The sequence below is a fragment of the Orcinus orca genome, chromosome 3 (genome assembly GCF_937001465.1).
Source record: "Orcinus orca chromosome 3, mOrcOrc1.1, whole genome shotgun sequence".
Taxonomy (NCBI): domain Eukaryota; kingdom Metazoa; phylum Chordata; class Mammalia; order Artiodactyla; family Delphinidae; genus Orcinus; species Orcinus orca.
This window is the reverse complement of record NC_064561.1, coordinates 36,265,145-36,519,263: the sequence shown is the minus strand read 5'-3', so window position 1 is coordinate 36,519,263 and position 254,119 is coordinate 36,265,145. Positions and strand designations below refer to the sequence as shown.

Below are 254,119 nucleotides of genomic sequence, written 5' to 3'. Positions count from 1 at the left end.
ATGTGGACTCATCATATGATCTAGCAACTGCCCTCTTAGGTATTTGCCCAAGGGAAATGAAAACATATGTCCACGTGAAGACTTGTACCTGATGCTCACAGAAGCTTTATTCATAATAGCAAAAAACATAACAAAAACAAACAAAGAAAAAAGTGAGAAGCAATCCAAATGTCCTTCAACAAGTGAATGGATAAACAGTTTGTAATATATTTATTTAATAGAACACTATTTATAAATAAATGGAAGAAAGTACTAATACACATAACATCATACATGAAAGTCAAAAATATGTTGAGTGAAAGAAGCCAAACCAAATAGACTAGATACTGTATGATTTTTATTTACATGAGATTCTAGAAAAGAAAAATCTGATAGTGACAGAAAGCAAGTCAAGGTCTGTCTGGATCCAAGCATGTGCGGTAACGATAGAAAATGAGCTTCATTGAGGTTAAACAGTTGAATAATTTGTCATAATTTGTTGAATCTATACACTTTTGTTATTTTTAAATTACACCTCAATTTAGTTAATTAAAATGTAATAAGGAAAAATCTAGAAAAACATTATATAGCTAATAAGCATATGAAAAGATACTCAACTTTACTCAGATTTAGGGAAATGCAACGTACACCATAATCAAATTTACGAAAATTAAAATGTCTGAGAATCCCAACTATGGACAAGAATGTGGAAAATCATAACCTCTCAAACCTGACTTTTGGGGGTGTTAATTAACACAACAATTTTGGACAACATCTGGTAGATTTTGAATGTGCTTGCCTCAATAAGCTATGTGTACAATATCACATGCAGTTAGCTAGCTGGGGTTCAAATCCTTCTCTAACTATCATAAAGTCTTGATTTGATTCCCTTATTTGTAAAAAGGACAATGATTAAAGCTACTTCATAAAAATGTTATGAGCATTTGGTCAGTTAATATATGTAGTATATGTAAAGTCTTAGAACAATGCCTGGTTTGATTTGGGATGGTTACCCAGGGAATTTCAATTCTTTCAACATTTATTTATTTTTTCTTTGAAAATTATTTAAAGCAAATTGACCATGTTAAATTTTGTAAAGCATGTGCTGAGTCACGTGTAGTTATTTAAATGGTTTACTATATTGGAGTTTTGTTTGTTTGTTTGTTTGTTTTGCAGTACGCGGGCCTCTCACTGTTGTGGCCTCTCCTGTTGCGGAGCACAGGCTCTGGATGCGCAGGCTCAGCGGCCATGGCTCACGGGCCCAGCCGCTCTGCAGCAGCTGGGATCCTCCCGGACCAGGGCACGAACCCATGTCCCCTGCATCGGCAGGCGGACTCTCAACCACTGCACTACCAGGGAAGACCTATATTGGAGTTTTATCTTCAAATAAAACTTTCTAGTTTTTCTTACACAACAACTAATCCTCATCTTATCTGCTGGCCCCAATAGCAGTTATGTTTATAGTCCCTCCTGTAAATTAATGAGACATTTTCAGCATAGATTTCAAGAACATTTCACACTTACAGACTCACTTTACATACATGTATAGCATATCCTTGTAGTTTTATCAGATATGAATACTAAAACTGAATTTGCATTACTTAAATATTAATATAAAATATTTAGTTCTTTAATCGTATTTAACATCAATTTCTTTTACTAAAATTTTTCCTACTTTTCTTGTAAACTTACTTGTTTTGCTTAATTCCTTTCTATTTTAGTCAGGTTTAATAATGGAGCGCCTACACTCAAGCATCTGGAGATCAATTACTTCTTTTATATGAATTTAAATGTTGATTTTGCCAATTATTCATTGTATCATCAACTAACCACTTCTTTTCATTCCTATCCTAGTGCCCCAGATTCCATCATTGGTTATGTTTTGAAAACGCATTTTATCATTATATCGTAAATCATTTCTGAAGCATTTTCCAAAAATCAATGCACAGAATCATGTAACTTCAACATTTTCCTTAAAGGTAAATTGAGTAGTCAGACTGAATGATCTGGGAATTAATAGAACAAAATTGAAAACTGTTCTTTGAGAAAGGGGGAGGGGGAGATGGAGAGGGAGGGGGAGGCAGAGACAGAATAGAATGAAACTAATAAAATATTAGTTTTAAAAAAAAGTTTTTCCTAGTGCAGCCTCTTCTAGCGCTGACTCTTTCATAAAACTGAGGTTTAGAGAGTTTAAAGGCATCACTAAAATGGAAGCAGCAAAAAAAACTGGAACAAATAGTTGTTGACAGATTTAAAATAAAAGTATACTTGTTACTATTTGCTAAAATATGAACTCAGATTAAATGCTTTTTAGCTACTAGGAATTTATTTGTTTTTAAGTATTTTTTCATGCACAATTACAGAATATTTTTTATATGTGGGGCATTAGTGGTATTGTATTTATCATTTTTGAGGTTTATATTCTAACAAAATATATTACTTTGGGAAATTTTATTGTTAAAAATTTATCTGGACATTTCAGAAAAGCACAAAGATTAGAATAAGAATTAGAATTTATTGTCATGTCATACTCAACACCTAGGATCATTTCAGTCCCGTCCCTGAAACTAACTGTTAGAGTGAATAAAATGGTATATTACATTGAAAAAAAGCAAAAACCTAATGAGAAAGATATAGATATAACTTATTTCACTGAGTAGCTGCAACATAAAATCCATCACAACTGTACAGCACCGTGGTTAAGAACATGTTTTGTAATTTGCAGTTTTGGTATAAGCTTTTCTAGCTATGTGATCTAGGGTGAATTACTATACTTCTCTGTGTCTTAATTTCCTCAGCTTCTAAAGGGGGATATTAAAAGTTCTTAGTCCCATAGTTTTGGTAAGAGAATTAACAAATTAATACATGTAGAACACATAATGTTATGGACCCAATGTATGTGTCCTCCCAACATTTTTATGTTGAAGCCCCAACCCGCAATGTGATAGTATTTGGTGGTGGGGCTTTTGGGTGGTAGCTAGGTTTAGATGACTTCATGACGGCGAAGCCACCTGAATGTGATTAGCATTCTTACAAAGAGACGAAGAGAGCAGAGCTTGCTCTCTCTCCAGCATGTGAGGACACAAGGAGAAGGCACCCACCTGCAAGCCAGAAAGAAGGCCTTCATCAAGAACCCTACCATGCTGGCACCCTGATCTTGGACTATCCAAGACTCCAGAACTCTGAGAAACAAATGTCTGTTGTCTAAACCATCTGTTGTCTATGGTATTTTATTATTGCAGCCCAAGCAGACTAAGACACACAGAAAATTAGTACATAATAAGTAGGCACTAAATGTTACTTTATATTATTTCGCCTTTTGTTTATTAATGAGCATGTAATTTGCACTCAAACTTTTGATTTAGGCATGTTTACTAAAATGTTAAAAGGGAAGGAAACACAGAAATTTAAAACTAAATGTCAGCCCAAAGCCAGTCTATTATAACCACATTCCCACCTTCATTTTACAATTTACAGCAGAGTTATGGTTCAACATTTCACAGCTACACAAGTAGTCAGTGAATAGCACCAGGATAGAATCAGGGGTTTCTTACTCCAGGGTCAGCACTCTTTCCACAAAATTTCTCCTATTTATCTTAAATAACTTTTTTTTAATGCATCATAAGTCATAACACTCATCTCAGAATGTAAGTTGAGTGATAAATAAGAAATAACAATTCATCTGACCACCATTTCTATAAAGTACTTAAAATGATTGCTAAGATTTGTTATTAATTAATGATTCTTTGTAGAAGAATTTGATACCTTCAGTTCTGGCTAGTTAACCACTTGGTAATGACACTTGAGGACTGCCGGTAAAATATGGCCAATTCAACACTGGGCTATAAACACCGCTTCCTCTGTACACCCCCATTAAAATGTCCATAAGCCAATAATACAGGCACATATCTAAAATGATGAAATGCATGGAGGAAAAACAACTATTGCATAGAGTTGTCAACAGAATATTGGGAGACAGAAATCAGATGGTCAAGTGGTAATTGACATGACAAAGCAGAGAAAGCTGAACATGTATGCCCATGACTTTTCTCAGCAAGAAGCAATGCCCCGCACACAAGGCCATATGGTTACTGGACAGCTACATGTAAATGAATGAGATTAGAACATTTCCTCATACCATATACAAAAATAAACTCAAGATGGTTAAAGACCTAAATAGAAGACCTGAAACCATAAAACTCCTAGAAGAGAACATAGGCAGAACAGTCTTTGACCTAAACCGTAGCAGTATTTGTTTGGATCTGTCTCTTAAGGCAAAGGAAATAAAAGCAAAAATAAACAAATAGGACCTAATTAAACTAAAAAGCTTTTGCACAGCAAAGAAAACCATCGACAAAAGGAAAAGACAACCTGCTGAATGGGAGAAAATATTTGCAAATAATATGACCAATAAGAGGTTAATATCCAAAATATACAAAGAAGTCATATGGCTCAGTATCAAAAGGAAAAAAAAAACCTGATCAAAAAATGGGCTGAGCACCTGAATAGGCATTTCCCCCAAAATGACATACAGGCACAATAAAAGACACTCAACATCACTAACCATCAGGGAAACGCAAATCAAAACCGCAGTATTGGGGCCTCCCTGGTGGCGCAGTTGTTGAGAGTCCGCCTGCCGATGCAACGGACACGGGTTCGTGCCCCGGTCTGGGAGGATCCCACATGCCGCAGAGCAGCTAGGCCTGTGAGTCATGGCCGCTGAGCCTGCGCGCCCGGAGCCTGTGCTCCGCAACGGGAGAGGCCACAACAGTGAGAGGCCCACGTACCGCAAAAAAAAAACAAACAGAGAAACAAACAAAAAGAAAACCGCAGTATCACCTCACACCTGTCAGAACGGCTGTCTTCAAAGAGTCTACAAATAACAAAAGTTGGCGAGGATGTGGATGGCTGGTTGTGGAAGCCTAGGGGGGCCCCGGGGCCAGTGCTGGCTCACTGGTGGGCAGAGTCAGGGTTCTGAATTCTCTGGGGCTGTTGTACATCCACTGGCAGGTGAAGCCAGACCCTGGGGTTAGCACCGGACCACTGGCAGGCAGAACCAGGTTCTGGGGTCCGGCGGCAAGGCCCCAGAAGCCCAGAGCTCTTTTCACATTCTTCCTCAGGCCGGAGTAGGGGTGTGGTTGGGCTGGGGGTGGGGAGACGGCTCCTGACACAGTTGCGTATGGGGTGTGGGTTGTCCCGAAGGCTGGCTTGGGCTGCTAGTGGGCAGGGCCAACGCCCAGCCAGCCGGTCCCAGGGTAGGGTCTGACCTGGGTTGCTGATCCTAGTTTTCTTGCTTCTGGTGTCTGCCGCCTGGTGGGTGAGGCTGCTTTAGAGGTTTGCGTGGGCTTCCGGGTGGGAGGAGCCGGAGTCTGCCCCCTGGTGGGTGGAGCCGGGCCCTGGCGTCACGTGGGCTGGGCCGTGTCTAGGGGCGACTGTAGAGACAGCGGAGGGCTCTTCAGTCTATAAGCAGACTGCCTGCGGATGGGAAGGGCTCTGTTCCCGCGTTACTTGTTTGGCCCCGAGGCTTCCCAGCTCCGACACGTGTAGGCTGTTGGGTGGGACCAGGTGCCGTATCGGTGCTAACGAGGCAAACACGCAGCCGCCATGTTCACGTGGATGAACGGCCCCAGGGTGAGGGACAGCCACCCTGCCTCTCCAGGGGACTCTCCAAGACCAGCAGGTAGGCCTGGCCCAGGCTCCTATCAAATGACTGCTTTTGCCCTGGGATTTTATGTGTGCCTTTAAGAGTGAAGTGTGTTTCCCTCAGTCCTGTGGGCTCCTGCAATGAAGCCCCGCTGGCCTTCAAAGCCAAATGCTCTGGGAGCTCGCCTTCCCGGTGCAGGACCCCCGGGCTGGGGAGCATGACATAGGGCTCAGAACTCTCACTGCTGTGGGAGAACTTCTGCAATATAATTATTCTCCAGCGCGTGTGTCGCCCGCCTGAGGGGCGGGGGATGGGATTTGATTACTTTGCGCGTCTGCTCCTCCTACCTTCTCATTGTGTTTCCTTCTTTATGTTGGAGAAGGTCTTTTCTGGTAGGTTTCAGTCTTTTTCATAGATGGTGTTCTGCAGATGTTATTTTGATGTGTTTTTGAGAGGAGGTGAGCTCAGTGTCTTTCTCTGCCATCTTGGCTGCTCTTGAGGATGTGGAGAAAAGGGAACTCTTTTACCCTGTTGGTGGGAACCTAAATTGGTGCAGCCACTATGGAAAATAATATGGAGTTCCCTCAAAAAACTAAAAATAGAACTACCATATGATCCAGCAATTCCACTGCTGGATATATATCCAAAGAAAATGAAAACAGTAATTTAAAAAGATACATGCACCCCAAGGTTCATAGCCACATTATTTACAATAGTCAAGATATAGAAGCAACCTAAGTGCCCTTCAATACATGAATGGATAAAGAAGATGTGGCATACACACACACACACACACACACACACACACACACACACACAGGAATATTACTCAGCCAAGAAAACAATGAAATTCTTCCATTTGCAACAATGTGGATGGAGCTAGAGAGTATAATGCTAAGTTAAATGTCACATAGAGAAAGGCTCTATGTTATCACCTATATGTGCAATCTAAAAAATAAAACAAACAAATGTATGTAACAAAACAGAAAGACTCACGGGTATAGAGAACAAACCTGTAGTTAATAATAGGGGGAGGGAAGTGGGGAGGGGAGAGATAGAGGTATGGGATTAAGACACACAAACTACTGTGTATAAAATAAATAAGCAACAAGGATATATTGTACAGCACAGGGAAGTATAGCCATTCTTTTGTAACTTTAAATGGACTATAATCTATAAAAGTATTGAGTCACTATATTGTACACCTGAAACAAATATGGTAAATCAACTATACTTCAATTAAAAAAAAAAGGTTCACCATTGGAAATACCAGATAGTTATGACCGTAGGACTTGAGGAAGGGACCTGAAAACTTGAACGACTTGGAAAGCTATTTAAGAAGTTTTAGACCTCCCCTCCACCCCAGATCTCCTTACCCACATCCTGCCTCTCCCCCACTCACTTACATCTGCGTGCAGCTACAAGCCACCTCTCCAACCTGATGGCAGACAGCAGATTCATTCTCTGGATGAATTGAATCTGGTGAGCTCCACACGAGGGCACCAAGAAGCAGGTGTGACAACATCCCAACCACAGCGGGTTGGGGATTTGAGAAGTCCTAATAAGTAACAACCTTCTTTCATGTCTGAGTTTAGAATCATCTGAGATATAGACATATTTTTGATAGGTGGAAATCAAAATATAAGATTTATGATGAGCAGAGACCACTTGGTAGTCTATGCCTTTAGATCTGAAACAAAATTAGACTTCCTGATTTTTCTCTGAAGAATTATATTGACTTACATACTCTATCAAAATCAGAACTCTGAAGCTTTAGGTTTTCCCTGTAGGCATCTCCACCATAACGTTTAGAGCACAGAGAACGTGAGGTTGCTTGTGGTTGCATGCTGGCTCCCAAAATGACAGAGAAGAAGGGGTGGTGCTGAGCATAGTCAGTTTCCTCTGATATGCTCCCGAATCAGATAATGGAATTACTGAGAGTTGGGGAGAGAAGACGGAAAACTCACCCTCTTTCTAGGGAAACCTATGAACCAACATAGTAAATTACATAAAGTAAAAGTACTGTACCATGGGACATCCCCAACCTCTTTCTTCTGCTCATTTCCCAGAAGGCTGGCATCCTGGCATGGGGTGGCAGCCTCAACCTTCACCTCCAGCCAACTCCAGGCGGATGGGATAACTTTTCTCTAGAGAAATCCATGTTTTTGAATGAAAATATCCAGAAACACTAAGAATATTTTTCTATAGGATTCTTAACACATAACCATATATTTCTTCTTCTTCTTCTTCTTTTGTGTGTGTGTGTGTTTTATTTCTTGACATTGAGAGCCAATTGAGAGCCTCAGGCTGAAACCCATTCCCTTTGGACATTTATTATTTCTTATTTCTACTGGGTGATATCTTTCTCCTGCCATAGCTCTTCGTTATCTGCTAACTTTGCACCATCCCTATGCCCTGTTCAGTTCAAGGAGCCATCATTCCTCACCGCAATGCAATGACAGCCTCCTTAACTGGGCTCCCAGCCTCCAGAATGGTCCATTTTTGGGGACTTTGCACACATAGCTACTACCTTTTTCAAAACCTGAATCTGCCTCTGCAATTGTGATGTATTGACTGCCATTTACAAAACACCCAGAAGGCCTTTCTAAGTCTGTATATCATTTGTCTCTGCTTGTTTGCTTGCTTTCTTGCTTCATTTCTTTTCCTTATTTCAAAAGTAATACACGTTTATTACAGAAAATATAGAAAGACAGATTATCGAAAAGAAGAAAATAAAATTACCCATACTAGCACCACTCAGATCAAGGTGAATCACTTGGAGCACTTTGGCATGCACTTTTCCAGTAAAGCCAAGTCTTGAATTTGCCTATCTACATTAATTTGGTCATAAGAACCTGTTTACTAAGAAAACATTTTGATCTTATCACTCATTTGCTTTTTGTTTTGAAAATAGCATGGATGTTTCAAGTACAGATTTAAACTGCTGAGAAATATACAGAAAAACTATTACAATGATAATATCTATCCATCTTGAATCATAGTTCACTATTGAAATATATGAGATAATCTGCTATAAATTTTTATAAATTAGCTGAGTAATAAAATACAAATCATAAATCTTTTATTCAGTTCATAGGCCATATCACTACATAAGAACATCAACCTAAAATAAAATAGAGAGCAGCTAGCACTGCAGGCAGTGAACTTTGACAGAAATTTAAAAATTAATGTAAATACCATTTAAAAGTTACACTGATTGACCCAGTAAAAAATGACTTTGTAGACACAATCAACAGGGAGTAAAACTTAGTTTCTAAAACTGCTTTGTAAATTTTTTATTGCCTAAAATTGTCACGAGAATCAATTCTTACTGACAAAACTTATGTCTGAAAAAAATTGTTTTTCTGTGGTTTGTTTCCTTATGAGACTGCTGCCTTATCAATTTCATTTTTGGAAAATACAAAACAATGAAATGAAAAGAAACAAAACCACAGAAACTATAATCAACAAGATTCAAAATAAACAAAAATTCAGTAAATTAAGCAAATCTTCATTGTAAAATGTGTCAGAAAATAACTGTTCTTCTTTACAATCAGGTTTAAACTGTCCTGTTCATAATATTAAATCAAAGAATTATATTTGCTTCTCTGGGATAGTATCAGAAAAAAACTTTTGATAAAAATCCATCAATGTTGGTATAATTGGGTTAAAATATTCCCTAATAAACTGAGAGTCAAAAGGTCTGGCTCAAAAGAGCAGGAACAAAATGGTGGGGTCATAATTCCATGTGCTATTGGTTTCCCACTCACACTGGATTAAAAACATCATGCTATACATTTCCTTTAGTCGCCAATATTCATTAAAAATTATAAATAGTTTAAAATAAATACAATTATACAGCTAATATATTTCACCTCTAATCTTACTTATTCTAGCCTGGGAGATTTTTATTTAAAATACTGTTATAGGTTTTATCTTAAAAAAATAAGAACCCTTTATGGCTTAAGAAAGAAATGTTATTGAACTTCTATGTGTCCTTTATCCTCTCACATTCCCATCACTTGTTACAAACAAAAGCTCCATCATACTCCTGATACATTTCTTCCATTTATAACCATTCAAATCTCCAGACACACCTGAGCTCAAGCCTAGCTCTGCCATTTATTAGTGGCAGGGTCTTTTTAATTTTTATTTATTTATTTTTAACATCTTTATTGGAGTATAATTGCTTTACAATGGTGTGTTAGTTTCTGCTTTATAACAAAGTGAATCAGTTATACATATACATATGTCCCCATATCTCTTCCCTCTTGCGTCTCCCTCCCTCCCACCCTCCCTATCCCACCCCTCTAGGTGGTCACAAAGCACTGAGGTGATCTCCCTGTGCTATGTGGCTGCTTCCCACTAGCTAGGCAGGATCTTTTTTAAATTCCTAAATCCTTATAGTTCAAACTTTCCTCAATTTAAATTGGGGGAATAATCTTACCATGTCCTTTCTGCTGCTGTATGAACCAAGGAGATTATTCGTAAAACTACTTAGCACTATACTTGGTATATGGTACATAATGTAATAAATGTAGCATTATTACTATTGTTGTTGTCCTTAATAAAATTAAGATTAGTTACTAAATCCATACAATGCCCTCCCTAGGCTTTCAACTAGAAACTTAAGAGTAAAGCAGCTAAGGGGTTAGGATAAAATATAAAACTTAAAGTCACGTTTTATAAAAGGCACTAAAATGGCCATGCAAATAATGAGTTATTTGTATAAAGGTACAATAATACTTGTAATATAATTTGTAGCTTTTTCAAAATGTATTAATAAAAAGTTAGCTCCATTTGGGGCTTCCCTGGTAGCACAGTGGTTGAGAGCCCACCTGCCGATTCCGGGGGCACGGATTCGTGCCCCGGTCCGGGAAGATCCCACATGCCGCGGAGCAGCTGGGCCCGTGAGCCATGGCCACTGAGCCTGCATGTCCGGAGCCTGTGCTCCGCAATGGGAGAGGCCACAACAGTGAGAGGCCCGCGTACCACAAAAAAAAAAAAAAAAAAAGTTAGCTCCATTTAAGGCAGTACAGAAAAATGTCTTCTAAAAGATGATAGTGATAATGGAATAAAATACAACCTCCAATATGCTGATATATCATTCTCTATACCACTATAAGACAATTGATGGGAAAAGATTTATGCATGTGAGTACTATGACCCATATGTATGAAGAATAAGTGATATACTATCAAGATGTGTGCTCAGAATACCCATCCTATATTTGGACTGCTAAGGATATTCCTGTTTATTTACTTGTTTGTTGTTATACATTCTCCATGGTAACTAAATCTAATTAAATTTAATCATGCTTATGTTTACTCAGATTCACACTAAAGAATAACTTTAATCAAAAAAGAATGACACATATTTTCAAGTTTAGATTAGGAACATTGAAAAATAACATTTTAAAGATTTCCAAATGCAGAATAGGTAAATTATTCAGGAATTATCATTACATAATCTAAAATAAACTGATTAAAATCAAGTGGAAAAAAGGTGGCAGAATACAAAATTTTAAACGAATATACCAAGAAAATCTTATTTTCTGTGGTATTTGGACTTCCCATGCAAAGACATAATGTTAAAATGTATTTTATCAGCAATTTATGATAAATCACATGTATTTATCATGAAAATTTTATGAACTAGAAATTGGTATTTAACTTCTAATTGGTTTGTCTTTAGGATTGTTTGAAGGAAAAAGTAGCAGAGAATCATCTAAAAAATGATATTCAATTTTCAGGGTTATCTTCAAATGCAACCTCTAAAATTGGGTAGCTATAAGAGATATCAATCATATATACAGATCTAATAAAAAATATCTCTCATATAAAGGTACAGCTCTAATCAGTGCTACCGATCAATGCTTATCTCTTACTGGGTAGAATGTCAATGAAATGGGGAAAAAAAGTAACAGAAAGTAAAATACTTTTTTTCTAGCTAATGTCTTTTCAAATAGCTGGTAGATATAGTACATTTAAGCCTAAATATATTTAATATTGAAATATTGTTATCTTTAAGTTGATTTTCATGGAATGACATTGCATATATTGGCTGACATAAATGTTTATATACCATTTGCAACCTCTTCATTTTGCATGTTAATTGATTCCAAAAGTCTCAATCTAGAAATCACTTAAAGTTTCAAAGTATTAAATATAGTTATAAAAGTAATATAGTTGTTTTGATATTTGCAGTTGAAGCATAATTCCAAAGAAGTTCTCAGGCTCTAAATTATCTCCCTGGCTCCAGACACATTTCAAAGAATATTTCCTAATTATCTCCGGTGCCTGTACATATGCCTTTGCCCAAGGGATCTCTCTCTATGTATGGATATCATATTTGGCATAATATTTAATGACATACTCTCATTCCTTCAAGTCAAGTTAGTCATAATATCAGAACATATTCCCTTTTATAAAACCATGTAGACTTTTGAATATCTCAAAGGTCACAATGGGATCAAACTCATCACTTTGGCTATTTTTTTGTACTTTGAAGAAATTTTGAGAAATACATGTAAATCAATTAGTGTTTTCTAAGCATCTGGTCAGGAAAAAGTAACATGTGTTAGCCTTGTAGGGAATACAATGTGTACAAGTACATTCCCATACTGATTGAGTTCTTAACCAAGATGTGTGTTTGTGTGTGAGTGTACTGTGTGTATGTGTATGTACATTTGTATGTTATGGGGAGCATTGAGGGTAATGGTAAAATATGGGCATAAAAAAATTAAGCTGCAGCAATCCAAGGTAGACTAGAAGGAAATGCCCAAAATGTGTGTTATCTTGGCCATATGTGCTCTGGGAATTCAACTAAGAAGGTGGGTAAGGAGGACCTTAAAGATGGCAGAGGAGTAAGATGTGGAGATCACCTTCCTCCCTACAAATACATCAAAAATATATCTACATGTGGAACAACTCCTACAGAACACCTACTGAACACTGGCAGAAGACCTCAGACTTCCCAAAAGGCAAGAAACTCTCCCACATACCTGGGTAGGGCAAAAGAAAAAAGAAAAAACAGAGACAAAAGAATAGGGATGGGACCTGCACCTCTGGGAGGGAGCTGTGATGGAGGAAAAGTTTCAACACACTAGGAATTCCCTTCACTGGTGGAGACAGGGTGTGGGTGGGGTAGAAGCTTCAGAGCCACTGAGGAGAGCACAGCAATGGGGGTGCAGAGGGCAAAGCAGAGAGATTCCGCACAGAGGATCAGTGCTGACCAGCACTCACCAGCCTGAAAGGCTTGTCTGCTCACCCACTGGGGCAGGAAGGGGCTGGGAGCTAAGGCTCAGGCTTAGGAGGGCAGAGCCCAGGGAGAGGACTGGGGTTGGCTGCATGAACACAGCCTGAAGGGGACTAGTGCACCACAGCTAGCCGGGAGGGAGTCCAGGAAAAAGTCTGGAACTGCCTAAGAGGCAACAGACCATTGTTTTGGGGTGCGCGAGGAGAGGTGATTCAGAGGACCGCCTAAACGAGCTCCAGAGATGGGCGCGAGCCACGGCTATCAGTGTGGGCACGAGAGATGGGCATGAGACGCTAAGGCTGCTGCTGCATCCACCAAAAGCCTGTGTGCAAGCACTGGTCACTATCCACACCTCCCCCCCCGGGAGCCTGTGCAGCCCGCCGCTGCCAGGGTTCCATGATCCAGGGACAACTTCCCCCTGAGAATACATGGCACGCCTCAGGCTGTTGCAACGTCACGCTGGCCTCTGCCACCACAGGCTTGCCCCGCGTCCGTACCCCTCCCTCCCCCCGGCCTGAGTGAGCCAGAGTCCCCTAATCAACTGCTACTTTAATCTCGTCCTGTCTGGGTGGGGAACAGATGCCCTCAGGTGACCTACATGAGGAGGCGGGGCCAAATCCAAAGCTGAACCCCAGGGGCTGTGCAGAAAAAGAAGAGAAAGGGAAATTTCTGCCAGCAGCCTCAGGAGCAGCGGATTAAATCTCCACAATCAACTTGATGTATCCTGCATCTGTGGAATACCTGTATAGACAATGAATCATCCCAAAACTGAGTCAGTGGACTTTGGGAGCAGCTGTAGACTTCGGGTTTCTTTGTGCATCTAATTTGTTTCTGGTTTTATGTTTATCTGAGTTTAGTATTTAGAGCTTATTATCATTTGGTAGATTTGTTTATTGATTTGGTTGCTCTCTTCCCTTTTATTTTTATGATCTATTATTTTCCTTTTTCTCTTTTTGTGAGTGTGTATGTGTATGCTTCTTTGTGTGATTTTGTCTGTATAGCTTTGCTTTTACCATTTATCCTAGGGTTCAGTCTCTCTTTTTTCTTTTTTTATTAGTGTAGTTTTCAGTACTTGTTATCATTGGTGGATTTGTTTATTGGTTTGGTTGCTCTCTTCTTTCTTTTTTTTAATACCTTTTTATTTTTTCTTATTTTTTATATTAATAACTTTATTATATTTTATTTTATTCTTTCTTTCTTTCTTTCTTTTCTTTCTACCTTTTCTTCTGAGCCATATGGCTGACAGAGTCTTGGTGCTCTGGCCAGCTGACAGTCCTGAGCCTCTTAGGTGGGAGAGCTGAGTTCAGGACATTGGGCCAGCAGACACCTCCCGGACCTACATAATATCATACAGCGAAAGATCTCCCAGAGATCGCCATCTGAAGGCTAAGACCCAGCTACACTCAATGACCAGCAAGCTACAGTGCTGGACACGCCATGCCAAACAACTAGCAAGACAGGAACACAACCCCACCTGTTAGCAGAGAGGCTGCCTAAAATCATAATAAGATCACAGACACCCCAAAACACACCACCGGACGTGGTCCTGCCCAACAGAAAGACAAGATCCAGCCTCATCCACCACAACACAGGCACTAGTCCCCTCCACCAGGAAGCCTACACAACCCATTGAACCAACCTTACCCTCTGGGGGCAGACAGCAAAAACAACGGGAACTATGAACCGAAGCCTGCGCAAAGGAGACCCCAAATACAGTAAGTTAAGCAAAACAAGAAGACAGAAAAATACACAGCAGATGAAGGAGCAAGGTAAAAACCCACCAGACCAAACAAGTGAAGAGGAAATAGGCAGTCCACCTGAAAAAGAATTCAGAGTAATGATAGTAAAGATGATCCAAAATCTTAGAAATAGAATGGAGAAAATACAAGAAACGTTTAACAAGGACCTAGAAGAACTAAAGAGCAAACAAACAGTGATAACACAATAAATGAAATTAAAAACACTCTAGAAGGGACCAATAGCAGAATAACTGAGGCAGAAGAACAGATAAGTGACCTGGAAGATAAAATAGTGGAAATAACTACTGCAGAGCAGAATAAAGAAAAAAGAATGAGAAGAATTGAGCACAGTCTCAGAGACCTTTGGGACAACATTAAATGCACCAACATTCGAATTATAGGGTTCCCAGAAAAAGAAGAGGCAAAGAAAGGGACTGAGAAAATATTTCAAGAGATTATAGTTTAAAACTTCCCTAATATGGGAAAGGAAATAGTCAATCAAGTCTGGGAAGCACAGAGTTTCCCATACAGGATAAATCCAAGGTGAAACATTCCAAGACACATATAAATCAAACTATGAAAAATTAAATACAAGGAAAAATATTAAATGCAGGAAGGGAAAAGCAACAAATAACATAGAAGGGAATATCCCCAAGGTTAACAGCTGATCTTTCAGCAGAAACTCTGCAAGCCAGAAGGGAGTGGCAGGACATATTTAAAGTGATGAAAGGGAAAAAACTACAACCAAGATTACTCTACCCAGCAAGGATATCATTCAGATTCGATGGAGAAATTAAAACCTTTACAGACAAGCAAAAGCTAAGAGAATTCAGCACCACCAAATCAGCTTTACAACAAATGCTAAAGGAACTTCTCTAGGCAGGAAACACAAGAGAAGGAAAAGACGTACTATAACAAACCCAAAACACTTAAGAAAATGGTAACAGGAACATATATATTGGTAATTACCTTAACTGTAAATGGACTAAATGCTCCAACCAAAAGACAGACTGGTTGAATGGATACAAAAATAAGACCTGTATATATGCTGTCTACAAGAGGCCTACTTCAGACCTAGGGACACATACAGACTGAAAGTGAGGGGATGGAGAAAAAGATATTCCATGCAAATGGAAATCAAAAGAAAGCTGGAGTAGCCATTCTCATATCAGACAAAATAGAATTTAAAATAAAGACTATTACAGAGACAAAGAAGGACATTACATAATGATCAAGGGATCAATCCAAGAAGGAGATATAACAATTGTAAATATTTATGCACCCAATATAGGAGCACCTCAGTACATAAGGCAAATGCTAACAGCCATAAAAGGGGAAATTGACAGTAACACAATCATAGTAGGGGACTTTAACACCCCACTTTCACCAATGGACGGATCATCCAAAATGAAAATAAATAAGGAAACACAAGCTTTAAGTGATACATTAAAAAAGATGGACTTAATTGATATTTCTAGGACAATCCATCCAAAAACAACAGAATACACTTTTTTCTCAAATGCTTATGGAGCATTCTCCAGGATATCATATCTTGAGTCACAAATCAAGTGTTGGTAAATTTAAGAAAATTGAAATTGTATCAACTATCTTTTCCAACCAGAATACTATGAGACTAGATATCAATTACAGGAAAAAAATCTGTAAAAAATACAAACACAAGGAGTATAAAGAATACAGTATTAAATAACCAAGATATCACTGAAGAAGTCAAAGAGGAAATCAAAAAATACCTAGAAACAAATGACAATGAAAACATGATGACCCAAAACCTATGGGATGTAGCAAAATCAGTTCTAAGAGGGAAGTTTATAGCAATACAATCCAACCTCAGGAAACAAGAAACATCCCAAATAAACAACTGAACCTTACACCTAAAGCAATTAGAGAAAGATGAACAAAAAATCCCAAAGTTAGCAGAAGGAAAGAAATTATAAAGATCAGATCAGAAATAAATGAAAAAGAAATGAAGGAAACAATTACAAAGATCAATAAAACTAAAAGCTGGTTCTTTGAGAAGGTAAACAAAATTGATAAACCATTAGCCAGACTAATCAAGAAAAAAAGGGAGAAAACTCAATAGAATTAGAAATGAAAAAGAAGTAACAACTGACACTGCAGAAATACAAAGGATCATGTGAGATTACTACAAGAAACTCTATGCCAATAAAATGGACAAGCTGGAAGAAATGGACAAATTCTTAGAAAGGTATAATCTTCCAAGACTGAACAAGGAAGAAATAGAAAATATGAACAGATCAATCACACGTAATGAAATTGAAACTGTGATTAAAAATCTTCCACAAACAAAAGTCCAGGACCAAATGACTTCACAGGTGGATTCTGTCAAACATCTCAAAAAGAGCTAACACCTGTCCTTCTCAAACTCTTCCAAAAAACTGCAGAGGAAGGAACACCCCCAAACTCATTCTACAAGGCCACCATCACCCTGATACCAAAACCAAAGATACTACAAAAAAAAAAAGAAAATTAGAGACCAGTATCACTGATGAATACAGATGCAAAACTCCTCAACAAAATACTTGCAAACAGAATCCAACAACACATTAAACACATTAATCCAGCAACTCACTTGATCATACACCATGATCAAGTGGGATTTATCCCCGGAATTCAAGGATTCTTCAATATATGCAAATCAATCAATGTGATACACCATACTAACAAATTGAAGAATAAAAGCCATATGATCATCTCAATAGATGCAGAAAAAGCTTTTGACAAAATTCAACACTATTTATGATAAAAACCCTCCAGAATGTAGACGTAGAGGGAACTTACCTCAACATAATAAAGGCCATATATGACAAACCCACAGTCAACATCATTCTGCATGGTGAAAAACAGAAACCATTTTCAGTAAGACACAGAATAAGACAAGGTTGCCCACTCTCAGCACTATTATTCAACATAGTTTTGTAAGCTTTAGCCACAGCAATCAGAGAAGAAAAATAAATAAAAGGTATCCAAAATGGAAAAGAAGAAGTAAAACTGTCATTGTTTGCAGTTGTCATGATACTATACATAGAGAATCCTAAAGATGCTACCAGGAATCTACTAGAGCTAATCAGTGAATTTGGTAAAGTAGAAGGATACAAAATTAATGCACAGAAATCTCTTGCATTCCTAATACTAATGATGAAAAATCTGAAAGAGAAATCAAGGAAACACTGCCATTTACCAATGCAACAAAAAGAAGAAAAAACCTAGGAAAAAAATCTAAGGGGGCAAAAAGACCTGTATGCAGAAAACTATAAGACACTAATGAAAGAAAGATGATACAAACAGATGGAGAGGTATACCATATTCTTGGATTGGAAGAATCAACATTGTGAAAATGATTATACTACCCAAAGCAATCTACAGATTCAATGCAGTCCCTATCAAAGTATCAATGGCATTTTTCACAGAACTAGAACAAAAAATTTCACAATTTGTATGGAAACACAAAAGAGCCCGAATAGCGAAAGCAATCTTGAGAAAGAAAAATGGTGCTGGAGGAATCAGGCTCCCTGACTTCAGACTATACTACAAAGTTACAGTCATCAAGACAGTATGGTACTGGCACAAAAACAGAAATATAGATCAATGGACCAGGATAGATAGTCCAGAGATAAACCCATGCACATATGGTTACCTAATCTTTGATAAACGAGGCAAGAATACACAATGGAGAAAAGACAGCCTCTTCAATAAGTGATGCGGGGAAAACTGGACAGCTACATGTGAAAGAATGAAATTAGAACATTCCCTAACACCATACACAAAAATAAACTCAAAATGGACTGGAGACCTAAATGTAAGGTCAGACGCTATAAAACTCTTGGAGGAAAATATAGGCAGAACACTCTATGATATAATTCATAGCAAGATCCTTTTTGACCCACCTCCTAGAGAAATTCAAATAAAAACAAAAAGAAGCCAATGGGACCTTATGAAACTTAAAAGCTTTTGCACAGCAAAGGAAACCGTAAACAAGATGAAAAGAAAACCTTCATAATGGGAGAAAATATTTGCAAACGAAGTAACAGACAAAGGATTAATCTCTAAAATATACAAGTAGGTCATGCAGCTCAATATCTAAAAAACAAACATCCCAATCCAAAAACGGGCAGAAGACCTAAATAGACCTTTCTCCAAAGAAGACATAAAGATTGCCAAAAAACACATGAAAGGATGCTCAACATCACTAATCATGAGAGAAATGCAAATCAAAGCTACAATGTGGTGTCACTTCACACTGGTCAGAATGGCCATCATCAAAAAGTCTACAAGCAATGAATCCTGGAGAGGGTGTGGAGAAAAGCGAACCCCCTTGCACTGTTGGTGGGAATGTAAGTTGATACAGCCACTATGGAGAACAGTATGGAGGTTCCTTGAAGAACTAAAAATAGAACTACCGTACAACCCAGCAATCCCAGTACTGGGCATATTCCCTGAGAAAACCATAGTTGAAAAAGAGGCATGTACCACAATGTTCATTGCAGCTCTCTTTACAGTAGGCTGGACATGGAAGCAACCTAAGTGTCCATCGACAGATGAATGGATAAAGAAGATGTCGCACATATATACAATGGAATATTACTCAGCCATAAAAGGAATGAAATTGAGTTATTTGTAGTGAGGTGGATGGACCTAGAGACTGTCATACAGAGTGAAGTAAGTCAGAACGAGAAAAACAAATACCGTATGCTAACACAGTATGGAATCTAAAAAGCAAAAATGGTTCTGAAGAACCAAGGGCAGGACAGGAATAAAGGCACAGATGTAGAGAATGGACTTGAGGACTCGGGGAGGGAGGAGGGTAAGCTGGGCTGAATTGAGAGAGTAGCACTGACATATATACACTACCAAATGTAAAATAGCTAGCTAGTGGGAAGTAGCAGCACAGCACAAGAAGATCAGCTTGGTGCTTTGTGACCACCTAGAGTGGTGGAATAGGGAGGGTGGGAGGGAGACGCAAGAGGGAGCGGATATGGGGATATACATATGCATATAGCTGATTCACTTTGTTATATAGCAGAAACTAACACACCATTGTAAAGCAATTATACTCCAATAAAGATGTTAAAAAAAGAAAAAGCTGGGCTTCCCTGGTGGCGCAGTGGTTGGGAGTCCGCCTGCCGATGCAGGGGACATGGGTTCGTGCCCTGGTCCGGGAGGGTCCCGCATGCCGCGGAGCGGCTGGGCCCGTGGGCCGTGGCCGCTGGGCCTGCGCGTCCGGAGCCTGTGCACCGCGGCGGGAGGGGCCGCAACAGTGAGAGGCCCGCGTACCGCAAAAAAAAAAAAAAAAAAGCTGACACATGGCAGAAAAGAGAGAGATATTCTCTTTTTGCAGAGAAGGGATCTTCTCTCTTTTTTTTTTTTTAGTTTTATTTATTTATTTATATTTGGCTATGTTGGTCTTAATTGCTACACATGGGCTCTCTCTCGTTGCGGCGAGTGGGGGCTGCTCTTTGTGGTGCGAGGGCTTCTCATTGCGGTGGCTTCTCTTGTGGCGGAGCACAGGCTCTAGGTGTGTGGGCTGGGTAGTTGTGGCTCACAGGCTCTAGAGTGCAGGCTCAGTAGTTGTGGCGCATGGGCTTGCTTGTTCCGTGGCATGTGGGATCTTCCTAGACCAGGGCCTAAACCCGTGTCCCCTGCATTGGCAGGTGGATTCTCAACCACTGCGCCACCAGGGAAGTCCAGGATCTTCTCTTTTTTAATGTTTGGTCTTAAAACATCACCAAGAGTATCTTCCCTACCTTTGCAAACGTTAAAGACATTAATTTTTAACTTAAAGCAGCTATTTTAAATTCTGTAATGTCCCATACTTGCAAATCAGTTTACAAATGTTTCCCATTACTACTTCCATGCCACAAAAATCAATATGTTTTTACAGAATTTTTGGGGGGGGGTGAAGGAGCTATACATTAATGTTAATATATTCTACAAGATGCAAGAAGGAGGAGATATGGGGATATATTTATATGTAAAGGTGATTCACTTTGTTATAAAGCAGAAACTACTAACACAGCATTGTAAAGCAATTATATTCCAAAAAAGATGTTTAAAAAATTTTTTAAAGAGGTTGGGTAAAGAGAGTTGTTCAAATCTGAACTAGACATTGAGAAAGAAAAAGAAAAGATTTAGGAAAGCAGAGAGGATGGTTAGCTTAAGCAAATAAAAAGGAGAAGGATTTATTATTCACATATTGAATTCAGGTACTCAGACATGTTGGCTTTGTTCTCTGCCTCCCCATGAAAGTGAGATAGTTGTCTGCTGGACAGTATCTACATTTAGAAGTTTAAGACTGTAGGAAAAAGAATGTCTCTCTCTTGAAAAACCCTTGTACATATAGACAAGAATAAGCTTTGATTGGGCCATGTGTCTATCTTGAGAGTAATAACTATGGACAGAGAATGTGATGCTTTGATTGCCCTGGACTGAATTATATGGTACCTTGAAGACAAAGGTGGGCTCAGACCCACCTAAACACCCCCTGCCAAAAGAAGGGAGAATGAATGTGCATGACAAAAACAATAAATACCCAGTATACAGAGGCTCATATGTAATCATCTAACACTTACATTTGTTTTCAGAAACTTACAGGATATATTGGCATAATTAAATTACCAGCCTTTTACAGACTGTACCACAGAGTTTGTAATTATGTAAGTTCTTACCTTTAGTGTTATATCTAGGGTTAATGATCAGTACCATTTATTGAGGGCCATTTATCATGTGTTGTGCTTGGTGCTTTTTGTATGTCATCTATAATCTGTTGTAAACCCATTTCATTGAAAGCATTTATTTTTTATTCTGTCAAGCTTTGAAAATCAGAAGGGTTTTTTCTTCTTGTTGCCCCCCATCCTGCTTTATTGAGATATAATAGATATACAACATGGTGTAAGCTTAAGGTGTACAGTATATTGATTTGATACCTTTGTATGTTGCAATATGATTACCACTGTAGTGTTAGCTAGTACTTTCATCATGTCATATAACTACCTTTTCTTTTCTGTGGAGAGAACATTTACGATTTACTCTTAGGAGGTTTCAAGTATATCATACAGTATTGTTAACTGTAATCACAATGCTGTGCACTAGATCCCCAGAATTTATTCATCTTCTAACTGGAAGTTTTTATTCTTTAACCAACATCTCCCCGTTTCTCCCACTCCCCAACCCACAGTAATCACCACTCTACTCTGTATTTCTACAAATTGGGTTTTTTAGATTGCACATATAAGTGATGTCATACAGTACTGTGCATCACTGCCTTGCAACTAAATCCAACTCTAAGTTTTAGGCTTTCTATAAGTTTCTAACATCTCTCACATTATTCTCTTTTCTTCTTTGGAAATTATCAATGTTTCCCTTTTACAGTTTATTTAGTTTAGTTAGAATTTCTGAAGAAGAATGGCACATTGTCTTATCAAAGATTTCTCTTTCTACTGTTATCATAAATATGCGAGATGATGGATATGTTAATTAACTCAGTGGGGGGAATCCTTTCACAATGTGTACATACATCAAATTATCACAGTATATACTTTAAAACATTTTATACTTTTATTTGTCAATTATACCTTAATGAAGAAAAATAATTTTTCAATATTTTAAAGAAAAATATACAATGTACAGATAGAAAAACATTCCATAGTCTCGATAAAGAAACTAGCTATTGAGATGAATTTAGTAAATCAACAATATTAGTTACAAAATACTACAGTATTGTTACTATCTTTTTAATAACTTTGATTATTCATATTGAAAGGTTACCATATGCAATACATTCATTATACATGAGGCAAGCGAAGATGCAGCCGAAAGATCCAATATGCTCCTATGGCCCAATTTACTCAAGGTGACTCAACCAATTTGTGTTATAATCAGAAATGAACTACAGCTCATAATGGAATCCCCATTTCACTAGACTGTTGTCTCATAGACTTGGGTGGCATTCATCATGATGACACATTACCCGTAGGCTGGACCAATGAAGTGTGACACCCATAGTAAAAGAAGAGTAGTGAAGAAGAGAGAAAGTCCGTTTATTCAAGTTACAGAGTGTTCCTCTACTACAGTAACTCCAAATTTACCAGCATGCTTATTTCACCCCACAGGCCTATTAGAGTAAGTGGGAACAAGATGGAAGTGCAATATTTGGGGAAAGAAACCACCTAGAGTGACATATTTGACTCCATTCCTTCTTCTTCAGTACCCAGACAGAATATTTGGTCAACACTAACCAAACATATTTTATAAAGCCATTTTCTCAGCTTTCTATTATTTGTTCTCTTTAGTTATCATGAATAAAATGCATTTTCAGAGGAAGAAATGTATAAAAGATATTTAAATCTGACTTATCGTCCTCTTAACACGGCTTACACCTTCACTTATGACCTTATCTTCAAAAATCAAATGCAAGATTATTACAGTGGACCTATATTTTACAGCTCACAATATTTAAATAAGTTTGAACAGTAATTGCATTTCTCAACAGTTGCTTGGGAGGATGTAAAATACTATTATTTTTTACCTTTACCTGCAGGAGAATGATTTCATTATTACTTCCTCTATAATAGACAGTCTCTACAATCATTTACTTTGACATGACATAATCTGAAATATTTTTATAAATAAATGAAAAAACATTTTTCTTCATGGATACCTTTCTATAATCTGTAAGTTTGGACAACATATAAACACACAGACATACACTCACACTTACATTATACACACATACCCCAGAATGAAAAAGTTAACTCAAATAAATATTTGAAGATACAGACAAAATTTTTCTAAATCTTCTCTTCTTTCAGGTCAATCCTTTTCAACATTTGGTAGCTGTATCAAACCATCTTGCAATGTGGTATCTATCCACTACTCAAAAGCAAAGAATTTTCTCCCTTATACAGATTCTATCCTTTAATTTATTAATACAAAAGGAAATCACAACTATTTTTAGGCATTCTACTATTAGCTCATATCGAATTAAAATTCCTACATCTCTTCTACCTTTATTTTGATGAGTAAATTCCTGTGAATTTCCTTTTGGCAACAAGCATACATTTGTATTGTCACTTAATATTTTTTCTACTTAAAATGATCAATTACTTTAACCTCTCAAGGACTTTTTTGTATCTGATTCTGTAATCAATCATGTTTGTTTCTTATACCTGTCATGTCAAAATTAAATAGGCGGGCTTCCCTGGTGGCGCAGTGGTTGGGAGTCCGCCTGCCGATGCGGGGGATGCGGGTTCGTGCCTGGTCCGGGAGGATCCCACATGCCGCGGAGTGGCTGGGTCCGTGAGCCATGGCCACTGGGCCTGCGCGTCCGGAGCCTGTGCTCCACGGCGGGAGAGGCCACAGCGGTGAGAGGCCCGCGTACCGCAAAAAAAAAAAAAAAAAAAAAAAAAATAGGCAAGCTATCAGTGTCCTCATCCAAGTCAATGATAAATTTTTGAATGTGTCTGATCCAAAGAAAATGCCATAACATCCCAAGCTGACAGTGACATATATCCATGGCTTATAGGCTATGATTTCACCTCTCTCCATTATTAGCTATGAACTATTTCTACAACTAGTCCAATAGTAATATTTCTTGGAACTCTATCAAATGCCTAACTGAAATGAAGAAGTTCTATCACTTCAGTCTGTGAAATCTAGGTATTGGAACAGGTACAATAAATAGAATATTCACTTAGATTATAATAACTAGTTTAAAATTCATGACTATCTCAATAAATTTTTCACTAATTCTAAGCAATATTATGAAAAAAAGATACCACACATCCTTTTTAGAACCTCTTCACCATCATACTTTTCTGCATCACCCATTTAGGTCCATATTCTATGCCTCAGTTTCTTTACACCAGAATTTTAGATCTCATGGATTAGTTAAATTTTAAAAAATAGAGATCAGGAGTAATAAGTTGCCAGCTTTTTAATTTTCTAAAAGGCTACAAATAAGTATTATTACTTTCACTTAATGAAGAATATTTTTTATCAAAATCATGGGCATAATATCAGAACTTAAAAAAAAAAGTAACTAAATATACCTTTATGAAAAGTGACCACATACATACATTTATTTGTTTGTTTTCACTGGCTGAGAAAATATTTCCACATACCATCTTTTGGGAACCACTGATCTAGACCTTATTGTTCATCAATTGAAAAAGAAAGATTCCAGTTGCTCAGTACACATACAAAAAAATGCTTCATGTCAGGAAGTGTGGTAGGTGCTAGAGGGATAGAGAATTTCATAAGCTATGCTTAGTTGAGGATAAATAATAGACAGGCAAGTAGAAAATTAATTGTCATATAGACTGGTGGTGAGTGTTATGACAGGATCAGCCTAGGGAGCTGTGGGAACATAGCGTGAGGGCTCCCATACTGATCTTGAACAAGCCAGAGAAGGCTTCCCGGGGAAACTGAGGGCTAAGTTAAAAGCTACCTCATGGTGCTAATGATGCTGACTATGATTATGATGATAATAGAGAGCACTATGGAAGGAGGGAAAAGATACAGAGAGGAAAGGTTGTCCAGATATTAGGAAGAAGTACTGAGGCCAGGCATTAAGAACAAAAACTGGAATTTTACAATAACTAAAATTAGTTTAGAATAAAGCACAGAATCTAAGGATAAGATTGATGGGACATGAAAATAAAATAGAGATATTCTTTACTGAATATCCTCTATTCTCTATTGAAGACAACAATGCCTGGTTTCTATTTGGTTTCTACTTGGTGCTTTACAGTCACATTATTTATTCAAATTAATTTCATCCTTACATTTTTAAATTATATTTAACAAGCACTGTAAAGTGCTTACATTTACCAGAATCTCTTCTAAGTCAAACAGAAAAAGAGAACGAGAAAGTGAAAGAGAGAGAGAGAGGAATTAATTTAATTCTCAGAACATCTATGAGGTATGCATTTTATTATTTCCTTAGTATTTATGGGGAAACCGAGGCACAAATAGGCTACACAACTTGCTCAAGTGATATAGCTGGTGAGTAGCAGAACTTGTCTTCAAACCCAGTCTAGCTCCAGAATCTATGCTCTCAAATACTGCATTATGCCATAGGAAATACATAATGTCTCTATTTTGAAACTGAGGAACTCAGTCAAAAAGCTGGTCCAAGACTACTAGGACTAGAACTTTGTCTACCATACTCTAGCTTCTGTGTTGTACAACTACAGGAGAGTAGCTCTGGGCATTCTGAAGCCAGACTGTCAGTGTTCATATTTCAACTCTACTGCCTATTAACTACTATTTATTAACTGTGTCACTCTGGAACAGTTTCTTAGCCTTCCTATGCATCAGTTTCTTCATCTATAAAAATTCAATAGTAAAATGCTTGCTGTGTAGGGTTGTTGCTAGGAATACTAGCTAGGAATTACTAGCTAGTATTCCTAGCTAGTAATTCCAACTAGCTAGTTGTAGCTAGGAATTACTTCTTCTGAAATACTTTAGGAGTGAGCATGATTGATAATAAAAATCATGTATTATTATGTTGTTTTACACTGCTTCCTAATAACAACAGACTCTGAAATAATTCATCATGATCCAGTAGAGTTTCACAGAGGTGTGTTCAAAGAAAATGACTTTCTGTTTGTTTTATAAAACCACACCTGACCAGATTAAATGAGCAAACTGATCTTGTGGTTTTCTAGAACCTGACTGGAATATTAATCATTTTAATCTTAAATTAATCATTACTTTAAAATATGTTTTGTTGTTCTTGTTATTAGAATGTTAGATTTAGGACATTCAGATATTAGTTTTAGCTGATGGGAAAATTAAAGAGATTCCTTGTGTCTGTTGCTGAGCCTTTTAGAGAAGTGGCTTTCTTTTCAAGAAGAAGCCAGTATCCTCAATTAGAACACTATAATCTGTCAGATGAGTGAACCATTTGTTGATTTCAACAATAAGATGTCTACAACTGATTTTGTTGTTAGTTTTCTCTTCTCTTTATTTTAAGACTCCTTAAAGAATTAAATACAACAGAAAAACAGGCTGAAATTTAATGGAAAAAAATAAGATGAATTACTTACAGTGAAAATGAAATATTAAACTTGGCTGAATTTTGCATCACCATTGTGACAGATGTAATTTATTCTCTAAGCCAACCCATAACCTCATCAACTTGTCTTTCACACATTTTGTATTCATTCAAAATAATTTTTTGAGTGTCTACGGCATGTGAGGCATTTAAAAAAGTCTACTGAACAGAGTATACCACAATGTTACTTAAATATTCAAAGATCTATGGATTTATTGACTCTGCATGTTTCTTCTAAAGTTTAATTCAGAAAGCAGGCAGAACTTGGATTCCCTTTTAAATTTGGGAGATGCTAGAGGAAATATTTAGCAAGGTCACTAGATGACACTACAAAGAAATGTACTTTATTATATTAAGTATCACTTAAATCTCTTAGACTATCAGGCCAAGTATATTTCAAACCCAATTATATTTTATAAAATATCATCAATATTGACTTACCAAGTGCCTGACAGTGAGTTTGAATGTCATATATAATGGACAAAATATGTACTCTGTCTATTTTATGAAGAAACAAGAAAAATAAATCAATAAGTAGAATAAAAAAAAGACCATGTTTTTTAATAATGAGAGAAGAATATGATGATAGCCTTTGTCACTAGTCTCCCAAAATTTAAAAGCATAGAATGGAGCCCAGTCTAACTTGAATCTATTTGTCCCTCTATCCACTCATTCAATAAATCTTTATAGAACATATGCTATGTGTTAGGTACATGTTAGATATCAACAATACACAGGCTAATAAGAAATAGTCCCTGCCCTGAAGGAACAGTTATATTTCTGTTATTTTATAATTCTAAAATTCAAATTATCACTTAACCTAATATTTAGCATCAGTGTTTATTCAATCAGTCAAATTATTTACTGATTGATATCAGTTAGTTTCTAATTATTATTTGTCCCCCCTAAAAGGAAAGAGGAGCATATTAAGATACATCCATTGACCTTTTTTCGTGGAGAGTATCTCTCAAGTTAACAAGTAGACATTTAAAAACGTGGTATCAGTAGTTTGGCCTTTCTCCAGAAAGGATTGATCCAGAATCAATAAACATTATCTACTATTGATATAATTCTTGGTTAAAGGTGAAGTGGATTGATTGTCTCCAGTTTTGTATGGATAGGTGTTTTATTCTTGAGAAGAAAACATCATTCTCAGTTAGAACCAATCGGATAAATCTTTTCTAAGGCTACATATAACTAAATGCATACATTAGCATTACACACTTCTCAATAGTTTCTCAAAGTCCTTTCTCCTAAATTATATCCTTTTTGATTTCTTCACTGATGCCAACATTTTTTCCCTTGTAAAGAAAAAAGAAACAAGTAATTAGTATAATATTTTGGATAAAATGCTTATTTATTCATCATATATAATGTAATAAAACACCTTTTATTTGTTTGATGTTCTTTTGTACTCATCTGACAGGAATAGCCATTTAAGAATATTTCATAGGATTATAATAAACCCTTTTTAAAATTTTCTTAAAGCAATTTATTTCCTTAAAGCAATTTATTTTGAAAGTATTTTAAGATGACTCCTTTTCAAAGAAAAAGAAAACCATAAAGGCATCTGAATTAATTAGATGGATAAATAATACTTATCTACAAAGATGGAAATCTAGATATATCATTTCATTAATTGAAAATAATACCCTTAATATTTGTCTGGAAAAGAAATAGTTTATCTGGCTTCCCTGGTGGCGCAGTGGTTAAGAATCTGCCTGTCAATGCAGGGGACACGGGTTCAATCCCTGCTCTGGGAAGATCCCACATGCCACGGAGCAACTAAGCCCATGAGCCACAACTACTGAACCTGTGCACCACAACTACCGAAGCCCACGCACCTAGAGCCCATGCTCCGCAACAAGAGAAGCCACCGCAATGAGAAGCCCGCGCACCACAAAGAAGAATAGCCCCCACTCACCGCAACTAGAGAAAGCCCGTGTGCAGCAACGAAGACCCAAAGCAGCCAAAAATAAACAAATAAAATAAATTTATATATAAAAAGAAATAGCTTATCAACTTAAATTAAGACTGTGTTTGCCTCTTACTGAAGCAACAAGTGGTGACATGCATTAGCCCTGAAGTAGGACAGGAAATTCTGAAATTTTATTGTGAGCCCCACATTAAATTTAACAGGGCAGTCTTTAATGGTTTAAGTTGAATGTGTATGCTTTCTGAATACAGATTTTTTATTTTTTTAGTTTTCAAGGAATATTCTGTGCATGAATTGCTATGGAATGACTTAGTTGAGAAAAATGTCCATGGTTATCTTAAGATGACACTCAATCAGCTCTCTTTCTGTTAAAAGCAATTGTGTTTCCATATCCACAGAAATAACTGGACCATTTTCCTCATTGTTGGAACTAGAAGCGTTTTTCCTAGTATTACAAGAGGAACATTTGTCTTGCTCTAAACCATTCCACCAACTGCAAATTGGAAGTGTTGAGTTTTTACTAGTTACTCACACACACAGGCATGAGGAGAACATGCTAACCGGCCTCCCACCTTCATCAGTTACCTCCCTTAGGAGGGGCTCTAGCAATACCTGGCCCAGCTGGCTTTAACTTGGCACACCCAGAAGCCAGTCATTTTCACAGTGCTCCAAACACACTGAACTTTAAAAACCAGAACACGTGCATTGTCTGTCCTTTTCCTCTCTATGTAACAGCAAAGTGTCTCTCTCTCTCTTTTTTTTCCTTAAATATATGCATCTCAGAATCTACACGCTGCTTCAGTTCTGTTGATACATGCAAAGAGGGCCTCTTCAAACATATTGGCACAACAAAGAACCAAGTCTGTTTTGCTGGAGCACTTAGAGATGGTGCTGGAGCACTTAGAGACAGTGCTGGCAGAATCACAGCTAGGCAAAGGAAATTGTAGAAACTTGGAAGCCAGTTAAGCAGGAAACAACTTACTCAAATGTAATTGAATAATTTATTTCTGATTCTCTTATCATACAGTTATGACTACTATATTTTGAACTCTTACCATGTACAGGGACTGTTCTATGAATTTGCTAGAACTTATCTAATTTATTTCTAAATAATTGAGATGTAACTAAAATGGAAAATTATGTAACCTGCCCAGCTTACATAGTAAAGGGAGAAATCTGGCTTTCATCAAATAGCAATAATTATTATTCAAAAATGTTAACAGATTTGTTTCCCAGACCTCTCCCAATGCCGTTTTTCCCCCACTCTAATAATCAAATGAGAAAACATAAAGAGAACTTAGGAAAAAAAAGAACCTGTTACTCTTGCTCTCATTTTTGGTACTAAGAGCTGTCTGTTTCTATTTTTTCCAGTGACTATTGTCTCATTCTTTGATATCTGAGATTGGCCATGAGCAGATTTTTAGGTTCCTTAAAGCTAAGCTTCAGAATTTCTAAAAGTGGGTTTTCAGATTCATAGGATAATGGCAGCTAATTAAATTAAAATATGTTTTTCAATAACCATACAAGCAGATCCATAAGAAGAGATTCCAAACAAAAACAAAAAACCTATAAACTTATGCATACAGTAAAATGAAGAAACGTGGGGTACTACTACTCTCGATTTACACGTAAGTAGGAAGTTAAATGCCCAGGCTTGGCACAGCTTGTTCTAGAGCCTACACTGAGTGGGGGCCCAGTGATGGTGGGAAACAGGTGAAAGCACTCCCTAAAAGAGGAAGTCCCACCTGAGGGAGGAAATAATAATAGATCCAAGACCCTGGGGCGTCAGAACACTGGCTACAGGGAAATCAACAGCAAGGGACTTGAAATTGGTCAGAACAAGAAATGACCATCTCGAAAGAGTACTGCTCCTGGAGGAGGACCAGACAGATCTTAGAAGCCTTGGGGTAAAGAGAATGAAAGAAACAGGTGGTGGAAAATAAAATTCCTACAGAACAAAAGTGAAGTGCAACCCTCTGCAAAGAGTTCAGTTCCTGTGAGTGTATGAAGTTAGGTTACTGGCCCCTGGAACATAGAACTCATATACTTCTACTAATCCCATCATGAGCATACCTGCTGTATTTTTAAAATGGAAAGAGAAGCTAATGCTTCCTCTTGGATAGCATAAATGTTTATATATTTATCTTTGGTCTGTGCCGGGCATTTGGCATACACATAGGTGTCCTAATACCACCAGAGAAGTTGGGAGCTGTTTTATTTTTCCATCAACTCTGCCCCTCATTAGTTGAGGGTAACTCCTGGGGCATTAACTTCCTAGCAATTCCAGCTTGCTCTGTGTCCAGACTCTTCAAATTCTTGTAGTCAGTGAACATTTTCAGACAAAAGAACTTAGGCTTATTGAGAAGAAAAGTGCATTTAGAAACAGTAAAGCTGTTCTTCTGTAGACCTTCCCACAGCCCTCATTTGCACCTCATATGTTCCAACTATTTGCTATCGGGTATCTCTATCTTTATCTCTGTCTCTATCTCTGTATTTTGCTTATTCCCCACTGTATATGTGTGTATATACACGCATACAAAATTGCTTGCTTGTTTCCAAAAATGGTTAATGTTACCTCTCCATCCTGCATGAATAATCTTGGTTTGACCTTCAAGCCAATGGGCAGAGCAGATGCTGTAACAAAAACCTGAACATCATCCTTGAAATCTTTTAAGTCTCTTCAGTCATATCTAAACATTCATAATGTCCTGCTGATTCTTCCCTAACCGTCTCACAAGACCATGCACTTTTTTCCATTCCCACTGCTATTATCCTTTCTAGCCTGGATTAGAAAGGCAAAACTCCATAGAAACTGTTGTTTCTTAACTCCAAAGGAAGAACAGTTAGAACACTCCAGTAAGTCCCCATTGATGGTAAGGCTTTTGGCTCTGGACCATCATGCATGCTCTTCTCTAAGCCTGAAATACGATTTCCAGTTGTCTCCATAGGGAAAGATTTATTGATCATTCAATATCAGTCCAGGTATTACTTCCTGTTTTCCCCTACTGCCAACATTTTTCAAGTGACCTTCCATGTGCCTCTGTGGTGCCCCGTATTTCTCTATCATAGTCCTTATCACACTGCATTGTCATCACCTTTTTATCTCTCTGTCTTTCCCAACTAGATTGTGAGCCCCTTGAGGGCAGGGCCGAGTCTTTTTTATTTACTCTTCTGCTTTTCATGCTCAGTAGGAACATTAAATCTTATTTGAAGTTCTGAATGAGTAAATGCATATAAGTTTAAAGATTGAGTGAGTATCAAATGTCACGTACTGAAAAACCCAAGTTTCAAGTGTCCAGAGGATGTATGGTCAAATGTGTATAATAAATTTAAGTGTAGATGGAAGAGTTGCTGAGCTAGAAAAATGGTGTAGTAAAAACTTTACTCCATGTCATTGGAAATTTACTTGGAGCTAAAAACCCCAGTAGATAAGTTGGTATTAATTGAACTACTTTCTGGTACACTGGATTTTAATTAGACTTTTTTCTTGTCTGATATAACTTAGTTCGTCCTTTTTTATCATCTTTTTTTTTCACCAAAATTTCCTGCTGCATAGTAACCATAACGCAGTTGTCAGTAACTTTAAGTGTGCCTTGTGATGCTAACTTTGAATTTAACAGGGCTGTGTAACTGAATATCTTTATTAAATATTAGTCACTTTAGAGGTTGAATGGACATGTATTAGAAAATCAAACATCAGGTAGAAAAATGTAGGCCTTTTGAATTTATTAAAAAGTAATACACATAAAAAGATAACTGTGTTCAAACCTCAATACCTCTCCTCCTAGGAGAAAATATACCACCATGACCACAATCTTGGAAAAAGCATTTCTTTATTGCTTTCACTGGGAAGTTTTTGTTAGAAAACATCATAAGCCTTCTTAGTTATAAGGATTACATGCCCTGTACCCCAAAACATTGTCATTTTGCCTTTTAAGTTTTTCAGCATTTTTCCTCTACTACATGTACTCTAATTCTTTAACTTTTTATTTTGAAATAAGTATAGATTCATAGGAAGTTGAAAAATAGCACAGAGAGGTGCTGTGCCCCTATCACCCAGTTTTCCCTAATGGACACATCATAGTACAATATTAAAACAAGGAATCTATTTTACATGTACAATGTGTGTATACAATTCTATATCATTTTATCACATGTGTATTTTGTGTAACTGCCACCAAAATTAAGATATGGAACTCTTTGAGCACCACAGAGATCTCCCTGGTAGTACCATTTTATGGTCACACCCAACTCCTCCACTTAACTATCCCTAAACTATAGTAACCACTAATCTATTTTCCTCTATATAATTTCAGAATATGGAAAACATTATATAAATAAAATCATAGAGTATTTTATCTTTTTTTCAGTCATCATGAGTGAAATAATTTGTTCCTTTTCTTGCTGAATAATATTCCAAGTAATGGATGTAGTGCAGTTTGTTTAAATACTCACCTGCTGAAGGCATTTTGGTCATTTCCATGTTTTTACTATTCCATAAAGTTGCTATGAAAATCTTATATAGGTTTTTGAGTGGACAGAAGTTTTCACTTTTCTGATAAAAATGTCTGGGAGTGCTACTGTGTTGGAGGAGATCATGCAGAGGATGTGACTGCCAGTTGATCCATGAGCTGGACCCGAGCAGTTGAAGGCCCCTCATCCCCTTCCCTGTCCTCAGAATGTACGTTCTGTACACCATTCCCACACTAGGAGCTGTTTCAAGGACATAGCCTTGAGAGAGTAAGGTCTTGTTGAGGCCATCTGAACTGTGTACATGACTGAACTCTGTTAAATTTTCTATTGGGTGGGCCAAAAAGTGCCTTTGGTTTTTTAAGTAAAAGTAAAGGATGCATTTTTCATTTTCGCCAAGAACTTTATTGAACAACATATTCACCCTTTGTTCCACTACCTTCTGCCATTTCTCAGGCAACTTCGTAATTCCATCTTCCCCAAACATTTTATCTTTTTGAGCAAAGAACTGTTCCAGGTGCCTTTTACAGTCTTCCAGGGAATTGAAATTTTTCCCATTAAGAGAATTTTGTAAAGACTGAAATAAATGGAAATCAGAAGTTGCAATGTCTGGCGAATATGGTGGATGAATCAGAACTTCCAGCCAAGCTGTAACAGTTTTTGCCTGGTCATCAAAGAAACATATGGTCTTGTGTTATCCTGATGGAAGATTATGTGTTTTCTGTTGACTAATTCTAGATGCTTTTCATCAACTGCTGCTTTCAGGTGGTCTAATTGGGAGTAGTTCTTGTTGGAATTAATCGTTTGGTTTTCCTGAAGGAGCTCATACTAGGACTCCCTTCCAATCCTACACAACATCACATTTGTTGGATGAAGACCAGCCTTTGGTGTGGTTGGTGGTGGTTCATTTCGCTTGCCCCACGATCTCTTCCATTCCACTTTTTGTACAGTATCCACTTTTCATCATCCGTCACAATTTATTTTAAAAACAGAACATTTTCATTACGTTTCAGTAGAGAATTGCATGCGGAAATATGGTCAAGAAGGTTTTTTTCGCTTAACTTATGTGGAACCTAAACATCAAAATGATTCACATAACCAAGCTGGTGCAAATGATTTAAGCACTTGATTTGGATTCTTTGAGTATGTCGGCTATCTTCCGTGTGGTATAACGTTGGTTGTTCTCAATTATTGTTTCCATTTGATCGCTATCAACTTCAACTGGTCTACCCGACCGTGGAACATTGTCCAGTGGGGAATCACCAGCACGAAACTTCGCAAATCACTTTTGACATGTTTGATTGGTCATAGCATCTTCTCCACACACTGCACAAAACTATTTTTGCGTTTCAGTTGTGTTTTTACCTTTCTTGAAATAATAAAGCATAATATGCTGAAAATGTTGCTTTTTTTCTTCCATTTTCAATATTAAAATGACTACACAAAAATTCACCAATTTTGATGTCTTTTTTTAAATGCACTCTGATATGACAGCTGTCGCATACAATCTAACAAAATTGTTTTGAATGAAGTTAAAGACAACTAAGTGCTACTAGAGCCATCTTATGGAAAAAACAAACGAAGCTTTTGGCCACCCAATATACAGACTTTTACGATTCTGGCAGAAGTGTGTGGAGATACACTCAGCTTGTGGTTGCCTCATATGCCTATTCAAACAGCTACCTACCAATCTGGAGTTGTCTCAGTCTCTCCTTGCCCTCCGTGTATAGTTTTCGATTATACCCAGCAATTACCAACATTGCAAACCAACGAATGGCAAGCCATCCAGGAGACTGGAGAAATGAGTCTTGGGAAAGGGGCTACCTCGAGGGAAATCCTGAGTTGGCCATCCACTCTATGTGGCCCATATGTTAGATGCTCGTGGACCCCCACTTTGTGAAAACACCTGCTGATCTGATGAACTGTGCATAGACTGTGATAGTGAAAAACAATGAAGCCCTCTTTGAGGAGACAGTATCTAAGTTTAGATTGGAAAGATGAAAAAGAGCTAGTCATTTGTGGATTTGAATATGATTATGAGTTGGACAAGTGGGTTAGTTTGAATGTAACATTGTTTCAGGCAGAAAGAATAGCAGTAAGTTGGAGGATGAGGAGGCCTTGGAATCTTTGAGGAAAAGAAAGAAGGCCAGTATTCCAGGACAATGTTGAATGAGGAATAACATGGCATGGGGTGGTGTTGGAAAAGGGAACTGACTCAGATCTTGTAAAAGGTGCAGTGAAAAGCCATTGACAACTTTAAACTTGGGATGACATAATATAAATTACATTTTAAAAGACCTCCTTCTTACTGCTGTGTGGATAATAGATTATCTGAGAGCGAAATTGAAAGCAAATGTCAGTTGGAGGTATTTTGCAAGAGGTTCTCCAGGTGAGATATGATGATGTTTTGGACATAAAGTATTAGAGATTTAGAGAATGGAATGGTAAATATCTAGATAATTTGGAGTTTCACAGTCATCCTGAGAAGATGAAATTTCTTTGTATTCTACAAGGGTCACTATGACACATTTTTGTTCCTAGCAAATACCAGCTAGGTAGAAGTAACTCTCTTAAATGTTAAAAAAAAAAAAATGAGTGTTTCCATTTTTGAGAGAGACAGTGAAGTGTCATGGTTAAGAACATAGGCTCTGGAACAAGTCTGGATGCTAGACTCACTCCTGCCACTTATGAGGGGAATATCTGGTTAAGTTTCTCAATCTCACTGTGCCTAGTTTAATAAGTTGGAGAAATAATAGTATCCACTTTACTCGGTGATAACTGTATAATTTAATGCCTGTTATGTGCTGAAACAGAGACTTCCTCATATGCATTGCTCACTACTAGCAGCTATTAATTAGGTAATAGACTTGGTTCTGAAAATTTGTGTATACTTTTTTTGTGTGTAAATTTAGTTTACTTATGAGTCTAATATTATGATATTAAAGGATTCAGCTATTAATATAAAGGTAAATAATTCTATAAAATAAGTACTTTAATCAATTTCTTTCGCTATTTTGATTCCAGCTCTATTAGGTTTCATTTTAACTAAAAGAAAACGTGTACCTAGAGACTGAAATAATTTAAACCCTGCAAGATTCAAATAAAATCATTTTCCACTGATTGGATTCAATGTTTTGTCTGGTTTGCTTCTGGACAATTCCCAGGCCTGCTCTCGTATACATATTCTTAGCCTGGATATCTGACCCACACCCTTGCCCATTAGTCCTCCAGTTAGGTTTTCTCATATTCACAATGGAGATAATGAATCTGGAGCATAGTCATCTCATGAAGATATCCACAAACTTTCTTGAAAGAGCACAGATCTCTTTTTAATGCATATTCTTTGTAAAGAAATAATATTGTTCTTCATATTCATAAATACCTGCCAAATCAGAAATACAGGTGGCAAAGCAACCATTCTCCAATTATAAAACAAAAAAGAAATACAGGTGGCACATAAGTCATAATCCTTTTATCCAGGGCTTACAGGAACAGGACTCATCTTCTTTTGGCATTTGTTTCATGCCCTATAAAGTTTTAAAATCAATGTTTTAAAAGCCTCCTTTAATCAGATTTGCTATGGCCTTTATCCTTAATAAAATGTTGACTGTCTTACATTGTACCAGAGTGTAGCTTTGTTACTCAGACCTTAGACTATGAAATAGGTTTAATTACATACTTAAAGAATCCATAATCTGTGTAAGCTTTATTAAGAAATTATTTGCTTTGGTATTACCACCAAAGTCAATTTATGGTAACAAGTTAAACAGATTATAGATCCTTCTCTTCTAATATTTTTCATTTTTGACTCTTTTATATGGGCTCTGGAAATTATTTTCATTATGAATAGTTGTTAGAAAAGAAACTTTATAAATATATATTAAACCATAATGAATAATAAAAATCTAATACCAGGTCTTGATCTTTATATCATCTAAAGAAAGAGTAAAAGCATAAATCTTCTCTCTTCTTGATCGCTAAAGATATTACAAAGCACAGCTAAAAATAACTCCATATAATCAAGATTGACTTTTTAAAGTTCAAAAAGGTTTTAGGCCATCTTTTTACTTTTCTGTTTCAAGAGCCAACTGTTCTTTAAAGAAGTTGAAGGAAAATAAGATTTAATTCTTAAAATATTTCAGAGTAAACTTTCCTGGGTTTAGAAATCTCTTTATTTTCATTCTTTTTAGTTTTAATTTTAAAACATGGTTGATTTTTATATAGTCATTATATCATATATTCATTCTTCAAGGTTAAGTAACTACTACAATACAATATGTATTGTAGTAGAAAACTGAACTAAATTCCCCTAAAAGAGAATGTATACTTATATGTTAATAAGTGAAACAAAATGTTTACTTATTTCTAAAAAGCCAATCACAGTGGCATAAATTAAATCTCACATAAAGAATAGCTTCCAATACATTTAGTGAATATAAACCTTCAGTTAGCTGGATAAATATATCAGTTTTCCTGGAAATGTTGTTATTTCTTTTTCCTTAATAAAGAATTAATAGTATTTTACTTTGTCCTTTCTAAATGAGCAATCTATCAGACTCACAGATGTTTCTAATTCATCAGAAAACTAATGAACTCTCACTCTGTATAAGTTCATGTCCTATAAAGGACATGAGGCCAATGTGGTGCTCTCAAGACATGAAGAACAGTTGCTGTCTGGATAATTTTACCAAGACACTCTTTTCTGAAAAACTATGTCTTCTCATATAAAGCCAGAGAGATCTTGTTTTATTTAGAGTTTTTCCTAGTAAATCTGTACAGATAAAAAATGGGTTCAAGTATTCCTCCATTACTAGACTATGCAAAAAGTGCTGGTTAGATTTTTGTCAGAAAGGAAAGAGCATTTGGAATGATTTGACTTAAAGGTACATCTTCCTTACCTGATAAAATGTAAATATTTGGTGATTTAACTCCTGTTCTCTTGTGAAAATATTTATGGACTTACTTCAAAGCACAGTCTTTGGAATCTATGTGGGTTTGAGTCCTAGCACCACCATTATGAGACACTAGGAAAAACCTTTAATCATGAGCATCTCCAAGTTCCTCTTCTGTAAAACGAGAACAATACTAAGTTAAATACCTCCTAGGGTTGTTATATGATAAAATTAGATGATGATACACTTGAAGTAGCCTGCAAAGTATCCGGCATATAGAAAGTATTCAGTTAACATTAACTAGGTATTATCAGTATCACTATTATTCTTAGGCAATTATTATGAATGTCAGTGCTTCTTGACTACAAAAAAATATAAAATAAGCCAAATTGGACTTCTGAATAATACTGGTGAAGATAGAAAGTATTTAACTCCCCCTGCCCCACAACCTGGGGGCAGCTTTCTCCTCTTGTGTCACTAGTTCATGATCAAATGTGTTTAAGAAAGAGCAACCATTCACAATTATTCCTCATCAATCAACAAATAAGTATTAGCAGCCATCATATATTTAGTATCTACTATATAATAATATATAAAGGTCCAATGGGAGATATTTTAGGGGTATAAGGCATGGATCGCCTCTGCTGTTAAAGAACTTGCATTTGGGGATGAATTAGAGAAGACTAATTGGTGTGAGTCATTCATGAATAATATAATGGACTATAAAACTAAAGGCTATATAAAGTGTTGATGTTGTAGTCTATTGGTAGGAAGTACTCCACCTACAAATGGAAATATACAACTCAAATTAGATGAAATAAAAACATGAATTTATTGGCTTGTATAAATGAAAGATTCAAGGCAGATACTGGGCATGGCTGGATCCAAGGAATCAAATAGTTTTATCAGTCATCAGTTTCTATTTCTTTATTATTTTTTTCTGTGTTGGCTTCATTTTCATAGAGGCCCTCACTATAAACTGGTGAAATTGTTGTTGACATCTCCTGACTCATAGACTCAAAGTTTAGCAAGCCAAAGTCCAGAGAATGTGTCTCACTGATCTCTAGTCTCAGGCCCATCCTGAACCGATCACTGTGGACAAGGGGATGAGGATATACAGTCAGGTCGGAGTCTAGCGCTTCTGGATCTGGAAAACTGAACATAAGAATTGACCATGATGGAGAAGTAATTTCCCAAAACAAAAGATACTATTATCAGTGCATATCTATATATTTTTTTAAAAATTAAAGAATTTGCACACTTTATGACACTTCATCTTTAAATATTCCAACGTGCACCACCTAAGAATTAAGATTCTTGTCTATTAATGAACATACTGTTACTATATCTCATAGTAGTAATAATTCCATACCATCAAATGTAGAGCTCATATTGAAATTTTCCCAGCTGTTCAAAAACTGGGCTGACTGGTAATGCAATTCACTGACATTGAGGTGGCGAAGACTGTGTCCTCAAAGATTCTTGACCTTATATGTTGTTCTCTGAATCAAAGACACTGAAAGTTCCTAGAAGGACCTAGACTATTTAATATCTATTATTTGCTCCCTCCCTCCCCCAATAGTTTAGATAAATGCTAAAATTAAATTTTTTTCAGCTTTTTAAAACTATCTTTATTGGAGTATAATTTCTTTACAATGTTGTGTTAGTTTCTGTTGTACAACAAAGTGAATCAGCTATATGCATACATATATCCCCATATTCCCTCTCTCTTGAGTCTTCCTCCTGCCCTCCCTATCCCACCCTTCTAGGTCATCACAAAGCATTGAGCTGATCTCCATGGGCTATGCAGCAGCTTCCCACTAGCCATCCATTTTACATTTGGTAGTGTATATATGTCAATGCTACTCTCTCACTTCATCCCAGTCTATGGCCATACCACCCTGAATGCGCCCGATCTTGTCTAAAATGAAATTGAATACTAAAGTGAAAATTCCTATTTCTTAACTTGGGAAAAAGGGGATACAAAACATTGAGAAATAAATGAAATGTGGGTTCTTTCCAAGTGATCCCATTTAATAAACAATGATGTTGGGCTTCCCTAGTGGTGCAGTGGTTGAGAATCTGCCTGCTAATGCAGGGGACACAGGTTCGAGCCCTGGTCTGGGAGGATCCCACATGCCACGGAGCAACTAGGCCCGTGAGCCACAACTACTGAGCCTGCGTGTCTGGAGCCTGTGCTCTGCAACAAGAGAGGCCGCGATAGTGAGAGGCCCGCACACCGCAATGAGGAGTGGCTCCCGCTTGCCACAACTAGAGAAAGCCCTTGCACAGAAACGAAGACCTAACACAGCAAAAATAAATAAATAAATTAATAAACTCCTACCTCCAACATCTTCTTAAAAAAAAAACAACAAAAAAACAATGATGTTGAAATGACTATTTCTGGAGGCGATAGGTAGTTGATTGATAAATAGATATCAATAAAGATTAATAACAGTGTGTTAGTTACAATTAGCAGAAACAAATTTTGAATATATTCATCAAACCAAGCAGGCATTGGGGGGAAGAATTTTACTGGAAAGTGAAGGGCTAGATTCAGAAACAACTTAATCCTTCTTCAAACAATATCATGAAGTCTTTTTTCTCTTTTTGCTTATCTATCCATTTTTTTTTCAGCCAGTTTTCCTTGACTGTTAGATATGCTTTCTTTCAAACTCTGTCCACTAGGTGGCTCCTGACAGTCCAAAGTCATGAGAAAAATACTCCTTTAATTATCTCAGTAAAAGCCCATGACTAGCCCAACTATATCACTAGTTCTGGCTTGGCTAATGCCCACACCTGAACTAATCACTATCCATGTATGAGGGAGGACAGAGGGAGACAGTTGCAATGCTTTAAATTAGTCCTGTCTGAGTCACACAACTACTCCTAAAGCCAGAGGTGAATTCAATACCACCAGAACCAAATCAAATGGATTGTTATTATGGAAGGGTTGGTTCTCCAGTGGAAAAAAAAATCAACATGCTGTGTACCACAGTGTTCATTGCAGCTCTATGTACAATAGCCAGGACATGGAAGCAACCTAAGTGTCCATCGACAGAGGAATGGATAAAGAAGATGTGGCACATATATACAATGGAATATTACTCAGCCATAAAATAAATGAAATTGAGTTATTTGTAGTGAGGTGGATGGACCTAGAGACTGTCATACAGAGTGAAGTAAGTCAGAAAGAGAAAAACAAATACCGTATTCTAACACATACATATGGAATCTAAAAAAAGAAAAAAGGTTCTAATGAATCTAGGAGCAGGACAGGAATAAAGACACAGATGTAGAGAATGGACTTGAGGACACAAGGAACAAGGAAGGGGGAAGGTTAGGCTGGGACGAAGTGAGAGAGTGGCATGGACATACATACACTACCAAATGTAAAACAGATAGCTAGTGGGAAGCAGCTGCATAGCACAGGGAGATCAGCTCAGTGCTTTGTGACCACCTAGAGGGGTGGGATAGGGAGGATGGGAGGGAGACACAAGAGGGAGGGGTTATGGGGACATATGTATACGTATAGCTGATTCACTTTGTTATACAGCAGAAACTAACACACCATTGTAAAGCAATTATACTCCAATAAAGATGTTTAAAAAATCAACATGCTATTAATAGAAGATTGTATGGATGCCTGGAACATTCCAAAATAGATGCCCATACACTGCTGTTCTTACGCTAGTTCTTACTACGGCACTGCTCCTACAATTCCTGTCGAATCTTCTTCAGCAATAACTATTTGATGAGAAAGCTCTAAATTGTTTTTCACTGTGCTTTCAAATAATTTGAAACACTTCATTTGCATATCAGCCTTGTGAGGTAAATATTATCATTTTCATATTGCAAATGAGGAAACTGAAGCTGATCTGGGATTTGTACGTGACCACAGGACAAGTAAAGACCAAGTACACAGAGCCATGTCTGCCTAATCTAAGTCCCTTGCTATTTTAGGGACATCAGCCTGCATTCCCTTGGCTTAAGTCATGAGACATAAATTCCACTGCCTATAGAAGCGAGGCAGGCAATATAAATTCATGAAGTAAGCAAGGTAGAGATGAACAAAGTCACAAGTATTCATATCTTCTCCAGAGGGAACAGCTTCTACTAGTGTCAGATAATTGCTGTGGTACAAAAATGTAGGCCATATATGCCAGACCTTCCAAATATTAAAGAGAGGCTGAATATTTGAATGTTGTGTGAAATTTCCTCTAATTTAAATCTGAGCATCTAATCTATTAAAAAAAACAACTGTGTGGGCCACACAAAATATTTCTTATGCCATCCATGTACGGCCTGCTTTTTTAAATAGCTCAATGCCCTGGCTCCTACTCAATGTCAACACTGCAGAATTAAGTGTGTTTACTCCACCTTTCTCAACCTGCTGTTACTAGAATGAATATATTCAAAGGAGCTTTGTGCTATTCGTTAGATAAATGAGCTGCGTACTTTAATCTTGCTTTTCTTCGTTTCTCTTTGCCCTCTGCTTTCTTTGTTGCATTATTATTCAACTTCTATAAATTGTGAAAGTTGAAGAAGAGGCAAAGGGTATAGAAAAAAATAAGAGGAAGATCAGAATGATTCTGTCTAGTTAACATGGGGATGAAAGAGAGAGATAATTTAAAAAATGTTTCAGAGATAGAAGTGAAAGGATTTAAGTCCTTTGGGTAGCTGAGAGAAAGGAATTGTCGAGATTCTTCTGTTACTAAATGAAGAAACAGATCAAGGGGGCTTGTGTCAATCCACAATTAAGGGCAGAGATAGACTTAAAACAACCCAGATGTTGTAACTTCCAGCTGTCAGTCACTTATCTCTTGAAAACTTCCAATAGGTTCTTTTTTCTCTCTCAGACTGTGTGTGTGTGTTTCTGTATGTCTGTGTGTGCGTGTTACAGAGTGAGATAACAAAATTGTCACAGACAGCCTCATTTCTGTGCTTGTTCATAGGAAGATCTGAAAATGAAAATGGAGAATGGAGAATGAGGGTTGGGCATGAAAAAAATAAGTAAAACAACAAAAACAAAGAAAATATCCATTTAAATCTTTCAGTAATCAAACTCCTTGTTCTTCTAAACTTTCAAACTTCACTTTAAGATCTGAATATCTATTCCCTACACTCACCTAAAAAAAAAAGTAGCATGCCTGTGATATTTTATCCAATAGTGTTTCTTGCATTACTTTAACTTGAACAGATACGTTTCTACCTATCACTTTGTTCTAATATCCCTACATTTTCCCCATCTGTCACTTTCTCCAGTTATATTAGCATTTTTTTCCTGTTCCTTGCACATGCTAAGATCTTCTTCACTTGCTCTTCCTATTGCCTGAAATGTTCTTTTCCCAAATTTTCACACACCTGTCTATTTCTCTCTATTCAGACCCAGTTCATACATCAAAGTAACTACTACCCAATTGAAGTAACCCCCCTCAGGTAATTACTCTGTCTCATAAGATTATTATAAAATGATTATCTTAGAGATGTGTTTATTCCTTTTTATGTTATGTCTCTTCCACTAGACTGCAAGTTCCATTTGAAGAGTCTTTCTCTGTCCATGTCACCAGTGCAACCCAGGTCTAGCTGAGTAGCTGACACATTGAAGGTGTCACATTCTCTGAGAGGCCACATCTTTTCCATATGTGTTCCAGGAAAACAGAGAGAGAGAAGGAACCAGAGTGGTAGATGAGGGTGAAAGCATTATCTACATTACTGGCTGTAAGCTAGGATGAGAACCACATGGGTCAATTAACTGGAGAATTAGTTGACTCTCCTTCTGTATCTCAGGCAATACCAGACTGGCCTGATGCAAAAAAATATACCCCTGGAAAATCAGATCAGATTCCTAGCTTACAATGAAAAAAGGAAGGAGCTGACCAGATAAGGCCACTGTCTTCCCAGAAGATCAGTATGTACAGAGGCAGAGAGAAGCCAATAGGTACATGAAGTGATCTCCTTTCATATGGAAGGAAATATGCAGCGTGAGAGATTTGTTACTCCCTAAATACTAATCAACAAATATTCTTGGAATGAATTCATTTTCTTTAGTTATCATTATAGATGGCAAAAAGGAGACACTGTGGGGTTAAAAGGGATTTTCCTCAGCTTATTTAAGGCAGGTGTCCTGTTTTCTAGTCCAATATTTTCATACAACATCATGAAAAAGTATTTCCGGGTTAGGAGCTATTTGGTGACTTGTGAAGGCTACAGGAACTAATGATGAAGGGTGAATGAAAGAAGACAAATATGCCCCAGCATTTCAACAGAGAAAATGAGACCAGTGTTTATATTCTGGGTGCCCATCAGTCTGGGCCCTAAGAGCTGGTTTCCTCTGCTCATCCGCTGTTCTTTTTCAGCGAGTCTCCACTACTAAAAGGAGACAAACCATCGGCGGAAACTAATCTATCCTCATTCAATTAAACTGCGAAGCAATTACTCTTTTTTTCCCCTAAGAAAGTGCAATTAGTCCCCTTTGAAAATTTATTCCAGCTCCAGGAGAAAAGCAGAACCTCTGAAAACGTATGTTGAAAGCAAAAATGCTTTGAAGCAATTCTCCTCACGCTTTCTTATCCATCTGCAGCTTTAGTTTCCCTCTTTTGGCCCAACTGCCATTTGTTTGGTCTTTGGTGCCTCCCTAAGATAATTTCCTGCATGCGGCCTTTTCCAGTAGGAACTTTTTCTCATAGTTCAGAGGCACCCAGGTTAAGATCTAAGAATACATAGAGGCAGCGTGGTGACCTAGAAGGCACTCTGGACTTGGAGGACGGAGCTCTGATTTACGGTTCTTTGCTTTCTGACTCTGGGCAACCTAGGTTGCCTCTCTGGGTTTCAGTTTCCTTATTTTTTTTATTTTTTATTTTTTGCGGTACGCGGGCCTCTCACTGTTGTGGCCTCTCCCGTTGCGGAGCACAGGCTCCGGTGGCGCAGGCTCAGCGGCCATGGCTCACGGGCCCAGCTGCTCCGCGGCATGTGGGATCTTCCCGGACCGGGGCACGAACCTGTGTCCCCCGCATCGGCAGGCGGACTCTCAACCACTGCGCCACCAGGGAAGCCCAGTTTCCTTATTTTTAATTTTAGGTATTTGGATTCACATGGGTGTTTCCATAAAACACTTAAAAAATTTTTCCCATCAAACTCTCACATGAAAACCCACAACAATTTACAGCTGCTCTGTTAAAGTAGAAAGGGGCAGTAGTGGCGGGGAAGAGGAAAAGCCAAGGGGAGTCCCTCTTACTACCTTCACAGTCCCTCAGGTATATATGTGACAATCTCTGTGGTTCTCTTCGTGTCTAGTAACTAATTCTTCCTGGTCCAGGAGTATTATATAAACAGGTCACCCAAGATGGATGTTCTCTTGCTCTCGGTACATCCCCTGCTCAGCCAGTGCCTGCTTCACCTGCACCCTACTCACATGACTGACCTCCCTACATACTCGCCCCTGCCCCAGCTGGTGATTGCCCTAACCTTCCAATCAGAACATCTTCACCTGATAGCTTATCAAAGTGGTGGTGAGGGGCGTGCCCCTCTGCTAGTTTCCCGGGTAACGGATGAGCCCACCTGACATCAATTCCCCCTATAACTGGTAACCTCCCCTCCTCCCAGGAGTGAAGACTGCGGCCACATCCTGCCTGCGTCTGCTGCACACACTGGGGTGTCGCTCCAGGACCTTGCTTCGGACAGGTAAGCTCCCCCTTCCATTAAACCACTGATGTCTCTGTTGCTGACTCCGGGCTCTTTCCTGGGTCTTGAAGCTGGGCAAGTACAGGCCTTGTAGGCCTGCGGGGTGCAGCCCAGCAATTGGCGGCGCAGGCCAGGAGGCCGAGGAGACTCCCGTAAGCGCCGAGATGTAAGGACCGGTATGGGCAGGGATGGAAAGTTGTGGGGCCTGAAAGTTCCAGGTGGTAACCCCAGGGGGGCCGTCCATGAATGTTCTGAAAGTTCCAGGGGTGATCCCCCAAATTGCGGAGGAAACCCTGGGTGGCTGTCCACTACTGTGGGCCCTGTGGTGGCTGTCCTTGATGGACAGGGTCCGCCAAGGGAGTAGGCAGAACTCACAGACGCCCCTATGGCTGTTGGGGAGATATTGGCCGTCTTTCCAGTAGGGGAAGAAAGAAGTGGCCGCAGCTGTGGGCTGCCTGTTGCTTTTTGCATTAAGGCCACAGAGGCAGAGCTGACAGCGAGGCGAAGCTTTGCTTGAATGCTGCTTCTGGTTCCTCTGAAAGTGAGGCATGTGAATGTGAGTGAATGATTTGTATTATTGTCTATTACTGTTAGCTGTTGAAACTGAATTGGCTATTTAAAACTGAAAAAAAAAAAATCCCTGAAACTGTCCAAGATGGGGCTCTTTTGACATTACAAAATTGGGTTTTTTTTGCATATGCCCTTAGAGGAAGTTAACTTTCTAGAAGGAATTGGTATTTCTCTTCTTCTTGTGACTTTGAGATGTAAATGATCGTGTGGGCTCTGTCCCAAATGAATTTCAGGTTCATGTGATCTGGGAAATAGCAGTACTGAATTGATAGCTGGTATTGAAGGTACATAAGCTTGTTGGTCTGATTAATTTAGAGTCATCAGTATTAAATATGATACTTCTGTTGTACCTAGGTTTACTAAAAGTCAAATAAGACCTTATTATGTCTGTTGCAAATTTGTCAGCAAGGAAAGTAACTTGATATGATAAAACTATAAGTAAATGTAAATGAGGTAAGAGCTTGTAGGTAAACTCTATAGGAATAATTATGTTTTGGGAATGTCTATCTAAAGTAGCCTCTCTAGATTTTGGTTACGTGAAAGTAAGTTAAATGAAGAGAATTCATTGACTATCCGGGTCATTTCAAATAGGATAAAATCTTCTAACGTTAATTGCTGCGTGGGTCTGTTTGCCTACCTTTGCCTTCTTAGGAGAGAAAGACTAAAGCATAAGATTTCCGCTCAGGAAATGCTGATATGACAAACATTCACAGTTACTTGCTTCTTGGTTTTTACCAGATATTAAAGTTTTTAAGGGTTCTGATTATAATCAGTCAGAATTCTAGTTATTGTAACCAAGTTGCTTTATCGATTACATTGTAATCAGGTGTTTAACTGCCTTTTTAGTTCTTTTGTCATTTATAGACTGTTGTTGCACTCTGATGCTTTCGTGAAAGTGCTTCATCTTTAAAAAGATTCATAGGAAGGGCCTTTTGATAAGTACAGGTCTGTGTTAAATTTCAGATCATACCACTGAACTGGGTAAGAAATTAAAGAATCCTATGGGAAAACTTGATGGCTTCATAAAAAGTTAACAGAAGGATTGGTTACCTAGTGAATGGGTGAATATGGTTGTAATTTTTATGGTTTTTGTCTGGAATATTACTGGTTTTGATCTGTGTTTTCCAGATATAGGGAAGCCCTTCCTCGCAAGTTAATTAGGACTTACAGCAATTTGGTAAACTATACTTGTGGGTAGAATTGAAAGCTTTTTCTTTTCTCTCTGCCTGGTCCCTCCAGAAATTGGAGACTCTTGGGTTCCAAGCAGCCTTATCAGGTGAATGGAAAAGACTATCTCCTGGCAAGAGTATGGTCTATAGTATGGTCTGTAGGTACCAGATAGATTCTAGGTTTGTATTCAAGGATCTTCATGAGCCTTGGAAAGCTTTTTATTCTCTCTATGCAGATAGCTTCCTCTTTAGCAAAATGGGGGAAATACAAATAAATTTCTCTGTGTGTTTGAATATTAGCACGCTTTTTCTGAGACATTTTTCTCTCCACAGTGTCTTATAATTCTTTCTGGAAAAATAGATATGAATCTCCCTCATCTCTGTAACAACTTTATACAATTCCAGAGCATAGATATACCATAATTACCATTCACCTTCTTACTGAACTTTAGGGTGTTACCTTTTTTTCTGCTGCAAATAATATTGCAGTAAATATCTTTCCATATGTCTCCTTCCACATGTGCAAATGAATATCTGGTTTATGAACCTAAAGTAGAATCAGATATTCAATATTTTCCATTATAGTAGATAACACACAATTACTGTCCAAAGTTAATTTGCTAATTTATAATCCCAGCAACGGGTTACCATTTTTTGCTGTAACTACCAATATTTGAATTCATCAGACTTTTTAAATTTGGGAGATTTAGGAAATTTGTAAATTTTATCTTAATTTTCACTTACTTTCTAAACTAGTGCAGAACCTAAGACATATTAGGTACTTAATAAATACTTATTAACCTGAACAAATCTGTTATTTTGCCTATAACAGACATGAAAATAATAAAGTATTATATAACTAGTATTTTTTCTTGCCATATTAAGCAATTACTTAAAGAATTTACAATTATAGCTAGATTAGGAGTTACTGCTAATAATAGAGAAGTTTAGAAGTCGGTCTATATATGAGATGTAGTTTCATACTGAAATGAGCAATTAATTTGAAGTTGGACAGATCTGAGTTTGAATCTCAATTTTCCCCCCTACTAGCTATTTTGCCATGGGAATTTTGCTTTACCATACTATGCTTTAGTTTCTAGAGCAGACTTTGCATACTTTATTTTTTAGGACTTAGAAAAATGTATGATTCACATATAATAAAAATAAGGTGGTTAATTTGCCCTATAATAGCTACCAGGTAATACTGGTCAGGCATATACAACATGCCAGTCTGGTGATCTATGCTACAAACTTTATGTGTGGTTTTAATTTATTTCTTCCCAAAACTCCATGAGACAGATATCAATATGATTTTTTTATTTGGCAGAATTTAAACTTAACTAAAGGAGGGAGGTAGAAAATATATCACAGTATTGTTAAAAATTTAAAGTAATAAAATGTATGACCTCATAAATATACTCAAATGATTTCAATAAATTATTTTTAAAGAGAAAGATCTACTTATAGTCCTGGGAGTCCTGGGTTCAACTACCAGATCCACCTTTCATAGTGATATGAAATCACTGAACCTCATTTAATCTTCAGCATCCTAATCAATAAAAGGGGGTGTGCTGTTTCCCCAGTGATCTCTACCTTCTGTTCTTTTTACCCTTGGGTATTTCTCCCATTGAGTGTGAGCTGAAATTCTTCTCTTCTAATGAATAGCACAGTGCAGAAGTGATATAATGTCCCTTCTGATATTAGGTTATAGAAGACTGTGGTTTCTATCTTGTGTTTTCTCTCTCTCTCTCTCTCTTCCCCCCCACCCCCACCTTTCCTTTTTTCCCCTCCCTCTCTGCTCCTTGGCTCACTTCTGCTGAGAAAGCCAACTTCCATGTTGTGAGCTAAGTACAGACAGACTCATTTTGTATGACTAGGAACTGAGGCTGTCAGTTCAATATCCGGTAAGAAACTAAAGCCTGGAAATCATGTGAATGACTTTGGAAATGGATCCTTTAGCCCCAGTTAAGTTTGCAGACCTGTCTGACAGCTTCTTTGCAACCTCATGAGAGACCTTAAGTCTGAGGAGCACAGCTAAACTACTCCCAGATTCCTGACTCACAGAAACTGTGAGAAAATACATCTTTATTGTTTTCAGCCATTAAGTCTTGGTATCAATTGTTACACAGAAAAAATAATTTTACTGTAATATATAGGGATACCTCTTCATAGGTATTTTATATTTTGATAAAAAGAAAACAGTATGATGGTGGTTTTTATTATTAAGAATTTAAAGAAAACATCTTGGGAGTTTTCTCTCCCACTTACATAGAATATTCTTCTCTTCCACTTATCCTTAATATCTAGACAAAGGTAAGATTTCTTAGGCACCCTCCAGTAGGTTATAGTCTAACACAGGGTGAGCATAACAAACTTTGGTTTTACTACAAGTCATGCTCTAGGGCATGGTTTCTTAACCTCAGCACTATTGACATCTTTGACCAAATAATTGAATAACTGATTCTTGTAGAAAGGCTGTTCTGTGCATTGTAGAATATTTAGCAGCATTGCTGTGGCGTCTCCCCACTAGGTGCCAATAGTACATCCCCATTGCAAAGGTGTGCCAACCCATAATATATCTAGACATGGTCTAGTGTCTCCAGAAGGAAAGGACAAAGTCATCCTGGTTGAGAACCACTAATATAGGAAAAGATTTCAGGCAATCCCGTATAGTCCAACATATGTGTACACTCTGAGCGTTTCTACTCTCAAACTACCACCTGTTCTAAGTATCTAGAGTTCTGCTCCTTGTTTTTCATAACTATTTTTTTTGCCTGCTTCTTTGTTTGCATTGATGTTTTTAGCATTCTGCACTATTGACTAAAGGAAGGACCTTGTTTACAAGGAATAATTTGGACAGAGAATGGCAGACTGCACATCCTTTCTGCTGAATGTGTTAACCTGGGCTAGCAGCTCTGAATGGACTATAACCTGCATATAGGCATTAGATGGTGCTCACGATGAGTCTGTGGGTGTGCCACAGATACCCATTGGCTCCTGGGGCAATCAGTCATTACCTGTCCCTTCACACTGTGTGTTACCTTTTTATAGAGTCCCACAAAACCCTCTAACCTTATTGAGTGTGATTCCTAGGCTTTAAGGGTGAGAGCAGATTTGATTGTCTATATTTTCTTTCAAATATATTTTTTATAGTATAAACTCCTTTCAAAGCTTACCCTTTTGATTTCAAAATTAGCAAGCTCATAAAAACTAAATCTTTTGGGGCTTCCCTGGTGGCGCAGTGGTTGAGAGTCCGCCTGCCAATGCAGGGGACACGGGTTCGTGCTCCAGTCTGGGAAGATCCCACATGCCGCGTGGAGCGGCTGGGCCCGTGAGCCATGGCCGCTGAGCCTGCGCGTCCGGGGCCTGTGCTCCGCAACGGGAGAGGCCACAACAGTGAGAGGCCCACGTACTGCAAAAAAACAAAACAAAACCCCAAAACTAAATCTTTTGTTTTCAAGGTTAAATTCTCTCCAGAAAGTTTCAAGAGGTTGATTTTTGTTTTGAGGGTTTTTGTTGTTTTTTTACTTCTTTTTTCTGTGCCTTTGATTCATCACTCTGATCTATTTTAATGTGACTAGCTATGTAAAAAGAGGGGCAGCGTGGGCAGGGAGGATAGTTGATAGGGAAAGACATCTCTAGTAGATATTGTCTATCAAAATATTGCTCCAGGATAAATTGAAATAGATTATTTCAATGTATTGCGACAAGTGAAATAGTTGTGTTGCATGTCCATGAAGCCGTGGATCTGTGGTTATGGAGTCATAACCCATATGATTTAGTCTTTAATGACTGTTGCCGTTTTGCAGCATGATTTACAACTGACATGTTCTGGAGGCCATTATAGATGGCCTGATTCGTAAGTGCCTAGAAAATTTGTGAATATATCCTTTTAATCTCTAAGTGCAGAGATAAGCATTCCCTCCTGAACTTGGTCCAAAGACCTCCCATCCTTCTCCCATCCTCCTTTGCTCTAGATTCTTCAAGACCAAAATCATTTACCTAAAAAAATGGGACAACACTTTCCTACACACTGTGGAAGAGAAACACAACAAAACATCTTTGGTGAAGTTGTAATCCTCTTCACGTACAAGGTTTAGGGAAGGGCTCAGAAAGTGAAAGTTTTGGCAATCTGTGCTAAGTGCTGTGAGAACACAGAGAAGGATGATTTCTGTCTGTCTATGGGTGCAGGTAGGACCAAGGGTGGGGGGCAGAAAAGTATGTATAGATGAAGTGACAGTAAGTGGAATCTTGAAAAATGAAGTTTCCAGAAGGAGAGAAGATGAGCTGCAAAGATGTGATTCTTTTTTCCTTTCTCCTAACTCTTTGAATCCATAGTTTTCTCCTGTGAATATATTACTTGATGCAATCTGTGGTTGTGTGTGCTTGTCTGTACATTGTCTTTTCAATCGTATGATACATTTCTTGAGGTTAAAACCACGTATTACACTTACGATTCCTAACAGAGCTGTTTAGTGAATTGCAGATACTTAATAAAGGCTATTGTTTTGACTGTTGATGAGAAGGTGATAAAAATTCTATCATCCCTCTGTCTCCCTTCCCCTCCATGAACCTAATCCTCTTATGCTAAATTCAGATAATGCATGGCTACATGGAGGCCTTCAAAATCTTCAGCCCCTGGAAGGAAAGCGTGGTAACTGTAACTCACAAGGCACTTTGCTTGTGTGGAGCTTGGAATAGAAGTGTGGAGGAGGGAAATTCCACAAATGATCACAGATGTATTATTTGCAGATTAGCTAACATATGGCAGGTTTAATTGCAGTTCTGAAACAACAGTGAGATGAAAATTGATGGTTCATTTTTAAAGTTTCAAGTTAGAGAGCCTTTTAAACATCATTTGAAAATGTCAGTGTTTTGGTGGGCTACCCAAATTACCTAAAGCATTTTTCATAGTTTAAAGATGGAATTGGAAATTCCAAAATGATTGAAAGCTTAAGGGAAAAGAGGATTGTAAAAAATGTGTTGACTTTTCATTCACATGGTAAAGTCACAGTCACCTTCCTCTCTTTCCCCTCCTTCACTTTGAGCAAAACCACAAGATATGAAATAAAAGCACAGTACTACAGCGTGAAATTGATAATCTTGCTTGCCATTAATCTTGAACAATAAAAAGAAGGACGGAAATTGAAAAATAAAAGAAAAGATTAACTCTAAAATTTTAGGTTCCTTCAGAATCTACCTTCATATTGAGGTTTTGGACAGGGAAGAGGCCTCCATGCTCTGTTAGACTTTGCTTGGATTCACTGTAATTATAGTGAGGAAGAAATTTCAGGACTCTATACTACAGAGTAGACAAAAAGTTTCACACGACCCCTATACCTAATCAGCTACAATTGCCCACTTTACTTCTACATATTACTCTTCCAGTTTTTAAATCTCTACTTGGAAGTGGATATCTTCAATTTTCTGGAAGTTCAAGGACCTCACAGCTACCAACGCATTTGCTTGTGGGAAGGGAGTAATGATTGTCAAATCCTCACAACCGAGACTCTGGCAGGCGCTATTACCCTGCAATTCCATTGTTTAAGCTATGGGTCTATAATGAGATCCAATTTCAACTTCTTTTTTATAGTACTTTTAATTCCTGTGAACCAAGTTTCTGCCTAATATATTTATGGAGATACATTATCAAAAAGCAAGAGAGGAATATGCGTAATCAATAGTGAACTTTAACCAGAAGAAGTATGAATATCACCCATCTTCCCTCAGGACAGACATGCAACCAATCATCATAAAATGTAAACAGATGCTTTATCTTTATCAATATATTCATTTTTTGTAAAAAGAAAAGAATATATATATGTCTTGCTGTTACAGACTGAATGCTTGTGTACCTTCCAAATTCATATGTTAAAAGCCTAACCTAGGGCTTCCCTGGTGGCTCAGTGGTTGAGAGTCTGCCTGCCGATGCAGGGGACACGGGTTCGTGCCCCGGTCCGGGAGGATCCCATGTGCTGTGGAGCGGCTGGGCCCGTGAGCCATGGCCGCTGAGTCTGCACGTCCGGAGCCTGTGCTCCGCAACGGGAGAGGCCACAACAGTGAGAGGCCCGCGTACCGCGAAAAAAAAAAAAAAAGGCCTAACCTATAGTGTGGCCATATTTGTACATGGGACCTCCAAGAAAGTAGTTAAGGTTAAATGAGGTCATAAGGGTGGAGCCCAGATATGATAGGATTAATGTCCTTAGAAGCGACAGGAAAGCTCACTTTCTTCTAGCTCACTTATAAAGAAAGGCCATGTGAGGACAAAGTGGAAATCTGTAAGCAAGAAAGAGAGTTCTCCCTAGAAACTGACCCTGCTGGACTTTGATCTGGGCCTTCTAGCCTCCAGAACTGTGAAAAAATACACCCAGCTTATGGTGTTTTGTAATGCCAGCTCAAGCGGATGAATAGACTTGCCAATACTAAGTAACCTTAGGCTACTTTTAAAAGTTAAGGTCAGGTTGATAACAATGAGAAGCTGTTCTTCTGAATGATTATTCTATATTTATTTTGCTAGTTTATGATTAAGTGATCTTACAATATTGTTCTTGATTTGTCTTTTTCATTGAAAGTCATATTTGGGGGAAAAAAACCCAGAATACTGCAAAACCACAAACCAAGTGAATATTTCAAATTTTTATCTGTGAAATTGAAAGAATTCCCATGAATTTCTAGCATCATTTTATGTTACCTACAAATTATCTAAGATTGTTACATAGGTGACCTGAGGTTGATTATATTGCTATTTCTGATTTTTATTGTAACCTATGGTATTTATTTAAACTTTACTTTTTCTTGTTTGTTTGTTTTTTGGGATTTTTTTTTTTTTTTTTTTTTTGCGGTACATGGACCTCTCACTGTTGTGGCCTCTCCCGTTGCGGAGCACAGGCTCCGGACGCACAGGCTCAGCGGCCATGGCTCACCGGCCCAGCAGCTCCGCAGCACATGGGATCTTCCCGGACCGGGGCACGAACCCGTGTCCCCTGCATCGGCAGGCGGACTCTCAACCACTGTGCCACCAGGGAAGCCCTAAACTTTACTTTTTATTGTGACATTTTGACCACATAAAAATGTGTCAATATGTAATTACATAATTCATATTTAATTAAAGAGTGAAAACTCATTAAACCACTGTCAAAAAATATAATATTGAAAATTTCTTAGAAGATTCCCTGATTCCCTTCTTCACTCAAACCATCCTTCTATCCCTGGAGGTAATCACCATACTGAATTCTGTGATAATCATTCTTATTCTGAGCAAGTGTCACTCACTCCTATTCCCACTGGCTTTTTATTGGGAGCTTGCCCATCTGTGTCTCTTTGGCACTAAAAGAATCCAGGAGACTCCACTTAGCCCTTCCAGGGTTTTGAACTTAGCTTTTTAGCTTCTTGCCCTAGAAAGCTTCAACATTTGGCCAATGTCTTTAGAGGGAGACATACTGGAGCTCAGGCAGGCCTCCATTAGTTCTTTGTCTCCTAAGCAAAGTGAGAATTCCAGGGGTTTCACCCTGCTTTTGTCCTAGATCCTCAGGCTCCCATGCAGTCTCCAAATGCAGGAAATGTCCCCTGGGGAAAACCAGCCATGAATTTCAGAGTCTACAGTTTTCCAGTTTGTTATCATAGCTGCGTACTCTCACTGAAACTTTTACAGTTACCAATATAAGCCATCTTCCTGGGATAAACCAGAGCCTTAACAAAATCTCCCAAGGGAAAAACAACAACAGTGACAGCAAGAAAAACAGTTGGCCAGCTGGCAGTTATCCACTCACCTCAGAAAGATTCTCCCCTCTGAAATGTTATTTGTACTCATTGTTTCCCCATCTTTATTGCACTGCATTTGTCCTCTGGTGGCTTAAATACACAATATTTGTAGTACATTTGGCTTTATCTTGTTGATACAGTCAGAGCTTTGGCCTGTAGCAACTATGTTTTCTATTTAGTAGAAATCTTGATAGAAATTTTGTAAACAAATTTCATCAGGACTTTCCTAGTTTGCTACTTAAAAATAAAAAATATACCAAATTTTATCAAACTTTTTAAAAAAATCTATCAACATCAGGGGATTTTCTGTTCTTTTTTATTGGAATATAGTTGCTTTACAATGTTGTATTAGTTTCTGCTGTACAGCAAAGTGAATCAGCTGTACGTGTACATATATCCCCTCCTTTTTGATTTCCTTCCCAATTACGTCACCATAAAGCATTGAGTAGAGTTCCCTGTGCTATACAGTAGGTTCTCATTAATTATCTATTTTATACATAGTAGTGTATATATGTCAATCCCAATCTCCCAATTCATCCCACCCCTGCTCCCCCGTTTCCCACCTTGGGGTCCATACATTTGTTCTCTACGTCTTTGTCTCTATTTCTGCTTTGCAAATAGGTTCATCTCTACCATTTTCTAGATTCCACATGCATTAATATATGATATTTTTCTCTTTCTGACTTACTTCACTCTGTATGACAGTCTCTAGCTCCATCCCTGTCTCTGCAAATGGCACAATTTCATTCCTTCTTATGGCTGAGTAATATTCCATTGTATATATGTACCACATCTTCTTTATCCATTCATCTGTCAATGGACATTTATTAAGAGATTAAAATAAAAAATCCCTGGAAGCAACGTAAAGGGATTTTCTATTTTAATCTCTTAATTAATACATTAATTTTCTAAAGCTAAACTACCTCCTTCCCCTTCTGTGGTGCCTGTAACGTTATTATTCATTTTAAGTTGTTGGTTTTAGTTTGCTATTATTTTGTTAGGATATTTCTAACATTCATAAAGAAGCTTGGAGTAGATAAGAGATGAACATATATAGAGAAAAATATAAATGGTCAAATGCTATCTAAATTATTTCTATGTAAAATAATTATTTTTCTATAGAAAATCATTTAAAAAGTCATATGCCATCCTTCATCATCTTACTGTAACAAAATGTCAATTAAATATATTTGGGAATATGTGTGGTCACCCATATTGAAACTCCATTTCATATTTCAAGATGTGTATAATTTTTGCTCAAATTTATCATCATGATTACAGTGTTATGAAATATATTCTGTAATCCATTGTTCTTTATTCCTGAAAATATTAGGAAGAACATTAGGTATAAAGTAAACAGACCTGTGAAATAACACTGTTCAAAATGTGAACTTTTGATTCTGCAGCCACTTTACTGTTCTCAGAAGGACATGATGAGTTCTTACGTACTGACATGAGTACATACACCTACCAGATGGTACCTTGTTCCTAGCTTTAACTCAAGAGGGAGCAAAATTCACTTAGGCTGTCATTGTGTCATCTGCAAAGGAAAGATCCTAATTTTAGTAGTTATCTATCAGTATGGGTCTAAATTAACATAGGATGACTACACCCTGACATCAATGCCTCAAGGTTCAATGGGCTTGAGACTTCTCAAGGGCTGAAAGAATTTGCGTAAAAATCCTTCCAGGGTCTTTTATTTTGCCCAAAACTAAACGGAAGTGTATATGCTAATTTGTAAAGGTAATGCTCTCAATGTCTGAGTGTCATTTCTTGTTTACTGAAGTTTTCTTGTGAAATTGATCGTGAAGTGTTTTCTGAAGAAAGCTTCACCTCCCTGTTTCTTTTTGTTTGCTTTTGGTTTGTATGTGTGTTTCAAATTTTAAAGAGTAATACATACTCATTGCAGAAAGCTTAGGAAACAGAAAAGAGAAATTTAATTTTTAAACAATCATTCATAATTCACCACTCACAGAGAATAATTTTTAGCATTTTGATGTTTTCACTCCCAGATGTATGTATATACAAGTCATATATACACAGTATGTATCCACTCTACTGTTGATAGACATATGAGCTATTTTTAATTTAGACTGTTACAGGGAAAAATAAACCTGCTGGAACATGTTGTATATGTCTTTCAGTGGACCTAAGAACTACTTTTGTTGAATTTATAATTTATACTCAGTTGTACTACTCCAGGATCATAGAGTATACATATGTTTCACTTTTTTCTTAGAAACTGCCAAATAGTTTTCCAAGTGGCAATACCAGTTTCCTAGCAACCTAGCAATGTAACATGCAGCACATTGGCAACACTGGTATTGTCCATCTTTTTATTATTAGTCATTTTTCTTGGGTGCATAGTTGTATTACATTGTGTTAATGATTTGTAATTCTCTGATGATTAATGACATTGCTCACTTTTTGTTTGCTGTTCAGTTGATAACCTTGAGAAGCACCTGTTTGAAGCTTTGGCTAATCAAAAAAAGTTTTTTTAGTTGCGTAGTAGATTTCATTTTTGTTTTTGTCTGAAACTAACATACTTCAGCTCTCTTTGATTATGATCAGCATGGTATATCTTCCTCCATCTTTTTACTTTTAACCTAGCTAAATCTTTATATTAAAAATGAGTTTCTATTAGACCATGTATAATTGGATCTTTCTTCTTCTCTAACATTTCTTGTTTTTATACCATTTGCATTTAAAGTGATTATTGTTCTAGTTAGATTAACATCTACCATGTTTGAAACTGTCCTCTGTTTCTTATAATTGTTCTTTGTTGCTTTTTTAAAATTTTTGTGCCTTCTCTGTTTTTAATTAAAAATTTCATATGGTTCCAATTATCTCCTCTCTTAGCATATCAATTATACTTAAAAAATGATGCCCTATAATTTACAGTATATAATTGAGCTGAAACTGGAACTCCCCTGTCATATACATTTAACATGATAACTGATATAGTTGTACTTAAGTCTACTATTTTTTTTTGTTTCCCATAAGTTGTGTTTTCCTCTATTTTTTGTCACATATCTTTGGATTAACTTAGTATTTTAACTATTCCATTTTATGTCTTTATTAGCTTTTTACTAACACTTTTGTTCATTTTATTCTTTTAGTGGTTACTCTATAGATTAAAATATGCATTCTAGATTTATTGCACTATTGATTGAATTAGAATTGGTTCATTACCATTTCCCAAAGAACAAAAGAAACATTTTATCATTATTTACTACCTCCTATTCTTTGTGCTAAATATGATTTTAATACATTATAAATTTCAAATTTCACAAGATAATGTTTTTCTTTTATTAAATACCTAATATTCATTTGTATTTACTATCATGTTTGCCTTTCTAGTGTTTTTTATTTACTTCTTAAAATTCTATGCTTCCATTTGGGATCATTTTCCTTTAATCTAAAGACATCTTTTTGCTAGTTTCTGTGGATTAGCCCTGCTGGCAATAAACTATTCAAACATATCACAGTTTTTTATCTTAAAACAAAACAAAACAAAACTTTGTCTTTCACCGTATTACTGGGAAATATTTTAGTTGTGTAGAATTCTGAGTTGTCGGTATTTTTCTTTTCTTTTAGTCCTGTAAAGATCCACTTTGTACTTTCACAAGTTTTGTTAAAAGTTTGCCATCAGTCATATTTTTCCTCCCTTTTGTTTTTGTATTTTTCATCTAGCTATGTTTATTTAAGATGTCCACTTTTTGGTTATCATATGCTTAGGTGTGGTTTCATTGTATTGATTCTGTATAGGATTTGCTGAGTTTCTTGAAGCTATGAATTGATTTTTTCATCATACTAGGAAAATGATTGGATAATATTTCTTTAAGCAATATTATTTATGCTCTAGTGTTACTCTTCTCTTTTCTAAGAAACTCTAATTGTATGTTATAAATTTTGACTGTGCTTTACACGTTTCTTAGACTTTCTTCAATCTCTTTGTACTCCAGTTTGGATCTTTTCTGTTAATTTGTCTTCTAATTCACAAATCCTGCTTTCTTCTGTCTCCAGTCTGCTCTTAAAAATCACCCGAACAAAAAAAAAAAAAAAAAAAAAAATCACCCAAACAGCTCTTAAGTGCAAATATTAAGTTTTGTAGTCCTAGAATGTTCATTGTTTTTAAATAAATTTCTTTTATCTGTTGAAATTCTCTATTTTTCTTCATTTTTCCATGTTTTTCTCAGTGGTCTTTAACATATAGTTATGCTGACGACTTTGTCTACAATCAGTATCTGGGTCATATCTGGTTATGCTATGACTGAACCTTTTTCCTCTCCTGATTACCTGTTTCTTTCTTTCTCACATACTTTTATTTAATGTGCGTTGGGCATCATGGAAGAAATGTGGTGATTTATACAGACTTTTGAAGATCCCCTCTGCTTTCTTTTCTCTCTGGCCAGGTTTTCCAAATCTCAGCTGTGTGGGCAGTCCTCGAGTCCAACTCTATGTTCTCTGCCTGACTGACCACTGCTCTCTACTTGAAACCTATTTCCCTGCACCACATTTTAGAACAGGGATTGACAAAAATTTTAATGGGGGTGGTGGCTATAGTTTACTGACCCATGTTTACAACATGCTCTCAAGGTAAAAGCCAAAGTAAAGGTGGAGTCCAACTCCTATGCACCCCTTCTCTCAATAATTTTACCTGCCCTTGAGAATACACAAAACAGCAAACAACTGATTTTTTAAAAATATCCTATACACCGTTTATAGTCTCTCTCTCTCTCTCTTTTTAAACAGTGAGATGGTCTAATGACAGCTACTCCATCTTTATCAGAATATGTAGCCATCTCTTCCTATTCTTACTTCCACATGAAGTTTATAGTTCAATTATAAAAAAGAAAGTATCACTTATATTGTAATGCTAAATTTCCTCTGCTGACCTCAAAGGCAGATGGGAGGTGTAAAGTTTAGAGAGTGAGGGGGTAGGGGACTTGGAATGAAGGCAAATAAAAAAGGGGTGGGGGGAATCTTTATATGTTGCTTTGCTTCAACATATATTATATATATATATATATATAAAATATATGTATATGTGTGTGTGTGTATATATATATATACACATATATATGTCTGTGTGTGTATATATATACACATATATGTGTGTGTGTGTATATATATATACACATATATATATGTATATATAAAACCAAATTACATTGTCTCTGTCTCAAAAAGTGAACATTTAACTGAATCACGAGTGTTTTTGCTTTTAATTTGGTGAGTCATTTCTCATTTCTCTTTCTTCCCTAAATCTTAGATATACTCTGATCAGGGACATATACATAATTTGAAGCTTGCTTGAAGTTTGAAATTTTTGGAACTATTCCCCATTTCCATTAACATGTGTAATTAAGAGGTACTCAATCGGTAGCTGCTGTTATTATCTGTATTTAAGATGCACAAAGTGATGTCTTCTGAGAGTGCAGTGTTTTAGGGCTTAAATAATAATGTTACTTGACAAGAAAAGTTACTTAACAGAATTTTCAATTTAAAGCTTAAATATCTTAAGATAGAAATTATTTTCCTTCAAGAATGTGTTTTCCAAACCCAAAGAAAAACTAAGTGATATTTTTCCTAAGCAGAAAGAAAGGGAAAAAAAAAACCCGCAAAGCTTAATTAGAGGCAGTGCTTATGTCTCAAGGTCATGCAGACGTTCAAATTCTAACTTAATTCAACTCACATCCTTCTCTCCACTCTGAAGTGATGTTTGTGGATGTTAAAAATAAAGCCAAGTCATCTGTATTTACCAGAATTGCATTTGTAAAATTACAAACCTATTGCAAGTAAATGTCCTTGATTTATCATTTACCTCCAGTGAGCTCAACCCAATTTGAAATAAAGAAAACTAAACTGCCACAGAGACATTCCTTGCTGTAACTGCCTGAGGTATATTCATACTTTGAAATATTTCCCAAATATAGGTGGTTAAATTGCCTCTAAGAAGAAAGTGTTGAAAATCTCCCTTAGTGTCAACTCATTACTTGTCATATAATAGATATTGCCATTCTAAATATAAACTCTGACATCTAGAATTAAAGATTAAAGGACACTGAGGAGAATTTTATCTGACCTTTGTTGTACTTGATGACCTGTGAACAAATGAACTTGCTTTATGCAGGAGCCCTACAGATTGCTAATAAAAAATCCTGAGAACTACCACCTACTGAGTACCTAATACACTGTCAAACACTTTACATAGGTTATCTGTAGTAACTCTCCCAATATTTTATAAAGTATTATCCCCATTGTGTAGCAAATGAAACTGTGACCCCAGATAGTTAGGTGATTTGTCACAATTCTGAGAGCTAGTCAGTGTCAAAGCCAAGTTTACCCCATGTCTTCCTGGACCCAGAACTAGGGATCTCAATGACTTTGCCATTTTGTCTTTGAGCTAATATGACAGTTATGCAAATTTAACTCAATAAGTTTTTGACTAGACAACTAAATTACAAGTTCAGAGAGAGTGAGACCACTTCTAACCTACCTTCACCTCTATGGGGTATTCATTTTCATTATTCACTCATTTGTTAACTTATTTAACAAATATTTATTAAATGCCTTCCCCCACCCCCAACCCCGGAGCAGTAGAAATTTAAACAACTCAGACAAAATTCCTGCCTTATGGAAATCACATTCTAGTAAGGAAGACTGACAGTAAGCATAATAAGAAAAACAAAATAATTTCTCATAGTGATAAGTTCTATGAAAATTATGAAATTATGAAATATGATAGAAATGGAATGAAACTTAACATGGTCAGGGGAGCCCTTCTTTGTGGAAGTAACACTGGATTTAATAAAATAATAATTTAATAAAACTCAGCTTCAACATCTTGAAGCCTGAATTTCATACCTGTCAAGCCTTGAGTTTGGTTAATTCAAATTCAGATTTGTTCTCCATGTATTTAATATTGCTTCAGAGGAAGAGTCATTGAGCTCCTCAGATGTAGATGAATCCTTCTATTGCTAATGTTCTTTTTAATCACAGATATCACTGTATAGTAAGGACATTTATTTTCTTTAAAGAATAATTGGTTCCTGCAGTAGTATAAGTTCAAAGAAAAAGTGATTTTTTTCTAATACTTGTTCCTTACCATTTCAAAGGGCCTCTTTTGCCATTGTTAGTCTTGTTGTACATGGTTCAAATAGTGAGAGGAGGGTGATCTGCCTTAGTGGAAGGGGAGTGTCAATCCATGAGCTGGTAGTCACTTTCTTTCTTCCCTAATATGTTAGGAATGGCAGTCATCAACCAGGGGAATGGGAGAAATGTAGTCAGAATACGCAGTAGTCTTTTGGGCACTACAGTGTAGTTGGTTTTCCTGAACCAAATAACTGTTTGCAGCTTGTATGAACCAAACACTTCCTTGATGTTTACTTTATAATGAAACAAAAAACAATTCAGGCTTAATTTTTTTTTAACATCTTTATTGGAGTATAATTGCTTTACAATGGTGTGTTAGTTTCTGCTTTATAACAAAGTGAATCAGTTATACATACACATATGTCCCCATATCTCATCCCTCTTGCATCTCCCTCCCTCCCACCCTCCCTATCCCACCCCTCTAGGTGGTCACAAATCTCCGAGCTGATCTCCCTGTGCTATGCGGCTGCTTCCCACTAGCTATCTATTTTCCATTTGGTAGTAGATATATGTCCATGCCACTCTCTCGCTTTGTCACAGCTTACACTTCCCCCTCCCCATATCCTCAAGTCCATTCTCTAGTAGGTCTGTGTCTTTATTCCCATCTTACCCCTAGGTTTAGCATACGGGATGTGTTGTTCTCTTTCTGACTCACTTCAGTCTGTATGACAGACTCTAGGTCCATCCACCTCACTACAAATAACTCAATTTCGTTTCTTTTTATAGCTGAGTAATATTCCATTTTATATACGTGCCACGTCTTCTTTATCCATTCATCTGTCGATGGACACTTAGGTTGTTTCCATGTCCTGGCTATTGTAAATAGAGCTGCAATGAACATTGTGGTACATGACTCTTTTTGAACTATGGTTTGCTCAGGGTATATGCCCAGTACTGCGATTGCTGGGTCGTATGGTAGTTCTCTTTTTAGTTCTTTAAGGAACCTCCATACTATTCTCCATAGTGGCTCTATCAATTTACATTCCCACCAACAGTGCAAGAGTGTTCCTTTTCTCCACATCCTCTCCAACATTTATTGTTTCTAGATTATTTTATGATGGCCATTCTGACCGGTGTGAGATGATATCTCTTTGTAGTTTTGATTTGCATTTCTCTAATGATTAATGATGTTGAGCATTCTTTCATGTGTTTGTTGGCAATCTGTATATCTTCTTTGGAGAAGTGTCTATTCAGGTCTTCTGCCCATTTTTGGATTGGGTTGTTTGTTTTTTTGTTATTGAGCTGCATGAGCTGCTTGTAAATTTTGGAGATTAATTCTTTGTCAGTTGCTTCATTTGCAAATATTTTCTCCCATTCTGAGGGTTGTCTTTTGGTCTTGTTTATGGTTTCCTTTGCTGTGCAAAAGCTTTGAAGTTTCATTAGGTCGCATTTGTTTATTTTGTTTTTCTTTCCATTTATCTAGGAAGTGGGTCAAAAAGGATCTTGCTGTGGTTTATGTCATAGAGAGTTCTGCCCATGTTTTCCTCTAAGAGTTTGATAGTTTCTGGCCTTATAGTTAGGCCCTTAATCCATTTTGAGCTTATTTTTGTGTATGGTGATAGGGAGTGTTCTAATTTCATACTTTTACATGTACCTGTCCAGTTTTCTTTTTCTTGCAATGGTAAATGGGAGTGTTTCCTTAATTTCTCTTTCAGATTTTTCATCATTAGTGTATAGGAATGCCAGAGATTTCTGTGCATTAATTTTGTATCCTGCTACTTTACCAAATTCATTGATTAGCTCTAGTAGTTTTCTGGTGGCATCTTTAGGATTCTCTATGTATAGTATCATGTCATCTGCAAACAGTGACAGCTTTATTCTTTTCCAATTTGGATTCCTTTTATTTCTTTTTCTTCTCTGATTTCTGTGGCTAAAACTTCCAAAACTATGTTGAATAATAGTGGTGAGAGTGGGCAACCTTGTCTTGTTCCAGATCTTAGTGGAAATGGTATCAGTTTTTCACCATTGAAGACGATGTTGGCTGTGGGCTTGTCATATATGGCCTTTATTATGTTGAGGAAAGTTCCCTCTATGCCTACTCTCTGCAGTGTTTTTATCATAAATGGGTGTTGAATTTTGTCGAAAGCTTTCTCTGCATCTATTGAGATGATCATATCGTTTTTCTCCTTCTATTTGTTAATATGGTGTATCATGTTGATTGATTTGTATATATTGAAGAATCCTTGCATTCCTGGAATAAACCCCACTTGCTCATGGTGTATAATCCTTTTAATGTGCTGTTGGATTCTGTTTGCTAGTATTTTGTTGAGGATTTTTGCATCTATGTTCATCAGTGATACTGGCCTGTAGTTCTCTTTCTTTGTGACATCCTTGTCTGGTTTTGGTATCAGGGTGATGGTGGCCTCGTAGAATGAGTTTGGGAGTGTTCCTCCCTCTGCTATATTTTGGAAGAGTTTGAGAAGGATAGGTATTAGCTCTTCTCTAAATGTTTGATAGAATTCGCCTGTGAAGCCATCTGGTCCTGGGCTTTTGTTTAATGGAAGATTTTTTAATCACAGTTACAATTTCAGTGCTTGTGATTGGTCTGTTCACATTTTCTATTTCTTCCTCGTTCAGTCTCGGCAGGTTGTGCACTTGTAAGAATTTGTCCATTTCTTCCAGACTGTCCATTTTATTGGCATAGAGTTGCTTGTAGTAATCTCTCATAATCCTTTGTATTTCTGCAGTGTCAGTTGTTACTTCTTCTTTTTCATTTCTAATTCTATTGAATTGAGTCTTCCCCCTTTTTTTCTTGATGAGTCTGGCTAATGGTTTATCAATTTTGTTCATCTTCTCAAAGAACCAGCTTTTAGTTTTATTGATTTTTTGCTATCGTTTCCTTCATTTCTTTTTTGTTTATTTCTGATCTGATCTTTATGATTTCTTTCCAATGTTATGAGAGAAGATATCAATTACAGGAAAAGATCTGTAAAAAATACAAACACAGGGAGGCTAAACAATACACTACTTAATAACGAAGTGATCACTGAAGAAATCAAAGAGAAAATCAAAAAATACTTAAAAAAGGGCTTCCCTGGTGGCGCAGTGGTCCGCCTGCCAATGCAGGGGACACGGGTTCGTGCCCCGGTCCAGGAAGATCCCACATGCTGCGGAGCAGCTGGGCCCGTGAGCCATGGCCGCTAAGCCTGAGCCTCCGGAGGCTGTGCTCTGCAACGGGAGAGGCCACAACAGTGAGAGGCCCGTGTACCGCAAAATAAATAAATAAATAACAAATAATAAAACAAATGACAATGGAGACATGATGGCCCAAAACCTATGGGATGCAGCAAAAGCGGTTCTAAGAGGGAAGTTTATAGCAATACAATCCTACGTTAAGAAACAGGAAACATCTTAAATAAACAACCTAACCTTGCACCTAGAGCAATTAGACAAAGAAGAACAAAAAAAAATTTTTTTAATAAATCAATAGCCACAAAATTCTTACCACCGTGATAATACACTGCTATGTTTATTGACCGTTAACTTTACTAGGGTAACCTCTGAGTCAAATTTTCATTTGTAATGTTTCCTGATAGCATCAAATAAAAGCTCTGTAAGTAGAGGCAGTTAGAAACTTGCCTTACACAGAGGAAAACATACCACTAACTTTAAGGATATTCTTAATTTGGAGGACAAATGAAGGCAAACAGATAACTTGATGCAACTATTAAACTCTGAAATAGTCTGGTAAAGTGTAATTCCATATTGTTTTACTATGGCCAAACTATGATTAAAAGAATATTTATATTCTTATTGCCAAAAAGGTCCAATGTGTTTTTTTGCCTCCTATTAATTGAAGTGTTATAATCTCTAAAGGCAAGAATAGAGCCATCTACTCTCTTTGCCTCCTTTAGTTATTTTGTGTTAGCTTTGACAAGGTTCTATTGAAGATTTATTGCAAAGAATTTCACTTCACTGGAGCTTCAGCCTTACTGTGTAAGCATGGGCAAACCTGAATTCTCTGACTTGTGTACATGGTTTTGAAATAGCTGTATTTGCAAAACAAATCTCAAAATGTGTAAAAGACACAAGATGTGACAGGTGCCATATACAATGAACCTTTGCTGAAGGCAGATTTGAACCAAAATTCCTTTTTTGTTAACTCCTTTATAGCTTGTCTAAACAGTCATTATGTCTTCTTGGATTTTTGTTCCATAGATGTTCCGTCCTCTGTTTCTCTAGCACCTTCTTTATAAGGTCCATCAGGGGTGGTTATTTGAAACATAAATGTTTCCTGTTTTCTCCCACTTGCTCTCTCTTTGTGATGGTGTTAAATAACGATGCTTTCTTTTCCACGAATCTTCTGAGAATCAAGTGTGACCTCATTTGCCTACCAGGTAACTCCTGTTAACTTATTCAGTTATGTTAAATCCCAGGAATTATTCAGTATTTTATCATAACTCACATGAAACACCCCCGCTTACCTTCCACAACACGTGAGGACACTGGAGTGTTTGTGGTGGGGCACAGGCAGAGCTGAGAGCTCAGTGCGTGTGCAGCCTCACAGCGGACACGGAATCGCTGTCTACTTCCCTGACCTTACATCCCTCCACTTTGCATGAAAAAAGCAACAAAGTTGTGCACACATTCACAAATGGTATTGAAGCAAAGACACTGTGACTCTCAATCCTGTAAATATAGTGGGAAACTGAGGTATTTATTTAAATATAATTTAAGTAATTTTATTATTGTGGGGAAAGCACCTGTATTTTTCTGTGACTTCCAGTTATGAGAAATTATAAATTTTCTTTAAGTTAAGTGATGTCAACACTGTCAACTTGCAACCCCAAGTACCCTCATACTATATCTCAAACACTATTAGTGGTGATGTAAGACATTGCAACATTTTCCAGTTAATTGTAAGCAAGTAATTTTAAATACTTTAAAAGGTACACCTCCTTTGACCTAACTACCAATACCAAAGGTCCATTTTATGGAAATAAAGTCATATATATATATATATATATATATAATTATAGCTTTCAAGTTAAGTTACAATAGATACTAAATTGGCACAGAGAGACATTCATTGCATATTTTTTTAGCATTTTCATTGGAGTAAAATTGCTTTACAATGGTGTGTTAGTTTCTGCTTTATAACAAGGTGAATCCATTATACATATACATATGTCCCCATATCTCTTCCCTCTTGTGTCCCCCTCCCTCCCACCCTCCCTATCCCACCCCTCTAGGTGGTCACAAAGCACCGAGCTGATCTCCCTGTGCTATGCGACTGCTTCCCACTAGCTATCTATTTTCCATTTGGTAGTGTATATATGTCCATGCCACTCTCTCACTTGGTCCCAGCTTACCCTTCCCCCTCCCCATATCCTCAAGTCCATTCTCTAGTAGGTCTGCTTTTTTATTCCCATCTTGCCCCTAGGTTCTTCATAACCATTTTTTTTTTTAGATTCCATATATATGTGTTAGCATATGGTATTTGTTTTTCTCTTTCTGACTGACTTCACTCTGTATGACAGACTCTAGGTCCATCCACCTCACTACAAATAACTCAATTTCGTTTCTTTCTATGGCTGAGTAATATTCCATTTTATATATGTGCCACATCTTCTTTGTCCATTCATCTGTTGATGGACTCTTAGGTTGCTTCCTTGTCCTGGCTATTGTAAATAGAGCTGCAATGAACATTGTGGTACATGCCTCTTTTTTTTTTTTTAACATCTTTATTGGGGTATAATTACTTTACAATGGTGTGTTAGTTTCTGCTTTATAACAAAGTGAATCAGTTATATATATACATATGTTCCCATATATCTTCCCTCTTGCATCTCCCTCCCTCCCACCTTCTCTATCCCACCCCTCAAGGCAGTCACAAAGCACCGAACTGATCTCCCTGTGCTATGCGGCTGCTTCCCACTAGCTATCTACCTTACGTTTAGTAGTGTATATATGTCCATGCCTCTCTCTCGCTTTGTCACAGCTTACCCTTCCCCCTCCCCATATCCTCAAGTCCGTTCTCTAGTAGGTCTGTGTCTTATTCCTGTCTTACCCCTAGGTTCTTCATGACATTTTTTTTTTCCCTTAAATTCCATATATATGTGTTAGCATACGGTATTTGACTTTCTCTTTCTGACTTACTTCACTCTGTATGACAGACTCTAGGTCTATCCACCTCATTACAAATAGCTCAATTTTGTTTCTTTTTATGGCTGAGTAATATTCCATTGTATATATGTGCCACATCTTCTTTATCCTTTCATCCGATGATAGGCACTTAGGTTGTTTCCATCTCCGGGCTATTGTAAATAGAGCTGCAGTGAACATTTTGGTGCATGACTCTTTTTGAATTATGGTTTTCTCAGGGTATATGCCCAGTAGTGGGATTGCTGGGTCATATGGTAGTTCTATTTGTAGTTTTTTAAGGAACCTCCATACTGTTCTCCATAGTGGCTGTATCAATTTACATTCCCACCAACAGTGCAAGAGTGTTCCTTTTCTCTACGCCCTCTCCCACATTTATTGTTCATAGATTTTTTGATGGTGGCCATTCATTGCTATATTTGCCTGAGGTATATTCATGCAGAAGAAAGCTTTAAAATATTTCCAAAATATAGGTGAAATATGTATTCATTGTATATATGCATTCATATATATATTCATTGTAGCTTAACTTTTAAATGGCAGGGTTTATCTATCTATCTATTTATTTATGCTTTTGAATAAACGAGTCACAAGGGTGGTTGTATAAATACTCATTTGCACACCTCCCATCACTCAAGGTCTTTCAACTGTCATTGGACAGAAAACATTACATTTCTTTGGTCTCAATTTTATATGTGGGTTGAAAGTTCTACACTTAAAATGTACATTCATTATGAATAAATATTATGTTTTATATTAACAAGATGGGACTTTCCTTCAACAAGGAAAGATTATGTGATTTTTTCCCAATGTGTTAGGTATACATGCTAGTTAACTTTGCACTTATATTTTTCATTTTGGCTTTTTATTCTAGGGCATTGTTAGTGAAAAGTAATTGACAGCATCCCAATCCTTAGACATAATATATTCATTAATTAAATTAACAAAGGTTGAACCATGTCATAGGAAGTTAGCTTCATTGCATTCTCTACTTTGTATATATGAATCTTTTGTGAGGAATGTGTATTGATGAATGTAAATATTTTCTAGATGAGAGGATAAGGACTATGAATTTCATCACTGATTAGGAACTATGAGGTGTATATTCTTAGTCACTGATTAGAGACTCTGAAATGGTAATCTTAATACCTCTTTAAAAAATCATGAATAATTAGGAACCAAGATGGTAGAGTAGAAGGACATTCTCTCACTCCCTCTTGCGAGAGCACCAGAATCACAACTAGCTGCTGGACAGTCCTCAACTAGAAGACACTGGAACTCACCAAAAAATATACCCCACATCCAAGGACAAAGGAGAAGCCTCAATGAGACGGTAGGAGAGGCACAATCACAGTAAAATCAAATCCTATAACTGCTGGGTGGGTGACTCATAGACTGGAGAACACTTATATCACAGAAGTCCACCCACTGGAGTGAAGGTTCTGAGCCCCACGTCAGCTTCTCAACCTGGGTGTCCGGCAATGGGAGGAGGAATTCCTAGAGAATCAGACTTTGAAGCCTAGTGGGATTTGATTGCAGGACTTCGACAGGACTGGGGGAAACAGAGACTCCACTCTTGGAGGGCACACACAAAGTAGTGTGCGCATCAGGACCCAGGGGAAGGAGTAGTGACCATGGGGGAAACTGAACCAGACCTACCTGCTACTGTTAGAGGGTCTCCTGCAGAGGCGGATGGTGGCTGTGGCTCACCATGGGGACAAGGACACTGGCAGCAGAAGTTCTGGGAAGTACTCCTTGGCGTGAGCCCTCCCAGAGTCTGCCATTAGCCCCACCAAAGAGCCCAGGTAGGCTCCAGTGTTGGGTTGCCTCAGGCCAAACAACCAACAGGGAGGCGACCCAGCCCCACCCATCAGTAGTCAATGGGATTAAATTTTACTGAGCTCTGCCCACCAGAACAACAGTCAGCTCTACCCACCACCAGTCCCTCCCATCAGGAAACTTACACAAGCCTTTTAGATAGACACATCCACCAGAGGGCATACAGCAGAAGCAAGAAGAACTATAATGCTGCAGCCTGTGGAACAAAAAACACATTCACAGAAAGATGGACAAGATAAAAAGGCAGAGGGCTAGGTACCAGATGAAGGAACAAGATAAAACCCTAGAAAAATAACTAAATGAAGTGGAGATAGGCAACCTTCCAGAAAAAGAATTCAGAATAGTGATAGTGAAGATGATCCAGGACCTCAGAGAAAGAATGGAGGCAAAGATCAGAAAGATGCAAGAAATGTTTAACAAGGACCTAGAAGAATTAGAGAGCAAACAAACAGCAACGAACAACATAATAACTGAAATGAAAACTACACTAGGAGGAATCAGTAGCAGAATAACTGAGGCAGAAGCATGGATAAGTGACCTGGAAGACAGAATGGTGGAATTCACTGCTGTGGAACAGAATAAAGAAAAAAAGAATGAAAAGAACTGAAGACAGCCTAAGAGACCTCTGGAACAACATTAAATGCAACAACATTCGCATTAAGGGGTCCCAGAAGGAGAAGAGTGAGAGAAAGGACCAGAGAAAATATTTGAAGAGATTATAGTCAACAACTACCCTAACATGGGAAAGGAAATAGCCACCCAAGTACAGGAAGGGCAGAGAGTCGCATACAGGATAGACCCAAGGAGAAACACACCGAGACACATAGTAATCAAACTGGCAAAAATTAAAGACAAAGAAAAATTATTGAAAGAAGAAAGAGAAAAATGACAAATAACATACAAGGGAACTCCCGTAAGGTTAACAGCTGATATCTGAGCAGAAACTCTACAAGCCAGAAGGGAGTGGCATGATATACTTAAAGTGATGAAAGGGAAGAACCTACAACCAGGATTACTCTGTCCTGTAAGGATCTCATTCAGATTCCACGGAGAAATCAAAAGCTTTACAGACAAGCAAAAGCTAAGAGAATTCAGCACCACCAAACCAGCTCTACAACAAATGCTAAAGGAACTTCTCTAAGTGGGAAACACAAGAGAAGAAAAAGACCTACAGAAACAAATCCAAAACAATTAAGAAAATTGTCATACGAACATACATATCGATAATAACCTTAAATGTGAATGGATTCAATGCCCCAACCAAAAGACACAGTCTTGCTAAATGGATACAAAAACAAGGCCCATCTAAATTCTCTCTACAAGAGACCCACTTCGGACATAGGGACATATACAGACTGACAATGAGGGGATGGAAAAAGATATTCCATGTAAATGGAAATCAAAAAAAGCTGGAGTAGCAATACTTATATCAGATAAAATCGACTTTAAAATAAAGAATGTTAAAAGGGACAAGAAAGCACACTACATAATGATCAAGAGATCAATCCAAGAAGAAGACATAACAATTATAAATATATATGCACCCAACATAGGAGCACCTCAATACATAAGGCAACTGCTAACAGCTATAAAAGAGGAAATTGACAGTAACACAAAATAGTGGGGGACTTTCACTCCAATGGACAGATCATCCAAAATGAAAATAAATAAGGAACCAGAAGCTTTAAATGACAGAATAGACTAGATAGATTTCATTGATATTTATAGGATATTCCATCCAAAAACAGCAGATTACACTTCCTTCTCTATTGTGCATGGAACATTCTCCAGGATAGATCACACCTTGGGTCATATATCAAGCCTCAGTAAATTTAAGAAGATTGAAATCATACCAAGCATCTTTTCTGACCACAACACTATGAGATTAGAAATGCATTACAGGGAAAAACAACGTAAAAAACACAAACACATTGAGGCTAAACAGTACATTACTAAATAACAAAGAGATCACTGATTAAATCAAAAAATATCTAGAGAAAAATGACAATGAAAACACGACAATCCAAAACCTATGGTATGCAGCAAAAACAGTTCTAAGAGCAAAGTTTATACCTATACAAGCTTACCTCAAGAAACAAGAAAAATCTCAAATAAACAATCTAACCTTACACCTAAAGGAACTAGAGAAAGAAGAACAAACAAAACCCAAAGTTAGCAGAAGGAAAGAAATCATAAAGATTAGAGCAGAAATAAATGAAATAGAAACAAAGAAAACAATAGCAAAGATCAATAAAACTAAAAGCTGGTTCTTTGAGTAGATAAACAAAATTGATAAACCATTAGCCAGACGCATCAAGAAAAAGAGGGAGAGGGCTTCCCTGGTGGCGCAGTGGTTGAGAGTCTGCCTGCTGTTGCAGGGGACACGCGTTCGTGCCCTGGTCCAGGAAGATACCACATGCCGCGGAGCAGCTGGGCCCATGAGCCATGGCTGCTGAGCCTGAGCATCCGGAGCCTGTGCTCCGCAACGGGAGAGGCCACAACAGTGGGAGGCCCGCGTACCACAAAAAAAAAAAAAAAAAAAAAGAAAAGAAAAGTAAAAGAGGGAGAGGACTCAAAGCAATAAAATTAGAAATGAAAAAGAAGTTACAACAGACACCACAGAAATACAAAGGATCCTAAGAGACTACTACAAGCAACTCTATGCCAATAAAATGGACAACCTGGAAGAAATGGACAAATTCTTAGAAAGGTGTAACCTTCCAAGACTGAACCAGGAAGAAATAGAAAATAGGAACAGACCAATCACAAGTAATGAAATTGAAACTGTGATTAAAAATCTTCCAACAAACAAAAGTCCAGGACCCGATGGCTTCGCAGGTGAATTCTACCAAACATTTAGAGAAGAGCTAACACCCATCCTTCTCAAACTCTTCCAAAAAATTTTGGAGGAAGGAACACTCCCAAACTCATTCGATGAGGCCACCATCACCCTGATACCAAAACCAGACAAAGATACTCCAAAAAAAAAAAAATTACAGACCAATATTACTCATGAATATAGATGCAAAAATCCTCAACAAAATACTAGCAAACAGAATGCAACAACACAATAAAAGGATCATACACCATGATCAAGTGGGATTTATCCCAGGGATGCAAGGATTGTTCAATATACATAAATCAATCAATGTGATAAACCATATTAACAAATTGAAGAATAAAAACCATATGATCATCTCAATAGATGCAGAAAAAGCTTTTGACAAAATTCAACACCCATTTATGATAAAAACTCTCCAGAAAGTGGGCATAGAGGGAACCTACCTCAACATAATAAAGGCCACAAACCCACAGCAAACATCATTCTCAATGGTGAAAAACTGAAAGCATTTCCTCTAAGATCAGGAACAAGACAAGGATGTGAATTCTCACCGCTATTATTCAACATAGTTTTGGAAGTCCTAGACATGGCAATCAAAGAAGAAAAAGAAATAAAAGGAATACAGATTGGAAAAGGAGAAGTAAAACTGTCACTCTTTGCATATGACATGATACTATACATAGAGAATCCTAAAGATGCTACCAGAAAACTACTAGAGCTAATCAATGCATTTGGTAAAGTTGCAGGGTGCAAAATTAATGCACAGAAATCTCTTGCATTCCTATACACTAATGATGAAAAATCTGAAAGAGAAGGAAACACCATTGCAACAAAAAGAATAAAATACCTAGGAATAAACCTACCTAGGGAGACAAAAGACCTGTATGCAGAAAACTATAAGACATTGATGAAAGAAATTAAAGATGATATCAACAGGCAGAGAGATATACCATGTCCTTGGATTGGAAGAATCAATATTGTGAAAATGACTATACTACCCAAAGCAATCTACAGATTCAGTGCAATCCCTATCAAATTACCAATGGCATTTTTTATGGAACTAAAATAAAAAAATCTTAACATTTGTATGGAGACACAAAGACCCCAAATAGCCAAAGCAGTCTTGAGGGAAACAAACGGAGCTGTAGGAATCAGACTCCCTGACTTCAGACTGTACTATAAAGCTACAGTAATCAAGACAATATGGTGCAGGCACAAAAACAGAAACATGGATCACTGGATCAGGATAGAAAGCCCAGAGATAAACCCACGCACCTATGGTCAACTAATCTATGACAAAGGAGGCAAGGATATACAATGGAGAAAAGACAGTCTCTTCAATAAGTGGTGCTGGGAAAATTGGACAGCTACATATAAAAGAATGAAATTAGAACACTCCCTAACACCATACAGAAAAATAAACTCAAAATGGATTAGAGACCTAAATGTAAGACTGGACACTATAAAACTCTAAGAGGAAAACATTGGAAGAACACTCTTTGACATAAATCACAGCAAGATCTTTTTTGATCCACCTCTTAGAGTAGTGGAAATAAAAACAAAAATAAACAAATGGGACCTAATGAAACTTCAAAGCTTCTGCACAGCAAAGGAAATTGTAAACAATACGAAAAGACAACCCTCAGAATGGGAGAAATTATTTGCAAATGAATCAACGGGCAGAGGATTAATCTCCAAAATATATAAACAGCTCATGAAGCTCAATATTAAAAAAACAATCAACCCAATCCAAAAATGGGCAGAAGACCTAAATAGTCATTTCGCCAAAGAAGACATACAGATGGCCAAGAGGCACATGAAAAGCTGCTGAACATCACTAATTATTAGAGAAATGCAAATCAAAACTACAATGAGGTATCATCTCATACCAGTTAAAATGGAAATCATCAGAAAATCTACAAACAACAAATTCTGGAGAGGGTGTGGAGAAAAGGGAACCCTCTTGCACTGTTGGTGGGAATGTAAATTGATATAGCCACTATGGAGAACAGTATGGAGGTTCCTTAAAAAACTAAAAATAGAATTACGATATGACCCAGCAATCCCACTACTGTGCATACACCCAGAGAAAACCATAACTCAAAAATACGCGTGCACCTCAGTGTTCATTGCAGCACTATTTACAGTAGCCAGGACATGGAAACAACCTGAATGCCCATCGACAGAAGAACAGATAAAGAAGATGTGGCACATATATACAATGGAATATTACTCAGCCATAAAAAGGAATGAAACTGGTTCATTTTTAGAGACGAGGATGGATCTAGAGACTGTCATACAGAGTGAAGTAAGTCAGAAAGAGAGAAACAAATATCGTATATTAACGCATATATGTGGAACCTAGAAAAATCATACAGATGAACCAGTTTGCAGGGCAGAAATTGAGACACAGATGTAGAAAACAAACATATGGACACCAAAGGGGGTAAGCAGCAGGAGGGTTGGGGTGGTGGTGTGATGAATTGGGAGATTGGGATTGACATGTATACAGTGATGTGTATAAAATTGATGACTAATAAGGACCTGCTGTATAAAAATAAATAAAATTTAAAAAATTTTTAAAAAATGAATAGATAATATTAAATGTTAGTGACAGTGTTAAGCTCTTGGAATATATTGCCGGTGGGAGAGTAAATTGTTATTATGACTTTGAAAAATAATTTAGCAGTGCCCTATAAAATTGCACATACCCGAGGCCCACCAATTCCATTTCTAAGTATATGCTTCGTATATTCTCTATCCTTCTATATGTGCACCAGAAGAAATAATCAAGAAAGTTTATAAAAGAATAGTTTGTAACTGAAAACACAGTGAATAATCCAAATAACTATCAACATTAGAAGAGGTAAATAACTTGTGATATATTAATTCAACAAACTGTCCCACAGCAGAGCCAAAATCATTATATTATAGCTACATTAAACAACATGGATGAATCACAAGATTTGAGCTGAGTAAAAAGAATAATTGAAGAATATATAATATCATTTTATTAACATATATTCCAAATGAAACAGGGTATTTTTAGGGATATAAACATATACAGCTAAAGAAAAGCAAAGAAACTCAATACAGTGGCCATTCTGAGGATGTAAAGAAGATGGGGAAAGGATTGAGAACACAGAGGACCTCAGGATAATGATAATAATCTTTTTATTAAACTGAGTGTTGTGCCCACAGGCGATCACCGTATCTTTATTCTTTACACTTTATATATATTTTATAAGTAATCTTTTATAACTATTAAATATTTAATTTAAAAATCATTTAATGAGAATGAGACAAAATTGTTTAATATGTGTTTAAAATAGGTATTGTTTTGATTAAATAACAAAACTCCAAACAAAATTTAAAAAGAGATGGAACAAAACACACAGTATTACTTTAAATTCCTGACATTAGCCACTGTCATTATCTGTTTGTCATCTGTGGTGTAATTAATGTGAAGCCTTAGGCTTTGCATCTTAATTTTGGCATATACTATATTTTAAAAAATACTGATAAGAGCTGTATCATTTTGCTCTCACAGAAGCCAGGTTCTTAGCCAAGTTTTTAGTATGCATTTTCTTGGAGGTATGTTTTCATGTGTGTGTACATGTTTGTGTACGTGCGTGCACAGCAAGACACTAAATCCAGGTCAATACTTCATGCATTTGACACCCTTTTTCTTTTCAAGAGCTATGACGTATGTCTGATGAATTGAATCTGGTTGTAAGATGATATATCATTATTATTCCATTGTGAATTGTCCATCACAAGGGAAGTCAAGCTATCAGTCTTCAAAAAAGAGTTGTGGGAATTAGAAAGTATTAAAGTCAACTCACACAGGTTTCATCTTCCTGTGTTACACGTCAGATGCCCAAGGTCCACGTCAGTCCTTCAACACCCCATGTCTAGCCACAGCTGCAGGTTTCACCAATGCTCAGATGTTTAACCGCCATAACGTTGATTCCACCTAACATAAGTTCTGCAAAATATGTTTTCACTGGCAAATATGTTTGGGAAGTATATTGCCAAAGGTAATAGGTTTCTTTACTGAAGAACATTTTAGAGGATGTAAAACCTCTAAACTCTTTTTTGATTCTCCTCTAAATCGGAGACATTGCACACATTGTTCCTCAAGTTCATTTGATTATGATGCTTTTTTTCCTTTGGAGGATCATCTCATGGGATTAGTGATTTGTATAATAGACTTTGAGAAATGTTGCTAAAATTTATTCTATTCTATGCTCTACCCTTTCTAAAAAAGGTATAGTAATTAGAGAATTTAGGCTATATAAATAGATTGTTAGAATACATTATGGGGTGGCAGAATGGGCAAAGAAGCAAACTGAAGTGAAATTGAGTGTATATATATATGTATATATACACTCTATAAAAATATTAGAAAAAAAGGTATTTTATAAAAGCGTACTTTTTATCTTTTGATCTCTCAAGGTGTTATTAAAAGTTCCCTTTGTCCTTAATATTTCCTTTTCATCCTGCTGTACCTTTCTTTCCCCCTGATCTAGACCCTATAATATTAATCTGGTCTCTAGAGTTAAACAAAAGACGAAGAAAAAAAAGGAGTCTTTGGGTAGATTCATCTTCTCTTTAATCAGGCCAAAGAATTTTCACTTTAAATATAGAAGTATGTCTCAATCAAGTTTCTCTACAAATATCAGGCGACCTACATCCTACTTGGTTGTTTTTAGATTCTTAGTCTTCATAAAAGGATAAGACCAAAAGGTGAGAGAAGTCAGGTGAATGTTCTGAATGAAATGGAATAAAAAAATTATTTAACCCTCCAGAGGGAGCTATGTTTTATTTAAGTGTGAAACTGGGGGAAAAATAACCTATCGTGCTGTTATTAATGCCTTATGGTTTTCAGAATTTTCAAAGTAACTTTGCACATACCAATTTCCATCACAACTTTTTCAAGGTTGTGTATATATAGGATGATTATTTTTGTTTTTATGTGATGATTAGTAATGTGCAAGACACAGCAAATTTAGGTAACCTATATAGTCACAGAGTATAGTGTTGCTGTCATAAAATGAGAGGGTTGGATTAAATGGGCATTAAGGCTTGATTCCAGATTTAACTCTGTTGAATTCTATCCTATGATAATGTTCTTTCTAGTCACAATTTTCTTCCAGTAACATCAGGGAAATATGGCAACAGGGAATACAACCAAGGCTGTATGTCAGGAATAGTTTTGATATTTGATACTAACCACATTTACCACCTTGATCAATTTCTAAATCAGCCATTCATCTTTGAGTCTAATGTGGTAGCATGTGCTGACTGACCGGGAGTCCACTGCTTGTTTCCCACTTGGCTAGGCATGGGGAGAGGGATATTACAGCCCCTTGATCTATAATAGAGGATGGAGGAATCCTGTCTGCTAGGACATAAACAAAAATAATATGGCATGCAGAAGCTGGATAGATTAAATAAATTAAATATAAAAATAAGGCAGATGACGGACTGCTTGATTCCATAGTTCCTGGTCTATTGACTGGATGACGTTTATAGTTTTGTCAAACTGGAAAACTGTCACTCAACATGATCCCTCTGTATTCTATTCAGTCCACAGAATAGTCTGTGGACTATTCAGCATCAGTCCAAGCTTATGCTGTGAAGCCTTCAGAAAATGAACTGTGGTGGTAATGTCAGCTGTTGGCTAAACTTCAACTGGCAATTATATTTATTAATGACTCTTGCAACTTCCACATGAATTGTTTGTACACATGAGCATGGGATAATCAGATGTTGCGATTGAAGCATCAGCCAATGTGTAGAAAAATATAGGGGAATGATACCTCTCCATTCTTTATCTTGTGCTGAAGCACTGCTCTGCTGACAGAGAACTGGAAATCTCAGTTCTCAGCAAATCTTTGGTATAAAGTGTACCTCTTAAAAAGATTAGGGGGACTTTGGCAGTACAAAACTGTAGGATGGTAAATTCCAGTATTTTTCAGATGTTAATGTGTTTCTTAAGCCTTTGAAACAGTTCTTACACATTGCTCTGATGATTATTTCCATTATATAAAACAAGAAGCCATTTCTCAGATTAAGACAACTAACCGAGATTGAAAACCTGGAAATGACAAATTCAGAATTCCAATTTAAATGTTTCTGACTCTAGCTAGCCCTCGATGTCTTAAGCACTATGGCATGCTGTCCCTAAAGAAATTAGAAGCGTCACTTAATGTATCAGTAGAAGAGAACTTTTCTGAAACCCTGAAATAATATTATTGTGATCTCCCCTCTACATAAGGCCAGTTTGGCATCACTCTCACATTTATCTCATCATCAGGGACAAATTTATCCATATACAGTGTAAAATTCAGGATTCTGGGATTGTTTTCTGTCTGTGAGAACTGAGGCAAGTCACATCCCCTTTCAGAACTGTTTCCTATTTCATATAATGGGAAGGCTGGAGTAGATGATCTTTAAGATGTTTGAACGCTGTTCAGAATTCCATCACAATTTTCCCTTTCTGCCTAAGAGTATGATGTTAAAACTTGTCTCATATATGATTCTTTTGTAAAGTGGGACCATACAATAAATAAATGAATGGATAGATAAGTACATAGATAGATTAACTTGTATTGACATTAACACTTTCCAACCTAAGTATTATAGATCCACCTTTTACATTTTAAAATTTTATAGTGCTCCATAGAACTCTATGATATTCCATAATGTACCAAGTTTATTTAGGCTTTTATTATTTTGCTTTTAAAAGTAAGGTTACAAGGTATATACTATATTTAAATTGGACATATGCCTAAGATTTTCTAGTATTGCTAGCTAGGACAATAGGAGGTGAATATCTTAATTTATTTACAGTTGTTTGCTGATGAGTATCCAAAAATATTACCATGATTTATGTTACCATTGACAGTGTTTGACATATTATCAGTCTACTTTGAGTTGCAACTAACAGAGTGACAATTTTAGTTTATTTAAATAAGAAAAGTCATTGTCTTGTGTAACCCTAATTTGGGTGATGAGGAGAGTCGTCTTCAGGTCTCCCCCCCACTCCCCTCTGCTATCCCATCCCCACCTAGCTCTCCAAGGTGCTTACAAGGAGCTGCATCTCTTCCAGGTGTCCGTTTTAGACCTGACACCATCCAGAGGCAGAAATGGATCTTTTGATCTATTTTTTAAATAGTGGGCAAGTCTTCTGCAGAATTTTAGCAGCAGATTTCTCCTCTTATTGGCCTGAGTTGTGTCAGAAATTCACGATTAAGCCAATCACTGGAAACCAAATGACTCATCAGGATTCAACCCTGGAATTGGAACGAGGACCAGCATACTCTGCAGTGAGTGTGTGTGCTGAGAAGGGTAGAGGACAAAATTAGTTGTTTTTTGAAATAAAGTGGTAATTGGTTGTGGTTAAGCAACCATCAATGTCTGCCACAGATATTTTCCATCTTGTGGGGAGAGGGTGCACCAGTCTGATCCTTTTCTCATTACTCTGTTGGGGTAAAATTACTTACCAATTATAGGAGCTCTTTGCAGAATAATATATTAACCTTAGAGTCAAATATTTTTTTTAAAAATTCATAGTCTATAGTTTGGCTTTGATTACTTTTACAGTTCACTTTTGTTATGAAGATTTCTCTTTACCTCACCCACCTTTATGGATTCTGGATTTTTGTCTGAAGCTATACGCTATAAAAATATTTTCCTGTGACTATGGAAGTAAAATCTAATGCATTTACTTACTGGCTTTGATATCTTTTGATGTGAAGTATTATGATAAATGGGGAGAGAGTTGCTATTAGGCACATATTATTTAGAACAAATGACGCATTAGAAAGCAGGATTTGTTAAGGACTACATGCGGCCTTCCTTGAGTCCCATCTCAATATAGTCACATCCTCCACCCTGTTACTATGTCTCATTGCAACTTATTTAATTTTTCCGTGGTGCTTATTACAACTTGTTAGTTCATATTTATTAGTATGTGTTTTCTGTTTAATATCTATCTCCCCAACTAGAAAACAAACCCAAAGAAGGGACAAACCCCCTCCTGCTTTATTCACTGGTGTACCATCAGGACATCTAGAGCATATTGTTTGGCACATGATAAGTTTTCCATACCATATGTTAAATGAAGTAATTGACACAGGGTGAAGTAGGAAGGTATCTCATGAGGAAAGAGAACACGAGAACATTGAAACTTCAGTAGTTGAGCAAGTGGAAGAAAGGAGCTATTACTCTGGAGAGACCATTTCTAAGAATTGGTTGCTGCCACATTCCAACAATTTGGCAATATTGATAAAAAAAAAAATCAAGAACTATAAAAATACTTGTCCTTTGACTCAGCAACTTGATGTCTAGAAATGATTCCAGGAAATAAGTAGAGAGACAATCAAAGCTTTACATACAAGAATATCCTTACTATGTTATTTGTAATGGTGGATATTTGGAAACAGTGTAGATGCCCAATAAAAGAGGACTTGTTAAAAAACTGGAATATAAAAATGATGAAATATTATCTAGTCATCACAATTAGAGTTTCAAAGAATGTTATGACCAATGGAATAGCATTAAAGGGGAATTTCAAATATTTTTATTCAGTATTTTTCCAAACATTGTACCTAGAGTATGGATTCCTTCTACAACTAGCCAAATGTGAATATTATAAAAATATAAAGACTTACATTTCTCAGAAATAACATTGGCACAGTCAGTATTTTCTAAGGCAAAAGCATTCACTAATTCCTTATGTATTTATTAAGTATGTTTAAAAAAAAAGAATAGTCCCTTTAAGTAGCTACATATCACATTGGAGTTTGAATTTTCCAAAAGTTTTTCATTTGTTTAAAGACAGAAGCCCAGAGTCTGAAATAAAATGATAAATGACTAAATAGGTTTTCCCCAGGCAGCTGGAGATGACAAGGTTAATATGGTCTAAAGGAAAATGAAAAATGTTTGAAAGTCTGAGTTCTTATGTTAGAAAGGAACACTTCTTTTTCATTTTTCTTTGCTCATACTAAAAGCCTTATGCTAGTGTAGTTAAAATGAACACATTTTTCTCAAATAGAAATAAAACACAAATTTTTCTCAAATAGAAATAAAACGTATAATCACTGCTTACATTGCTGTAGACCTAAGGTATAAGTACTTTTTAAAAAGTAACCAAAATAAAATAGTTGGTTGTCAGTTGGGTAAGTACCTGGGTAGAATTGAGATTCCAAGAAAGAAATAAAGGAAAACAATCTGAAGGGAAGTATAGGAGGTTGAGACTGTCACCAGCTCAATGGCTCAAACCAAGTTCTATCATTAAACCAAACTCTCAGCCAGCGAAAACTACCTAACTGAATCCCCTCCATGCCCTAGGACACTTTTCTTCTGTATCCCCAGTATCATAAATGACAAATGGTGTTCTGCTATATAGAAGAGTTAAATATCAGGACTCAAAAAGTAAATCATCCTTTGAAGATTGGATTAAATAAATAGAAAACAATCTCACATATTGCAGCGTATTCCATAAGAAGAACGGAAAGAAAAATACTTTATAGTGATAATCTTCACCTTTGTTTTAATCTACAAAATGAAGTTTTCTTCTTGGGGGTGGGGGTCATAGTAGTCAGTAGTTTTCTTGCAGATGAGGCCTAGTAGTCAGGAAATCTGCATTGCCCATCCTGGCTCTGTTATTAATCAGCTCGGTAACTTTGGATCAGTCATTAAATTTCTCTGGGCCTAATTTGCCTTTTTATTACAAAGAGAAGCTTTGGTTGCATATTTTCTAAAGTCAATTTCAGGCCTTACATTACATTCAATAATTTTTCACTGAGTAATTAACTTTATACTGATTAATGGAAATGTCTGAAGTAATAAAAGTGTTAAACTATCTAATTTCACAAACATAACATCAATGAACTACAGTAATTTCACAAAATTTTAGTTGATACTCCATTCAGTATTAAGTCCCCACAACCAGCCATGTGTAAGTTCTCAGAATGTCAACATTTATTTCACCATCTTCAATCATTTTTCCAAAGTGTATGCACAGTGCCTTCCTCATGAATTTGTGTGGGTCTTGAGGACAAAAATCATGGCTTACTCACCTTTATAGCCCCAGCACCTGGCACAGTGTCTGACACCTTAGTTGACAATTAACAATATTAGTTAAGTGAATGAATGAATGATTTGATAAACTGACTTGAAAGCATACTGGTTTGGCTAGGTTTCTGGATAATTAAGTTCAATTTTTCTTTTTTTCTCAAAATAGGATTTCAACAAGTAGGAATAAACTTTATAAGTAAATAGCTGCTTTACTCATGTGAATTGAGGAGATAATGTCAAAGGAATTCTCTCTCCTAATTATTATCATAATATTGTATAACCATGACTACCGTCCATCTCCAGAAACTCATTTCATCTTGTAAAACTGAAACTCTATACCCATTTAATCATAACTTCCCATTCCTCTCTCACCACTAATGGTGGCAACCATTCTATTTCCTGTCTCTAGGATTTTGAAAACTCTAAATACCTCATATAAGTGGAATCATGCAATGTTTGTTGTGGCTGGCTTATTTCACTTAACATAATGTCCTCATTATGCACATTCTGTGCATGTGTGAGAATTTCCTTTCTAAGGCTGAATAATATTCCATCATACATACATATGTAGAACAATTTTCTTATCCATTTATCTCTTGATGCACACTGGGCTTGCTTCCACTTTTTAGCTATCGTGAATTTACCCCTCATTTTGAGCCACAGGTTTGGAGTTCAAGAAGACTACTTAAGGGAATGACATGTGTTCCTTGAAGAATCTGGAGGACACAGGGATCTGTACATGACTCAATTGTAACAGTCTAAAGGCAAGAGACTATGGCTAGAGCTTTCTGGTAACAGAGGAAGAGACTGGGTACATTGGAAACATTCTGCCCTTTCAGAGCTTGGCAACAAAATTGTGTGTTTTCCACGAGTCATACGTGGCTCCCAGGAAAGGGGGTTGGCTGTGCGCCATCTTGAAATATTTCACATAAAGGACTTCTGTTCAAAAAGACAGGGATCTCCTAGAGATGCAACAACTGAGGGAGATCATCACCACCACTCAAATACATTCTCTACACCAGGAAACTTCTTGGTAGCCCTTAGCTTAGCGGATATCTCTTAAGAACTCTCAAAAATGCCTCATAAAAGAGAGAGAGTAATTGTGTATCTACGGTTCTGACACCAGATTTTAATGTACCAGTCAAGTGATATCTACCCTTCACCCCACTCCTTGTTAAAAAGCAGCTATTTGGCATGTAGCTGTTTGTGTTTACACGTGTACATATGGGTGTGTGGGAGTGTTTGTGTTAGGGAAAGAGTGAGGGAAGGTATACCAAGAAAAATAAGAAATGTCATTTAGTCTTCCCCTTTTCTTTTCAGATTTCTTATCCTGAAGTAAATCTTTTCAGTGCAGCAGGAATGTTTTAAATTGCAAAGTGTTTAGAGTTTTAAGTTGAATTGTGTCAGTACATGTTAAGCCCTGTTAAATACCTCTTAATTTATTAGCTACAGGGCCAGGGAAAGCTGTGAAGCTATGCCTGGGATTTCATGTGGAAGAAATGAGGAGTCCACAGAGAGACTTTAAATGAGGTTTTGTGAGAAAGACCTTTTACAAACTTATGTCTCAGATATACAGAACTTGTTGTTCCAGGAGACTCTGAAGTGAAGGGGTCTACAAGGCAGTTGGATATGTATTTGTGAAACATAGAAGAGCATTGGGAAAGGACTTATTACATTGTGTTCCAGTGAGAGTGAGAATGGCAGAAAATTAAGTCACTAAACTATAAGCTCCTCAAGGGCAGGAAATATGTATTTAATGCAACTTTGTTTAAATGATGTCTAGATTGAGGCCTGTAATTATTAGGTACTAATAAATTTTGGTGAATGTTGTCCGATAATAGAAAAACACATAATAATAATATTGAATATTTAATACGGATCAGAAATTGTATAAATTGTTTACATGTATTAATTCATTTAACCCACACAGCTCTATGAGCTTAGTATTATTTGCTCATATGCAGATGAGACAAATGTAAAAAATCTTTATCAGTTGTGACTGATAAAATTTCTAATAAAACTTAAAACATGGATAGGGCTTCCCTGGTGGTGCAGTGGTTGAGAGTCCGCCTGCCGATGCAGGGGACACGGGTTCGTGCCCCAGTCCGGGAAGATCCCACGTGCCGCGGAGCAGCTGGGCCCGTGAGCCATGGCTGCTGAGCCTGCGCGTCCGGAGCCTGTGCTCCGCAGCGGGAGAGGCCACAGCAGTGAGAGGCCCGCGTACCGCAAAAAAAATAAAACAAAAAAAAAACATGGATTAATTTTTCCTGCTGAAACCTCTTATTTTTTGACAAAGGCAATAGAAATTATTACATATTTTCTGTAAGTTTAAAGAAACCATGTTTTCTATGAAGTATTAATTTGAAGTGCTGAAATATTTTTCCTCAATAAAGTAGTCTGATGGTTTTAAACTATAGTTTGGTAGGCCCATACTGTATTTCCTGAGTTTCTGTGTTTTTTTCTTCTGCTGTAAACTGTGCCAAATAAATTGTGATGGCTACAATAATGATTTTATTTATATTTGTGTTTTATAATTAAATTTTTTAAGAGATGAAATCAGTCATTTAAGAACTGATTCACCTTTTAACTGAACCCCCAAAAAGGGAAATTAATTAAAAGAATTCCAAGAATGCCATAAATTATCACTATAATCATTTGCTGTCATTTTCATTTGTCCTTTTTATTCCCCTGCAGTTTAAAATCCTCTTTTATTGGGTACTTGAAGGGATTCTGAAGCCAGGAGGGGGAAATTCATACTGTGGTTCCAGGCCTCTCTGTCCCAAGAGTGCCATCCACTAATGGTCACACTGAATGATGCCCCTGTGACTCCAAAGTCTAAAAGAAAGTCCCTAGAAGGCATATCATTAGCAGTGAGAGACGTTAGCCTGAGAAAAGTCTTTTACTGTGTCATGATTGCCTAGAACATCTGAAAATCATCACAAGATAATCCACAGCATTGATCAAGTTCTTATATCATGTGCGATTCTGAGTCAATGTTGAGAATGCCTTAGTTTTTCAGGCCTTACTTTTGACAAAAAAAACCAAAACGAAACAAAACCTGTGTGTATATATATATGTGTGTGTGGAGATATATATATCTTCAAAAGAATGGCTTCACAAAGAATGGCCAAATTGGCATTCATACATTTTTGTTGCAAATATAAACTGACACAATGTTTCCAGAGGATACTTTCTAAGACTCAACTTTTAGATTTGAACAAATAGTCAATAAGCCTATAGTATGTACCAGGCCCTCTTCTAGATGCTGGGGAGAGAGCATTGGATCTGACAAGTATACAAATACAATGTTGTCGTGAAGAACTGATGTACTTACATGATGACAGGAGCATTATAAGAGGATGAAGAATGAAATAAAGAGGCTCTTTGAGGCCCAGACTTAGAACTGACATATTTGTACATTCCGGTGGACAAAGGGAATTTGAGGTCAGCTCAAATTCAGAGCGGGAGAAATAGACTCTGACAGACTCATCTAATATCCTGAGCAATGAGGTACTTTAACTCTCCCATAAGATTTAAGAAGACTAAGATTGAGATGACCGAGTCAAACTTTTTTTTTTCCAGTTTATTTTAGTGTGCAATAACAAGGACATTGACCCTATTAATGTCATGCTGTTAAGCTAACTTCCTTGAAGGAGCTGTAGATATCTCCTCCCACCTCACTCCCAAGGAAATCCTAGTCAAATTATAGGTCACTGAATGCTTAGAACTGAAAAGATCCTTATATATCACCTGTATCATCCATCACTTTATTGATGAGAAAATAAGCGTTAGAGAAATGAAGTAATTTCCCAAGTCATAGAGCTAATGACAGAACTAAGATTTCTGACTCCAGACTCTATGATCTTTGTATTAAATCATGTTTCCTCTGAAGTTGTATTATAGCTCATGATTAAGGAAGTGAATTAGTAACTATGTTATTTATTGCCACAGTTATGTTATTGGAAAACTGTATACAACCATGCTTAAGAGATCAGTTTCTTAGACTGTCTGGGTTTAAAATCTGCTCTGCCATAGACTATAAACTGGGTACTATGGGTTATCTTGGACAAGTAATTTAGCCTCTCTAAACTTTAATCTTCCCATGTGTAAAAACTTGACAATAGTATTACCTGCCTTCTGGTTTTTTTATGAGGATCAAATAAGGCCTGTCACACAGCACTTTGCCTGTCACAGATTATGCTGTTGATAAGAATAATGTTTATTTTATCAATAGAAACTTTATTAAGGTGAAATTAATAGTGAAATGATTTGATCTTAAGTACATACTTTTATGAGTTTTATCAGTGTATAAGCCTGCGTAATAACTTTCCTAATCAAGAATACTTCCTGTACCCAGAAATTTCTCCTGTGCCTCACCATTATAAGCAACCTTGTTCTGATTTTAATCACATAGATTTCTTTTGCTTCCCTTGAAGGTCATATAAGTGGCATCATATAATATGTACTGGTGTTTGCCTGGCTTCTTTTAACATAGTACTTTTGAGATTCAACCATGTTGTTGAATGTATATATGTGTGTGTGTGTGTGTGTGTGTATATGTATATTATATATTAATATATGTGAATAAATTATTCATTAGATTATTCCTGAATAATATGGTTTTCCATTTTCTAAATATACCCTGGAATCTGATTATCCATTCTTCTATTGATATTTGGATTGCTTCAAATTTGTCTATACAATTCTTACACAGGGCTTTTTGGGGTAAACATACTTTTATTTTTCTTTGATATACATCTTGAAGTAGAATGTCTTGGTCATATGGAAAGTGAATGTTTAACACTGAAAGAAAATGCCATAATCTTTTTCAAATAGTTGTACCATTTAATATTCTTTCTAGGAAATGCATGAGGATTTTTCTGTAGCCTCAAAAAATTTGTCATTGTCACTTTTGCTGATTTTAGCCATTACAGTGCATGTGAAAGATATCATTGTGGTTTCAATTTGAATTTTCTTAATGAATTCTGATGGTGAGAAACTTTTCATGTGCTTATTAGATACACTTATAACTTTTTCATAGAGTCTGTTCAAGTACTTTGACCTTTTTCTATTGGGTTGTTTGCATTTTCACTATTAAGATGTAGGATTTCTTTATGTTCTTTATTCTGGATACAAGTCCTTTGTAAGACACTTATATTGTGAATATTTTCTCCCTGTATGTGACTTGCCTTTTCATTTTTTAGTAGTCTTTTGATGAACAGGTATTTTTTGTTTTTATGAAGACCAATTTATCAGTCATATTTTATATTTAATACATTATACCTTCTCTAAGAAATTTTTGCCTACCCCAAAGCGATAAAGATATTGTTTTCTTAAAATTAATAATTTTAGCTTTTGCATGTGACATAAAATAAAGGGCAAATGTTATTCTTTAAAATAATTTAATCCTTTGTTCCAACATCATTACTTTAAAACATTCATCTTTCCCCTTCAAAATGCCTCACCTTTATTGAAAATCAAATGAATATATGTATAGAACTCTTTATTCTTTTTTCTAGCTTCTAAAGTCAGAAGTTTAGATCACTGTTTTCTTTATTCAATGTATTTACAGGCATAAATTTTCCTCTAAGACTTGCTTTAGCTTCACGAAGCAAATGTTATGTTGCATTTTCATTTATTTTGAAGCATTTCCAACTTCTCTTGTGGTTTCTTCTTTGATTCACATATTATTTAGAAGTATTATTTTTTCAATTTTCAAGCTTTTTGAAACATTCCTACATATTTTACATTTTTGATTTCTAATTGAAATCTGTTGTAGTTAGAAAATATACAAGCTTTCAAAAACTTGAAATTTATTGAGGCTTATTTTATGAACAGTTGAAAAAGATGTACCTTTTTTACTTTACTCTGCAATTATTGGGTATATTATTCTACAAATGTTAAGTCAGAGGACTTTTAATGTATCCAACTATGATTGTGGAATTTGTCTATTTTTCCTGTTCTGTCCGTTTTTTTTTTTTTTTTTTTTTTTTTGCTGTATGTGGGCCTACTCACTGTTGTGGCCTCTCGCGTTGCACAGGCTCCGGATGCGCAGGCTCAGCGGCCATGGCTCACGGGCCCAGCCGCTCCGCGGCACATGGGATCCTCCCAGACCGGGGCACGAACCCGCGTCCCCTGCATCGGCAGGTGGACTCTCAACCACTGTGCCACCAGGGAAGCCCTGTTCTGTCCGTTTCTGCTTCTATTTATTTTGAAGCTCTGTTACTGAGTGTGTAAAATATTATATTTATGTCTTCTTGATGAGTTGATCTTTTCGTCATCGTAAAGAATACCTCTTTATCTCTTGTAATACTCCTTGTGTTCATGCTTATTTTCTACCACCATTTTGCTATTCGCATTCGGCTTGTCCCATTATTTTCCCCTCTGGTACTTTCTACCTTCTTTTGCATTTACAAAATAATTTTTGGTATTTTATTTTAAATTTTCTAATGATTTTTAGGTACAACTTTTTATATTACCTTTAGTGGTGCTTTAAAGATTATCATATTCACCTTTAACTTACCAAACTCTGTACAGTTGCTATATCATTTCATGAAATAGACAAGAAATTACAAAAGTATAATTTTATTTGACCCCAACTCTAGGATACTTTGTGCAGTTGTTGACATGTATTTTATACATATATGTGTTATAAACTCCAAAATGCAGTGTTACAAGTTTTGCATTAAAAAGTCAGGTGTCGCCTAAAAGAAATATATATAAAACTATATAGTTTCCTCACATGTTACCCATTTTCAGGGCTCTTGCCATTGATCTGCGTTCCCATCTGCCATCACTTTCCTCAGCCTGAAGAATTTACCTTAGCATTATTTTCATCTCATCTCTGCTGGTGACAGATTCTCTCAGCCTTCCTTTATTTGAAAATGTCTTTTTTTTTCCTTTCACGTCTGATGGACCTATTTACTGGATATACAATTCTATGTATAATTTATTTTCAGCACTTTAAAGGTATCATCCACTGTTTCCTGACCTGTTGTTTTGATCAGTCAGCCATCATTGTAATATTAACCTCTAGCAATTGTAATGTTTCATTTTCTCTGGCTACTTTCAAAATTTTCATTTAATCTTTAGATTTTAGGTGTGTGACTATGAAGTTCCCAGTAATAGTTTTCATTGTGTTTACCCTGCTTGGGGTCTACTAAGCTTCTTGGATCTATATGGAATATTTTCACAAACTTTGGGAAAGTTTTTGGCCAATATTACTTTAAATATGTTTATGTTTATTCTCTCTTTCTTCTCCTTCTACACTACTTTATCAGGAGGCTAGATATTGTCTCACAGTTTCCAGTAGTTCAATTTTTTTCAATATTTTTCTCTTTGGTTTTCATATTGGATAATTTCTGTTGACGTGTTTTCAAGTTTACCAATCATTTCTTCTACTGTTATTCTTCAATTGCCAATCTGATATTAAAACATGCATGATTGTTTTTCTTTCAGGCATTATAAATTTCAGTTCTAGAACTTTCTATTTTGCTTTATTTCAAAAAATAGTTTCCATTTCTCTTCTGAGAGTCCCTACTGTACACTCATTGATCATATAAGCATCATGGCCATGTTTTGTTTTAAGTCCTTAAACTATTTAAAACAGTTGATTGAATGTCCTTATTTGCTCATTGCATCTCAGGTTTGGTTGGTTTGTACTAAATGCAATTTTTAAAACAATATGTCTTATTGTTTTGTACTTTGTATGTCTTATGACTTTTTTTTTTTACCATGTTCTCAGATGTTTTATATATTACCAACATTCAGATTATAATACTCCTCTAAAGAATATTGATTTTTGTTCTATTAGGAGTTAAAAATTTAAAAATTTATTTGTTTTTATTTTTCGCTGCATTGGGTCTTCATTGTGGTGCGTGGGCTTCTCATTGTAGTGGCTTCTCTTGTTTCAGAGCATGGGCTCTAGGTGCCCAGGCTTCAGTAGTTGTGGCACATGGGCTCAGTAGTTGTGGCACACGGGCTTAGTTGCTCCGTGGCATGTGGGATCTTCCTGGACCAGGGCTCGAACCCGTGTCCCCTGCATTGGCAGGCAGATTCTTAACCATGCTCCACCAGGGAATTCCCGGAGTTAAATTATTGACAAATCACTTTAATGTTGTGTAAGATTAGTTTTCTACTGTTTTCAGGTTAGTTTCAGTTTTGTCCTTAGGCTTAGAGCAAATCCTTCAAACTCCAAACTCAGTATCTCGTACAGGGAATGGCAGCCGAAACACTGGCTCAACTTTTTCCGTCTTTCAGTTTTTGCTTTCTTGCAGTCTTCTTGGTGCCCTTCTGCTCTTTCCATTCAAAAACAAATATCTAAACAAAGTTTGCATGTAGATCTGGAGTCTTACCTTTCTGTTGTTACTTTGTTTCTATGATTCCCCCCCACCCCACCCCCCGCCCTTAATTTGAGCTGCTCTGGCAGCTCCAACTGTCCTCTGAAACCTCAAATCAGTAAGATTGTTGCCTTCTAATAATTTTAACCATCCTTTACCTCTGCAATTCAGGGTTTTCCAGGGATAGGGGACTTTCCAAGCTAAAACCAGGGAAGTTCCAGGCAAATAGGGAGAACTTGATCATTTTTTAAGTGTCCTCAGGGAAAATCCTCATAATCCTAGATCTCATCCAATTCAGTTTCCTCTTTTTATGGTCAAACCTTCACCACTTTCAGCCTGCTTTTGGTGACTTTCTAGTACTTTACATTGTTGTTTATTTAATGTTTTGTCCCCCAGTTATAAATGTTATCTGCAGGATGGTTAGTCTACTTCATCATTAACCTAAGTATTTTAATTCTGCAAGTGATAAGAAATGTGGTGTCAACAACCAAATTGATCCAAATTTTGACCTTATAATTAACTTCTGTGTGTAGTAATTATAATAATAGTAATAGTAATAATATCAAAGTAAAAGTAAACTTCATTCAGAGAAAATTAACCTGCCAAACAATTCTCCAATATATTGACAAGGGCTTGTTTGAATAAGAGGTTGCAGGTGGTAGTTTTTATCTTTCTACGTTTTAATAATGTAAAAATATTAGTATAAAATGTAGGCATATATACACATATATTGTTTGCAATGAAAATATGAACATCACATTTATCAAATAATGGGAATTTAAATATGTATCACAACATATCTTCTTAAAAATGGGCAAGATTAAATAATAGCTAAAATGTGATTACAAAAGAAATTACTAGATGAAGTATCTTATAAATACCAGTGAATATATGTGTGGCAAAATCTTAGAAAATTTATTAAAATACTTTTTTTTTCAGAGAGCAGCCACCAGATAGGAAAGCTCCACAGAGGAAAACTGAAGCTTACTAGCCAGGAATAGCACAGTTAAAATTGTACCCAGATACTATAAACAGTCAAATTTCCTCTGTGGATTCTCTTAATATACTGAGAGGTATTCCATTATTGAAATAGATTATAATTTACAGGGATCATTATGATACCAATAAGGAAGCAGAATTTGAATTACTACTTTGTGAACCTGATAGCATTCATTCTCACAGCTTCAGTATGCTTATCACTAAACTCAAGGGGGGAAAAAACTTACCTTGGAAAATTGGAAATGTTGTATTTGGTAGAAGGCAGAATTGTCACATCAGTTTTTATTTACAACCTAGTGGCCTCGCATATATGTTGGGTTTGGCCTCCTTTGTATTTTAAAGATTAGGACATTTCTCACAGTTATATTCCCATTTCCTCCGGCAACTGCCTGGAACAGAGCAGTGGCAACTCCATTCAGATGGGGTATGGCCACCCCGGTGTGCATGGTTTCCACCACTTTACTGTTTCACAACTAGCCCTTTTCTTTTACTTATCTCACTTGCTTGGTTTTTGTAGGCATGGGAACATGTAAGCGTTGGCCTACAAAAATATGAGAGAATGTCTTTACTGAAAACACAACAGTATACACCTATTAACAACCTAGGCTCTTTCTGTAAAAAAAAAAAAAAAAAAAAGAAAATTATAAATATAAGGAAGGCCAAAATTCCTCACAGTGCAGTAAGGAATAAGAAAATTGCAAAAAAACAGATTTGCATTTGTTCTGCCTCTAATTTAATCACCAAAAAAGAAGTCAATTGGCTACTGCACGTGAATGCTGTTGTTGTTTTAACTGGATTTTGTTCAAACGCCGTAAAATAACTGCCTAAGTTCTAAAGGCATGCAGGTTTCCAGGCGTGTCTGTTAGGGCTTTTTTGCTTCAGAATGTGTCTCCTCAGCCTCAAGGAAGCCACCAGTACTTCTCTCTGCTTTCCTTAAGTATATTTTAGGATTGTAGATGAAGTGTGCACCTACTCATCCCATGTTCTATTTCTATGCCTCCTGGACTCCTTACTCAAGTTCCCTACCTGGAAGACTTTCTTGTAGAAAAGGCACTGGTTTTGAAATGACTCCCTGCTATGTTCCAGGAAGGGATCTGATCCGTCCTCTTCACTTGTACTTCTACATGAACATCTTTGCTGTGGTCTCAATTTTGCAGGAACCTTGAAACACTCCTCCACTTTCTTCTCCATGATGAGTGAATGGGATTTCCTCTGCGATGGATGAGCTAGGTTGGCATAAAGGGATATCTCCCATGTATCAGTATCCATGGTAACATTCTAGGCAAGAAGGCAGCATGCTAACACCACTCATCCACCCCAGAAATTTTCAGAATTGTCACCAAGCAGAGCAACAATAACAAAAGTCAAATCCCATAGAGCAAACAGAAATCCCTTTATATTGTTAATGTCCTCTTGACCTTCCCCTTTGTCCAACCTCCTTTCAAAGAGCAGCCCCCGATTTTGTGGTCTGTAGACTTTACTCAGGCAGCTATTTTCATGCATTTATTTTCTTCAACCTTCAAGAAGTTTGTATTTGTACATTTTCACTAAAGATGGAGAGCAGAAAAAGGAGTGAATACTGGGGATCATAGATTCTTCTTGTTTTGTAATTCTATCAATGTTTTCTCCCTTCATTAAAATTGAAAATTCACCAAATCTGTTTTCTTACGGGATGGTTTACAGAGAAACAGCCAATCCTCCCCCACTGTCTGCTCCCCCTCCCTCTACAATGTAACCATGATTTCTAATATTGCATGATTTTAAATAAGGATTCTTGGCAGATCTGAAGAGAGAAACCTTCTGTCGTTGGTGATATAGTATATGGTCTTCCTAAGCACCTCTTGTCCCCGTGAAAGCCCATCCTTGCATACTTTTGTGGGCAATAAAGGGTTAAAAGGCGCTGGAAAGACACCACGCATGTGTTAATTCCTGCTGCAGCAGCGCGCATTGCTTCCACTTTGACCTCATAGTTAATCTGCGTGATAGTTAACTCACGCAGAGACTCGTGCATTTCTTTTAAACACACACACACACACACACACACACACACACACACACACACACACACACACACCTGCTGCCCTCTAAAAGAAAAATCAAAACAAATCAAACAAATAAACAAACCTCAATTGATGGACCTGGAGGAGTATGTGTGAGCGTGGGGGGCATGAGTATGTGTACGAGTGTGCATGCGTTTCCCTTTCCCTTATTTGTCTCCTGTGCGTCTCTCCCTGTACCCTCCCCCTGCCTCAATTATATTATTCCCCGGGACTTGGAAGATGCTCCCTGAGCTGACGCTTTGATGGTATCTGCAAGCGTTTGTGCTGATCTTATTTCTGCCCCCTGAATATTAATTCCCGAAGCTGCTAGCAATACAGCTCCCCAGTGACGGGACCTACTAGAGGCAGGTGGGGGGAGCCACCATCAGTTCATAAGCATAATAATAATACAAAGGGGAGGGATTCTTCTGCAACCTAGAGGCTAGAGGCAGGGGGGAAAAAAAAAAAAGCGATGAGTTCGACAAATACATGGAGCACAGGAAGCTCAGTCTACTCGACTCCTGTATTTTCACAGAAAATGACGGTGTGGATTCTGCTCCTGCTATCGCTCTACCCGGGGTAAGATATGCCCTTTCCGGCGTCGTTTTGTTTCAGAGAGGTTGGGGGAAGGGGTGGGGACAGAGGAACTCGGGAGACCACCCAGATTTAAAAGACTCTTATAGGATTTGGGGCTTTGTAATTTAGGGGAATGTGAATATTTGGGGCGGGAAAAAGGAGGGAGGAAAGAGAAAGGTCACTTTCATTTATTTATTAATTTATTGGATTTTCTGTATTTGTTTTAGAATGGAAATGCTAACGTCATAAAGACTTTGTGTTTGGGGAGTAGCATTTTGATAGTACTGCAGTCTGATGTCTAGGTGGGCTATGCTGATACATGCCGGCATTTGAGGCCATGTTGGAGGCGTTTGGGTGCGGGTCTGGAGGAGAAAACTGCAAATGGGGTCCTGGCGCACACCCGGGAGACGTGTGTGTTTGTGTGTGTGTGTGTGTGTGTGTGTGTGTGTGTGTGTGGATGGGTTCTGTTCCTGTATCCAAAGTATTGCTTGCTCCTGCACCTGGGCATTCTTAAGATCAGCCAGCCAGGTTTTCTATCCAGTCCCATTGACTTGGCAGCAGACTCCCTGGTGGGCTAACAGGGTTCAGCACCAGGGACAGCAGTCCTGTCAGGGCCAAATGGAACGAGGCTTGTCTAACCCCACGGGACAACTTTACATCTACACAGGACATCGTTATAGTATAGACAGAAGGCCGATGGAGCCGAAGAGCACTAGTGACATCTGGGGACCCTGCTCTGATTATCCCTAACCCCTCCTTGAGATAGGAGGGGCATTGCTGGGCATGGGGTAGAGAATGTAGTTAATCAGTGCATGGAGGGATATATGTCTGGAAAAGAGTTGGCTTTGCTGCAGTGTTGAAAAATATGCTGAGCCAGGTGAATGTGATGCCAAAATTGTGAAGTTATGCATTAATGTCTTAGAGCCTTGTTGCACTGAATAGAAAAGATGGGAAAAGGGGGTGGTGGATTTCCCAAAATCCTGAGCAGGTGTGTGTTGCGAAGTGTTTTGCACCTAAATTTTTTTGAACTTCCCTGCACCAAAGGTATCAAAGAACTATCCCTTCACACATAGTTCATCATTTATCCACCCACCAAAACAACCCCCCTGCCCAACACGTACCATCAGGATTTCCAGAGGTCCATTGTACTTATATTACTTGCACTCTTCTATACTGTCACTTTGAAATAAAGCTGTAAAAATATTACCCCAAATCTGCTCAAAAAGAAAGAAAGAAAGAAAAACTAGCTATAGAAGAAATCAAGCCATTGCCCTAAGGTTTTCCTGGGAGTTGACACTCTTATGTAGTAGTTGTAACAACGGGAGATAAAAGGGATGGGGGTTAAAAGATTATTTTATTTTATTGAAAATTTCTAGTTAACTTCACTGGTCCTCCATTCTCTAGGGTAGGTAATGAGGAGGTACAGATTTCAGTAAAAAAGAGACCCAAGCAGAAAAGGAGTGAAAGTCTCTCTTTGGAGTCTTTGGAGTTTCCAAGCAGAGAGAGGGGCCTGCTTAATTCTACCAGCACTTTTCACACCTCCCTGCTTTACTATAAAAATAGAATATATTTTCTTTAAGAGTGTAAGATTAAGTAGTTTTCTCAGAAGAAGGCTTTTTACTGGAAATGGTTTATGTGTAATACATTTTAGTGGAATACTGGAAAAACAGTTCTTTTAATTAAAATTTGCACACATATTTTACTATTTAATGTTGTATGTAACTCTTAATTTGTTTCAGACATTAGAGAATTTATAGTTACTTGTTGATAGGAAACATCATTCTCATGTTCTTACCATTTATGAAACCTGTGGATTAAAATCTAGTCAAGACATAGAGAAATATGTCTTTCCTTCTTACGCACTTACATCCATCTTAGTAAATAACTTTATAACTGAATAGATGAGAATATTTTTATATATTTTACTCCAATGGTCTTATTTTAACCTAAAATGTGCAATTTTATTATTTTTCCTAATACTATCATATTTAAGATGTCTTCTTATTGCAACAGTCCCACCTTTTCTTTTCCAATTATCATATAAAAAGTAATACTTAGTGATACATTTTAATTTTCAATTCTTATCGTAGTAGCTTAGATGAGCTTTTTAAACAGCTCTAAATAATGGGAGTTATGTGTCATATAAACTCTCCAATAGGAGGATATTCACATTTTCTCAGTAATAACAGAATGGAGTCATTGCAGTTTGGTGCAGAGAATGTGATCAGAGTTTCAGTTTGCTGCAATCCCATTTAAAAAAAAAAAGCCATTTGAATGGCTGAATAGAGCTGGATGAAAATAGGAGCTTTGATCTCTGAAACTGATCTTGAAGAAAGATAAGTGACTAGAAAAATGTGGGATTCTGGGAGCAGTTTGAAAAAGGCTTTTTGGGTAAACAGTGGTAGTAGAACTACCTAGAAACTTGAAGGGAATTTTTTTTAAAAAAAGAAACATTTAAATGACTTTTCATTTACATAACTCCAAAGAATATTTTTCACTCTCATTAAAATGACTAAATTCATTAGTTTGTATCTCTACAAAAGTAAAACAAAGAGGAATATGAAGCATTGAAGTGAAGATGTTAATAGCTAATATCTCTTCTTATATGTGGGATAGTTAATTTCTGAAACTCAAAACTATCTAAACTGCTACATATCTTATATACAATGCTATAATAGAAATGGTCTGGGAAACTTGCTAAACTTGTATGATTCTTGAACCATACAAGCTTGTTATTTACTATCCTTCCAAATTCTCCACTTGGTTTTATTAGAAAAAGAAAAATGAAATCACTTCCTCAGCATATTTAATTGCTTATAGACATAACATTTCAAATAGTCTACGCTGAGGCAAACATCTATCTGGAAAAAAAAAGAAAAATATTTATCACCCAGTATTTCCCAAGATCCAGCTGCCCACTACCCTCTAGACAAAATATCTGGATTGTAGGCAGGAATTTAAAAATTAGCTTTTAATTTAAATTCGTTACGTAAGTGTCTCTGATATCCTAGACTCAGTTTAGAATACCTAATCTCAAAATGATTGAATTACAGAATATTTAGTGGTAGAGGTCTCTGTTCTCCATATTTTAAAATTTGCTTCATATCAAGGATTTCTGCTCAAACTGGAAGAATGTTAAGACTGACTTTAGAGAGTTTATCTTTGTTGTAAATATTATTTTACCAGGGCTGTGGCTGCTTCTCACCATCATAACTTCGTAGTCATTCCAAGGCAGACTTTCCACAGCTTAAGTACAAGTAGGCTTTATTGGAATGACATATACTTGTTGAAGGGGAGCAGAATTTGCCAACCCAAAATATGCCTCTTTGGCATAAGGATTATTTAAGGCTGATTATTTTTAAGAAACAGCAGATACAGGTGAAGCTTAAAACTGAGTGGAAGCTACCCTTTTGTAAGAGGCATTCACATTTATAATGGAAATCTCCATTTTTAAGGGTGTCTCCCTCCCTGTACCAGAAAGAAGAGTTTGGCTAAATACCTAGAAACTTACCAATGGTGAAGGCAGGAGCTTAAATCTGCCTAACAACCATCCCCTTGTTGACTGTGCTTTACTTAATAACCTCCCATAACTGGCTTCCCCTCCTCCCAATATCTTTTGTCTTTAGCTGGAGATGGTATTTAAGATCATGGCTTGGGCCATTTGAAGGACTTACTCAGCTTTCTGGGTATCTCCCATGTATACAGGAAATATACATGTTATTACTTTTCTGTTTTTTTTTTTTCTTTTCCTCTTGTGAATCTTTTTATTACAAGGATGTCTCAACCAAGAACCTAGAAGAGTAGAAGGAAAATTATTTTTCCTCCCCTACATGGTCATCCAAAGTACTTTTGCTGAATTCAGTGATCACAGAAGATTGGTAAAAAGTTATAATTAGTGCAGTTCAGGAATTGTTTGACCACCCAGGTATCAGAACAATTTAAAAATTCAGGATTTCATTTGGGATGGGCACATTACCTCTTCAGGTAAATGTGAAAGAAAGAATTCATCCTCTGCTACTGGGTTAGAAGAGATCCATGTGACATCTTCAAAGTCAGAAACCAGATAGTCACAATACAGTATTTTCAGATTTTCCAATCTACTTGTGTCATGTATATACATACACTGAATCAAATTTTTTAAATATATAAATATTAACATATACAAAAGTTATATAATATATTTTAAATGCATAAAATATAATTATATTATACATAACATATATACACAGACACACACAATTTTTACTAAAATCTGCGACATAGTTGTTGTCAACCACATTCGACAGACTTGGAAACCAAGATTATAGAGAGATTAAATGACTTGTTTAAAGGCAACAGATAATTAGAAGTAACATCAAATAATGATAATTATGTATGTGGATAGAAATAGGGTCCTATAATGATAGGTGTATACATTTATATATACTTCCTACCATCCTGGGGTTCCTTCCTGGGTCCCTTGGTGGGTGCTTTCCAGGAACCAGGACATGTTTCTCACTCCAGTCAGCAGCACTAATCGACCCGCCCCCCTCCCGCCCCCCCCATAGTTTGCAGCGAGTCACTGTGAGTTCCACGCATGACCTGCCAACAGTGTTGATGCAGCTGGAGCTTTCTGCCTTCTGTAGCGCCCCTCCCCCCCAACTCAGCACTTAACCCAGTACTTTTCACCACTTTGCTCCAGACCCCTTCTCCCATAGCAGGATCTCAGAAGGCCTTTCACCTCCCTCCCTTGTCTCTTGGGCCATAGCCACTCTGATCTCAGTGTATCTTTTGCTAAATACACTTTTTCTGTATAAATAAAAAATGATTTGGAGTTGTTCTCTGAAAAAATATTGTAAAATGTATACATACAAGATAATGATAACTGATTATATTTTAGATCTGTCACTGATGACTTCTGAATTTTGTGTTTTCTGTTTTGTTTTATTCCTTCTGAATTTTTTGATCAGTTTCATTTCATCAGTACTGTTTGCTCATAAGTGTAGTAACTAGACTAGATTATTAAGTTACCAGTCAATTTTAGTTTTTATAATTATCTGATTTCACCTTCATATAATAGAAGTTAGAATAGATACCTTGCATCCAATCAGCCCACTGAATAAATTAAAATGTTGAATCCATATAGTAGTGTGGTTTGAGGTCCTCAGTCCCATCAGTCACTCCATTTTTAAATTTACCTCACAATTTTGATTGAAAGCTCTAAACAGATATGCTTAGAAATAATCCACTCTTCAGTTGTTTCGTGAGTTTAATAACATGTTAAATTATATTATTTAGTCCCTGGGGAAAAATACATTAAGAAAGTATATTTTCTTAATGGTTATGTGTAAATAAAGCATAGTTTAATCTGCAATTCAGTCATGACCCAGAAATTTAACTACTGCTTGTCATCCCATTTTCAAAGAAGAGAATTTGTCCTCCACTGAGAAAATTTATGGGATAATTTGCTCAATGTTGTCCCATAGTTTTCCTACAGAAATTCTATATTGAGGCAACCATTCTGAATATTTAAGTAGAAATAATGTTACTGTTTCAATATCTGGATAGCTCTATCTACAATATATAGATATTTAAAGTTGACCTTTTTAATCACCTCAGTCAAAAGAGCAACAGCTCGATTAACTGTGGCACGTGAAAACTTAATATCAAAGTGCTTAAGTTTTAATTTCTAGAGGAATAAAAAGTTACACTTTCTACAAATTAAGGCTTTATTTTTTTTTCTGAGAATGTTTTCGTGCACACTTTTATTCTCTCTGTAGCTTTGTAAGTTAGATAAGGAAGATAACATTTTAGACTGTCCAAGTATTCTTTTTTTTTTTTTTTTTTTTTTTGTGGTACGTGGGCCTCTCACTGTTGTGGCCTCTCCCGTTGTGGAGCCCAGGCTCCGGACGCGCAGGCTCAGCGGCCATGGCTCACAGGCCCAGCCGCTCCATGGCATGTGGGATCCTCCCAGACTGGGCCATGAACCCGTGTCCCCTGCATCGGCAGGCGGACTCCCAACCACTGCGCCACCTGGGAAGCCCCTTGTCCAAGTCTTCTTGAATGTTGGTTGTAGAGCAAGGGTTGAGACTTCCCCAGCCATATTCCTAGTGCAATACACCACACCACTCAACAATAGTCACCCTTTTTCTTCGTAAAAGTAAGAAAATACTTGGATTGTTTTGAGGTGTAAAAGGCTTCTCCAGTTTGCTTTACTGGGAAAGTTATTTGCTATTCATTTCTTCCATATTCTAGAGAATATACATCTTTTAAAAGGAAATAAAAACCTCCTTTTAAGTTATACATTCATGGCTTAGATAAAATTTAACTCAAAATTATATTAATCCCCACTGCATTATGAAATAAGAGGGCAAAATATGGTAATAATTCTATATTATTATAAAAATCATTATGGAACTCTATAGATAAAGTACCATGTAAATGCTAAGTAAATAGTGCTGATATTACATTCTCCACCAATTCATAAAGAAAACCATCTGAATACCAAATAACATAGTGAGGAAAATAAAGAATGCTTTTTAAGCAAAGGTCCTTCGTAATAATTGAAACCCTGCCATGAACTCAAGTATAGTAGTAGAACCAAAGTCTATGTGGTGAGACAGATAAATATCAAGTTCTGTAATTTATTTAGGCATATTTAAATAAAATGGCCAAAACAAACTGAATATAACTTTTCAGTGTTATCTTGGTAGGAAGAAATAAATGACTTACTCTTATTTATGATCTTTTGTGCAGGTTAACAGTCCCTTTATATAAACTGCTTTTGAAAACACATTTGAAATACCATAAGTGAGGGAAAAAACTCTAGATATAAACTATAGAAATGAATTAATTCTTAATTCATTAAAGGAATAGTATTGCAGCCAGGTCTGTTCTAGGAACTGGGTATATACTTATGGGGCAAAAGTCTTGATGTCCGCCATCATGGAGTTTGCAATCTCATGGGGTGGCAGGCAATGATCAAACCAATATACAAATAATTATTAAGTTTTAACTCAGGTAAATGCTACACAGGAAAGTCATACGGCGCTATGAGAGAATATATCAGCTTTCTAACTTGATGAAAGCATAGGCTAGAGAAACTGAGTGAGATCCACAAACTAGCTGAAACTGATCTACAGTCATCTAATTGATCAGTTTTAATATTTCAACATTCTTTTCTTGGTTATAATAGTCTTTGCTGGATTTTTTGCCCTCGGTTGAAGAGGTTGTCACTTGAAAAGTGAATGGTATTTTCGGGGAAGAAAGGTGGTGAAAATTTTTTTAATGTTCTGAAAACTATTGTTCTTTACTATTTAAAAAATTATGTAATAGACAAGAACTATATTAAGGATAATTAAATAAAGTAACACATCATTTATGACATTATTTTAACACAAACTAAATTTACTAACCAGTGGCCAGTTGATGGGCTTTTGCTCCACTCACCCCCGTCCAGTAGGTCTTCAAGTTATATATGCATAAAAGTAGATCTGTTTTCCTACCACCACCTCCAACTGAGACATCTTCTCTGATTCTTTGTCAATCCAATATAAATAGTCAACTACAATCAAATGGGGGAAAAAACACATGACCATCTTAAATATAAATACCAGTTGTGAACGTCAGTTAATTTCTGACTTGGATATAATACGATAAGAAAAATACAGTGAATATTTTGGGGATTTTAGAATTACATGCAAAATGCACTGTGTGTGACCTATAAAAATGTGTACAGAAGGAGACCCGACACCTTGTGGGATCTCAGTTCCCCGACCAGGGATTGAACCCGGGCCACTGCAGTGAAAGCTTGGAATCCTAACTGTTAGGCTACCAGGGAACTCCCACAGTGACTTTTCAATATTGATAAATTATAATCTTTCAGCAAGAGAATAGATGCTAGTAATTATATGTTAATAAATTATCAACTGTTTTTTTTTTAAATCTATTTTACCTATTGTCTTCCAGTATCCCCCTTCATCTTATTCTTAGAATTAGCAAGTGTGTATTTAGTTCCTTTCAACTAATCATCATTCTAAAAGCAAAGTGTCCTATACTCATACACATACACACAAATCTGCAGCTTTGGATAATGCCCTTTTTAATCTCAGAAAAGAATACTTTTCCCATTATATTAAAGAGATTGAGTAAATATATATTCTTCTTAAATTATTCCAAAAGAAAGAACAAACAAGGTATTTTAAATCTGAGGTAGTATTCAGATATTTCCTGTTTTTAATAGAAAAGTAATTTTCCTTAGTATTTCTTAGAGGGAAAATTTAAAGTGATAATTTTTAAAGTCAATAACAACATCTCAGTGATTCCAGGTAAAAATTATCATTTAACTAAATTACCTCCTTTTAACTTAACTTTATTAATAAAAATCTGCATTCTTTATTTTAAAATTAATTCTTAATTTTAAAATTAATTCTTAAATTTTAAAATTCAACAATTTTCAGAGAAAAATTGTTGAATTTTAAAAAAGTGTACATTTGAAATTGATTATTCTTCATTAAATTCCACAACAAATTATTTAATTAATTACTTAAATTATTTAAATAATTACTTCATAACCTTCATAAACCCATACTTTATTAATAAAATTATTAGAAATTATAAAAATTTAGACACTTTTAGTTTATTCTACATCCAGGTAAATTTTTCATTATTTTATTTTATTTTTTACTTTTTATTTTGTTTTATATTGGAGTATCATTGATTAACAATGTTATGTTAGTTTTAGGTGTACAGCAAAGTGATTTAGTTATACATATGTAAGTATCTATTCTTCTTCAAATTCTTTTCCCATTTAGGTTATTATAGAATATTGAGCAGAGTTCCCTGTGCCATGCAGTAGGTCCTTGTTGGTTATCTATTTTAAATATAGCAGTGTGTACGTGTCAATCCCAAACTCCCTATCTATCCCTCCCCCCACCCTTCCCCCCAGGAGCCATAACTTTGTTTTCTAAGTCTGTGAGTCTGTTTTTTGTAAATAAGTTCATTTGTATCATTTGTTTTTAGATTCTGCATATAAGTAATAGCATATGATATTTGTCTTTGTCTGATTTACTTTGCTTAGTATAATAATCTCCAAGTCCATATATGTTGCTATAAATACCATTATTTCATTTTTAATGGCTGAGTAATATTCCATTGTATATATGTACCACATCTTCTTTATCCATTCATCTGTCAATGGACATTTAAGTTGCTTCCGTGTCTTGGCTATTGTAAACAGTGCTGCAGTGAACACGGGGGTGCACATATCCTTTCAAACCATGTTTTTTCCAGATACATGCCCAGGAGTGGGATTGCTAGATCATAAGGTAGTTCTGTTTTTAGTTTTTAGGAACCTCCATACTGTTCTCCATAGTGGCCGCACCAATTTACATTCCCACCAACAGTGTGGGAAGGTTCCCTTTTCTCCACACCTTCTAGATCATTTATTGTTTGTTGATTTTTTGATGATGGCCATTCTGACCGGTGTGAGGTGATATCTCATTGTATTGATGGTTTTGATTTGCATTTCTCTAATAATTGGCGATGTTGAGAATTTTTCATGTGCCTCTTGGCCATCTGTATGACTTCTTTGGAAAAATGTCTATTTAGGTCTTCTGTCCGCTTTTTTTATTGCGTTGTTTGTTTTTTTGATTTTGAGCAGCATGAGCTGTTTGTATACTTTAGAGATTAATCCCTTGTCGGTCGCATCATTAGCAAATATTTTCTCCCATTCTGTAGGTTGTCTTTTCATTTTGTTTGTGGTTTCCTTTGCTGTGCAAAAGTTTTTGAGTTTCATTAGGTCCCATTTGTTTATTTTTGTTTTTATTTTCATTACTCTAGGAGATGGATTGCAAAAGATATTGCTGCAACTTATGTCAGAGTGCTCTGCCTATGTTTTCCTGTAAGAGTTTTATAGTATCTGGTCTTACATTTAGGTCTTTAATCCATTTGGAGTTTATTTTTGTGTATGGTATAATTTATAAACTAAATTATCTTTGGGAAGTCCCTTAACCCTTAAGCACCATTTGTTTTATATCTGTAAGACATTTAATTGATATTGGTAGTATATTGTAGTATGTAATGATATTGTAGTATGTAATGTTCACCCCTAAAAATGTGGAGAGTGAATAACAGAAATACAGCCATGTTTAAATGTTATTAATTTAAAAATCTTTAATTTTATGCCTTCTATTATGAAATGATACTTAAAATGTGCCCGAATTTTCCAGTAACTGATTTATTGAAAATGCTGGATATAGATAGCTATGGTCTAGAAATTATGATTCTCTTTAAACGTCATCTATTGAATCTCTCTTCCCCACACCTGGACAATACCTAACGTAAAAGCAATGAATTTTCCATTCATTTTAGAGTTTATAATGATCTCATTTTCAGGTATTAAAGTCTCATCTAAATTGATCCTTCAAACTCTCACTCACTTTAAATTTTTTTCTGTTCTCTGATCAGCCCTGACCTAAGATTTCTGCTGCCTGCCTGACACTATTTCTCCATTTTTTTGTTAGGCTCCTCTTCTCTTTTTATTATGCTGCTTTTGGCTTTTTCAAGATTAGAGTGGAGGGAGGAAGGGCAGTTACCTTTGCGGAAAGATCTTATTGTACTCTCTGGGTGAAAAACGCCTAAATGGTTAGTCATTCTTTCATGGGGGGTTGGATGGATTCTGTGGAGCTAACCCTCTTCCTCCTTCCTCCTCCTGGGGACCTTTAGAATTGTTCCCTGACATGGGTCATGCTGTATGAGGGCTTGATGTTTTATGACAGGCCCTCAGCTCCACTCTAAACACACATCTACCCTGACCTTCTACTAGCATTTTCTTGCCAAATAGACTGTTTTTCTGGCATCCATTTAGCTCGGGAGGAATGAATGAATGCAAAACAAACTCAGGAAAATTGCTTGTCAGCTTCAGAAAGTGAAGGTCCTTTTCTCACTCAGATTCACTATTGGGATTGTTCAAGCCAGCCTATCACCTTTAGACTTTTCCAGGAAAAAATCAGGCTACATTAGTCATTTGGACTGCTTAAATTAGAGACCACAGGCCAAATTTTGCTAAGAATTCTCTATCTACCCTGTGTTCAAACAGCATTAAGAAGCAGATATGTAAGTTTTCTGTTTTGGGTAGAGATAGCAATTACCCCTGTTAGTCTCCCCTAAATGGTAGACATCAATGAGTGGGTTTCTTGACTTTGTTTTCTAGTTGCCTTGAGGTAGAGGTGGAACATGTATCACTGTGAGGAGGGGATATGAAACTGCACCGTTCTTTCTACACTTAGGCCAATAAACTTTTTCCATAAGAACTGCTCTCTTATTGAATCCTTAGACTCCTATTTTATAGCCCCAAAGTGGGTGAAGGAAAAAGAACCCAGGACTGGTTTTTGGCCTTCTCTAGCAAGTTCTGCCTCTTTTTGGCAGCCTACCACATTTGTGTTAAATGAGAATATAACACTTCTCACTTATTTTTCTCAGTGCTGGGACATCAGTTATGATAACAATGGGGAAAGTATATTTAATATTACGTTACCCATGCAATTCATTTCTTCCTAATATCTACTAGTTAATTCACCTTCTTCAAATCTTTGCTCAAATATTGCCTTCTCAGTGCCTACACTGATTACTCAATGTAATACTGCAAATGTCCCTCAACCCTATACTCACAATTCCACTTATTCTCTTCTGTGTTTTACCTTTCCTTAGTCTTCAGTAATTAAGTAGAAAATTTTTTATTATGTAGCTTACTGATTTATTATTTTCTGTCTTCTTCAGCTAGAATCCAGGATTAATGAGAGCAGAGATGCTGTTTCTTCCACTGTTATACTCCAGGCTTTTAGAGAAGTGTCTTGCTTCTAATAGATGTTCAATAATTACTGTTTAATTAAATAATAAAAACTGCATCTCCTTTTCCCTGAAATTTATCTTCTCTTAAAAAAGGAAAAAAAGGTACTTCCCTGGTGGCACAGTGGTTAAGAATCCGCCTGCCAATGCAGGGGACACGGGTTCGAGCCCTGGTCCGAGAATATCCCACATGCCGCGGAGCAACTAAGCCCATGTGCCGCAACTACTGAAGCACATGCGCCTAGAGCCTGTGCTATGCAACAAAGACAAGCCACCACAATGAGAAGCCTGCACACCACAATGAAGAGTAGCCCCCGCTCGCCGCAACTAGAGAAAGCCCATGCTCAGCAATGAAGATCCAACACAGCCAAAAAAATATAAATAAATAAATAAATTTTTAAAAAAAGGAAAAAAGAATCTTTTCCATAGTACCTCACTCTAAGTTCAGCATATATGGCTGGTGACCAAAACAAAAAAAAAAACAAACAAATCCTACAGAATCGTGTAGTCCTTAAGAGCATAAGCTATGGAGCCATACTTGACCAGGATTCATATTTCTACCCTTGACATTTACTACTTGATGGCCCTCAGTAAATTTATTAACTGCATTCATCCTTAGTATCTTCATATTAAAAAAAGGAAGATAATAATTCTTCAAAAGCTACTTTTGAGTAGCAATTGACATAATACATAGTACATGGTACATAGTAAACTTCTCTTACATGTTGTTTTTGTTTTTGTTACTACCTCAGGGTCATTATTTATTTCCTGGGGATATTCCTAGAGACACAAATAGTCTCTCCACCCCTGTTAAACACTAAATTTGGGTAAAGTACAGGAGAGGGGTTTCTTAATAAAAATTCAGTAATTCTCTAGTCCCCTGTCTTAATTTGTGTAAGATGAGAAAATTGGATAAAGGTCCATAAGTTTCTGGAATGACTATACTGTTCATTCATTTTAGATCAATACTAAAAACTTGATAAAATTCCTAACACGTGTGGATTAGGTCCCAATAACAATAAAATATGTGGTGACACATGGACTTCTTCCTGAAGACAGCTTCTTTAACTATATGCAAAAAAGAGAGAACTGATATTTTTCTATTCAAGGTCATAACTGAGTCTTCATTTTTTGTGTGTGCCTTATGGATCTGATAATAGAGTGAAATCCAACATCCTCTGTCACCTAGGTTACTGCATCAGCCACCTAAAGTACCTTTCTGATGCCAGTTTTGCTACCTTCTGATTTATTCACCACATAGCAGAGAGACTTTTTTCCTAACAAATATTTTCCTAAATAAGGACATAATTTAGATTCAATAACTGTTGAGTGTTTAAGTGTAGAGTTAGATAAAATCTTTTCCAAATGTGTATACCGGTATCACCACCACCCATATGTATATATACATACATATATTAGTTTCCAATATATATTGGTTTCCATCACACTTGGAGGTTTTCTTCTGCCCTTTCCAATTAATCACCCTTCTATGCACCTGCCTTCTCCTTGACTTCAGACTATAAGTAATCTCCCAAGCACATTCTTAATAGATGTTTAAGTATCAATGAAATATTTCAGAAAAATGAAGATGTACATAAAGCAGAAGTTTCAAGATAGCGGTTATACACTCTGACTCAGGTGACCTCAGTAGTGTCCTGAATTGCTATCTTGTGAATCACATTTTGTTTAATCCCCAGTGACTGTGTTCCTGGCACTATGCAACATGCAGAAGCTATAGCATTGAACAAGGCAAACACAGTCCTTCTACTTGTGGAATGTATATTTTAGAATAAAGACATGCTTTTAAAAACATAATACTACATTATATATATCATATATTATAACCATACTTTGATATATATTCTTATAGACAATATCCTACATATATATTGATTTGTTTCACTTATTGCCTCTGATCTAAGTAAATTTGTGTAACCAGATAGACATTTTACACTCAACCATTTTTTAAATCCACATATCCATGTGATTCTGTCCATTTTCCCCTTGAAACTGGCTAACATGGGATATCATTTGACTCTTGTTGAGCTTTCAAGCACTATGTTAAATGCAGAATGAAAATAAATGTAAAGTAGACAAATTTCCTCCTTCCTATAAAGGAAGACACATTTCCTATGAAGGCTTCCTGCCTTTCTGCCATAAATAAATAGGTATTGCATTCCTAATACTTGTTTGGCACTGTACTAGGGACTGGAGATAAAACAGGAAGAAATACAGCCATCTTAATCCTCTTAGACATTGCAGTCTAGGGACAGGCAGATAGTAAACAAACAAATTTCAAATTGTGGTAAATGTTGAATAACTAAAAGGTGTGCTATGATGGAGAAAAGAAAAAAATTGTTTTAGATAGAATACTCAGGAAAGGCCACTCTGAGTAATGGATAAGAAGTTGAGATTATAAGAGTATTAAAAAAATTCAGCCATGAAAAGATTGAAGGGAAGACCTCTCTCATTATAGGTAACAGCAGATCGCGAGGGCCCTGAATGGAGAAAAAACTTGGTGTGGTTTAGGAACTAAAATTAGCCCACATGGCTGGAGGACAGTGATCATGGATGAAAAAGTCAGGATATAGGATTTGGGAGTCAGAAAGCTGCTTCCTGTGGTACAACTTTGAGGCCACAGTGAATATTTTGAATTCTGGGAAATACTTCATATAATACCATCAGTTTTCTTCTTTTTTTTTTTTTTTTTTCGGTACGCGGGCCTCTCACTGTTGTGGCCTCTCCCGTTGCGGAGCACAGGCTCCGGACGCGCAAGCCCAGCGGCCATGGCTCACGGGCCCAGCCGCTCCACGGCATGTGGGATCTTCCCAGACCGGGGCACGAACCCGCGTCCCTTGCATTGGCAGGTGGACTCTCAACCACTGCGCCACCAGGGAAGCCCAATCAGAAGTTTCTTAATGGTTATGAGATCTGCTTTGATATTACTTGTGATCATGTACCTGAGGATATTGGAAAGAGTGGAAAGAATAATGATAGGGAAGATGCAGGGAGAAGCATGGATTCTGTGGGAGCTCCTTTTTTAGTTTGTGCAATAGGTTTGCAGTCTCTTGAAAAAGGTAAAAATATACTACTGAGAAAAGACAGTAAGTTGTTATTCCCTTAAGGTATTTTCTTTGTAATATGAATTCTTTATCATTTAAAGCATTTAAGCTATCGTGTGACAGGGATCTAAATTTGCAAAAATATGAATGACACAAACTGACCTTTTTTCTATTATACAAACTTTTAGTTTTTTTATGAAACCAGCATGCTGATTTAAAACACCCTTAAACTTCGGGTGAAGTTAAGATGATTTCAAATCCATTGGGATTTTTTTTTTACATTGTTCCAGAATTCTAAGAACAAAAGTAATTTTGGACTTTCTAAAATACATCCATAGAATACTTACTTATGCTCACTGCCAGCACAGAACTTTTTAAAAAACATCTACCATATTTTCATAGGAAAAAAAAGTAATAATTCCACGTGCTGAGAATGGTGTTTAGCTCATAGGAGATATCTGTGAATAATCACAAGTGAGTGAATAAATACACAACTTCTATGATGTGGAGTATTCATAATTCTTAGTTACGTAAATTTATGTAGAGATAAAGATGGACTATTGATATAATGAAGGTAGAGGGAATGAGGAGGAAGAAAAATGACAGCAACAAAACTGAAACATAAGACTTGATTTACTTTTTCAAGTGATTGATAACACACTGATTTTCAGAAAATGTTTTATCCAGGAAGAGTCAAATAATGAAAACTTAAGAATAATCTTCTAAAAGTGGCCACACCACAGGAACAAATGTCAAATTTGTATGACTTGAGCTTAAAGACTACAGCATGATCTTCTAGAAAAGAAACAAGGGAAAAGAAAAGAAAAAATGTAGAGAAAGAAAAATTCCCAGAATCATGGTCACTCAGATGGACACATATTGATAAAATTCCTACATGAAAATGAAAATTCAGTCAGCCACCTGACCAAATTTGTTCCATAGTTTCAAACATCTGTATTTTAGCAAAATCAGAATATTTCATTTCTTGCTATGATAGAACAGACTATAGTGATATGAATTTTCAATACATCTAAAGTTCACTTGAGTTTGATACACTTGAATATGCATCTGAATATATGTTGATATTGCATGCAATGTAATCAGGCTTCATTTTTATAAACTGGCTCTCGATGACCTTTATACTAAATTTGGAACAGTTTGACCTCTTGTTCATGGACTATGAGAAAATACACATTTGTTCTCTTACCCACCTGTTGCTCCCTTGTAAATAAGTGGACAATTTTGCATGTTTATATATATTACCTTCTATTTTGCTCAAAGAGGAATGAAAAGTTTTATAATTTCCCCAAAACGTTTTATGCTCTAGAGAAAAATATTATTCTTACCATAGAAGTTGAGTTTTGGAACTGATTACAGAGGCATGCTGATAGAAATAACCTTCATTCATATCAAGTTGGAGGTGCTGGCAAACAGATTAGTCACGTTCTACCGTGTGACAATGTTTTTCTTATTGCCTTGTGCTGTTAATAAGTGTTGCATTTTTTCTAGCTATTCAGATATTTGTTTGTCTCTCCAAATAGATGAGAGGTGTTTTGATATCAGCATTGTACTTTGCACATCTTTCCATCTGCAACTGTACTTGAACGAAAGAGTCTCATATACAGGCTGATTAACTGAAGGAATGAGGAATCTAGATTCACAAGGCATTGTTCCCCAGATTCAACCACCTTCATGATTTTTGCCACATCTAAGTGACACTTGGTTATTTTTTTACTTAATATTTTTCATAAACCAATGTCTTTTTTTTTTTAATTAATTAGTTGTTTTGGCCGTGCCATGCAGCATGTGTGGGATCTTAGTTCCCTGGCCAGGGATCGAACCCATGACCCCTGCAGTGGAAGCATGGAGTAGTCTTCACCACTGGACTGCCAGGGAAGTCCCAGCCAATGTCTTTTAAATCTAATTATTTTATTTAATAAACTTAAAAGTAATTAAGCCCAGAAAATCAGTTTCATTTTTCATAACAGAAGAAAACTGCAAAGTAAATACAGTGAAGCCAGAACAATGTTATCAAGTTTCAGTTATACATTATTGTCTACCAGAGGTGCTAAGTTTGTTGTTGTTCTTTTTTAGAAAGTAGGTTAGCGAATTGGAGAACATGGTTGTAACTAAGACTTTGTCTTTAATATGATTGGATGAGCGGAAAGAAAATTTAAAAGAGAAAAACTTTCTAATTATGAATTTCAATGTGTTTTAATGCTATGCATATGTGACACTTAAAATTGTCTTGGGTACTAGCATCAGGTGTCCCAGACTTTGGGAAGCACTGATATGAAGTTATCTTAATAGGACATAAGCTCTTAATTGCAAATGATGCTAATTTGAATTTCCAGTATACCTTGAAACACTATAGTAAGTGACATTTATTTGACTCGCTTGAGAGCAGTTACCAACGTGCTATTTATTCAGAAAAGAAAGTTCAAGCAACTGAGTCATGTTTTCTTGCAGTAACTCTTCATCCTGGCTACACCTTAGATTTAGCTGAATATCAATGCCTTGGTCTAATCCTAGTCTAATTAAATTAGTAACTTAAGAGGTAAGCCTTCAGCACTGGAATTTTTTTTTTTTTTTTTTTTTTTTTTTTGGTGGTACGCGGGCCTCTCACGTGGTATCCTCCCGGACCGGGGCACGAACCCGTGTCCCCTGCATCGGCAGGCGGACTCTCAATCACTGCGCCGCCAGGGAAGCCCTGGTATTATTATTATTATTTTTTAAAAGCCCTCTAGGTAATTTTAACATGCAGCCAGGGTAAGAACAACTGGTCTGTATCCAGCATCAGACATTCAGTGTGTGCTGGACATTGTACATTCTTAGTGAATGATAGTAATCATATAAATGAAGAAATTCAAAGTATTTCCTTTTTGGACTATTTCTTGATGGTAAATAATTATATTCTTCTCTGACAGTAGCTTTATGTTTTGCATATCTTCTGTGGTTAAAATTGGTCTTGGATGTCAATAGTCAGAAAGTAGCAAGAGGGCTTCCCTGATGGCTTAGTGGTTAAGAATCCATCTGCCAATGCAGGAGACACAGGTTTGAGTCCTGGTCCAGAAAGATCCCACATGCCGCGGAGCAACTAAGCCCGTGCGCCACAGCTACAGAGCCTGCGCTCTAGAGCCCACGAGCCAGAACTACTGAGCCCATGTGCCACAACTACTGAAGCCCGTGCACCTAGAGCCCATGAAGGCAACAAAAAAAGCCACCATAATGAGAGGCCTGCGCATTGCAACAAAGTGTAGCCCCGCTCGCCGCAACTAGAGAAAGCCAGCACTCAGCACCGAAGACCCAACACAACCATAAATAAATAAGTAGATAGATAGATAGATAGATAGATAGCAAGATATGCAAACTTCATTTGTGTTTCTAGAGTGAGAGAGAGCAGCCCCAAAAGCTGTGCTGGCTAGTTTGTCACCGTGTTGTAATAGTTCAACAACAATGCAAGTACAGTATCTAAGTTCTGTTATCTTGTAGAAAAAAAAATTACTGCATGAGACCAACATACTTGGGGCCCCAATTCAGGTAACTGCCTTCTAAAAATTCTACTTTGGTGTACAGTGTACGAGATAAGTTGTCTCAGTTTCCCCAGGATAATTCAGATTTTGAAGCCATGTACACTTTACCACTTCCTACCTGTGGCAGAGTGTACACAAGCAAAAAATTGAGAATATTATTTTTCCTTCTAGTGTATTTTTCATTTCAGTTATTGTAGTCTTCATCTCTGTCTGTTCTGCATATTTTCTAACTCTTTGTTAAAAGCTAACTTCCCGCTCTATGCATCCATTCTCTTCCTGAGTTCTTTGATCATCTTTTTTTTTTTCTTTAGATACCTGCTCCTTTTAATCACAAAATAACACAGTTCTCAGTTTCATTTCTGCTTTGTTCAATTCCAACTGTAGCCTTTTTAACAAAACATTTTCCTATTAACTGAATTGTAAAAAATACAACCAAGCTTGTGCTTATTAAATATACATGTATATAAAAAACATACAAAAAGTACAAGATTGATTACGTTAGGAAACTTTTACAGTGTTAACAATCCTGTTTTTCCCTAAATCTTTAGTAAAGCGCCAAAGGTCAAATCTCTCTGTGCACAAAAACTCAATGTGACTGAACTCCTGAATTCAGTATCTAGGCATGCTATGCACAGAATTAACTTTAATATGCAGTCCTTAAAAGGAAAAAAAAAAAAAGTAACCAAAAAACACCACAGGACAAAAAGTTCTTCTTAAATCAAATTCTGTTTGTGAATTCAGCAAAATAATTTCTATAAAAAAAAACAAAAATATTTAAATAGAATAGGGTGGACTGTATCTATTTGAAGGGGTATTTGGTTTTTAGACAGGTTGAGTATTGGCAACTTGAATGTGTGTAATTTTTTGGAACCTGTCTTTGATCATCTTTAGATCATTACTCTGAACACTTTCTCAGGTAGACTGCCTATCTCCACTTCGCCGCTTCTTCTGGGGTTTTGTCTTATTCCTTCATCTGGAATATGTTCCTCTGATGTCTCATTTTGTCTAAGTTGCTATTTGCATTTTTATGTCTGTGGTAGATTAGTTATGTTTCTGTAGGAGGCGTCCTGTGAGTCCTAGCAGTACACTCCCCTCTCAGCACCCAAACTATATGCTCTGGTGGTTCCCCCTAAGAGGGCTGCTTGGGTCCTTCTCCTGTGGCAGGCTGACTGTGTGGGCTGTCTTGTAGGCTTGGTTGGTCCCTAGTCTGGTTGGTTGCCAGGCCCTGCCTTGCGTGGATGCTGCCGGCTGCTGTTTAGTGGGGCCTGGTCACGTGGTGGCTGATTGAGGAAGCCTAGGGGGCCACAGGGCTAGTGCTGGCTCACTGGTAGGCAGAGTCAGGGTGTCAGAGATTCTGGGGCCATTGCCTACCCACTGGCAGGTGAAGCCAGGTCCTGGGGTTAGTGCTGGACTTCTGGCAGGCAGAGCTGGTTCCTGGAATCTGGCTGCAGGGCCCAGGGGTCCCAGAGCTCATTTCAGATCTTTGGTAGTGGGTGCGGTTTCTGACACACACAGCTGGGGTGTCCTGAAGGTTGCGTTGGCCTGCTAGTGGGCAGAGCCAGGGCCCAGCTGGTCCCAGGGTAGGGTCTGAACTGTATTGTAGGATCATAATTTTCTTACTTCTGGTGTCTGCCCCCTGGCAGGTAAGGTTGATCTAGAGGCTTGTGCAGGCTTCCTGGCAGGAGGTGCCAGTGCCTGCCCACTGGTGGGTAGAGCTGGGTCTTGGCCCTCTAGTGACCTGTGCCCATGTCTAGGGGGCGTGTCTAGAGGTGGATGTGGGCTCTTTAGTCTTTAGGTAGCCTGTCTGCCACTGGTGGGGCTGTGTTCCCACCCAGTTAGTTGTTTGGCCTGAGGCGTTACAGCACTGGCACTTATAGTTTCCTGGATAGGGCCAGGCCTTGGTGCCAATGAGCTGTGGCAGCTGCTGTGTTCCCCAATACATCTGATGTCAGTGTCTATGTCCCCAGGGTGAGCCACAGCACCCCCTTCCCCCCAGAAGACTTTCCAAGACCAGCAGGTTAGGTCTGGCCCACAGTGCTCTCAAATTACTGCTTCTGTCCTGGGTCTCAGTGTGCATCAGGTTTAGTGTGCATCTTTAAGAGTAAAGTCTCTGTTTCCTCCAGTCTTGTGGGGCTCCTGCAAAGCCCTGCTGGCTTTCAAAGCCAAATGCTCCGGGGGCTCATCTTCCAGCTACCAGACCCCTGGGCTGGGGAGCCTGACGTGGGGCTCAGAACTCTCACTTCTGTGGAAGAACCTCTGCAATATAATTTTTCTCCACTTCGTGGGTCGCCCAACTAGGGGGTATATGATTTGATTATATTGCCAGTCCTCCCCCCGACCTGTCTCATTGTGGTTCCTTCTTTATGTCTTTAGTTGGAGAAGGTCTTTTCTGGTAGGTTCCAGTCTTTTTCATCGATGGTTGTTCTGCAGATAGTTATGATTTTGGTGTGCTCGTGAGAGGAGGTGAGCCCAGGGTATTTCTACTCTGCCATCTTGGCCGCTCTCTGAGATTATTATTTTTTATCATTTTGTAAATTATCACATAAAAGTGCTTTATAAGTAAAGGAATAAATTAAGAATGTGTCAGTTTAACAATCATTATTGTCATTACCAAAATGTATTATTATTTATGACATAAGAATTCCTGTATCCATTGATATGTCTTTCTTACCACAATTTAGCATCAACACTTTTATTTTTATTCTGACAGCCATAGACAGTTAACATGACTTTAGAATTGCTTTCTTGGGTTAACCTTGGCCTTATTTCCTTTTTAACCTCCCTAAATATCAATATTTTCAATATATGTTATTTGAGTTTTCATATGCAAGGAATCGATAGCATTTAATGAAGAGTGATGACAATTGCTGGATGGCATTTTATATAGGCAGTTCATTTTAATATTACCTATAACTGTGACATGCACATTTGTAAAGAGTGAGTTTTACCAAGTTAATTTTCACAAATATTGAACCTTTAAAAATAATCTATACTCTCACTGATTCATTCAGTATTTTGAAAAAGTATTCATTGGGTGTTTTGTCAAGCACCAGACACTTGCAAAGTTTTGGGAAACAACACTGTTGAAGACAGATATTTCTTGTTGAAGACAGATATTTCTTGCCTATTATTTTGCTATTAACATTCAAGTCTAAACCAAAATTTTAAACACTCTTTTTGTTGTTATTGTGAAATAAAATGTATACAAAGTACATAAGTACATAAATATGGACCAGTGCATCGTCATTAATTGAAATAAAAACCCATGTTACCACCCACCATTTCTGGAAATAAATATTGCCAACACCCCAGAAGACATCCTCAACTCCCTGCTGATTTCTATCTACTTTCTTCTCCCTCAAAGTAATCACTGTTCTGACTTTGACCTCCATAGTTGAATTTTACTGATACTAAATTTTATACAAACAGAAACACAGCGTATGTGTGTGTGTCTTGGGTGTATGTGTTGCATCTTTTGCTCAAATGCTTATTTTTCAGATTTATGTTGCTGCACATAGTGGTAGTTCACTAGTTTGTATTGTTGTATAGTGTTTCATTATGTAAATATGCCATAATTTATTTATTCATTCTACTATTGATTTAGGTTATATAGATTTGTATTACCAATAATGCAACTGTGAACATTCTTGTACATGTCTTGGGGTAGATGTGTGCGTGCATTTCTTTTCAGAATAAATCTAGGGATGCACTTGCTGGTTAATAGGATACACAGGTGTTCATCATTAGAATATAATGCCAAAATGTTTTCCTTCCAGCAGTGTATGAATGCTAGCCACTCCACATTCTCCCACTTTTATTTATGAGTGAGTTAAAACAAATACACAACAACAGCAACAGCAAATGCAGTGAGGGCACTAACTGTAGGAAAATGGAGTTCAATGATATGCCTAGAACATGACCTGATATGTTTTTTTCCTATTTACACCCTCTTTTCCTAGTGACTACTGTGGTTCTCTTCTCCACATTTTCCCTCCTTATCTTAAATATCCCAGTTTTCATTTGCTCTCTGTGAAGTCCTCATGCTTTTGGGGATGTCGATTTCATCTTTAACACTAGTGGTAGGATATATAATTATACTAAAATAATGAACAGAGTCCCACCCTCTAGCTATAGACATGGCTTCATATGTATGAATTCATATGTATTCAGGCCAGTGATTCACAAAATGAGACCCTCTGGGGACTTTTAGAAAAGTAAATTGGAAGAGTTTATCTCTGTTTTCATGGATATAAACAAGGAAGCATAGAGGTAAGGAGTTGTTGCTAGCATCTTGTGACTGTACATTTAAGCCATCTTTGGGTTGAGGGTGATAGCATGGAGGACAGAAGGGTGAGACAGAAAGAGTCTGAGGTTTTTTTTTTTTTTTTTTTTTTTTTGCTGTACGTGGGCCTCTCACTGTTGTGGTCTCTCCCACTGCGGAGCACAGGCTCCGGACGGGCAGGCCCAACGGCCATGGCTCACGGGCCCAGCCGCTCCGCGGCATGTGGGATCCTCGCAGACCAGGGCACAAACCCGCGTCCCCTGCATCGGCAGGCGGACTCTCAACCACTGCGCCACCAGGGAAGCCCAAGAGTCTGAGTTTTTAAATACATAGTTGAGAAGCTGAATCAAAGCACCATGAGGCTTATCCTACATTAAGCTTTAAAGTTATATATCCCTCCCAATTTAGTTTGAATGTTTTGATACTTGCAAAAAAAATTCATCTTAGCTAATAAACCCCCAGAGAAATTGATTTGATACGGGTCATTGGCGATTGCTAATAAACTGTTTGCATTTCATACATAGGAATATATAATCTGATAATTGACTCAGTCAAATAAACACACTTACCGACAGCTGTTGACCTAATTATCAAAAAATTGAACGAGGGGGCTTCCCTGGTGGCGCAGTGGTTGGGAGTCCGCCTGCCGATGTAGGGGACACGGGTTCGTGCCCCCATCTGGGAGGATCCCTCGTGCCGCGGAGCGGCTGGGCCTGTGGGCCGTGGCCGCTGGGCCTGCGCGTCGGGAGCCTGTGCTCCACAACGGGAGAGGCCACAGCAGTGAGAGGCCCGCGTAACGCAAAAAAAAAAAAAAAAAAAAAAAAATTGAATGAGGTGTGAGCTAAGGGGATCATTGTAGGCAGAATAATTCACCCAGAATCGATAGTTAGAATTTACCTCCCCTGCCCTCTACCCTCTGTGCATATACACACTGACATACTCACCTGTGCGTAGAGCACCCTTCCCAACAAGTTCTGCACAGGTTCTTACATGTCCTTAATAGGGGATAATAGAATCCCATAGGCCACTAAAGGCTGTGTATGAAAGAGTAACTTGTGCCCCAGTGCTCCTACTCACTAAACCACAGTGTTTCTCAGGAATCCCTCGTCCTCCAGGACAGTACAGAGGAAGTCTCCTCCTCCCATGATCAGATTGTAAGTCCCCTGTGCCCTCCGAGGATATATACTCACCTAGCATAGCTGTTCCTATACTTTATACCAAAGTCCACCTTTTGCTGTGCCTGGAAGACATTCTTTGAAATGAACTAGCTTATGCCTTACCCTTGCAGTGTGCATTGCTTTCCAAGTCATGAAAGAGTTTAAGTGAGGCAGCTGAACACATCCATTAAGTTAAATTACAAGCTCTGCTTCTATTCCTCAGTGTGGGGAGATCAAATCATTGGTATCTGCAGTGGCAAGTTTATAAAATTTGAATGTTATTAACTTTGTGCTGAAGGTGCCTTACTTTTATTGAATTCAGGCATAAACTAATTTATTGTCCTAAGGGAAAATGAGCTTGAGCAGCCATTTGGTTTAGATGATCTTATTTTTTTGATGAATGTACAGTCACAGATTCTTTGGTCCCAATTCTTTTTTCAAAGCCTAGCAGCATAATGGTTAAACATTTTGGTTTTGGCAAACTAAAATGACTATTGGTAAATATCGTTTTTCTTCATTTGTGAAGTGGAAATAATTGTAGGAATATCAGTGTTTTAAAGATTAAGTGGGAGAATGTATGTGAAGTCCTTAAAGTTATCTGTAGAACATGGTAAATATTTAACAACAGCCGTTGTTGGTAATATTATTTATCTTAGGAAAAGTAGTTAGCAAAAAAAAAAAAGATTCTTTTCACAAATTTTAATTGTAAATTCCATGCATTCATGGAATTTATAGTTTAGTAATGGAAACAGACAATAAGCAAGTCAGTAAACATACATTGTAACAAATGCTATGAATCAGTTAAAGGACTGGCTAGAACATGTAAAGGGTCAGGTGGGTGACAAAGGTAGATAGAACAGGAATGACCTCTACTCCTATTCAGGTGATTCTTGTGTTGAAAATTGAAAACTTAGAAGGAATAAGCCATGTCCAATATTGGTTTAGGAGTTGGAGAGAAGAAAAGATGGTAGGCAGAGAAAGAAAAATATATATTCTGTGTTTATGATACCAAACACCAATGGATTTGAAGATACCCAAATGAAAAGACAAATGTTTTTGTTTCTCACCCAGATGTTTGCTGTTATACTACCCTAGGAGAGTACAGTGATTAGATTTTTCTTCCTACAAAACTCATAGCTTATTGAATCCGTGAAAATATGAAATACCTGGATTAAAATTGTATAAACTGCATGATTAATCTTCACAGTGACAAATATCCAAAATATGTACCAAAATTCAAGTAAAATCTTCTAATTGTGAGCAACCTCTCACTGCACATCTCTTCAGTATTTGTTTGTTTTTAAAAGCTTCTTTATTCTTAAATGAAATTGATTTTTGTTTCTGATTATAAACATGAACTCATTACATGTTTGTAATCATGCATAAATTCAAATCATGCATAAAAATGTAAAGATGAAAATTAAAATTAATAATCTAATTTACAACAGAGAGATTCAGAGTCAGAAGAACTGAAGTAGGAAATTAGTTGCAGCTTGCCAGCGCCTAAGTTGTGGCATGTGGGCTCCTTAGTTGTGACATGCAAACTGTTAGTTGCAGCAAGCATGTGGGATCTAGTTCCCTGACCAGGGATCAAACCCGGGTCCCCTGCACTGGGAGCATGGAGTCGTATTCACTGCACCAACAGGGAAGTCCCAGAAGTATCCCTTTTCTTTTCACTTAATGTATTTTCCCTCCTGGTCTGCCAGAAAATAGTAATAATGGTAACATGGCACCATCACACTTGGATTATTTATTTGTTAGTATGAGGAAGTGCAATGAACAAGCATACCAAACTGTTTAATATATATTCCCTTTCCTTGAAGAAACTTTAATAGGATGCTTTTATCGGACAGGGAAAGAGGGAAGGGGGAAGGGGAAGGACAGAGACGGAGAGAAAGGAAGGAAGAAGTTGAGATTTTTTTGAAAAGGCACTTTTGCCTGAACAAATTAAACAGCGATAAAATTTCATAATGATGACATCCAACATCCAGTGGGCCAACTACGTTCTTTTCTCAATGAGTTATCAGGGGGATTTGAAAATTCCTTTGTCAGATAACTTTTTTTTTCTTCTTCAACTAGTAAGATTTAGGTCATAGGATTAGAACTCTATTACACAGAGTTCATCAGTGCTCTAGAGAAATGATGAATTGATTACTTGCTTACTAAGTTGATTCATGCCAGTCTGGCAGTTTGTGGGAGTGAATCTAATTATCAGTCTCTTACTTTCATTAATAGGTTGGAGCAAGCTAACTTCTCAAAGGAGGAAGAAGCAGTAAGATTTAGGTCATAGGATTAGAACTCTATTACACAGAGTTCATCAGTGCTCTAGAGAAATAATGAATTGAGGCTTAAGAGGAATTTTCGTATCAGACAACTGCTCTCTGCCTGCATTGAAGTAATTCTCTTTGAGAGGTGGTTGAAGCTTTGTCCAGCCCATCATACATACCCTCTAGGGGTGCTCTATGAAATTCAAATTTTGTTTAAAGTTCTTATGTTAACTGAAGTGCAAGATATAAGACTGGCTATGTCAGGTTTTATGCAAATGTGTGACTCAGTTTTTATGTTTCCTATTCATAAAGCTTTAAAGGAATAAAAAGATTACTTGCTTACTAAGTTGATTCATGCCAGTGATTACTTTTAAAATTTCATCTCCCATCCTCATTCTCAAACCAGATTAATCACATAATCAGCTTTCTCCTACCATATTTAGTCATCTATCTATTTATCTATACATATACATATGTTATATATGTATATATTTATCTATCTTGACAAATGAGTATAATTGAGTGTAATATATGGTTTGAGAATATGATACATGTTCGGGGTACTGTGGCAGTGATTTGATTTCTGACAAGATTCTTTCTTACCATACCTTCAAGAAAATAAACTGAAGATGAGAAATGGGATGAGAAACTTTATTTTGTATTTTTTTATTTCACCATAAGCAACAAAAGTAACCAGTATTTACTGAATATTGATAAAAATTAAAATGGCAGCTTTTGCAAGGTTTTACATTGCCCCTAGATCTGGCAAATAAAATCATTTTGTGTGTGGAGGGGAGGAGGATGGAGTTTGGGGCAGGGGAGAAGCAAACTATAGGAATTCCAGTATCCTTCCAAAATCAGCCTTAGTTTCTGGTCCCATTGTGGCTTTTCTGACAGGTTTTGGCATAGAAAACTGAATCATAGATTATTATGTCACTTTTTGATTATTCAAAATAGGTCATTTCACTTCTATGGTTGTAGTACATTAACCATTAGTGTGAGTTTCTAGCTCAGGAGCTTTTGCTGTAATAAAGAGTGGTTTAAAGTCTACAGCTACATCTTTCTTCATAGTACCAGGTTCTTAACAATCAAAGATAAATGAACCGCCCTTGCTTTCAGTGCAAGTGAGGGAAAAAAAAAAAAAAAAAAACACATACACACACCCTGGAGGAAGGAAAGGCAGCAAGACTGAGCCTCTCCTTAGTAGTTCAGTTGAGGGGGGAGAGACTTGTCTGGCAGTTTGTGGGAGTGAATCTAATTACCAGTCTCTTACTTTCATTAACAGGTTGGAGCAAGTTAACTTCTCAAAGGAGGAAGAAGTAGACATTATGCCTGAACTCCTAGACTACATTATGATCATTTAAGCATTGCTTTCACAAAAAATAGTTGTGTTTTTTTTTTTTTCATGATTCAGGCCAGAGTTGTTGTTTTTTTTTAATGTTGAGCTTTCTTTTAATTTATTTATTTTTATTTTTGGCTGTGTTGGGTCTTCGTTTCTGTGCGAGTGCTTTCTCTAGTTGTGGCAAGCGGGGGCCACTCTTCACCGCGGTGCATGGGCCTCTCTTGTTGCGGAGCACAGGCTCCAGACGCGCAGGCTCAGTAGATGTGGCTCACGGGCCTAGTTGCTCCGCGACATGTGGGATCTTCCCAGACCAGGGCTCGAACCCGTGTCCCCTGCATTAGTAGGCAGATTCTCAACCACTGCGCCACCAGGGAAGCCCGTGTTTGTTTGTTTGTTTATAAGTCCTTTGTAAAGTTGGGCAGGTGGACAGGAAGAACATCAACTATGGAAAAGGCAAAAGTAACTGGTAAAACATGGTATACTTATAGATGGGAGGACAGAGCATTCTGGAAAACTGAAGAGTATACTTTAATAGGTTTTAATCTACATCTTTGAAATTGAATTAGCTAGACTAACCCTCAGCTGAGAATCTTCACTGTAATCCAGCGTAACGCATTCCTGTCATCCTGTTTCATTTCTCCTTTCCTACCAGTGGTCTGTGAGTAAAAGTCAACTTGGATGGAGTCTGTATGTTTCTTGACCAATATTTTGTTTTCTTAGCCTCACTAGCCAAAAATCTGATGATGACTATGAAGATTATGCTTCTAACAAAACATGGGTCTTGACTCCAAAGGTTCCGGAGGGTGATGTCACTGTCATCTTAAACAACCTCCTGGAAGGATATGATAATAAACTTCGACCTGATATAGGAGGTATGTTAAAACCTTTTGTGATGTGTGTTAGATAAAAGCAAGTCTACCACATGAGGAGAAAGCATCAGCCCATTTCAATAACCAGAAGGATATAAATGATACTTTTACTAAATACTGTAAAAATAAAGAATGTATAAACAGCATTCAGGTCTGGGGGTAGACAGGGCACTGATAAGTTCAAAATGAAGAAAGATGATTTTCAAGTTAGCTTGAGAGATAGAAATTTAAATTTTCCTAGACATCTCAGACAAAGACTATAGAAGAAAAGTGACAACTTCTTTTTGAAGAAACGTCAAAAACAAACAAGCACATACTACTATATATAAAATAGATAACTAATAAGAACCTACTATATAGCATAGGAAACTCAGTAATCTGTAATGAACTACATGGGAATAGAATCTAAAAACGAGTGGATATATGTATATGTGTAACTGATTCACTTTGCTGTACACCTGAAACTAACACAATATTGTAAATCAACTATACTCCAATAAAAACTAATTTAAAAAAAAAGAAAGAAAGGACATATTGCTTATCTATAGCTGTGTAACAGACAACCACAAAATTTCAGTGGTATACAGTAATAAGCATTTATTTAGCACTTCGCTGGGGGTGGTCTAATCTAAGCTCAGCCAGGTTGGAGCTGCTCATTTAAGAAAGCTGTACTCTCATTCCACTCCTGGGACCAGCAGACTAGGTAGAAGTATCCTTCTCATGACAATAGCAAAGAACAAGAGAGAAAATAGAAACTCATAAGGCTTAATGCTTTCGTCCATATATTATTGGCCAATGCAAGTCAGATGGTCAGGCTCAAAGTTCAGAGGCAGAGAAGTAGCCTCACTGACGTGAAGGCAAGGGTACAGATGCAGGGAGGAGTGAAGAATCCAATCCATCACAGAGACTTACAGCATGGCAGTTCAAGGAAAATGGATAAAGATGAGAGAAATGTGCTTGTTGAATTGAAGCCCAGAATGAATGGTATTATGAGTCCTCGTTCATTAAATGTTAAATGAAAATGGAGCATGTTCCTTAGGCCATGGATGTAATACTACATGATTTTTAATATCAGTCCTCTTTGACGAATAGGTGTGTATTGGGTTTCCATATGGTTTCCTCATATTATTTGATGAGTCACAGAATTCATTAAATCATTGAGGAAGATTGATCTTGTATTGGCTAGAGGTGAATGAGGATAAAGTGGTCATAAAAGGAATCAACAGGGAGGAATGTTTCAAAAACAATTCATAATACTTGTTGCTTTTTATGCCTCCATGTTTCTAATGCATATTAATTTCTAGATCACTAAGTAGCTATTTTTTTCTCTATGGGCCCAGTCAAGTTAGAGTGCCCAAATCAATTCTAGAACTTAAAGGAAAAATAATAAAATTCAGGATATTTGAGAGATGGATGAAGAAAATCTGAGCAGTGTTTTCTTATTTATTCATTTTTATATAGTCTTAAAAAGATAATCAGTTTCAAAACTCTGCTATGCTTTGTTATTGTATTTATGTGCTTAAGATACTTCTTTGAAAATAAACAGCTAAATGTAGCAAATTAGTCATTAGCAACAAGTTAGCTGTGAATAAATCACTTCTAATGTAGCAAAATAAAATCTTTCTAGAATAACAAGGACTAAGCATTAAAATGTTATGCTTCTCCATATGCACATATTTCTATGGTTCTCTTTACAGTGAAACCAACATTAATTCACACAGACATGTATGTGAATAGCATTGGTCCAGTGAATGCTATCAATATGGTAAGTTTCTACTGGTTTGTCTATTTTATTAACATATTAGAGAGGAAATGTGGTAACACGGAAATAGCAAGGGCTATACCAACAAAAAAAATTTGGAAGGGAGAGAGAATCTTTCAGATCCTTTTTTATCCCTTGTAATAGAAAGATAATTATTTTAAATGATTTGTTACAAAAATTAAATGTGATCATATGTATAAAATTACCTTGGGTAAATGCTATAATCTTAAAATTCAACACTCACTGCTTATTTGGTAGGTCCTGCTTACTACAAAATAAAATATAGTGCTCTACTACTTTTTAGAATATTCAAGGTGTGAAGAGGTCATAGTTTGCTTCAAATCAGAATTGTTTCTCAGAAGAAATAGTGCATTAGATTTAACAATAAATGTAACTTTGTTCTTTTATAAAGCTTTCTATCCAAATCTGAAATAAGAAATTAGATTGCAGCCTATATAGAATAGAGTAGAACATAACATAACATAACATAACATAACATAACATAACATAACATAACATAACATAGTGATACTGTAACTTTAAAATAGTGTTTGCCAAGCAAGCAATAAGGACGCTCTGCTGAGTCAGAGAGATGAAAAGCATTTATTGCTTTCAACTGGGCTGATTAAAAAAAGTATACCATCACCTGCATACTCCATGCAAGTAAGTTTGCTTGTTTAACTATTAAACAAATGCTAACATGTTATTTCTTTACAACTAAAATTCTGATGCAAGTTGTAAATATCTAAGAAGAATCAGCTATATATGTAGTTTATTTAAACACAGAACTTACAGTTTCAGGAATACTAGTGCCCAGAACTACTGTCCCAGGATCACAGTTTATGAAATGCTGGTTTAAAGAATTTTAAACCTTTTGTTTGTGTGTGTGTGTTTGCCAAAATGTGGATCAGAAATTATTGAGTTACTCTACCTATTGGCACATCACTGATTAGTTGATAAAGAATTTCATAGAAGAAGTTCCCCTCTCATTACTTGTGGACTGCAAATATGCAATTAACCAGTAAACAAAGTGGTATGACTTACTCCAGTGACAATGTAGTGAATTACAGTGAGATACAGGGGCAGGAGTGCAAGGATATAATCCAGAACAATGCAAATTAGTCAAAGGAAGAAGATTATAGTCTCATCCTGATTTTTTGTATTCTTCATCATACATGGTGGTGGGTTGAGGGGATTAGACTAGGAAATGTGAATGACTCCCATCCCCCAACTCTCATATTCTAAGAACACTGGAGGTCATGTTCTAAGAACACCAAGGGTTTGTTCTTTAATTTTCTCATTTACAGACATGGTTAAAATAGAATTATAAAATCATGCTAAATAATATCTAAATATGATAGGCAAATTAGATCTTGGGTGTTATGATTCCAGGACTAATTCACATCACACTTTCTTTTCTTTGATTAAAGTTGCCACTTTAGTGATATATACGTACATGAGGGTATAATTATTACAGAGTCATTTGTCATCGTAGCACTTTTTAAATATGTTCTGTGATAGAGATTAGTACAGTAGTAAAGATTGTCTTTTAATTGGTGCATTTCCTCTTGTTTATAAAAAGAAGACAACAACTGTAATAGTAAAGACTAAAAATAGTTACCTTACTTTGGATGTTTGCTGTCTGCCAGACAGGGCACAAAGTGCTTTTTGTGTATAGTGTATTCCCCTTTTCTATCTTCATACTACCTAACAAGATAGATTCTCTAGGATCCTCACTTAATTGTGAGGTGAGGCAGCTTAGCTTCCAGAGCTCTGGTTTAGAACTGTTTTGAGAACGGTTCTGGACTTTCTTTTACTCTGTAGCAGTGGTTTTTGAACCTGAGTAACTGATCTCCTCAAGAGACAATTGGCAATGTCTGGAGATATTATTAGTTGTCACAACTTGGGGGTGGGGTTTGTTTTTGGCGCTACTGGCACCTTAGTAGGTAGACTCTAGGAATGGTAATAAACATCCTAAATTACACAAGACAGCCCCCGTGACAAAGAAGTAGCTGGCCCAAAATAACATGAGAAACTGCTCCATAAATACCTAATGCAAACAACTGTGTCAGGGCTATGATCTTTTACCAGAATTCACTTAGGTCTATTTTTTCATAATGTATTGTCTACAAAAGATGGGTGAGTCTCCTTAGCCAGGCTTCTGCTTTCTTTTGGACTATTCAAAGCCCAAGTAGCTTTGCTTTGTTTTGGCAATGAGAACATATGTGATAAATACACACAAATGCTCTACAATACAATCCTACTATATAAAAGATGTTCCATTTCATCTTTTTCGTTAAAACAGGAATATACAATTGATATATTTTTTGCCCAAACATGGTATGACAGACGTCTGAAATTTAACAGCACCATTAAAGTCCTCCGATTGAATAGCAACATGGTGGGGAAAATCTGGATTCCAGACACTTTCTTCAGAAATTCCAAAAAGGCCGATGCACACTGGATAACCACCCCCAATAGGATGCTGAGAATTTGGAATGATGGTCGAGTGCTCTACACTTTAAGGTATTCTTTTGGAAAAGGAAAAGAGTAATTGCTGGGAATAAAGCAAAGATCAGTCATGTTCTCTTAAAACAAAAAGAACGAAAGATGTCAAGCCTAAATCAGGGTTGGCATGCTTGATCAAAATAGTACGTGATGATACAAAATTAGGTTTTTTTCTGTTATCAATGAACTTTTTCAAAGGACATAGGTATAACATTTTCTTTGACTGATGTGAGAACTCTGTTTTCTCACAGGGACATGAGCCTAATAAAAAAGTAAGCACAGCAGATATTTAAATTATTTGTATATATTTTCAATAATAGTTATGAATAGTATGATTCTTCTAGGTCTTACTATCCAGGAACTTGTAGCTTCAAAATGGTTAATGTTAAATGCCTTTCTAACATATATTTTATGCCATAGGTAATATTCAAGATATAAAATATAATACTTTAAACTGGATCCAAAGCCTTTATCATCAGAGTTACATCAGTTACTAGAAAAAAGAGCCACAATTACAAAAGAAATTCATTGCATATATTTTGATTTCATCATGGGTTTTATTAAATTAGATGTAAGGTAATGACTGGAATTAGACTCTAGTGGAAATCAAATTTTGTCTGCTAAATAAGAGCTCAGTCTAACTTTTGAAGTATTAAGTAAAGTCACACTATCTCAAGTTCCTTTATCATTCTCATAATACTATAGTCATTTTTCCACTTGTATTAACTTGCAGAGTCTGTACAATATTAAATTTTGGACCCCAGCTCAAAAATATCTCTCATAAGATTCAGTCAAGATTTGAATGCGTTTGCCAATCTATATAGAGAGATGATTTTATTCTTATCTATAATGCTTATCTATAATGATAAGCATTATCTTATCTATAATGAGTTATGAATATGTTGTTTATCTATAATGAGTTGCTTATCTATAATGAGTTATGAATATGTGTGTATACACATAGATATATATCTATGTACCTATCTGCAATCTACATTATCTTCAATTTTAACAATTCCAGTTTAATTTGGAGAAATGATACTAATAAAATATCTAATTTAATTATAATTTCACTTATGAATAAAACTAATCTTTCCTTTGGAAGAGCATATAATTACTGAGTGACAGTGATTAAAACCTCTAGCTTTGGAGACATAATCTTGGGTTCAAATCTCAACTATGCCACTAGATTTGTGACTTTGGACAAGTCCAAGTACAATAAAGCCATAATAACTCTTATTAAATGAGAGAAAAATTCACCTTACTCAGTGCCATGCAGACAGTTAAGGGCTCAATGATTATTAATTATATCTTAAGATCAGTAATTGCTCTATTATACCATAGAAAAATAAAATCTCCCCAATTAAAATTTATTCTAAACTTTTAATATAAAATGTTTATAAAACAACTTTTATTACTTTAAGATTGATATCTATAATTGTAAGAAATATAGCTAACAAATACGAAATTTAACAAATCATCAACCCATCACCATTACAATTTAACAATATACTCATACTTCCCCAAAGGTGGTCAAAACATCTAGGACTCCTTTAAATTTTCTCCCTCCTAGAGTCCCAGGCTCTACTGGGAAAGAAAATCTGTATGTTTAGTAAGCACCTCAGATGCAAAATAATTGAGACTCATTGGCAAACATTTTTCTGATATGTCTGTGTATATGTATTTAACATTTCTTGATTGCTATTAGATATTCTTCTACTCTAACATCCTATATAATGCCTTTATAGTGTTCCTTTGTAAGAATGCATAATACTCCATTGTGAAACATAGGTATTTTTAAACTCACATATAGTAATTTAAAGCTAACAGCTAACAAGTACTTATAAAGAGAAAGTTCTGCTTTAATTAGCAGATAAGATCTGAGAATTATCTGCATTCATTTACATGCAAACAGTGAATGAGTTTAAGTTCTTAAAACAGTTTGTTCTATTCAGTAAGTTAAGTGCATTCACTGAGCAATCTCATGTGTGCGATTAATTTGCCAAAAAAATTATGGGATGATAAATATTGAGTAAATGGAGTTGCAGGTCAACGAGATCCTATTGTTTAGTCTTTGAAAGTAAGTGGACTACATTAAGTCTTAAACAATTTTCTCCTGGACTTGGTGAATTTCTTCAGTGAGGATCACCTTTTGTTATCAATAAGAATGTGTGACATACTCTCCAGGAATAAAAGCAAATGGTCACTAGAAATTGTGCTAATGTACATTTTTTAAAACAGTCTAAAATCTTTCTATTCATGTTTCATATCTTCCTATTTAGGTTGACAATTGATGCTGAGTGCCAATTACAGTTGCACAATTTTCCAATGGATGAACACTCCTGCCCCTTGGAATTCTCCAGTTGTAAGTAATACTCATTCTATATTCTGCATGCCCTCTCACCACTTAGTCTTTCTGATTGCAGTATCAGTTAATTGGGAGACTTAAACAGAATGCAAAATTGCATTAAGCAGTGTTGTTGAGTTTGAAGATTTTGACAATCTCTTTCGTCATAAAAAAGGATCTATTTTATCAGGAATTACGAATAGATTTCATTGAGGCATAAACTTTTAATAAGCTGGCAGTTGTTTCCTGGAGCCCTTTGTTGAGAAGGATTGTAAAGCTTGTCCTGGCCTCAGTAGAAAGAGGTAAATGTGCATTATACATCTCCACTCCCTCCACGGGTCCAGAAGAGAGTAGCAGTACATTTGCTAGTTGTTTTCTCCCTTTACATATTAGGACACACAGAGATCCAACAATGTTGTTTGTTCATTCCAGTTTTGATATATCTATAAAGATAACAAAATTGAAAATTACCTCTTCCACCTGGAGTTCTAGTAATACCTAAAACTAGTTATCTACCAGTGAGCAAAAGGCTGATTTTTGGTGTCATGTGGGTCCAATTCAAATCCCAACTCCATCACTAAAGACTTGAGCAAATTACTAAATCTCTCAATGAGTTCATGACACAGGTGCCCAATAGAAATTATAAGACCTGCCTCACCTCGATATTGTTTTGTTGATATATGTAAAATGGTTGGTACACTACCTCACACATAATAAGATTTAATCAAAAGCTCTAATATTTTATTAATTATTATTATCATCAGATAATAGACTATAGCAAGAAGAGCATGATGATTCTAATACAAATTAAGCTTTAGTAACCTTCGCAGATATTTTCTGTCTGAATCGAAAAGAAGCCTCAGTTTCCCCCACGTTTGCCTCACTATTTGTTCTGCATTTGTGTTAGATTGCTCACCTCCTTCTTATTTTTGGACTGTCAATTGTGCATATTGGGTAGAATGAAAAACTGGCTATGAGTTTTAAGTTTTTAATATAGGTATAATTTCCCAGCCAGGGAGTGATGGAGACTCCTAAGAACCAACTAAATCATAATAACAATACTTTCAAAAAAAAAAAAAGAAAGAAAGAAAAAAGATGAGAAAACCAATCACCTGTTTTCAATAAACATCATTTCCAGAGAGAACCGAAGGAAAACTTCACTGTATATTATATATATTGAGAAAAATTTCCATTATAAATCTTATTTCATATGTTCTACTTCATCCAAGAATAGAATATTTTTTAGTGAAAGCTTACCTAAGGTTTAGGAGATTGGATTTCTTTTCTTTTAATTTTCCAACTGGGACTGCTCCTCTACTGAGTCAGCTAAACCTTAAGAAATAGTGATTTCTATGCCATCAGATTCCTGGTTGACAATTGTCTTCTGAACCCAAAATCAACTTAATATTACTTATTGCTATTAAAACAATTCAATCACCAACATGTTCTCCATAGGAAGTTCCTTAATATTATCATTCGTATTCTCAGTTTTCACCACATCCAGCCCTACCAGCGTGCTACCACCACTCAATAGCAATCTGGGGATTCGGCTTTCTTTTTTCTTTCTTCTTATTAATAAAATATAGTGGACAAAGAGTTGGACCCAAAGAAAGGAAAAAAAGGAAACAAGGGATTTTATTCCAAGAAGTCAGTCAGCCTCCATAATTAAAATTACCTTTCCACAGCATTATTAGAAGACAAACAATTGAGAAGATTTCTAGTTTTATCATTTATCTCTCTATCTTACTTGAGTTTATTCTGCAGCTTACTTATAAAATAATGTTTATGCATTCAGCAAATATATATTGACCATCAGTTCCATGAAATAAGTATGATCATCATCCCCATAAGTAAATGAATAATTTAGAAGAAAAATTGAGAAAGCTTTCTAGGATATTATGGCTAGGAAAAGGTACTGATAAGCATTATATTACCAGTGTAATATTTCTTTCATGAATGCTTTCTGTTGTTTTGGCTGAACATAACTGAGCTGTAAGGAATCTACATAGTTCTCATTGGTATCTTCCCCTCGGCATTTCTACTTACTGCTTTTAGTTGCAGATTTCTGTGTATATTAAAATGAAGCCTCAACAAATTGAGAGAGAGAATAATGTAAATAGTTGAGGTAATTTTTCCCAATCATCTTCTATTCCAAGGACATGCCCTGGGGAGGGATTTGAGTCTGCTCTTCTTCCATTATTTTCTGTTTTCTGCATGACTCTCAAAATCTTGCCCTGTTGACTCGGTTTCACCATAAACAATATCTTGCATATGTACTATATACTGGCTACTTTTTATATCTTACCCCAGACAATGTAAAGTATGTGTATAGTATATACAAAACCATGTATAGTATACCTTCTATGCAATTTAAGTGCTTTTCATGGGTAATTTTGACCTCATGGTTTTTAAATCTAATTTCCCATTAGGATATGGGAAATTGTATTGATTTTCCGTATGGTAATGCTCTTTAGTCCAAGATCCTCATCGAAGTCAAAACTATCTCTCTTGGTATCTCCCTCAGTGTCTTGTTCATAGAAGGTGGTTGCCACATATGTTCATTTTTAATCATTTAAAATGTGTGCTTTCTTATCTCATGGCAGATGGCTATCCACGTGAAGAAATTGTCTATCAATGGAAGCGTAGTTCTGTTGAAGTGGGGGACACAAGATCTTGGAGGCTTTATCAATTTTCATTTGTTGGACTGAGAAATACCACTGAAGTAGTGAAGACAACTTCTGGTAAGATGCACTTGAAAATAATTTTGAGTAACCCTTCCAGAGTTTGAATTCTGGTGTATATGATTTAGAAGCTTTCAACACTTGTCTAGAAATGATATTCAGAAAATTAAACGAAGTGTTTTCATTTACTAGAGAAAATTATAACTGGTATTCTAGTATAATACATAAATATAAATGGATTTTATCAATTTAAAGCAAATTAGATTCAAATTGGATAAGCAAATTATTTGCTTAATTCCCTTATGAAAAATAAGTAACAGTTATTAAAAAGAAGAAAATACTTAATAGGCATAATGTTTCTTTTAAGAAATATATTTCATATTTAAAGTATCACATGGAGAAGATTAACTTCTCAAAAATGCAGAAAAGTGACCAGAGTGGATATGACTAATTCCATGTTCAGTAATTAAATATTTTGAACTGGCTTCATCAGTGAATAAGGGACTGGGTTTTGGTGTCAGGCCTGGGTTCAAATCCCAACTCCATCATTTACCAGCTACATATTTTAAGAAATTACTGAATTTCTCAGGGGACCAGCTCTCACAGATAACCAATGTGGACAAAAGATCTGCCTCACAGTCATACTGTATGTATTTAAAAAAAAAAAAAAAGGTAAAATGCTTAGAATGATACCTAACACTTAGCATTCAATAAGTAGTAGTGCCTAATAGTATTAGTTATAAATATCAAGTATGCATGGGACCTAATGTGGTCAGGACTTCAGTTTTTTTCAAGAGAAACTAAAAATCTATAGTATTTTTATATCAAATATCATAATTTTTAATGGTATTAATTGAAGGTGATTTAAAAAACCATGTGGGGTAAGTCAAACATATTTCCAGACCAGATCTGTCTCATGGGTGGCTATAGGTTAATACAAACCCTCTGCAATGCTGAGTGCGTATTTTTTTTTAATTTTTTTAAAAATTAATTTATTTATTTTTGGCTGTGTTGGGTCTTCGTTTCTGTGCGAGGGCTTTCTCTAGTTGTGGCAAGCGGGGGCCGCTCCTCATTGCGGTGCGCAGGCCTCTCACTGTCGCGGCCTCTCTTGTTGCGGAGCACAGGCTCCAGATGCGCAGGCTCAGTAATTGTGGCTCACAGGCCTAGTTGCTTCGCGGCATGTGGGATCTTCCCAGACCAGGGCTCGAACCCGTGTCCCCTGCATTGGCAGGCAGATTCTCAACCACTGCGCCACCAGGGGAGCCCCTGAGTGCATATTCCATATAGATTATTCCAGCTGCTCCTTTTTAAAGTTATGTGAATTTAAATGTCCTAATTTCAAATATAAACATTGTGTTCATAGCTTACCATATTAAGACATACTTTTTGTATTTGTTACCATGAATTAAGCTGTTTTCTATTGATTTATTCATGCATACCTGATTGTCTTCCTCCTGAAATTAATAGGACATATTTTTGTGTTGACTAATTTAGAAAAAGGCCTTGGTCTGTTGTACAAGGAGAAACAAATTACAGACCTAGACAGAAATGGAAATTTAAGATTCTACCTTCATAAGCATCATCCTCTAAATCAAAAACTAACATTGTTTTTGGCATTTGCAGATTTCTTCAAAACAAAAAATTCTTATGTTGCAAAAAGAATCTGAAATAAAATCAAAGAAGTGCTCTAGTTTATTTTTAAAATGTGGCCTATGTTCACTTATTCTTTGGAAATACTGGCCATCAAGTACTAGAACAGTCTTTATTTTGGTCCCCAAAACAGATTCAGGACTGCCTTAGAACAGGTCTTCCATCTGTGAGACAGCACATGTAAAAATAACCTCTAAGTCTGTATGCTTCCAGAATAAGAAATTGGGCATTAAGTTCTGTTGTATATTCATATCTGTATAGTTATTACAGCACCCTAAAACAGAACCCACAAATTTATGACTAGCAGATCTTTTGTTCAGTCATTTAAGCCCGGAGTGGCGTTAAAACCAAACAGTGGTGAGGGAAGTGTTGGCTTTATATCATAGGGTTTGACATCATCCCCTTCCCAAAGTCTCATACTGAGAATAATCTAGAGTATTTACTGTCTAATAAGAGATACATCCCAAAGAAAATACTCTATTTACTTAAAGCATGGCAAGAAAATTTATCAAGGTATCACAAGGCTGTCACTCTTCCTAGAGAAATCAAAGCAAAACCGTATTGATATCAGATTTGATATTGAGTAGCATCATTTAATTGATTGTATCAACTCCTTGTGAATTTTAATATGGGGGTTAGCCTCCACCTTGGTCCTCTTGTACACTCCCTGCTCTCGCTGGTTTGTTTTTTGTGTGTGGTATCATTCCAGTTGCCTCTGGGAAGAGAAAGGGCTGAGTTGAAAGTTAACACCAATGCCGACAGGCAGCCTGATTATTGTGACAGTTGATTTTGTAATGATTGGAAGTTTCTGTGTGATCTTTGTTTTATTTCTGATGCCATTCTTATCTTCAAAGCATGGCTCCATAACTAGTTAATATCTACAAGGAAGTTATATTAACAACTTTCTTGGGAAGTTATCAGAAGATCAAAATTATAGCCTTTTTGAATCTTGACCATTACAACAATGTGGTTTTCTCTTAGACTTATAGTAAATGTATCTCCCTTTGAGAAGCCTCTGTCAAAACTAGGAGAGAATAGTGCCTAAAATTAGGCCTAGTTTACTGCGGAGATTGCTAACCTTCACTCATTCAAGTCCACCTTTCATGATTTTGTTATATCTAAGTGGTGACTGTACTGTGGGTTCCTTAGTATATTTGTTCTTTAAATTGATTCCTTGTTATTAGTAAAATGATTTTTTTAAAGGAAAATTCACATTAGGACCATAATTGGAAAATGAGAAGCATTTGACATAAATAGAAATTGATATAAGAATATAATGAAAAGTGAACAAATGTTCTTAAATTTTAAGTGCACATATTTGTGTTCCCTGGGCTCTGAGTATGTGGAAAAAGAAAGAAAGAGATAATAGAGAAAAGGAAGAGGGTAACTAGCACCAAAGTAAAACACTTCCTTGATTTAAACAGAAGGGTAGAAGAAGCAGGAAGGAATTTTCTTACACATAATTCGAGGCTATGTGATAATTCTGTATACACCACCTGAATCATCTTTATCACCATTTATATGTGTGTCACTCCTGAGAAAAATATTCCTCGGTGGTAGATTGATAAGACTTGAAGAATACCTTTAATTCTTGGTCAATACATCAAGATAGATTCTGGATCCATGATTTCTCTTCAAACCATCACCTCTTCCTGATTGCTCTGTGTGTGGTAATAGCACCGTCATTGTCCCAGTGAGCCAGGCGTGAACACTCAGTGTCACATGTCCGCCTCCCACATCTAATGAATCATGAAGACACGTATACCTCTGAAATATCTTGCGTAACTGTCCTCTTTTCAGTTGCCATTGCCACTGTCCTAGTTCACGATCGTGTCTGTTCTCATCTGGACTCTGCTGGGAGCCTATTAAACTACATCCCTGCTGTCAGTCTCTCTTTTCTACAGTCTATCCTTTATACATTAATCATAAAAGCTAGCACTTACTGAGCACTAACTACATGTACCATAGCAAACACTTTATATACATGACCTACTTTAATTCTCATTACCATAGTCATATTTAATGTCATTAACACTGAAGGTATCACTGCGCTTAAGGAAACAGACTTCTAGGGGTTCATTTACTTGCAGGGATCAGATTTGGCAGCTGGGACATGAATTCAGGTGGTTTGCTTTCAGACTCATGCTTTTAACCACTGCACTATTTTTATTCGCACTGTGTCCCAGTAAGTCTTCCTGAACCACGGCTTTCCTCATGTCCCAAGAATTCAGGAGATTCAATTAAGCACAAGCTATTGTTCCTAATATGTAAGCCCCTGATCTCAGGAACTTTCCAGCTTGGTTTTCTATGATTTCTCAGCTTGTGACAGAACTACTTTGTTAATATTTTTATGAATATAAATAGCTAATCCTATACACACATTGAATTTCAGTCTCCTTTCTTTTTTGAATGGCTTATCAACTCAGCCCTACCTTCTTTATGACTTTAAAACATCAAAAAACAGCTTCTCTTCAGTGAAACCTTTCAGACCTTAATGCCAGAATGCGCACTCTTGGAGCCAGACAGCTCAGGTTTGAACGCTGATTTGTATACATTACTGAATATATCTAAGCTCAATATCACCAATGTTACAGGGTTACTCTCAGGATTAAGTAAGATAATCCACTGAAAATGCTTAAAATTGTGCCTAACACATAGAAAGGACTCAGTAAATGGAAGGCACCATCATCATCAGACCCCCCCCAGGGCATTTTCACCTATTTTATGAAAACAGAATTTCCACCTTATATTTTTTTAGCAGTTGTTTTATTCCCTCTTTTCTGCCCTCTCATTCCAGTTAGTCATAGACTTCCCAGTGGAAGCCTTCTTTTAATCATCTTTGTATCCATGATGCTATTAGCCTGGTGATTTGCTTAGAGTTGTTGGTTAGTAGGTAATTATAAAATGGATTGCTTGTGACAATTATATTGATAAAACCATAAAATTTCCCTCAATTAAATAAGAAATGCAGAATTCTACTATATATTTTTCCAGTACTCATTGTTTTCTCTCAAGTAGAAGACCTGTTCTTTCTAGTCATATTGCCATGGACATTTCACCAAATTATCTACATGATTTTTGGTATCAAGCAGAGCTTTGTTCCTGATGTTCTTATCCTGAGATGTGGGTTAGAAAAATGGGCAAATGAGTTTCTTAGGAGAACCTACATTCTTGGGACACCATTGCCATTATTATGAATCAAAAAGAAATATACCATGTACTTCCTACACTAGAAAAACGTTAAATCTCTTTTCTTCCAGTTTTATTGAGATATAATTGACATACAGAACTGTATAAGTCTAAGGTATACAGCATAGTGATTTGATGTAAATAGATCATGAAATGATTACCATCATAACTTTAGTGAACATCAATAATCTCATATACATAATAAATTAAAAAAATAGAAAACAATTTTTTCCTTGTGATGGTTAGGATTTACTCTCTTAACTTGTAAATATAACATATAGCAGTGTTAATTTGTCATGTTGTACATTACATGCCTAGTACTTATTTATCTTATAACTGGAAGTTTATACCTTTTGGCTACATTCATCCAGTTCTCCCTCCCACCACCCCCGCTTCTAATAACCACAAATCTGATCTTTTTTTCTATGAGTTTGTTTGTTTGTTTTTGAAGTCTAATTGACCTCCAACACTATGTTAGTTCCTGGTACACAGCATATTTCTATACATTTCAAAATGGTCACCATGATAAGTCTAGAAAACCATTAAATCTTCCATGCCGTCCTTAGAAATGTAAACATCATTGTTTCATAGTTTTTTGGCATTCCCATGTACATTAACTATTATATACTTCCTTTTTGTCTTTAACCCACCTTTTTGGCTTCAATTCCATGTGCAAGTTTTATTTTCTTGATTTCTATTACAAGAAATTCATAAATACTAAAATAAAATTTAAAACAGAACTCTGTACCACTAAGTTCATCTTACTTTTCAACAGTGGCATGCAGACCACAATTTTAGAAACACCAGCTCCGTGGATGAAGTCCATGTTCGTTGCTTGATTTCTAAAATATGTGTAATCTACCCTATATCTTCAAATATTGCCCATTATTCTCACACCATATCCTTTATTTTCTTGAGGTTTTTTGGATAAGTTGAACCTATTTCACGTCTTCGTGCTCATTTTTCTTAATACTAAGCTCAAGTTCAACCTTCTCTGCCTATATCAGTGTATACATATTGGTCAAATAATTCTCCAAATAGAAAAAAAAAAATAGGGCTTCCCTGGTGGCACAGTGGTTAAGAGTCCACCTGTCAATGCAGGGGACACGGGTTCAAGCCCTGGTCCAGGAAGATCCCACATGCCACAGAGCAACTAATCCTGTGCACCACAACTACTGAAGCCCGTGCACCTAGAGCCCGTGCTCTGCAACAAGAGAAGCCACTGCAATGAGAAGCCCGCACACCACAATGAAGAGTAGTAACTAGAGAAAGCCCATGCGCAGCAATGAAGAAAGCCCATGCGCAGCAATGAAGACCCAACACAGCCAAAAATAAATTAATTAAATTAATTAATTTTTTAAAAAGAAAAAAATAGCTCCACCTTCTAGGCTGTGTTTTAACTTATATGTCTTTGGCAAACACAGGTAAAGATACTCATCATTGACATAAACTATTGTGGGGGAAATAAAAAGAGAAATGAAAACATATATAAGTTAATGGTAATTGTTTTATTGAAGAGATTGGAATAAAAAAATTAATAAAACTAAATGATAGGAGAGAAATAAACAACCGTAACCCAGTTCTACAGTCTTGGGTTACTTTGGAATCACAGTAAGTTGTGAGCCCATTTTAGTCAATAATAAACTTTTCAAACTACTTGAAGCAACCTAATATATTAAATGAAATCAGTGTGAAAGACTGCACAGTAATAGATTTTTATTTTATTTTTAAGCTTCAATTTAGAAAAATTAACTTTGGTTTCAGGAGAGGAAAATGAATGGATTACATAAAGAGCCGGGCCAGGAATGGCCATGGAGACGTCACTTGCCCTTTCTGGGATGAAAATTCCTTATTTCTAAAGAGAATGCATTTGACTAGATGCTTCTTTAAAGTCCTTGGACTTATTTATAATCTTTGATGTAACCAAGGTTACACTATAGATGTCTCAATGTAGGAGTAACTTTCTTTATAAATTAATGATTTCCTAGAATGTTTCCCTTCATCAAGTTTTCAACAATTTCAAAGCAAGTCAAATGCAAAGATAAACTCCTTTAGGCTTTTAACTTAAAAGGGATGACATTCCCACTCCTTTTTAAAAATCTGTTTTGTTATTAGTATATATATATACTGGAATATTCATGTACTACATTTAAAACTTCCACATTGGAATGCAAATTGGTGCAACTATTACGGAAAACAGTATGGACGTTCCTTAAAAAACTAAAAATAGAGTTACCGTATGATCCAGCAATCCCATTTCTGGGTATATATCTGGAGAAAACTCTAATTCGAAAAGATACATGCACCCCAATGTTCACTGCACACTATTTACAGTAACCAAGACATGGAAGCAACCTAAATGTCTATCAACAGATGAATGGAAAAGAAGATGTGGTACATATATACAATGGAATATTACTCAGCCATAAAAAAGAATGAAATAATGCCATTCGCAGCAACATGGATGGACCTAGAAATTATACTAAGTGAAGTAAGTTAGAAAGAGAAATACAAATACCCTATGATATCACTTAAATGTGGAATCTAAAATATGATAACATGAACTTATTTACAAAACAGAAACAGACTTGAAGACAAAGAAAACAAATTTATGGTTACCAAGGTGAAAGGTGGGGGAGGGATAAACTAGGAGTTTGGGATTAGCAGATACAAATTACTGTATATAAAATAGATAAACAACAAGGTCCTACTGTATAGCATAGGGAACTATATTCAATATCTTGTAATAACCTATAATGGAAAAGAATATGAAAAAGAATATATATATCTAACAAAATCACTTTGCTGTCCAGCAGAAACTAGCACAATATTGTAAATCAACTATACTTGAAATAAAAAAAAAGGTTTAACTATTAAAAAAATAATCCCACATTGGGGCTTCCCTGGTGGCGCAGTGGTTGAGAGTCTGCCTGCCGATGCAGGGGATATGGGTTCGTGCCCCGGTCCGGGAAGATCCCACGTGCCGCGGAGCGGCTGGGCCTGTGATCCATGGCCCCTGAGCCTGCGCGTCCGGAGCCGGTGCTCCGCAGTGGGAGAGGCCGCAGCAGTGAGAGACCCGCGTACAGCAAAAAAAAAAAAAAAAAAAAAAAAAAAATCCCACATTGGAATTTTAAATTCCAAGGTTGCTCTGACAGTACCTAGTGAGGAAATGGGGCTTCAGAGGTGGAGAGGGGCTGCACAGAGGAGTCATAGGAAGTCTAAGGAAGATTGTTTGTTTTCAAGGTGACAAATTTCATTTCTGCTTACATTCCATGGGCAAGAACTAGCTGTGTGTTCCTGTGGAGATAAAAATGGGTCTGGGAAGTGTAGCTCAGTTGTATGCTAGGAAGGGACAGTGGGTTTTATGAGTTTCTAGCATCTGTGAAACATGCCTGACATCATTTTATTTTTCACAAGCTTCTCAGAGAAGTAATATTTTTCATTTTACAGATGAAGCAACTTAAGTTTAGAGGAGCTACATAATTTGTTCAAGGCTATTCAATAGAGTTATTTACCCAGATCCCAAGTTTTTACCCCACCGCCTTTCACAAACACATGAGGTAAAGAGATGAATCAATTAAAATAAAAATGTTATTTCTAAACTTGATAATAGCTACTTTTATGGAGACAGTGCAATGAAGTAATAGCATTTAATATGATAACTATATACATACATCAACAAAATGTTAACTTATAGGAATAGCAATTATATTTACATGGGGCAATAACATCAAGTGAGAAACAATTTAACAACAATATTTTACTTTTTCAGAAACATATTTATTGCTTATAAGATATTATTATTCACTTCTAAGTGAACCTATGGATCACCAGGCAAATCTGGCCTTAACTAAGAAACTGTTGGATCCAGTATATTTGTATAATAGTGTTACTTGCAGAAAAGTCTCATCAGAAAGAAAACATAATAAAAGGATTGCATGACTACTATTTACAGTAATTTTGAGGACTAATATCTTATTTTGACCGTCTGTCAAGACCAACCAGGTCAAGACAACATTAATTTTTATCCAAGTATATGGTATTTCCTAATTCAATCGAAATTCTTCTTTTGCTACGTTTAAAAGACATGTTCATCAATGTGACTGATCCAACTAAAAGAGCTCTCCTGTTCAGCTGCTGTCCCCAAATAAATGTAAACCATTAAATAATTTTTTAAAACATGAAAATGTGAGATGGTGGAGACTGACTCTATAGACATTGTGCTCTGTACACAGACTCATTGAATGTTTCTTTCACTCTATTTGATGCAGTCAAATAATTCCTTCATCTTATTTTTGCATTTTCAGAAAATAATGCTATCCAGCATTGCAGCTATGCAAATTTGAGCATGTCAGAGACTGAAAAGGGCATCAAATAGCAAATCAAATAGTGAGGAAAATAATGCTTTGGTTTTTTAAATTTTGTTTTATACTTTATACTTCAAAAGGAGGTTATTATGAAGGTCACAGCACACTGCAGGCGTAATAGCCCGGAAAAGCATTTCTGGGGTATACATGCTGGGGCTGAGCAGAATTTGTTTACTATTCTCATTTGCCACTCCTGAAGTCTATCTCGTTTAGGAAATCAAGAACAGTTGGTTTTATTAATCCAGGGCAGAAAGAGATCAGAAAAGCCCAAGGACTAGAGAATTGACATATATGTTAAGCATGACTAAGTATATTATTTTTTTGCTTACTTAAAAAAATTTTTTTTATTGAAGTACAGTTATGCCAATGCTGTGCCAGTTTCTGCTGTACAGCAAAGTGACTCAATTATACGCATATATATTTCTTTTAAATTCTTTTCCATTATGGTTTATCACAGGATTTTCAATATAGTTCCCTGTCTATGTTACACAGTAGGACCTTGTTTATCCATTCTAAATATAATAGTTTGCATCTACCAACCCCAAATTCCCAGTGCATCCCTCTCCCTCCTCCCCTCCCCCTTGGCAGCCACAAGTCTGATCTCTATGTCTGTGAGTCTCTTTCTGTTTCATAGATTGGTTCATTTGTGTCATATTTTAGATTCCATATATAAGTGATATCATAGGGTATTTGTCTTTCTCTTTCTGACTTCACTTAGTATGATAATGTCTAGTTGCATCAATGTTGTTGCAAATGGCATTATTTTGTTCTTTTTTTTTTTTTTCTCCTGGCCATGCCTTGCAGCATGTGGGATTTTAGTTCCCTGACCAGGGGTCAAACCTGCACCCCCTGTTGTGAAAGCATGGAGTCTTAACCACTGGACTGCCAGGGAAGTCCCCTTGTTTACTTTTATATATGGTGTCTCTGTTATTCAAGAAACTGACAGTGCTTCATGTTTAACATATAAACCACATCATAAATGTTTAATTTTTCACATTTGTCTCCGAATTGATCCACCCCAAAATTAACTACTCCTTGTTATACATCATCTCTCAGAATAATGTCAAAGAAATACTAAAAAATAGCATTTTCTCTAGTTCTTCTCCCCTACCCTCCACAAACCTAATTGTTTTGCCCATAAGCATTTCTCTATCAGCTCTATAAGATGGTATCTTTATTTGTGAATACTGAAATATAATAAATGACATTGATAATAAGACGAAAGCTTCAATGTAGATAACTGAGTTTACTGGAATAGTTTCCAAACATGATTTCTAATCTGCCTTTACTCGTATGACTTACAGCACCATCCACTTTGATTTTCATCATATCTACTGTTCACTGCTAAGTGGTGAAGAGCTTTGTAATATAAAAGACAATGTGTAATGCATGAGCTGTGAAATACCTCCTTGCTAAACATATAAAGCAATCACGAACATTAATTGTAACCACTTAATGATTACATTTTCTAAGTTGGTGATTTCTTGTTACCAGTATTAGTGACTGAGAGTAAAATTAGATTGATAGAAAAATAAAATTTTAGGGCTAAATATCAAAAATTAAGGCCAGTTGTAATTTTACTTTGGGTAATTACTCCAAAGAGGTAAAAATCACTGTTTGTAAATTGGTAGTCAATTGTGTAACTACGGCCTATAGCACAGATAATTAGACATGGACAGAGTTAAATTTTATTTATTTCCGTCAACATTGAACAATTGAGAAATTTCATGTGCAAATCTTAAACATCTTTACATCTTAAATATCTGGGTTGTCATTTGCATTTGAAAATGATTGGGTAGAGTTGAATTCTCACCTGTCCTAATGGGTGAGGCACACAATCTCCTTTACCAAAATTCCTAACACCCCCTGTTATATTTTCAGGACTATATGATTTTCTTCTTGAACTACTGTTTCCTTATTTTAGAAAGCTATATGCATCTCATTCGAACTATATATATCTCACTCGAAATGGGGGAAATAAAAGATAATCATTTCCCAAATGAGAGCAAATACATATCTGTGGAAATGAAGAATATTCATTTACTTTTAATAGGCGGAGAGAATTTCTATCACAAAATGATACTGTAAGAAATGAATGTGAAAACTATTAATCAACCAAGGTTTGCCTAAGAGTAGACAGTGAGTTGCAGAGAAGTGTCAGAACCTAGCCAACCTAGGTCTCACTTGCTTTTCACATTCTACAAATGGGTTTATTTATCATAAATATCTAGCATATGCAATGCAAATTGATTTTAAGTTCATTCAGTTTATCTCTACCACCTGCTTTCATGGAAAATGGATTTTAAACAGAGTTGTGAAGTTCTATATATGGACATCTGTGCATCTAGTCTTCTCTGTATTTTCCTTTTATTTTTTTCTTTCAGCTTACATCTAAGCAACTAAAACGTGTGTTGCAGTTTTCCTGCACATTACTGATTAGCAGCCTTGCATAGCCAATGAACACTTTTTCCTTCATCTTCTTTGATAAAATAAGGCAACTGGATATAGCACAAAAAAAACTATGATTCCTTTTAAGTGTTTCCTTTGTGGTTGTGTTACCATATAGTTGAATGGCCCTGAGCAAGTCATTTTCTCTTTCAGCCCTCAATATCTTCATCTCAAAATAAAAAAATTTAACTAGATTAAATGTGAAGGTCCTTTTCACCCCTAAAATGCTGTTCTGTATTTCCTGATATTTAGCAGCTCTGTCATAAAGCAAATGTCTGGTGGGTATTTAGGTTTTCCATGTTCCCATGAGTTCCTAAGAGAAATTTCTTCATGTTTTCTTATTCTGTAAAACTCAGCAATTAATAGATCTAGTTTATCTGTCAAGTATAGAGAACTCTGGGAGCTATTGTGGGGGAAGAGGCCCAGGAGTTTGCCATAGAGATGGTTGGTAAATTAGGTAAGGTATAAAAAAAATGAATTTGGCCTGGGAAAAATGGGCCCACCGTGGGTGTGAATAGCGAGGATGGAATTTCATTGAATTCATGTGAATGAGAAATTGCAGAGGATGAAGATAGGACAATGGCTGTGACATGGCTTTCATAGAAGAGAAAGAATAGACACCTGGCCTCCTCAAACAGAAATAACACTTGCAATCAAGAGCACATGGTATGAACTTAATTTATTATTTTGTGTTTAATTATATAAATTGGGCTGCTATGAATCAGCAGTCCATTAAAATAGTACTGATACTACCAACTCTGTAATGATAATAAGAATATAATGTGCTAGCATTCGTAAGACCTTTATATATATATATATATATATATATATATATATATATATATCATCTCATTCACTTTTCACAGTAATTCTATAAGGTGATATTCATCACCCAGGTGGCATGATGTACAAGCAATCTTGTAGAAAAGTATCCAGAAAGGGTAGAGACTTCTTCCAAGACCATAGAATAAGTTACTAAACAGATACCTGTGTTTGCTGAGAGGCCAGTTTTCCAATCCAGTGATGACTGAGCTGTTCTGAATTTGTGTTTGCAGAAAGACTTGTCCTTGGCTATATTTTTGCCTAGTGTGTAATTTCTTTTCTCTTTATTGTTATGGCATCTATCTATCTATCTATCTATCTATCTATGTAAGTTGACTGCACACATGTAAGGTAGAATCAGACTGTATTTGTCAGGTCAAGCTAGACTATGCTATGATAGAAAATAACCCTCAAATCTCAGTGGTTTAAAATTTATATATAATATTATACATATTCTTGTATTGCTCTTTCTGCTGTGCTTTTTCATTCTGTGGCATGCCATTCTCAGAGTCAAAGGTGAAATAACAAAAGAATAAAATGATTCTTAAAGTTTCTGCTTGAAGAAGCAAGAAGAACTACAATTCTGCAGCCTGTGGAACGAAAACCACATTCACAGAAAGAGAAAATAAAAAGGCAGAAGACTATGTACCAGATGAAGGAACAACATAAAACCCCAGGAAAACAACTAAATGAAGTGGAGATAGTCAACCTTCCAGAAAAAGAGTTCAGAATAATGATACTGACGATGATCCAGGACCTCGGAAAAAGAATGAAGGCAAAGATGGAGAAGATGCAAGAAATGTTTAACAAAGACCTAGAATAATTAAAAAACAAACACCTAGAAGAATTAAAGAACAAATGGAAACCATAAACAAGACCAAAAGACAACCCTCAGAATGGGAGAAAATATTTGCAAATGAAGCAACTGACAAAGGATTAATCTCCAAAATTTACAAGCAGCTCATGCAGCTCAATAACAAAAAAACAAACAACCCAATCCAAAAATGGGCAGAAGACCTAAATAGACATTTCTCCAAAGAAGATATACAGACTGCCAACAAACACATGAAAGAATGCTCAACATCACTAATCATTAGGGAAATGCAAATCAAAACTACAATGAGATATCATCTCACACTAGTCAAAATGGCCATCATCAAAAAATCTATAAACGTTAAATGCTGGAGAGGGTGTGGAGAAAAGGGAACCCTCTTGCACTGCTGGTGGGAATGTGAATTGGTACAGCCACTATGGAGAACAGTATGGAGGTTCCTTAAAAAACTACAAATAGAACTACCATATGACCCAGTAATCCCAGTACTGGGCATATACCCTGAGAAAACCATAATTCAAAAAGAGTCATGTACCAAAATGTTCATTGCAGCTCTATTTACAATAGCCAGGAGATGGAAACAACCTAAGTGTCCATCATCGGATGAATGGATAAAGAAGATGTGGCACATATATACAATGGAATATTACTCAGTCGTAAAAAGAAACGAAATTGAGCTATTTGTAATGAGGTGGATGGACCTAGAGTCTGTCATACAGAGTGAAGTAAGTCAGAAAGAGAAAGACAGATACCGTATGCTAACACATATATATGGAATCTAAGAAAAAAAAATGTCATGAAGAACCTAGGGGTAAGACAGGAATAAAGACACAGACCTACTAGAGAATGGACTTGAGGATATGGGGAGGGGGAAGGGTAAGCTGTGACAAAGTGAGAGAGTGGCATGGACATATATACACTACCAAATATAAAATAGATAGCTAGTGGGAAGCAGCTGCATAGCACAGGGAGATCAGCTCAATGCTTTGTGACCACCTAGAGGGGTGGGATAGGGAGGGTGGAAGGGAGGGAGACACAAGAGGAAAGAGATATGGGAACGTATATATATGTATAACTGATTCACTTTGTTATAAAGCAGAAACTAACACACCATTGTAAAGCAATTATACTCCAATAAAGATGTTTAAAAAAAAAAGAACAAACAAACAGGTGAACAATACAATAACTGAAATGAAAAATACACTAGAGAGAATCAATAGCAGAATAACTGAGGAAGAACGGATAAGTGACCTGGAACACAGAATGGTGGAATTCACTGCCATGGGACAGAAAAAAGAAAAAAGAATGAAAAGAAATTAAGACAGCCTGTGAGACCGCTGGGACAACATTAAACACAACAACATCCGTATAATAGGGGCCCCAGAAGGAGAGGAGAGATAGAAAGGACCTGAGAAAATATTTGAAGATATTATAGTCAAAAACTTCCCTAACGTGGGAAAGGAAATAGTTATTCAAGTCCAGGGAGCGCAGAGAGTCCCAGGCAGGATAAACCCAAGGAGAAACATGCCAAGACACATAGTAATAAATAGACAAAAATTAAAGACAAAGAAAAATTATTGAAAGCAGCAAGGGAAAAATGACAATTAACATACAAGCGAACTCCCAAAAGGTTAATAGCGGATTTCTCAGCAAACTCCCAGAAGGGTGTGGCATGATATATTTAAAGTAATGAAAGGGAAGAACCTACATCCAAGATTACTCTACCTGGCAAGGATTTCATTCAGATTCGATGGAGAAATCAAAAGCTTTACTGACAAGCAAAAGCTAAGAGAATTCAGCACCACCAAACCAGCTCTACAACAAATGCTAAAGAAACTTCTCTAAGTGGGAAACACAAGAGAAGAGAAGGACATACAAAAACAAACCCATAACAATCAAGAAAATGGTAACAGGAACATACATATCGACAGTTACATTAAACGTGAATGGATTAAATGCTCCAACCAAAAGACATAGGCTCGCTGAATGGATACAAAAACAGTACCCATATATATATATGCTATCTACAAGACACCCACTTCAGACCGAGGGACACATACAGAAAGAAGGTGAGGGGAGAGAAAAAGAATTCCATGCTAATGGAAATCAAAAGCTGGAGTAGCAATACTCATATCAGGTAAAATAGACTTTAAAATAAAGAATGTTACAAGAGACAAGGAAGGACACTACATAAGATCAAGGGATCAATCGAAGAAGAGCATATAACAATTATAAATATTTATGCACCCAACATAGGAGCACCTCAATACCTAAGGAAACTGCTAACAGCTATAAAAGAGGAAATCAACAGTAACACAATAATAGTGGGGGATTTTAACACCTCACTTACAACAATCATCCAGACAGAAAGTTAATAAGGACACAAACTATAAATGACACAATAGAACAGACAGATTAAATTGATATTTATAGGACATTCCATCCAAAAAGAGCAGATTACACTTTGTTTCTAAGTGCAGATGGAACATTCTCCAGAATAGCTCACATCTTGGGTCACAAATCAAGCCTCAGTAAATTTAAGAAAATTGAAATCGGGCTTCCCTGGTGGCGCCATGGTTGAGAGTCCGCCTGCCAATGCAGGGGACTCGGGTTCGTGCCCCGGTCCGGGAAGATCCCACATGCCACGGAGCAGCTAGGCCCGTGAGCCATGGCTGCTGAGCCTGTGTGTCCAGAGCCTGTGCTCCACAATGGGAGAGGCCACAACAGTGAGAGGCCCACATAACGCAAAAAAAAAAAAAAAAAAAAAAAGAGAAAGAAAATTGAAATCATATGAAGCATCTTTTTCCAACCACAATGCTATAAGATTAGAAATCAGTTACAGAGAAAAAATATAAAAAAACACAAACGCATGGAGGCTAAACAATACATTACTAAATAACCAAGAGATCACCGAAGAAATCAAAGAGGAAATCAGAAAATACCTAGAGACAAGTTACAATGAAAACACGATGATACAAAATCTATGGGATGCAGCAAAAGCAGTTCTAAGAGGGAAATTTATAGCAATACAATCCTACCTCAAGAAAGAAGAAAAATCTCAAATAAACAACCTAACCTTACACCTAAAGCAATAAGACAAAGAACAAAAAGCCCCAAAGTTAGCAGAAGGAAAGAGCTCATAATGATCAGAGCAGAAATAAATGAAACAGAAACAAAGAAAACAATAGCAAAGATCAATAAAACTAAAAGCTTGTTCTTTGAGAAGATAAACAAAATTGATAACCGTTTAGCCAGACTCATCAAGAAAAAGGGGAGAGGACTCAAATCAATAAAATTAGAAATGAAAAAGAAGTTACAGTGGACACCGCAGAAATACAAAGCATCATAAGAGATTACTACAAGCACTCTATGCTAATAAAATGGACAACCTGGAAGAAATGGACAAATTCTTAGAATTTCAGTCCACGACTGAACCAGGAAAGAATAGAAAAAATGAACAGACCAATCACAAGTAGTGAAATTGAAACTATGATTAAAAATCTTCCAACAAACAAAAGTCCAGGACCAGATGGCTTCACAGGTGAATTGTACCAAACATTTAGACAAGAGTTAACACGTATCCTTCTGAAACTATTCCAAAAAATTGCAGAAAAAGGAACACTTTCAGACTCATCCTGTGAAGCCACCATCACCTGATACCAAACCAAAGATACTACAAGAAAAGAAAATTACAGGCCAATATCACTGATGAAAATAGACACAAAAATCCTCAACAAAATACTAGCAAGCTGAATCCAAAAATACATGAAAAGGATCATACACCATGATCAAGTGGGATTTATCCCAGGGATGCAAGGATTCTTCAGTATACACAAATCAATCAATGTGATACACCATATTAACAAATTGAAGGAGAAAAACCATATGATCATCTCAATAGATGCAGAAAAATCTTTTGACAAAATTCAACTCCCATTTATGATAAAAACTCTCCAGAAAGTGGGCTCAGAGGGAACCTACCTCAACATAATAATAGCCATATGTGACAAACCCACAGGAAACATCATTCTCAGTGGTCAAAAACTGAAAGCATTTCCTCTAAGATCAGGAACAAGACCAGGTTGTCCACTCTCGCCACTACTATTCAACGTAGGTTTGGAAGTCCTAGCCACTACAATCAGAGAAGAAAAAGAAATAACAAATTGGAAAAGAAGAAGTAAAACTGTCACTGTTTGCAGATGACATGATACTACACATAGAGAATCCTAAAGCTGCCACCAGAAAACTACTAGAGCTAATCAATGAATTTGGTAAAATTGCAGGATACAAAATTAATGCACAGAAATCTCTTGCATTCCTATACACTAACAACAAAAGATCAGAAAGAGGAATTAAGGAAACAATCCTATTCACTACTGCAACAACAAAAAAAATAAAATACCTGGGAATAAACCTACCTAAGCAGGTAAAAGACCTGTACTGAGAAAAGTATAAGACACTGATGAAAGAAATCAAAGATGACACAAACAGATGGAGAGATTTACCATGTTCTTGGATTGGACGAATAAATATTGTGAAAATGACTATACGACCCAAAGCAATCTACAGATTCAATGTAATCCCTATGAAATTACCAGTGGCATTTTTTACAGAACTAGAACAAAAAATTTCACAATTTGTATGGAGACGCAAAAGACCATGAATAGCCAAAACAATCTTGAGGGAAAACAGCAGAGCTGGAGGAATCAGACTCCCTGATTTCAGACTATAGTACAAAGCCATAGTAATCAAGACAGTATGGTACTGGCATAAAAATAGAAATATAAATCAATGGAACAGGATAGAAAGCCCAGAGATACACCCACGCACCAATGGTCAACTAATCTATGACAAACGAGGCAAGGATGAACAATGGAGAAAAGACAGTCTATTCAATGAGTGGTGCTGGGAAAACTAGACAGCTACATGTAAAAGAATCAAATTAGAACACTTCTAACACTGTACACAAAAATAAACTCAAAATGGATTAAAGACCTAAATGTAAGGCCAGACACTGTAAAACTCTTAGAGGAAAACTTAGTTAGAACACTCTATGACATAAATCACAGCAAGATCCTTTTTGACCCACCTCCTAGAGAAATGGAAATAAAAACAAAAATAAACAAATGGGACCTAATGAAACTTCAAAGCTTTTGCACAGCAAAGGAAACCATTAACAAGACAAAAAGACAACCCTCAGAATGGGAGAAAATATTTGCAAATGAAGCAACTGACAAAGGATTAATCTCCAAAATATACAAGCAACTCATGCAGCTCAATATAAAAAAAACAAACAACCCAGTCCAAAAATTGGCAGAAGATCTGAATAGACATTTTTCCAAAGAAGATATACAAATTGCCAACAAACACATGAAAGGATGCTCAGTGTCACCAATCATAGAGAAATGCAAATCAAAACTACAATGAGGTATCACCTCACACCAGTCAGAATGGCCATTATCAAAAAATCTACAATCAACAAATGCTGGAGAGGGTGTGGAGAAAAGGGAACCCTCTTGCATTGTTGGTGGGAATGTAAATTGATGTCGCCACCCTGGAGAACAGTATGGAGGTTCCTTAAAACACTACAAATAGAACTACCATATGACCCAGCAATCCCAGTACTGGGCATATACCCTGAGAAAACCATAATTCAAAAAGAGTCATGTACCACAATGTTCATTGCAGCACTATTTACAATAGCCAGGTCATGGAAACAAACTATATGCCCATTGACGGATGGATAAATAAAATGTGGCACATATATATACAATGGAATATTACTCAGCCATAAAACGGAATGAAATTGGGTCATTTGTAGAGACGTGGATGGATCTAGAGACTGTCATACAGAGTGAAGTAAGTCAGAAAGAGAAAAACAAATATCGTATATTAACCCATATATGTGGAACCTAGAAAAATGGTACAGATGAACCGGTTAGCAGGGCAGAAATAGAGACACAGATGTAGGGAACAAATGTATGGACACCAAGGGGGGAAAGCGGCGCGGGGTGGTGGTGGTGGTGGGATGAATTGGGAGATTAGGATTGACATGTATACACTAATTTGTATAAAATAGATAACTAATAACAACCTGCTGTATAAATAAAATGAAATTCAAAATAAAAGTAAACAGTGTATTGGCAGAATTTTGATAACAACCAGTAGTACTTTTTTGTTAATATATTAGATATTCTGCTGTTGGCTAAAGTCAATACAGTGGTAGAGTTACTGAAAAAAAAAAGTTACTGTTGCTTGATAGGCATAATTCGTTTGTTTTTGCCAAAGGAAGTCACATGAGCAACCCTGAAGTCTGTAAGGTGGGATGCATGCTTCTCTTAGACAAAGGGCCACAAATGAAGGCCTCTGTAGGGATGGATTTGGTAGAAAAAGACAGCAAATATTTAAAACTACAAAACTGTAACCAAAATTTCCCATTAGTATAATCCTTCATGCTGTACCTAGCCAGCCTACCTGGCCATGTAAGTACCTATAGCTTGAGATCACACGTCAGGATAAGTCACCCCCAGCAAGGGAAAGGAATGAGTTACTCTCAAAGAAAATAGAGCCCAGGCATAAAAATGTCTCTTACTCTGAGAATACTCCTCTTGAAAAGGAATTCTCTTGTTTTTGACAAGCCTGCTTCACTTTGTCAATGACCTAGAGCCATGATTTATGTAAAATTGGCTTCAGAAGGAGCAGGTAAGAAGACACAATATTAACGTGAAAATTATCATAAGGTGATGGGAACTGTCAAGTTTTATAAATCTGGGGAAGATTTCCCTTGCTGTACTGCTGGGACAGCTTTATTAATTATAATGGAAAACAAGTCTGTAAATATTTGTCCCATACTAGATTCAACTTTACAGATATTAGGCAGTGGTAACTTCTAAGAAACAATAAACCAGAATCATCCTTTTGTCTGGAGGGGGAGATAATTGAACATGATTTAATAATGAATGGCCACAAAATAATGAAAAGGTCAAGCTTTCTTGATTACTGTAACTTTCTGCATGGAAAAGAATCCTTAATATTTCTAATAGTCCTATGTTAGAAAAGAGTATAAACAAAGTGGTTTCAAGTAAAACTTAAATGCTTTCTTTTATTTAATCTTAATAGTGTGCTACAATTTTAACTACTTCCTCTCTGAAACATTCTTAAAATTAATTCTGTTCCTCTGTTTTATAGATGAAGTACATGAAATATAGTGCTACCAATAATTTAAAATATTTCCACATGGCTAGTTATAATGGAACTAGAACTAATCAATGGCCATCTATGTCCCCAAGCTACTATACCCTGGCCACTACCTAAGACTAAGCTAATATAAAAAGAAATTTTCATTTCATTGGCTATACTGTATTAGTGAATACTAGGAGATATTTTGGTTCTAAAAAATCTGCCACTACTAATCTACACAGAAATAAATAGTGTTGATAATGATATGATCATGTGTACGTTAAAGACAGCTTTCACTGAGCATTTCACGTGCAACGGGCACTATGCTAAGTACTTTTCAAGATTTATGTAAACCTGCAACAGCTTTAGAAGGTAGATCTTATTGTTATTTCTGTGATCACATGGCTGGTAAGTGGCAGAGCTAGGATTTGAACCTGTGCTCTGAGAGAGGGTCATAGAGTTTTTGTTGGGTCTCATTTGTAGGACGTAGTGATTTCTTTTTCATTAAGGAAGAAGGCTATTCACATGAATAGATGTGTGTGTGTTGTGTGTGTATGTGTAACACATAATAAAGGACACATGTTTTCAAGGTACCTTATGTGATTTGTGTATTGTAACAACCTGGTATGTTTTGTTTTTCAAGTTGAAGGCAATATTCAGAGTGTTGATAACTGACTCTAACCTGATAGGTCCAGTTTTCTTCTTACAAAGATAAGAATGAGGAAGTAATAGAAGTGTGTTGAACAAAGCTAGGTAAAATACTTTCTAGATACTAGAAATAGTATCTACGACTCAGGGGAAAACTCTGGATAAAATTAAATCAATATTATATTAGTAAAACATCACTCTTAGTAAAATTTGAAGGGAAAAAAAATATTTGGTTAGGAGTGAGAAGGTCTGGCCTTAAGTCCTAGCAGACCTTATTAATAGGTATATACATCTGGGCAAATCATTTAACCTCTTGCACCTTACTTTGCTTATCTGTAAAATGGAAGAGTTATAATTGTCCTGTCAGAGTTGCTATGAGACTTAACTGAGGTAAGTATCTGAAAATGCTTAGGCAATTGTGAATGGTTTCGGAGATAGATGACAATATGATCATAATGTAATTATATTTTCCTCTCTCAAACTCTTGAAATTAAAAAAAAAACGTTTCTGCATGAAAATTCCAGGCATACTTAATGACTCTGAGAAAAGTATTTATAATTTATTGAAAGTTTGTAGAAGGTAGTGATTGATGCAATGATCCACTCCTGTTTGCTTTGTAACCTTCCAGTTAGACCAAAGAAAAGGGAGAAAGCTGAATTGTGTGCGAAAAGCAGAAGTGGGAGTGGGGGTGCTCTTTTAATAGCTGTCCCATAAAGCGGCTTTGGAAGAAAAGTGCTTGAGGATTTGGGAAAGTGATATTAAGCTGACTTGTTGACTGACCCTGAGTAATTTGGAGTGTCTAACACACACACACATTTGCTAGATGCATCAGAGGAGTTCATTATTTGTCACTTTGCATTACTAACAATACTCTGTACCAGCAGTCCCCAACATTTTTGGCACCAGGGACCGGTTTTGTGGAAGACAGTTTTTCCACAGATGGGGGTTAGTAGTTCAGGCAGTAATGGGAGCGGTGGGGAGCGGCAGATGAAGCTTCGCTTGCTTGTCCGCCGCTCACCTCCTGCCGTGCGACCCAGTTCCTAACAGGCCCCGGACCAGTAGTGGTCCACGGCCTGGGGGCTGGGGACCCCTGCTCTATGCCATAGTTATGTAACAAAGACAAAAATACCCAAGTCAAAGAGACCCTGGACTTGCCCAGTCAAGCTACCTTATTTCCGAGATTAAAGAAATGAAGTCCAGAGAAGTAAAATGGCTTACCTAAGGTCTCGCAGCTAGTTTCATAGGAAATGAAGCACCTAATAATTGGTTTCCAGGTCTCATCCAAGCCTCTTTGTTAAGTTCTACAACTCAAAAGTTTACTTTGGCAGCTCCTCTCTCTTGCATCAGATATTGAAGTAAAATAGAAAGAAGAAAAATAAAAATCAAGAGGGAAAGAATGACTGAGTTAAAAGGTGACCTACTGCTACTTTCTGTGTTTCCTAGAAAATGTTGGCAATCGTTGCTTTCTGAGGAGTAAGTTACATTGGCTTAGCTGTTTTGATGGTGTAATACCATGCAGTATTAGTTGAAATATTATGGAGTGGTGAAAGGAAAGCTGGAGTAGAGAGTCTTAAAACCCAGGTTCTACTTCCAGGACTGCCTCTAACATGCTACATTATATCCTTGATCAAATCCCTTTGTGTATCAGTTTCTTATCAGTAAGATGTACATGACATTAGCTGGAGTCCTTTCTCAAAAATGTATGGAGATAATCAAATGAGAGAATGGATGTGAAAATGCTTTACAACAAGTTGGGAGTGCGGCACATGCAAAGCATCATCATCATTGCCTTAATTATTATCCATAAGGACCCCTCAGAACTGAAGTTCTAAAGATGTGTGTGTATGTGTATATATAAATATATATCTATATCTATATCTACTTTGGAGTTCAAACACACACACACACACACACACACACACACACACACACACACACACACACACACACACACACACACACACACACACACACACACACACACACACACACACACACACACACACACCCCTTTGTGCCAGTAAAGACTGAGACATCAGGAAAATTAATCATTTATCCCAGCTCCAGAAGGAGCAAGGCTGGACTGGGAATGTGACTCAATTTCCTGTTTCTCACTCCTGGGTTCCTAGGATCAGATTTTGTCATCAGAACTTAATAAGGATGACAAGCTGATAACAATCAAGGATATTATTAAAGCAACATAAAGGGCGAAATTCTTTTTTCTTTCTTGCTACTCTTGGTGGGGAAACTGCTATTAAAAGATCAAGGCTAAATGTGGAAATGAAAGGATGAAGGGAGTTACACTCAGAGGAAGATAGAGAAGGATGGAATTTGGGTGGCCCCTGGGATGAATGCATTTTCACCCAAAGCCAATAAGGGAGCTGTAGCTTTGACAGTTTTGAAGTCCGTGGGGGGTTTGCGAGCTTGCGAGCAAGCTACATTCAGTCCTCTAACTTTCCTGGGAATCAAAAGTTAAACTGTTAGATGAGGAGTGTAGGATGGAAAACATTTTGAAATGAGAATTCATGTAGAGATTTGGAAACAAATTTTAGGAGGATTATCCTTTCATTTCAAAGCATTCAGGGCAGTCTCTTGCCTCTAGGAGGGGATGCAAGGAAAGTTACAAAACTCTGCATTAGTGCTAGTCTCTGTTCTGTTTGGGACTGAGAGAAACAAATGTTGATTTCTTGAGAACTGATGGCCTCCTTGAACATTTCTAGCAAGATAATTGCTGTATTTTGTATTTTAAGACATCACCATTATCCAGTATTGTAATAATTAGATTTATTTATTGAAAACATGCTATGTGCAACAAAGGGCCTATGGAAATTTCTATGAAGTATCTCTTTCAAGTATCCTCATAAGTACCTCAAAGCAAATATGATGAGTACCCTCTTTTCAGAGATTAGAAAACTGTGACTCAAGGAAATTAGTCTGAGTCTTCACAGCCAATGAGATAAGTAGGGGTTGAAATCAGATCAAACATGCCACAAATCCCAGGTTCTTAAACTTTCTGTTCTGTAGGATTCTTTCCAAGGATGCCTTTGGTGAGGGATAGGGAATGAAGAGGAAGAAGAAAAAGAATTCCGTAGTTAAAATGTATTTAAAAACCACTGTAAGTTGAGACCAGCTTGCCTAGGAGGTACTTGCCAAAATAGTACTAGGTTATGCCAAAGGCAGGTTCAAGGGCGCTGTTCTTTTGTAAAGGTCACCTGTTGGGCACCTGAATGTGTCAGCTTCCTTATTTCTTAGAGGCTTATTTACCACTGAATTTCACCAACTCTAGGAATAGAAACTCAACGTAGATTAGGGAATTCATGCAAATTAGTGGGTAAACCCACTCAAAACATATTGGATAGAAATATGGTTGCCACACTTTTTTCTTTTAACTGACTCAAGACTTTCATCGCTTTAAAGAAAATGTACCTTTTAGGAAAACGTTTAAAAAATCCCCGAATACTATTTTTTTTTGCTATTGAGATTATTGATTCCTAGTGGCAATGTTATTTATTCTCTCAATTAGTCCATGCAGAGAATATTAATACAGCCATTTTACAAATTACAAAAATGGAAGTTCAGAAAGGATAAATAACTTGCTCGAGGTCACATGGCCAGTGAGTGGAAGAGCCAGAATTCGGACTCAGTCCAGACTGCAAACCTGCCTGTATACATCTATGCAACACTGCCAAACTCTCCCAGGAGTGGCTCCAAGCTCTGGTTAGCTCCTTTCTTTAGGGTCAGCTAAGCTGAGCTCCTTGGTTATTTATTCAGGGCTCCTATGTTCCAAGCATCATTAATAGGGTTCAAGACAAGCAATTAGACGTGGTCCTTGCCTTTGAGCAGCTCTCAGTCCAATGGAATGACAATGAGCTGGATCTAACCGAATTTTAAATAGTATTTTACGTTACTCTCTATGTGACAAGCCTGGTAAAGCATCACACACAAAAATCCATACTTTTTACTACACCAGAACACCTTAATGCACATATGCTTCAATAGCATGTCATCCTCACTTTTTTTTCTTTTTCTGACTAAAGAAGCCATTACCTTTAAAATATCTCAGATTCTGAAAATACCTTAGTATGTGTTTGGAATATAATTTGAAAGCATTGGTACAGTCATTATCCAGTTTAAGGGCTATTGTAGTTTATAATTGTGACTGCTCCAGGGGCTTATTTTAGAGAGGTGCCTACCTCCACCCACCCCTCTTTCTGGCAGTTAGGATGCTTACCCCCATTCATGCAATGTCTGGTGCCTCCCAGACAGAGGGGGTGGGAGAGAGGTGTCTGTATAGATCACCTGCCAGCCCAGCGAACTGGAGATTGCTTGGGAAACCTTTGCTAAAACGTTAGCCAATGTGGCATTTCTATAGCTGTGCCAATTTCATGTTGAGTGAGATGCTGCATGGTTTCTGCATGTCTTCCCCTGTCTTTTACATTCAATTTTTGGTCCATGGAAGTACCAGCATGAGCTTTGCATCTAGACAAATATAACGTGTCTGTAGCTCTAGATATGATAATCATTTGACGTTGCATCCAACCTTTGAATTTACCCTCCGTCCCTCAGGAGTCTTTTCTGTGGCCTAGGAGAATATAATAGATCATGGTCAAGGACAGTACTGAGACCTCTTTGAGATCCATTGCTCTAGTGGTACAATTTCATGTCTAAATATGAAATTATACCTACTAGATTTCTCTGTACAAAGGAGATATTAGGAGGTTACAGTCAACACTCCAGCACTGTAGCTTTTTTTTTTCTTTTTTTTTTTTTTTTTTTGCGGTACGCGGGCCTCTCACTGTTGCGGCCCCTCCCGTTGCGGAGCATAGGCTCCGGACGCGCAGGCTCAGCGGCCATGGCTCACGGGCCCAGCCGCCCGCAGCATGTAGGATCCTCCCGGACCGGGGCACGAACCCGTGTCCCATGCATCGGCAGGTGGACTCTCAACCACTGCGCCTCCAGGGAAGCCCCAGCACTGTGGCTTTTACTTGAATAATGCAGCCTTCTAGTCTAAGCGGTAGAGTTGGGAGAATTTTGGATGAGGAGTCAGATAAGTTGAGCTCTGATGCCATCTCTGCAAGCATCATAGGCTTGGGCATGTTTCTAGCCTGAGTCGTGGTTTCCATGCCTATAAAAATAATAATTGAAATATTCTATTTGGTAAACCATATTATATAATTGCATTATATAATCATTGAACTCTATTGGATCATTTGTACAGCATTGTACAGGAAGGAAACCAGCCAGGTTAGATGAAAAATTTCCATTGAAACATGGTACTGAAATCCAACGTTGCTTTCATTAACCAAGGTATTCTTCAGTTAGTTACTTTCTTTATTATTCATTTCGTATTCCATGGCATAGATGATAAATAAAATCTGTACCAAGAGGTATTAGATTTCAAGTTATATGAGGTAAGAATCTCACTTTCAAGAAGCTTAGAGCCTACTTATTTTAGTTATTTATTCAATGATTATAAAACTGTAGACGCTCTCTTTACTCTCCTTATTTAATTCACTTAAACTAGTCTACACAGCTACCCTTTCCATTCCCTCTGTAGAAAGTGTTGACTGACGTCCTTGGCAATTTGAATACTCTAGGCTCGTGGTTTACTCTATTACATGTCCATATAATTCTGTCATATTTAATATTTACCCAAAACAAGTTGGGTTTCTGCCCAAATCCGTTCATGAATGTTGAACTACTATTTTAATGATATATTAACTATTACATGAAGTCATACATTTAGGTGTGGGTTAAGAATGATTATAAAAATGACAAATATTAAAACAATTTTTGCACTTGATATATCTTAACTGGATGAATTTAGATGTGTGGTCCATTAATTTAGGGTCTATTTATGTGTGAAAGGTGACACTTTGAAAACCAACTGGCAGACTCTTGTTCAATGAAAAAGAGCCTTGAGCCTATTTTAATGGTGGATAAAGTGTGCACTTTGTAGGTTTTTAGGTTAAAATCCTTTTAAAACATTGTATAAATTGTTAAAACCTGATAAAAGATCACTTCTGATTAACTAACCTACCACAAGCTCTTTCTGTTTGATGAGAGGGCTTCTCCTTTATAGGACTGAACATAGATAAACTGCCATAAAGTCCAACTTCATTATTATCTCCTTGGCAGCTAGTACAGGACCTGACACATAGCAGATGCTCAATAAATGACTGTTGTAGAATGGAAGATAGCTAGCAAAATGAATCATGGAGATAGAAACATTTGAACTGAATCTTGAAAACAGGGAGATATTAGGTTTTATTAGAGACGTGGACAGAGCAGAAAGAACATCAGCGTGTCCTCATGAGAGTAAGGGATTAAGGTTTGATGTAATTAAGATTTGTAGGCATATCTCAGAAAAATGATTCACACTTCTGGGCTTCTACTTCTCACAATTGTTGGCCTTCAATAGAGAGTGAGAGTATGACATCAGGAAAATTAATTCCTGTTCTTACTGAAAAAGCTTAGTTTGGCATTTGAATGTCTATGCCTGTATAATGTGGAAGAGCTAGATATCAAAGGGTCATACAGAAACATGCATGCATGCAGGGATAAATTAATGCCATCACTAACACTGCAATGTCTTCATGTTATTGAAGGCGAAAATCAGATTCAGAAATTATTAAAATTACATAAAGAAGCATAATACAATTTGTGGAATTGAATGAGACAAGTTTAATATCTATCTTTCCTTATTCCATTAGCCTAGAGCTTGAAATATTTTGCTGACTGTATAAGGTACATAGAGAGACACACAAAGAAACACACATACAAACACACTGATGCATATGCTTCTTTTAAAATCTAACAAAATATGTACTTGTATACTTTGAAGTAATTTTGAATTGTTCAGAGTCAAAAGGAAGTTGTATTGGTTAAAATTAAGGAGGAAGTTGAATATTTAAGTGCAATTCATAGATCCTATGTCCTAATAACTGTAAGAGTTAGACCTGTTGCAATGTTATACCTGTAAGAACCAAATCGAACCAAACCAAGACTAAACTAACTGGCCAAGTGTTAATATTGTCTGCATTACAGGATTATCATGAGATGCACAGGGACACACTGTAGGACACACTGTAGGAAACGGGCCTTGCCCCATAGCTGACAGAGTAAATGATGGAGCAGTCTCTGTTTCTCCACTGTCATCCCACTACTATTCTATTCCCCCTCCTTGAAACACTCAGTCCTTTTCTCTATGGCTAAATCACACACAACCTTCAAACCCAAGATCTAGTGACATTGTATGTGACCTTTTCCCCAACTGTTGCTGCATATATTGCTATCTTTACCATTTTTATTGTACTGACAACTCACCACCATGCAGCTAAGAACTTTGTGTTTCTTTAATTATGGCACCTATGTTTCTTGCCTCTCCAAATGGGTTGTAAATACACTGAAAACACAAATGTATTAAATGACACCTCTTGTGGCATGATTTTGAGTGGATTTTTGGTGGAAGCTCAGGGCATTCTTGGGGAAATGTCAAAAGCCTAGTTGGTCACTTGGTCTTCTTGAGAAAACACAGTCAACATTTTTCAAGTTATGGAAAGATCCTTATATTGCTTTTGTCTCGATGTAGTCTAAGTAAAATTTACTTTTAGAATCAAAATATGTGTCAGACTGATTATTTAAGTCACGAATATCAGATTCAGTAAGTCAAAAAGTGTTTATCAAAGATCTGGCTTCTCTCCATGTCTCCCATCTTTTATCCATGGTGTTGGTTTCATACTCAGACTCTACACAAAACCACCATGGAGGTCCAAATTCTCACTTTGTTGTAGTAAAATGGCTGCAGTGAGACCAGACCTTATATCATCCCACCGCATTGTCAAAGATACTCTCTCCTTGGAGTGCTTGGTATTTCTCTTCTATTAGCTTTAAATTGGGTGAGGTTCACATCACTAAACCAATTGCTCTAGGCATGAGAACAGGACCCTCACATTAATCCCCACCGTACTGGGAGATTGGGATTGACATGTATACACTGATGTGTATAAAATGGATGACTAGGGCTTCCCTGGTGGCGCAGTGGTTGAGGGTCCGCCTGCCGATGCAGCGGGTGTGGGTTCGTGCCCCGGTCCGGGAGGATCCCGCGTGCCGCGGAGCGACTGGGCCTGTGAGCCGTGGCCGCTGAGCCTGTGCGTCCTGAGCCTGTACTCCGCAACGGGAGAGGCCACGGCAGTGAGAGGCCCGCGTACCGCAAAAAAAAAAAAAAAAAAAAAAAAAAAGATGACTAATAAGAACCTACTGTATAAAAAAATAAAATAAAATAAATCCACACCCTAGGATGTGGAATCGGGTGTGTACCACCCAAATTCAATGACTGACGAAGGAGAACAGGAAATTCTCCAAAGGAAATTAGGGTGTTTTGGTCAAAGAAGAAGGGAGGGAGGGGCTAGTGAGTAAATGACTTGTAAAGATCCATAACATTGGTGCTGTTTTTCTTAAGCCTACAGAACATTAGAGTGAAATCCCAGTAATAGGAAGAAAAATAAATAAAAAGAGATATCACTTAAAAAATATATTAACATCAAATTTACCGTTTCTCATTTAATATTAAGCCTAGAGGTTAAGAGCAATCTCTGGTGTCAGACTATAAGCAGAATATATTTTCTTACATTTCTTTTTTTTTAACATCTTTATTGGAGTATAATTGCTATACAACGGTGTGTTAGTTTCTGCTGTATAACAAAGCCAATCAACTATACATATACATACATGCTCATATCTCCTCCCTCGTGTGTCTCCCTCCCACCCTCCCTATTCCAACCCTCTAGGTGGACACAAAGCACTGAGCTGATCTTCCTGTGCCATGCGGCTGCTTCCCACTAGCTATTTTACATTTGGTAGTATATATAAGTCCATGCCACTTTCTCACGTTGTCCCAGTTTACCCCCCCACCGTGTCCTCAAGACCATTTTCTACATCTGCGTCTTTATTCCTGTCTTGCCCCTAGGTTCTTCAAAACCATTTTTTTTCTTTAGATTCCATATATAAGTGTTAGCATACTGTATTTTTTTTTTCTCTTTCTGACTTACTTCATTCTGTATGACAGTCTCTAGGTCCATCCACCTCACTACAAATAACTCAACTTCATTTCTTTATATGGCTGAGTAATATTCCATTGTATATATGTGCCACATATTCTTTATCCATTCATCTGTTGATAGACACTTAGGTTTATTCCATGTCCTGGCTACTGTAAATAGAGCTGCAATGAACACTGTGGTACATGAATCCTGTCGAATTATGGTTTTCTAAGGGTATATGCCCAGTAGTGAGATTGCTGGGTTGTATGGTAATTCTATTTTTAGTTTTTTTAAGAACCTCCATACTGTTCTCCATAGTGGCTGTATCAATTTACATTCCCACCAACAGTGCAAGAGAGTTTCCTTTTCTCCACACCCTCTCCAACATTTATTGTTTGTAGATTTTTTTATGATGGCCATTCTGACTTGTGTGAGGTGATACCTCATTGTAGTTTTGATTTGCATTTCTCTAATAATTAGTGATGTTGAGCATCTTTTCATGTGTTTGTTGGTAATCTGTATATCTTCTTTGTAGAAATGTCTGTTTAGGTCTTCTGCCCATTTTTGGATTGGGTTGTTTGTTTTTTTGATATTGAGCTGCATGAGCTGCTTGTATATTTTGGAGATTAATCCTTTGTCAGTTGCTTCATTTGCAAATATTTCCTCCCATTCTGAGGGTTGTCTTTTGGTCTTGTTTATGGTTTCATTTGCTGTGCAAAAGCTTTTAAGTTTCATTGGGTCAATTTGTTTATTTTTGTTTTTATTTCCATTTCACTAGGAGGTGGGTCAAAAGGATCTTGCTGTGATTTATGTCATGGAGTGTTCTGCCTGTTTTCCTCTAAGAGGCTTATAGTGTCTGGTCTTACATTTAGGTCTTTAATCCATTTTGAGTTTATTTTTGTGTATGGTGTTAGGGAGTGTTCTAATTTTATTCTTTTACATGTAGCTGTCCAGTTTTCCCAGCACCACTTATTGAAGAGGCTGTATTTTCTCCATTTTATATTCTTACCTCCTTTATCAAAGATAAGGTGACCATAGGTGTGTGAGTTTATCTCTGGGCTTTCTATCCTGTTCCATTGATCTATCTTTCTGTTTTTGTGCCAGTACCATACTCTCTTGATTACTGTAGCTTTGTAGTATTGTCTGAAGTCAGGGAGCCTGATTCCTCCAACTTCATTTTTCTTTCTCAATATTGCTTTGGCTATTTGGGGTCTTTTGTGTTTCCATACAAATGGTGCAATTTTTTGTTCTAGTTCTGTGATAAATGCCAGTGGAAGTTTGATAGGGATTGCATTGAATCTGTAGATTGCTTTGGGTAGTAGAGTCATTTTCACAATGTTGATTCTTCCAATCCAAGAACATGGCATATCTCTCTATCTGTTTGTATCATCTTTAATTTCTTTCATAAGTGTCTTATAGTTTTCTGCATACAGGTCTTTTGTCTCATTAGGTGGGTTTACTGCTAGGTATTTTATTCTTTTTGTTGCAGTGGTAGATGGGAGTGTTTCCTTAATTTCTCTTTCAGATTTTTCATCATTAGTGTATAGGAATGCAAGAGATTCCTGTGAATCAATTGTGTATCCTGATACTCTATCAAATTCATTGATTAGCTCTAGTAGTTTTATGGTAGCATTTTTAGGATTCTCTATGTATAGTATCATGTCATGTGCAAACAGTGACAGCTTTACTTCTTTTCCGATTTGTATCCCTTTTATTTCTTTATCTTCTCTGATTGCTGTGGCTAAAACTTCCAAAACTATGTTGAATAAGAGTGGTGAGAGTGGGCAACCATGTCTTGTTCTTGATCTTAGTGGAAATGCTTTCAGTTTTTCACCATTAAGAATGATGCTGGCTCTGGCTTTGTGATATATGGCCTTTATTATGTTGAGGTATGTTCCCTCTATGCCTGCTTTCTGGAGGGTTTTTATCATATATGGGTGTTGAATTTTGTCAAAAGCTTTTTCTGCGTCTATTGAGATGATCATATGGTTTTTCTCCTTCAGTTTGTTAATATGGTGTATCACATTGATTGATTTGCATATATTGAAGAATCCTTGCATTCCTGGGATAAACCCCACTTGATCATGGTGTATGATCCTTTTAATGTGCTGTTGATTCTGTTTGCTAGTGTTTTGTTGAGGACTTTTGCATCTCTGTTCATCAGTGATATTGGCCTGTAGTTTTCTTTCTTTGTGACATCTTTGTCTGGTTTTGGTATCAGGGTGATGGTGGCCTCATAGAACGAGTTTGGGAGTGTTCCTTCCTCTGCTATATTTTGGAAGAGTTTGAGAAGGATAGGTGTTAGCTCTTCTGTAAATGTTTGATAGAATTCATCTGTGAAGTCATCTGGTCCTGGACTTTTGTTTGTTTTAAGATTTTTAATCACAGTCTCACTTTCAGTGCTTGTTACTGGTCTGTTTATATTTTCTATTTCTTCCTGTTTCAGTCTCAGAAGTTTGTGCATTTCTAAGAATTTGTCCATTTCTTCCAGGTTGTCCATTTTATTGGCATAGAGTTGCTTGTAGTAATCTCTCATGATCCTTTGTATTTCTGCAGTGTCAGTTGTTACTTCTCCTTTTTCATTTCTAATTCTATTGATTTGAGTCTTCTCCCTTTTTTCTTGATGCATCTGGCTAGTGGTTTATCAATTTTGTTCATCTTCTCAAAGAACCAGCCTTTAGTTTTATTGATCTTTGCTATTGTTTTCTTCATTTCATTTTCACTTATTTCTGATCTGATATTTATGATCTCTTTCCTTCGACACCTTTGGGGTATTCTGTTCTTCTTTCTCTGATTGCTTTAGGTGTAAGTTTAGGTTACTTATTTGAGAAGTTTCTTGTTTCTTGCGCTAGGATTGTATTGCTATAAACTTCCCTCTTAGAACTGCTTTTGCTGCATCCCATAGGTGTTGGGTCATGGGGTTTTCATTGTAATTTGTTTCTAGGTATTTTTAAATTTCCTCTTTGATTTCTTCAGTGATCTCTTGGTTTTTTAGTAGTTTATTGTTTAGCCTCTATGTGTTTCTATTTTTCACAGATATTTTTTCCTGTAGTTGATATCTATTCCCATAGCATTGTGGTCAGAAAAGATACTTGATAGATTTCAATTTTCTTAAATTTGCCAAAGTTTGATTTGTGACCCAAGATGTAATCTATCCTGGGTAATGTTCCATGAGCACTTGAGAAGAAAGTGTAATCTGCTGTTTTGGGATGGAATGTCCTATAAATATCAATTAAGTCCATCTTGTTTGATGTGTCATTTAAAGTTTGTGTCTCCTTATTTATTTTCATTTTGGATGATCTGTCCATTGGTGAAAGTGGGGTGTTAAAGTCCCCTACTGTGATTGTGTTACTGTCCATTTCCCCTTTTATGGCTGTTAACATTTGCCTTATGTATTGAGGTGCTCCTATGTTAGGTGCATAAATATTTACAATTGTTACATTTTCTTCTTGGATTGATCCCCTGATCATTATGTATTGTCGTTCTTTGTGTCTTGAAATAGTCTATATTAAAGTCTGTTTTGTCTGATAAGAGAATTGCTACTCCAGCTTTCTTTTGATTTCCATTTTCATGGCATATGTTTTTCCATCCCCTCACTTTTGGTGTTTGTGTGTCCCTAGGTCTGAAGTAGGTGTCTTGTAGACAGCATATGTACGGGTCTTGTTTTTTTTTTTTTTTTGTGGTATGCGTGCTCCTCACTGTTGTGGTCTCTCCCATTGTGGAACACAGGCTCCGGACGTGCAGGCCCAGCAGCCATGGCTCATGGGCCCAGCCGCTCCGTGGCACGTGGGATCTTCCCGGACTGGGGCATGAACCCGTGTCCCCTGTGTTGGCAGGCGGACTCTCAACCACTGCGCCACCAGGGAAGCCCCGGGTCTTGTTTTTTAATCCGTTCAGCTTGTCTGTGTCTTTTGGTTGGAGCATTTAATCCATTTACATTTAAGGTATTTATCAATATGCATGTTCCTATTACCATTTTCTTAATTGTTTTGGGTTTGTTATTGTAGGTTTTTTCCTTCTCTTGTGTTTCCTGCCTAGAGAAGTTCCTATAGCACTTGTTGTAGAGCTGGTTTGGTGGTGCTGAATTCTCTTACCTTTTGCTTATCTGTAAAGGTTTAAATTTCTCTGTTGAATATGAATGAGATCCTTGCTGGGTAGAGTAATCTTGGTTGTAGGTTTTCCCCTTTCATCATTATAAATATGTCCTGCCACTCCCTTCTGGCTTGCAGAGTTCCTGCTGAAAGGTCAGCTGTTAACCTTATGGGGATTCCCTAGTATGTTAATTGTTGCTTTTCACTTGCTGTTTTAATACTTTTTTCTTTGTATTTAATTTTTGATAGTTTGATTAATGTGTGTCTTGGCATGCTTCTTCTTCAATTTATCCTATATGGGACTCTCTGCACTTCCTTGACTTGATTGTCTATTTCCTTACCCATATTAGGGAAGTTTTCAACTATAATCTCTTCAAATATTTTCTCAGTCCCTTTTTTCTTTCTTCTGCTCGGACCCCTATAATTCAAATCATGGTGCATTTAATGTTGTCCCAGAGGTTTCTGAGACTGTCCTCAATTCTTTTCATTCTTTTTTCTTTATTCTGCTGTGAGGTAGTTATTTCCACTATTTTATATTCCAATCCACTTATCTGTTCCTCTGCCTCAGTTATTCTGCCATTGAATCCATCTAGAGAATTTTTATTTTCATTTATTGTGTTGTTCATCATTGTTTGTTTGCTCTTTAGTTCTTCTAGGTCCTTGTTAAACGTTTCTTGTATTTTCTCCATTCTGTTTCCAAGATTTTGGATCATCTTTACTATCATTACTCTGAATTCTTTTTCAGGTAGACTGCCTATTTCCTCTTCATTTGTTAGGTCTGGTGGGTTTTTGCCTTGCTCCTTCATCTGCTGTGTATTTCTCTGTCTTCTCATTTTGCTTAACTTACTGTGTTTGGGGTCCCCTTTTTGCAGGCTGCAGGCTCGTAGTTCCCATTGTTTTTGGTGTCTTCCCACAGTGGGTAAGTGCGGTTCAGTGGGGTTTGCAGGCTTCCTGGTGGAGGAGACTGGTGCCTGTGTTCTGGTGGATGAGCCTGGATCTTGTTTTTCTGGTGGGCAGGACCACGTCTGGTTGTGTGTTTTGTGGTGTCTGTGAACTTATTATGATCTTACGCAGCCTCTCTGCTAATGGGTGGGAGTGTGTTCCTGTCTTGCTAGTTGTTTGGCACAGGGTTCCAGCACTGTGGCTTGCTGGTCATTTTGTGGAGCTGGGTCTTAGCATTGAGATGGAGATATCTGTGATATATTTCGCCGTTTGATATTATGTGGTGCTGGGCGGTCTGTGGTGGACCACTGTCCTGCACTCAGCTGTCCCACCTCAGAGACTCAGGCCTGTCACCTGGCCAGAGTGCCAAGACACCATTAGCCATATGGCTCAGAAGAAAATGGAGGAAAAAGAAAAGAAAGAAAGAAAAAAATGAATAAAATAAAGTTATTAAAATAGAAAAAAAGTATTAAAAATAAAAAAGTTTAAAAGTAATTTAAAAAAAGGGAGAAAGAAAGAAGAAAGCAACCAAACCAAAACACAAATCCACCAATGATAACAAACACTAAAAACTATACTAAAAAAACAAAACAAAACAAAAAACGGACAGTCAGAACCCTAAAACAAAAGGCAAAATAGGGCTTCCCTGGTGGCGCAGTGGTTGAGAGTCCGCCTGCCGATGCAGGGGACACGGGTTCGTGCCCCAGTCCGGGAAGATCCCACATGCCGCAGAGTGGCTAGGCCCGTGAGCCATGGCCGCTGAGCCTGCGCGTCCGGAGCCTGTGCTCCACAATGGGAGAGGCCACAGCAGTGAGAGGCCTGCGTACTGCTAAAAAAAAAAAAAAAAAGGCAAAACAAAGCTATACAGACAAAATCACCCAAAGAAGTGTACACATGCACACTCACTAAAAGAGAAAAAAGAAAACAAATATATATATATATAAATTGAAAAAGGAAGAGAGCAACCAAATCAATAAACAAATCTACCAATGATAATAAACTCTAAATACTAAACGAAAATAAACATAAAACCAGAAACAAATTAGATGCAGAAAGCAAACCACAAGTCTACAGTTGCTCCCAAAGTCCACTGCCTCAATTTTGCAATGATTTGTTGTGTATTCAGGTATTCCACAGATGCAGGGTACATCAAGTTGATTGTGGAGATGTAATCTGCTGCTCCTGAGGCTGCTGGGAGAGATTTCCCTTTCTCTTCTTTGTCCGCACAGCTCCTGGGGCTCAGCTTTGGATTTGGCCCCGCCTCTGCATGTAGGTTGCCTGAGCATGTCTGTTGCCCACCCAGACAGGAGTGGGTTAAAGGAGCACCTGATTTGGGGGCTCTGGCTCACTCAGGCCTGGGGGAGGGAGGGTTATGGAATGCAGGGTGAGCCTGTGGTGGCAGAGGCCACTGTGACGTTGCAACAGCCTGAGGCGCACGGGTGTTTTCCCGGGGAAGTTGTCCCTGGATCACGGGACCCTGTCAGAGGCAGGCTGCACAGGCTCCCTGGAGGGGAGGTGTGGAGAGTGACCTGTGTTTTCACACAGGCTTTTTGGTGGCTGCAGCAGCAGCCTTAGCGTCTCATGCCCGTCTCTGGGGTCTGTGCTGATAGCCACAGCTCGTGCCCGTTTCTGGAGCTCGTTTAGGCAGTGCTCTGAATCCCCTCTCCTTGGGCACCCGGAAACAGTGGTCTCTTGCCTGTTAGGCAGGTCCAGGGTTTTTCCTGGACTCCCTCCCGGCTAGCTGTGGTGCACTAGCCCCTTCAGGCTGTGTTCACGCCGTCAACCCCAGTCCTCTCCCTGCACTCCGACTGAAGCCCGAGCCTCAGCTCCCAGCCCTGCCCGCCCCGGCGGGTGAGCAGACAAGCTTCTCGGGCTGGTGAGTGCCGTTCGACCCTGATCCTCTGTGCGGGAATCTCTCTGCTTTGCCCGCTGCACCCCTGTTGCTGCACTCTCCTCCGTGTCTCCAAAGCTTTCCCCCTCTGCCACCCGCAGTCTCCGCCCATGAAGGGGCTTCCCAGTGTGTGGAAACTTTTCCTCCTTCACAGCTCCCTCCCAGAGGTGCAGGTCCCGTCCCTATCCTTTTGTCTCTGTTTTTCCTTTTTTCCTTTGCCCTTTCCAGGTACATGGGGAGTTTCTTGCCTTTTGGGAGGTCTGAGGTCTTCTGCCAGCGTTCATTAGGTGTTCTGTAGGAGCTGTTCCACGTGTAGATGTATTTCTGATGTATCTGTGGGGAGGAAGGTGATCTCCGCGTCTTACTCCTCCACCATCTTGATGGTGCCCCTTTCTTATATTTCTTTAATGATGTTTTGTTGGTAGAAATGGCCCAGAGTTGGAAACAGTGGCATTGTCAATAGCAAAATTATTACACAACATTATTAAATGATGTTTACTTTGGTCACTTTATAGATTAGGAATGGAAACTGAAGCCAATAATATAGATGCAAAGCAAGAAAGCTGGGTAACCAGCAGATTATGAATGCTGTAACAATCCAATGAGATGATGCTACCAAAGCAATCACAAGGCCGTGTCTATCTTCATAGGGGATGATTCAGTGGTTTTCTACCATGGTCCAGGCAGAAAGGAAAATGGGAACACTTGTGAACTGCACAAAGAACTATACAAAAGCATAACATATATTTAATGAAATATTTTAGGAATTAATGGAAAGAGATTTCAAAGTTGTATTTATATTATCACTGAAGCAAATTTTAGTTCTTAATTTAGCTGTGAAGAGAGGACTTTGGAGTAAGGCAGTATACCATGGTATAAAAATATTATCATTAAAGTCAGACCAGCTGTGTTCTCATCCTGGCTCTGCCACTCACTAGCCTGGCCTTGAGCAAATCACTTTAACTCTCTGGGCCTCAGTTTCCTCTTCTTTACAGTAAGACTAATAAGACATTTCTTTTCATAGGAATACTGTGAAGACAACAGCAAGAGCAAAAAATCATATATAAAATACTACCCACAATGCCAGACAAATATTAAGTATTCAATAAACTACAGCTTTTAAAGTCCATAGTATCTTATCCACAGTATTTGCTCTCAAGCTACAGTACTAATTTGAAAATTAAAGTTTTTCCATTATCATAAAAATAACGACTTGATCTCAACTCATTTGACAGAAAGAACTAACCTGAAAAGACATGAAGCTTGTCATAGACCTAATCTCATTTAAAGTATAAGCGTCCATACCTTTTCCTGCAGAAACATAAATATGTTTGATTATGGCTACTGCCCCATACCCTTCTGAATTGTTCCATGACTGTGTCATACGCCTTGTGTTACTTTTGTAAAATATTTTTAGAAAATTGCTTCAAAGCATATCTACCCCCAAAGAGGTGTGGGATAAAGAATGAAGTCTTTACTTAAATCTCTGCAGTTGATCCAAATGATTGTGTTACCACTCATGGCAGTCATTAAAATGACTTAGAGAGACGATTGACTCTTTTCCCCTTTATGGCAATGAAAGGGCTTTGAAATAAAAAGAGGTAGGATTGGAATCACTCGGCTGTTGCTTTATTCCAAATGTTTGTTAATTGGTCCTTTACCTCTTTGATTTGTTTAGAGTATGAATTCTCACAATACATTATGGATATTCCAGCATCACTCCAGCTACTTCATCAAGGTATAGATTTCCAGACTGCCTCCCCCATATCTGCAGAATTAGAATCTCCAGAGGTGTGGCCTTGGAATCAGCATTTTAAACAGGGTCCCAAGGTGATTCTTAGGTGTAATAAAGTTTGAGAAGTGCTGCCTCAGATCCTAAGCATAAGCTGGCTTTCTTATTTCCTCTTGCGTAAGTGATTCCGTCTCACCCCAACAAATTTCTTCCCATGTTACACTGTATAATGCATTCTGCATTCCTACTTCCAGGGGTACCATTTGAAGTCCCTTCTATTATATTTGATATGCCCTGGCATATTTAATTGTACCTTTCTTATTGCCAGTGGTTGGCATCTGGGCTTTCTAAGTGGAGGTGTCCGAACATCTTCTGGAAAAGGAAAGTGCATTAACCTTCTTCAGAAAATTAATCCAGAGAGAGCAAGGAATACTAAGGAAACTCTTGTTCTCCTTTTAGAAATGGCAGGAGTATAACCAAAGGCATGGTTTCTTTCTTACTACAACATCTGACCAAATATATTAAGAGTTGTTTGGTAATGTAGGCGTCTCTGTGGTCAGACAGTACTATGGAGCTTCACATATTTCAAAGGGAAACACCTAAGTAGACATTAATTTGTACCTTAGAATCATTAACTTCCAACTGGCCGCAGCTCTTTAAACAAGCATGGGGAAAACATGGGCTAAGTAATTGGAAAAATTGAGCTTTAAACCACAAACTCCCAATTGACCAGTTTAGTGAGTCACTCATTATTTATTTTAAATGGATGTTTCTTCATCTATAAAATGAAGAAAATAATATGTACCTCAGAGTTTACTTGGAATAAATGAATTATATAGGGGGCAAAATATAGCACGTGGGCATTCAGTATTTTATGTAACAAAAGAGTATCTTCAAGTCATTCTAGAATTGAATTATTTTCTTAGCAAAATAGCTGCAGAGAGACAGGAAAATCAAGATACACGTGTGAGCATACTCATACACAGCACAAGTGGAAGTTACTAGCCCCAAGAAAATGAAACTGTGTGTTGAGTAAGTTTTGAGTAACCTCTGTGGGTGTCAGTGACAACATGAATGGCAAAGCAAAGATAAATATAGGCTAAGAGGTATAAAACTGTTCACCCAGCTGGGTATTTGTAAACTCCACTGAGATCAACAACAAGTATAGCAAAATATAGAGGAGTATGAGCTAAGAAGTATAAAATAGGAATCTTTTAAAAGAAATTCCAAAGATAATTCTAAAAGTTGCTCATTTGTGTCTTTGTCTTAACATTCTTCCATAAGCATGTTGCAGTGTATATTTTGAATTCTTCGACTGGAAGCCCAATCTGTTCAGTAGAAATGGGGAAGTTGAGGCTTTATGAAGCCAGGCAGCACTTCTGAAACACTGGGTTTAATAGTGGCAGAGCAAAGATTAGAAACAACAGGGCTTGATTGCTGTGATATCCAGTGTTCCACACACTATAGGGATCATATCATTGATGAAACTTTCGTCATACATGTAGAGACTTTTCAAATATTTTATGAGTCTCTTCTTTGCTTCTCTGTCCATAATTCATCATATACTTTGTCTCATTTACATTAGTGGCATTACAGGCTCCACCAATGAAACTGAGGAAAAATACTGACAATTTATTGTGGGGTCTATGAAGTTCCATGAAATGAATGGAGTATAAATCAGAAAAGCCAAATAACAATTAAATAGATCTAGATACCACTTACAGGCTAAAACTTTGCTTAATATGGCTTTTCTAGCTGCAGCAATATTTTGCTTTGTTTAATGAACATTTTTATTGAAGGATATCCAAGTGCAAAAACAATGTTTTCGGCTCAGTGGGGTTTTTTTCAGCTTTATGAAGTCACTTAAAAATTATTTTTCTTTTCCATTACAGTTTATTACAAGATATTGAATGTAGTTCCCTGTGCTATACAGTAGGACCTTGTTGTTCATCTATTTTACGTGTATGTATATATATAGTAGTATCTCTCTTCTAATCCCAAATTCCTAATTTATCCCTTCCCCACTTTCCCCTTTGGTAACCATAAGTTTGTTTTCTACGTCTGTGACTCTATTTCTGTTTTGTAAATAAGTTTATTTATATCATATTTCAGATTCCACATATAAGTGATATCATATGATATTTGTCTTTCTCTGACTTCACTTAGTATGATACTCTCTAGGTCTATCCATGTTGCCGCAAATGCATTATTTCATTCTTTTTGTGGGTAATATTCCAATATATATATTGGATACGTGGCTATATATATACATATATCTCATGTTCTTTAGCCACTCATTTGTTGATGGACATTTAGGTTACTTCCATGTCTTAGCTATTGTAAATGGTGCTGCTGTGAACATTGGTGTGCATGTATCCTTTCGAATTAGAGTTTTCTCCAGATATATACCCAGAAGTGGGACTGCTGGATCATATGGCAACTCTATTGTTAGTTTTCTAAGGAACCTCCATACTGTTCTCTGTAGTGGCTGCACCAATTTACACTCCCACCAACAGTGTAGGAGGGTTCTCTTTTCTCCACACTCTCTCCAGAATTTATTTGTAGACTTTTTAATGATGGCCATTCTGACCGGTGTGAGGTGATACTCATTATAGTTTTTTTTTTTTTTTTTTGCGGTACACGGGCCTCTCACTGCTATGGCCTCTCCCGTTGTGGAGCACAGGCTCCTGACGCACAGGCTCAGCGGCCATGGCTCATGGGCCTCGCCGCTCTGCGGCATGTGGGATCCTCCCGGACCGGAGCATGAACCCATGTCCTCTGCATCGGCAGGCGGACTCTCAACCACTCCGCCACCAGGGAAGCCCTCATTATAGTTTTGATTTGCATATCTCTAATAATTAGTAATGTTGAGCATCTTTTCATGTGCTTATTGACCATCTGTATGTATTCTTTGGAGAAATGTCTGTTAGGTCTTTTGCCCATTTTTTGATTGTTTGCTTTTTTGTTATTGAGTTGTATGAGCTGTTTGTATATTTTGGAAATTAAGCCCTTGTCGGTTGCCTTGTTTGCAAATATTTTCTCCCAGTCCATAGGTTGTCTTTCTGTTTTGTTTATGGTTTTCTTTGCTGTGCCAAAGCTTATAAGTTGATTAAAACCCATTTGTTTATTTTTGCTTTTATTTTTTTGCCTTGGGAGACTGACCTAAAACAACATTGCTATGATTTATGTCAGAGAAGGTTTTGCCTCTGTTCTAGTTTTGTGGTGTCATGTCTTATATTTAAGTCTTCAAGCCATTTTGAGTTTACTTTTGTATATGGTGTGAAGGCGTGTTCTAACTTCATTGATGTACATGTGGCTCCAGCTTTCTCAGCACCACTTGCTGAAGAGACTGTCTTTTCTCCATTATATATTTTTGCCTCTTTTGTCAAAGATTAATTGACTGTAGGGTGTGGGTTTATTTCTGGGCTCTCTATTCTGTTCCATTGATTCATATTTCTGTTTTGGTGCCAATTGCATGCTGTTTTGATTACTGTACCAGCTCAATGAATTTTAACAAAGGGAATACACCCATGTTGTCACTAACCAGATAAAAATATAGAATATTATTACTAACACCGCAGAAGCCTCCCTAATAAATCTTTATTACCCACTTATCACTACCCCCATCACTATTCGGATTTTTATTTTCTTAGCAGAGTTTTAAAGTTTACATAAATGTGATTATATAGTGTGTATACCTTTTCATCTGGTATCTTAGATTTAGTGCATCCATCTATGTTTTGAGCAGCATTAGTTCATTTATTTTCACTGATATATAATATGCAATTTCATGAATATACCACAATTTATTCTATTCATGATGAACTTGTTTTAGTTTTTACTACTATAAATAATGTTGCTGTAAACATTCATGTGTATGTCTTTTGGTGCATATATAAATTTTTTAGTTTTTTTATTGGAGTAAATGTTCATTGCAGCACTATTTACAATAGGCAGGACATGGAAACAACCTAAATGTCCAATGATAGATGAATGGATAAAGAAGATGTGGTACATATATACAATGGAATATTACTCAGTCATAAAAAGGAACGAAATTGGGTCATTTGCAGAGATGTGGATGGACCTAGAATTTGTCATACAAAGTAAGCCAGAAAGAGAAAAACAAACACTGTATATTAACGTATATTTGTGGAATTTAGAAAAATGGTACAGATGAACCTATTTGTAAGGCAGGAATAGAGACGTAGACATAGAGAACAGACGTGGACATGGGGGGGGAAGGGGAGGGTGGGACGAATTGGGAGATTAGGTTTGACATAAATACACATTTATAGATTTTTTTATGGACATATACCCATGAGTGAAATTTCTGAATCATGAAGTATGCCTACATACTAGGCAATACTGGGATTTCCAGTGTCTTTTTAAAAATTTAATTAAAAATTTTTTTTTATCCATTCTGATGGATGAATGGTGGTATTTCTTTTTCTTTTTTTTTTTTTTGTGGTACGTGGGCCTCTCACTGTTGTGGCCTCTCCCATTGCGGACCACAGGCTCTGGACGCGCAGGCTCAGCGGCCATGGCTCACGGGCCTAGTCGCTCCGTGGCATGTGGGATCCTCCCGGACTGGGGCACAAACCCGTGTCCCCTGCACCGGCAGGCAGACTCCCAACCACTGTGCCACCAGGGAAGCCCCGAACGGTGGTATTTCATTGTAGTTTTAACTTACATTTCCTTGATGACTACTGAAGTTGAGCAATTTTTCATATGCTTATTGGTCACTTGCCTATTCTTCCTTGTGAAGTGCCTCCTCAAGACTTTGTCCGTCGTTTTTATCTTTTTCTTATTGGTTTGTAGGATTTCTTTATATATTCTGGATACATGTCTTTTAACAAATAGATACATATCTTCTCCTATTCTTTAACTTCCATTCTCACTTATGATATCCTTTAATGAACAGAATTTCTTACTTTAAAGCAACAGTTTTTTTTTTTTAATTTTAGTAGTAGGTTTTTTTTTTGCACCTTGTTTAAGAAATATCTGCCTACCCCAATGTCATGAAGAAATTTTCCTATGTGTATTCTAGAATTCACATTTTACAGTTAGACCTTTAATATTTATGACCATGATCCATCTGGAATCATTTTTGTGTAAGGAGTAATGTAGCAATCAAGAAACAACTTTTGCCAAATGTATATATAACAGATCTATCAGTAATTTTTGAAGACAGTCCTTTCCATTTGCATTTCAGTGGCAACTCTGTAATAAATTGAGTTACTGCATGTATGTTTCTGAGATGAAATCTAGTCTGATTTTCTTTGTGCCAGTGTTTCAATTACTCTTGTTTATAAATACCTTGATATTTAGTCTTACAGTTCCTTAGCTTTATTCTTTCTCTTGGCTATCACTGGTTCTTTTGATTTTTACATAAATTTCAAAACGACCTTATTTTTTTTTTTTTGCAGTACATGGGCCTCTCACTGTTGTGGCCTCTCCCATTGCAGAGCACAGGTTCTGGACGCGCAGGCTCAGCGGCCATGGCTCACGGGCCTAGCCTCTCCGTGGCATGTGGGATCTTCCCGGACCGGGGCACGAACCCATGTCCCCTGCATTGGCAGGTGGACTCTCAACCACTGCGCCACCAGGGAAACCCAGATCTTATCAATTTTAAAAGTACCTGAAATTATGATTGACACTGCACTGAATCTACAAATTAGATTATGGATAACTGACATCTTTATAATATTGAGCCTTCCATGAACAAGGTGTATACATACATCCCTTTATTTAGATCTTCTTTAGTTTTATCTCAAACTTTCTAGTTTGTGTCTGCACCCACAGGTGTGTATGCATGCATGCATGCATTTGTGTATAGGTCCTGCACATTTTTTATTAGACATAATGATAGACAAAGGCATAATAAGGCAAGAGGAAGAAGGAGAAGGAGGGGGAGGAGAAGGGAATGAGAAGGAAAAAGGGGTGGAGGAGGAGGGAGGTGGAGGAGGAGGAAGAACAAGAAGAACAAAAGCAAGAAAAAGAAAAGCAAGAACAACAACAAATAAAAGAAGAAGAAGAGTGAGAAAAGGAACAAGAAAAAAGAAAATGCAGGACAGTCTTGCTCATGAACTCAGAAGTAAAACTGTAATCCAAGCGTTGACAAATCTACTCCAATGTTATATAAAAAGGATGGTATTTCATGACCAAGTAGAGTTTTATTCCAGGGATGCAGGGCTGGCTTAATATATAAATTCAAACAATATATGTCAGGCTCATCACAGTCAGCGAATAAAAAGGGAAAAGCATGCAATCATCTCTGTGGATGCAGAAAATTCATTTGGAAAACCTACTTCCCATTAATGATAAAAAACAATTAGTAAAATGAGAATAGAAAGAAATTTCTCTAGTATGATAAATGGTATCCAAAATAAAAACATATAGGGACTTCCCTGGTGGTGCAGTGGTTAAGAATCTGCCTTCCAATGCAGGGTACGTGGGTTCGATCCCTGGTCAGGGAACTAAGATCCCACATGCCAGGGGGCAACTAAGCCTGCGTACCACAACTACTGAGCCTGTGTGCCACAACTAGAGAGCCCATGTGCTGCAACTACTGAGCCCGCATGCTCTAGAGCCTGCATGCCACAACTAGAGAGAAGCCCACACACCACAACTAGAGAGAAGCCCGTGTGCCGCAACAAAGAGCCGATGTGCCACAATGAAAGATCCCGCGTGCTGCAACTAAGACCTGACGCAGCCATAAATAAATAAATAGTTAAAAAAAAAAAACTATAGCAAACATTATACATTGTAAAATATTGGAAGATTTTCTACTGGAATAAAAATTTAACAAGGTCACAAAATCAAATGTCAATAGAAAATTATTTCTATATACTAGAAACAATAATTAGAAGATCAACTGATGGCATAGATTGTTTTCCAAAACCCCTCTCTCTGGTCTGTCCTGGAACTTCGTTTTTTACTACCATAGCATCATGAAACTGCTGAATCAAAAAATATGAGTTACTGCAGTTTTCTTCTCATTAACATTTTGAGAGAGATTCTGGATGCCTCCTTTGTTTCCTGATGCCTTCAAACAATATGCTTTCATTTCCTTTAAAAAAAACTTTATCCAGCTTTTATAGTTTTATCTCATCAGGAGGTTTGGTGAAACATAAGCTCCTCCTTTTATAGTTTGAAGTAGGAGTCAGTATGATTATTTTTCTTACTCTTGCCATTATTAGCATCCATTAAAATTTTACTTTTGAATTTTTTCTTTAATTGCAGTTAAGTCAAAATTAGCTATGAATAAAAATTTTGATAAAAATCTTTGATGCTTTTAAGCCCTAACTGTATTTTTCATACATTTCCCACATAATTTTTCCTGGTATTCATTAGGGCAGGAAAACTGCCTTTTTTGGCATCTGTTTTACACCCTGGCATAGAATCTGACATATATTCTCAATAAATATTACTGAGAAAAATCACCTTACTTTATTGATTTTAAGGTGCATATTTATTTTACATTTTAATCTGTCTAAAGTCAAGGCATTTTAAAACCAATGTTATCTCACAGTACCTGTGCGGCAAGTAGATTCTGGCACAATCAAGAGAGTACCAATATTAAAACACCTTAGAACATATTGAACATGATAATCATTTATATTTGAAAACAAAGTCCTTTTAGTTCAAAGATGACTAATTAAATGTTTGGATATTCTGCAAAGACTTAGCAACTGTCTTTGTGAAAAGATGGGGCACAGATACAATGTCTGAAAATCATCTTTCTAATATTACTTCCTTTCTAAATTCTGCTCCGTCTTGCTTTAAACATATATTGAACGTCAAGGGTATGTTTATCTGGGATTACTGATGGATGGAATACAGTCATACTTACTGAAATCTTTCAAAATTTTCTATGTATCGATGAAACTTCTGTTTATCCTTTAACTATTTTGTATGATTATGGGATTTTCATAGAATACTTTATATTTAATAGTATTTTCCTATGGAATTTGATGGGCATTAACCACTAAAAAAATAATTACACATTTTCAAGACAAATACAAAAAATTCTGGTTTAGTTCAATATGTCTTGGGAGTTATATCAAAAATGAAAAGGAACATATATATGCATGTGCGTGCTCTGCACACAGGGATATTTATAAAGACTAACTGTAGCTATCATTTATTGGGTATTGACCATGTGTTAGGAGTTAAGCTAAGTGTCTTATGGCATTGCTCTTTTTATCATTACAGTAACTATGAAGAATTAAATTATTATTCTACAGATGAGAAACTGAGACACAGAGTGGTTAAGAACCTTGGCTGGGGTCACCTAGAATGTGGCAAAGCCAAGACTTGAAAATGGGCCACACTCCAAAGAATGTACTCATAACTGTGTTAAGGCTTTTATTTGTGTGAAATATTTGAAATAATTTCCACTATACAAGCCATGTCTTCAAACTACAGTCATCAAAAAATCTAGGGAAAAAGTGAATCTCTTATGTCCACATGAGCAAAGTATAGTAGTAACCAGCAAATCAAGGTTAGGACTAACTAGAGTTAAAGTAATGCCCAGTATAGGAACAGAGATGCTTGGTAAACCAAAGAAGACCCCCCTGGAAAACAGAGTGCTAGAAGTGAGATCATCTAGAAGTGAGATTTTGATAGGCTGAAGAAAGAGGAGAAGCATTTAGGCAAGGATAATAGCACAAATAAAGGCTCAGATATAGAAGGACCACGCTTATTCAAGCAACTGTGAATGTTGAGTGTTTAAGGAGTCCAGTTAGGAGCACCTCATTTTTGTCTCGTGTTCAAAAACAATTGGAAAATCTCACAAATGAATAAGTAGAAAGTGACCAGAGTATCCTCTTTATTACCAGCAAAGCTGATAACTGGAAAATCTCATAAACACCTGTGAGATAGTAGACTTTATAACATTAAACCCCAGAACTAGAATTATCCACCCAGAAGAATTAAGATTAGCCATGCCTGGAAAAGCAGAGTAGAACACATGTGCCCTGTAGGGCTCTCACTCCCAAGAAGGAGGAGGAACAGGAAGGAGTTGGGCAATGAATGTCCAGTTTATCCTTCTGAAGCTCACTACTCATCCCAGTAACTCCATCTCGCCTGGGGTGGACTAAAAGGATGTGGAAAGGCTAACAGTTATTCTAGCAGAGCTCCTTCACAGGGATGGGAACATCAGGAGTAGATATGCAGCATCCCTCCACCTTGACCAAATTGAAAATCTATACCTAAAATCCCCCAAATTGGCTATTTTTCTTAATTTTCTACCTGACACAGTGGTAGAGATCCACTCCTTCATTCCTGCTCCTCTTAAATATTTCCTGTAGCAATTAAATAGAGTTGAAATTACTCCTCTGCAAAAAGGCTCAAGGGATCTCATAAGTGACCTAAAAAGAGCATCTCCTAAACATAAGAACAGTCTTGAAATAAGATACACTGTCCTCTGTTCCTTTTGGAATGGAGGGACTTGTGTGTATAGTTTTACCTAAGCATATGAAAAAATGCTTGGAAGACAAGGTTTCTCACCTTGGGTCATGTTACCTTTTCAGCTGTACCTCATCTGTGTTCAGTAGTTCAAATAATTGAATATGAAATGATTAAGACTTTGGGATAAATATGCTGTAACCTGAGATGACAGAGATTTTCACTTTCTGGTAAAGGAACAACTAAAGGAATCTATTGTCTATTTTTTCCCTAATTCCTAGAATTTATACTTATTTGTGTTGAATCTTTTGGCTAACTATATTTGATACTGGAGTCCTTTTTAATCCTCTGGATATTCGCTGTTACCTTGCTGTCTCCTCATGTATCCTTTCTGTTGTTAGTGCCTGTTTTTACAAATCATTTAAAATTTTGTTATGAAGTTATAAAATAATCAGTGGTGTCTAAATTTTAGTGACTAAGCCATTTCCCACCGACATTGTGGGTGACATGGACACTGACAGGTCCTCAGTACAAATGTATGTAGAAGCTATACTTTAAGTCCTGATATATAAGGTTTGTTGGGGTCCTGGACACATTTCTGGAGAGTTATGATTCCCAGATTTCTAGACACTAACTGGTAATTACTGTAATGTCACTGGGGCAAAAGGATGCCTGCACTGTCTAAGCAACAGCAAGAAAAGTCATTTTGGCTGGGAATAGACATCAAGCACAAGGAAATTTGGGTTGAACCAAGGTGGTGATTTTGCCAGATGAATCTGATGAATGGCAGCAGAGTTGAGACAGTATAAAAGAGGGTCTGTAATGATCAAAGAATTGACACAGAGTAAGGAGAGAGAGAAAATATTGATGGGGTGAGGGAGAGTAAAAATGTTATAGAAACAATGGATTAAAGGTCCCTGTTAGGTCAAAAGATTCTGAAGACCAGACTACCTGAGGGAGTTAACTAGAAGCAAATGAGATGTTAATCATATGGCAAGATTCATAAAACAGAGATTATGGAAAAGTTGCAGTTGTTAATTTTTTAAAACGTGGTGTTGAATATGCCACACAAGTGGGTGAATGAAGTAGTATTGAGATCAACATCACTGCATCAGACCAGAGGAATTCAGGGAACTCATGGGACAGAGTTTTGTAGACTGAAAACTGAGAATTGATATCAGAGATGTCAGAGAGTGTGGCAGTGAGCCAGGAGTTAAAAATCTTCAAGTAACTAGGGGAAGAAAATCTGGGCATATTAAGATTAGACTTGGTAGATTCAAGGTAGCTAGTGTTGATGTGGTTGTAGAGGATATGCCTGGGGAGGAGTTATCTGCAACTTAATCTTCCCCTATAAATGAGGAAAGACATTCTGGAGAAACAGGTTTCCCCAGTGTGTGGTCCAGCCCAGCCACACCTGATGACTGGAAAGGCCTAGAGAGTCATTGTTTTAGACTAGTGCCTTGATTCACTCTTGACCTATGTTGGGGAGGATGGGATTATACCAAGTGTGAGATTCCACTTGACACCTTTAAATGAAGTTGACACTTTTGGGGAAGGCAGATATTATCCTAGCATGGGGTTTCCCTACTCAGCCTGATAATGGTGATAGAAGGCCTGGGACATGCTTCACATTGCCCTAGGACTAATTCCAACTTCCTTAGTATGACATACATGAAACTCAATATCTACTTCTCCAAGCTTTCCTTCTCTACATTCTCCTTCACCCAGTCCAAACACTGTACATCACAGTCACAACAACTGTTTATAGCTTTTTAAACATGTCAGGCTCTTACGGGCCTTAGGGAATTTGCATTTGCTGCTTCCTCTGTAGAATGTTCTTCTTGTATTCTTCACTTGACAACTGCTATTTGTCCTTCATACTGAGTTGACATGAAGCAACCTCTGAGAATGTTTGGAACTCTCTTCCTTTATTCTCCTCTTTCTGGGCACTTATAACGGCATCACAAATTGCCAGTTTTCCTGAAGTACGTGAGTGGCCCTTTTTCAGCCGGGACATTCTTGTTTACCCTTGCATCTGCAGTTCTTACCACTGGGAGTGGCTTTTTTTATTTTAATATATTTTTTAACATCTTTATTAGAGTATAATTGCTTTAAAATGGTGTGTTAGTTTCTGCTGTATAACAAAGTGAATCAGCTATATGTATACATATATCCCCATATCTCCTCTCTCTTGCATCTCCCTCCCATCCTCCCTATCCCACCCCTCTAGGTGGTCACAAAGCACCGAGCTGATCTCCCTGTGCTATGCAGCTGCTTCCCACCAGCTATCTGTTTTACATTTGGTAGTGTATATATGTCAATGCTACCCTCTCACTTCATCCCAGCTTACCCTTCCCCCTCCCTGTGTCCTCAAGTCCATTCTCTACATCTGTGTCTTTATTCCTGTCCTGCCCCTAGGTTCCTCAGAACCTTTTTTTTTTTTTTTTTTAGATTCTATATATGTGTTAGCATATGGTAATTGTTTTTCTCTTTCTGACTTACTTCACTCTGTATGACAGACTCTAGTGAGAGAGACATCCACCTCACTACAAATAACTCACTTTCGTTTCTTTTTATGGCTAATATTCCACTTTATATATGCGCCACATCTTCTTTATCCATTCATCTGTCGATGGACACTTACGTTGCTTCCCTGTCCTGGCTATTGTAAATAGAGTTGCAGCGAACATTGTGCTACATGACTCTTTTTGAATTATGGTTTTCTCAGGGTATATGCCCAGTAGTGGGATTTCTGGGTCATATGGTAGTTCTATTTGTAGTTTTTTAAGGAACCTCCATACTGTTCTCCATAGTAGCTGTGTCAATTTACATTCCCACCAACAGTGCAAGAGGGTTCCCTTTTCTCCACACCCTCTCCAGCATTTAACGTTTATAGATTTTTTGATGATGGCCATTCTGACCGGTGTGAGGTGATATCTCATTGTAGCTTTGATTTGCATTACTCTAATGATTAGTGATGTTGAGCAACCTTTCATGTGTTTGTTGGCAATCTGTAAATCTTCTTTGGAGAAATGACTGTTTAGGTCTTCTGCCCATTTTTGGATTGGGTTGTTTGCTATTTTGATATTGAGCTGCATGAGCTGCTTGTATATTTGGGGGATTAATCCTTTGTCAGTTGCTTTGTTTGCAAATATTTTCTCCCATTCTGAGGGTTTTTTTGTATCCTGTTTATGGTTTCCTTTGCTGTGCAAAAGCTTTTAAGTTTCATTGGGTCCCATTTGTTTATTTTTGTTTTTACTTCCATTTCTCTAGGAGGTGGGTCAAAAAGGATCTTGCTGTGATTTATGTCACAGAGTGTTCTGCCTATGTTTTCCTCTAAGAGTTTCATGCTGTCTGGTCTTACATTTAGGTGTTTAATCCATTTTGAGTGTATTTTTGTATATGGTGTTAGGGGGTGTTCTAATTTCATTCTTTTACATGTAGCTGTTCAGTTTTCCCAGCCCCACTTACTGAAGAGACTGTCTTTTCTCCATTGTACATCCTTGCCTCGTTTGTCATATTAGTTGATGACAGGTGTGTGGGTTTATCTCTGGGCCCTCTATCCTGTTCCATTGATCTATATTTCTGGTTTTGTGCCAGTACCATATTGTCTTGATTACTGTAGCTTTGCACTGTAGTCTGAAGTCAGGGAGCCTGATTCCTCCAGCTCAGTTTTTCTTTCTCAAGATTGCTTTGGCTATTTGGGATCTTTTGTGTTTCCATACAAATGTTGCAATTTTTTGTTCTAGTTCTGTGACAAACGCCGTTGGTAGTTTCATAACAATTGCGCTGAATATGTAGATTGCTTTGGGTGGTATAGTCATTTTCACAATGTTGATTCTTCCAATCCAAGAACTTGCTATATATCTCTCCATCTGTTTGTATCATCTTTAGTTTCTTTCATCAGTGTCTTATAGTTTTCGGCATACAATTTCTTGTCTCCGTAGGTAGGCTTATTCCTAGGTACTTTATTCTTTCTGTCTCAGTGGTAAATAGGAGTGTTTCCTTAATTTCTCTTTCAGATTTTTCATCATTAGTGTATAGAAATGCAAGAGATTTCAGTTCATTAATTGTGTATCCTGCTATTCTACCAAATTCACTGATTAGCTCTAGTAGTTTTCTCATAGCATCTTTAGGATTCTCTATGTATAGTATCATGTCATCTGCAAACAGTGACAGCTTTACTTCTTTTCCAGTTTGGATTCCTTGTATTCCTTTTTCTTCTCTGATTGTTGTCCCTAAAACTTCCAAAACTATGTTGAATAATAGTGGTGAGAGTGGACAACCTTTTCTTGTTCCTGATCTTAGTGGAAATGGTTTCAGTTTTTCACCATTCAGAACGATGTTGGCTGTGGGTTTGTAATATATGGCCTTACCTCAACTTATGTTGAGGTAAGTTCCCTCTATGCCTACTTTCTGCAGGGTTTTTATCATAAATGTGTGTTGAATTTTGTCAAAAGCTTTTTCTGCATCTATTGAGATGATCATATGGTTTTTCTCCTTCAATTTGTTAATATGTTTTATCACACTGATTAATTTGAGTATATTAAAGAATCCTTGCATTCCTGGGATAAACCCCACTTGCTCATGGTGTATGATCCTTTTAATGTGCTGTTGGATTCTGTTTGCTAGTATTTTGTTGAGGATTTTTGCATCTCTGTTCATCAGTGATATTGGCCTGTAGTTTTCTTTCTTTGTGACATCTTTGTCTGGTTTTGGTATCAGGGTGATGGTGGCCTCGTTGAATGAGTTTGGGAGTGTTCCTCCCTCTGCTCTATTTTGGAAGAGTTTGAGAAGGATAGGTGTTAGTTCTTCTTTAAATGTTTGATAGAATTCTCCTGTGAGGCCATCTGGTCCTGGGCTTTTGTTGGAAGATTTTTAATCACAGTCTCAATTTCAGAGCTTGTGATTGGTCTGTTTATATTTTCTATTTCTTCCGTCACTGTTGGAAGGTTGTGCTTTTCGAAGAATTTGTCCATTTCTTCCAGGTTGTCCATTTTATTGGCATATAGTTGCTTGTAGTAATCTCTCATGATTCTTTGTATTTCTGCAGTGTCAGTTGTTACTTCTCCTTTTTCATTTCTAATTCTATTGATTTGAGTCTTCTCCCTTTTTTTTTTTTGACGAGTCTAGCTAATGGTTTATCAATTTTATCTTCTCAAAGAACCAGCTTTTAGCTTTATTGATCTTTGCTACCGTTTCCTTCATTTCTTTTTCATTTTTTTCTGATCTGATCTTTATGAGCTCTTTCGTTCTGCTAACTTTGGGGCTTTTTGTACTTTTTTGTCTAATGGCTTTAGGTGTAAGCTTAGGTTGTTTATTTGAGATGTTTCTTGTTTCTTCAGGTAGCATTGTATTGCTATAAACTTCCCTCTTAGAACTGCCTTTGATGCATCCCATAGGTTTTGGGTTGTTGTGTTTTCATTGTCATTTGTTTCTAGGTATTTTTTGATTTCCTCTTTGATTTCTTCAGTGATCTCTTGGTCATTTAGTGGTGTGTTGTTTAGACTCCATGTGTCTGTATTTTTCACAGATTTTTTTCCTGTAATTGATATCTAGTCTCATAATGTTGTTGTTGGAAAAGATACTTGATACAATTTCAATTTTCTTAAATTTACCAAGGCTTGATTTGTGACCCAAGATATGATCTATCCTGGAGAATGTTCCATGAGCAGTTGAGAAGAAAGTGTATTCTGTTGTTTTTGGATGGAATGTCCTATAAATATCAATTAAGTCCATTTTATTTAATGTATCATTTAAAGCTTGTTTCCTTATTCATTTTCATTTTGGATGATCTGTCCATTGGTGAAAGTGGGGTGTTAAAGTCCCGTACTATGACTGTGTTACTGTCGATTTCCCCTTTTATGGCTGTTAGCATTTACCTTATGTATTGAGGTGCTCCTATTTTGAATGCATAAATATTTACAATTATTGTATCTTCTTCTTGGATTGATCCCTTGATCATTATGTAGTGTCCTTCTTTGTCTCCTGAAATAGTCTTTAAAGTCTGTTTTGTCTGATATGAGAATTGCTACTCCAGCTTTCTTGTGATTTCCATTTGCATGGGGTATCTTTTTCCATCCCTTCACTTTCAGTCTGTATGTGTCCTTAGGTCTGAAGTGGGTCTCTTGTAGACAGCATACATATGGGTCTTGGTTTTGTATCCATTCAGCTGGCCTATGTCTTTTGGTTGGAGCATTTAATCCATTTACATTTAAGGTAGTTATCAATGTGCATGTTCCTATTACTATTTTCTTAATTGATTTGGGTTTGTTATTGTAGGTCTTTTCCTTCTCTTGTGTTTCCTGCCTAGAGAAGTTCCTTTAGCATTTGTTGTAGAGCTGGTTTGGTGGTGCTGAATTCTCTTAGCTTTTGCTTGTCTGTAAAGGTTTTAATTACTCTGTCAAATCTGAATGAGATCCTTGCTGGGTAGAGTAATGTTGGTTGTAGGTTTTTCCCTTTTATCACTTTAAATATGCCCTTCCACTGCCTTCTGGCTTGCAGAGTTTCTGATGAAAGATCAGCTGTTAACCTTATGGGGATTCTGTTGTACGTTATTTGTTGCTTTTCCCTTGCTGCTTTTAGTATTTTTTCCTTGTATTTAATTTTTGATTGTTTGGTTATATGTGTCTTGGCGTGTTTCTCCTTGGATTTATCCTGTATGGAGCTCTCTGCCCTTCCTGGACTTGACTATTTCCTTTCCTATATTAAGGAAGTGTTCAACTATAATCTCTTCAAATATTTTCTCAGTCCCTTTCTTTTTCTGTTCTTCTTCTGGGACCCCTATAATTCGAATGTTGGTGTGTTTAATGTTGTCCCAGAGGTCTCCGAGACTGTCCTCAATTCTTTTCATTCTTTTTTCTTTATTCTGCTCTGTGGTAGTTATTTCCACTACTTTATTTTCCAGGTCACTTATCCGTTCTTCTGCCTCAGTTATTCTGCTATTGATTCTTTCTAGAGAATTTTTAATTTCATTTATTGTGTTGTTCATCATTGTTTGCTCTTTCGTTCTTCTAGGTCCTTTTTAAATGTTTCTTGTATTTTCTCCATTTTATTTCCAAGATTTTGCATCATCTTTACTATCATTACTCTGAATTCTTTTTCAGGTAGATTGCCTATTTCCTCTTCATTTGTTTGGTCTGGTGGGTTTTTACCTTGCTCCTTCATCTGCTGTGTATTTCTCTGTCTTCTCATTTTGCCAAACTTACTGTGTTTGTGGTCTCCTTTTTGCAGGCTACAGGTTTGTAGTTCCTGTTGTTTTTGGTTCCTTCCCCCAGTGGCTAAGGTTGGTTCCGTGGGTTGTGTAGGCTTCCTGGTGGAGGGGACTGGTGCCTGTGTTCTGGTGGATGAGGCTGGATCTTGTCTTTCTGGTGGGCAGGACCATGTCTGGTGGGCAGGACCATGTCTGGTGGTGTGTTTTGGGGTGTCTCTGAACTTATTATGATTTTAGGCAGCCTCTCTACTAATAGGTTGTGTTGTGTTCCTGTCTTGCTAGTTGTTTGGCATGGGGTGTCCAGCACTGTAGCTTGCTGGTCGTTGAGTGGAGCTGGGTCTTAGCGTTGCGATGGAGATCTCTCGGAGAGCTTTCACTGTTTGATATTACGTGCTGTTGGGAGGTCTCTGGTAGAGCAGTGTCCTGAGCTCGGCTCTCCCACCTCAGAATCTCATGCCTGACACCTGGCCGGAGTACTAAGACCCAGGGTCATAGCACTGCTACTTAGCTGCAAAGTTGGGATTCATTCCCTGCCTTGTGACCCCAAGTCCAGTGTGCTTTGATTTCCTCCTTGTATTAAAAAGAGGATCCACATGTTTCTGACTGCAATTCAGAGGACTGGCAGGGAAGCCACCTGGTTTGACAGCAGAACTCTCCCCACACAGGAAGCATCAAGCACTCACGAGGCTTGTCCTGGGTGGCCACGAGACAAGTAGTTCCGTTTTCTGCCTGCCAGAATCTTAGAAGTGTCTATAGAAACTTCTCTATAGAGGCTTTAACTAGGTTCAGTCTAATATACTATCCAGATGGTCTCAACAACACCTACTCTCTCAAGGTTGTGTCCATGAGGCAGCTTCCAGCTCAGGGAAGCTGGGAGTTGCTTATAGCAGGTGATCAATAGACATCAGTTGCTATAAAGCTATTTAACTCCCAGTAGTAATTGAGCTTCCTGAACTTTTATTTACACTATTCCAAAATTCCAGATGTAATTCCCAGACATCATTATCCCTGCAAATCTACCTCATTAGAATTCAACAGTGGCACTCTTAAAGGATAACAGAAAAAATATCTTAAGACACATAAGTAATGGAGATTAAGAGACCAGGATTGCCTGGAGCTCCTGGATTCATGTTAAGGATTGTTTTTAGCAAAGTCATCAAATCACACACTGACAAATCTATGTGTTTTGAATATGAATGTCATTTCTTTTGTCATGAGACTCATCTCTTCACTATTGCCTAAACTTTAGATATTTGGGGTAAATGGATTTTTCTCCCAAATTAAAACTATGCTAAAAGAATTGAGAGTATTCTAGGTTCGTATTAGGATGTTTTAGTCTATCTTCTTTATCTAAACACTGATATGATTTGCTTTAGAGTTTATGACTAAACTTAAGCTTTTTGTAAGATTATATAGAGTTGGGAATATTCTTATTCATCATGTAATCCAACCCCTGGAAGCACAAATCTCCAGACATGAGGAATATCGAGGTTTGGACTTAATGGTGGATTAGACAGTCTTCTCAGCATGTGGCTTTGATGGAGCTGGATATGATTCTAGACTCATATGTGCTATGACACCAGGAATCCCAACATTAAAGCTCTTGTCCATTGAGTTAAGGCATTGTGTCTACAGGAATTCCCCTGTAAAACGCAATGCTGCTAGGAAAGACAATCATTAGACAATTAGTCTATCATGTCTTCTTTCGCCTAGATCAACCGGAAGGAAGGGAATGTGACACAGTTAAGTGTTGACATGAAGAAACATGTCCAAAGAGTTAAGTAACTTATCTAAAGTTATCTACCTAGTAAGAACTCGTGTCAGGGTACAGATCCAGATTTGATCTCAAAGCCCACACTATTTTCATTGCATAAACATGATTCAGAAACAGTGTTGTTCAGGGAAAGCAGGTCAGAAAGCCCTGTGTGAAGTTGGGCAGTGGGTGGAAAGGAGATCTTCAGTCACACAGGACAGACAGCATCAAGAGGAAAAGGCCAGAGAAACGGAAAACGTTCAGATATAATTTCAGCCTCTATCATGCTTTTGTTTAGATCCTCAGAATTAAGCAGAAAAATGGAGAACTGTTTTCTTATAACTGCTGGTCTGACTTCCTGAATGCTTTTCCTTCCCCGGGGATTAGCAAATATGGCTACCTGCCAAGCCAAGTATCTCTGCTGCTTAGCTATCCCTAATTTTCTTCCCTGGCTAAGATACAGTGGGGAGGTATATTGATTACAGCTCAGATTTTCATCTGGGTCATTCAACCTACGTTCAGCAAGTGGTGTGCTTTTACTCGTGCAGGCAGAGACACACTGTCAGTGTCTCCATGGAGGACAGTTGACTAAGTGTGGTGAGACTGTTTGTTGGCATCCCTTCCCTTTTTGGGGTTTGTTTTACATAACAGCATGTCACAGCTCTTCAAGGAACAATGCTAGAAACTGCCCTGGCTTCCCTTCTCATAACATACAGGAAGGAAACATCGGCACTTGAAAAATACTCTTGCTCCAAGCCCAGCTCTCAGCTGGCAGATAATCAATTCCCCCCAAAGCCAACCTCCTTCCACTCCTCTCCTCTCCATCTTCTGCAGTATTACGTGTGGTAACCTATGACAGAGGATGAACTGAGAGCTTCCAGTTCTCTAGGAGGAAGGTTGGGGAGTGAGGGGCCTCTCTTACGTTCCTCATTTCTAAGATAAGAGAACTGAACAAGTTGATGTCTAAAACTGCATATTTCTATGGGTTTATTGTGTTATCATTTCAGTATCATGCACCCCAAAATTGGTGTCATGCTTTTAATGGAAAGCCACCATGAGAAAATTTCAAATTGAGAATCAAGCTACTGAAATTTTGTATTTTAGATCTGATCCTTTGTGTCCCTGGAGGTATAATTTTAAGTCTCCAAGTTTCAGCTGGACTAGATGATGCTTGAGATTCCTTCTAATTCTAAATAGTCTAAGCTATATGCTATCTCTTTTCCTTTTAATACATTTTTTACTCACTTTAAAGTGATAGTGGTTTAAAGGAATGATTTTACAACTAGGAACAAAGGGGGTCTATTTATATTCTATTATCAGTGTCTTTTGTTTTTATAAATTTATTTACTTTATTTTTTGGCTGCATTGGGTCTTCGTTGCTGGGCGCGGGCTTTCTCTAGTTGTGACGAGTGGGGGCTACTCTTTGTTGTGGTGCATAGGCTTCTCATTGCGGTGGCTTCTCTTTGTTTCAGAGCACAGGCTCTAGGCACATGGGCTTCAGTAGTGTGACACACGGCCTCAGTAGCTGTGGTCACGGGCTCTAGAGCACAGGCTCAGTAATGGGTGGCACACGGGCTTAGCTGCTCCACGGCATGTGGGATCTTCTTGGACCAGGGCTCGAATCTGTGTCCCCTGCAATGGCAGGCGGATTCATAACCACTGCACCACCAGGGAAGCCCAGTGTCTTTTCTTAATAAGAACAACGGCTAGACAATATAAGAGAACTATGAGGAAATATGCGGAATGTTTAGGTTACCACAATTTTTTTGGTATCTACAAAAGATGAACTACACATAAGCTTGGTGACTTTGACATTCGCATAGATTATGAATTGTCCATTAAAGCTGACACATGTATAAAACTCTTAGAGGAAAACATAGGCAGAACACTCTATGACATAAATCACAGCAAGATCCTTTTTGAGCCACCTCCTAGAGAAATGGAAATAAAACAAAAACAAACAAACGGGACCTAATGAAACTTAAATGCTTTTTGAATAGCAAAGGAAACCATAAACAAGATGCAAAGAAAACTCTCAGAGTGGGAGAAAATATTTGCAAATGAAGCAACTGACAAAGGATTAATCCCCCAAATATACAAGCAGCTCATGCAGCTCAATATCAAAAAAACAACCCAATCCAAAAATGGGCAGAAGACCTAAATAGTCATTTCTCCAAAGAAGATATACGGATTGCCAACAAACACAAGAAAGAATGCTCAACATCATTAATCATTAGAGAAATGCAGATCAAAACTACAATGAGGTATCACCTCACACCGGTCAGAATGGCCATCATCAAAAAATCTACAAACAGGGCTTCCCTGGTGGCGCAGTGGTTGAGAGTCCGTCTGCTGATGCAGGGGACACGGGTTCGTGCCCCGGCCTGGGAAGATCCCACATGCCGCGGAGTGGCTGGGCCCGTGAGTCATGGCCACTGAGCCTGAGCGTCCGGAGCCTGTGCTCCGCAACGGGAGAGGCCACAACAGTGAGAGGCCCGCGTACCGAAAAAAACTAAAAAAACAAAAAAAACTACAAACAATAAATGCTTGAGAGGGTGTGGAGAAAAGAGAACCCTCTTGCACTGTTGGTGGGAATGTAAATTGACACAGCCACTATGGAGAACAGTATGGAGGTTCCTTAAACCTGAAAATAGAATTACCATACGACCCAGCAATCCCACTACTGGGCATATGCCCTAAGAAAACCATAATTCAAAAAGAATCATGTACCATAATGTTCATTGCAGCTCTGTTTACAATAGCCAGGACATGGAAGCAACATAAGTATCCATCGACAGATGAATGGATAAAGAAGATGTGGCGCATATATAAAGTGGAATATTAGCCATAAAAAAAAACGAAAGTGAGTTATTTGTAGTGAGGTGGATGGACCTAGAGTCTGTCATACAGAGTGAAGTAAGTCAGAAAGAGAAAAACAATTACCATAGGCTAACACATATATAGAATCTAAAAAAAAAAAAAACAAGGTTCTGATGAACCTAGGGGCAGGACAGGAATAAAGACACAGACGTAGAGAATGGACTTGAGGACACAGGGAGGGGGAAGGGTAAGCTGGGATGAAGTGAGAGGGTAGCACTGACATATATACACTACCAAATGTAAAACAGATAGCTGGTGGGAAGCTGCTGCATAGCACAGGGAGGTCAGCTCGGTACTTTGTGACCACGTAGAGGGGTGGGATAGGGAGGATGGGAGGGAGATGCAAGAGGGAGGAGATATGGTGGTATACGAATGCATATAGCTGATTCACTGTGTTATACAGCAGAAACTAACACAACATTGTAAAGCAATTATACTCCAATAAAGATGTTAAAAAAAAAAAAGGCTGACGCAGGGCAAAGAAGAAAAGAGAAAGACCTTCTCTTTTTGCAGAGAAGGGATCTTCTCTTTTTAATGTTTGGTCTTAAAACATCACCAAGAGTATCTTCCCTACCTTTGCAAAGGTTAAAGATACTAACGTTTAACTTAAAGCAGCTATTTTCAATTCTGTAACATCCTATACTTGCAAACCAGTTTACAAATGTTTCCCATTACTACTTCCATGCCACAAAAATCAGTATGTTGTTACAGAATTTTGGGGGGGTGAAGGAGCTATACATTAATAAATTCTACAAAGTGCACATCCTATAAAAACTGCTTGAAAAGAGTCAGTGAGATTTTTCCTCCCTACAGAGAAGGCTGTAGAGGGGAAGAAAGGGACTTCCATTTTCTCACTATTTAAACAGCAGATTCCAAGTGGGCTACAATTTCATTAATGCCGACACCAAATCCTCCTTGGGAAATCTCTCCTGATCAGCTGCTTGAGAAGTTCTTTCCTTAATGCTGAGAGAACAATAGTGCTTAGCAAATAACATAACTGTCTAAAATTAAGGATTATTATTATTTTATTCTGTTTCTTTGCAAATCATAAAAGCAGTTACTCCACAGTAAGCATTGGTTAACTCTAAAGTTTATTCAGAAACTCAAGCAAGGGAAAGAAGAGAGAACATCAAATTAAATCTTTAATGCATAAAACTACAGTTCAGTTTTACAACTCATAGTTATTTAAATGACAGTATTAATGAAAACGAAAAGGTTCTCAGGGTAAATTGAGGGACGTGGCTCCTGGTGCAAGTTCCATGGTGAGAACCCTGACCTTTGGGAAGCCCCTGTACTCCCCAGAGCCCCACTTTCTCTTTTGGAAAATGAAGAAACTGGCCTGATCTCTAAACTCTCTTTTAGCTCTGACACTGTAGGATCAAATCCAAATTCTAATTCAGCAATGAAAGCATTAAAAACTCCCTATGTAATGAGGCCACAGACACTTCCAGTTTTGGTGAGCAGAGCATTACACCATTGTTCTTGACGCTGATTAGACACAGAATACCATCTGCGAAAATAAAGCAAGTGCCAACACAAAAAAAAAACCAACACATGGATTTGGAAGGCTTTTGATAATCTCCTACATCACTCCTGCCATAGCAGAAGTCAGATAGCAAATGCTGCATACTACAACTCACACGATCGTCCTCTCAGAACAGCTGCTCATAGAGGCCCATGTTGCTCAAAAACAAAATCCTCATCTTCCCTGTGGACAGAGAATGCTGGGCATCAACCCCCTGGTCTAGGCTGTCCTGTACAAAATGAAAGAGACACAACACTCTATGTGGCAAACACATGGATGCTGGAATTCATTCTTGGACATATAAATTGAAAACCAAGACAGCCCTGAGGTCTGAATCCCAAATACAATCTGAAAGTGGATGTGGTTGCCTACATTTTTCAAGTTTTCATATTGTTTTCATTGATTACACAAGCAAGTCCACTACAGGGGTGTTTTGGTGGATAGAAGGAAGCGATTGTGCTACCAGTGAAGCAGAGGCAGGACAGATGTCGTCTCACCAGCTCTGAGGTGGACTCTTGAGTCTGCAAAGACTCACACCTCAAGCACAAGGCCTGCTGCCCACAAATAGGGAGGCTTCTGCTCTCACGGCTGCACTGTGGCCTTCTCATGCTTTTGTCTGTAATGGAGTCTTCTCAGGGGAAGGAAGAGAATGGATTATTCTGCTCTCTTTTCTTTTACCCCAAGTGGCCGTTACAGGGCAAAAGGTGAGGTCCTGTCAGGTGTAGAGCTATAGAATCTTTAGGTTTAAAACCAGAGGAGGAAAGAATGAGATTAAGCTTTTGATTTTCTGACAGGTGGAGAAAAATAGAAATATTTATTGTAAATATAAATCAATATGAAAAGCTCTATATACAACTAAATTCTCAAGGTCATACATATGTCTGACTTATGTAAAGACATTTAAAAAGGAAAAAAATGGTCATAACATTCAGGAACACATATTAAGCACCTACTGTGTCTCAGTCTATGTTATAAACACTCTACAGGAATCATTCTACTTAATCCTCATCACAACTCTGTGATGTAAGGGTGACTATCATCTGCATTTTTCCATGTGAGAAAACCGAGACAACAGACATTAAATAATCTGCTCAAGGTTATGGAGCAAATGAGTGTCCAACTAAGAAATAGCTAGTGTTTTTTCTTTCTTTTTTCTTTTTTTTGGTTAAATGTCTCATTCCTTCTTTTTAACAAATTTTAAAACTCCCATTGGTGAAATCTGGACATATATTTCAAATATGCAGATTTAAATAACATCACTAATAATAATTTTTCAATATTAAAATAATATTTAACATTTGGTATAGGATTTCCACAAGGTCTGTTATCTAATTAGATTAGTCATATTTTGTAAAGAAGACAAAAGAGGAGAAAGAGGTTTACCCAAGATCACACAACAAGATCATAGCCAGACAGGAATTAGAACCCACGCACTGACTGTGAGTCGCAGTGCTTTTCTAGAACCAACTCTATGTAGTAGATATAATTTATGATGTAGTTGATATATTTTACGATAGTGATGACTTTTGACAGACATCTTAAAAACTACCTTGAATATCACAAAATGCACAACTTCCTGGGTGAAAGAATTCCAGCAGGAAGGAAAACAAAATGAAACAAGACAAACAAACAAAAAACAAACCTTTAAAATGGAGTGCTTGGGCATAGAGCAAAGAGCAAGTGAGATCAAGTTTTTAAGCCTACAATTGTGCAGAGTATCCCTAGGAGTGATTTGACATCTTTGGGAACATTTTGTGATCTGACCTTTTGCAATGATTGCCTGCAGTTGCCTGAATTCAGATGTTCTTTTTCCAGCTGCTTTCAAAGTCACTTTCGAAAGCTTGGTGTTCTGGTAACATTAGGTTTCTCAACCTCTGTGGTGTCTTTTCTTTAAGCAAATGTCAGTGCCTGGGTTAGACTAAGCATGTCTGCCTTCAAAGGCAAAGTTATGCCAGGCCCATTGAAAGAGTGAAAAAAAAAATGAGAAAATGAAGTATTTTTGCTAATATGCTTATTTCTCCAGAAGAGTTTTCTGGGTTTTGAGGTACAATTACTAATAATATTTCTCTTTGTCTCCTGACTTTGAAACCATTTGTGAGATGCATTCATAAATTCAACAGAGTTCAAATATCATCTTCATTGCTGGTAGCATTGGTTTAGAGGATAAATTTGTAGTCAGAGTTGGGATTCTTACTGTAGCTCATCCAAATCTAATCTTTGGTATTAACCAACTCAAAGGAGAGTTGGGTGTGCAAGACCAACATACTTGCTTTACTGGCTGGCTCCCACTGAGTCCCTGTAGCAGGGACTAAGTGAGATAAAGCTCTAGATTAACCTCTAAAAATTAGTCCATGGTTTGACTCAGGAGAGCTAACCAAATGGAGAACAGACACAAGTGACTGTCAGATCCATCTAATAAGGAAACACAAGTAAGGAAGTTGGCTAACTGTGCCAATTTCATCAATCAGATAACACAGAATGAATAAATTGGGAAGAAGTCAGCGGGCAATGTTTTCTATCCAGTACTTCTGAAAGGGTGGAAATTCCTATTTAATAGGTCAGGAAAAAATGAGAGATGATGAAAACCTGTGGCCGCTTATGCCTAAAGACTTCATTTTCCGGGGGCTGAACTATGAACCATGCCTTTTCCTACTGGGAAGCCTTGCTTCTTTCCAAAGATGATGCCTGGGATTTCTACTCGTCTCCCAAGGAGTACAGTCTCATCATTTCTATGCCAGAATGGCAAAATATAACATATTGGTCACTTTTCTGTAGCCCTGGGATGATAACTGTGACAAATCAATTGAAATTTCTAATTACAAGGAGCATAAAGTCCTTCCCCAGCTAGCATGTACCTCAGGTTGACTGGAAGTAAATGACTGCTATCTTTCTCAGGATTTCTCAGATTTTCACTGATACCTCCATTAAGCCAGTCTAATTTTCTTATCAAAGTTGACAGACAGATATTACTCTAGTATGGTGTGTGTTTCTTATTGGTATCTCTTCTCTGAGCTATTAAAAATATTTCCAGTCAGCAACTTGAAGCCAGGAGAACTAAGTGGAATATGAATTCACATTTTAAAATTTTACCTGAAATGAGACTTCTCAAAGAGAAACATTGTGAGATCTGGTGGTATCACTGTAATATGCTACATAAGGAGTAACCACACATAAAAGGATATTTTGTTACCTTTCAATACCAAGCCATGTTGCTGTGTAATTAGTCTGTACTTCAGAGTACAAGTTGAACAGAAAAGAATATGCAATTTTTGTGACATAAATTTGTGAACTATATTAAAATGATATGTTCATATAAACAAGAACAAGGCTGACTTCTTAACTATTGTTCCTGACAGTTGCAGGTAGCCTTTTAACAGACGCTAACAATAACAACAACAAGAATCACTGAACAGGAAGCTGCACGCACCACTCATCTATACACTGTCTCTGAAAGGTGACAAAACACGTTCCCTACCATTAGAAAATATGGTTTTTCACCATAGCCCTAGTGATAGGTGTGATTATCCCTATTTTACTGGGAGAATTTGAACAATTTACCCAAATCCCTGCACCTTGTTAATGACATCACTAATACTTGAATTCTCAGACTGGATCCTGTATATTTTCCACTACAGTGAACTACTCTGCCCTTATGTAAAACACGTTTTAGTATCTAGTCAGATGTTTGTAAGAGTTAAGTTTAAATACACTGGGACGTTGCGTTTCTTTTGAATGGATCAAAGTAGCAAATGCATTCATTTGTATCTTTACCTTTAGATTTCTGAGCCAGAGTTGTTTTATTTATATAAATCCCAAGGTGGATTCATTTGCTACAGTGTGGGAATTTGATGATGGGCTCAAAATTACAAAAGCCTCGTTGAGCTAAGAATCAGTGGTGGCTTTTTCAGAGGGTAAGGAAGAGAAGCCATTACACTAATACAAAGAGCGTTCTAGGGTTTCCCTGGTGGCGCAGTGGTTGAGAGTCCTCCTGCCGATGCAGGGGACACGGGTTCGTGCCCCGGTCCAGGAGGATCCCACATGCCGCGGAGCGGCTGGGTCCATGAGCCGTGGCCGCTGGGCCTGCACGTCTGGAGCCTGTGCTCCGCAGTGGGAGAGGCCACAGCAGTGAGAGGCCCACGTACCACAAAAAAAAAAAAAAAAAAAAAAAAAAAAAAGAGTGTTCTAGAAAAGAGTGCAGAGAACTGAGATCTTAGCAAATACCTAGGTCCTGTTTGAACCTAGAGAAAACCACTATCTGGAGGCTTTGCCAATATTGAATTTCCTTTCATCTAGAGATGTTCTCCAAGAGGAAAATTCTAGAATGGTTGTTAGGCTGGCATTCTAGACAAATGAATTTCAATCCTCCTAAAAGTAACAGGTCTATTATATAAGGTTTAAGAACAAATGAGAGGAATTTTTCTTGTTATGACTGGGGCCCCCAGTCATCCATACCAGCTTTCTATATTAACCCCATTCAGTAACTGCTCAACTCTCTGCTTTTTTGCTTTTTCTCCATGATCCTTACCACTGGCTCAAAATGGGCAGGCTGTTTACTACAAAAAGAGTACTGGTTTGGGAGGCGGGAGTCTTGGGTCTGCCACTCTGTGTCCTTGGATAAAACACCTGTCTTTTTCAATGGGTCTCAATTGTTGAAACTTGAAGAGGATAGACTTGATTGTATAAATGCTAGGACCCTTTCTAACTTTCTCTTTTGAATGTTTAGTAGCACTTCTATGCTTGTATGTGCCAGAATGGTGTTAATTATATTCCACAGATTACACTACTTTGTAATCATAACGGACATTAATAGGCCTTTTACTGTGTGCCAGGAATTTACCAGGCACGTTATATATCTTAACTCTTTTTATGGTCATGATAACCCTATGAGGTATATTCTCTTATCATCCCTACCTTACAGATAAGGAAGAGAGTTAAGGCACTTGCCTAAAATCATACAACCAGTGAGTGACAGGACTAGACCTTTAGAACCCAGCCTGACACTACAGTCCTTGCAGTGGACACTTTTGATATCCCCTCCTTCCCATTACCTTTTCTGAGCTGGTGCGCCCATTGCTCGGGTGCTGCAAGGGTTGGCTGCTAGCAGCTCATGACTGTCCGCTTCTCTGGAGAACTGCCTTTGACCAGCCTAAAGCCATATGAACTAGGAGATTAAGACCACCCCACCTTAGCCTGTGGAGTACAAATGACTGCTGCTCTGGCCTCAGGGTGGCACTAACTCTGTGGCGCAGTTTGTTCCAGAACCTCCTGGAAGCTCTCCTCCTCAGGCTGAAGCAAATCCATGCTTAGGTTTTTTCTGCTGCCCTTGCCTGCTTCCCTCACTCCCCATTTTCTAACAGCTAAACCCCAACAAGTCACCCTTGCAGGAATTCTGGACTCCACCTTGGCTTCTAACTTGAAGCAGCTCCTGTTCTTCAAGACAAATCTGTGCTCCCTTTCCTCAGTGCAGACAGTCACAGGGAGTTTTGAAAAGATAGATTTAGCCTGGAAAATAATTATAAATTACACTTTTTATTTTTCATTATATTCTCCCCAATTGCTATTTTGTTCTTTTTTCATTACCATATGAGCTTGAACAAACAACAGATGAAATAATAATGGTGAAGTTTTGAAATGAAAGCACACGTATTAGACTTAACGTGGAAGACTGTGATGGCTTTTTCAGCCCTTTGTCCTCTTCCTTCCCTAATTGCATCTAGCTGAGACGCTCAAATCATCAATCGATTCTTTAATAAGCCGGAATGGTGTAGCCACTCTGATGCAGCTGATTTTTCTTCTTTTTTTTCTTCTTGGCAAGCAGCTAAGACTACTAACAGCTCACTGTGTCCTTATATCCACATCTTTGGGGATTAAGTTCAGCAAGGTATCCAGTAAAAAATATTTCCAGAAGCAATAATTTCTAAAGTAATGTTTAATATTTTAAAAGCCCATGTTGATCTCTGCCTTGGTCTTAAATGCTTTGGGTGTATAGTTCATCCGGAATTTTTTTTCATGGCCATCTGAGCTACAGCATTTACTCATTTAACAAATAATTGTTGAATTCCTTCTGTGTACCAGGCACTGTACTAGATGCTGAGAATGAAATAGTGAGCTAAATAGCTATAGCTACTTCTGTCATGGAGCCCATGGGTTAATTATAGTCTAAAATGTAATTCAATATTCATACCAATCATATACTTCCAATTAAGATCAGCTCTATGAGAGTCATGTGGTGCTATGAGATCTTACTGAGAACATCTGATCGAATAATGGCTTCTCTGATGATGGGATACATTAATCGGCCTCTGAAGAAAGAATGGAGTTAAGTAGAGATGGGGATATTAGACTTTGAGCTGAGGGAATCAGCATGTGAAAAGACCCTAACGTGAGAGGTAGCAGAGAGCATTTAAGGAACTGCAAGAACCCCAGCTGGAGTGTAAAGAAATACTATTTAAGATGAAGCTGGAGAATAGTCAGGGAAAAGACGACACGAAGTCTTACAGGACAAGTTAAAGACTTTTAATGTGTCCTGCTATCAGTGGACAATAGTGGAAGGGTTTGGAGGTATATGTATATGACATGATTGGAGGTGTGGAAAGTATTTCAGAAATTGGAGGCAACATAGGCAAATGAGGACAAAAGAATGAACAGGACCCCTCGGGAGAGCAGAAGGTAAATCAGGTTGGGTGGGCATAAAGTGGAGAGGTTATAAATGGTGTGAGACACAGCTGGGATGGTTCATCGTGGACCAGGGCAAAATGGACTAGAATCACATGTTGAGTAGAATGGATTTTATTCTGAAAAACTTGAAGGGAATGGCATGAGCATAAATGCATTCTAGAAGGATTAGCTTAGACCAGCACTGTCCAATTGAGCTTTCTATAATTTAGTAACTTTTATAATTTTATATATAAATATATAAATAGCTGTTAAGCACTTGAAGTGTGGCTTGATCAACTGAGGAAATAGAATTTAATTTTTTTTTTTAGTTTTCAATTTTACTTAAGATGGCTACCACTTAGCACAGGTCTAGTCACAGTACGGGGTATATGTGTGCAGGGTGTGCTGGTGTTGGGGGCAGCTGGAAGGTTGGAATGAGGAAAAGGATTGAAGAGGTAAGTTGGGAATCTGGGAGAGATATGATGCCAGGAAGAATAAAGACAGGAAAATCATAGAAGCATGAAATGAAAATATTTACTTTGTCTAGGGCTTAGAGAACATGAAGGGAATAATGAGAGGGAGAGAAACCTAGATTAAACTCAAATTACAGACAGCCTTGCATGCCACACTAAGGAGTTTGGACTTTCTGTGAAGAGAAGCATGGATCTCTAAAGGTTTGGGAAGATTGACATTTAAGCAGAACTTTCAAAAATGTGCTTGCCAGAAACGTCATCTAATCAGGGTATGTAAGATAAATTAGCATCTGTGTGTTTTATTAGAGTCCTTGTGCCTTGGAGTAGTGACACTATATTCATATGTCTTTCTTAGCCTGAGGACTCCCTCATGGCAAGGATTACAGTTTAGCTATTTTGCCCTCTCTTGACCTCCAAGGACCTAGTTGCCAGAAAAACGCTGAATGTAATTCCAGAAGAGCTGAGAGCCTAAGCCATGACTGGGAATGGTTGGTGAGTGACAGATGCAGAAACACTTGGGAGTGACATGCGTAGACATTAGCAGCTGATTGAATTTGAAAGCCTTTCCTCTCCCACAATGCTCTAGGTGCATAAGGTCAGGGATTGGGATTCTGCCCAAGGACTGGGTATTCTGCTCATACTTTTGGGCACGGAGCAAATCTTGAAAACAACTTGGTGCCAATTGAAAGGCAATATTTAAGAAACTTTTTTTTTTGCAGTGTTTATTCCAAATATCTAGAAGTAAAATATATTATGTGCTTCCAGGTTACCTTCCAGCTTACGTCAGTGTACACCCCTACCAAGAGTGTGTAGCTCTGTTCTCTGTCCATGTTTTGTCAGTACTAGAAATTACCAGTTTATTTTTTTCCCTGATATGATAGGCTAAGAATGAAATACTATTTTACTTTGCATTTCACTGATCATTACTGAAGTTGAGAATCTTTTCTTGTATTTAGTATCTATGAATTGTCCATTTTTTTCAGCCTAGCTAAAAATGTGGGTCTCTTTCTCAATAATTAAGAGCATTACTTATGTATAAGTGATATTAGCCTTTGATTTCTTATTTATTTGGGAAATATTTTATTCAAATGTGGTATTTTGCCTTCTAAAATGATTTAAAGGAAAAATACCTATAATATAGAAGTTCTAAGTTTTACATGGTAAACCTGTAATTTTTTTCTCCTTTATGTTTGTTTTATGGTGTACTTGACAAAGCCTTTTCCACACTAAGGTTATGAAGATGTTCTATTATATTTTTTCCTTAAGTAGTATTTATATTCATGCTTAAATCTGAATCTTCAGTAGATCTTAAATTTATTGTTGTGTGTTAGGTGAGGTACAGATCTAATTTCAGAAAACACTTTTCCTAAATGAAGTTGTAGCCAACAAACTCTCCTGCCTGCCTGTGGTCAAAACCAGCCCTGTGGAATTATGCCTCAGATTCAATGAGGAGTGATAAAGGAAGATCTATTGCATTGTCTCAATACATCTCTCTCTCTGTCTCTCTGAGTTGTAGTAAGAGACAAAATAATCTTGTTCTCATTTAATCCATTTAATTTAGAATCAGTCTGTGAGATTCCATCGGTCTGTATCTCCACATTACCTTATATAGTGCTCTTTGCATAAAAATGATTAAAATATTTGTTGACAAAAAAGAAACTAGAGAAAGGAATGTAAGGAAGAGAATATTAACACTAATTATGCCTTCAACTTAACCTGGTGGGGAATATATACTCTATTCAACTATATTTAAGTAGAGTAAGAAACTTGGAAGAGGAACAAAGTAGTTTTAGTTTTTTCAGCATCCTGACAAAACGTTTAGGAGGTTTAAAGATAATATTTGCAAACCATACAGCCCAGTGTCTGCACATAGTAGGTCCTCCTTCCTGGTAAACAGAAAATAGTTATTATTTCAGGCATTCACTGGAGGGGGAGCTGTCTCTATCATGGACTCTTTAAGTTTTTAAGAGGAGATAGCTTCATGTATGAAATTAGAGCCTAAACACTCCAACAAATCTGAATTTTAAAGCTTTCAAATGGTTAACATCACAACTAAAAAAATAATAACTGAAGTTCATTATTCACTAATGTTGCTGTCTTCCTAAAACTAGACATAAGAATCTTACAAAAAATAAAAACTGAACATTAATGGGTGTTATTCAACTTATATCTCTTCTCTACTCAGTCATAGCCTCTGTGTGTTCTAAATTAAGACAAAAACAGGGAACCAAACTAATTTATAAAATGCTATGACTTTAAATATCATATGTTAGAATAGATCAATAGAATAAATTTGAAGTGGCTGAAATAACCACCTTTGACTTTAATCCTTTTGGGCTTGGGGAAATCACTGATGTGGCACTTTCAAGAAATTTGATTTTACAGGGTTCTCAGCCAGAGAGTTTTTAAAAATACAGAAAGTGATAGAGCCTTAGATATGACAGGCATCAGGCTGTCACTGTGAAGCTGCCTTGCTTTTAAATGGCCTGTTCCCAAGTTTGAATCCATAATCTAGTGACAGAAAAGCTTTGGATTTGCTGGCAAAGATGAAAGATGCTCAGAAGCTATTACCTTAAAATAGAAATTGATAGATAAATAGGCTGTAGAAGTTTAGATTCTGACCTGAAGGGAAGTGGAGAATTAAATTGAGATAATTATCTGTTCACTTGAGGCAAAATTAAAGTTCACCTTTAAAAAGAGTCAGATCATTAATGCCAAAGTGTAGATTCTCATTCACTTACATGATAAGGAGTAAAAAAGGAGTTACTAAAATTGTCTAGATTTATCTAAAATACTATAATTCATAAAGTTTCATTTAAAAACATGTTTAAAATACGCAGAGTATTCTCAAGGGCTTGGAAAATAGGGAGAAAAAGTGCCCCTGAATATTAGTATTTAAAAAGAAAACATCTCTTTCTTTGTGTTTCCTATGTAGAATAAGAAACTTGAATTCGCCTCTGGTATTGTGATCAAAGAAACAGGAAAGAAAAAGATAGATATTAATAGGGATCATCTCAAGTTAAATGTCTTTATTCCTCAATCATCGCCTGCGTCTGTTATATTCTAAATTAGAACAAAAACAAAGACCAAACAAATCTATGAAATGCTATGACTTCAAATAGCTTAAGTCCAAATAAATCAACACAGAGAAGCATCATCTCAGGGAACTAACCAAAATCTAGTTATGCTCAATAAGAAAATTCCTACCTTTAACTTTTCAGGGATAATTGCTAAATAATGGCTAATCACTGCTCTTGGACAGGGAACCAATATTCCCATGGGAGCCTAATTCCCTAATTAGTGTCTGGGTCACTAATGTTGCCTTAACCGGGATACTGAATTAGACAAGTGACAGTCCATCAGTCCACCGAAGGGCAGTATTAGGATGTATTCATAACCCCACTTAGGAAACACTGCAGGGTTAGAGGAGTCTTTACTCCCTTGAAGAGTACCCAGTGAAGGGTTTTCTATCTCAGCAGCTTAGAAGGGTGTGGAGTGAAGCTTGAGAGAGGGAAGGAAGAAGTGGACTAGGTAGTAAAAATTCACCCAGCTAAGTCAGTCTTCTCCCCGTGAAGCTTCTAAAACGCCTTATTTTCGAATCAGATCTAAATCATCTAAGTAAGTAGAGAAACACAGACATGAAGCCAAGTAATTCAACTAAAACACATGATTTGGATTTCATTGTCCATGCATTTTAGGACAAATCACAATTTAGTAAAGAAAAAAGAAGCAACATTTGAAAAGTGGTCTCATGTTTTGCCTCACATTGGGAGAGCGTATATAGTCTTTGAAACTGATGTTCTCAAACAGTACTATAAAGAAGCATAAATATATAGTAACTGGGATATGTCTCTATAGTATATTTTCTAACTTCAAAAATTAAAATTTTGTAAAATTTCACTTGGAATCATACAAAATGAAAGACATGGAATTTTAAAAACAATGCATGCATCATGATTTTAACGAATCAGAGACTTGGGATTATGTCACATTACATTGTTCTCATGCATAGCTGTACGGTCGTTCTTGGATTCCTTGATTACTCTCTGTATTATTTACATAAACTCCTTCGTAACCCAAATGTTCCAGAATACAACTTCTTGATTTTTGTTTCTTTCTCTATATTTAAATATATTCATTCATTTAATCATTTACTCAACAAATGTTACTGAGTGCCTATTTGGAATCAAGCAGGATGCTAAGTACTGATAGGGCAATGATGGGCTAGACGAGGCACAGTCTGTGGACTCATGAAGATAAAGTCTAATAGGTGGGACAGATATTACAAAAATAACCACACGAATGAATAAGAAATTACAAACTGAAGTTAACTGCCATGAAGGAAAATCACAGGATTCAACGGATGTATGAGAAAATGACTCAGCACAGAAATGTGGTTATAAACTGAGTAAAACAGTCATTTATTAGTACCAGGTACCAGGATATTTCTCTCTGGTTTGTATGGAGAAAGGTCCTGAGAGCAAGAGGAAATTGTTACAAACCTTAGGATTCACCGCAGGCAGGCGAGAAAGGCACAGAGCAGAAACACTGTTTCTTTCCCTCTCCACCAAACAAAAAATTTCACATTGTGTGTATTAAGTAGGCAGAGAAGGCAATGTCAAAAATCACACGAAAGAAGAAAATACGAGCAATGTGCTCAAAAATGTTTCCTTCCATCAGTAATCACATTGCTTCTAAAAGGATCAGAATTCAGTACAGGTTGGGGTTTGCTTTTTGTTGTTTCTGTTCTTAAGGCAGGTGGGTTAAAATTTTCAAGCGCACATACGAGTTATATACATGCTTACTTTCAAACACTTTACAATTTTGTTAAGGGTTTTCATGGTCTATCTTTGTTCTGTTCCAGGGGATTACGTGGTCATGACTGTCTATTTTGACCTGAGCAGAAGAATGGGATACTTCACCATCCAGACCTACATCCCCTGTACACTCATCGTTGTCCTATCCTGGGTGTCTTTCTGGATCAATAAGGATGCCGTTCCAGCCAGAACTTCTTTAGGTGAGACACAATTCTTTGTGTTATACTGTCCCAAGGTAAGTACCAAATATGACTAATCTTTATTCCCCTTTAAAAACTGACTTGCTTTTAATTCAGTCATCAATTACATAGAAATGCCATTTGTTTCATTTTAAAGAAAACGAGCATATTAAAAAAAAGAAGCAGTGTATAAAGTTTCCTAGTTTTGTTTTGCTAAATTACCTCCATAGGCTTTCTTCAGTAAGTTTTTAAGTAATTTAAATTAACTTGGGGGGGGAAAAAAGAAACCTTTTCTTTTCAGTAGATTTTTTTGTTTTGATCTTGGGGCAGTAGTACACTAGAGCTGCTCACACCAGCTCATGAGAGCTGATTGTGTTTATCTTTTCTCCACGTTGTGTTCAGTGATGCCACATTGGTAGTGAAATCAACCATGGTGAAAATATTAACAACATGGAAATAGGCAAACACTAAAAATCAGGGGCACCTTTTCTCTAGGGAATCAATTGTTACACATTTACTAGCACACCACTGGCTACTGATTAATTTCAACATGCATAATTATTGTGACATTTGAAGACATACATACACAGTAATTGGCTCCTTATAGAAGAACCATTGAAAAGATTATTGGGGGGAAACATAATTACCTGTGAAATTCTGGGACCCCTCTCTCCACTTTTAATATTATTTGCAGTTTGCTCGATCTCTTGTATATGGTGATATCTGCCTTGGAGTTTCACATCTTTTTCCTCACACAAGGAAAGAGGACTCACGTAGATTATGACAAAGCCACAGACTCACAGGGACATTGGAGTCTAGGCCCGTGAATAAAATTCTCATACTACATAAAATTTCCTAAAGACTTAACTAAAATTACTGAAAAATGAATTATAAAACCACTGTCCTCTTTTATCATCTGTATGAAAACTAGAACCATATTTCTTGCTCACTCTTTGACTAGAGAGGCAGTATCATGTAATAGTTAAGAGCTTGGATTTTGAAGTCCAGAGAATCTGGATTTCAACCCACACATATGGTAGGGCCTTGGATATACCCTTTAGTCTCTACAAATCACATTTTACTCACATGTGAAACATATATCATTTCCTGTACCTAACTGTGGGGTTTTATTAGGTGAAATTAGGTATTCCATGCAAAGTTCACAAGGCATAGTAGGGCCTCAGAAATGTTAGCATTTATAGTCATTTTCTGACAAAGTGATCTGTACCACGTTATTAAAACTGAGGGCAGAAATGATTACTGGGAAAAAAAGACATCATTTGCATTTTTGTTCTCCTCCAAACCTAATTTAGTCTCCCATCTGTTTCAAAATAAAGTTATTTTGAGTTTTTCTGTTATATGAGGTACTTTATGTTACAGGCTCTACTTAACAATTATAATGTCCTGTCTAATGCTACATGCTAAGACAAACCCAAAATGTGCTGAGTCTATTACTTAAGGACTATTACCTGTGATTGTGAGTAGTGTACTGCATTACATGCTTATATGTCTGTTACATCAGAATGTAAATGTCTTTTTCACTCCCAGTATAGTGCCTGGCACATGGCTGGTACCTCAGTGATTATTCAAGGAATGTATGCACTTATGAATGGATGGAAAAAATGCACTGATGCATTCCAATCTACCCATTCCAAAAATATTTTAAGGGAAGGATTTTAGATCAATCTATTCTCTTGAAGTCTAGTTCCTGCTGGTCAAAATCCCTCTTAAGACCACTCTAGTAGCTCATTTCCACCACTTATTCAATGAGTGCTCACTGGCACAAGACCATGGTGGGAGAAGGGATCAAGGTGAGTGGGCTGAGGAACAAGGGACGGGTCCCCAAGCAAATAGCAGGTAGGTGCTCCTCTTATTTGTTGATCATTTACTATGTCAGGCGTCTTCAACATGGTCCCCATGCTTTTTCTACTCTTCACAACAGCCTCACATAGAAGCTGTAATGATAATAAAGGTTCTTATCACACTTTTAGAGCTAAGGAAGCAGAGGTGCTGTAAGGTTAAATGACATTTACAAGGTCACACAGCCAGCAGAGAGTAGATCTGTACCTTGGCTGATGGACACCTAGATTTGCTCTGGGTGAGACCTTGTTGAAGGCCAGTCGTGGGAAAAGGTAGGGTGCTGAGCTGAGCTGGTTTCTCTGTTTTAGCTTTGCTGTCTCACTTCTTTAGATCAGTGCTTCTTAGATTTAACTGTACATTTAACTCAGTAGGGGGCCTTCAAGAGTACAGCTGCCATAGTCCAACCTGAAGAGATGCTTATTTAATTTGTTGACAGCATGGGCTGGGTGTCAGGATTAAAAGAAAAACAAAATTTCCCAGGTGATTCTAATGTGTGATCAGGTTTAAGAACACTGACCTAGATTTCACTGAGTCCAATTGCCTTTTCCAGTGTTTACAATCAAGAGTTGAACCAGATGACATTAAACACCTGTGAACGTCAAGTTTATTGCCATTGAAAAGTTAGAGAGCCAAGTTATTTGATGAGTGAGATAAATATACCCATGTGGCTCAGAGACTGACTGCTTTCTAAACTCAGATCACCACAGAATGGGGAATATTCGTTTTGGAACTTATAACACTTGAGTATAGTTTGGTACACAAGTGGTAGCTGGTGAGGTTTAATCATGATGTAAGGATGATGGATGAAACAAGGACAATACGAATTGGTATTTTTCACCCAAGTTATGAGGTAAGGTAACATGCCTGAAGAGCTTACTTCATGCCAAAGCTGGAGGAATGGAAAGAAGCTATGGATCTTTTTCATGTATCTCAGGTAAGAGAACTCTAATTTCTTTGCTTAGCAAAACTAGGCTTAAACACATTAAAAACAAACGAAAAAAACACATCAGGCGATCTTGTTGTTGGTTGGCAAATCACTTAAAACTACCATTTGTCTATTCTTCATTGTTCTCTTCTCTGTGGCTCCAGGCAGACCTGAAAATATCTTGAAGCATTTTTTTAAGATTCTTCTTTTACATGGCTGTGATGAACTTCCATGTAGCCTAATAATATGAGACAGGCCACATTGTCTTAAGTGAACTTAATAATATGAGACAGGCCATATTGTCTTAAGTGAACTTATCCATGGTATCTACTGTGAATACTGACATTTTCACTTCTCATAGGTCATATGTGGTTTGAGGCCTGAATGTGAAGACCAAAGTGCCAATTTAGTTTTGAAATTCCCCCACAAAAACATCAGCTGTGATTAGGTATAATCAAAAACTTCTACATGAATTAACGTATAGACAACCTAAGTGAAGCTTTTTTTTAGTTTGAGAAGCAGATCTTTCTTCTCTAAAATAAATGATAATAACACCTTCTATTTATTGAGACTTTACTAGGAATTGTCACTCTATGTGCCTTATTTAATTGAGTCTTCCCAAGAGCCTTAGGGAGTTCCCCCAGTCACTACCATCCCCAGTTTGTACCATCCCCAGTTTGTAATTGAGAAACTTGCCCATTCTTACGTTTCCGTCATGACAACATGGAAGACCCACATATCTACATCATATCCCAAATTAGGAATTTACAATAGCTCCCAGAACAAAAATAGACCATGAAAACCCTTAACAAAATTGGAAAGTGTTTGAAAGTAAGCATGTATATAACTCGTATGTGCACTTGAAAGTTTTAACCCACCTGCCTTAAGAACAAAAACATCCTGCATATTATGGACCTATTTATAGAGAGGAAATACAACAATGTGGTTCAGAGCATTGCGTTTAAAGTCAGACTTGCTAGGCTTGTATGTCATCTCTATCACTTAACTAGTTTATTCCTTCTGTACTCAGGTTTTTTCACCTGCAACAAAACAAAACAAAACAAGGATAACAGTGCTTACGTCATTGTGAGGATTTTGTGGGATAATTAATTATACAAGTACTTAACATAGTACTTGGACAAAGGAAGAGATTCTTAAGTGTTAGTTTTAATTGCACAGAACAGTATCTATCTCCCCCAAGTCATCAATGTGGATTCCTACTTTCAAATGTAGGTTGAGTCTCTAGTCTTTCATATATACACTATTCCTCAATTGTTTTATTTATTCATTTGATATTTATTGAGTCCTAGCACTATACTCACTATGGGATTACAATGGACATCAAGATATATTTCTTATCTGTTGTCACAAAGTATATAGACTAGACAGGGAGATGGATGACTCCACGATCACTAACAGATGCAGAAATTTAGACTGTTGAAGTGACTTAAGTTCCTATAACTGGAGCTATAACCTATGCAGATACTGAATCTGTGTTGCCTTTATTATAATTAACATAGCTGTTCCAGAAGGTAAGCCCCTGACCCTTCCCCTGTAGATACATATAGGTTGTCTTAATTTTGTTCTTTGTTATTAAACAGTTATGGGGGAGGACTTGTTTGCTTGGGCACTGTTGCACAAGGGGGAAAAGAAGTGTTTTGAAATCAGACATTTAATTTTTGTGTTTAAATCCTTCTGCTACTTTACCGCATGGCACTGGTCCTTTAGCCTCCTTTTCCTCAACTATAAAATCAAAATGAAAATATCTGCTGTAAAGATTCAAAGGGAGAATGCACATAAAATGCTTATCAGAGTGCCTGGCATGAGGAAGTTTTCAGTAAATATTAGTTATGATATTACTTCTGAGATACCTATTTTCATCACAAATAGCCTCTAAAGAATTTATCCATCAGAACATGTCAGTCGTACACAACGCACCTCCTCTATTTAATACTTTTAAATGACTTCTCCTTGCACTCTGAATAAAATGCAAACTCCTGTGCATGCTCTGCATGATTGAACTTCGATTTCCCCAGCATCACCATGATTTCCCCACCCATCCCCAGAAGCCAGGTAGTTTAAAAATTCAAAAACAGGTAAGGTTTCCCTTCCTCAGAACCTCCCTTTAATTTATTTAGTGCTAATAGCCAAAAGGTTGGTTTCTTCTAATTTTTTAAGCTTCGCCTCAAATATCACCTCCTCAAAGAGGCCTTCCATCTAAGTAAGTTCTGATCATCCCTGCTCTTCTGCATGGCACATACCATAATTTGTAATTATACTTTTCTTTGCTTACTTGATCCATGGTGGTGTCTTTCGCTGAAATACGAGGGACATGTGGGCAGGGACCATGTCTATTTTATTTCTCAGCACATTTTCAGCACGTTTCTCAGCACATACGGTAGATGATATGTAGCAGGCGGGCAATACACATCTGTGAACTGAGTGAATGAATCTGAGTTACACCTCCTTTCCCAATACTGAGGTTGCTCCTCAGAAGTCACAAAACACGTCTGGTTTTATTAGTGACAGTTATCCCCCTTGCTGGTGTGGTCACATGATCTGTTTTGTTGTGTCTTCCTGCAGGCATTACCACTGTCTTGACGATGACTACCCTCAGCACCATTGCCCGGAAGTCGCTCCCCAAGGTCTCCTATGTCACGGCAATGGATCTCTTCGTATCTGTTTGCTTCATCTTTGTCTTCTCTGCTTTGGTGGAGTACGGCACCCTGCATTATTTTGTCAGCAACCGGAAACCAAGCAAGGACAAAGACAAAAAGAAGAAAAACCCTGTATGTATCATTTCTTATTGGGACCTTTGACATTTGTATGCACAGAGATCACCTGGTTTTGTTTTGGTTTGGTCTTGCTTAGCCTGTCTGCAGTCTATCCACACTTTGGGCTGCAAGATGAAAAGGGACTGTGTGGGTTTGGCCAGGCCATAAGGATTCATTAAGGTCATCAGTTACTTGGGAGAGACCTGATTCACTAAGGCAGACTCTTGCTCTCTCTATTTCATTGGAAGTATAACCATGGCTGAACAATGCATTCATCTTCTAGTAGCTTGTTATTTTAGGTTTCATTGATTTTCATCTTTCTGCCTCTTAACTAATATTTTTAAATTATTGATGTTTTAACTTAAATTTTTCATCCAATGATTTCTAATAGGAAGCCACAAGGTTCTTAAAGTTTCAGGGATCACCACACTGCTGCAAATAATGTGTGTGTGTGTGTGTGTATGTGTGTGCATTGCCAGAGGACTTCTATTGGTTTTATAGTTAAAATGTATTTTTTTAGCCTCCCTTTATTTTCTCATATATAAAATGAGTATTACAAAAAAGACATATCTTATGAGGCTGCTGTGAGGAATAAATGGGGTAATGGATGTAAAAAACATTACATAGTACTTTGCAATTATAGTTGATGATGGTGGTTGATGTTGATGATTTACGCAGTTACCAACCTGGATTGAGTTCAGTGACTTGGAAACAGGTAGGATGGCTTCACCTTGCCACCTAACTTTAAATAGAGTTGATGAAGCATAAATATAAATGCCTAAAGCAACTGTCTTTTATTATGGATGTTGAAAAGAGCATGTAGCTACCCGTTTGCCCACTTAAACACAGTGTTTGGTTCATAGGAGGCCCCATGAAAATTAGTCCATTTCCTTACAATACTGGGGGCAAAGGAACTCCTGAATTTATAGCCTTTCCTGGTCTTCTGCTCTAAGGGCTATGAGGGTCATGATAGTGGCCAGCTTTCTGACCCACAGGCTTTGGGGAGCTGAATTATAACCACAGAATCTAGCTAATGCTAGACTGCATCCTGATGCATCTCCAGAAACCCAGGTGAAATTCTACAAATTGCACGTGTTTATTTGAATGTAAGACATTATATAACAGGTGAAGAAGCATCATTATTCTTGATGATTAATGCAAAAGAAACTGTTATCTTTAATTGCCCAAATATTCACTATACTTTATGCAGCCCTTTCTTTCTCTGTCTGTATTGCCTCTCTTTACCTTTGCATTTTCTCTATCCTTAGTTTATTTTCCTTGTTGTGTTGTTTTTTGTTTTCTTCCCCTCCTTCACTTGCTATTTCATTTTCCCCCCAAAGATGGTTCTACAGACACTCAGCATTATTACCTGGCAGTAGAAACAGGGATGTGAGGACTGGCTGAGGACAAAGCCCTCTGGTCCTCTCTATTGTGGAGTGGATTTTGTTGCAGAGATACAAAACACTTGGATTCCTTAAGCCAGGGTCATGAGATGGCAGAAGAAAAGAAGGCAGAGGAGAAAGGGAATTGAAGAACCTGCAAAAATGAAATTACCTGAGAACTTCATGCATTTCCCCCTTTTAAGCCAATTAGATGATTTATCAGAACTATCAAGAGCCCAAGCTGTGAATGAGAAGCTGAAATTTCAGTTTCCCATTTAATATGCCCTTGGGTTCATTGTGTCAGGGCTCTCCTAGTAAGGCCTCCTTGATGATAATTAGAAAATGAAATCAGTATTTCTGATCAGGGAAAACGGGCAATAGAAAGCTTCCTCACACGTGAACAATACTGGCCTTTGCAGTTAGATCACTGTGGATTAATTTACTGGAGATTTCACTAGCAATCAATCACCAAATTTCATTGTCCAACTTTAGGCATATGCTTTATTCCAAGCTCAGAACTGTCCTTTGTTTACAATTTCAGTTCATTTCACTTGCTATGCTTTCAAAATGTATTTTTAATTTATCTTATTTTGTCTTTTTTTTTTTCTTCCTTTTTTCATTAAAAAAATGTGATTCTCTTTTCTGTCTACAAACCCAAAGCTTCTTCGGATGTTTTCCTTCAAGGTATAATGTTTTTTGGAATGGAAATTCACTGCATGCAACTGCTGAATTTGACTATTAATGCTTACATGGTGTTTTATTTATTTTTTATGAGCAGACATTTTAGCATTCCACTAGAGGTAACACATTTAAGATGGAGAAAGTTCTATAGATTTCTAGAATTGATTCAGCAACCCTACATTAATTCAGAGGTTTTGACCTAACGTGAGGCTAAAAATATCTGTAAGCTCTATGAGATGTCATTAGTAAAGTGGGCCTCTTTAAACGTCAAAGCCAAGACTTACCCTCTCCTCTCAGATAAAAATGGAATCCAGTTTCACTGGTTGTACCTACCATGTCCCATATATACCATGTATGCCCTAAAATTTGACTCTGTAAATCCTAATTCAACAAAGGATTGTTTTTCAATAAGTACATGCAATAATCTCCACTGACCTGAACTCTACCTGTCAGTTCTATAAAAATAATACAGTCTTTTTGAAATGCTTTAAGTTAAAACACCCATCCCTCCCTTCCAGGGTGATCCAGGGGCCTTTGGCTCTACCATGCAATATTTAATGAGATTTCTATTCTCAGCTGGATTCTGATAGCTGATTCACAGACAATACGATTTGGATTTATATTACCCTAAAACTAACTCATCCAAATTAACATTAAATAAATGTTTGAGTTTTCTAGCAATTTTGTAATTGGTGCAGCAGAAAAGATTAGATTAACATTTAGTTAATTGGTACTAGTTTCTTCTCATGCCAGACAGAGTTTGATAGCTAGTAACATTTAAAAGAATTTTTCACTCACATGTAGGTTAATATTGCTGACATTCTGAAGCTTCTAAATGGTGAACGTTAGACAAAGTACTTATATATTCCATTAAAACATAAGTAAGTCATACCATTGTGGTATAAACTCACTCAGGAAACTTCTACATTTATATATATCTTGACATTTTCTATTAAAAGCATTCAATACATTTGCTCAGTGTAATGGGGTTATAGTATTTGCCTATATAGATGAGCATGACAGAAAATTTGATTTCAAAATTGACGCGTTTTTATTTCTCTGTTCTACTCATGTGCAACACCATTAAATGCCTTCATGTAACCAACCTCACATCTAATATTTACTAGAATAAGATTCCATGTAGCTGTGTGATTTAAATCTTTAAACTTTGAGTTCTTTTGGTGTTCAATCTTCTTGCTATAGCTATTAGCTTGGTGGTATTATTTTCAGCTGCACTGCTTAAGCTCAAAATTTGAACTCTGCAAATGTGCTATCCTTCTAAGTTCAATTTTACCATTGTAGATCATGATGTCATAGCAATTCCCTGAGTACTCATTTTCAGATTCATCATTCACATTGGTTGACACTGTGGAGAAATGGTCTAGGATTTAGCAAGTATAACTAACTCTGATCCCTCTCCTTCCCTACCCTTATCTCAGGCCCCTACCATTGATATCCGCCCACGATCAGCAACCATTCAAATGAATAATGCCACACACCTTCAAGAGAGAGATGAAGAATATGGGTATGAGTGTCTGGACGGCAAGGACTGTGCCAGTTTTTTCTGCTGTTTCGAAGACTGCCGAACAGGAGCTTGGAGACATGGGAGGATACACATCCGTATCGCCAAGATGGACTCCTATGCGCGGATCTTCTTCCCCACTGCCTTCTGCTTGTTCAATCTGGTTTACTGGGTTTCCTACCTTTACCTGTGAAGAGGTATGGGTGTTACTGATGTGGGTCTTACTCACTAAATCTCATGGAGAGAGAATGTCCTTTCTAAGTCCACTTATATAATCCCCTGAGTGGTTTATAATACTCTGAATTTGTTTCTGTGTTCTAACCTGGTAAATTGTATTCATGTCATATGGTTTGCACCCAACTCTCCTGTGGTAAATAAGTGTAATTTGAGCTATACTGTTCGCTGTGTCTCAAACCTGCAAGGCCAAGTGAAATTAGAGCAGGAACATTGAAACCAAACAAGATTTTGTTTTCCACAACAGGAATTGCAATAGTGAAAGCCATGACTATTTACAGTGGTGGTATCCTTACTCAATTCAAAATACAATTAGATGCAAAAGATCCCAAACTGTATCCTCTGTTCATCTGGGGTCAAGTTGTGGTAAATTTGATCCCAATAGGAGATCTCCCTTATCTGAGAAAAATCACAACCTGCTTTAAATATGGGAGCCTACACTAGAAATCGATTTCATCTCCAGCCCAAGATATGAGGAAAATTTCCTCCACATCACATGTACAATGATGTAAATATTTCAGTAACGTAGAATGCTTCAAGTTTAATGCATGCATCTCTCTAGAGCCAAAACAAATGGATTGAAGTTAACATCATAAAGTATTTTATTCTGTGTCTTTGGGCTGTAAAAGAATCATGAATGTAATTATAAGGGTTTAGGGTTTGGAATTGGAGGGAGGAATTTTCTCTACCTTCTCCCTCATGCATGAAGATTCAAACATCTTATGTTTTCCTCGTACGACATATTGAAACACCTTAAGTAAAATACAGACTGGATGATTGACATCTGCCACCTCGAAATATGCCCAGTTTCATAGAGAATAAAGTAAATGTGTGTGCTCGCTGCTACTTTGTTTCTTCCTTTTAGGATGATAGGTCATAACAGAACTTACTCTCCATTTCAAGATCTGCTTCTAGTGACTGTGAATGCCTTGTGGGCAGAATCCTTGTCATTTCCTCTTTGGGTCCTCAGCACCTTGTATAGTGCTTGGCACATAGCTGGCGCTCAATAAATGTGGTTGGAAGTGAACTGGCTTTATATGCTTCTGGTGAATCTCTCTGAGCTGGTCTGGAACCAGTGATTCATCTTCTCACATAGGCATTAGGCAGTGCTCTTTGATCTTGTAGAAGTAAACAGAAGGATCCAAAGAATTTTGGCTATTTTTGTTCCTTATCAAACATTTACTTTAGGCAAAGTCCATACTCCTTTTAGAACAATATTGACATCCTCCATTTATGTACAGAAATGAGTCTAGTAGGGCATAATTAGAACCTGTGTATTATTGTTCCAGGTTTGGAGGGGCGTCAGCTCTGACGCATCCACCCCTTCACTGAGGACAGATGACAGACATAAGCAGGAGTCATACCTGACTGGTGTTCAGAATGGAGTAATCTACGCTCTGTGAAAACCAAAATGTACTGAAGTTTACATTTAAAAAAATGAAAGAACAAATGAAAGACCTACATGGAGGTTGAGCCTATGACTGTGTCCTCATTCAAGGATATTGTACTCACATGAAGTGGTGGTCCCAGACTTCAAACATAATGAGTTGAGCTCCATGTTCATGTATTCATCCTGAATCCTTATTTTTCTAAAATAGCACCCTTTGCAAGTTCTTCCTTTTGGCAATCATTGCTCTAAGTCAGAATTCAATCATAGCTATAGATAATCTAAAAAGAGTAGAAAAGAAGAGAAAGTGGCATTGTTAATAGAAAACCATGTAAAGTCATGATCAAGTCATCTGGATGAATCTTGAAATACATTTAGCTGCCAATTTTACAAACCTTTACTGTATCAGTGCTCTAGTATATAACCTCAAACACATGTAAATAGAATTATTTTCTTGTTTTGAATTGTTAACATATTAAATGTTGACTCTTTGGGAGAGTTGTTGGCAAATTTTCAATGACGAGAAACATGTTACTATTGTCGACTTGAAATGTATTCCGTTAATGGGGACACTCAAAAAAGCTAGCTTTCCAATGTGTGCATAGTATTGGCAACATGAATATATATTATACATAATCTAATTCTTAATTATCAGCTGCTCCTGGTCTATGTATTTGAAAACCTTTTCACAAAGGGAATTGCTTAATATGTGGACTTTTACAATAAAAATGCTGCATTCTAATCTATGGTGTCAGGTCAGTGTCTGGTTGGACTTGTTTGTCTTAAAGAGTGTGACCCCCTCTTCCCTGTCTCATTCTCCAACACTTCCTTCCCTTTATGTGAATTGTATCTGTGAGCAGTGTGATCATGTTTTGCATGATAATGCTCCTCACTTCAAAGAAATTAAGAGATGTGTTTGGGGTGTGGAGTAGAGATACAAGACAGAAAAGGTATGAAGTGGGTGAAGCTCAAGACTTCTGTGCCTAAAACTTCGGCGTGGTTAAGAATATGGACACTGGTGTCAGACATCATTGGGATCCCAACTCTACCACTGACCAGTTGTTTGACAACTGTCAATTCAGCCTTTATAAGCCTCCATTTTACCAGCTGTAAATTAGGTATAATAAGGCCACCCCATGTGGCAACACCAGCACTCTGCTGCCTCCCACTCCCATCAGATCAGCTCTCTAAAAGCATCCAGCACTATTCATATGTCTTACATGTGGCTCTGTAGCATGATGTTTCATTTTTAGAGTACTTGAATTGCAAACCTTCCTTTAAACTATAGGCTGAAAATACAAATCTCTTATTGAAAGAAGTCTCACAGATTATTTTCACAGCCAAAGAACACTTCTCTGTAGCCCCCAAAATTAAAAATATAGGGAGCCAGTATCTTATTTTCTTGAAGTCCTTTGAAATTCTCAGAAGAACAGAGTTAGCATAACCCTTTACAAACACAGCTGCCGTAACCTTCCTCTAGCTGTCATTCGCTTGGCCCCTCGTGGCTTCCTGCGTCCAATTTAAACATCTATTTCTCACCTTCCAGACACGTAAAAAAATTAGTTTTCACTTTGGTCTTGTCTTCTGTCTAACTCCTTGACCTTATGTTTAGCTAAGTACATATTCATTGGATGGCCTTCATCCTTTTTTAAAGTCTCAATATTATTCTGACTAGTAGCAGCAAGTTTTGTCTCTAATGAAGGTCAAATTAAATTTAACCAAATGATGCGGTCATTGGGGATTATGTCAAAAATTGTTCTCTCTATGACTGTCACTATGGATTTTTGTTAAACATGTAGAAGAAAGAGAGGATGACCTAGACCAATAGCTCTGCTAAATATTTTTAATGCTCATTGAGTTGCCAAAGGTCACACAGCCAGTTAATGACAAACCCAGGAAGCCACCCAAGTATTACTCTTTCTACTGCCCCTCACAGTGTTTTAGGATTTGGAAGTAAAATTGTGGAATACATTATTATCTTCCTGTTAATGCTTTTTTCTTTCGGATCTGCCAAATTTGAAGACGTCTTCTTTCTCTGATCTTGACTTCACTTTAATTGCAATGAGATAAATTTTAAAATATGTAGCAACAGAGATAAGTTGATAGATTTTACATTTATTTTATTCTCTAATGTAATGAGCAATCACTTTTCAGTGCTACCCACTGCTTTCAGAATTCTGTTGCAAAGAAGGGATCTCCAATCATCTGAAAAATTGTAGACCCAGAGTTGGCCTTTGTCCCTCTGAGCTTGGAGCAACAGAAAGCCAGAGTTTCCTATAGCTAGTCTCTACAGGCTCGTTCTTTCAACTCTATCAGAAAAGTGGTAGGAACGCTCTATTATTACTTGGTCTGAGGTTAGGAACCATAGGCCAATTACAAAATCCAGTTGTGACTTTCTCTCTAGTCAGGATTTTTTTAAAAAAAGGCTTTTCCTTATTATTGTTTGTATAACAAAATGGAAAAGCAGAGGCTCTTACTCCAGATTACACAGGTTCAAATCCTGGCCCTGCCAAGACTTACTATCCAACTTTTCTCTGCCTCGGTTTCTTCATCTGGAAAATGGGGATAATAATGGTTTATAACCCATAGTTTTATTATATGGAATGACTGAAGCAATACCAAGGAATTACTGGATTGTCAGTCATTTTCTTCAGCACAGATACGGAATGTCAGAAAACAAAGGGCACAAGGCTCATAGTCTACTTTGCTTAAGAATAACGATTATCATTTATGAAGTTAATTACTACATTTTTCCACTGTAGGAATGCAGTACAATAAACATCTTTACTGGCATCACACCATACTTAGGAAGTTCATGTACATAAAGAAAATTATAGAGCTAAGTATCAATAAATAACTATTCCCAAATGGAACAGTGTATCATTTAAATCACTATACGTGGTATGCATGAAGATAAACATGTAGATATCTTTTGAAAATTAAACATGATGATTTCCCTTAAAAATCCCCAATAAGATGATTGCTAAATAAACATGTGAAACATTATCAATAAATATGTAGCTCTATCTTAATATAGTATTTTTTTGCAATATAACTAAGTCAAATACATTATTTTGTAGCTAAGTGTTAAAAATCCTTAATGAAATGAACATGAGGACTCAATCGTTACTGAGGACTCTTCCCATATAAAGAGAAAAAAAATGTCACTGGACCAGGGATAGAGACTTTAGGTCATATCTGAAGATTTTCCAAATATTCCTATCTTGGGAGACTCAGTCTCTCACATGTGAATGAAAGGGTTTAGTCTCTTCTTCTGACATATCTTAATTCTATCACTCCTCTGCTGTTTATTATGGTATGATATTATTGATTATCATCTAACATTCAGGCTCTCCTAAACTCTTCCATATCTCCACATAGCTGTCTTGACTCATCTGTCCTATTTCCTCGAGTCTTCTCCAAAATAGTGCCATATTCCTAGAATACCTTTGTCGCTCAACATACTGAAGAGTCACCAATTAAGGATTCAACCTGGTCCATGAAGTCTTTCCAGTGTGACTAAAGTACGATAGGCTATTTTCTTTCACCTCCTCCAGTACTTGATCTGATTTTTGAATAGTCTAATCCTAATGTTTACCTCAGCTAAGTACTTACATTCATCTAATCCTCTTAGTAAACCAATTTTAAATGAACCATTCTGTGACAAGAATATGATATAAATAATTCACTATCCATTTGCATCTTAAATCAGGTTTTTTATCCTCTGTATATACAAATTTGCTATACAAATTTGCCTCCTAGGTTTCTTTCCTGTTACTTGTATTTTTTACGGGTCTGTAAATAAGACCCCCGTCAAAGAAGTTTTGATTAAGCATCTATAAATTCAATTCAATATAAAGCTTTCAGTAAACACATATTGCAAGTTTCACATAGGGCACTGTGAGTGTGCAGGAAGACATGCATTTTAGGATATTATCTGCTTCAAAATACCCACAATATGATAGAGGAGTCAGACAAGAATACAAGTAACTATAATGAAGCTGCACAAAATAGTTGTATGTAGAAGAAATTGTTCTAACTGTGGGTGACCCAGAAAAGATTTCCTCTGTAATACAAAGCATTCTACCGCATGTGAGGAGGACCCCTTACTGCTTTAAAACTGTCTTTCTGACTACTAATGAAAGCCTTGTAGAAAATTTGAAAAATATGAAAATGCACAAAGAAGAAATATTATCCTTTATCCACTAGCAACAGTTAACCACTAAAAGCATCATTTATCTTTTTCTCCTTTTTCAGTTTTCTTTCTCTATATATTTAAACAGGCAGATGATATATAGATAAATGTTACATAGATAAAGGTGTAGACGAGATACAGGCATAGGTAAAATACATAGGTATGTTCTGTAGCCTGATTTTTCACACAATTATGCATGTGTGTGTACATATGTAACAAAAATGTTTTCTGGCATTCTATTATATCACACAGCTATAGTATAATTTATTTAGCCAGTCCCTATTCTGCTTATTTTTGTGGTTATAAATAATCAATATCTGTATATATCTCAGTTACTGTATATATCTCCCAGCATTTCTATAGAATAAATACCTAAAAGTGGCTTTAATGAATAAAACGGTATAAGCATTTAACAGAGTCTTGGCAGAAACCAGATGGTACACTCAGATGGATAAGTGAAGAACAATTAATGAAGGGGTTAGTTGCAAAGATGTGGGCAAGGTTAAGACCCACCAATAAAAGGATGATGTAGTACCATGGGTCTAACAACAGTGGAAAGTCATTATTGCCTGAATTAGTGTCCTATTGCCACTGTACCAAATTACCACGAACTTAGTGACTTAAAACAGCACAAATTCATCATCACGTCTGAAAGTTGGAAGTCTAACTGTCTAAAACAGAAGTGTCTTCTGAGCTGACTTTCTGCTGGATGCTCTAAGGGAGAATCTGCTCTTTGCTTTTACAAGTTTCTAGAGGCTTTCTGCATTCCTTGGCTAGTGACCCTCCTCCATCTTCAAAGCCAGCAATCACATCAGTCCAACCTCTGTTTCCTTCATCATATCTCCAATTCTATCTCTGGCCTCCCACTTACACAAACCATTGGGATTACACTGGGCCCACCCACATAATCCTGGATATTCATCACCAGATCCGTAACGTAATCACACCTGCAAAATCCCTTTTACTAAGTGAGGTATATTCACAGGTTCCGACGACTGGAACATGAGCATCTTTGGGGGACAATTATTCTGCCTATTACACCCCTCTAGTCCTGAAAAGTGCAAGAAGGAGGAGCAGTAATGGAACCTAGAAAATACTGTGCAACAGAAGGCACCCAACAGGAGCTGTGGATTTAGATAGATGATATAGCCACTGCCAAATAGTGGTCAGGTAGGGAGGGAGGGTGAGGATATTACCCAGCATTCTCTCTTCTCCTCATAAAGCATCCCATTGGTCAAACCAAATGGATAGTATTAGAAGGCAAGGAAACCCACCCAGATAGCTTGGGCCAGAGAGGTCAATGTAGTAGGCATACCACATAGTGAGGATGGTGGAGAATGAATCTAGAGAAATGGATGGAAACTATCCGGCAAATCTCTCCCAACATTAGCACATGTAGCACAGCCTCTTTGCACCCTAGCTGTCATAACACTCTGATGATAAAGGTGAAATTTAGGTCATTTCAATGGATTCCTATTCTATGAAAAAAGTAATCTTTAAAAGGAATCACAGTGGAATTCTAGAGACCCATATATTTTATACCATGTGTTCTACTCAGCACAAATAATTTTCCAATTGGCTTTATAAGAGTCAAGCAAACACCTTCAGAAAACTGCTTTCTGGGAGTTAATGTGGGCTAATAGCCATGGCCCTCTGGTGAGCCCCATGGCAAGGATGCCAAGTCAGGCAGTGATTTGCAGTCCAAAGCAGGCTGGAGATGTTTTAATAGAGGGTGGACCTTCTGATCCAGTATTTCTCATCTACTATTGCTCAGTTTAGAAGGAGACAAGGCTTCTGAGTCAGTGGGAACCCAAGGGTACAATTCTATACTGGGTTCAAGGCTAAAAATAGCAAAGCCAGAGTCCTATTTCTGTAAACAAAATGACTATAGGACAATTAAAACTTAACTGGCATAACTTAACTGAAAGTGATTACACCTGAACCATTTGGCGAATGGATAAATTCAGTAGATGCTTTGAACCCAGTGTCCAACAGAGTACAAGACTATGATTTCCTCCCAGGGAAGTGCCCCCACTCTTTTGAAAGTCACGGGAAGAAGTTAAGTCCTCATTAGGACCGGATTTGAACCCTGCTGAACAGAAGAATAGGGCAATTCTACTCGGTACTTCAATTTAGTCCCTTTCCTGTTCTAAGCCTCTACTGACTCTGTCTCTCCCCTTTTACTCTTTCACTTTGTTTTTTTTTTTTTCCCCAAAACGACTTGATCCCTTTGTAAGGTAATGAACATGTGATTCAATTCAGTAAGTACGCTGAGCACCTACCATATGCCAAACACTGCACTATGCTTTGGAGCTATCATGGCATGGGCCTTGTCCTTATAGAGTTTACAATATAATGCCGAAAAAGTATTAAATTTGAAATTCAGTAGGTGGTGAGAATTATTAATGTATAACTAAAGATCTGATTACAAAATTCTTACCCCATCCCAGAGCCTATAAATATATATGGGAAGTTGCCATGGGGCACAATATAAAGGACCTTGATAGAAAATCAAATCAATTTTATTCCAGCTCTATTTTTACAACTAACAAGCATTATGACCTGGGGTGGGAGGGCGGAATAGCAGGCTCAGAATTTTCTAATGAGGGATTTGGACCATATGAACTCCAGGTTTACCTTTTATATCTTATATTATTGAATATATAAGCTATGTATGAAATTTCACATAAACATCGTGAGTACTAATACTTCCTTCGAAAAAGAATGAAGCGAATGGATGTAGTTTCTTGAGTATCAGTAGACCTGTTATTATGTTTATTTAGATTTATACTAGTTCACTTTACAAAATGCATTTCTTAGATTGGTCACAAGTTTTAACTATACAACTACATGTAGAAAAAAATAAAATAATATTTTAGTAGTTGAAAAATATGCTACAAGATGTATGAACAAAATAATCCAATTGTGAAAATATACCTATATGTATTGTATATCCATATCCATACAGTAGCCTTCATTTCTTAGTTTGAGATTATGAACCCTTACCAAATGAGGAAATCCTTAATGCTATTTACCCTGATTTGTGCTATATACATTTGCCAACCAAGAATTAGGCACATAAAAATTGATTGTCTTTGTGACACGTGACCTGAAGTAGTTTTCTCTATTCACAGTCTCAGTACCTGCAGGCTTATCTCCCCTGACCAGAGTCACATGGCCCTCTAGCTGTGTCTAACTCTCAGTCACTTTGAGAGTCAGCTTTCAGAGAGAGCTGTCCCATGAGAATCATCGAGTCTTTTGCCACCCGTCTGAGAATGAGCCATGAAAGTCACGCATGTTCAAAGCAAATCATGACCTGCAACTTCTCTGGGATCCTAACACTGGGTCCTTCAAAATAAATTTTGAGTTGGCCACCTAGTGTATTTTAAATGAGAAAATCATAAAGATAACTTATGAATTTGTTAGAAAGATAGATAGATGACAGACAGAAAGTTTTAAGAAAAAATGATGTTTAGAGCATTGGAGTTTTTTTTTTTTTAATCCCATTCTCAGTTTTCTAAAATCCTCAGTTGTTCACATGAATTAATCCTACAATCAGAAAAGGGATGTTTTTAAATTTAAAAATTGCTATGATAAAAATCTGGATTTTAAAAGTACATTATATGTAGTCAGCTTAGAAAAGAACTTTCTTAGAGAACAAGGAATTCTACTTGGCAAAGCAGACTGCCGTGGTACGTACACTATTCACACACACATAAACAAATTACACATACACAAGAGAAAAAGTTTTTTTTAAACTGTTATATGTTCTGAAAACCAGAAGTAGAGTGCATTTACTTTCTGCTATTGCTCAAACACATTCCCTGTCCTCTCCTCCAAGCCCTTCTTGTTTCAGACGGCATTTCAGGAAACTATTTGAAGACAGCCCGTCCCACACCTGCACCTCCACTTTCGTTCTTTTCTCTTTGAAAAATACAGAAAGTGCTCAAGGGAAGCACCAAGGTAATAGCTCTGGAGATTAGAGTTCTCTTTATATTTCATTAGAGGGGCCCATGTGGCAATAGTTAATCTGTGTTCCACCACCCCACAGTGTGATTTTAAATGTTTCTACAGTGATGGGGCCCCCAAACTGGGTCATGGTGGCCACCACCCCACAGTGTTCCACCACCCCACAGTGTGATTTTAAATGTTTCTACAGTGATGGGGCCCCCAAACTGGGTCATGGTGGCCCTCCTCCAATTCATCACAGTCACTCTGCTGTGAGGCTGATGGAAGAATACTGCAACATTCCTCTTCCCTAATGTGGACTGGTTAGGAATGATTAAATAGTGTGCTTTGCTTTCCACAATACCCACACAGAAATAATTAAGTGACATGTTTACAGGACATGGTAGAATATGCATATTGATTGTTTTTTAGTATTATAGAATCTCACACCTTACAAGGACCTTCAAGATCATCTCCTTCATACAGTGAGAGTTTTATTCAATTATTCATTCATTCATTCAAAATATTTGTTAAGCATTTACTAAGTGCTAGAAATGAGGGTAGAACAATAAAGTCGCAGAAACTCGCTTCTTCCTTTTTCAGAAAAAAAACTGTTCCCTTATTTAATAAATATTTCTGAGTACCTACTGTGTATGAGACACTGTGAAGCATTAGGTCTAGAACAGTAAACCTGCAGCAAGTGGTGCAGAGACCCATATCCAATGTATACTTGCCCAACCTTCAACTGCCAGCTCCTAAATTTCTTTGCCTTGGGTTATTGGAGTTAATTTTGCTGTCTACACAGTAGGTTACAAGTGTCAGGAAGTTAATATATTCTCTTCCAGTCCCCTGCCCTCCCCTTAGCTGCCTTCAACCATTACCTGATGAGAGCTGGTGATAGGGTGACTAACTAGTCTGGGATGAAGGGGCTACCCAGGGCTAAAAGTGTAACTTCCAGCACAACCAGGATAGTACGTGAATATGCCAACTCTGTCCTAACAACTCTGAGGCACAGATTTTACACTGGCTCCCAGAATGCCTCAACATATTAAACTCCACTTACCCAGAGCGGTAATGCACTTGGGCTCTTCACTGACTACTTCCCTTCCCTGTTTCACTTCCTTACTCTGCCTCCAGTTTCCTGATATCACCTCCAAAATTATCTGCCCTTGAATAATCCTTCTCTCAGGCTCTTCTTCTGGGGAAAGCTTGGCCAAAATAAAGTCATGATGCCTACTCTTTTTTTTTTTTCCGGTACGCGGGCCTCTCACTGTTGTGGCCTCTCCCGCTGCGGAGCACAGGCTCCGGACGCGCAGGCTCAGCGGCCATGGCTCACAGGCCCAGCCGCTCCGCGGCATGTGGGATCTTCCCGGACCGGGGCACGAACCCGTGTCCCCTGCATTGGCAGGCGGACTCTCAACCACTGTGCCACCAGGAAAGCCCATGATACCTACTCTTGAAGGGACATAAAGTGTAGTAACAAAGTCAGGTAAGAAAATGGGTAATGACAATGCAGTGTAATGAACTGTGTGATCAGTAAAATGACCATGCACTCTGGAAGAACATAGGGAGATCCTGGTGGGAGAGAGCTGGTTTATAAGAAAAACTCTCTCTAGACTGAAGCATGAAGGATGGGTTACAATTAACCCACTGAATGGAGGAAGAAGGATAAAATTTTTAGGCAGGAGAAAAAAATCTTTTTAAAATCTTAGAACTGAAAGAAAGGGCAGCCTGCTTAGGGATCTACAAATAGTGTCCAATGGTTGGAGCTTAGAAAGAAGTGAGTAGTTGGATAGAGAATAAGAAATAGATTTAAACAGACACTAGGTCACAAATGACCTTGCAACCCCTAGTAAGGAGAGTGAACTTTATCCTGAGGGCAGTGGAATGGCATTGACAGGCTTTAAGTACGCAAGGAAGTGACATGATTGGATTTGACTTCAGAAAATCACTCAGACTGCATTGTGAAAAATGGACTGGAGGGGTCATGACCTGAAGCAGGGACACCAGCTAGGAAGCACTACGCTGATTCAGGGGAAGGTTAATAGTGTTTTGAACCATGGGGATAGGTAGAATGTGCTGTATTTTTAAGGTATTAAGGAAGTAAAAGTTAGAAAATTTGTGATTTATTAGATATGGTCTATAAGGTAAAAAGTCCTGTTTCTTGCTTGTGTAAATGGACGGAGATTGGAAAATCATTGCGATAGTAAACCAAATGGAAGATTTCAGTTTAGGATCTGTTGGGTTTGAGTTTTTGCGGAGAAACCCTTGCATATTTATCATTAGAAGCAGTATTAAAAATGGCTAACAGTATGGAATTAGGAATCAAGCATTTGGATTCTAGTTGTATGCATTGAGTAATTTATTAAATATCTCCAAGCCTCAGTTTATTCATCTTAAAATGGGAACATCTTACAATGAGATAATTTGTGAAATGGGTTTAGCAGAGAGCCTGTTCAGTAGTTATTTCTCGATTATTGTGACCTTTACATTTAATAGTACTATTAGCATCTGAGTGGTGATAATGTAGTAGATACGTGGATCTGAGGTACTTAGATTGGAGCCAAGAAGAAAGAAATGAGCCAAAAATAGAGTGTAAATTATTAGAATATAAAACAGTACGTGAAGATCAGGAAATGGAGAAGATAACTGAGGGAAAAGGTTTAGAATGAAAAGGGGGAAAAAAAGAAGATGTAACCGTGAGGAAAATAAAAGGAAATTCTTGTGAGGAGGCCCAGAAGGACACAGCAAGAAAGGTGCGGTGTCACAGCAACCTCAACCCCTCTAAAGTTCAGTGTGATGTGATCTGTTCACAAACAGATCGGATTCTGCACAAAAGTTAGCTGAACCTAGGATTGAGAAGTTTCCATTGAATTTAGTAGCAAAGAAGTCAACAGTGATTTTATCTACAACAATTTCAGCTGAGTGGAGGTGGCAGAAGTCAGACTGTAGTTGTCTGAAGCACAAATGGAAGCTATATAAATAGAGATAGCAATTGGAGACAACTTCTTTAAGACACCGGGTTTTGGAGGGAAGAAGAGAGAGAAGAAAATAGCTCCAGGGAGTCTAAAAGAGGTGAAGGGAAAGCTTTATCTTTTAAAGATGGGAGAGAATTTTACAGGTTTAAATACTGTTGGGAAGGAGTCATAGAAAAGAAAAGGTTGAAGATTAAGAAAATAAATTGTATCACTAATGACCCAGACTCTTAAAGAGACTGAATACAATGGGATCTGGTGCATAGGTGAAGGAAAACACCGTTAATTTCATGACTAAAGAACAACAACAAAAAAATTGGTGCAGATGTGATGAGGTGTGAACGTGGCTTGTCAAAAAGATACTATACAACTGATGTATCACAAGATCCAGGAAGGAGAGCGAATGCAGTAAATATTGATGGAGATGGTGAAAAGTCACAGAATAAATCTACATTACACAGATTCACAGACACCAATCCAGATCTACAGAATCAGAATCTCTGAATTATTTGACCTAACATTATACTTTTAACAACATCCTAAGTAATTTTTATGAAATAGAAGTACTTCCAATTCATGAAGAAGCATTTGGGAAGCAGTGACCTACTTGGCATTAAAGAACAGGTCAAAGAAAGAGATGAAACAATAGACCAGGGAGATTAGAGGAAAGAGATGCTGATCATAGCAAAGTCCAGGTTATTGACACTGACTGAACGTCAAAGGTCTTGAGAATTTATATGTTTGAAGGACTCAGGTTATGTTATTGGATGAGTGATCCATACAGATGTTGAAGAAACTGAGGATTTTTTCAAGATTTAGGATGAGGAGCAAGGCTGTCAGTCAGATGCTTAATTCTCCAGTAAATGATGGGGAGAAACAGGAAGATCTGTGAACATCACCAGTGAGTAGAAGTAAACAGTGATATAACTGAAAGTCATACCTCTCAAATGATTTTATTTTTTAATTTAATTTTTAAATAGTTTAGGAAGGTATAATTGCTTAGAATGGTTTCTCATAACTAAGGATAATTCTGGTCTCACCAAGCAAATTTGTTGGTACAGAAGAATAAACAGAACCAGAGAAAAAAAGTGAATTTTTCTCCATAAAAGTTCTAATTTCCTTGATTTCTGCTATAATTTATTCTCCCTTATATCACCTCTATATTTTACAGATGAAGAAATGGAGACCCACAGATTTAAGTAACTTGACAAAAGTTACAAAGTTAGTCATTGGTAAATTATGGTCTAAAACATAACTACCAAATGTGCTTGCCAAAATAACTCACTGATTTATATGGAAATTCTAGAATCTTCTCTAGTTGTAAATGCTTTGCATTGTACTCAAATTTGTCAAGGCTAGTTGACTGGTTGGGGTTAGTTACTACGGCCTGAAGCAGAGTTAACCAGTATCTAGGAGACAGACTTCCTGTCCAATCACTTAACCTAAGTACCTGGGAGCACCTAGCCCTGAGAAGTTGAATCGTTTTCACCTTGTATTAGATTCCTGGCTTAAAATGACAGAAATTAGTTCTCTCACAGTTCATGAGGCCAGAAGTCTAAAATCAAGGTGTCGGCAAGTCCATGCTCCCTCCAAAGGCTCTAGGGTAGAATTCTTTCTTGTCTCTTCCAGCTTCTGGTGGCTCCAGGATTTTCTTGATTTTGTGGCTGCATAACTCCAATCTCTGCTTCTGTCTTCACATGGCTTTCTCTTCTCTATGTGTCTCTTATAAGAACAATTTGCATTGGATTTTGGTTCCTCCTGGAAAACCCAAGATAATCTTATCCTGAGATCCCTAATTTACTTACATCTGTAAAGACCATTTTTCCAAAAATGATCATATTCACAGGTTCCAGAACATGGACATTTATTGGAGGTTTATTGAACGGGGGTCCATTCACACCACTACATACCTCATGTGCCAATTTTAGCAAGTTAAAAATGATTCATTGAAATGTCATTGGATAAGGATTCATGTCCGTGAAAAATCACCTAAGAGCATGGCATTGTATGCTCTAAGAAAGGAAAAGGGGATTGGAGATAGAGGTTGATATCATATATGCCTGATGTTGCACATGCCTTTCCTGTGCCATCATGGTTAGCTTCACATACATCTTCATTGGAAGATTTTATATATATATATACATATATATATATATATATATGTGTGTATATATGTGTATATATATATATACACACACACACACACATATATACATATACATATATATACACGATGTTTAAATTGTTCTCAGTCTCCTATAAGGGCTTTGTTAGTTATTGGATAATTATTATAGGATGTTGTTAGTTTTCAAACAAGGAAATTACATACCAGGGGTCATTGGCACAGAAGTTAATGAACACCCTAGAATATTAATGGATAGATTTCAGGGATTCTGTAAATACTCTAAATTTATATGCATTTTTTTAACGTTGAGCCTTCTTTTAATTAATTTATTTATTTTTTATTTTTGGCTGTGTTGGGTCTTCATTTCTGTGCGAGGGCTTTCTCTAGTTGTGGCAAGCGGGGGCCATTCTTCATCGCGGTGCACGGGCCTCTCACTGTCATGGCCTCTCTTGTTGTGGAGCACAGGCTCCAGACGCGCAGGCTCAGTAGTTGTGGCTCATGGGCCTAGTTGCTCCGTGGCATGTGAGATCTTCCCAGACCAGGGCTCGAACCCGTGTCCCCTGCATTGGCAGGCAGATTCTCAACCACTGTGCCACCAGGGAAGCCCTATGTGCATTTTTTTTCAACTCAAACAAATCAAAGGAGAACCTTCAGTGTATATAATTTGAAAGAAATGCTGGGTAGTTGTGTTCATCCTGTTGCTAGCTGTCCTATCTACTACCATTTCTCTCCAAAGTAGCTGCATCATTAGACTTTCACCAGAAAGAACCTGAGAGAATAATGGTTTTCATACTCCTGCTGATACATATTACTTTAAAATTTTTAATAGTTTTTCTAATCTATTGGGTGTGAAATTGTGCTTTGTTTTAAATTGCATTTCTCTTATATTCATGAGGTTCAAAATCTTTCCTTGTGCTTGGGATCATCCAAATCTCTTCTGTAAATCACCTATTCACATCCATCATACATTTTTCTTCCTATCTCTCCTTTCATTCTTCTTTTTTCTTTGTTTGATCTTATTCATTTGTAGGCTTTTTTTGTGTGTGTGTGGTCTGCATATTTAGCCTTTGCTGTAGATGAGTAGATGTTCTAAGTATCTTCTTTCAAGTCTGCCCACTGTTTTTTAAACTTTATGCTGTCTATCGCATACAGAAGTTTTTAATTCATTGTAATTAGGTTTGTGTACTTTTTCTTCAGAAAGCCTTCCCTAAACAGTGGATAAAAACTATATTTATATATTTTATTGTAATAGCTCTGTACTTTTAATTATTTTTAAATTATTTATTCCTATTAGAATTTATTTTATATGATTTAAAGGATTTAATTTAATTCATATGCTTAACTACTTAATCCAACAAAAATTATTCACTAACCAATTACTTCCCACATTAAAATATGTGCTATTACTGCTACACAATACATATATATTTTCAGAATCTCTATCTGATCCATCTTATTTATTGGTCTACCACAGCATAACATAATGTCCACACAAATTTATAAAGGATATATAAATATATAATGTATGCATTGCTGCATTTATGTTAATAATATAAACTTGAAAGCAGCCATTAAGAAGAGATTATTATAAGCATCGTACTTCCATGTAATGTGTTACTATGCAGCAGCTAAAATAAAGATGTGGATCTAAGCTCATTGATATAAAAAAATCCATAATATATTGCTAAGTGGAAAAAGCACACTGTAAAATTATATCTATCTATTTATAGATACATATAAAAGTCACAAAGTTGCATTTTGCACTTATATTCCATATGTAAAAAAGGTGTACACATATATGCCCATATATACACAGATACACTGCATCATAAATACATATTTTAAAAACATGGAAGGGTTTACACTAAATTCTTGAGACTGTTGATCTCGGCACATGTCATGTTTAGGGTATGAGGAAGAAAGAGAGGAAGGGCATGTGGGAGAGAGGAAGAGGGGAAGAAGGGAGGGCAGGTGGGTGAGTGAAAGGGAGGAGGAACAGTTAGAAGGTGAATTTTCACTTTATTCTTTCTACCTGTATGTATGGTTTTAATATTAGACAATGAGCATTTGTCTTTTATTATCAGAAAAACTGGAAATATCTATATGGTTAGATGTGCATATATCAGTTTCCATAATCATACCCAGAGCCAGAACTACATAGTTAATTAGGTCTTATCAAGCGAAAACAAAAAAAGGTAAGTTTTCTCCTCTCATAGATTAATAGAACACTTGCAAATGCATTGGCTGTATTAATTTGGAAAACTGTACTGAAAGGTAAGGAAGATATTATATGAGCTGGTGTGGGCAGAATGTCCTGTTTGATGAGTGACATTTGAGTAGAAACCTGAATTGAGCAGGAGTGGGAGTCTTGCAGTATATTCATGGAAAGAGTATTTTAAGCAGAGGGAACAAAGAACACAATTCCTGACTGAGGCTAGTTTAGGAGCAGTGTGGCTGGAGGGAGTAAGCAAGGAAGGAAGGCAACCACTGGTTAGATGAGGAAGGGTCTTGAGGCCATAAAGACTTTGGACCTTCATCTTTCGTTGACAGGTTTTAGCAGGCATGATAGGATGGGGAAAACAAATAATGATAAATAAACGAACAAGATAATTTTAGAAACCGATAGGAAATTCAAGAGGCACGAAATAGGAGACTAAAAATCTGAGAACAAAAAACTCACAGAGGCAGGTGCTATGGTACCACCAATTTTGATTGGATGCTTATAAAATGTCAGCCACTCAAAAGAACCAGCTTTTTGTTTGCACTCTGTTTTACCTCACTCTTGTGGCTATAAGGGTTCAAATATTATTTAGCCTTCTCTTATTCTGTTTCTCTTCCTAAGCTTTCTTGAGTGTACTGATTTATTATCCCATGACTACCTATCAAACCTAGTGTGTTTCAGTCCTCCAATATAGTAGATTCCTCTTTTGATAAAAACTGCCCAACAACTAATAACTACAATACACATTTTATAAATAAGAAAACTGAGACTCGGGGGAAAATTATCTAAGATCATTCAGGGATGCACACATTTTCTGTACAGGGTCCCAAGCAGGTAGGAAGAATACCCATCATGTGACATGGCTTTAAACAGGGGTCTTAGTTCCCATTCAGACCAAAGACTTGTCTCTTGTTCCTGAGTCATTGTTAAATCCTAAATCCCTAGATGAAAACGATGGATAACCATAGTCTTTACTCCCCTCTTGCTACTTGGGTGTTGTGTACACTTCATGTCTGACACTATGGATTTTCCTCTCCTTGTGTAAGTCCAACCTTGCCTGCAAAATAATGTGATTTATGCTATCCAGAATTTTAAGATGTTTGTAGCTAGAACTGTGCCAGAACCAGAATTTAATGGGTTTATACAACTGAGGAATAGTATGTTCTCATATAAAAGGGACATAAAAATCTAGTATTTGCAGTGTTACAACATTAAAATCAAACTGTATATAAGCATTTACATACGACCTAGTTTTTTTTTGTTTTTTTTTTTAACTAACGCTAGAAAGACCAATTATCTTCCTGTGTTAATGTAACAGTGTAAATATGTATATATTTTGATGTATTTGTTTTTTCATATATTATCCATCTGTCTGCCACTTTCTTAACCATTCTCTTTTTTAAGAGTAAAATTTCTATACAGTGAAATACACAAATCCAAGTGTACCATTATATGACTGTTGACAAATGACTATGCCTATGTAGTGCAAAGGGATATGACATTATCATTACCCACAGAGAGTTCCCTCATATCCCTTCCCAGGAAATTCCATCTGTCATCTCCGAAGAGGCAATCACTATTGTAATCTTTCCACCTTAGTTGACTTTCACTTGTTCTAGAATGTCATATAAATGGAAGCATACAATCTGTATTCTTTTGAGTAAGACTTCTTTCTTGTGGATAATGTTTTTAAGATTCATCCATGTTATTGCATACATTAGAGTTGTTTATATTTCTGAGTACTATCCTCTTCTACAAATATAGTAAAATGTCTTTATTCATTCTTCTCTGATGGAAAATTAATATTCTTTTCTAGTTTAAGGCTTTACAAATAAAGCTAACATGAACGTCGTTTTTCAAGTAACTTTTGGGTATATGCTTTCATTTATCTTGGGTAAATATCTAATAATGAACTTGCTAGTTCATAGGGTAGATATTTGTTTAATTTTATAAGAAATCACCAGAACATTTTCCAAATATACTGCAATATTTACCAGTCGATCAACAATGGTTCAGTTGTTCCACATCACTGAAACATCCATTGGTGTCATTTCTTTTAATTTTAGTCATTCTGGTGAGTTTATCTCCTTGTGGCTCTTTTATTTATTAATATTTCCAAAACTATTTGAGTGGAACTGACACTTCCAGAAGATACAGATTGATTACTTTGGGATTTTGCATACCAGCTCCAAGAAACCACGTATTTCAGAGGCCTATCCCTCAATTTTGCAAGTATGGCACCAAGGGTTAGCTTTTCTTGAAGACAATTGCATTCATTCAGTCCAACTACTGCCACACCAAAGATTCAAGTCCTCAAATTGATTGATTAAAGGTAATTCCATTGAGAAAAGCAATTTCAGAGAAGGAGAGTTTGGGAAAGCAAGGTACTTTTTGATGTGTGCAATCAATGTTCTTGGTTTTTAATTAACCATATATTCAATGATTTTGTATATATCTGTCACAAATAAACCAGAGCATATTAACTGAATTAGAGAAATAAAAATAAGGTTATGAAAATTCTTAAGACAGTTTACCTGCTTTCTTGGCTATCTGCTAGCTTTTTAAAGCTATATAGCATAAAATATATTACCTGGCATTATAAACTATACAACAACAGGATGATCCACTGGGTGAAATCTGTAAACATTACCAAACTACTCCTTGTAAAATCACAATTTACAGTGCCTACTTTTTAAATGGATTGATGTGAATTTCCTCACTCAACTATCATGCACCATTAATACGTCTTACACCATTAATACGTTACTTCCAAAGAGATAACTATTAAAAAGACATTGTTTAATTTAGATGCTTGTGACAATTTTCCCAAGGGTGTGAAGAAAGAGATATAAGAGAGATACAGGAATTGAGTTTTCCAGCTGTGGGAATTCTGGTTCTGTTATTCTTCCTTCAGTTCACTCTAGTGGTTTTCTTATCAAGAAAGCTTCATGTAGATTCTTAATCATTGGAATCATTTCATTTCCACTTAATGAAAGCTCTATATCAACTACTAGAGTTTGAAAATAAGTTTTATGTTAAAGCTTTATCAATGATTTATATGTAGACATAATTTGGAAGTTTGCCTATTATTCTTACTATTTTTCTATTTTATGGCATTAACATAGAAATAGTAATAGTCTGTAATTGTTGAGTCCTACTATGTGCTGCTAATTTTCTCATGTTAATGTTTTTTAAGTATTCAATTTCCTTTGCCAATTTCTTTATAATTTATTTTTATGAAAGTATCAGCTGGCACCCCAGGGATCTTGCATGTGCCCATGTCACTTTGCGGTAAGAAGTAGAACTTTCAGACAATGCATTAGACTCCTATTTCCTTTCTTGATAACTTTCCAAAAGAGATGTTATTATCCCCATTTTATAATAAAAAACATACAAGATAATCTGGTTATTCCCTCAGAGACAGGATGGACCCCCACCCAAAATTTGGTTTGGATGTCGAGAGTGGTAACACACATGCACCAACATGTGCAAAGTAGGGGCTGCAATATATGGGGAATCACTCATTTTAGTTTCCTTATCTATTGAAGTGTGTTGCTGACAGACACTTTGTGAAAGGCTGCTAGTGGAAGTCCATTTGGATTATTTTCCCCAATCACTCCTCTAGCCCATAACGAGGCACACATTTGTGTCCCAGCTCTCAAAATATACTTATGGAATTACCTAATTGTCTATATAGAAAATTCATAGATGACCATCTCCCTGAAATGACCTTTTTTTAGAATGACCTTGAATGAAACACTTGTCTGCTCTGAGGCTCATTCTCCTTTTCTGCGAGATAATAATGCCTTATAGAGTGCATGCAAAGATTAAATGAAATAATGTATATAAAGCAAATAGAATGCTTGAGCCATACTACACATTCAAGAAATGAGAAATACTAATAATTACTGTGACAGTGTTTTTAATGCAGCACCAATTGAAACAGATTATTCAGTAATGTCCACCTCTGACCTTGAGTCTTTTTAAGGCTAGATATGACTAGGAGATTCAGTTTATGTATTAATATAACATTTAAACTTGCATTTTAATATGCTTTATAAACTCCAACGAAACCAACTAGTTTCGTTGGAACGTAATTTATTCCTTTGGGAAAATAGGATTCAAAGAGAAAATCAGAAAGTTCAGGATTCAATTCTTTGTGAGCACTACGTCTTTTCTACTAGTTTCCATTGGCATCCCGCTGCCCCCGCTGCTCCCGCAGCTGCAACAAATAAATTGTGTTTGTTTCTATAATATGTCATCTCACACTATCTACAGAGAACATGAAAACTATGATATTTTTAATATAGGCTTTTTTACTCCCCAGATATTGGGCTAAAAGAAGGTGTGAATCTATCAGAGTTGCCAAAAGAGAAATGTTTAGTGATAAATGATCTCTCTGAGCACGTACGGTGGACACACAAGATATTGTGCAACTGTCAAATCGAATGTGAGCATGATTAGAATAAAGCTGCTCTATGTCAGGGACTTCCTTAAATAAAAGTGACAAGTTCTGACAGAATTTCTGTCTGGTGTGAATGAATGAGCAAGCAGCATTGAAACGATTTCCGAAATAGCTTTGTGTGAAGGAAACATTAAAAATTCAAAATTGTTCTGCTCCATACTGTCTGCGGACAGCACTTTGGAAATGAAAAGCAGTATAGTCTTACAGAAGCCACACTTTTAGCAGACTCTGATGGTGTGGTCTTTCTCCCATCATCTTTCACTTCTGGCAGGACCTGGTCTTTGATCAACTGTGGGTAAAACAGTGTGGTTTTCAAAACTAAAGGGAAAGCCAGGCTCAAAGGGCAACTGCACTCTGGTCTCCAAGGTCTGGTTATTCTCCCCACTAATCCATTTCCCAAGAGGGCAGTTTACCTTCCCAGAGGCAGTCATGTGCCTTCAAAGAAAAGAGGAAGCTTTACTAAAGTTATAGTAGCTCTTGCTCCAGAATATACTGAGAGTTAACAGTATGACTTGAATATGCCCTTTGCTTTCTCCTTGAATCATTTTACTTTATATAAAATGGGAATAATACTTGCAACAATTATTAGATCCATATACACATTAGGTGCCCTGATAGACATAGAAAATGTGTAAGATGCATTCTTTGCCTCCAAAGGCTTCACAGTCCAACAACTATTTACTGAGCAATTAGAGATGATTTAAAACAATGTTTAAAACATAAAGCACTACGTCAATACAAGGATTCACCAGAATATTTAATCTACACCTATGCATACACATACATGACACAGACACACACATTGAGAAGGAAAGATACACAGAGGGACAGTGGTTAGAAAAAAACTTGTAATTATTACCATCTTTGGTGTGATTATACGTAATATTTGATTTTGTACTTATTGTGTTTTTCAAGAGGAATATGTATTGCTTTTGTAATAAAATAAGCACATAAGTGTTATTTCATCTGTACCCAGAAAAAAATAAACATTCTTACAAGAAAGCAATTTTGTAATTTCCCTCATTATCTGATACCCATATTCCCTAACACAAATATGACCTCTCTCCTCTCTTGCAGACTATTTTCTTATAATGGGAGGATAAAGGAAACTGGGAAGGGATGTGATACAAATTTTATGCCAGGATAGTTTTGAAAATTCTAGGAATTCAGTGATCAGGTAAAGGAAAATCAGACCTGATGACCAATGCTGAATGGAGGAGGGTAGCTGTATTGTTCAGTCAAATCCTGAGTGCTTACAACCATGCCCACTACATAACAAGTGCTCAGAAAAATCTCTGCTGTAGCAAGGTAAGGATGAGCTCCCAGGGTCAAGTTTTGGCTATGACACATGAGTCAAGAGATTCTTTCTTTTTTTTTTAAAGTCTTAGTTTTCAAGAAAATGGAAAGACAAGCCACAGACTGAGAAAAAATATTGACAAAAGACACATCATAAAGGTCTGTTAGCCAAAGTATACAAAGAACACTTAAAACTCAACAATAAGAAAATAACAACCAATTATAAAATGGGACAAAAACCTTAACAGACACCTCACCAGAGAAGATTCACAGATGCCAAATAAGCATATGAAAAGATACTCTATATCATATGTCATCAGGGAAATGAAAATTAAAACAACAATGTGATACCACTACATACTTATTAGTGTGGCCAAAATCCAGAATCCTGACAACACCAAAAGCTGGCCAGGAGGTAGAGCAACAGGAGCTCTCATTCATCACAGGTGGAAATGCAAGATGGTACAGCTACCTTGGAAGACAGTATGGTAGTTTCTTACAAAACTAAACACACTCTTACTATATGATCTAGTAATCATATTCTTTGGTATTGAAAAATTACAGTACTGAAAAGTCAAAGGCATTGAAAAGTTATATCCACATGAAAACCTGCATATGGATGTTTATAGCAGCTTTATTTGTATTGATAATTGCCAAAATGTGGAAGCAAGCAAAATGTCTTTCAGTACGTGAATGGATAAATAAAATGCGGTATATACAGATAATGGAGTATTGGATAATGGAGCTAAAAAGAAATGAGTTATTAAACCAAGAAAAGACATGGAGGAACCTTAAATGCATATTATTAGCAAGTAAAAGAAGCTAATTTGAAAGTGCTATACTGCATGATTCCAACTATAAGATAGTCTGGAAAATACAAAACTACAGAGTTAGTGAAAATATCAGTGGAGCTAGTAAAAAAGGGTGGTGGTCTATGGGAAGGATAAAAAGGCAGAGCACAGAGGATTTTTAAGGCAGTGAAACTACTTAGGATAATGCTGTTATAACAGACACATGTCTTTATACATTTGTCCAAACTCATAGACCGTACAACACCAAGAGTGAACCCTAAACTATGGACTTTGGGTGATTATGATGTGCCAATGCAGGTTCATCAATTGTAATAAATGTACCAGTCTGGTGGGGGTACTGATAATGGGGGAGGCTATGCATGTGTGGGGGACAGGGATATGGGAAATCTCTGTACCTTCCTCTCAATTTGGCTGTGAATCTAAAACTGCTCTAAAAGAATAACATCTTAAAGTCTTGGTTAATAAAAAGCTAGTTTTGAAGATTCAAATGTTTTAGTAGAAACACTTTGTAGAAAAAGCTCTTGAATTGAATATGATCAAGTGTCCATCCTTATTCCCTACATGAAATACCTCCGCAGTCATCTGGGGATCAATTAAAAGCAAAAGACCTAAACAATCATTTAGTTGTATCAAGATATATTGTATCAGCTATCTATTGCTGTGTAACAAATATTCCCAAAATTAGTAGTTTAAAATAACAAATTTTTAAAATCTTGTGGCTCAACTGGTTGTTGGCAAGCATGCAGTTCTCACCAGCTATTTTCCAGAGGTTTTAGTTCCCTGTCATGTGGGCTTTTCTACAGGGCTGCTTAGAACATGGCTGCTTGCTTCCCCCAGAGAAAGTGATCCAAAGAGAGAGAGCTGAAGTCCCAGTGCTTTTATGGCTTATCTCAGAGGCTTATACCATTAATTCCACTTTATTCTATTTTTTAGAAGTAAACACTAAGTCAAGACCAATTCAAGGGAGGAGTATCAAAGAATTCGATGACATATTTTTGAAATCATCACAGATGGGCTCAATTCTGGGGGCCGAGGGGGAGTCAGGATCACAGTTTTGGCTCTGGCAGTAACTAACTGTCCCTCACCCTTCCACTTGCCAGGGCCAGGATCAGTTATATTCTGACTCAGTTAATAGTGTTGAAATATCTGACCCAACAGCCAAGTATGCCTGTACGAAGGCCCTACCCTGGTGAGCACTAAGATGAATTTAAGAGTCCACAGAGACCAGTTTCCATTTTCTTGCGTGGTTTCACTAACGATCATGCAACCCCCAAAGTATGAGATTGTTTTTCAGTCCTTTATTTGTTCATCCTTGCCTTTCCCAACTGGTGTTTGTTAGACTATCCCAGAGGAAATTAATGTTGTACGTAGGAAGAGATGGAAACCAGAGACACCTTTCCAGGTTAAACACTTTGTGAAGGCTTTAGCTCCTATTCTCACAGTCAGAGGGGAAACTAAATAGGTTATTTAAATAAGAAAATAAATGCCTTCTTTTTTTTTTTTTTTGCAATACGTTATTCCCCCCTCTCTCTTCCTCTTTCCTTCCTTTCTTCCGTCTTTCTCTCTCTCTCAATATGAAAACATTCACAGTAGAAACTATTATTTTAATCAAGTCTCCTTACAAAATTTACACAATTGACCAAGCAAGAATTGTGCTTTCTGGTAGTTAAAAAAAGTCTAGCTAAGAATCATACTATTACCATTCCTATCTTATGATTGCAAAGCACTTCACAGTTTATAAATAACCTTACATATGTGATTTTATTTCACCTTCCTGAAAAACCTGTGCTAGAGGTAAAATAAATATTGACCCTTCCATTGTATATGTAAGTGGGGACACACAGACGCTTGGTATGAACTCAAGTCATATAACTGCTACCTTAAAAATATTTTAGAATAGGTTAGTGTTGAAAGGGGATGTGGGAAAGAGGGAGAATGGGAGATGGAGATGAGAAGCAACTACTATCCCACGGCAGGTACCTGGAGTCCATGCCAGAAACCAGGCTTCTGAGGCCACACAGCTGACTCTCAAAGTGAACACAACACTCCTATTTGAAACAAGAAGAAAAAACTACGAAGATTTTTTAGGCGTAGTGAGTCACAGCACTGTGGAAAATTCTGAGCCTTAAAACTTGCATTTCTTACTGGAATTTCGCCTCTATTTGCTGGAAAAATAGTCCTTGACTACAGTCAAAAGCAACACAAAATAAAAAAAATTATCAATAGTTAGAAACATCTTGTCCAAATCAGTCTATGAATTTATTCCAGTGATTCTCAACCTTGAAAAAGCATCAGAATCCACTGAAGTGTTCTTTAAAACAGAGTGGCGGGGGGAGATGCCTCTGTACCAGGTGCTCTGGCTCAGGAGCGGTGGGGTGGAGCCCAGCACCATGCATTTGCATTTCCCGGGCTCTGCTGGTGTTGCCTTTCTCTGCAGTTTCCTCTCTATCACTACATATCCAGCTATATCATGGCAAACATGTATGGGACAGAGAAAGATACCATCCCTCTGTGGGACGGGAAAAATTTCCCTTTACTATTTTGTCACTAGGTCTAACATTTACCATGTTAGTAACTACTTTCGTCCTAAAAGCTCTAATGAGGCACACAGTTGAAAGATGGGGTAATACGTTAGACTTCTTAACATCCATTACCATGAAAATTGACATGAATTAAGCAAACACACCAGTTAACAAAGAATAGGACCTTGAGATCATAGGACAGAGGAGAGATTTACTTCAATGGGGGTTGTGGGCACTGGCGGCCAGCAAAGGCAGGCCCGGAAGGATACCTCCAAATTCCTAGGCAGGGAGGGATACAGGAGAGGCACAGAAGTGGAGGAGGATGCACAGAGAATAAAAGGACCAGTACAGACCCCACATTTGAGATGGTCCCATCTGGGGGTGACTAGGCACTTTCTAATGTAGCTTTGTTTAATCCTTGGTTTACCTCTTTCCTGGATATACTATTTCCATTTAAGAAACATGCTTACTGGTCAATACCCTTTTTGCTGGTGCTTTCATGTGGACCCATCCCAGGACAGGATATCAAGGTACCAATCTGCTGTTGCTTAGTTAGTCTCTCAGTGTCCAACAACACCCAGTAACAAATCAGTAACTGCCACCCAATGAGGTATACCAGGCACAGAGGAACTACTGTGTCCAAAAACCCAGGGGGCATCGTTTTTGCCATAAGCTGCAATCCACATAATTATCAGTCACAGACATTTATATCTCAAAGGCGCAATAGAGTCTGTACAGCTTGGTGGATAGATCCTAGGGCCTGGTGTTGGCCACAGCCTCTCTCGGAAGCGGCTGTCATTCCGGTGTTCTCATGTAACTGGCTGAGCAGCATCTTCACGTGACGTATAAAATAACTCCCATACCCGAATAGGCCTATTAGATGCTGTGCCTTCTTTTTGTTTGTGAATTTTTAAGGTCAACAGGTCTTTTTTAACTGGTTCAGGGATTGTCCTCTGAATATTAGTCCATATGTTTCCTAGGAACTTTGTTAGGGTGACCAGACTCTAATTTGCCAGGGTTAGTCTTCCAGCCCTAGTTACTCAGATATTGAAACATCTTATCTAAGGCAGTCTGTCTTTCCAATCAGAATAGTGTCATCGACGTGATGGTACCAGTAGTAGTAGTAGTATCCTAGTTCTTCTAAGTCTCTGCCTAACTACCAGAGACAAATCATGGGGGAGTTTAGATAGCCTTAAAGCAGCACAGTAAAATTATGTTGTGACACAAGCCATGAAAAACAAAATTGGTTTTGATCATCTCTAAGTACTGGGGTGCTTAAGAGGGCGTTAGCAATGTGTACCACTGTATACTAACACCTTCAGTCAGTGCAATGGACTCAGACTGTTATGTCTGGAATTGCAAAGACAAGAGGGACTACTGCCACATAGACCTTGCAGTAGTCCATAGAGAGGCAGCGTGTACTACGGAATTTTTTCACTGGCCACACAAGGTTCTTACAAGCTGATAATATTTCTTTAAGCAACTCTGTCTCCACTACCACCTTGATCAGTGCCATGAAGTCCTCCTACCCTTGCCCCTCTAGTATCCTACACTGCTTCACAGTAAGACATGACTAGGCAGAGGAAGACTGATGGGCTCCCAGTTAGGCAATCTTCCTACTACCACTGTTCTAATCATGGTATTTCCCCAATGAGAACAGTTTTCATGAGAACATCTTTAACACATCTAAATCCCACAATATACTCAGTATTAGCAGTTACTAATTGTACACTGGCCCAAAAGGATTCACCCAGATATTTAATCAGTATATTGCTAAATTTGAGAAATTTTCCAAACCCAGTTAAAGTAATTAAAAAAAAAAAATCACACCCATGGGTGCTTCCCAGAACTAGAGGGTGAAAAGTTTTGGCAACCTTGGTTGCTGTAAAATTCTCAATACATCTTGACCAGTGAATCAGACCTCCAGTCCTCTTTAGGTAACCTTAGTCCCTACCCTAGTCCTGTTTGTTCCTGAGGAGGGTAAAATCTAGGTAGAGAGGTAGCATCAAAGTTATTGTGTCAATACCAGTCCAAACAGAGACCTCAGCAAGGGGATTGAGATCCTCCTAGCTCACCTCTGATTTGTCCATAGCAAATGACACAACTAAATAGGGATTCTCCTCTGCTAGTGCCCAGATCTTCAAGTTGTGTGTCCCTCTCATGGCCTGAAAGTGAAGGGTGATATCATCTGGGGGCAAATCATTCATCTTCTTAGGGACTGATGTAATAGCCAGATTCACATGGCCCTACCGGATGGACTTTTAATTAATTTCCTTTTCTCTCCCATAGCCTGCAGGTCACTTTTCTTGACATTTGTCCAAGCTTTCCCAGTAGCTTATTTCCTAGTAGCTGAACAGTTTTCTAGAGCTTATTCCCAGGACACGATAGGACAGTTCATTTTCCCCAACAGCATGGTGGTGCTGATTGCAGAAACTGATCTGTCTGGCCCAGGTGACTATTTCGCACCTGGGTGCTCATTATCTCCATTACTAATCCAGGTTGGGGTTACAGGGACTCTAAGAGAAGGTAGAGCTTCTCCTAAGTCTTCCATGGGTGCTTTTCAGAAGATTAAAAACTCATCCTGGCCAGGCCACTGTTTCATATGGATGTAAAGACCCATTGCAGTAAGTCCTGATCAGTCTTTACATGTTCTTTCCCCTGGGCCCATGTCATCAAGCAAGGCAACTGTGGCCAGGGTGGCTTGGAGCAGAGGGTTGATTGTTAACCACCTAAATGAATTCCATTCCTTCTTATCCAGCAACCCTTGTATAGCTCCCTAACATGCTAAACAGATAAGTCACATTTCTATTATCTCATTAGGCTTTTACCCAGATAGAACTCTAATTTCTCTCCTTCTGTGAGTAACCAATTGCCCTTGATCACCAGCAAGCATTTCATCTTTTTTTTAAAAAAAATTTTTGGCCGAGCCACATGGCTTGCGGGATCTTACTTCCCAGACCAGGGATCAAACCTGTGCCCCCTGCAATGGAAGCGCAGAGTCTTAACCACTGGACTGCCAGGGAATTCCCAAATATTTCATCGTTTGACACAACTACGAGTTGGAGGAAAGTGACCTCCATTTGCCAGTGGTGCAGATGGTGACTGACAACCACCGTACACTCTCTTTAGCTTCCCATGATCCTGCTGCTTTATACCTGATTCTAACCATGAAGGCAATTCATCAGTCATCTCAAGGATGATGATCCAAAACTAGTTGTCTCTGTTGTTACTGAACACTTCAGCAACCATGTCCACTCCGACCTACCAGGTTACCACACTTAACCAGCCAGTCCACAGGACTCCAGTTGTCATTCTTCCAAAAGAGCATCATGCCCTTACCAGCCCAAGACTGGAAGCCAAATTTGTCAAGAAGGCCGACAGATGTGACTAGTAAAGAAAATATAAGCCCAGATAGATTCACATAGTTTATGACTTACACAGACAGTGAGAACAAGATCAGCAATGATGTCAGCTCCCCATGTCACAAGATGACATTAAAGCAAAAGGGACCAGGTGACATGCAAACGAGTTAGGAACCAGGCTGTTTCTGAGGAACCAATTCCACATAGGAACAAAGTCGTTTTATCAACAGCAGCTATACCCTACGAGGGGACAAGGCAGAAAGCCCCTTGTCCTATAAGAATTAGGGAGACAGATAGAAACTGCCCTGGGAAAGCTTCTCTCAAGATACGGAAGTCAGTGAGAAATTGCCTTGAATTAGCCCCTCACAACACTGCTTATCACTCCCTGTTTCGTAAGACTCACAGGGCATTCTGATAAGCCTAATGTCATTTGTGATTGAATCTTACCTAGGTGGCCTGTGTTGTACAAGGTCACCAGGGCACTGGCATAAATGTATAACAAGGACAAGGGAAACCCATGAGTTAGGAATTTGCTCAGAAGAAAATATTTTGCTCCTTTGTTCCTTTATTCCTGTTATTCTGAATAACTTATTCCTGTTAATCTTCACTCTTTTGATACCTTGACTAGACAAGATAGGTTCTTTCCATTACCTTAGATTTTTTTCTATAAATTCCAAGATCTTTTCTAATATCATTGCTTTTCCATCACATTCTTGCCTAAACATTTCTCATAAAAGACCATATTTATTTCTTACTTAGTGAAGCTGTTATCCTCATTTGACAGCTGAAGATTGCAGGAGAGGGCTTGCTCATGGCCTGTGAGCAGGCTTACACCATAATACACTTTACCACATTCTCCCCTCAATATCAAATTGATTTTTTTCATATACATCTAAAGGTTAATCAAGAAATTCATGCCAAATTGGGAAAGATTTCAGCAGGTGTTAAAGAGTGAGCATGTAACGGAGTAGAGGAAGAAGAGTATATTCACAAAATATGTAGGTCTAAGTATATAAGCTCTGTGGGAATAAAGGATATCATAAGAGGTGAGAAGAGACAGGTTGAGAAATAGAGTAAGTGAAGAAGGACCTTGAATGTTGGGCTTAATAACGAGATGATTTGATTTGTTAGTTTTTTTTTTCTTTTCTTTTTTAAGACAGTGTGTCACTGAATACTTCTGAGAAGACGAATGATTCAGTGAAAACTGTTCCAAAGAACATTTTCCCTGCTATCTGCAGAATGACGTAACAGTTATACTAATTAGAGAAAATATATGACAGAAATAGTAAATATATACTTATCACAGCAAACCTACAGCTCAGTAATGTTTAATTTAGCTCTTCTAAAATGTTGCATGCAGTGGGTTGGCCCTTTAGTGAGCATATTTTTATATTAATAAAGAGTTTCAAATCAAGAATTTCTACTTCCAACAAGGACCTACTGTATAGCACAGGGAACTATATTCAATATCTTGTAATAACCTATAATGGAAAAGAATCTGAAAAAGAATATATATATGTGTGTGTGTGTGTACACATAACTGAATCACTTTGCTGTATACATGAAACTAACACAACATTGTAAATCAACTGTTCTTCAATAAAAAAATGCACAAAAATAAAGAATTTCTATTCCCATGTGTTTTCTTAGAATTAATGTCACTTTACGGGGTCTCTTGGGAAGTTAGTTAAAATTTCAGGGCTTCCTTGGTGGCGCCGTGGTTGAGAATCTACCTGCCAATGCAGGGAACACGGGTTCGAGCCCTGATCTGGGAAGATCCCATATGCCGCGGGGCAACTGGGCCCATGAGCCACAACTACTGAGCCTGAGCGTCTGGAGCCTGTGCTCTGCAACAAGAGAGGCCGCGACAGTGAGAAACCCGCGCACCATGATGAAGAGTGGCCCCCACTCGCCGCAACTAGAGAAAGCCCTCGCACAGAAACGAAGATCCAACACAGTCAAATAAATAAATATATTAAAAAAAAAAAATTTCAGTGCAGACTTTTCTTTTGGTGAAAATAGGAACCATTTTAATTAATTTTCATGCATCTTTATAACTCTGAAAAGAACATTCAGTATATAGTCAAAAGATCTATTTGTAATCTCATTTTTCCCATTTACTATTCCATTAACATTGAATAAAATACATTAAATAATTTTTATCCACACAAACTAATAGGGGCAAGTGTGAGATAACTCATCATAAGTTTCTCAAAATCACACTTTCTATATCATGAGGTATTCAAATGTCCAATATATAGAATAGGTGGAGCAGGACAAAGGAAAATGCAATGTCTTCAATTTATATAACAACAAATAGTTAATGTGTACCTACACTCTACCAGCATTTTACTAAATGCTGAGATAAAGTAAGGATCAAAATATGCCATCCCTCAAGAAAATTATTGTCTAAGAGACAAAATACTTTCTGCAGTCCAGCTATATACCATCTTCTCCATCGCTATGAATGCACTATTAACATAGAATGAGTTTCATATAAATCAAAGAGAAGCTGGTGTTAAAGTGATTAAAGGAGGAAGCTATTAGACTGGGGTGGCTCTAATACCTTGGTAGCCTACTAAGCAAACCAAAACCTAAGCCAGAGTCAATGCACCAGAATCCAAGAAAATGAAAGAACAGCCAATCACAAAATCATGGCTACCTAGGCTTTCCCGAATAAGGTAACTGCTTAAGCTATAGCCAATCAATAATTTCCTTGCTTTGCTTCTGCATCTTCTCTTTCAAACCTCTCCCCTAGTTCCTGTCAGATGGAACGCTCCTAACCATCTTCTGTTTGCCACTGGCAGATTCTGACTGATGTGTGTTCAAATAAACTCTTGAAAATTTGTAATGTGCCTCAGTTGTCTTTTAACAATGGTAACACAGATCAGAACTATATTTCTAGAGAGTCGTATACTTTCTTTTTATTCTAGATTAATTGTTGTATTATATATGCAACATATTTGACATTAGTAAGACATATCTAAATTAAATGATATGGCTCTATTTTGAAATATTCCACCCTTCAAATGATGCTATAAAAAATAGAGGTCAAGTTGACATAAGGACATAGTGATTATCAAATTCAATTTTCTTTGCGTTGTATAGTTATCCTTCTATTTTAGTGAAAGAGGAAAAAAAGAATAAGTAAATATTGTGAACTTAAAAAAGTTCACACCATGCTATATGCCCTCTTACATTTTAAAATAATTACTATGATAATAAAAAGAGCTATTGTTTTCTTACTATGTGTTAGGTACTCTGCTTTGCATCTTAGGTACATTTTCCTATTGAGTACATGTAGCAACCTTATAAGGTCAAAATTTGCAATAAATACATTTAAGTTTTCTTGTTTAGCTCATGATCCCTTCTTTGAAATTACCATCTACCATATGAGATAATCCTATCCCTTTGACCACAACTGAGCAGAGCACAACAGATTCTCTCTCCTGTTTCAGACTGGACACTAGAGGACCAAGGAAATTAAATGATGTGGGCTTAAACTAGAAGACAATGAACAGTATAGGCCAGAATTTGTGCCTTGTCAGAACAAACCCATGCATAAACAGCAATTTTAGAAGCTCAGATAAGCCATGAAAGCTAGAAAAAGCTGATTTACAAGTAAACTATGGAGAATTAGGAAGACTCATAGCAAGACTCAGAAGCAGAAATTCCTGTCATTGTGTGTGATGACTGGATTTTTTTGTTCTGTCAATAAAGTTGCTTAGTGTGCTCATCAAATAAACCACTTGTTCACTCGAATGGTATTATCATACTACTATGCTATTATTACTGTTATTTTGTGCTCAATGATTCCTGATTAAGAATGGGGATTTCACTTGTACCACATTCTAGTCAAAATTTGGTATTTTAGTATTTATATTAGCCATTCCAGGGTTTGTGAAATATCTTTTTGTAGTCTTAATTTTGTTTTCCTAGTGATTAATGATTTTGAGCACCTTGAACAAGTTTATTGGCTATCTGTTTATCTTTCTTTAGAAGTATCCAAGACTTCTGTCCATTTATAATTGGATTGTTTGCATTTTTATTATTTATATGCTGAAGTTTTTTAAAAAATATGACTGTGAGTCCTTTGCCAGGTGTATGTATTACAAACATTTTTCCCAGTGTGTGGCTTGTTTACTCATTTTCCTACTGGTGTCCTTTGATGGGCAGACTTTTTTATTTTGATGAATACAATTTATCACTTTTACTTGTATGGTTAATACTTTTCTGCCCTGTCTGAGGAATATATGCTTGTTCCAACACTGTGAAGATATTCTCTCAAATTTTCATTCAGAGATTTTATTCTGGTTTTATATTTATGTCTATTATCTAACTCAAATTATTTTTTGTATATATAGAGAAAAGGGGTTAAGGTTCATTTTTAAAATCAAATATCCAGTTTTTTAGCTCTTTCATTACACAAATTTATTTTTGGTACTCCTCTTGTATTTCAGTTGGATTATTTCTATAGATTTGCCTCTCAGTTCACTGATTGTTTCCCCCATTGCTTCTAGGGGTGCTGTTAAATCTATCAATCAATTTCTTCATTTGGTTTATTTTTATAGTTTGCATCTCTTTGATGATATATTCCATTTGTTCATAAACACTGCACATAATTTCAATTAAATCCATTAATATATTTATTATAGTTTTTAAAACTCCCTGTGTGAAAATTCAAAAATCTAGACCATCTCTGCATCTGTTTAAATTTACTATTTCCTCTCTTCACCATGGGTTACATCTTGTTTCTTCATGTCTAGCAACTTTTATTGTGTATCAGACATTGGATATAAAAGTACCTAGTATATTTAAAAAAGTAATATTCAGCCTAGAAAAGGGTACACCCCTGTTTCTGTAAGGTTTCTAATAATGCAGCTGAGTTTAAATTTATTTCATCTCAATCCAGACTTTGCTGCAGTTTGATTTATTTGTTTCACCAGTGACTTCAGCTATCTGAGTAAGGAATGATGTTTTCTTCATCAAAGCTTGGGAGTTGAATGCCAGCAAACTGTGGAAAATCACTTCCTGTTTTCAGTCTGGCTATCAGCTCTTTGGGCCACAGGGGAATTCTCTTTGATGTCCAGGTTAATTCCTGGGAGTTTTTCTGCCTTTGGGAATCTATCGTCCTTGGCTGCCCTACATGTAACCCTTTAAAGCTCCACTGCAACGTTCTCAGTAAACACCAAGATTGCAGGGGGTTCAGTGGGGTTTCAGCAATACACTCAGGTAAGATTTGGAGTGCCTTGGATTTATCTCAGCTTTGCTGCCCTCTTCCCAGCCTTTGGCAGCTATACCTGGCATTTGATGATAGCCTACTGCATCCCAGGGGGTTGTTCTCAGCTCTCCAGCCGTGCTCAGCTTCAGTAAGCCACTGCCTTACACTTGGAAAAGCACCTCTGGGTTTGGCGGGGCGGGGTGGGAGTGGAGAGACCTCCCTTAACTCTCTTGTCCTGCCTCAGCCTTTGACTAAGGAGGTGGCTTGTAGAAAGAAAGTTAGCTGAAGGATGCAAGGAGCTCACCGGCTGAAGCTCCTCAGTATTCTCATCTACCCAACCAGCCCACAAATGGCCATTAAATGTTTATTAAATGCAGATTTTTCCACATGCCTCTCTCTGAAAGATTTCTTATCCTCCTCTCTCTCTACCAGAAATCAAAGCAACTGCAGGCTCTTCCCTCTTTAGAGGGATTCATCACTTTCTGAACTTGTGTTCTGAACTTGTGTTCATACACCTTTTTACTATTGCTGTTTTGAATTCTCAGTTCTTTGATTTCTTTTTTTAATGATGACTTTGTAGCTTCTCTAGTTTTGTTGCTGTGGTTGTTAGCATGAGGAAGATAGTCTCTTAAAATGTTTTAACATCCTAATGGAAAGTAAATATTTACTATTAGGCTTATATTTTAATTATTATTTTTATCAAATAACTAAAATTATTAGTTATTATTTTCCTGAGCCATATTTACAAGAAAAACTAGTTGATTTTAAAGAGGATTGTGGTATTTCTTGATATAAGTTCTCATTTTAAAAGAGTTCATATTAAAATTTTAATACATTTCTCAGCTATCCATATTTTCTTCTTTCTCTTCTGTAAATTTCTACAAGTAATTCACATAGACAAAACTGTATCTATTTGTATTAGGGGCAGACAGTTTTATTTTATATAAGTAGTGGGGCACCATTTTCAATTGCTGTTCTCATGATTTCCAAGCTACAACATTTCCAAGAGGCTTTTGGAAAGATTCGATAAAATATACTATTAATTATAGACCATACCCAATTTTTCTGAGCAAAGAGAAAAAAAAATCAGAAAAGCACTTCTCAAAAACCACAGGTATATTTTCCTCAAAGTTCTCTTTTTCAGTGAAAATAATCTCAAGGAATTCAAGAAAGAAAAAACCTAAGGTGTTATCAAATATCTTCACTGACCAAAGTAGTGCTCTATAAGTTGTTCACTTCTAACATTTATGATTTATTTCTGAAACTCCACCCAAAATGTCATTTCTTTATGCTTTATTATTATAGGATGTTCCATTAATTATGTCAGCTAAAAAGGAGATATAAAATCATCCAACATAAAAGATGGAATAAAGCATAGAAATCTTGAAATAAAAAAACATTCGTCAAAAAGAGTCATGTACCAAAATGTTCATTGCAGCTCTATTTACAATAGCCAGGACATGGAAGCAACTTAAGTGTCCATCAACAGATGAATGGATAAAGAAGATGTGGCAGGGCTTCCCTGGTGGCACAGTGGTTGAAAGTCCACCTGCCGATACAGGGGACACGGGTTCATGCCCCGGTCCAGGAAGATCCCACATGCCACGGAGCAGCTAGGCCTGTGAGCCATGGCCTCTGGGCCTGTGTGTCCGGAGCCTGTGCTCTGCAATGGGAGAGGCCACAACAGTGAGAGGCCCGCATACCACAAAAAAAAAAAAAAAAAAGAAGATGTGGCACATATATACAATGGAATATTACTCAGCCATAAAAAGAAACGAAACTGAGTTATTTGTAGTGAGGTGGATGGACCTAGACACTGTCATACAGAGTGAAGTAAGTCAGAAAGAGAAAAACAAATACCATATGCTAACACATATATATGGAATCTAATAAAAAAAAAGAGAAAAATATGATCAGAAGAACCTAGGGGCAAGACGGGAATAAAGATGCAGACCTACTAGAGAATGGACTTGAGGATACGGGAAGGGGGAAGGGTAAGTTCAGAAAAAATGAGACAGTGACATGGACATATATACACTACCAAACGTAAAATAGATAGCTAGTGGGAAGCAGCCGCATAGCACAGGGAGATGAGCTTGGTGCTTTGTGACCACCTAGAGGGGTGGGATAGGGAGGGTGGGAGGGAGGGAGACGCAAGAGGGAGGAGATATGGGGACATATGTATATTTATAACTGATTCACTTTGTTATAAAGCAGAAACTAACACACCATTGTAAAGCAATTATACTCCAGTAAAGATGTTAAAAAAACAAAACACAAAAAACATTCATTTCAAAAATAATTAAAAACAATGAGATTAGTTCTACATCTAAACTTGTATTTTTAAAGTAATGTCCCTTACTAGTACCTGTCTTGTGTCACAATAAAACTATAGAGAAAGCAAGAGATCATTTGATTTCTTATATGTATCATACTTCAAAATGGATTTTAGAAAAATATGCAGTTTTGTGCATAGGAATATAACAATACACTGTGACATGCTGTGAGGGAAGAGTGCCTGTTGCTTTTCAAATCAGAGCAATGTTTTGAAGACCCTGAGTTTCTAAAAGCTTCTATTAAGTTTTCTTTACAGTGCTTTTCTTATAGAATTAATCTGTTGGAGTTGTATATGCCTTTATGAGAAAAAATAATGTTGCAACGACAAAAACAATTATAATTTAGTGAGGGTTTGTAAGTGTCAAGTACTATGCTATAGGCATTAATAAACAACCTGATTTAGTCTTCGCAACAACATTGTGAGATAAGTTTTGGTGCTCCCATTTTATGGTGAAGACAGAAATTTTAAGTGACTTGCCCAGTGTCACACACTTATCACTTGCCAAACCTCGGATTAAAATCTAGCACCATTGATTTTTTTTTTTTTTTCCTGTACTATCCGAGAATATAAGCAAAGCCCTAGACTGTATCACAGGCATTAGCATAAGAAACACTGCCTGAATCTTACTGTAAAAGAAATAGAGCAGGTACAAATGAACATGATTGATCAATAAATATGTGTGATTTGTTTAAAAATTAATTGTTATTCTGCACTAGAAAAGAAAACTGAATTCTAAAGGAAGGTTGTTAATTGGTCTTGCCCTGGTTCTGATGCTAGGCAAGGTTAACCAAGACAGGCATTAAGTATATGAAAATCTGTGCATTGTAAATACAAGAGAATGTTTCACCAACAAGTATTTCATGGATAAAAACCCATGAAATTATCATTGTTCTCAGTCATCTAACAAGCAATTCTAATCAGCAGCTTATTTTAATTGTGAGACCACAAATTATAAGTGCAAAAGGCTCTTCCCCTTCCTCTCCTACAGATATGTTGAAGAATACATTTTAATTCACAAATACTTAAATTTTGAAGATATCAGAATGTAGCCATGAAAGTGTAAATAATGATGAACCTTTTGCTTCCTGGACTTTGAACTTAAAGTATTTTCTCCTTGGCCTATGCAAATTACATTCCCAGAAATCATCAGATTCTTCTTTTCTCTTTAATATTTTCTCTAGGGACTCAAATGGCAGAATGTGGTCTTTGTTTTTCCAGTATCATGATGATAAATGATAAACCACAGAGCTAGATGCACCAAATTCTGAAAACGATTTCACAGTTCATAGAAGAGTGATAAATGAAACTTTCTAAAAGGTAA

The 254,119-nt window shown here is 37.2% G+C and overlaps 1 protein-coding gene across 2 annotated transcripts; it reads left to right on the top strand.

Moving 5' to 3' along the window:
• Positions 1–94,628: 94,628 nt before the first annotated feature.
• GABRG2 (gamma-aminobutyric acid type A receptor subunit gamma2) lies at positions 94,629–218,060 on the top strand. Of its 2 annotated transcripts, XM_004271964.4 has the most exons (10): positions 94,629–95,180; positions 123,367–123,518; positions 125,213–125,280; positions 127,583–127,803; positions 130,068–130,150; positions 132,736–132,873; positions 206,422–206,574; positions 211,922–212,127; positions 214,155–214,178; positions 215,615–218,060. In XM_004271964.4, the coding sequence occupies exons 1-10, from the start codon at positions 95,074–95,076 to the stop codon at positions 215,888–215,890; spliced, it is 1,428 nt and encodes a 475-aa protein (XP_004272012.1). In that variant the 5' UTR covers positions 94,629–95,073; the 3' UTR covers positions 215,891–218,060. The 2 variants fall into 2 exon arrangements, with proteins under 2 accessions (XP_004272012.1, XP_004272013.1); XM_004271965.3 differs by lacking the exon at positions 214,155–214,178.
• Positions 218,061–254,119: the final 36,059 nt, after the last annotated feature.

Coding starts and splice junctions, on each gene's coding strand:
- GABRG2 (XM_004271964.4), top strand. CDS start 95,074: ATGAGTTCGACAAATACATGGAGCACAGGAAGCTCAGTCTACTCGACT. Junction 212,128..214,154: donor ACAAAAAGAAGAAAAACCCT/GTATGTATCATT, acceptor ACAAACCCAAAG/CTTCTTCGGATGTTTTCCTT. Junction 214,179..215,614: donor TTCGGATGTTTTCCTTCAAG/GTATAATGTTTT, acceptor CCCTTATCTCAG/GCCCCTACCATTGATATCCG.